Raw genomic sequence first — 288,358 nt, forward strand, 5'->3', positions numbered from 1 at the left:
AAATAATAAACACTTGCTTATTTTTACCTCTTTGTTGATTCACAGCATTGCCAATGTAAACTTGGACGGTAAAAGTATCGTGTTCAAATGAAGCAACTATAAATCTAGGTTGGACACATCCTGCCCTAAATATAGCACCATGCCCAGTAACTGAATGTTCTTCAGAATCAAGAGCACCAGTGAATTATTAACAGAACCCACACAGTGCTTAAAGAACTAACAGATACGGGGCAGGGGGAGGACAAGGCCATGCTTTTTAAAGAAACTATGATCCATGATCCATATTACGGTAAGTTAATACCTTTATTATGCTAACCAAAGTATCACAAAATAGTGTAGAAGCTTTTGAGTTCTCCAGAAGTGTTCATCAGGCTAGATCAGAGGTGGGTGATGTGTTACCCTCCAGATAATAATAATAATAATAATAATAATAATAATAATAATAAAATTTATTTATATTCCACCCTCCCCAGCCGAAGCCGGGCTCAGGGCGGCTAACAACAATAAAATAGTGCAACATTCTAAAAACATTTCATTCTAAAAATTAATTAAAATCCAATTGATGGCAACCATTAAGCTTAAGTTCTGTAAAGATTGCCAAAGGAGGGAGTCAGGCTGCGCCCTGACCAAAGGCCTGACCAGTGTTGGAAACTACAACTCAAATCAGCCTAGGCAGAATGGCCAATGGTCAAGGTGGAAGGGAGTTGTAGCCCAAAACATCTGGTAGGCACTACATTGGCTACCTTTGGGCTAGCTAGATGATGAAAAGAGCATTTTGGGTGAGATGTGGGAACTTTGGGAGCTGAAGCTGAAGACTTGGGGCCTGTATTTCCATGGTGCATATCGGTGGCTGATTCTCCATTTTGAAAACCCATGAACTGTCACCCAATCTCCCATGTGACAGCCATTTCTTGCACTTCTGGAGATGGGGAATCGACCATTGTTATAGTTCCCAGCAGGCTCTCCACTTCCAGAGGCATTATGCCTCTGAATACCAGCTGCTGGGAATTGCAGAGGGGCAGAGTGCTGTTGTGCTCACATCCTGCTTGCAGGCTTCCCAGAGGCACCTGCTCAGCCACTGGCCTGATCCAGCAGGCCCATATGATGTCCTTGTGATGCTTGAACAGCATCGCAAGGGCCTCGTTTGAATATCTGCTACCTTCTCCCATTGAACTCAGTAGGACTTTCTAAGTAAACACGCCTCAGATTGCACTGCTCATGCGATGCATATGCCACACTTCTTCCAAGGAACTCCAAGTAGTTTATACATAATTTACAGGTGGTCTTCCATTCAGCTATCGCCTGGGATTATATCTCTGTTTCAGGAGCTGAACAGTATTTTGCGCCTTCACACCATTCCCTGGGCGGGAGAACTCGATGTTGCTTGTCCTTTTTATTTTTTTAAAAAGCTTATTTCCTTCAAGACTTATTCTGAAGTGGAATGAAAAAGGGCCCCAGACTATGACTTCATAAAGTGGAAATGATTTCCCCTTCAGTCACTCCAACACTTGAAAGTAGTAGACTAATGAGTAAAATAGGCATGCAATGTATAAAGTAGTTAATATGCACAATCAAAGCAGAAATCCCAAACCACACACCTATGTGGAAGTAAATCACATTTAATTAATAATAACCTGTGGTACAGTTAAGCAATTTTAGACTCTGGATTTAATGATCTTATCCGTCCATCCCCTGTTTAGATGGTAATGGGTATCACTTTACATACTTCAAACTGAGGCATCTAATCATAAGCTTGCATTTTTATTAAAGCTTATATGTTTAATCAGGGCTTGTATTTTAAAAATGTTCTGTTTCATGCCAGGCAGAAGACCAGTTGCCTAAAAACCTTGGCAAGATGTTTTACTCCTAGACAAGGGCCCCCCCTGATTTATAGCAGAAAACAATTCTCAAAGTCGTAAAAAGGGAATTACAGGCTGACAGCCAAGGTTACACTGACCCTACAAATTAAGGGTGGATAAATAGTAAAATGAGCCATATCTTCTTCCTAAGGTTAAGAAGGTCAAGAGCAGTGAAAAAGCATCTAGCTGGCAGAAAGAGAACATTTTCTGGGAAGACTTTTCTAAAGCTGTTTCTTTCTTAAACTAAGATCCTTTTAAGATTTCTTTTCCTTTTAAAAGGTTGTTTATGTATTAAATATATTAGTTTAAATATAATTATGCAAAGGATTTAAGAAATGCTAGATTCTTATTTCATATAGTTGTAAGAGTTGTAACTATCCTGAAATTAAGTCAGCCACCAGCCAAGCCCCTTGCCAGACAAAAGACGCCAATCGAGCACTCCTGATATATGGTTGTCAGGCCTTTTGTTTAGAAACCTTCAAATGAAGGAGATCTCTCAATGTTGATGTGAACTCAATCCTTGACATATGCATAAGATAAAAATTCAAGATTAATTATCTGTTTTGGATGGCAATAGGGCAAGGAGGGCAAGAGGTGAGCTGGTAATTAAGATTCCTTGTTGAGACACATGTAAGATATATTACTACTTATTTGTCATTTATAGATAGAAGAATATATAGCTTTTTGATTTCCATAAAAGGGCAAGAGGAAATGGGTGTATCTTTTGTGATTGGTTCTAGCAAACAGCCAATAGGAATTTTAACCAGGCTGATTGGACAGAGGCAGCCACAGGAGGAGCAAGGGGGCTGGATTAAGGAAATATAAGTGCTGGCCAGAATGGCAAGAGGCCAGGCCAGAGCTTGGTAACCATATACCACTGTGCCTCATATTTATTTGTCTGACAAATAAATTACTATTTTAATTTCTCTATTGCTGCGTTGAATATTTCATTCCAGCTAAGCGTTAACCACAAGCAGGGTGCTACAAAACTGCAGTGAGCCAGCTTTGAGGTGTTGAGGGCCTTCTTGGGGTGCTTTACTTCTCCCTCAGAGTCTTGCCCCAACACCACCAGTGGATGTGCCATGTCAGATGCTGGTTTCCCCATGAGGCTACTTCTACAATATCAGAACATAATTGTCATAGGTACTGCAGAGATCATATATAACACTGACAGTATGTTTGGGCTTCACCTTCTGTGGGATCAAGGCCACGTAACCTTGTCTACATTTACACACACACACACACACACACACACACACACACAGAGAGAGAGAGAGAGAGAGAGAGAGAGAGAGAGAGAGATGGCATTTAAAGGCAAATCTGTCTCATTTCCACTTCCTGAAAGAACATGCAAAGCTAAACACAGCCCTCCTTCAAGATTCATACTTTTGTGATGCAGTTCTCCCCCAAATACAGAAATGCAATGCACTCGGAGGCAGTGTGCATAAATTCACATGTGGGTGAATATCATGGGCAAAAAATGCACCAGGTTAGAGGAAATTGCTTGTAAAAATATGTATATTGGGCAAACATGCGTATAAAATGTGTATATTAGGAGAAATGCAGGTGGATTTGGGTTAGAATAGGCTTCCTCAACCTTGGCCCTCCAGATGTTTATGGCCTACAACTCCCATGATCCCTAGCTAGCAGGACCAGTGGTCAGGGATGCGGGAATTGTAATCTCTCAAAACATCTGGAGGACCGAGGTTGAGGAAGCCTGGGTTAGAAAAACCATAAATGGGTGTAGAAGTGTGGGGAGTTGAATTTCAGATTGGACAAATGAGAAATGGAGAGGAACTAAGTGGATTCTAACCTGGGGTTTTAGGCAAGAGGCTAGAAGTGACAATGCAGGTTCAGTCTGGTAGCTGAATTCATGCACCAGACAAAACCTTAAAAGTTTGAGTGAGAAGCCTGAGAACATGCCAGCACCCTTGTGTCCAGACTAGGTGTGTCAGCCACAAGGGGTATCAACTCTCTCTTGCCGTCAGTATCTGCAGCTTCCTTGTATTGTTTGTCAAATATTGCAAGTATCTCCCCGTCCCCTCGCCACTAAAAATAGCTGTTTGTTTGCAATTCACTTTGCATTCCCATTTCCTTTCCAGGTCCTCTTGGGAGGTTCCCAGTTTACCCTACACAGGAAAAGACCTAGAAAAAGCTATTGCTAGATCTTTCCCCTTTTAGATATATATATTTCAAAACTATTTTGTCCCTATTTAATAGATTAGAGCAAATAACCTTTTGGCCTACTCATCCTATGAAGCTAATTGAAAAATGCATTGCGCCCTTCCGTCACTGGGACTTCTTGGCAAGATAACACCCCAAATATCCTGAAGGAGTAAATCCAAAAATGTGATTCTTGCACCACCCCTTCTTGGCAGCTGTCACCCACCCATGGGAATTATGTTTTAAAGCACTTTTCTGGTGCTCACTCCTGGTGCCTGCTTGTGGCACACTTTGATCTATGCAGCTTAATCTAAAGAGAGTGATAAGATCCTGCCAATGCCACCATAACTTGGGTGACCCATGGCAAGGGACAAAGTGTGATCATTCAAAACATGCTGGTGCAGGAGGGGAGGATAAGCCATAAAGCTCAAGGCCCAGCAACGTGTGACACCAAGTGGTATCATTAGTAACCATGGTACATTTGTGTGGTGAAATTAAATAAACCATTTTGATAAGGGGAGGGGGATTTTTATGGCTCAGGAGGATGGACTTAACTCCTCAGTGACAGAGCTTTCTTTGGCTGGTGTTGACTGGCATTCTCCCTGCCAGATGTCAGATGTCCTATACAGTCTCACCCTAAGGAAAACAGTGACAATGCTGCCAGAAGGAGTTGTGGTATTGATGCTTCTAAACATTACCTTGGAAGGTTCAGCCTGAATGTCTCATTGAACTCCCCGTCCTCAATGCCTCTGGTTCTAGCTTCCTTTATGCCCTTCCCATTTGCAGAGCAGACCTTGGTCTCTCAAATTTCAGCAGTGCCCTGTGTAAGCAGCGCCCCTAACTCTTGCCTTCCATTCCGCTCAATGCACTACATCAAAGTTGCAATGCCCTGCGATGTCCCGTGCAATGGAACTGGTTGTGCTGCCCTAAATCTGCTTCTGCTGTATGAATTGGACCGAAAAGTCAATATTTTGGCTCAGTTTCACTCAGAAGCAGCTTGCTGGGAAGAGCAAAGCCACTTTGCTAACTTTCTGGCAGGGTGGTCACTGCTGTTGACTGGTAGGCAGAGGGATGAGGTGACAGGGAGGTTGGTGCACCTGCAGGAACAGCAGATTGGTTCTGCTGGTGTGTTTGCACCATGCTGACTTTGCTTCTTCCACTCCTCATGAGCAACCACCCACCTGCCATGGAGCTGCCAAAGTAGCTCTGCCCCACTTGGCAAGCCACTTCTATCATTACTTCTAACACGCTTTAAAAACTACAGACCATATTCTGTATAAGCTTTCAAAGATGGGAATCTGAGAAAACAAACAAGGAGTCCTCCTAGTAACAGAGAGGCACAAAATGGCTGCCGCTGCTCAGGTCCAGCTCTGAGAACAGGAATTCAAAGAGTTTATGGCCCTATAGTAGTAACAGCACCAGGCACCCGCCACTCCGCAAGAAGAGTGTTACTATTGCTAATGGGATGAATCTTAGGGAATGGAAAATGAAGGTGAGGGATTAAAAGAATCTGCTGATGTGAAGAGGAACCAGACTGTGGAGAAGTCTCTACAGGGAGTTATGGAGGTTCTTTTCCATAGACCATTTAACACCAGGATTTAGCAATCCAAGTTAAATCACCATGAAAGAAGAAGCTGATCTCATATCTTTCTATCTTTAATTTCTATGCTGTGTTTATGTTAGGTAACCCTTAAAGCAACCTATAGTTTGCCTGTTCCAGAGAGTGAAGTTTGGTTTTCAAGATTTTAAAACTAGGTTTTTTGTGAGTCTTTGTTTTAAAGTATTTTCTTTAGCAGAAAGCAACGAGTCAGTTGTTCAATCATTCTTACATCCCTTCCCTTCCTCCCACAGGAGTCCATATTATATTTGGTTGGGAGCCGCCCAGAGTGGCTGGGGAAATAAATAATAAAAATAATTAATAATAATTATAACAACAAGCAGAAACTACAAATATTGCAAAACTAATTAAAATGACAACAAGATCTGTCACAGCAGCAGGTAAAAACAAACATAGCAGATGATAAAACAGTCAACAACAACAAATTCCTACATTTAAGCAATTTCTACCACTTTTTGTTTTGAATCACAGTAATTTTATTTACACATCATATACAGTATATAGCCCTGATAATATACATGGCACATGTTTGAGATCTTTTTAAATATACAACTATATTTGTTTCAGATTCCAGGTAATTGTCATCACCACTTTTTTATATATAAATAAGAAATTTTCTAGTCCTCATTGTCATGAAGATAAATCTGGAAATCATGCAATGTTTCAAAAAGATTCCAGGGTTCTGGATCATCCACATGCATGCCCACATGTACAAGCAGCCTCTACTGCCCTGTCTGGAATGCCTTATTTTCTGAATTCCCTTCCTGACAAGCTGCAAATTGGCATCGATCAGTGGGGAAATATATTGTGGAAAGCCAGTGAATTATAGTGATCAGGATTTCAATCAGAGAGGCTTAGGCCTGAATCCCTGTTGAGCTATGACTCTCCTCGAGTGACTGTAGTTAGGGATGTGTGCATGTGAATCAATCTGCACCAACCCATAACTGTGACCGTCTGCTTACTGACCTACAGTAGCTTCTGAGGCGATTTAAAGTTGTGGAGTCAGCATAGGGGCATAGGACTGAATCCTTCCCTCTCTGCCTGATACGGCCCCAACCTAAATCGCTCTTCTCTCATGGCTGCTCCCTGAAGCAGAAAATTGCACTGGGAGTTCCATCCATGGAGCTCCAAACTGAGGTGTGGAATTCCTTGACAAGTCAGTAGGTGGTAGCAGAGAACAATAAAAGGGTCTTCTAAGTTGCCAAGGAAGCCAAGGCACCCATTTTTAGGGGGCCAGGTCCCCTCAAAGTTCAGAGGGCCACACACACAACATCACGTGCTTGACATCAGGATGTTGCATCAGGGCCCCTCAGTTGTCTGGAGAAGCTGGCGCCTCTGCCTAAGGATGAGGTGCCTGAGGGTCAAACTAGCTAAGAGAGGGCAGAGATCCCTAGCCACATCTCTGTTTCCTCACCCAAAGCGTAAAAGTAGCTGGAGGGCAGACAGGGAATCGGGGTTTGGGTTGCGGCATGTTTTCCAGGTGTGGCGTTCGTGTTAGGAAAATGGCAGACATGGAAGGGGACTGCAGCTCAAATGGTCTCCAGTTGCCCAACCAGTTTTCTTATGTGTAGTCAAAATTGGAGCAACCTTAGACAACAGAAATTGGGAGGTGGGGGTTGTTGGCCACTGGCCGAAAGTGTAATTTCTTCAGTTCTGTATCCCCTCCCCTTATAAAATCATTATTATTTTTAAATAGTTACATCCTTCCTTTGGGGGGGGGCGCTAGTCCTCAGCTATGTGGGCATAGAAATCTTCCTTCTTTGTTCATGTGGCTTGTCTCTTACTCTCAAGAGAAATTCTTTTCTTTTCTTTTTAAGTGTTTCTAAAAGCCAGGAGTTCTTTTCTTTTCTTTTCTTTTCTTTTCTTTTCTTTTCTTTTCCTTCTCTGTTACTAAATGTGTTTTCATTGTTAAGCGTATTTAACCTGAAAGGGCTCATTGATGGCCATGTCAGGAAGCTAAATCACCAAGTCCTTAATTGCTTTTAGATCTTTGGCTTGGAATTCACTTTGCAGAAACCCACAACCTGAGGCATATGGACCTGCTCTGTAGCCTCCCATCCACCACCCCTAGCCAAATGGCTGAGCAAAACTTACATTCCAAGATCACAGATTGCAAACCTGGTGCCTGGTTCTAGGCAACAAGACTTGCACCCCCTTATTCAGGCTCCTGTTGCTCTCCACTCCTGTTCCACCTTCCTTGACCATCTTTCCGCAATATATGCACAAAGCCATATAGGATCTCAGTTTCCACTCACATGAACTGGGCCAGTCCTACGTGTAGACAGAGTGCAGTGCTGGCTTCAGGTGGCAGATTTGGGTGTCACGATTAATGATTTAGTTTGCCTCTGGCAGCAAAATGTATTGGACTGGCCCTCTCCATTGAAGGAGCATTTGGGTAGCACTCATGTCTCAAAACAGCTTGAGCACCTTGTAATAACCCTGTGTCTCTCCATGTGTCTCTCCCCCCCCCCCCGCCCCGTGCTTCCAACAGTGGTGGGGTTTTAGTTTTGTTTTTTGGCTTAATTTACTGTACTCACTGAGGTAAGCCAAGCGATGCAGACACTTATAGAAACACACTCTTGCTGTGTCAATATTCAGTACAAAGCAACCAGATCTCTTTCTTCCACCAGCCTTGGGGGGTCCTGGAGGAATTAAGAGGAAAAGGGTCTAAGCAGCAGCAGCAGGGGAAGTTATTTGGTTTTCTCCCCATTTTAATCCATCCAGTGTTCCTTTGTTGTTCGCTTTGCTTATTCAGCAGGGCTGTTGGGTTCATGAACGACCCACAGATGTCAGTCAGGCCTTCAGCAGCATATTCTGAGGGGAAATCATATTACTTAATCAAGAGCGGTTATGAGGACAAAATGAAAGGCGGGAGGTCAAAGGAACACCCTTAAGAAATAATGTGAAATGTAAAGTGTCTGTGTGGTATATCTACAAGATTTTTTTTATCCCCCCCCCCCAATGCGAAGAAGCTAAGGCTGCAAGCTTCTGTTAGTGTGAAATGTTTTCAAATTGATTGTGAAAAAGGGTCATCAAGATAGGAATTATGAGAGCCTAATTATTATATTAGACAGATCCTGAAGCTGAGGCTCCAATACTTTGGCCACCACATGAGAAGAGAAGACTCCTTGGAAAAGACCCTGATGTTGGGAAAGATGGAGGGCACAAGGAGAAGGGGACGACAGAGGACGAGATGATTGGACAGTGTTCTTGAAGCTATCAGCATGAGTTTGACCAAACTGCAGGAGGCAGTGGAAGACAGGAGTGCCTGGCGTGCTCTGGTCCATGGGGTCACGAAGAGTCGGACACGACTAAATGACTAAACAACAAGAACAATTAAATATTACATGTACAGTTGTACCTTGGATCCTGAACGCCTTGCAACTGGAACGTTTTGGCTCCCGAAAGCCACAAACCTGGAAGTGAGTGTTCTGGTTTGCGAACATTCTTTGGAACCCAAACGTCCAACAGGGCTTCCACGGCTTCCGATTGGTTGCAGGAGCTTCCTATAGCCAATCAGAAGCCACGCTTTGGTTTCCAAGCGTTTTGGAAGTCGAGTGGACTTCCAGAACAGATTCTGATCGACTTCCAAGGTACGACTATACCTGTATATGATGCACATAACTAAACTAAGCATTTGGTATATGAGATGATAAACTGAGGGGATGGAGTTAGAGGAATGAAATGGCTAGCCGATAAACATCCCATTTACTACTCCTCTAGTTTAACTTGCCGCTTCCTAAAGTTGTTCCGCCCTGCTTAAAAAAGTAGTTTTGATCACCTACAAGATTGTCAAGATTGTACAAGATTGGCTATTCACAGCCTAACTTTTCAACTAATTTTTGAAGTATCTTAACTATACAGAGAGAAAGTATAGAGACTACCCTACCAAGGTGAACAGGTAAAAAGGACAATATTGATATATATATTTTCTTAATTTGGTCAGGTTCATTTATTTTCCATTTCGTGGTCTGAAATCACAATGCTGATTTGCCTTTTCACACAACCCTGCTCTCCCCACCTTTGTTTGTGTGCAACCAGTGCTGCTTCTCAAAGCTTACGTGTGAGAAAATCTTCCCAAAAGCTGTTCTTTGAAAGCAGTCAAAGAGCTTAACAGGCTTTCAAACAAAACAAGCTGTACTTCCCTGGCCCTTGGTGGAAGAACCAGACATGTCACAGGCCGAGAAAGGGTCAAAACATTACCTTTTCTTTCAAACAACATTGCCTCGATCCTGTTGTGCTCAGTGTTTTCATTTATCCCTCATGAAGCCAAAATACATTCCAGATGCGCTTTGCAAGATCTCCCACAAGGTCACAGCCAAGCTGAGGTGCTCACAGTGACCTCTCCTGACCTTAAGGTGCGCTGGAGGAGGGAGGGCCTGTTCCCTGCTGCCTCAGTTGAGCTGGAACTGTCATTATGGATAAAATCTAACTCCTTTTGCCAAAAGCTCCCCCCGCATGCCCCTCCTCTATAGGTCTCTCTGCTGCAATTTGGCTCAAATCTTATCGAGCTTGTAGAAAGCAGCCTAATGGGAGGGGGAGATATTTGTTTTTGTTTTTTAAATTATGGTGTATTTTGTATTTTTCTGTTGTGAACCACCCTGGGATCTTCAGATGAAGGGCCGTATACAAATTTAATAAATAATAATATCAATGCACCAATGGCATTTATCCCTATCAAAGTTGGTAACCAAACAGAAGGGATATTTTCATTGAAGGAAAACGGGGATAAGGGAGATATTGAACAAAGTTTTTGTGGGTGAATTGCGATGACTGTCAAGCATGCACTTCTCTGAATTTTGCAATGCAGTTCTCTAGCCAAATACAAAAACCACATACACTGGGGTAAAATGTGATTACAAATGCATTTATTAGTGAAAATTAGATAACAAAAATGCATTGCATTAGGGAAATTATAACTTCCCATTGGTGGAGGCTCCAGAGCTGCTCTGTAGCCGGCCAGGCGAGCTCTGGGCTGTTGGCAAGGCCTCTGTTCATATCTAGAGGAAAGTTCATAAGTCAAAGCACCTACTGAAGGTCGTAACTGGAATTGTACGTAAGTAGAGCCGTACATAAGTCGAGGTTCCACTGTACTGGGCAAAATTGCATTCAAAAATGTGTATATCAGGAGAAATTTGCACTTAAATGCTGATGAATTTTAAGAGTGAGTTTTTTTAAAGGAAAGAACAACAACAACAACAAAAAAAGCAAATTGATGTGGATATCTTAGACTGGAAAAATGAGAAAAATCTGACATGGCCAGATTAGCTAAGATCCACCGTCGGATGTAGTATGTCTTTGAACACCAGTTGCTGGGAGTCACAAGTGGGGAGTGTGTTGTGGTTTGTGGGCTTCCCATGGGCTTCTGCTTTGCTATTGTGAGAACAAGTCGTTGGACTAGATGGGCCCTTGGGCTGATCCAAAAGGATATTTTCCTGATGTCTTCAGTTTAGGATTGCATTGTGAAGGTGCTGAACAGGTATCTGGAGGCAGTGATAGACTGGACAGTGGCCAATAAGTTGAGGGTGAATCCTGATAATCTGGAATTGCTGTAGGTGGTGGTTCCCAGGTCAGGGAATTAGGTGCACACTGTTTTGATAGGGGTTGCACTCCACCCGATAGATGGAGGCTTGTAGTTTGGAAGTACTTCCGGATTCCGACTGGATTCTAGTTACGCTTTATGTAAACAACCTAGTGAACCTTTCTGATTGGGTGTTGTAGAGATATTGTAAACAAATAAAATAAAAAGAACATTTTTTAAAAAAAGAATATGCAAATCAAAATTTGTGAGTTCAGAAAACTGAAGCATTAACCTAAGACTGTATGCATAGCTGTCAACATTTCCCTTTTTTAAAGGGAAATTCCCTTATTCCAAGTAGGATTCCTCACAAGAAAAGGGAAAAGTTGACAGCTATGCTTTAATTCCTTTGCAGGTAGTGTGATAATACCAGAATCTCTTCTCACCATGAAACATGCTGTGCAATCTTCATGCAATCTGTAGTTTGAATTCATTATGTGTAATCTGAAGTTGATGCTAAGAAAGAAAGAAAATAATGGAAAGTGATCCATTATTCCCATTATGTGTCTGATGCTTCTGTTGAAAAATAAAGTCAGAGGAGGGAGCATCTTTTGATTCCTCGTTCTATGTACAGTCATCTTCTTCCCTCTAATATCATGCAAGCGATAAAGAGAGTGTGCAACACTCTAAGCAAGTGTATTAAGATATGTCAATCAACAAAGGACACAGCTGCTGAACCAGGCAAGATGGGACAGCAAGTTAAAAGCTTCATCAAGGAACATTTATTTTGCAACATTGACCTTTGGAGCACCATCTCCAAGGAACTGGAGGAAATTAAATTCTCACAAAGTAATGGAGAAGGAACCTCATAGTGGCTGGTTTGTAACCTCTCACCTTCCCTTCTGAATTTTAAGTGAAGATCAGAAAACAATTTCGCAAAATTAATGTTGACCTCTTTTATGGGAGAGTTTGAAAAGGTCAAAGAAAGGGGTGCGTGGTGATCACAGCCAACCAATGGAACATGCGACCTTGGTGTTGTAGATCAAGACTTGGACATAGGACTGGCCTTAGGTGAAATGTTAACATGGAGACCTCTTTGTATACTTTCCCCAGGTCAGACAGACTGGAGCTGGGATGAGAGTCGTTGCTTTGGCAATGAAGCATCTCAGACTATGTAGGAGCTAGTATCTCCACCCCTTCCTGGCTCTCAGTGGGGCCCTGACCTGAACAGGTGTCTCCATGGTCCTCCACTACTCACATGACACTTCAGCAGCAGCTTGAAAGTTCCTGTGTGTCTGGCCATGTCCTCTGCTTCTCTGGCCCTGGATGAGATAAAGTGGGGTGGGATGGGATGGGTCGGAGCTAAACAATATAAGTTGAGAGCATTTGCAGATGACTTAGTACTTACGTTGCAAGAGCCTGAATCTAGTACCAAAAGAGTATTAGAATTAATTCAAGAGTTTGGTCAAGTAGCAGGATTTAAACTAAACAAGTTTAAAACGAAGGTTTTGGAGAAAAATCTAACAGTATTGGAGAAAGAAAAGTTTCAGAATGAGACAGGGTTAACTGTGGTTAAGAAAGTGAAATATTTGGGGATAAATATGACATCTAAAAATTTGAATTTATTTAAAGATAATTACGAGAAAACCTGGATGGAAGTAAAAAAAGACTTAGAAATTTGGTCAAATATGAAGTTTTCCTTGTTGGGTCGAATTTCAGTTATAAAAATGAATGTATTGCCTAGAATGTTGTTTTTGTTCCAAACATTGCAAATAGTGGATAAGATGGACTGTTTCAAGAAATGGCAGAAAGATATTTCTAAATTTGTCTGGCAGGGCAAGAAGCCTAGAATAAAATTTAAGATATTAACTGATGCGAAAGAAAGGGGCGGATTTGCCCTGCCAGACCTTAAACTGTACTATGAATCAGCAGCTTTCTGCTGGTTGAAAGAATGGCTACTTCTGGAGAATACTGACATTTTGGATTTAGGTTTTGACAATTTTTTTGGATGGCATGCATATCTGTGGTACGACAAGGTAAAAGTTCACAAGGGTTTTAAAAATCATATTGTCAGGAAAGCATTATATAATGTCTGGATTAGATATAAAGATTTGCTGGAAAGTAAAACTCCAAGGTGGTTGTCGCCAATGGAGGCAAAAGCTGTTAAAAAACTAAATATGGAGGTCAATTGGCCGAGATATTGGGAAATTTTGGAGCAAGAGGGAGACAGACTGAAATTGCAAAGTTTTGACAAGTTAAAAGGGAAAGTGACAGACTGGCTTCATTACTATCAGATAATGGAAGTCTTTAAATTAGACAGGAAAGTTGGCTTCCAGGTGGAAAAATCAAAAATAGAAACTGAATTGTTAGAGCCCAGTACTAAGAATTTGTCAAGAATGTATAATTAGCTGTTGAAATGGAACACACAAGATGAAATGGTTAAATCTGCAATGATTAAATGGGCGCAGAACATTGGTCATGACATTATGTTTGCTGACTGGGAAAAGTTATGGACCACCGGGATGAAATTTACGGCATGTAATGCCTTGAGAGAAAATATTATGAAAATGATTTATAGGTGGTACATGACCCCAGTCAAACTTGCAAAAATCTATCATTTGCCCGAGAATAAATGTTGGAAGTGTAAAGAAACAGAAGGAACATTCTTTCACCTTTGGTGGACGTGCCCAAGGATTAAGGCTTTCTGGGAACTGATCTATAATGAACTGAAAAAGGTACTTAAGTACACTTTCCCTAAGAAACCAGAGGCCTTTCTCCTGGGCATGGTCGGCCAATTGGTGTTAAAGAAGGATAGAACCTTTTTTATGTATGCTACAGCAGCAGCAAGAATACTCATCGCAAAGTACTGGAAGACACAAGACCTACCCACCGTGGAAGAGTGGCAGACGAAAGTGATTGACTATATGGGATTGGCAGAGATGACGAGCAGAATCCGAGACCAGGGAAGAGCAACGGCGGAAGAAGATTGGACAAAATTTAAAGATTATTTAAAGAAATACTCAAAAATTAGTGAATGCTAGATTGATGCTGAGTGGGACGCAGGTGGCGCTGTGGGTTAAAGCCTCAGCGCCTAGGACTTGCCGATCGAAAGGTCGGCGGTTCGAATCCCTGCGGCGGGGTGCGCTCCCGCTGCTCGGTCCCAGCGCCTGCCAACCTAGCAGTTCGAAAGCACCTCCGGGTGCAAGTAGATAAATAGGGACCGCTTACCAGCGGGAAGGTAAACGGCGTTTCCGTGTGCGACTCTGGCTCGCCAGAGCAGCGATGTCACGCTGGCCACGTGACCCGGAAGTGTCTCCGGACAGCGCTGGCCCCTGGCCTCTTAAGTGAGATGGGCGCACAACCCCAGAGTCTGTCAAGACTGGCCCGTACGGGCAGGGGTACCTTTACCTTTACCTTTAGATTGATGCTGAATGAGAAAAATAGGGGTTAACAGCAATAATGGTTAAGTTAAAGAAGATGAGTGTTATTATAATTAAGTTGAAAGTAAGGGAGGGATTTGTTAATTAATTAATTCGACACGAGAATGCAGAAAGGGGAGGTATGAGGAAGTCGGGAGAGTAAGGAATATGAAATTAAGAGTGTGAAATTATACATGTTGTATGTTTTTTCTATTGTTATGTTTTGTGTGTTATGATAAAAAGCTGTGGAAAATTTAATAAAAATTATTATAAAAAAAATAAAGTGGGATGGGATGTTGGCCAGGAATAAAAAAAAAAATTGTAGGCACACCCTGTCCTGGGAATTAGTATTGCAGAGATATTCTGGAGCGTCCTGCTCCCATTGCTCCTCATCCAAGAAGACCTCAGGTTCAAGGTCTGGGCAGGGTTGAAACATGACACTCTGGAGTCCCCTGGATCCTACAGCCTCTCAAAAAATTATACCTATACCATGTGGTGGCCTTCATATATTTTGGAGTATAACTCTCATCATCCTTATCCATTGCCTATACTGACTGGTGCTGATGGGAGTTGTCTGAAACATCTGGAAGGAACCAGGCAGTAGCAGACAGCATGTTGGAGTTGTGCTGCTCAACCGGCCTCCCTCTGGTTGAGTTGCTACTGCACACCAGGACAGAGGGGCTGTGATGGTGCAAATGTGCCAGTGGATTGGCTCTGCTGGCATGTTTGCACCATACTGACTTTGCCACCATCTTGCGCCTGCCCCTCTCTGTATGCAGCAGGAACTCAACTGGGAGGAGGCCAGCTATGTAGCACAGCCCCATGATGCTGCTGGCATCAAAATGTGAAAGCCCGACTGAGATCAACAGTATTTGGAGGGTTGCTGTCTGTCTCGCTCACACACTTTTCTCAGTTGTAGAAAACAGACTTTGCTTGAGTAAGTTGGCTCACCATTTCCTTCCTGAAAGTCGTAATGAAGCCTAGATCCCCAGTCCTCCTAGCCCAAACCTTGCCTGGTGGGCAGGGAGTTGTGTTGTGTGTCTTTATAAAAATGAATAACCCCAGAAAAATTACAGAGCTCTTTGCACCTTGCAATACCATTTCCCTCTGCATGCTCATCTGCGTATTCTCACCCTGATTTTCACCAAGTCCTTCGTCTTATGTCAGATGAGTGAACTTTCCTCTATTCCAGACTCCTTTCCTTCTGCTCTCGCCTTGGCATGTTCTGTTACATCATAAAAAACAACTATATTGGTTTTTGAAGGTATTCCAAACAAAAGGTCTCTCCAGAGATGCTTTTAACAAATGTCTGCTGCCCTAGCAGCCAGCTGCACACACTCTAGGGGTGCAGGCTAGTTCTTGGAATAGTTTTGTGGTTTATTGGAAATGATGGAACCATATACATTAAAGATAGAAAAAGCCCATTAGGTCATCTTACCTCGTTCCCTGCCTGTTCAGCATTGCTCCCTGCAGTGTGTTCTTGCAGCCAAGTTTTAAGTGACCCAAGCATTCGGATGCCACAGGATCCGAGGAGCGAAACATTGTTGTGATTCTGCAAAGAGTTTAAAGCTGCTCCTCAGCCACGGTGGAAGAATAACACATGGAAAGGAAAAGCCCTCCAGCTAATCGCTGTTCCTGCATCAAGTATTAAAACATGTGGAAGCCATTAGACTTTAACCTTTCACTGGAAACACACTAACCTGTGCCCTATAAAGTCCTAATTAATGGGCCCTTTTGAAAACAACATGTCAGACCAGTATCTAGGAATGGTTTACACATGTTTTTATGGACAGGAGAACATTGACCACAAGAAGGATCAGACACAGTTAAATTGGGGATCTTCTCTTGGTCACATAGACAAAACAGTTCTGGTTGGAGTAGAAGTTTGAAATAGGGTTGTGCACGCTTCCTCATTCTGCTTGAGGCCTGATCTGGCCTGGTGTGACTAAATTAGGAACTTTGCACAGCCCTAATTATTTGATGAGGTTTTCAAAACCTTATCAAACCCAGGTGGGTTTATAAAACAAGTAAAACGGTTTCTCCCCCCCTTTTTCTTTTTTAAAAATATATTTTTATTAAACAATTTCTACAAAACAAATTATCAATCCAAATAATCAATTACATTATTTCCCCCCTCCCCATCCCTCCCTCTCCCTCCCTCCCGAGACTTCACTCAGCTCCCTTCTCTGATTTGTTTGTGCTTATTATTCTCTGCATGTTAAAAATTGTATATATCATTACCTTATCTGTCATATATTCTGTTAATAAATTTGTGGAAGTTTTATTCAAAACCTGCCAAGGAGTCCAAGTCATTTTGTTGTTTTTTAAAATAGTTTGTAAAAAGTTCCCAATCTTCTTTGAAGTAATGATTGTCCTTCTCACGTAGTTTATGTGTCAATTTGGCCAATAGCTCATCAATTTTTCTTGCCACTGTTCTTTCATTGGGATTTCCTGGTTCTTCCATCCTTGTGCTAACAAGACTCTTGCCGCTGTTGTACCATACATAAATAATTTTTTTTTGTTTTTCTTGGCAGGCCTTGTCCCATAATCCCTAACAAAAATGCTTATGGTTTTTTTTACAAATGCCATTTTAAACATTTTTTTTCAATTCATTATATATCATTTCCCAATTGTTTTTAACTTCTCTACATTCCCACCACATATGATAAAAAGTACTTTCTTTTTCTTTACATTTCCAACATATATTTGACTCAGTTAAGTAAAACTGTTTCAAATGGAACTGAATTGTATAAAGTCAGCACAATAGGTGGGTCCAATCAAACAAGGTACCTTAATTTTCAAATACCATGTTAAAGAGGTGTAACTTCAGCATATGGTAAAGGCTGTAGAGTGAAGATGCTTTGACACATCTCCATTATACCCTTATCAGAAATCATTGCCATCACAGATGGAGGGATGGAGGCAAAAGGTGGGCAAGGTGTTTTTGAGGTGAAAAATCCTAACCTTTCCCACTTTTCACATTAGATAGGAAGCACAAGCAATGCCCCTCCCCTTTGCTGCTTTCTCTCTGTTTGTACCTCCTGTCATCTTGCTCATGCAGTGCAGTCCATAACATTCAAAACCAGCAAACAAACTTCCCACTGAAATCAACTGGGATATAATAAGCTTTGGTTTTTGGCAGCCTTTTGTTATTGCTGCCTGCTTTTAACACCTAGGATGTTCGGCATCCTCTCTTATAGCCAAACATCATTCTAATTAGTCATTTTTATAATGTAGGTGATTGTAATTTCTAGTTAAGGATCTGCCAGAGTTTCTGTTATAGAGTCCTCTCTTGCAAGGGTAATTAAGTGGGCTATTAAAATGCTCTCTGGGGCATAAGTTGTAAAAAGTGCACTGTATTGTAAAACTACACCATAAAACGAAAAAAATGTTTTTCTTTTGTTTTCCTATGTTGTATTTAAAGAATGTTATACAGGGGGCCATATAACCAGTGTTGCATTAAGCATCTCTATGCAGGAGTTGAAATAAAGTGATCTCAGATAATCAGAAGAATGTGCTAACAGGCAAACAATTTCCAGGATACTGAACAGCATCAGAGCATGTGGATAGCAGTGAGCCCCAAACTAGCTACAAATCAGAGCAAAATTCCATATACACTGTACAGACATTTACTGTAACATATGTATGGTAGGTAACCATCTGCAAAGCAGCCTTTAAGTCTCATCAACAAGGTAATGTGCTGCATCCCTAGCAGGACCCCTAGAAAACAGTAAAATTGAGTGAAGTTGCAGAAAAGCAGTGACCAAAAAGGAGGCAAAAGAACATTAGAGCATTTCCTATAGAATCCTAGAACGAGATTCTTCCTGCTCTAAGGTCTCACGCAACAGCTTGGCGCCCTCTAAACCAGGATTGCTGCACCTCAGCTTCCCTCCCTGTGGGCCACACTGGTTGCGCCAAGAAGAGTTACAGCCCAGCAACCATTGTAGGTTCACCATCCTTTCTCTAAATGGTAAGAAAAAGCTCTGGATTAGGCAACTGAAGTCACAATTATGAATACTTCTTACAGATGGTATATTTTCAGCTGGGTGCCACCAAGGCCCATAAAAGAGTAAAGGCCCATCTACGCTACGATTTCTAGTATTTCATATCTATTATCATGAGTTCAAAAAGTTGTTTCCCCTGGGAAAACCCACTGTTTACTGTTAAATCAGAACAAATGTTAATTCACAGAAAACCTGGATAAAAAATTGTCTCTCTTCTGAACTGGTCCTAAAATAGCTCCTGACTGGGATTTTGTGTGCTTCCCTAGGAGCTGTGTTTGGGGCAGTCTGCACCCGCCTCTTTTCATCCTTTCCCTGCCTACCCCTGCAGGATAATTTTCCCAGCTGTCTCTCCAGCTTCAAGCAGCACACTTCCAGTTTCATCAGCCTGCTTAATTTTTTATTTATTAATTTTAGTTTTCTCTGTTTAGCTTTAATCGATAAGATTGTGACCAAATGATATATATGCTTGTTCCCATTCATTTGTTTTGATTGGTTGTGATGGTTCCAAATCACAGCTTTATTTTCTGTCTTTAGATTCAGGTTGGTAGCTGTATTGGTCTGACGCAGTTGAGATATATATATATATATATATATATTGTCCAGTAGCACCTTCGAGACCAACTAAGTTTGTTCTTGGTATAAGCTTTCGCGTGCATGCACACTGTGTATCTGAAGAAGTGTGCATGCACATGAAAGCTTGTACCAAGAACAAACTTAGTTGGTCTCGAAGGTGCTACTGGACACCATTTTTATTTTTTTATATATATTCTGTCTTTAATAACACATATCGGAAGACTTCTGGCTCCTTTTCTATATGTTAAATGATTGTCTGGTTATTCTATTTTCTGATTCTCTGACATTCTGCCACAGGTGGGCAGAGCTGAAGGCGGAGACAACACAAGAAGCAGATTATTGATTATAGAAAGAATGAATGGGAAAGCACAGGGCTTCAGGAGTCTTTCACCAAGTAAAATCTGAGGCAAAAATCACAAGTGGGATTGCCCAGCCTCAGACCAAACAGGGCAAAGATGTACAGACTTAAGGGAAAGTGTGGGTGGGCCCTAAGTATGGGGTAAAAGGAAATTAGGAATAGTTCCCACCTACTGGAGATTATAGGCTCAGGGGGTTTTTTAGGGCAAAGGGTATGATTTCCATGCAAGTGTGAGCTTCTGCAGCTTTCCAAAATAATCACATTATAGGAGCCAAACAACAAAGTTATTGCATTTGTGCCACTCTTTTGTAGCCTTCAGGCAGCAACTGTTAAGGAGGTCTCCCCAGGTAAATTTCTAACTGCATTTCTCACATGCATAATTTTCATTCCTGGGAAGGATAAAATAAAGCAGGGGGAGGAGATCCAGAATCTAGGCAAACAAAATGAAAATGTTCCAGGTCTGGCCCCACTGGGCACAGAGCGTAAGTGCTGTGAGCTGCTGTGGGGGGCACACTTTTCTATGCGAGGCTGCAGAACAAACAGCCGGACCCTCCACTGGGGCTGATTGTTGACATGTTTATGATGATGAAGTGGAGCAGAGCTCTCCAAGCGGGATGCCGAGAATGACAAAGTAAAGTGTGGCACTAACTGGAGGACCTATATAATGCTAAATATCCTCGGAAATGGCATTTTCTTCCTATTGGTGACCTTTACACTGAGGAGTTAAGAGGTCTTGCTGCTCTCCCGATACATCACACATTCCCCACACTCGGAACGGCCAGCTTCAGCATCGTCAACAACAACAAACCAGCAGGCGCCAGGGGCGGGAGGCTACTGCGACTGAATTGCAGGGATTCTGGCGATAATTTATGGGCCTGCTTAGTTTCCGTGAAAGATGAGGCAGCCTCTGCCTGAAAAATCTTGCCCAGAGGAGAGATCGCAAACCCCGAGCGGATGGTGAAATACCTTCATGCATCATCAGATTGCTTGTGATCGTATTTATGACACGATGCTGTGAATGTGGTGGGACTGGGGGAGCCAGTGTAAATTCTCTTGGCTGGTCTGTTGGAAGGGGGAATAGAACGAGCAATCTTTATTGTTTGTACAGAGTGAATGCCATATGTGCCCCAGGAAATGAGAACTACCTCAGCTTACTAACTGCAAAGCTGATAATAGTGATAAACCTCGTTGAGATAGCTTGATGTGCACATCAGCTAGGGGTGGTGATGGTGATGGTACACTTGACTTTGACACATCCACCCCTCTAATTGCCTGTCCCCAGTTTCAGATTTCATCTTCGCAGTGGCGTAGTGTGGGTTGTCAGCACCCGGGGCAAGGCAAGTAATTTGCGCCCCCTAACCCTGGATTTGCGCCCCCTAACCCTATCCCTAACCCTAACCCCCAGATGTTGCGCCCGGTGCGGCCGGCACCCCCTGCACCCCCCACGCTACGCCACTGCATCTTCGCCTTCCAGCAGCCTGGAACCAGCACCTCAACAGCAGCTAATTGCCTGAGCCTGACACTTTCCACGGCACTGTGGCAGCCTGGAGGCAGAAAGGGCTTCTGGCCAGCATCTTTGCTATGCTGCAGTGCCGCTATAAATTGGCAGTAGCTTTCAGCCCACCAGGAACAAGGAGCTTGTCACACAGGGTGTAATTAATTTGTGGAATTCACAGCCACGCATAGCGATGATGTCCATTAGTGTATCTGTTGCTTTTAAAGGGGAATAGGCAGAGGATAAATGGCTGCTAGTGATATTAGCTACATGGGACCTCCAGGGCCAGACAGAGGTTGTATCTCAGTACCAGCTGCTGGGAGGCAGCAACAGGGGACAGCTGTCACCTTCATGCCTTGCATCTGGCTGGCCATTGTGAGAAATAGGATGCTGCATGAGATTGCTCCATTGGTCTAATCCAGTGGGGTGTTTATGTTCTTAAGCGAAATGAGCCAACATGGATCTGTTTGGCTCAGTATTTGGCTAATGGTTCTATTTGGCTTAGCCGACTCTGGGCTGGCTCTAGGTTGATGCTTAAATTCTGCTCAGCTTGCTGGAATGGCTGTTTGCCTCCAGACCCAGCATGGATGTTACTTGGCATGAAGTCACCTTCATTTCAGTGGCACAGGCTCCTAAGGTAGAAATACGCATAGAATTGCAGTCTTTGTGTATGGTCTGATTTAAAATGGTTCCTTCTCAAACATGCTGAGCTTAAGGAGAGTGCTAGTGGGAAATTAAAAATAAAATCGTAGGCTCATGCTGATGTGTAAAATTTATTGGCAGCCAAATAAATAAATATTCAGTGTTTTATTATCATTCTTCTCATTCTCACCTCTAAATAAGATGCAAATCAACACAACAGCACCATCATTTTCATCAATTTGTGGATATGTTGGCTTTCCAAGTCCCAAAATTGCAACACACGCATATTTTAGAAATGCTTTAAAAATGCATAGCAACTCCCAGAAGTAGGGAAGCAATTTCCCCCCATTGTTTGCCAGAAGCCAACATATTTGATTATTTTAACATATTTGAACAGCAACAGCTTTCTAGAGAAAAGTACTTGCATCAAAGCACAGAAGGATATTAATAGCTTAGTCAAAGCAGCCAGTGAAAACTTTGCTTATTTGTAGAGCTCAGCTGAATATTCACAATGAAATTCATTTCTGTCAAATTTGGGCAAGTCGAGTTGACCGGAGAGTCTGATGCAAAGTCCTATTTAATTTAAAAGCAGGGTTGTCATGGCCAACAAAGGCCAAATGAAGCGAATGTCTCCAAAGTGGAAACTTTAATTAATTTCAGGTGCCAGTTACAATATACTAAATTTGTATTGTGCCCCCCCCCCGCTTTCTCTCTTTTATTAAAGGCAGAAATGTGGTTTGAGTTGAAGGTTCCCTGAAGGAATGGTCCAGTTTGGTACCCCATGCTCTCTTTTTATTTAGAGAGATACAGAGATAGGATGTAATGAACCTGTGACACTCCCCCCCTGAAAATTGTTAAACTCCCTTTAGCCCCAGCCAGCATGGCTAATGGTTAGGGATGATGGGAGTGGTAGACAAGCAACATCTGAAGGGCCACAGATTCATCTTTCCTGTTCTGTATGCTCACTCTTCCATACCCACTATGCCTGTGTCATTTCCAATCTCTTCCTGCCTGTTCTCCTACCCTCTTTCCCAGCATCCCTCCATCTTAGACTCTGCATATTCTATATCTCTAAAGCACAATCAAAGAATTATGGGCACTGTCATTTACCCCTCACAGAGTTACACTTCCCAGAAATCCATAACAAACTATAGTGCCCAGAATTTTTTGAGGGGCTCTGTGGTAAAAGTGCTTCAAATTTACTTGAAAGTTATAGTGTATATGCGGCATTATTCATTTCTTTACATCCATCCAGTGCTTTTCTATTCCTCCTCTTCATTGCAAACTTTAAGAGCACATGTATAAAATAAATAAAAACAAATATACCATATCCATAGCCTACCTGGCTGCCCCATGAACTTGCCTCCCTTTTGAGCACAAATGTGTCTGTTTTTAGAGTTTGAAATAAAATCAGGCCACATTTCATGCTTTGTGAAAGAACGCATGCCATGTTTTACATTCACCTTGAACAAACTTGCTAGGCGTCTGTGTGAACACTCATATTGTGGGTGGGATTGTGCGGGGGTTTGGGTGGGCAGGCAAGCCCTTCAGTGTCCTTTCTCTCTCTCACATGTCTCCCACACCTTAGTCCCCAACCTTCCCCATGGTATGTGGGCAAAGTCTGCACAGGGCTTCTCCTCCTATTTGCTTGAATGTGAGTAGACTCCTTCTTGCTTTATCAGGGTTCTTGATCACATGGAAGGCTGTACTCACATCCAATCAAATGTGAGTAGAAGCCTCTACTGTGCAAAACAGGGATGGGGGGGAGAGGGGTGTAGATGGGACACTGGGACAGCACTTGTACGTATGCCTCTGCCTCTGCCCACACTGAGTGCATAGGTGAATGTCTGAACACACCTAGAATAAATGGGAATCTTGTAGACAATCACAACCGATTTTACTTTTCTTAAAGCAGTTCTGGGCTTGTAAAAGTTATAGGAATAATGTGTGTGTGTGTGTGTGTGTGTGTGTGTGTGTGTGTGTGTGTGAAGAATGCTTTGTATTCCATACCTGGCTGGTTAGATAAAATCACCAAATAGTCTTAGCAATGAGTAAATTGCTTCAAGGATATGAATCTCGGCAGGCAACGTAAATGCTAGCGTTCAACACAGAATGTACTTATTATCAAGTCCAGCTCCAAGGAATGAATCTGAAACAGATGTGTCAATGCCAGTGGTATTAATAAGCAGGATAGCTCCAGGATCCCACAAGGTATCTAGGCTTCCAGCAGAAAAGACCGAGATGCATCTCTGCTCTAGATCACTTTTGACTGATGGACTGACTTTCACGTTATTGCTTTACATTTCTTGCCAGTAGAGAAAAGTGCAGGAAGCAGATATGCATACGGTAGTTTGGGTTTAATGCATAGGGATAAAAGGGCATCAGCACCAGTGCTCTGCAGTTCATGTCTTGCTCTTCTGTATCAGCCTTTCTCACAGGGATGATTATGTGCTGCACTCAGCCCTTGGGGGAAAGATCGCACAAGATGCACCATGCTCGTTGTGCCTGGAGGACACATTTATTATTATGAAGAGATGCCTAGATGGGTCAAGCAATTTCTGTGGTGGTGCAAACTCTACATAGCAGAAACCTGGGTTTGCCACTACATGTACACTCAAGGAGAGCTGCAGGCCAACCCAGCCACATGACAAAACAACAACATTAGGTGTATTGAACAAAACTTGCAGAGTTTGTTTGTGAATCCCTAGTTCAGGGGTCAGCAAACGTTTTCAGCAGGGGGCCGGTCCACTGTGCCTCAGACCTTGTGGGGGGGCTCGACTATTTTGAGAGGGAAATGAATGAATTCCTATGCCCCATAAATAACCCAGAGATGCATATTAAATAAAAGGACACATTCTACTCATGTAAAAACATGCTGATTCCTGGACTGTTCATGGGCCGGATTTAGAATGCGATTGGGCCGGACCTGGCCCCCCAGGCCTTAGTTTGCCTACCCATGCCCTAGTTCCAGGCTTTACTGCTATTCTTTTTATAAAACCATTAATTTTCAAGAGTGCCAGTCCCAGGAACCTTGTGGATGCAATAACATATCTAAAACTCTTATATCGCAACTCAGTTGAGGCATTCCATCTTTCCCTTTTTGACACACTTGGTTTCATCCATGATGAGTTGCTGCTTAGCTCTTCCCTTAATCTTGCTGTCAATTTGAAGTACAAAGTGGGTTGAGGTTGGTGTGGGCCTGGATGCAGGTGGGAATGCCCAGTGAAGAGCTACAAAGCTGGGGAATCCAGGAGAGATGGATGCAACGCTCCTTGGGGAAACTCTTTGCAACTGTGACAAAGTGAGAGGCCCTTCTGAGACAAGGTGAACAGCAGCTGAAAACCTATTCCAATAATTCCATCAAATTTTGAGGAAAATGTCACATGGAAGTGATGTGGTGTATGCAATTTATCACCGTTAAGAATCTGGTGGCACTCTTTTGGTGTCATTGAAAAATGAATTCGCCACCATCATTGACATCACGATGCATAGATGTTTAATAACTCAAGCGTTCCAGTGCAAAGCTATACATGCCTACTCAGAAGTAAGACATATTGAGTTAAAAGGATGTATTGGCTTGCAGCCTAATTGTCACAAGAATTTAAACAAATAGTCTCATTCACCTATGTGTACATTGGCTTTCCAGAGCCCAGTATTAACTCTTGCCAAAGATGCTTTCATGGTACTTATGCCATGGTGTGCTCAGCCACCTGCATACACGCATGGAATGCATTACCACTTGCTGTTTCTGGATCCATTGGGCTGTTCTCTGTTCATGCTGCATTTCTGAGTGTTCTTGGGGCTTCAGTATAGGCAAGTCAGGTGCTGCTGTGCCCCCCCAGCCAATAAAATATGAACACTCAATTACCTCTAGTTCTGCTGTAGCCAGGAAATGATATTGAGTGGAGTTATCCTATTGTCTGAATTATATCAATATGAAAATTGATGAAAACCACAGGGAGTCAACAGTCCCCCTTCTGTATTAAACAGAGTTATGGCCATATTAAAAATGCTTTTAAAAGTATATAGCAGTTCTTAACAGCTAAAAAAAAGTAAGGAAAACCTATGCTTCAAAAATCCATTTTCATTTCTTTCTCTCTTCATGACCTTGTTACTTACTCTCTTGCTGCTTGCAGCATTCCTGAAAGTTTCTTTTGTTTTTTCTTCTTCTTCAAATAAGGGCATAATTATGCTCATTCATCTTTGCTCAATTGAGAATGAAAGTGACCTGCATATGAAAATATTGTAAGAATACGGCATGAGGAAAAGATTCACAAGACATGCCCCTAATTCCCTGAGAAAGCCTGGCTGGCAACTAAAACCATGCCACATTGCTAGAATATAGGAAGCTGTCTTATACCAGCTCAGACCATCTAGCTCAATATTGTTCACCTTGCCTTGCATTGATTCTCCAGGGTTTTAGACAAGGGAGTTGTCCAGCCTTACCTGGAAATGAACTTGGGACAGACTGGACGCTCAGCATGTGCCTCACCACTGACTCTACTTGCAACGTTTTCAGGGTTTGAACCTTAAGGGTGCCTCCAGACACTCAGTATTTTTCAGGAGAGATTCAAGCATATTTCAATACTTTTAGAGTTGTGCAGTTAAAGTGAATTAAAGTGTTCTGTTGCCCTAGTGTAACAAATCCATTTAAAAACACACACATAGATTTTTTGCGGTATGGAAAGCGATGGTGGAAATGCATTGAAAAGTGTGGGAGGAACAAATGAAGACATAACTAATACATAATAATAAACAAAACCATCACAATGATATAAACACCCTATAAGAGAATCAAGGATAATGCTCTTTATCATATAACTGCCCTGTAAACAAATCAGAACAAATGTTCAGTAAAGACCTAGTTGAATAAAAATCTGCTGCTTTCCTTTTTCTCCTGTAATGCAAACACAATTTAGACCTCTCATATTTTCTAATCATTGACTTAAAATTTTTTTCAGTATTCTTTCTCATTGGTTACACCTTGCGGATATGTTTTTTCTCTTGTTCGTAATTGCCATTATTTGTTTCTGCACATTTGCATTTTGACTTTTTGAGAGTGACTGGGAGTTAAATTTGCACCTTTGCCTTTTTGGAGGGGGGATGTTTTTGATTTTCCACTATATCGTTTACACATTCGTAGTGCTATACAACTTGCAGAATTAACTGTTGTTACAGACAACAAAGGGTTACTGGTTTTCAGGTGTCTTGCGCCAATGACCGCTCCCCACTTAAAACGGGGGGCGCCTTTTGCGTGGACGCGTGCAGCCCTGGATCTGGAGTAGCCCCATCAGCATAGGCTTTGCCTTCTCTCAGGTGGGATACCTGGAGGTCCCCGCCTACCCCAGTGAGTTGCCCAATCCCACCTGGGGGAAGCGTTGCCAGGGAAACCAGGCCAGGTAAGGGGAGGCATTACCTGCCCACACAATAGAGGGTGGATCTTAATTGTTAATCCTCACTTGGCTCCAGAGCTTCTCCCACCCTACCCACCCTCAGTTAATGTCTTCTTTTGCAGGTTAACTTTTCTTCATAGGTTTTGCAGGTTAACCTGTCTCCACAGGTATGCGGGCGCTGCTACGATAAGGTCGCTGTTGAAGGGCCGGAAAGGAATTTAACTGCATTGGCAGGTTTCGCCTTTCCCGTAGCAAAACGTCACAACTTTGGTGGTATCAGGCCTTGGGCGGAATCCTTTAGTCCATCTTCCTCTTTGCGGCGGCGATACCAGGGTTCCCCGTTAAAGGGGTTTTTGAAGGGAGGCTTTGGCCGTACGCCGAAAGATCGTCATTGCTCTCCCCTGCGGCGGCGTAATGGGGGCGGCTATCTCTGCTTGAACATATGTTCTCCAGAGCCGGCCCATCCCCCCCCACACACACTGGATAACCCTGATGCTCCCTAGGTCCCCGGCTGGGGACTAGGGAGGGAGAACGCCCAATGCCTGAGCCAAGGTCTACCCACATTTGAAATTTAATAAAGTTGTGGCCAATTTAATCCCATAGCACGTTGTCTAGAGTCGTTATTCCACATGACGGGGGGGGACCACTCGGGATCTGGGGACTCCGCCTGTCCACGCAACTACTTAATTACTTGGATTTCACTCCCCAGCTCAAACCATCCATCTTGTCTCCATCACAGCTAGTGCTGGGGCCTCTTTCTGCAGCATGTTTTAATTTAAGGTGAACACAACTCAAGTTACCATTGTGTCTTATAACAACTGAAACAGAATTCATGGCCCCAGGTGGCACAAAGCTTTTTTTAAAAAATGAAAGCTGTGTAGCTAACTCTGAGTTTAACCTTGCTTTGTCAATGGCACTTCTCTAGAGTAAGAAGACAGAGTATTGCAATCAACAGTTGCCTCCAGTATAGTTGGGGGAGAAACTTAATTCAGTGCACCTTTAAACATGAACATACAACATTTGTGCTTTCTGAAACAATTCAAGAACTGAAACACATCCTTAGAAATTTGCACTTTGAATTTTGCAAGGGAGTTTTGTAGCCAAGAAATGTGTACTAAAGTGCACACACTTGGGTACAAATTCACACTAAAACACTGATGAATTTTCATGAGATTTTTTAAAAAAACATGAACTTATGTGGAGAATTGAACTAAGACTGGAAAAATTGAGAAACCGAGGGAAACTGAAACTGGAAGATTTGCCCGTTCCTATCCCTCAGGCTTTCATTCCTGTCACACAACATGCAATTTACAATTCAAATGACCACTGCAAAACTTATATTCTCTCTTATGAATCCCACACTTTTGTTTTCTGGCAACTCATCACTTACCCCTTTCTGATACCACAAAGTAAGGACACCTTTATATTCCCTTTTCAAATTCCTAAAGTGAAAATATCTAAAGAAAATCAAATGCTCTTCCATATATACCAGGTTTCTCACTGAGCCCACACTTCATAGGAAGCACATCTGATAGAGGTACATCAAAACAGTCACCTGCCTCGTTCACACATGCTAATTTTTTGGTGTACATACACCAAAACGTGGGTTTCACAGCTATTATGTGGGAATCAGGCATGAAAGACCTAAGCCCCCAACCTTCTGTTGTAGCCTCCAATAAACGTGGGGCTGAAGATGTGGGGCTGGCAGTGCCACTCTACAGAACCACTGTGGTGGTAATTCTGGATTGCACCCTAAATTATATGTCTGGATAAGCTTGCAAAACAGAAATGCTTGCATCTAAAATAATATAGCGAGGGCACCTGCCTAGTGTCAGTAAGCAGGGAGTCCCAAAGGTGGTGTCACACTTGAGGATCATTTTATTGATATATATTTCTTCTCCATGAATATGTGCGTCTTTAGTTTCCGGACATGAGTCTTAGGATCATGGGTTAATAAGGAAGCAATTTACATAAATGCAGTTTTTGCACTTTGCATTTTCCATGCGTGGAATCCTCCCTCGCACCTGGATATTTAGGAATATTTAATCTCTGAATCAGTTCCGAAGAAACTGAAAGAACTGAACACACATGATAAAAATGGCAGAACTAAATTTAGGAGAGGGTTAGGAAACAGATGAATAAAGGCTAAGCTTTTGTGGGAAGCCCAAGTTGACACAACTGAGGCTCCCTCCATATTGCTATTGTGATTGAATCTGAGCAATTTTCCAGCAAAGGAAATGAAATACAATACTGTACAAAGACACTTTCAGAAAGTTCAGTGTACCTGCAAAGGAGACTGTGCCTCTGGAAATTGCTTCCAGAAAGCTTTGTTTGGAGAGGTTTATGGATCAGTTTCATATCTGTACCTTGCCGCAGTTGGCAATGAAGCACCATATTCTGCTGCAACTTTTCATGTCTCTCCTGCCGCCTTTTCCTGCCACAACAAAGTAGGAGCAGTGGGATGGCAGACGTGCCTTAAGAGATAGCAGGAAAAAGGCACACAAAATAAAGTCTACCTTTGATGTGGTAAGCGAAAGCGTAAGGGGGAAAAGTGCTTGCCATCTGCTTGGTCACTGTAAAGATTTGTCTTTGTAAGTCAAATTAAGAAAACTTAAGTTTTTCGTATTCATTTCTGAACTTCTTTGAAAAACGTAGCAGAATTTAGCCACCTCATCCTCCATCAGCTGAAAATAACTTTAAAAGATATACCAACTTCAGGGCTCCATCACCTGAAAGTAAGGCCAATTAAACTTAATTCTGAGTGTCTATGTATAGGATCACTCTGGATGTGAAGCTGTAGCATTTGGTTAAGTTTTCAGCTGCGTGTTTTCACCAAGTTTTGAATTTATTTGAATTCACCAAGAATTAATGGACTTTTCCAAGGTTTGTAGCCCTTGTTTTTACCTTGTGAATTGTGAAAATTCCAGCCATATGGAGAAAAGCATTTCTTTGTCTATAAAAGCCCTCTTCTTCCCTTGCCCGATTACTATCATATGACAGGAAATCTTGGGCTGTGCTCACTGGTCCCAAGATCCATGTGTTGAAGAAGAAGGCCTGAAACAGAAAGTTGGCTTTAGACGTGTAGATTTCCTGCAGAGTTTAAAACCCCATTTGCACAAGGTTCAAAACCACATGGGGAGCCTACATGCACAGCCCTCAGGAGAGTCTACTTAAGAGGTGAAAATGGTTGCAGGGGGAAGTGGGGACAATAATTTTTCCTTCTATGATATTCCTTAACAAAAGTTATCCTAGGACCATTTGTATTTCAGAGGTTCACAATTTCAATTGTCCACAGATCTCAATAGGTTTTGACACAAGGCTCAATTTAAGTTAGGGATGGGGAACATTTTACACTCTGAGTGCCACCTTCCCTTCTGGCAACATTTTGAGGGCCCTATGCCAGTGGCAGGCAGGACCAGAGCCAAAGTGAGCAGAGCAGCAAATGTAAATTTTACCTTTGTACACTAGGGTAGTTTTTACATGCACATGCCTCCATCAAGACAAGTGAGAGGCATTTCAATTCAAGGACACATCATAGGCAGGCAAAAACACCTGGGAGTATGGAAGAGGGCCAATGAGGGTTGTGGCTGAGGGAGAGTTCTGAGAGACAGACCAAGAGAACCACATTTGACCAGAGGGTTACAGGCCTCAGGTTCCTCACTCCTGGTTTAATTTTCAACAATGGAATTATATAACCAACACCCTTATTGATTCATTATCAGTAGTGGCATTTCCATTCAAGATAGAAAGCAAATATCCCCCCCCCCCATTTGGGAATAAAATTCCAAAGCCATCTCTTTTGCCCTATGGTCCTTTCAAAGGATCATGAAAGACTTGAGATAGAAAGTTTGGCCCCCATAAATCTCTTCCTATTAATGCTAGTATCATTAAAGGAAAACATAGTCAGAGCTTTAATTCACCATGAAATAAAAATGCAACTATTGCCTCAGGCTGTCCTTCACATTTGGTACAAATTGGAGATGACCAGAGTAATCCCCATGAGGGACTAATTTGATCCCTCCTCTTCTCCGGCACCTGTGGGAATTCACAGGTGTTAAATTAGGAGGAGAAAGGCTCCCCTGTTGATCCCAAATGAAAATGCAACAAAAACAGATTGAGTCCAAAAATGGAACATAAGGCTAATACAGGACTTGAACAGAGCTTGTTTCATAATCCATAGTAACGCCAACAGACTGCTCATGGAGAAATGTCACACAAATTACATTTAATTTACTACAGAACATGGTCCGCTTTTTTCAGTTCAAAAAGACGGGTGTTTTTTGTGGAGGGAATCGTAAGAAAAATCTAGCTGTGAACATCCTCATAACCTATTTAAAACTACTATATGTGTTGTGATGTAAAAGAAAAGCTCTGTGTAAGGTAAGCCTTTAAAAGGGGCACATTCAGCGGTGAACATTTAACAATCATATTAATGTGTCCCAGCAATATACGAAATGATGGTGAGTCAGTTATGCATGGTGCTATTCATGCAAAGCAGGGGTAGCCAATGTTGTGGACTGTAACTCCCATGAGCCTTTGCCAGTATGGCCAACAATCGGGGGGGGGATGGGAATTGTAGTCTACAACATGTGGAAAACATCGTGTTTAGCTACCTGATACAAAGTTTGAAAGCATAGCAGCGTCAGCCCTATTCAATAATTTAAGGGACCTCATTGGCTGGCTTCCCCCCTGTTAGTTTGGCTCCTTTGTTCTCCACATATTGGAGGAAAGGTTTGAAGTGGGAAGACTACATGACTTAGAATTCTACAATAGGCTAAAGCACATTGGGAGTCTTTGCATATAGAGCAGGCTCCCTTTTCCCATACCTTCTCCTCTGACGCAGAAGCACAACAGAGAGGGGCAGAGAAGAAGAAGAAGAAGAAGAAGAAGAAGAAGAAAAAGAAGAAGAAGAAGAAGAAGAAGAAGAAGAAGAAGAAGAAGAAGAAGAGTAGTAGTAGTAGTAGTAGTTTGGATTTGATATTCTGCTTTATCACTATCCGAAGGAGTCTCAAAGCGGCTCACAATCTCCTTTCCTTTCCTCCCCCACAACAAACACTCTGTGAGGTGAGTGGGGCTGAGAGACTTCAGAGAAGTGTGACTAGCCCAAGGTCACCCAGCAGCTGCATGTGGAGGAGCGGAGACACAAACCTGGTCCCCCAGATTACGACTCTACCACTCTTAACCACTACACCACACTGGCTCTCAGAGTCAGGAAGAGCAGCCCCATTTCCCCCATCATGCTGTTGTGTGAGGATGGAACATCTGAATAGGACTATAATCACGGGCATTCCTAGTAGATTGAATGGTGTAGCTGGAAAGACATGCCTCTTTAGTGCACTTATGCTGCTTGTTGACTTTATCATGCCAGTCAGTAAAGTTAATGCCAGCTGGAAAGTTGGCTTCACTTCATCTTCAGTCACACACATAGTTGCTGAACACAGGAAATTGCCTTCAGACAGACCATTGGACCATCTGACTCAACACAGTTTACCATGACTGGCAGGGACGCTTGGGCAGGACTGATTTCCAGCTTGCTGCTTGAGAACCATTAACTTGGGATGCTGGTAAATGAAGCTCATACATGCAAAACATGTAAATTTCCACTGAGCTATGGGTCTTCTCAGCCATAGATAGAAAATGGCAGCAATGAATAAGGGGTAGAATCAACAAAAGGAGGCCCTTGATGAAGTAGGTGGCACTGAAATTATGGTTACTTGAATCTTGGTCAATAAGAGAATGTTTCAAATCATCTAGGATAGCAAGAAGATTGAGAGTAAAGTATTTACCATGATATTTGATTCAGAGCCTGACTGGACATTCTGAAAAACGGCCCATTTAAGTGCTTCAGAGGCTTTCTGATTCTGTTTTATGCTTGAGACCAACTGCCCTTCAGAAAAAAAAGGATTTTTTTCACCCCACATTCATTACTGGGAAGTAAAAAAGAAAAGAAAAGTTTTTTTAAAAAAAGTATGAAATTTGCAGGCTAGGTAGTATAGCCAGAGTGCATTAGGTCTGTGAATCTACCGGCAAATAGATCCAGGAGATTTTGTGTTGAGTGTCTTTAAAGTTTGGTTTTATTTGTTAAAAAATGTAGTAAATTTTGTTTGGCAGAACTGGATGAAATTTGTAGGCATGCTGTCCCTTCTGGAGGATGAATCCTGCTAGATTTCAGAAGGTTTACCCATAAAGTGGTTTATCCATTTTGCAAAAACCGCATCTGATAGCGCTAAGATTCGAGCGAAAAACTGGCTGGCTTTTTGATGATAAAAGGCAGCAGAAGAAGCTTATCTGAAGTGTGTTGTGGATCTCTGTGGCCCCAAAGCACTAAGATCAGAGATAAGAGAAATGCTGTCTGATCTTTAAGAGAAAAAGGCAGTGTTTCCACACCCACACCCAGTGTTCCTAGGTAAGAAACTTGCCAAACTGCAGATAAATTGGTCAGAGGTTTTCATACCAGGCATCTTAAGAGTTGATTGCATGGCTTGGGTGGGGTGAGAGAACTAAAATGTACTCTCTTTCTTCCTCTGAAGCCCTGGGACTGGTGAGCCTGGTTAATATTATTCACTGTGATTAAAAGTTTGAGCTGTCAGTCACAATGGAGCTCTCACCCCATTTTGGCATTTGTGCTACCTTCTTTTTTGCCGCACCTCCCCACTGATGTTTTGCTTGGATGGTAAAGTTAGAAACAACACTTTTACATTCAGCAGACACTTGTCTATGACATTGTGGGTGGGTGGGAGGGTGGGGGAATCAAGGTTCCTAAGGCACCACAAGATACTTGAATTTTGTGTGTCCCAGTTTTGACTTTGTGCACCTTGTCCTGATCGTGCTTCACCTCAGATAAAACCACAATCCCTTCAAAGAATCCTGGTTCTGTCAGGGATTCAGGATTAATCCAAAGCCACTATGGATCTCTAATGAATAGTAAGTAGAAATGGTTATTTTTAATGACTCTGCCTTTGCGTTGTAAAATCCTACCATTTTGATCTCACTTGTTCAAATTTCAGCTTCCAGGTCTTGGATCGAGGCACAATATAGTTATCAGATGACTGATCAGATGAGAAACTTTTAAATCCTTAGATGAAATGAGTTGAGGATCATGGTAAGCTTGTCAAATTTCATGCGCTTGGTGAACTGAGTAGTGGTTTGGAAAAACTGCAAAAGTGGGATAATGTCACTTTTTTTTTGTTTAAAGCCCCACTATCTTCCATTTGCAGCCACTTGGTGATGTGAAAAGGTCATGGTATTTAAATGAAGGTGTTGCTTTGGAGAATTCATGTTGATCTCACTATTTGGACATAGGTAGTAAAATCATCAGTCATCTCTTGTTACCCAGAAAGTAGTTAAATGGCTGTCTGCCATTTTCCTTAAGATGCTGCCATTGCCAAACTCATTAATCCCCATATATTTGTAATTAGAGGCGCTGCTTTCAAGAACCATAACATTCAATTGGTCTCGGCTTAGAAGAGATGGCTTTCCTCTGCTTTAAATCTTTACAAATGAAGGGTGGTGTATGCTTTTTAGCTGTGTCTGACTTAAGGACAGAGTAAGGTATAGCCTGGTGTTGTTGAGCCAATTGGTTAATGATATTTAAGGATATGGGAACTGCCACATATCTGGCTGGGCTTATTCAATAGCTGCGAGACTCCTGGATCTTCCACTAAGTAGCTTTAACAGAACCACCCTTCCTTTAGTGGGTGGTACCCAAAAAGATCTTAGATTTGGCAGCTGGTTTTGGAGCAGAGTATTTCAGAGTGCCATATGGAGGCCAACCATCTGTTAGGCTTTATGCATGAGGCTTGCCCAGCAGTGTCTGTCTTGGCTAGGTGAATGAATGGATTTCTGTTTTTTGCTGTATTTCCTCACAGAGATTTTTCTGCATAGACTGTCTTGTCATTTGGTTGGATGCCCTCCATTTTTTAAATTTTGGAAGAAAACCCCCTCTTCCTATTCACTTTTCATCGCTTAATTACTGGTGAGATCTATGCAGTATGTCTCATTTCTGATTCAGAGAGAGCTGTGCACATTTGCTGAACAGCTCCAGAGCATTGAGACATTGTGTGCGGACAATGGTGTCTTCAGCCCCCTCAGTCACTTGGCTGGCTGTCATGAGGTTTTGTCCCAGAACAGGTAGACTATATAAGAGCATGAGAAGAGCCTGCTGGGTCAGGCCAGGCAGGTGGCTCTTCTAATACAACAACCTCCCACTGGTCAGTCAGGTACCTGAGTACAACAGCACTCTCCTCTGCTGCAGTTTCCAGCAGCTGGACTTCAGAAGTAAATTGCTTTTGCTGTATAAGACTGAATCAGATAAGTGCTGGAGATGCAATGAGGTTGAGGGAACGTTCTTTCATATGTGGTGGACCTGTAAAAGGGTAAAAGAGTATTGGGAAATAATTCATAATGAATTGAAAAAAATGTTAAAAGTACTTTTCCAAAAACAAACAAACTCGAGTCCTTTCTGTTGGGGATAATTCAGATGGAAATTCCCAGGTGTCAAAAAAGGTTATTTATGTATGCCACTACTGCGGCCTGTGTTTTGTTAGGCCAAAAATGGAAAATGAGTGAGATCCCAAATAAAGCAGAATGGCAACTTAAGCTGATGGAATATGTGCAGCTTGCAGAGTTAACATATAGAATAAGAGAACAAGAAGAGCACACGGTTAAAGAAGATTGGAAAATGTTTACTGAATATATTGGGGGGGGGAATTGTGTACATTTGAAAACATTGGCAGCATTAAGTTAAATTCAACAGTGTAAATAAGTCTTGATGGGTGTAATAATGGAATACTGAATGGTTTAGTTTATGTAAAATACACAGGGATTTATGATATGCAAAATGAACCATGGAAGGAGAAGAAGGGAAGTTACTGATATTTTAAAGATGTTTAACTGAATATTCGAAACTGCAAAACAGAAAATTTAATAAAAATTATACACGAAAAAGGTAAATTGCTTTTGGCTGCTGCAACACAGGGAGGAGACAGTAGACGCACATAGCCTCATTTCCTCAGAGTGGCTAGAGAAACAGATGTGGTCTCTGGGTGAGGAGCCTGGTAACTGTCAGTTCCAGAAAAAGGAAGATCAAGAGATGATGCTTTCCCATCTTTGATAACTCCATTCTGTGTTTCCAAATAAGTTTTTTGCAAAGTGATTAGACCCTCCCCTTTTCTGAATCTTGTTGGTGTCCCCATAGAAATTTTGCAAATCCCTGTGAAAAGGCACTTGTTTTCTCTTTCTTCAGCTAATTTACCCAGTAGCTTGATGATGGATCTTCTTGATGTACCTTTCTATTTCTGCTTTTTATTTTTATTTTTTTGAGATGACACGAGCAGAACTGCAGGTCATGGCCGAAGACCTCCCAGTTTGGCCTATGAGACCACTTCCCTCAAACCACACCCACTTCTGATGTTACAAGTGATGTCAGGTGTGGCACAGCTCAGTTTCCCATGTGAAATTCCATCATGCAGCTGATCTAAATTAATGATTTAAATGTAGTCCATTTGCTTAAAACTGCCAATATTTTAATTTCTGTATCTCCATACATAGAAAACCATTTTTGGTAAACTGCCATGGGAGGGCGGTGTGCACTGAAATAAATCCTTTGAATAAATAAACAGATATAATTTATTTCGAGCAACAAATATGGGTTTTCTTCGAATTTCTGTGCCCTTTTCGATAGATGAGGAAAAGAGCATTTAGTCAGTTCCAACCATGTGTTAGGAGGGGCTGCAGTCAGAGGCCTTATAAGCTTAGCAGTCTGGAATGAAGTATGTACACTACTCAGAACTTTTGCTCTGATTTTGTAAATTGCCCCAGCTGTGTAGAGACCTGGAGCCCATAAATTGAATCAAAAATGAGAAAGGATTGTGCCCTATCAAAATAATCCCAGATCTGATCTATGTCTACTCAAATAAACCACTTTCCAGCCATGATGTGTTAGGTGGGGGATTAGATGTTAGCAGCTGGAAAACAGCTGTCCGCTTCCTTCTCCAACCTTATTATCTGCTTTACCTTTTAGGTATTATCTGCAATCACAGTTTTCACATGGTGTCAAAAACAGAAGGCACAACTATTCCCCAGGATTTGCACTGTGCAGAGTAATGTACTTATCAGGAATGGATGTTGGAATACATTCACTTGATTGTGGTCTGCCCAACTGCTCTGTTCATAACTCAGAACTAGGAGACAGCCTCAAATCCACAAATCTGCAAGCTAAATTGATGATTAAAATTTTATTTATCTAAATAGTTTAGAGGCAAGTCTGAAATACTTGCATCCTGAGAAATGCAAGTAGATGAAGCCTGCTGTTGATCTCCAGATTTATTCATTCATTTAGCATCACGTGCAGTATAGGTACCTTGTACATCTCCAGGGTATACAACAAGCTAAACACATTTTTTAAATGGTGCTTTATGACTGCAGGTTAAGGCCAGCAGGAGCAGGGTGGGACTGGGGGATTAAGCTGTCTTGGCCCACAATGTAGCAGGCCAGTGAGACGAGAAGCCATGCTGCAGTGTCTAATAGCAGGTGGAAAAGACTGTTTACTACAGTACACTGTGTAACACTGGAGAAACCTTTAAGGCATTCAGTGGGAGAAAGGATATGTGGATCCATGTGGAATTTAGAGAGGATAAATGGATGTATAAATGGATGTACATTGACAGCAGTATCTAAGGGAAAAAGCAAGGCTGTGATCCTGTGCACATGGAACCTGTCAACCATCAAATGGTGATGATCTGCAACTCCCATCTCCCCTGACCATTGACCATGCTGTCTGGAGTTGCCACAGATTCCCTAATCCTGTTTACACACACTTTTCAAAATATCTCTATTAAACTTTTTAACATAAAAAACTTACAGAACGTATATATGAACTCTTGTCACATCAGTAAAGGCAAGACAGTGAGAAGCATCTATTAACACAGGGCAAAGGAACGAATGTTTTGGGGGAGGGACTTTCCCCCTTCCTCCCCATCATGCCCCTAGTGCCCCCCAAGTCTGCTTTGGAGTGTTGGAGAAACACCGGAACATGCAGACATCATTCTGCTCCCCCATACCTCACTTAACCCCATGGCCTCATAACAGCCAGTTTCTTATGTTCATTAATTCAATGTGAAATTTGATGTGGGGAAGTCCGGTCTGAATTCATGTTTGGCCCTGGAGAGGTTGGCCTTGGATAGAGACTTTATTACTAGCATAACCAACCTCAAAGGGTTGTTATGATATGAAACTAAAGTTGCACCCTGAGTTCGTAGGAAGAAGGTCATGGTGCAAGAGCAACAGAAAAGTGATCTGGTAGGGAATGAGTGCAGTTTGAAATACATTTTTCTGAACTGAGTAAGTCTTTTGCAGAGTTATTGAATCCCTAGAATTCTGTAAGTAGGTACCCAGTCTGCTGTGAACTTGGTGGAAGTCCCATTGGGATGAATGGGAACTGTTCTACTACCCTGCATTTAGGGGTAATACAAATGCATCTTAGAAGAAAGCAACACACAGTGAAGTTTGTTTTCTAAAGAAATTTCACCTTTTAGGAACAATCAGTGATGTAGCTCTGGTAACATTGCTTTAGTTCCCGTGGGATTCAGGTGCTCCTAACTCCAGATTCAAAAAAACAGAGAGGAAAACTGAAATGTACTGAAATGTAATGTTCCCTTGTGTTATTATTTTACATTTGGCTAGAATGAATAATGTATATATACATTTGTAGGATATTTATGGAACTAAAAGAGGCTCCCCAGGGTGTGTCTATTTTATTCCACAGCAGTTCGTAAATCTGGTAATTATTAACAAATGGCATTCTGTTACAGGTAAGTAATATTTGAAATACAATCTCCATGAAATCCTTATTGTAGCCATTAATATTATAGATCACTGAAGCAATTAATAGTGTACCAAAATAAGTTCCTCCAATGTAAATGTAGTATTTTATTGAACTGATTCCACCCCCCCCACCCTACCAAAAACTGACCAAACAGCTGAACTTGAATCTCTTGGAATTCCAGAGAGAAGATTCTTGTTCACAGAGTGAGCTTATCCTAGATTTATACTAGTTGGATGAGAACAGGAGCACTATAAGACTCCTTGCATGCTGAACTTACGTCAGCAGGCTGCTTACTCTAGCATGACCTATACAACCACACCAGTCTATCATTCATCATAGATCAATTTGCCACTATGGTGTGAAAGTTTAGTAATGCTGATGAGGCTTTACAATATGAATTGCCCTTTTTAGTAATACTTGTTTTCATTATGAATTGGGCAACCTTGTTCCCAAATTCTTCCCCAGATAATAATTAGCAGCAAGGCACATTCTGAGCTGTGGTTCCACTCTTGTGCCTAGGTGGTGAAACCAGGCTCTAGAGACTGGTAGCTGCTGCTGGTACAATGTCTGGAACTGCGTCCCCATAACTAGGGACATCTGACTTCCCAATCAAAATCTAAGTACTGTCATCTCTCCACTGCCCTCAATTCTTTCTTCTGTCTATTCTAATGGGAACCCAGGCTCCATTTCCACATTGAGAGGAGGGCCATTGGGTGAGAAATATTTGAATGGGCTTTAGGGCATCATCAGCTGCCTGCAATCTGGTGTTCAGCAGATGCAATGAACACTCTATGTGAGCAGCCTGGACCTTGCTCTTGTAGCATGTGCAAACCAGCAGATCAATGATACAGTCAGCAGCAATTCCTGTCAAGGCAGCAACTGGAAAAATTGGTCATAAGAACTGATGCTGACTATACCCAAGATCTGCCCATTCACACATTGCATTTTTCCACATGAATTCAGACTTGAAGGAGTTTAGGAACGCTTGTCTGTAAGCGGGGGTAGTATTGTTTGAGTCAGCCCATGGGAGCTTCTTTCTGTTTAGAAAGAATGCAGACATTTAATCTACAATGTGCGGAAAGTCTCGGACTCGGAAAATAAAAAGCAGATGTGTCTTTCTCCCTCTGTTTTGAGAGGGTGATATTCACTTAGGTCAATTAACTCATTGTGGACTGTGAAGAGGTACAGAATGACCTCTTACAGGGCAAGTCGCAACAGGTTTCCCCTAGAGCAACCTTAGAATTGAGCTCACTGAAATAAATACATCTTGCATAACATACCGGAGATCAGTAAAACAATGACCATGAGCACAAACTGCTACTGACTTCCCATGGAAAGCCCCACTGATGACAAATGGTTACAGTGAAGAGTAAAAGAAACAGCTTGTCTCAAAGATCTAAAGCAGATCACAACTGAAAAGATCTATGAGCATCCTTAAGCAGCTGTTTCTTCTTCGTAGGGTATGACTTGCTTCTGCTCTCCCTTCTCCTCTCCACCCCCTCCATCATGACTTAGCATGCAAACTTTATTGCTTTGACCAAATTAACACTGATACGTATCTGCAGTGTACGCAGAATTTTCAAACAGCCCAGCAAAAAACATTGTCTCTCCTAAGTGAAACAATTTTTGGTTCTACTGTCCTCAATTACACGAAAACAAAAGCTGTCTTCTCTGATCTTTTAATAAGAATCAGAAGTAGGGATGGTCTTCAACTCTCTGTGTGGTTGGGGCAGAGGAGAAGTGCTTCACTTTATCCTAGTATAGCCAATGGAGCTGCAGAAAGGGAGTGAGAAAGGAAGGGGGCCACCTGAGAGCTATATGGAAGTTGGAAATGTTGAGAGGTTGATGAGATGGATGTGGTGTTGTTGGCATCCCTTGGTTTTCAGTAACTGTTCTTAACAACTTAGGACCGATTTGACCATGCCCCATATATGCCCACTTGATTGCTTCGATCATAAAAACTGACACAATTACAAGTGCCATATAATGCTTGTTCCACATTTGCAAGGAATTGATATTTTAGTGTGACAGCATCTACACTTTGAAACTCCTTGTCTGTTGCCATCAGGCAGATGCCTTTATTGTACTCTTTTCAGAGCCTGTTAGGCAACCCCATTCAGATATGAGAGGTGTTTTAATCTCTTTTTATTTTTTTTAAATTTTAATTATTTTGGGGTGTTTTAAATAGTTTTTTAAAAAATGTTTCTGTTGATGATAATTTCTTTGTTTATTCTTTTTAGAAACTGCTTTGAGGCCTTTTAATTTACACATATATTATGTTACTTTTAGTTCATAAAATTTATAACTTATACAATTTTACACACACATTCCTTGGATTTATGCATTATTGCCCTCAGCATTTGGTTGTAGAACAACATTGCAGAATTCAGAGTACAGTGGTACCTCGGGTTACAGACGCTTCAGGTTACAGACGCTTCAGGTTACAGACTCTGCTAACCTAGAAATAATACCTCACGTTAAGAACTTTGCTTCAGGATGAGAACAGAAATTGTGCAGCGGCAGTGCAGCGACAGCGGGAGGCCCCATTAGCTAAAGTGGTACCTCAGGTTAAGAACAGTTTCAGGTTAAGAACGGACCTCCAGAACGAATTAAGTTCTTAACCAGAGGTACCACTGATTGTGTTTTGCATTGTGGATTGGTTCAAGAAGTGCAAAACAGAGAGCTTCTTATTAAAATGAAAAGTGAATAATGTTTTTCCTCCATCCCTAGAGGAGAGAGAAGGGAACACCTAGAACTGCTTTTTTTGTGTGGCAGCCATGTGCACTCTGTAACATCTAGCTTGTGGGCGACTTTAATATATTCCATTCCCCCCCCCATCTGTCCCATTTCTAAGTGACACGTTTGTAAATTAGAGCTTTTATCTGCGAAATATGCATGCAAGGTGACTGATGACTGGGGAATAAATTCCATGTACAAACTGTAACATCTGAAAGAGCCTTGAAGTGGAGAAACAGCTTTCTTTTAATCTGCTCATAAGGTACTCTGCCTTCAAAGCAATGGAATTCGTAGCACCCTAGGACTTGCTTCCTCCAGCTGCGTTTCAAGGATTTAGAGGACGGGTGTTTGGTTATAACTTGCTCAACATAACATGTTTTCAAGAACTGTCTTGCCATGGGTCCCCACCCCAAATTAATGCTGTCACGCTGCCAATCCGCAGATTAGCTTGTGCAATGTTGTTTTATGAAGGGTACATCAGAGGTTATTTATACAGATGTTAAATCTCCATACATAATTTATACAATTGGGCAGCACACCCATGCCAGTGCTCTAGCACCTCTTAGTGAGACCAAACTCCTATACTAGAAGAGATCTTAACACGGCATCAATCTGAGCTGCAAAACAGTTCCTTGGAGTCAAGCCACTCCACAGGTTCCACGAGGCTCACGGTGCAAACTAAGCCCATGCTCTTGGCCCAATTCACCAGCTGAACATTACAAACAATGATGTGATGTGAGCCTTTCAAAGACATGACTGAAGTGTTACAAAAAACAAGCATTTAGAGCCTAAAGAACTGATCTTGAGGCCTGTGGCACAAAGAAGTCAGAAATAGGATCGGGCGAGCATTTGGAACAGTATCACACATCATGCCATTGTACTAAGTACTCAGGATACTGCAGTAGTGTAGTAATTTACAATTGTGTGGCCAGTGATGCATGGCACTGCACAGCTTGGATGTTGGCAGAGAGACAAAAGACCATGAAGGTTCAAAGCATTTAATAAATCATGACCATGAACCTCTAGTTTTTATGTATATATATATGTGGCTCCCCATTCTTTTCTAGGATGGGAGATTATTTACTCACAATCACATGCCCTCCCAGTGCACTATGCATGAAGAGAGCTGCCTCTTCTCATGGAAAATAATGGTCCTCTGGAATAGGAGAGGTCCATGCATGTATCATTAGAGCATAACAATAACTGGCTGGATAAGACCAAAGGTCCGGTTACTCCAGCAGCCTCTTCTCACAATGGTTAACCAGATGCTTTGGCAACCATGCAATTAAGATCTGAGTGCAACCGAACTGTTCCTACTTGTATGCCCCAGCAATTGATATTCAGAGGCATGCCACATGCGAAATGAGAGGTGCTTCACAACTGCTGATACCTGGCCACTGTCTATTCAAAAGTCAATGGGAGGAAAAGCTCAATAAGGATTATAATGGTGACAAATATACTTATGGCGAGGAACTGTTCACCATATTGGACTCTTGGGCTGCAATTAAACATGTACTTGCTAGGGGCTAAGCCCCATTGAACTCAGTGGGGCTTACTTCCAAGTAAACTCACAGACAGGAGTGCACTGCCAGTTATTTAAATATGGCAGTGGAACCATATAGCTTTTCAATAAAGTATTAACAAAGTTGAGTTTACGTATTTGGCAATCAAATACTGATTACAGAGATTATCATTTAGTATTGGTTGCATATATGACAAGGTAGAGATATCACTGCTTGATTAACATTGCACAGAAGAGAGGAAACTTTGTTCATTGCCATGCAATTCTTCTACATTTTCTGCTGTTATCTAGCAGCCAGCTCCAGAAGCCCTGTGGGGTAGCTTTGTTTTATTCCCATTTCATTCATGGGACCAAAGGCTTGCCCAATGCCCAACCATAGCTGAGTTGAGATATAGAGACAGGCTTCCCATACAGTGGTACCTCAGGTTACATACTCTTCAGGTTACATACGCTTCAGGTTACAGACTCCGCTAACCTAGAAATTGTGCTTCAGGTTAAGAACTTTGCTTCAGGATGAGAACAGAAATTGTGCTCCAGCGGCGTGGCAGCAATGGGAGGCCCCATTAGCTAAAGTGGTGCTTCAGGTTAAGAACAGTTTCAGGTTAAGTATGGACCTCCGGAACGAATTAAGTACTTAACCTGAGGTACCACTGTATACACATTTATTGTCTCCCTGTATTCACTCATTCAGCTTCTCTGTGGAGAGGGATCATAGTCAATATCCGGGATCTCTGGCTGAAAGGATCTTGGACTAGGAAAGACCTCTGGTGAGATGTCAGAGAAATGTAGAAAGTACCAGGCTAGAGAAACTAATGGTCCAATGTGATATAAGGCAGCTTTTTATGTTCTGTCTATGGATTTGATGGACTGCAGTCATATTTATGAAAAGTCATGCCATAATGCATAAAGCTTGATTTTAAGAAGTCTCAGGCCTCTTGTCTTCTACATGTATCAATCTGTTGGCAAAACAAAGACATTTGTAGCAGGGATACTTTTTTCCAATATGGTTTGTTAAATGTCAAACACATACGAAAGCCCCTTTAAGTTGCATGTGTAAAGTTGCTTTCTCACCCTCCTTCCACCAGGGGGAGTCCATGTGGAAATGTGAAGCTGTCTGACTCATGCGCAGTATTCTTTCCCCTACCAGTAAATGTCTGCAGTATTGATGTTTTCGTGTGCACTTAGCTGTAAATCTCATCCCACTTTGAAATTCTTTGTAACACAAGTAATCTAACAGATCTGCAGTGCATTGAAAGCGCTGCCAAGTAAGAGAATGCAAGAACAAGAGGCTTGGCAGCTTCATGAAGGGGCCGGGGGGGGGGGATTGCTCCTCAAAGCACAATAAATCAGTTAAGTTGCAAAGCAGCAGTGATCTTTCACATTGACTTGAAGCCTGTTCTATACCTGGATGAAAACCTCATGCAGTTGAAATGTGTCCAGTGAAGTTTCAAGCACAGAGAGATGGATTAGTGCAGGTAAGGGGAACATTTGGTCCTCCAGATATTGCTGAACTACAACTCCTATCAGCGCAAGCAGTGGCTAGGGAAGATAGGAGTTGTAGTTCAGCAAACATCTCCACAGCTGGGTTAGTAGATTCAAACTGACCACCATTAAACTAGGAGTAGAGAGGAACCAAAGGGTGGGATTCACCTGATAAACACCATCAGTGGAATGGCTTCTGCCTGCACAATGGGGCTTTATCCCCTCTCCTCCCTCTGTGCAGCCTTCCCCCAAATGGCTCAGAAGAGTGTGGGAAGGGAGATGGATTGTTACATCTGGCAAGCTGATATGCATATGTCTGTAATAGTGTGAAGTTGAATGTCACCCAAAGTATTTGTTTAGTGTTATACCCATGAAGCAATCGTGGTTACATTACAAGGAAAACCAGAAAAGCAGTAGGCAATCGTGGTTACACTACCATAAAAGCGGTAGGCATGGCTTGCTGCAAAATCATGGTTATAAGTAAAAAGTTACTATAGTTGGCATTATGGTGGTGGTGGTGGGGTCACAACAACATGTCCATTGGGTGTGGAGAAGCCAGCTGTTATGACAGGACTTAACATCTATCTGGTCTAAGGAATATCCTATATGAACTGTGATGTACGTTTTCATTAGCGGGGCAAACAGACCCATTAACGTGTGTGAGGAAACAGGTTCTTGGGGAATCTAAAATCTTCTGCCATGCTATCTAGCCTCACATGTTCAGAGAAAGGCATGGAAGGGAAGGAGGTGCTGCACATGTAGCTATTGTTTCACATTCCAGGACCTTCCAAGCCAGAAGATGTAGCCTTAATGGAGTCTTTGGATTTGGAACACCCATGCCCAGTTAAGTCCAGTCCTTACCAGCCCATGCTGGTATTTTTTTTGATGTGGTTTATTTATTGTTTATGACTTTTGTAATTATGTAAATCTTGTTATGCTGTAAGCCGCCTTGAGCATTGTTTTTGTAACTGTGGAAAGGCGGCATACAAATAAAAAATGATGATGATGATGATGATGATGATGATGATGCTGTATGTGCCAATAGCTGGCAATACCCCACAGCTCCTGAGGGTGGAGGTAAACAGATCCAACAGCTGTACCAGACCAGGCAGCCTCAGAAGACACCTTCTTGGGGTAACTGCTCTTCCTTGTGTGAGTGAGGATGCTTCAGCAAGCACCTTCCACAGTGCTCTGTCCAGGGTCCTGTTGTGAACCTGTCTTGCCTGTTCTAGCCCTGCCCTACTGCTAAGTGCATCTGCTGCAGTCAGTTCTTCCTGAGTCGTGACAAGACAAGCCATGCTTAGGCTGCTGTTGCCCCCAATGCCAGGTCCAATCATGAAACTCACTTACCCTGTTACAAACTTGTTCTCAGAATGATCCTATCTCCACTATTCAACGGTGGAACAGACACTGGGAGAGTGTGATATGTTCAGATCTAACCAGTGACTGGACAAGTGGTTGAACCCAGACCTCATTCTAACAGTCTGGCCTGTTGCCTGCATCCTCCCTGCTCCCCAATCCCCAGCAACTGTAAGACCTACCGATAGATGTTAGTCTTGAAGGGGTGTGTGGACTGTTTCCTCAGAGGTTTTGTCCCCCCACCCCCACCCCTTTTTTGAGAGGGAAAGATTATCTGGATGATTATCTGAGGGCCATACACAAGGACAATCAATTATGTTTTGAATGAATTCTTTTATCTCCTTCTGCTCACCATCCTGGCACCCTGTGGGATGAAGGGCGGCCTAAAAATACAAATAATAAATAAACACTAGCAGCGACATGTGTAGTTTTTAAAAAAGAGAAAATAATAATAATAATGTGTGTGTGTGTGTGTGTGTGTGTGTGTGTGTGTGTGTGAAGGTTTTAACTCTTTGCCCCCACCATGTTTTTGATCCCATCACCCACAATTTGCAAAGACAGCATTACAAAGAAGCAAGTGGAAGACTCATGGAACACAAGGGCTAAATCTTTTTTCCCCTGCCCTGCATAGCTATAAATGTTTCCTTTTTTAAAGGGAAATTCCCTTATTCCAAATAGGATTCCTCGCAAGAAAAGGGAAAAGTTGACAGCTATGCTGCCCTGGTTGTTTCTTTAGTTCTTTATTTTTTAAAAAAAACCCACCAGACACACAAAGGCTAGAGTCGTGAATAATGTTGTGTCTAGTTTGGCACTGAAATATGCTGGTCTGTGTGTAGTGAATCATTGCTAAGATTCTAGGAAATTGTTCTTGTTTGAAAGGGGGCTCCAGATGAACGTTGGAAAGCTGGGAAGCAGCATGTGAAGCAGTATCTGCTCCATCATCTTGTTCAATCTGCACTGCCAACACCCCAGTCCAGGCTGACCATGTAATGTCCACAGTAAAATGTACAATACTCAGCAGAAGACAACAGCCTGTTTTTCTCTCAAATAGATCTTCTGTTTTGTATCTTAGCAATGCAGACTGCCCACTTATAAAGACAAGGAATTTCATTAAAAGGCAATGCAATGAAAGATAGCTCTACCTAGGAAGCAATGCTTAACCAGCTTCGTTAATATATATTTTTTTAAAGTAAAGGATGATGTGGAAATAAATCCAGTCCCCAGCTCCCCTTCAGAACAACTCATCCAAGCTATCACAGGATAAAACTTTTTTAAATGGAGTTCTATACAGGCAGCCCTTTCTGCTGGGCTGTACTGTAAACCTCATTGAGCAGACGGTGTTAGCTCAGGAGACATCCATGGAAATCTGCTTCAGTGGACTGGATTAGAATGAAGTTATATTAACTAATGAGAAGTCATACTGCGGTATATGGAGAAACTCTGGATTGTCTTTCTACAGCAGAAAATCTGTTTCTTTTGCACATGCCCCAGGGGAGCAGGGATTATTACAGACAGTAGCTATCTTTCACCATCTGTTATCCTCTTTTGCTAAGAATGGGGAAGGGATGTGCTCACATTAAATTGGTCACTTTCTCTGTTTCTTTAAGCACAAGGAAACAGTGTACCTTACCTCCTCTTACTACACTAGTTGTGAGCCCACATATACATATACCGTATTTTTCGCTCTATAAGACGCACCAGACCACAAGACGCACCTAGTTTTTGGAGGAGGAAAACAAGAAAAAAAAATATTCTGAATCTCAGAAGCCAGAACAGGAAGAGGGATCACTGCGCCGTGAAAGCAGCAATCCCTCTTGCTGTTCTGGCTTCTGGGATAGCTGCGCAGCCTGCATTCGCTCCATAAGACGCACACACATTTCCCCTTACTTTTTAGGAGGGAAAAAGTGAGTCTTATAGAGCAAAAAATACGGTACATACAATAGAATTACTGCTTTTGTCATAAAATCACTAGGCTAGGCATAGCATAGAGCACAGAAATCTACCTGGTTTCTTTCTTGCACTGCTTGCCCATTTGGATCAATAAAAAAGAAGGAGCAGGGAGATAAGGAGAATGTAGTTGAATAAGTGTTGTGAATGGGATACACATGCACACTGGTGTTATGACTTTGGGCAATCTTGATTTCTTTAAATGAATCCACTTAGCACGATTTGCCTAAAAGTGTTGCTGGATGAGTACTCTGGGACTAGATAAAAGATGTTAATGGTTCTTGGTGACTGAGGATGTTTTTGCTACATGGGTGATTTACCCACAGGATATGAAGAGCAAGCAGGTTTTGCAGAGAAGGCCAAGAGTTTAGTTAAACTAGAATGTGGTGAAATGGGCAGCAAGTGGGGATCTTGGCTCAGTATTATCTCAAGGTCTGAAGAAGTCAAATCACAAACAGTTTTAACATTTAGTCAATGTTCACATTGAAAATCACACCATAATTGTTCAGGGTCATAAAACTGTCTTTGCTTGTTATCTCCTTATAACTGTTATTATAGTGTTTCTTTGCAAGGCACACTTTGATTCTAAAAGCAGCTCTGCATTGTCTTATCTCTTCATTTTTTCCCCTTTTTAACTGGGAATGCCAAAATTTCCATATTTGTAGCTTCATTGAGTTTGAGTACACACACACACACAAAAAGAGAGACAAAGACATCTGACACATATTTGACCGGCTGCAAAAAAAGGAAAGGAAAAGACTTTTTAATTCATTCTGTGTATATTTAGCAGAAACATTTTTTTGCCGCGTATGCATAAATTATATAGTTAAGTATCAAGTGCCTCTGGAGTCAATTTTTGCCACACAATTCTCCCAAGGAACTTGAAGCTCAAAACTGTGGGTGCAAATTGTGACACCCCACGTGCACCAAGTTATAAATTATGGCTTGGTCAAAATATGGCCCATGGGGCATCTAGTTGTTAACTAGACACAGCAGATTGCTATCCTGCTACATGTATTAATTGCCCTTCCAGAGCCAGGAAGTTGAAAATGGCCATTCTCAATAAGGTAATTGTCATAGTCTATACTTTTCTGCCTTTCATCACTTCCTGACCCCACTTTACACTCCCCCAGATACATACCCACTTCTGCACACCTGCAGTTCAGGATGGTACTTTATGCATCTGATGAAGTGAAATATAGTCCATGAAAGCATAAGATATAATAAATTTGTTAGTCTTTAATGGGGCACAGGACTTGCTGGGGCTCAAGACATTGTTGTTTGGGGGTATCTTTAAGCAGCTAGAAAAAGAAAACAAAGACTTTCTTGATTGTGTATGGACAAATACTTCCCAAAATGCCATGCACAGTGCTTTTGATGTAACTTCCTCCTTTTTATCATGTGGCTATGCTTTCAAAAGAAAGAGGGGTGAATGACCACTTTACTGTGCTCACTTGGAAAATTTCCAGTGCTCTTGGAGGTAAAGGTAAAGGTAAAGGTACCCCTGCCCGTACGGGCCAGTCTTGCCAGACTCTGGGGTTGGTGCGCCCATCTCACTCAAGAGGCCGGGGGCCAGCGCTGTCCGGAGACACTTCCGGGTCACGTGGCCAGCGTGACATCGCTGCTCTGGCGAGCCAGAGCCGCACACGGAAACGCCGTTTACTTCCCGCTGGTAAGCGGTCCCTATTTATCTACTTGCACCCGGAGGTGCTTTCGAACTGCTAGGTTGGCAGGCGCTGGGACCGAGCAGCGGGAGCGCACCCCGCCGCAGGGATTCGAACCGCCGACCTTTCGATCGGCAAGCCCTAGGCACTGAGGCTTTTACCCACAGCGCCACTCATATCAAATCCTCAAAAGCCTAAAGGAGCTGCTGTTCCACTCCTAGCTGTCTGTCCCTCTTCCTTTGTCAAGCCAAAAGAAGCCTTACTTTGAGGATGGAGGAGAGGGTATAAGGCATCAGGGAGCTCCTAGGAACTTCGGAAGAGACCAGCCAGGAGGAAATTATGCTTCATGTGAGTATGCAGCCACTGAGAGATCCCACAGATCCCACTGCTTGCTACTATTGCCATGAATAGGAACACAGGAAGTTGCTTTATTCCAAATCAGACTATTGCTCTATCTAGCTTAGTATTGTCAACACTCACTGGCAGTGGATTCCCAGAATGTCAGGCAGGAGTTTTTCCCAGACCTACCTGGAGATGTTGGAGATTGAACCTAGGACTTTCTGCACACATGGAGCTAAGGCACTTCTTGTACAGTCAGTGTAGTAGTAGTAGTATGGTTCAAAAGTGATCCAAAGCAGTTTTTTTTTTAGTATTCTAGGGTTTAGGTGCTTTTGCAGTCTGACAATGGCCCATCTTGTAATTACTGCTCATGGAAGATCTGATTTAAGAGAACAGTGAGGACTTCATTGTCTACCAGCTTCATAAAGGAGCATCACATCTTAGGGTAATAGTAGTTTTAAGAGGCCCCTTCATGGATCACTGCCTTGCCGTGGCGAAGGGGCTTGAAGAACTCAGAGAAGCTATGAACTACGCCGAGCAGGGCACCCAAGATGAACAGGTCATAGTGGAGAGTTTTGACCAAACGTGATCCACCTGGAGGAGGAACCGGCAAGCCACTCCAGTATCCCTGCCAAGAAAACTCCATGGACAAAGACAACAGGCATATAAAAGTTATGACGCTGGAAGATGAGCCCCTCAGGTCGGAAGGTGTCCAACATGCTACTGGGGAAGAGCGGAGGGCAAGTACAAGTAGATCCAGAGCTGATGAAGCGGCTGGGCCAAAGCCGAAAGGACGCTCAGTTGCGGATATGCCTGGAAGCGAAAGGAAAGTCCAATGCTGTAAAGAAAAATATTGCATAGGAACCTGGAATGTAAGAACCATGAACATGGGTAAGTTGGAGGTGGTCAAAAATGAGATGGCAAGAATAAATATTGACATCCTGGGCATCAGTGAACTAAAATGGACGGGAATGGGTGAATTCAGTTCGGATGACCATCATATCTACTACTGTGGGCAAGAAACCCGTAAAAGAAATGGAGTGGCCCTCATAGTCAACAAAAGATTGGCAAAAGCTGTACTGGGATGCAATCTCAAAAATGATAGAATGATCTCGATACGAATCCAAGGCAGACCTTTTAACATCACAGTAATCCAAGTTTATGCACCAACTACTGGTGCTGAAGAAACTGAAATTGACCAATTCTATGAAGACTTACAACACCTTATAGAAGTGACACCAAAGAAGGATGTTCTTCTCATTATAGGGGATTGGAATGCTAAAGTAGGGAGTCAAGAGATAAAAGGAACAACTGGCAAGTTTGGCCTTGGGGATCAAAACGAAGCAGGGCAAAGGCTAATAGAGTTCTGTCAAGAGAACAAGCTGGTCATCACAAACACGCTTTTCCAACAACACAAGAGACGACTCTACACATGGACATCACCAGATGGGCAGCATCGAAATCAGATTGATTATATTCTCTGCAGCCAAAGATGGAGAAGCTCTATACAGTCAGCAAAAACAAGACCTGGAGCTGACTGTGGCTCAGATCATCAGCTTCTTATAGCAAAATTCAAGCTTAAACTGAAGAAAGTAGGAAAAACCACTGGGCCGGTAAGATACAATCTAAGTCAAATCCCTTATGAATACACAGTGGAAGTGAGGAACAGGTTTAAGGATTTAGATTTGGTGGACAGAGTGCCTGAAGAACTATGGATGGAGGCTCGTAACATTATACAGGAGGCAGCAACGAAAACCATCCCAATGAAAAGGAAATGCAAGAAAGCAAAGTGGCTGTCCAACGAGGCCTTACAAATAGCGGGGGAGAGAAGGCAAGCAAAATGCAAGGGAGATCGTGAAACATACAGGAAATTGAATGCAGATTTCCAAAGAATAGCAAGGAGAGACAAGAAGACCTTCTTAAACAAGCAATGCAAAGAAATAGAGGAAAGCAATAGAATGGGAAGAACCAGAGATCTGTTCAAGAAAATTGGAGATATGAAAGGAACATTTCGTACAAAGATTTCCATAATAAAGGACAAAAGTGGAAAGGACCTAACAGAAGCAGAAGACATCAAGAAGAGGTGGCAAGAATACACAGAGGAATTATACCAGAAAGAAACGGATGTCTCATATACCCCAGGTAGTGTGGTTGCTGACCTTGAGCCAGACATCCTGGAGAGTGAAGTCAAATGGGCCTTAGAAAGCACTGCAAATAACAAGGCCAGTGGAAGTGATGGTATTCCAGCTGAACTATTTAAAATTTTAAAAGATGATGCTGTTAAGGTGCTACACTCAATATGCCAGCAAGTTTGGAAAACTCAGCAGTGGCCAGAAGATTGGAGAAGATCAGTCTACATCCCAATCCCAAAGAAGGGCAGTGCCAAAGAATGCTCCAACTATCGCACAATTGCACTAATTTCTCACGCTAGCAAGGTTATGCTTAAAATTCTACAAGGAAGGCTCAAGCAGTATGTGGACCAAGAACTCCCAGAAGTGCAAGCTGGATTTAGAAGAGGCAGAGGAACCAGAGACCAAATTGCAAACATGCGCTGGATTATGGAGAAAGCTAGAGAGTTCCAGAAAGACATTTACTTCTGCTTCATTGACTATGCAAAAGCCTTTGACTGTGTCGACCATGGCAAACTATGGCAAGTTCTTAAAGAAATGGGAGTGCCTGATCACCTCATCTGTCTCCTGAGAAATCTCTATGTGGGACAAGAAGCTACAGTTAGAACTGGATATGGAACAACGGACTGGTTCAAAATTGGGAAAGGAGTACGACAAGGCTGCATTTTGTCTCCCTGCTTATTTAACTTATATGCAGAATTCATCATGCGAAAGGCTGGGCTGGATGAATCCCTAGCCGGAATTAAGATTGCCGGAAGAAATATCAACAACCTCAGATATGCAGATGACACAACCTTGATGGCAGAAAGTGAGGAGGAATTAAAGAACCTTTTATTGAGGTGAAAGAGGAGAGTGCAAAATATGGTCTGAAGCTCAACATCAAAAAAACGAAGATCATGGCTACTGGTCCCATCACCTCCTGGCAAATAGAAGGGGAAGAAATGGAGGCAGTGAGAGATTTTACTTTCTTGGGCTCCGTGATCACTGCAGATGGTGACAGCAGCCACGAAATTAAAAGACGCCTGCTTCTTGGGAGAAGGGCAATGACAGGCCTAGACAGCATCTTGAGAAGTAGAGACATCACCTTGCCAACAAAGGTCCGTATAGTTAAAGCTATGGTTTTCCCAGTAGTGATGTATGGAAGTGAGAGCTGGACCATAAAGAAGGCTGATCGCCGAAGAATTGATGCTTTTGAATTATGGTGCTGGAGGAGACTCTTGAGAGTCCCATGGACTGCAAGAAGATCAAACCTCTCCATTCTGAAGGAAATCAGCCCTGAGTGCTCACTGGAAGGACAGATTGTGAAGCTGAGGCTCCAGTACTTTGGCCACCTCATGAGAAGAGAAGACTCCCTGGAGAAGACCCTGATGTTGGGAAAGATGGAGGGCACAAGGAGAAGGGGGCGACAGAGGACGAGATGGTTGGATAGTGTTTTCGAGGTTACCAGCATGAGTCTGACCAAGCTGCGGGGGGCAGTGGAGGACAGGAGTGCCTGGCGTTCTCTGGTCCATGGGGTCACGAAGAGTCGGACACGACTAAACGACTAAACAACAACAAGTTTTAAGAGGATTTCTAATCCATGATTCCTTATCTCCATTGGCTGCATCAAGTGATACTGATTTGACTAGAGTTTCCTTGAAGCACCAAGGGATTTTTAGGCATATGGCTTCAAGGAGCAACAGGACCCTTCTGTTATTTTCAGTCTAAGGAGAGGTGTGTGTGTAGATAGAGATGACCCTGCCTGTGGCATTCAGTCTCTTACAATTGTCTAACTGTGTTTTCAAAAATCACAGTGGAATATATTTTGCCCTTCAGATCAGTTTCATTTTAGGGTGAAAGGCTACTAGGGAGAATGAGTGTTTAAGGCTACAATCCTTGGCATAAGCGCTATTAAACTCAGACTGATTTGCTTCCAAGTAAACACGATCAGATTGTGCTGCTGAAATCAAATTATACTTTCAAAACAATGGCTCATAGCAAAGACAATGCAAATAGACATTTAAAAAACAAGCACACACGTAACAAAAGGGTTTCCAAGAAAACCCTTGTGAAGTGTGTGTGTCTGTGTGTGTATTCATATTCCTCGGACCTTTTTATATTTGAAAGGCTCAGCACCTCTCTAACTTGAAGAAAGACTTTTGAGTTTTGGCAGGAGCTTCAATACTGAGGTCAGGGAAGTGTTTTCTGCTGGCCCTGATTAGAACGGTATGAATTTAGCTGAGTTATGATCTGTTGAACATATATATGTATGGCTTGACTTGGTCAGGTAGTGCTCAAAGAAAAGGATTTCGGGGCTGTTATGTCTGTTAGAAGAATGCTGGCAAGCAATTTTTCATCACTGCTAATAATCTAATTTGGCTTTGCCAATAAGGGTTAATAATACTTGCCTAGGGTTTTTGCAGACACATACTTAATTTTGAATGTTAAATGCTGCCAACAATGCTCTATAAAAATTAAATGAAAAGGCTAGAATATTGGTTTCTAAAACTTTTTGGTATTTATGTTTAAATTTATTTATTGTATATGGATGCTTTGAGATGGTCTATATCTGTAATGCCTAATAAAGGTTTGGAGAAGGAAGGTATTTATTTTTACTACCTGAAGGTATCAAAAGAATAAAAGAGAAACTTTGGAAACTAAACTGCTTGCTGACAAACAGGCCCCCACCCTCATCATAGTAAATACCAGGAACAACCATCAGCTGATTCCTGGGTCTATTCATTATACTGAATCAGAAAGTAACTATTGGCCCATCTAGACTAGTATTGGCACCAGCACTGTCAATATTTTGCTGGTGAGATTTGTTAAAGTGCCATCAAATTAAGGCTGTGCAAGTAAAGAAGATTTGGTGCTCTTGTCCAGCAAACCCACTTCCAAAAATCCCCCGCTCTTACAATTTAAAAGGTGCTTAAAGATATGTATTGAAGGCACTTGGTGAGCCTCTCTGGGGAGAGCTTTCCGCAAACAGGGAGCCACTGTGGAAAAGGCCTGTTCTCGTGTTGCCGCCCTCTGGGCCTCTCAATGATTATTGCAGGGTCCATGCTGGGAATAGATGGTCCTTGAAGTAATGTGGTCCTGAGCCAGTACACTCAGGTCAGGATCAGTGTAGTATGCTCAAACTGCCTTGCCCCAGTGAGCAACCTGGCCACCAAATTCTGCACTAGCTGAAGTTTCCAAACCACCTTCAGAGTCAGTCCCATGTATAACACATTGCAGAAGTTGGGTCCTCCATCATGGAGGGCACGTGTTGTGGTGAGATCACCAGAAACTGCCTCCCTGTTGTGGGGCAGGACTGTTTGGATGGCCACAACACCCCATTGGTTGCCCCTCTGTTACTGGGGCAGAAATTTGGTCAGTTGGGTTGGCTATTGGCTGCTGAGGGGCTACTTAAGCTGCTGCACATCACAAGAGAGTTTCACTTTCTTGTGACGTGCAGCAGATCACTTGCCCTTGTCTCCTTATATTTAGGGTTGTTCTTATGGCCTTGCTATGCCTGTCTAGGGGTCGTCTGTTTTGGAGCAGGGGCCCAGTAGGAATTTTGCCATTTGGCCAATTGGCTGTTGCCACTTGGTTTTTGCCTAAAGGTAAAGGTACCCCTGCCCGTACAGGCCAGTCGTGTCCGACTCTAGGGTTGCACGCTCATCTTGCTCAAGAGCTGTGAGCCGGCGCCGTCCGAAGACACTTCCGGGTCACATGGCCAGCGTGACGAAGCTGCAGCTGGCAAGCCAGCACCAGCACAGCACATGGAAACGCCGTTTATCTTCCCGCTATAAAGCGGTACCTATCCCCGCCGCGGGGATTCGAACCGCCGACCATACGATCAGCAAGTCCTAAGCACTGAGGTTTTACCCACAGCGCCACCCGCGTCCCATAGTTTTTGCCTACTGTGTAGCAAATCATCACAACTTTGTGAGGCTGGCGGTTAGGCATTTGGTTCAATGTTTCGGGGAGGGGATGTGGTTGGCTGTGCCTGCCCCTCTATTGCTGCTGCTAGGGAATTCTGTTAAAGGAATCCAGGGGCTCGCCTTGCTTTTGTCTGAACCCTGTCAATGGGCTAGGGCCATGCCAGAGCCCCTGGGAGCATCTGGGGTGAGCTGTGAGATCAAAGGAGTTCTCACTCCCCCAGAATGCTTTCTCTTACTGACATATGGTGGTGCCCAGTGTCAGTCCTGTTCCTGCCACCGTGCAGGTTCAGGTGGTATGGAACCAATGCCTAAGCAACCACTCACATGCTGTCATCAATAAAGTTGTGGCCAAAATTTAATGCCAAAAACCCTAAACTAAAATCTGTGTCTATTGTGTCTTCATTTGGGGGTGGTTTTTTTTTTTGGGGGGGGGTATTCACACGCAAATCTAAACTATTGGAAAGTTTTGTGTAACTATTGCTTGACATAGCATCATATAACTTCCTTATGAACAAATCTGAATGAATGAACACTGGCCATCTATAACCTCCGTGCAAGCTTTGTGCAAACAAATTCAGATGACTGCCCACCTAGAAGTGACCCAAGGAAGGCTGCACAGGCTAAGATTCCCACTTCTTCACAACCACAGGGACCCCATTTCCTTTGCCCTTGCAAAGACCACCAGCAAGAGTCATTTATTCATGAGCAGTTCTGCTGGGTGGGTTTGTTTGCTGCTAGAACCATAGCTCACTGTGGCTGGAAGATTGTTGGTGGGGAGGGCAGGAGATGGAGGGCTTTCATTCAAATGGCAGACTTTCCTCTCTCTAGCTCCTTGAAATGAAACTCTCTCCAGTTGGCAGGTTTGCAAGAGTGCTGTAGTAGGTTTGCGAGCCAGGAAAGGCTGTTTCTATTCCAAGCAGGAGTGTTGAGCTCTCCCAGCCACCAGATCAGATGTTCCATGAAAATGTCCATTCACTTCAGTCATGCTGATACTGTGCAGAACATCTTTAAAGAGAGAATTGTACACCCCACCCCAGTGCAATCCAGAAGTGGAGCACTGAATAGTGACTTCAGTCAGGAACTGATGTGATGTATCCTGGAAACAGGCTGGTACCAACATTCTCTCTGAGACTTTCCCAGACTGTACGATTGGGTGATCAAGCTTGAATTTGACCTTGGCTCCTTTTACTCTTAAAATTCATTCTACTCACCTACATGAGGTCCGCAACATAATTTGATTTGCTGGGGTATCTGGCCCATGAAGTTTACATTTCAAAACACTACAGCTGCTTATCAAAAAAATCTCTCAGATGTTTCCTTTCATTTGAAGTGGTTTTGTGTGTTTTGAACCAAACCTGAAGAGGAAAATGGCGATGTAAGCATTTTTACCTGGCTTGGTTGAGATACCAAAAAATAGAAATAAAATAAAAAAAACAAACACTTCGGGCGACCTTGTAGAAGTGCTTGTTCTACTAACACATCTCAGAAACACTTGGATCATATGCTACACCAGCACAACTATTTTCTTGTTCTCCATCCAAGATTGCTTTCCAAGAATTCTCATAGGATAGAGTTACTCATACACAGGATGGAAATCAGAAAAAAATCCAAGTAAGACATTTGCAAGGGCAGGGCAGAGTGATGAAAAATTGAAACATGACAGGTTGTGCCAGCTCAGTTCAGAATTATTCAAGTGTGTTTTGAGTTTATATTTGCAAAACTGTATTCGTACAGAACACACACGACTGCCTCACTGTGCTACATACGCTTTATGAAAATAAGATTTTCAGATGCTCTCAGTCTCCCTTGAGAGTGATTCCATTTCTGCTTGTATGTGTGCACTGTAGATATAAAATTATGTAAGCCCCTGGGGAAACTGTTTCTATGATCCCAAGCACCCTTTGGTAACACACTTCTCTGTGGTTTGGGCCTTGCTCTCTCTTGCTTGCTGAGATTCTATCTTGTGGCTGAAAGGGAGGATCTATAGAGCAGCACCGGATTTGGGGGAGTTCAGGTGGATCCCCCACACAAGGCACTGAGCAGAAGGGGCCCCCAAATTGAGAAGATCCATCTTTGAGAAAATCCATTTGGGGATGCCTATTTTGGCCTCGCACAGTGCACCATATTAGGGAAGATGACCAAAGTCTGTTCCTGCACACACCACAGGAGCTGATGTGCAGAAAATCCCAGGTGTAATTCCTGGCATCTCCTGTTAAAACAATCAGGTAGCAAGTGATGTGAAAGACCTCTGGAGAGCCACTGCTGATCAGGACAGGAATCATGCTATGCAGGTGGCTTGTATGCCTTGGGACTGGAAGGGCGGCAGGGAAACCAGCAGTAGGTGGAGTCAGAGGCAATGACAGGCAGAGCCTCCACTTTAACTTGTTGTAGGATTGCAGGGCACACTGATATTGGTGGAGGCATGCCCCATTTGCCCTAATGGACCATTTCCCACTGACTGTGTGAAATGAAGAATACAATCATGTGCTTGTCTCCACTGGGCAAATGTGAACAGAAGATTTCACTGAGAACTGATACACATTTATAGTTTATGCCAGGGCTAGCCAATCTAGTCCCTTTTAGATGTTGTTGGACTCCAGCTTCCATCAGCTCCAGCCAGCATGAGCAATGGTCAGAGATGATGGGAGTTGTAGTCTAGCTGCATCTGGAGGACATAGTTACCTGGCTTAGGGCAATCAACACCCAGCCTGTCAACATATTGCCAAACCTCATGAGTCATTTTGGTGGGATGCTGTATCCTTGTACATTTTTTACTGCTGCTCTGGTATATTCCTAACTCTTTGGTTTTTTTAAAAATACCCCCTGCATCTTTAATACTTCTGTTGCTGCATATGTTTCCTCACTGTTGTCTTTCTTATATTATTATCCCATCTATGTTTCCAGGAGTGTAAATTTATTTTTACCTCTTTTTCATTGTTACAATAAAAAGATAATTTTAAAAAATGAAGACACGCATGCAAAAAATTGAAAGTTCACAAGCATGCTTTACAATAAAAATAATTGGGGGGGGGATACATGCATGTATTTTTTTTTTTTTAAAGAAATCAATTATCAGTTATCTAATTAATGTTGCTGGGGAGAAATATAGTGTTACAGTATAAAGAGGGAGAAGAAATATAACCTCCCTGTGAACCTCTCAGCCCTACTTGAAGCATAAATTATAAACCTCTTAGCCGGGAGGCTTTTTGGCATGAGGCTGGTGTCTACAATCAGAACTCCGTCTGCAGGTACGAACACACAGAAATCTTTCTGCCTCATGGAACTCTGAGCCTCAAGAGATTTCTTGTGTTTTGCTTCAATTTGCTATAGCCCGTGTCAGAAGGCTTCTGCGTCCTTGATCAACTTGGGGCCACAGTTTTGGCCTTGGGAGCCTTCCCTGTTTCCTATGTATCCTGTTAGGAAAAAAAATGCCTTGCAAAGGTGATAAAAAGGCCAGGGTAACTGAAGTAGAACAGAAAGAGAGATGCTTCAGTAGCACTCCTTGGTGATGCATAGATGCTGGCTGCTGCTACCACAACTTTGTTAATCATGTTTGAAAAGGCTTTGCAGTGAGCTAGATCTTCATGCCCATGAATAGCTGACTCCCCATCTTCAGTGAGGGGATCTAAGAGAACCATAGGATGCAAAAAAGGGGCTCCATTAGCTTTGTTCTCGCATGTGGGTGACCCTACTGTGACCCAGAGCCTCACTGCAGTTGTCACTTCCACTTCTGTCTATTCAGAGCCATTGTATGAAAGGATACGTCAAGAGGGTTCTGACTAGGTCACCCAGAGCCATGGGTAGGTGAGGTGGGCAGGAGGAAACAGGGTGAAGTGGAGTTGCTTATCACATGTTTATGTTGTTTTCCCCCACGCGCCTTCCAAGCTGGAGGAATATTTAGGCACCCATAACACTGTGGATCTCCCACAGTTGAAATGTGAGTATAAGTTTTTGGTAAAATCTCACACCAAGTAGACACAATCTTTCACAAAAATGGCATCAATTGTGGTGGCGCTTCTCTGCCACTGGTGGAGGTGATGGGGCAGGCAGGGCACCCATGAGCAAGCTGCCTAAAGCAATGGCCTCACCCTGCCTAATGTCTGCACCAGCTCTGTTGATTACAATCTTCCAGAGCTATCCCACAGTCACACACTTAACCTGGGACTAAATCCAGATGAACTCAATGGTACATGGACAACATGCACAGGACTGACATGCTGGCCAATCAAACATGTACATTTCAAATTCTGATTTCAAATTTTGACTGAAATATGAATGCAATTTTTTTTTTAAGATCAGTTTTTTTTCCATAATGTGGATTTCAAAATGGCGAATTTTTAATTTTCTTATGGATGCAACAGATGTAGTTTTACAATATTTGAAATATTTTAATTGCTACCACAGACCACACCCCCTATATCTATATCTTTACACACATGCAAAGAGGTAGGCATGGCTATGAGGGTTGGGGAAAAGGATGCCTCTTACTCATTATTGTTGTGAATGACAGCTGATTCTGTCCTGGAACAGTTGAGGCAATTCGGCTACACTTTAATTCTTAGATATTTATTATGAAAAATGTCCTTTCCCCCCAAAAAAGCTTTTACAGTTGTGAGGCAGCAGGGAGAGGAAGATTTCTCAGAGTGATGTTTTGCTGCTTCAGAGTTCACATTTTAGTTTCATATGTGATTTTCCTGGATGGCAGTTTTATGGGCAAATGGCTCTGTTAAAAGCAGTGCATGCTGGTGATATCATGAATATGCCACATAGTGTATGGTGTCCTCTGGTGACAACAGATTTATAACTTTTCTCCTCTCATAAAAATCTAATATCTTGCCAAACGAAGGCCAGCTGGAGTTGTGAAATCAGTAAACACAAAGAGACCATGTTGCAATACAATAAAACCCCCCCACCAAAAACCATTGGTTTTTCAGTAAATGTTAATCTGAAACTTTTTGCAAGAATGTAGGCTGTGAATTAAGCCTCAGACTTTTCCAGGTTTGTAGCACAGAATGGAGAAGCCAAATGCATTTTGCTTGAAGGAAACTCCCCACCCCGCCCCGCCCCCCTGCCCAAAGACTGAATCTCCTTGTGGGCAAACCTGCATGTCAGTTGTGGGTTGCAGCCAAAGACCACAAGTGTGTGGAGAAATGGATGTGATCCTACCCCCTGTTCAACAGGCTATATTCCAAGGGTTAAGATCAGGGGTGCCAACTTGGATAAAAAAATAAGGGTGGGGGCGGGGAACAAATAAGCTCTGCTCAGCATATTCAATCACAATATGTGGCACACACACACACACACCATCTTAATGGCAATGTGTCTCAACTTTGGGAGCCCCCTTAAATATTTTATTGGGCAGCCAAAGGGACCTTGGCCCCTAGGAATTGGCTCCTATGGTTAAGATCAGGCATAGGCAAACTCGGCCCTCCAGATGTTTTGGGACTACAACTCCCATCATCCCTAGCTAACAGGACCAGTGGTCAGGGATGATGGGAGTTGTAGTCCCAAAATATCTGGAGGGCTGAGTTTGCCTCTCAAAGATCTACCTTTGAGAGAGGACTTTGTATTTTCTTTTCTCTTTCTTTATTGTTTCTGTTTCCAGTTGGATTAGGTTTTTTTATTGTATTATGAAAAAGTTTCATTAAAACTCATGGAAAAAACAGAAAGAAACTCATTTGTTTAGTAGGCAGCTGTTTGACTGTGAGGTTTCTAGAAAGACAAGTTTATTGATTTGTCCTCTTTTGGTTTTCTACTGGGACCATACTGGGCACTATCCATATCTAGGTGAAACTTGATGGTCTGTTGAGCAATCCACAATGTGTTGTTTTGTTTGCTACTTCAGACACAGAGAGAAAGAGTTTGTGGTTTTTCAGAGAGCTGTGCAGACCCTTATGCAATGCAGGGATTTGGGAATGTGTCATAACGAGCTTGAAAATGAGAGGAAGTTTAACTTTCCTCATTAAAAAAAGAGAGATCATGATTTATTGCTGTAAACAGAAAATGAAGGGATGATCGAATAAAAAAGTTAATTAGGCTGGAAAATGAGCTCTCTCTCGTCGTCAGGGCTCTGGACCACTTTTGAATTCTCCCAGAAGGTCTGGTTTCCATCACCCCTAGCAAGAAAGCTTTGTTTTTATCACCTAAACTGACATTCCGATAGGAGTAGCTTTGAACTGTAATTTGTCTTTATATTATTTCTAAAATGCTATTTGTGTGTTTATACGTGTTGGCAGCGGTGCTCTTGCATTGTCTGCTTTTTCTGTGGGGGACTATTAATCAAACAATCAGGTCCCGATTAATCAAAGTCACCTTTAGATTTCAAGGTCCTTGTCTTTATTGCTTCCTGAGTCTGAGCTAAGCGTTCAACAAGGAAACAATGACCCATCCAAAAGGTTGAACCTTTCAGAAGTGTCCTCTCCCACCCCACCTTTGGGTACATACCTAGAGAAAGGTATCCCTTGATGGCATTTTGTGATGCAAACTCGGAACTTTTTGGCTACCAAATGGAGGATGTGGTATATCCTTTTCAAAGAGGCACACATACTTTGCCTGTTTATTTTGGCTCTCCTCAATCAAAGCCTGCTGTGATTTTGCTATACTTAAAATTAACAATCTGTGTTATGGCCCCCTGTATTAAATTACTCTGATGGTTCCCCCTCAAATCTTGGCTTGAGAAATAGTAAGAGCAGGAAGGTAACCTGAACTTTTGCCTTGTTGTTGCCACAGTGATTATCTGATGACAATCAAGTGATAGGAGTTTTCTCTGATCGTCTGAAATACTTATAAATGTTCCTTATCCTGTTTGCGATGCACATACGTCTTGACCTCAGTTACCCTTTAAATTGTCTACTAAGTTCTCTCAATCAATTCTTTTAGGTGCACGTTGTGGACAGGTTGCAGCTTTCTGCTTCTCTGTATTCTAAGCTTTCCATGTGCATAGGAAAGGAACAAAACCTTCAATTTCCCTAGAAGACTGAACTTAAGGTTCCCCAAGCAATTGCACGGGGACCCCTCAGTGCAGCCCAGCCTGAGAGAATGAGGCCTTGTTTCCCACAAAATCCTTTGTCACAGCAGTCCCCCATAAAAGGAAGTGAACACCAACTGAAAGCACCCCAAAACAATGAAGCAAAAACAGAAACTGTGCGAATACGGTTTCTGAATAGCATGGATATATAGACCACGCCCATGCAAGTGAATCACCCAGTCAGGAAACATGCAGAGCCTTTACACTTCTGTACTGGCAGGAGTGTGTGCATGTGAAACTACAGAACCATTCTTCCAGCCAGTAGTGGATGGCACGATGGCTCTACACTGACCTTGCTGATGCCTTGGCCCCCTGCCCCAATCTAGTATGCCGCAATGACTAGGCCGGAGGGATGTCAAGGAAGTGGTGCAGCCCCATTGCACCACCTGTTACTACTCCAAACACCAGCATTGCTGCTGCTTATCTGGATGGGGTGAGGTGGAGCCACATGGGCATACCGGTGGAAGCAACAATCCTGTAGGTGCATTCTTGTAGCCAGGGGTGTATCTACTAAGAACCTAAAGAAGCTTAAGCATCAGGGGCCCCTAATCCCGGAGAGGCCCCAGAAGTAACTTAGTCCACATTGCTTTAACAATTGCTTTATAAAGTGCATCATGCATGTATACAACATTTTCATCCCCACTAATAACTAGAAAACTGTAAGGCATAAGAAGTTTTTATTCACACCAGTGACTTTGACATGTGGCATAATCCAGTACAGAAATTTTAATCAAAGTCTGAGAAGTAGTACTTAATATTTTTTTAAAAGATTGTGGCAATCTGCCATGGAACAACCCCATTGAAGATGATAACAGCGGTTACCTAGACCTTGTTGCTGGTTGTGAAGGGGCCCCCATAGCAGTTCAAGCTTCAGGGCCCCCCAAATGTAGGTCTACCACTGCTCACAGCCCTGAGTTCACTGTCACCTCAGCCTGTCTCAGGTAAGCAAGAACAAAACTAGTGTTGGGAGCTGCTTGCTGGTTGAGTTACATATTTATGACTCAGGAAACACAGCAGCACCAGTAAGCTCTTCCTAGGTAAAGCTTACCCAGTGCTGTTCTTTGCCACACACCTATTAAAGGCTCAAAAGCCAGGTCAGAAAATGTTTGGCAACTGCAAGTCCCACAATCAAAATGGTTTTATCTGACTCTTGAGTTGATGTTCGTATTTCAGGAAGCTTTGGTTAGCATGACGCTGCTTCCACATATTAGTTTCTAGCACTGGGGCCATGAATCCACATGTAAACACTCTCAGGAATCAACTTTCCAAAGGTGCTGACAACCCTTTATCTTCAATATAAATGGCCAGCTAGAGACAGCAGTAAAATTCCCACACTTAACAACATTGGCTTACCATGTTTGCTATGGAAAATAAAATGCTTCTTCCAATGGCAGCCGGAGTTCCCACACACTACGTTCAGCACATAGGCAACCCCCTACCCCCTACTCCCAAGCATTAGATATCCCAGGGAAGGCTGCAATGCCAAAGTAAGTATGAGCCTCTATCAAATGTTAGTGTTTGAATATGGCTATGTGGAGTCTTTTTCAGAGATACATGCAGCCTTTGAAGTATGACTCACATTGCCTTTAACATACTCCCTTGAGATCAACAGCCTTTATGATGGAAATGCATTCTGAGCTGAGCTGGCAATACAAGATGTTATTGCTAAACCTCCGAGTTTATAAAATACATAATGAAATTTAAGTCCGCGCCCCAGGTGGCTTCATGCGAGTTAGTAATGGAGCATTTACTTCTATGTGCACACTGTGATTTCTCCATCTATGTATTTGCTGTATCCTTGATGCATTGAAGGCTATATTATAAAATAACCACAAATATTGTTAGCATATTAGAAGTGGAATCATCATCTATTCTCCCAAGAGGACAATTTTTTCACAGTCAGGAAGGAGATAACCTAAATGAAAAGGCTATGACCCAGAGAACAGCCATACCCATCACGTGGACATGACTGTTGGAGCCTGCCTGGTTTGTATCAATTTAGAATTGAGCATGGAAACCATATAGGCTGGTATAGATCCCTAGAGATGATGGAAACCACAAACCATTAACTACAACATTGAGGTTTACACACACAGGCACACACACACACAGTCCTCAATACATAAGATTGCCAGCTTGGATCTTTGGACCAGTTCTGTATTAGATCTGAACTAGGATTCTTTTAAGTATAAAGAAACTCTTTAGCGGTTTTAGATTCCTTTGGAATGTACTGTAAAAGCCGAAAAAGCACATAGCTAATTTCTTAATATGTTCTATGCCACGGTCAAGGGGCAATTTAAGAGAATATATGTTTCTAGAGATCCACTATATTGTATATTGAGGATTTATGTTAAGGTTATCAGATTTTTTTCAATGAATCCGGGGACACTTTTCAACTTCAGTTGAAGGGGGTGGATTTTGTCAGGGTACTGATTTGTAAATCCGGGGACTGTCCCTGGGAAACGGGGACATCTGGTAACCTTAATTTATGTTGTTTGACGATGCCCATGCTTCATTTCTTTCTCATATCTGCATGTGTTGGATGATGAAGAAAAGGGAGAGAAGGGGGAATAATGAGTCAGGTTTCTGTCTCTTCAGTTTGTACCAAAGACAATAATTGGTCGTTCACAATACAAGTGAAAAAAACAACACGTTGCAACGGTTAGGAAAGGCAATTCATGCCTTCAAAATACAAGAAGCAACTAGGAAAGGGTTGAACCCTTACTAATGAATTTTTTGGATGGAAAAATTGTGAGGTATTTATGTGTATAAATAAATATGTGTATAAATAAATGTGTATAATTATATATATATATATTATGTGTATAAATTTATATTATATTATATATATTATGTCTATATATTATGTGTATAAATAAATTCAGGGTTTCCCGAACTTGGGTCTCTAGCTGGTTTTTTTTATTTTTTTAATGATATTTATTAAATTTCACAAAATATAACAAACTTCGAGACAACAAACAACAAACATCAGAAATACAAACAATATCAAAAAACATAAAAAACAAAAACATACAGAAGATTCAACATAATAATAGAAGAAACATTAAAAGAAAACTCTGGTTCGTTCTAATAGTCTTCAAAACCTTATTTTCCTTGCTTCCTCCCGCCTTCCCTTCTTGTATTCCACTTTAAAAATTTTTTCAGCAAGCTCATTCAAATTCGTTTTATCCTTTATCTTTCCCTTTATACTCTTCCTTATTCTAATCACTGGAACCCCATCATTTCATTTACACTGCCCTTAGCACTCATAGATTTTACAATGATTTTGTAGATAAACTTTGAACTTCTTCCAGTCTTCTTCCACCAACTCTTCTCCTTGATCTCGAATTCTGCCGGTCATTTCTGCCAATTCCATATAGTCTATTACTTGTATCTGCCATTCTTCCAAGGTGGGTAGATCTTGTGTCTTCCAGTGTTTTGCGATAAGTATTCTTGCTGCTGCAGTAGCATACATAAAAAAGGTTCTATCCTTCTTTGACACCAATTGGCCGACCATGCCCAGGAGAAAGGCCTCTGGTTTCTTTAGGAAAGTGTATTTAAATACCTTTTTCATTTCATTATAAATCATCTCCCAGAAAGCCTTGATCCTTGGGCACGTCCACCAAAGGTGAAAGAATGTACCTTCAACCTCTTTACATTTCCAACATTTATTATCGGGCAAATGATAGATTTTTGCAAGCTTGACTGGGGTCATGTACCACCTATACATCATTTTCATAATATTCGCTCTTAAGGCATTACATGCCGTAAATTTCAAACCGGTGGTCCACAACCGTTCCCAGTCAGCGAACATAATATTATGACCAATATCTTGTGCCCATTTTATCATGACAGATTTGACCGTTTCATCCTCAGTATTCCATTTCAGCAGCAAGTTATACATTCTCGACAATACCTTAGCCCTGGGTTCTAGTAATTCTGTTTCCAGCTTCGATTTTTCCACCTGGAAGCCATTTTTCCTGTCCAAATTATAGGCCTCTCTTATTTGAAAGTAATGTAACCAGTCACGCACCTTATCTTTAAGTTTCTCATAACTCTGCAATTTCCATTTATCTCCCTCCTGCTCCAAAATTTCACAATATTTTGGCCATTTAGATTCCATGTTAAGTTTTTTTAAGGCCTTAGCCTCCATTGGAGAGAGCCACCTTGGGGTTTTATTCTCCAAAAGATCTTTATATCTGACCCAGACATTAAACAGCGCTTTCCTGACAATATGGTTTTTGAACGACCTTTGTACTTTATCCTTGCCATACCACAAATATGCATGCCATCCAAAAGCATTATCATACCCTTCCAGATCAAGAATGTCTGTGTTCTCAAGAAGCAGCCAATCCTTCAGCCAGCAAAAAGCTGCCGCCTCATAATATAGTTTAAAGTCCGGCAGGGCAAACCCCCCTCTCTCCTTCACATCAGTAAGAATTTTATATTTAATTCTGGGCTTTTTGCCCTGCCAGACAAATCTAGAAATTTCTTTTTGCCACTTCTTGAAACAATCCATCTTGTCAATTATCTGTAGCGATTGGAACAGAAACAATAGTCTTGGCAATACATTCATTTTAATAACTGCTATTCTACCCAGTAAGGATAATTTTAAATTTGTCCATATTTCAAGATCTTTTTTCACTTCAGACCAACATTTTTCATAGTTATCCTTAAATAAATTAACATTTTTTGAAGTCATGTTCACCCCTAGGTATTTTGTTTTTTTCACCACTGTTAAACCTGTTTCTCTCTGAAACCTATCCTTCTCCATTTGTGTTAAGTTCTTCTCTAAAACCATAGTTTTTGATTTGTTGAGTTTAAACCCTGCCACTTGACCAAACTCTTGTATTAATTCCAAAGCTCTTCTAGTACTAGGGATTGGCTCCTGTAATGTCAAAACTAGGTCATCTGCATAGGCTTTTAATTTATAATGTTTCACTCCGACCTGTATACCCTGAATCTGTTGGTCCCTTCTAATCATGTTCAGCAATATCTCCAGGACTGAAATAAAAAGTAGAGGGGAAATTGGGCAGCCTTGTCGTGTCCCTTTCTCTATCTTGACTTCTTCTGTAACCGCATTATTCACAATTAACTTTGCCTTTTGTTCAGAATAAATCGCCCCTATACCGTTTCCAAACCTTTCTCCCACCCCCATCCCTTGCAAATTTTTCTTCATAAAACTCCAAGAGATATTATCAAAGGCTTTCTCAGCATCAATAAATATCAATACTGCTTTCGTATTGATATTAACTTGTAATTTTTCCAAAATATCAATTAAATTCCTTGTATTATTTGACATATGTCTACCTGGAAGAAAGCCTGCTTGGTCTTTATGTATAATTCCTACCAAAACTTTTTTCAGTCTTTTAGCTAAAATATCTGCAAAAATTTTATAATCCACATTAAGTAGGGAAATGGGGCGGTAGTTCTTAAGCTGTGTCTTTTCCGCTTCATTTTTCGGTATAAGAGTGATGTAAGCATCTTTCCACGACTCCGGCGCTCTTTTCCCCTCCATAATTTCATTGCAAACCTCCATTAGTGGTTGAATTAAATAGTCTTTCATCACTTTATAATATTTGGAGGAAAGCCCGTCTGGGCCTGGAGACTTGCCGAGTTGCAAATTCTTTATGGCACCTTCAACCTCCTGTTCAGAATTTTTTTCATTCAATATTAGTTTGTTCTCTTGCGAAATATTTTGTAATCCATTTGTTTCTAAAAATTCGTCAATCTTGGTCTCATTCTGTGGCCCTTGTGCATACAGTTGTTTAAAATATCTCTGGAAACAATCTTTAATCTCCTGTGGGTTTTGTACATTCCTTCCATTTACTTCAAGATTAGTCACAGTGTTTAATTTTTGTCTTTTCTTCAGCTGCCATGCTAGCAGCTTTCCACACTTATTAGCTGATTCAAAAGTTCTTTGTCTCATTTGTTTAATCTTCCATTCTATGTCCTGATTAACCAGTTTCAAGTATTGTGCCTGATATAATTTAATTTCTCGCAGGATCTCCTGTGACTTTGGTTTTGTCCTTAGCCTCTTCTCTCCATCTCCAATTTTCTCCAAAATCTTTCCTTTTCTTTCTTCTTGAAGTCTCCTCTTTAAAGTGTTTTGTTGAATCAGAAAACCTCTCATAACCGCCTTACTCGCATCCCAGATTATTCTTTTTTCTACAGTTGTCTTCAGATTTATTTCAAAATAATCTTTCATAGTTTTTTGGGCCTTCTTAATAATTTCACAGTCTCTGAATAAGGTGTCATTCATTCTCCATCTAAAGGAACCAATCGGTGTTAATTTCATGTCCATTTTCACAGGGTTATGGTCGGAGCAAGCTTTTGGGCAGATTTCCACTTTCCGTATCTTAGGTGCCATCCCTCTTGTAATCCAGATTTGGTCAATTCTTGTCCATGTCATATTGGCTTCAGAGAAGAAGGTCCCCTCTCTGCCTAGGGGATTTTTAGTTCTCCAAATGTCAATCAAGTCCATATTGTCTGTCAATTCAAAGAAAGTCTTTGGTAGCCTTCCATCTTTTGTAACTACCTGTCTTTCAGATTTGTCCATATTTGTTGACACAACTCCGTTCATATCTCCCATCAAAACGATGTTTTGGTCCATGTAATCGAGCAACATCTCATGCAGTTTTTTATAAAAGTCTGATTTTCCCTCATTAGGTGCATAGACTCCAACTATTAAAACTTTTTCTCCATATATTTGTATTTCAATTGCAATAAATCGTCCCTGTTCATCTTTAAACAGAAATTTTGGTGCCAATTTCTCTTTTGCGTATATCACTACTCCTCTTTTTTTGACTTTATCCGATGAGATAAATTCTTGGCCTAGTCGCTTATTTATCAATAATTTCCTGTGGAGTCTGGTTATATGTGTTTCTTGTAGACAAATCAAGTCCAATTGTTCCTTTTTTAATATATGGAAAATTCTCTTCCTCTTACTAGGGGAATTTAGGCCCCGGATATTCCAAGTTAGCATCTGCAGAGACATGTTGTAGTTATTATGACGTTCCTCCGACTGCTCCTAAAAGTTGTTCTTCCTCTGATGGTTGTGTCTCTCTCTAGTCGATCCAACCCCAGGGGGTGCCTGTCCAAGTCAGGTGGTCCCAATCCTAGTGCCTCCAGGTCTTTTGTTCTTGCCTCCTTTCGTAGTTCTTCACCAAAATCTTTCAGGAAACTCACTTTATCTTCCTTTGATCTTATCTTAATTTTCTTTCCTTTGAATGTGAACGAGAGGCCTTGCGGAAATTCCCACCTGAACAAAATATTGTTCTTTCTTAGTAGCACGACCAAATCACTGTAGTTGGTTCTAAGATCTAATAGGTATTTTGGGATATCTTTAAAAATTTCAATTCTCTCACTTCCAATCTCAAGTGCTTTCTGGTAATGTAGGCTCAATATTTTGTCTCTTTCTTCTTTTGATCTTAACGAAATCAAGCAGTCCCTCGCCTTGTTCTTCCTTCTGACCCTTCCCAGTCGGAAGGCACTCACTATCTTAATTTCTTCAGGGTTCAGACCCCAGAAAGTCTCAAACTCCAGTGTGAGGAACTCTATCAATTCTCCTTCCTCAGTTTCCGGGACTGCTCTTACTCTCAAGTTGGCCTGCTTTTCCTTAAGTTCAATCAAAGAGAATTGTGCCTTGTAGTCATCCAATCTTCTATTAATTGGCGGTATTTTTTCCTCTACCGCCAAGATCCTCTCTTTCGCTTCCTCTGCTGTCTGTTTTGTCTCCTTGGATTCCTGCAGTAGCCTATCAATTGCCTGGGTATTGGAGTTCACTTTCTGCCCCACATCATTCACCTTTTGTCCAAGGTCTTTAATAGTTGAAGTGTTTAAGTCTATCTTGGTTGACAAATTTTGTAGAGCTGAGAGAATCTTATCCAATGTTGCAGAATCTGATCCTACTGGTCCTGCTCCTTTGGCTTCTTCTCTTTCTGTAACTTGTGGGACAGAAAGGCCTGTTAGAGATGGTCTTCTGAAATGTTGTTGTTGCTGTGTCAACAATTGCTGCTGTTGTCTGGTTTTATATTTTACAACTTTCTCTTGCGCCTTCTCCTGAGCCTTATCTTGTGGTTTGTCTTGATCCATTCCTACGGCTCAAGAAGTCAAGGTCACTTACACAGTTCTCACAGCTCCCAGGATTGTTCTCAACAATAGTAAAAAGGCAGCTGCAGTGGAAAATTCCCAGCTATAACACAAGATGCCTCTGGGGGAGCAGAGTAGCAAAATGTAAAATGTTCCATGGATGACGACTATAGAACAATGTCTTCGTAAATATAATAGTGTTACACAGAAAGCAACAGTTACAAGCTCAGATAGTCCCAAAATGTTACCAATCTTTTGCAGAGGTCTACTGTAATAGTTACAATGTCTATAAAACGGTGCATTCAAGGTGACCTTTCAATTACTTAAGGCAGACCGAAGTCAAGGGTTAGGTGGTAGATTCAATCCCCCCCTATCCCTTTTTTTTGGGGGGGGGGGTTCTTCTGTCAGGCAGTGAGATTTAGCTCTTTATAAAATTTCAAATTCTGTGGTTCCCAGCTCCGATGTCCCTTGCTTTAAGCTGTCTACAAGTCGGCAAAGCAGGCTTCCTGTTTAAACTTTGCCGATTTCAGATTCAAATTCAAGATCAAAGTCCCAGGATCAAAGTGTCAAAGTCAAAATCAAATTACTGGTTCGCTTATTTTAAGTCCTTTCCTTTGATCCTTTCAAAGTTTCCCAAGTCTTACTCACGGGTAGATGTTTCAGTTCGATGTTTACAGGAAAAAGGTCAGCGCTCTCCGGCAACTGCTATGCAGCTTCACTCCGTAGAAGTAGCGATCGACTCCCAGCACAGCGCAACCCCGCTCCGCTCCGGAGCTCTTTACAGAGCTCCTTTGACAGTTCGGGGTGCGCTCCGCATGCCCACTGAGCCCCACGGCCTCAGGCTTCTCCCGCCTGCAGGTTTTTTAAGGGTCCCCCGCTTCGCTGCAGCGGTGGACCCGATTTCTACGGAGCTTCTCCCTCCGGTTAGAGGGAATCCGCCATTGCCGATAGGCGCCGCCTCCGGAAGCCAGGTCTCTAGCTGTTTTTGGACTACAACTCCCATTATCCCTAGCTAGCAGGACCAGTGCTCAGGGATGATGGGAACTGTAGTCCCAAAACAGCTGGAGACTTAAGTTTGGGAAACCTAGATGATAGTTCATGTTAAATACAAAATGTATAGCAAAGACAAAGGATTACAAAAACATGTGTTTTCACAGATCAGAGATGGTGAACTTCTTTCAGCCTGAGGCCCACTTTGCCTCCTGGCAACTTTCTGGGGGCCACATGTCAGTGGTGGATGAGGTCTAGAGGTCCTTGAAAGGAGCCTTCTTCTTCATACCCAGAGCAAAAAGTTGAATAAGTAAGACTCTCTGAGTTTAGTGGGCCTTGTGCTGAGGTAAGTGAGTATGGGATTGCAACCTTAATCTAATCAAGTGGTGCGTTTTCAAACCCTCAAATATGCAAAGAAGGCTTTTTAATTATGTGGCAGAATGTTTCAGTTTAAAGGCTCTCAGTAAATGTGCCCTTCAGAATAGTTGGCAGGCTGCACATATTCGCTTAAAATGGCATATAGCCACCACCAGAATTTTTACAGGTTCTTGAGACGGTTGTGGGTGGATGTTGCCAGGCCAGGAGACATATTTGTGTTTATTGCTTAGGGCAAGAGAAGCTGACCAACCCTAATTACCAAATATTTCTTCACCACAAAGACCCCAGTGTTCTAACCACACATGAATTACTGTCATATTATTTACCCTCCTCCACAGCTGGAGATGGGATTATTTTAGCTGGAACCTGAGGGGCACAGATGGTGCCACCTGCTCTGCCTTTGCTGGTGTGTTTCTTTAAAAACTCAAATCCCTTTGAAAAAAAACTTGGATACCAAAGAGGCTTTGAACACTTTTTGCTTCATCCATCAAGCACATGAATTTCCACCAGCTGCTTATTCAGTGTGCTACAGTTTTAGGTTTACAGCAGGGGTTTGGAAACTGTGGCCCTCCAGATGGACTACAGCTCCCATCATCCCATTGGTCATGCTAGCTAGGACTGATAAGAGTCAGAGTTTATGGTACAGGGACCCTGGTTTATGGTACTGGGAAGCTTGGATCCTGGGCTATGAATTCTGTACAGCTATTGCTTGCCTTCCAATTACTTTAGCTTCCAGTGGAACCAGAAGTGATAGAATTCTTGAACTGCTAAATATATGCCAGGGTTGTTTTCAGATTTGACAATGCTTAGTTTTCAAAGCAATATCTCATTTAGAAATTTATTCTTGTTCTGCAGTACATGCATGAAAGTGTTTCAGTGACATCGGTGATCTTTGGTTGGTAAAGGTAAAGGGACCCCTGACCATTAGGTCCAGTTGCGGACGACTCTGGGGTTGTGGCACTCATCTCACTTTATTGGCCGAGGGAGCCGGTGTACAGCTTCCAGGTCATGTGGCCAGCATGACTAAGCCGCTTCTGGTGAGCCAGATCAGCGCACGGAAACACTGTTTACCTTCCCGCCAGAGCGGTACCTATTTATCTACTTGCACTTTTACGTGCTTTCAAACTGCTAGGTTGGCAGGACCAGGGACCAAGCAACGGAGTTCACCCCGTCGCAGGGATTCGAACCACCGACCTTCTGATCGGCAAGTCCTAGGCTCTGTGGTTTAACCCACAGTGCCACCCGTGTCCCTTTTGGTCTTTGGTTAGTGAATTGTTTTTCTGTGGACCAGCACAGGTGAGATCAGGTTGGTAGCTGGTCCCTTCCAGCCCATAAATAAGCTTCAGTACTTAATGCATGAGATGGGTAGGGTTGTGTGGAAGGAGGAGCTCTCACAAGATCTCACTTCAAGTTGCTGCTGCATGGCCCTTGTAAATGAGACTTTGGCAGGGGGGCAGCAGTTGGGGTGGGGTGGGGCAGTGATCCCTTCCCATTTTGCCTTAGGTGACAGAAAAGGATGGGCAACCCTTCACTTTATGGACCTCATATAGGCCAAAAAGTGTGGAATAGCCAGCCTCATATAATCAATATGCTGAAGTCTAATTAATGCATGAAAGGGTTAAGACTATAGAGTAAGCTGTCCTGCCAGGGTTTGTTGTTGTTTAGTCGTTTAGTCGTGTCCGACTCTTCGTGACCCCATGGACCAGAGAACGCCAGGCACTCCTGTCCTCCACTGCCCCCCGCAGCTTGGTCAGACTCATGCTGGTAACCTCGAAAACACTATCCAACCAGCTGGAATACCATCACTTCCACTGGCCTTGTTATTTGCAGTGCTTTCTAAGGCCCATTTGAGGGTTAGCCTGCTTCCAGGAAAGTCACGCAACTTTAAGTGGTTTGTGTTGTGTGTCTCTTGTGTTGTTGGAAAAGCGTGTTTGTGATGACCAGCTTGTTCTCTTGACAGAACTCTATTAGCCTTTGCCCTGCTTCGTTTTGATCTCCAAGGCCAAACTTGCCAGTTGTTCCTTTTATCTCTTGACTCCCTACTTTAGCATTCCAATCCCCTATAATGAGAAGAACATCCTTCTTTGGTGTCACTTCTATAAGGTGTTGTAAGTCTTCATAGAATTGGTCAATTTCAGTTTCTTCAGCACCAGTAGGTGCCAGGGTTAGCTATGTTCATTTCCCCTCACTTTGGGAGGAGGAACTAGTTAATCAAGTCTTTGTTCTCATTCCAGTCTACCCGAGATGCTCAACGAGTGAAGAGGTTTGAGCTGGTTGCTCCAGCTTAGCTTCATGGCTCTCACAAGCCATACTTGAGATCCTATACCAATAATTTAGTAAGGGCTGCCATACGACATTACCAGGATTTCAAAGGCGGAATTGGTGTCTGGGGGGAATTTCTGAAAGGTGGCATTTTGTTTTGGATATTAGACAAGTCAACCAAAAAGCTCAACAATTTTTGGGGTGTACTGGTTTTCACTTTTTGAAATATGGAAACCCTAAATTTAGGAACTTTCGCCACTTTGTAACTAAGCCAGGTTTTACTGCCAGTGCAACTTTCTGAAGCACATGAATCTGACCTTTGTTTTCTTGTGACTTAACAAACGTGTGGTCCTTTTCTATGCTGGGGGAAGAGGCAAACTTTGGAAAGAATTTTTTAAAGGAACATTTTGGAACTCACTTGAAAGGGGATATATTAAAGTTTTAACAGTCTATATTTCTATGCTTTACTTTGCTGCATATTTTGTGACTTTAAATCTCTGCTCGAGTTCTCTACCCCAAACTTAGATCACGACATTCATGAATTCTCTTTACTATACTTCACCCCCCACCAACCAACATGAAGTGGGGGTGAACATGTGCTTAAATGCATGACAGGTCTTAACTGATTGCAGGGGCAGGGGAGTTTAATTCTCACTGTGAAGACAACAAGTGGGAAGGAGAGGTGTACCTGTCCACTCCTCCATCACAACCCAAAGGCATGTTTTCTCTTTTGCCCCTACTGTGAGGCTCTGAGTCCACAATGGAGCCACTGGGGAGTTTCCCTGCCTGATGGCCCCATCTTGGTGTGTGTGATGTTGTGCAATTATATAGTAAGGCATGCATCAAGGTTGTTGTTGTTGTTCAGTTGTTTAGTCGTGTCCGACTCTTCATGACCCCATGGACCAGAGCACACCAGGCACTCCTGTCTTCCACTGCCTCCTGCAGCTTGGTCAAACTCGTGTTCGTAGCTTTGAGAACACTGTCCAACCATCTCGTCCTCTGTTGCCCCCTTCTTCTTGTACCCTCCATCTTTCCCAACATCAGGGTCTTTTCCAGGGAGTCTTCTCTTCTAGTGAGGTGTATGTATTGGAGCCTCAGCTTCAGGATCTGTCCTTCCAGTGAGCACTCAGGGCTGATATCCTTTAGAATGGATAGGTTTGATCTTCTTGCAGTCCATGGGACTCTCAAGGTATCAACCTCTGAAAAATCTCTGGCATTTGACCCCCTTCTGAAAGTCCAAAAATGTGCTCCCAATTTTTGTGGGGGACAAATGGGCCTGTGCATGTGGGGGCAGTCCATTTTCTAGGAATCCATACTTTGGGGTCAGTAACTATTGTGCTCTGTTTCAGCAAATATACACAGTACAAGAGTCTGCTTTACAAATCACACACAGGGAACATTTAATGCTCACAAAGCACAATCATATGAGCAGAGGGACATCTCTTCTATGCTGGTGGGGTTGTAAGACTCATGGAATGTATTTGGCACACATGCTGGGAATATGCATATGTGTGAAGATTCTGCGGGAAGATATTTCGTGAGATATCTCGTATTACTAAGCAAACAACTGAAACTGATTCCAGATTAGAAATGCTATTTTCTGGTGAGCATAGATATATTCTTCATAAAAGGCTAATCATGATGGTCACAGATCATTAAGAGTTTGCACAGATTTGCAAGGCATCTGGTGTTGGTTTTTTGCAGAGATGGTACACCTGTATATGTGATGCAACCTTACTGGGGGAAAAGTGACCCGGTCAAACTTGATGACTTCTGTGCAGCATGTTATCCCTTTATCTTCCATGTGAATGATGTTTCCTGTGTTCCTAAACCACAGCAACACTAAACCTCATTCTGGACTAGTGGTGGCTAACCTGATGGCCTCCATATGTTGTGGAATACAACTTGCATCATCATCCCTGACGAATGTCCACAATGGCTGGGGCTGATGGGAGTTGTAGTCAAATGCATCTGGAGGGCTTCATATTGGCTATCCTTGTATCTGGACAGACAGACAAGGTTAAAAACGAATTTGCAAATGTGAATATGCTGCATGAGATGTATTATTTGCACCCAGTAATCTCTCTTATTCTTGTTATTTTGGTAACACTTTTGAAATTTTAATGATTTTTAGAAATTTTATTAAACGTGTTACATTTAAAACTTAAATTCCTCTCTGTTGAGGTAAAGGATGTGTTCTTTACACCATCTGTAAATGCATCCTTAAGGATTTATCTGCCAGACTCCTTACGGTCAAACTACTTGGACTTCAATGAGGGTTAGCCTGCTTCCAGGAAAGTCATGCAACTTTAAGTGGTTTGTGTTGTGTGGATCATAGCAAACGACATGCAAATGCTCTTCTTAGCTCAGAAAAGAAAATACTCATTTCCTTAATTAACTAAAAGCATTAAACTGATCTGCCCTGCGGCAGAATTTCCTTTGCACTCAGAACTTTTCAGAAAAACCACACTGTAAAGAGGTTGGCATCCACTTATCACTTCACTCTAGTTATTTTCCCCTTCAGTTTCACAGCTCTCTCCTGGCACAGAACTCTGCGGCAAGCAGGTTTGCAGAAGAGCATCATTATGCAGGAATGCAAAGCATCCTAATTTCAGTGTGTAAAACCCTGAATCTTTTAGGTAGGAAAAAAACGGCAGCGCACCCACACACTCTGAATTTTGGTCCTCTACATTTTTATATGCAGCTCTGCTTTATATTACAGAGTGCAACTCTTCTTCCGCCTAAAACAATATCATTTCCACCTCACACCTCTGTTTAACTGTGGGGTTTTCACGAACACATTGAAAGACTGTGGTTTTATGTACTACAAATCATATGTTAACTTTCTTGAGGAGGGGGTCGCTTTCCTGAGTCCTCCCTCCAAGCTACTAATCAATCACATGCAGGTACCAAATGGGTTACCAGGCTTTATTGGCTTCTTCTCTGGCACCAGCTACAGAACGTCAACCAGCAAGTCTAAGACATGGTGTATTCTCTCCCTCCCCTAGCAGGTTAACTCAAAGATTTATAGGCGCTGGGGAATGCTAGCAACCAGCCAGCCCCATCACATGCTCCCGCATTGGGGATTAATTGTTACCACCTGCCTGAGGGGCCCCAACCAGCGGTACTTGCTTACGGGATCACGACCTCATGACAAACTTCATGCTCTTATTTTAAGTCTTTGCTTGCAAGGATGCCATATTGCCATAGAAATACGATGCATCTCAGAAACAGGGGTGCTGAGCTGAAGAGGAAAAGAGTCTGTTTATTTGCCTATCCCTTTGCAAACACACTTTAAAGAATCCTCTGCATCAGGGGCAGGGCAGGGAATCGATGGGTGGCAGGCCAATTGTGACCCACCAGGCCTTACCATTTGGCATGCAAGGCCATTTTTAGGGAATCATGCCCATCCACCCTATACCTGATGTCATATACACGATGCTAGGTTTTGGGTGACTGAGGGCAGGGCTTCAAAGGCACAACCAGGAGCTGAAACTGAGTGTCCAGTTTTTCCTTTGCTGGAACAAGGTGCTCTGCCAATTGCCCATCAGCTGATGGGGGGTTGGGAATGCATATTATTATTATTATTATTATTATTATTATTATTATTATTATTATTATTATTCCATCCTATATCCATAGATCTCAGCCTGGTTTAGTCTAGGAGGGGGGAGTGGCTTTCATTCAGTTCCAACACTACTCTTTGAACCCCCAAAAATCAGAGGTTTAAGAAGTAATGTGAGGCTGTTTGATATCAGGTGAATGACAGGTGAGCAGCCCTGCCCACCTGTCAAATTTGGCCTCCTAGGCATTGGGGAGATTAAAAACTGGCCCACCAGCCATAAATGGTTTCCCAACACTGTGTTACATGTATAACATAAAAAAAGAATGCAGAGAAGGAACAAACACAGCCTAGGCATGTTTACAGATGTACATCCCAGTGGGGCATACTTGCAGGAAAGTCTGCATAGGGTTGCATCCTTAATTGATTTATTGCTAAATGTGGTTAAACAAACAGTTTTAAAATGGCTATTTCTACCAGAAAGAAAGGCCTGCCTGTACAATCAACTAAAGAGAAAGCTTTCCCAAGTTTTCTGCACCTGAACTTCAAATTCAGTACATGGAGGAAGGGGTGGATGTGTCACCCAAACAAAGGAAGAAAGTGGGAAGCCCTGCTAGCTCTCTCCTGAAATTGCCAGGCAGCCCACACTGGTGGCAAAGTTGGATATAGTTGCTGCTTATACATTAAATAAAGTGGTGGTTCTTTAGCGCCATTTACTGTTTTGTGTCTTCATTCTGGGTCAAAAATTCTGCGCCCCAAACCAATTACAGTTATTTGTTTGAAATAGCTCATCCAAGTCAGATTAGAGTGTCTCATAAGTATTAGACAGGATAAGGACTGTGTTTAATAACAAACATTCAGATGGGGTGAAAATAAAACATGGTAACAAAATTAAGCTAATGCTATGAGCTTCAGTACATTTACTTGGAAGGAAGTCACAGTGATGTCATTGTCACCATATATTTTTAGGACTGTACATTTCATGCTGTGTAATCCCTTCCATTCCTGTCACTAGAACATTGATTCCTTTATGTGATATTCATTCTCCCATTACAAATTCCCACAATTGCTGGTGTTCATGGTATCCCACCCAGGAATCTGCCCAAAGCTTTCCTCTCTACCTCATTATTCTGTATCAGTCCTCCACTCCACCCCAAGTGTGAAGGTCAGATCCATTAGTTACTGCATTACCTTCTCCAGGGCTGTTCCTTGTTCCTATATTTTTATTCGTGCAAAATGAGTGACCCTCTGGCATTTTGGAATTAAACCTTCCCTAATGGCTCATTTGCTTATCGGAATCTGATCTCCAAAGAATCGTGTCTGAAATGAAAGGAGGGCACTGCTAACCTTATATCTCATTCTCCCTGTTTATGATTTCCTTTCTTTGCTTTTATGGAAAATGTAGTAGTAGGATTCTGAGCAGTAGGTGGGATATAACAGTTGGTCCTCCCCTGCCTTTCGCCAGATCCTTTTATTTATTTAGTTTAACATAATCCTTCTGATTTTCAGTCTTCCTATTACAGCGTAACACAACCTCCAAGGTAACCTTACACCTAGTTAGCTAATTACACTTTGGATCCTACTATTTGTTTTTCTTTTTTTAGTCTTAAGAAAGTGGAGAAGCCTGGCCCATGCTGAGGTCACATTTCTTCAGCACAAGCAAGCAAGAGCTTCTAGGGTTGGTCATATGAGCTTCAGGGACAACGGCCGGGGGCCAGGGCAACTCACTGAACCTTTTCTTTCAGTATGGGTTTAGTTGAAGGTTACCAGATTTTTTCCAATGAATCTGGGGACACTTTTCAACTTCAACGGATTTTGTATGGGGACTGATTTGTAAATCTGAGGACTGTCCCCGGGAAATGGGGACGTCTGGTAACCTTAGTTTAGTCCTGAGTTTCAATAGGATTAGACAGTAAGGCTAATCCCAGTGGCCAGTCATCGTGATGTCCATGTTCTAAACCCACTGCCTAAATATCAGCTGTTGGGAACAGTGGTGGTCTTTGGGCTCTCAAATTTCAGCAATGCCCTTTGTGACACTAAAATTTGCCCCCTGCGTCTCATGCTCCATTCTTCACCATTGTTGAGGTGACCGCCTGCCCAGGGCAGCCAAAGTGGTCACCCTACCCTAAAACCGCCTGTGCTGGGAATCACTAGTGGAGAAAGTGCTATTGCACTCAGGTTCTTCTTGTGGACTTCCCATTGGTATCTGGCTGGCCGCTGTAAGAACAGGATGTAGGACGAGATGGGTCTTTGGCCTGATCCAGAAAGCTCTTCTTGAGTTATGGCTATGTAGCCTATTGCTACCTGCTTCTCTGAAGTGGTGTCTCTCCTGGCAGTGTACAGCCTGAACTATAAGACAACCAAGGAGGCCCTATTTGCCATTCCATCCCAAGTGAAGCCTGAGAGACTTTAGCTCAAGACAAGGTCTTCTTGGTGGTGGCACCCTAGCTGTGAAATGTCCCCTTCAAGTGCCGATAGCATGGACATTATCCAGCTTTAGGCACAAGCTGAAAAACTTTATCTTCCTTTGGACAGTATGGGGGTTGAACTATTGAGTTACCTAGTATTGTTATAGGAAGCAGATGAAGTGATTCAGATTTCAGGTGGTATTATAGGTTTATTAGCTGGTTTTATTATACGGTTTTTGTACGTATTATTATTTTTGAACATGACTTGTCCTGACATCACTTGTGATGAAGAGGGTGGTGTGCATTTTACAAATAAACTGCAAGAAGAGGACAAATCAGTTTCTTTAAAGGGGACAAAATTGCTTGCAATTTGCATATGCTAATTTATATGTGAACACAAATTTAGAAACAATTGCCATAATTCACAACAACAAATTTTATTATATGGTCACAGATCCAGAAAATGGCTCGCCATACTGGGGAAGACTGTGACCAAATGACCTTTGTGCTGGCTCAGTCTGCTGTCCACCTGCTAACTGTTGAAGAGCAACTTCAAAAGCCCTGTCCTGCCCTTCTTATAGTTATTTAACCTTAAATCCCTAGAACAAGTTTAGGCAGTGAATGGGGGAAGGAGTGAGGAGCTTCCATTGTGCAAGCAGAAATCCTTGTACTGGTGGAATGTGTTAGCCAGATACCACCCAACAGGCCAAGAATATTTCTCATCTCTCCATTCTGGAACCTCTGTGCCCTTCTAATCTTGGAGCCCTGTTCCAAGAATTGTGTGTCTCTTGTGTGTTTGTATGTGGGTTAGGTAGTGTCATATGCATCTGCCACCTTAAGAGAAACTCTCCTTTCTGCTTCATCCCCCCTCTCAAATTGGGGCATTGCCATGCTTTTTGCTAGAACTGGGCATGTTGGTACCAGATTAAATTCTCCCCCTTCCCTGGGCTCTTTTCAGCTATTTTCACATCTGCTCACAAAGAGCGAGAAATGATTTGAAAACAGTAGGGATCCCATTTTGTAACTGAGCAAAGCATTTAGAGCTAGTCTTATAAGCCCATTATTATTATATTGTGGTCTTATTTCAACATCTAATATGATTGGAGTTCAACATCCAATATCATTTGATATCACATATTTTCCCATGCCCTTTCCATGTTTTCTCACTTGGCCTAAACTTGTTGCTAGAGGGCTCTGTTGACAACCATGGCGTGTTTGGATAAGTTGTTTGCCAAATCACCTCTAATAAAAATCCAAACGAGAACAGATGAAACTGTGTGAAAAAGATTCGAGCAGTAATCACAGAAGGTTAAGACAGCATAAAGACAACTTAAGTATAACAAAGACACCATATAAAGCTCTGTGTTTGCCTCTACTGAGACCCTAAATGTGGCTCATAAGTGAATCTCAATTCTTCAATCTGTTACATCTTATTTCTGTCACATCTGCCTTTCTGCTTTTTCAATAACTGGTGTTTTTTTTGGGGGGGGATGCTATTAAATAGATGAAATATGACAATAGGCAGATTTCTATCAAGGGCTTATGATCCAAAATAGTTGATTAGCCAATAACATCCCACTCACACTATATTTGATGTCAATCATGGTTTGCTTCTAGCTGATTGTTGGTGCTTGCACCTGCAGCGTTTGATTTCAAACTGTTTGAGCAAAAGCAGGGCCCCTCCACATGCCAAACTGGGGGCCTGTGTGGGGGAGGGAAATCCAGGTTCCTTATCCCTTTATACTCCCTTGTGACTCCTGAAACTAATTATCAGCATTTTCCAAGTTCTCTTTTCAATAAATTTTGTAACCTACTCACTTGGTTTTCTCCCCTTCCCTAGGCAGAGAAATTAGAAATATCATTTCACTAGATTTCTTCGGGGGCATAAAAGCATTCTTCACCATTTTCTCAGTGACTGTACTCACCATTCAACCTGTCAGTAGCACAACTTCTTCCATAGTTCCAGTTACAGATAGGTAGCCGTGTTGGTCTGCCATAGTCAAAACAAAAAAAATTCCTTCCAGTAGCACCTTAAAGACCAACTAAGTTAGTTCTTGGTATGAGCTTTCGTGTGCATGCACACTTCTTCAGATTTAAGGTATCTGAAGAAGTGTGCATGCACACGAAAGCTCATACCAAGAACTAACTTAGTTGGTCTTTAAGGTGCTTTTTTGTTTTAACTTCTTCCATGTTTTGCTAAGGTTTCCTTTTTGTTGCTGACCACCATTTTGAGTCCTCCATGATGAGTCCTAGCATCATTCTGTGGCACTGGGTGCGTGTGTGTGTGTGTGTGTGTGCGCGCACGTGCGTGCCATCCACCACCCAAAATGGTGGAGAAGATCCTGAGAAGGTTCTGCAAGGTGACCTTCTTTTTTCTAGGTGGGGGAGAGGTTGAGAAAATAAACAATCTCAGAAAGTTTCTCAGAAAAAGCCTCCTGTGAAATTTCGACTCTGCTGTAGTGTGAACCAGCTCTCAAATGACAAATTCCCAGCCTGTGCTTAGGACTCTAGAAGGTTGGGAAGCAGTACTAGTTGCTTCCCGAATGGACGATAATGAAAAAGGGAAACATAGTGTGCATGGGAATGTGGGTACTATATAATATAGATGATATGGTTTATTATTTTTATTTTTTTAAAAAACACACACATTAGTACCAAAATTGCCTGATAATTTGTTCCTCTTTCCTAATCCTAGAAGCTTTGGTAAAGATGGACAATAAGAACCCTTTTAATTGCTTACAGAGTGCAAACATTCCCCACCCCTGACATGTCTCACAGCTTCTGCTGCAGAAGAGAAGCAGCCCAAGGAGTTCAGCTGTTTTGCTTTATAACAATACAAGATGGAAGGCAAATGTGTTCCTTTTTCATTTGTGATCCCTGTAAGAGGAGGAGGAGGACCTATAGGTTGCTCTTTCTTTCTTTCTTTCTTTCTTTCTTTCTTTCTTTCTTTCTTTCTTTCTTTCTTTCTTTCTTTCTTTCCATTTCAAGCTACTCCCTGCCCGTTGCTACCATTCCTTTATGTTTATAAGTTTAGCAGGGGGTCTAGAGAGTGAAATGAAAAGCACATGCCTCTCTGTCTTTACAATTGAAATGGGAGAAATCTAATATGGCAGAAGAATCACGTTGTTTATGGGGTTATGGATTTCACCGAAGGCCATCCTTACTGATTCATAATTAAACTACCATAATAAGCTCTGTATTTCATCTCTGGAGATCAGAAGGATACAAGGGAGCGAATTTTCATTTTCACTAGGGGCTGGTGAATGTATTTCCCACTTCCACAGATCGTTGAACATGCTAATGATAAGAAGAGGAAGAAAAGATTTATGAGGGATGCTGCAGCCAATGCAAGTGAGTTGAGGGATAATTTACTAGACCAAGGGTAGCCAAGGTGGTAACCGCCAGATGTTGTTGTGCCCTCCAGATGTAAGGCTCCAGCTCCCATCAACCCCAGCCAACATGGCCAATGGTCAAGTCATCACCAATGATGATGGGAACTGGAGGTCACCACAGAATCACAGAATTGTAGAGTTGGAAGGGAACAGGGGGGTCATCAAGTTAGGGGTGTACAAAGGGGGTGTGAGGGGTGTGGTGCACCCCGGGTGTCACGTTGACAGGGGGAGACAAAATGGCAGGCAGCACTCATCACCGCGGGGCCTGCAGCATCCACGAGCCACGCATCTTGGCGCCCACAATCTCCACATTGTCCGCCTGCTTCCTCCCCCCCAGCTGTAGGGCAGCTGAGGCCCCGCTGTGTGTCCTGTCTCTATGGGCGCCGCGTCTCGTCCCTATGGGCGCCGCAGTCCCAGTCCCTGTGTGTGCCATGGCCGTGGCCCGCCTCTACGGGTGGTTTGCCCCACCCCATGGGTGGTTCGCCCAGCCCTTGGGCACTCCGCCCCAGGTGCCTGAGAGGCTTCCTCTGCCGCTGCGTCACGGCACCCCCTTGCAATGCAGGAATTAAAGAAGTGTCTGGGTTTTGCTGTCTTGCCCAAGTAAGTCTGCAGTGGTTATTCAGATGGTGTAGTCCCACCAATGAAAGGGAGTTTTGACCTGCTCCATCTATGACCTGGGCCAGTTCACCCCTCATTGGGCAACCTGGTGCATCTCAGCTCCCCAGGCCTTGCCATATTACTGCTTAATATGGACACCTGAACAGTATAGCCCACAAAAGCCCCAAACTCCTGAGCTCAAGCATTCCACCAGCCTTAGCCTGCAGGAGTATCTGGATTACAGACACGTGCCATCACAACCCGCTAGCACTGGTTACTCTAGTAACTAGACTAACACCCTACGGTACATACAGCGGTACCTCGGGTTACAGATGCTTCTGGTTATAGATGCTTCAGGTTACAGACTCCGCTAACTCAGAAATAGTACCTCGGGTTAAGAACTGTGCTTCAGGATGAGAACAGAAATTGTGCAATGGCAGCGGGAGGCCCCATTAGCTAAAATGGTACCTCAGGTTAAGAACAGTTTCAGGTTAAGAATAGACCTCCAGAACGAATTAAGTTCTTAACCTGAGGTACCACTGTAATTATATTCCTCAACCTTGTTATTGTAAGCCAACCTGTGGACATGTCCAGCAACCCATTTACTTGTTGCAAAGCTGCACAGGGAAATATAATTTGGAGCAGAAATCTGGCTGGGGGCTGTTTCTTAACAGTTCCCCAACCCACACCTTGATTTGCATAATTAGCATAACATGCTAATTAGGCTGCCAAGATTTTGGGGACTTAAACACAGCAATCTTAACTTGTACCCTTTCTGTCATGAATTGTGGTGTTATGAAAACACTCCCAATGGAACATTAACAACATATGCCATGCCTGTTCATGATTAAAGACATTCACCGTACTATATATCAGAGCAAAGTTGTCAGTATTAAGGAAATAGCACTTTGGTGATAATTCCTAATATACAGTGTCCTGTTAAATGAGCAAAGCTTGGAGTTTGCTTTAAAAGTAAAGGTAAAGGTACCCCTGCCCGTACGGGCCAGTCTTGCCAGACTCTGGGGTTGGTGCGCCCATCTCACTCAAGAGGCCAGGGGCCAGCGCTGTCCGGAGACACTTCCGGGTCATGTGGCCAGCGCGACATCGCTGCTCTGGCGTGCCAGAGCCGCACACGGAAACGCCGTTTACCTTCCCGCTAGTAAGCGGTCCCTATTTATCTACTTGCACCCGGAGGTGCTTTCGAACTGCTAGGTTGGCAGGCGCTGGGACCAAACGACGGGAGCGCACCCCGCCGCAGGGATTCGAACCACCGACCTTTCGATCAGCAAGCCCTAGGCACTGAGGCTTTTACCCACAGCGCCACCTGCATCCCATGAGGAGTTTGCTTTAGCTGCTGCTTATTTTCTAGCTTAATGCTGTTCTGTGTTTTATTGAAACCCTTCTTGTTGTTTGCATTTATGGCCCTCTGAACTTTACTGTATCCAACAATTCATAATTACTGTCTGTACTGATTACTTATAATAAGGATTTAATGCATTTAATAATGCATTTTTCACATCTGTAAAATCCTTCTTCCACTGCACACAAATCACACGCTCTCTAGTAGTAAATGTTCTGTGATGGAAGAAAGGGAGAAAAAGGGGGGGGGGACACACACACCAAAAAAGTTTGTTCCAGCTTCTTTCACAATACAGGTTTCTCTTTTTCACCATTTTAATGCTTTATTGAGTCAAAACAATTATTCTGTATGTTACTCAACCAAATTTCCAAAGGCTACAAAGCGGAAATGTGTTTTCACTGAAAATCTGATTAGTATCTACCAATGGAAGTTTTTGATTTTATTTTTCTCATTGCAAGAAAGAGAGAAAACATTTTCTTTTCTTTCCACATTTGAAAGACATTTGACATTTTGAATAAAGCTGTCCTTTAGAGTTCAAGTAACAAAGGCAGCCAAATGAAAAATTAGCACATAAAATTAATGATCGCTGAAGTTGGCAGTACTTGCTGGAAAGCTGAGGTCCTTCTGGCATTTGCATTTGGAACAGCATCAAAGCTCCTGCTTCCATTCAACATTGGAGCTGAAAAGGGGAGAGAGAGAGTGAGAGAGAAAGGAAAATGTATCCAGAATATCAGGTGCAAAGGAAAACTGAAAGGCTAGTAGGAGAGATCATTTTCTGGCTGTGTTCATAGTGCCAGTCCAATGAAGTAATTTTCAAAAAAACATATATCTGGAAAAAATTGCCTCTGAGATTCAGTATGTTCTGTTTTGTTTTCCTCTCCTCTAGTGTTAAACTAAAGTGTTAAAGTAAGAATTCTGTGGGGTTGGGTGGGAGAAACCCACAAAAAGTGGATGCAACAATCTCTTTGCAGAAATATATGGACTTTTATGAATGACTTAACTGTGTTAGGAAGACACAGTTACTTTTGGCTAAACTTGACTTGAAAAACCCAAATGTGATTATTTCTTTGAGGTGGTGTGTATTTGGTTTCATGCTTCTAAGACAATCCCTTGAAGCCTGATTTTTTTTTGTATTAATTCATACGGCAACCTCTTTGAACTGCAAGCCTTGTTCTCCAGCATACAGAGGACCAGTTTTCAGCTTACACAAGTGGGGGTGGAGGGTAAAAAAAATCCCTACCCTTGACACTAGCTAGAAGTTCCCTTGACGTGATGTTAATAGCATCAAAGGAGGGATGAACTTGGAGCACAGCTGCCAACAGATTCTCTCACTGTACAGATTAGTGCACAAAGTGAAGACGTAGAGAGAGTACAGCTGTAATTAGGGCATTAGGCATACAGACAACCAAGGCAGTCTTCATCTCATTATGAGGAAAGCAGCATATTATGTCATGGCTTTTATAGTGGCCCAGCTGCAAGCTATCATTTTAGAGGTCACAGAGAGAGAGAGAGAGAGAGAGAGAGAGAAGGAGGAAGAAGTGATATTGCCCTGTCCTTATTAATAGTAGTTTAAGGGCTGGAAGGAAATTGTATTGGGATGGGTTTTGAATTCTTGAAATAAATTAGTTTCATGTCATACTTTTGATCATTTGTCCCAAATGACTTTTACAAGTAATTTGTGGCAACATAGCAATGCTTAAATTCTGTACAATTCCAGTAATGCTGTAAGCCTGGAGCCATCACAGCACAACTATAATAATACAGTGTCTCTGGGGGGTTATTGTTTTTGTTCATTACTATGTTATGCATTTTTGTGTTTTTATATTGCAAACCACCCTGTGATCCTTGGATGAACAGCAGTACAGTGGTACCTCAGGTTAAGTACTTAATTCGTTCTGGAGGTCCATTCTTAACCTGAAACTGTTCTTAACCTGAAGCACCACTTTAGCTAATGCGGCCTCCTCCTGCTGCTGTGCCGCCGGAGCACGATTTCTGTTCTCATCCTGAAGCAAAGTTCTTAACCTGAAGCACTATTTCTGGGTTAGTGGAGTCTGTAACCTGAAGCGTATATAACCTGAAGCGTATGTAACTCGGGGTACCACTGTATAGAAATTTAATATATAACTACTACAGTCATACGACGGGTTACAGACGCTTCAGGCATTTTTTTGGGTTATGGACCTGCCGAAACCCAGAAGTACCAGAACAGGTTACTTCCAGGTTTCGGCAGTCACACATGCGCAGAAGCGCTGAATCGCAACCTGCACGTGTGCAGCCATGCCGCTGCAGGTTGCCAATGTTGCGGGTTGCGAACGTGCATCCTGCACGGATCACGTTCGCAACCCAAGCATCCACTGTACTACTACTTCTTCTTCTTCTTCTTCTGCTGCTGCTAGAGCACAGTGCTTCTTAGCCCTTTTGTCCATCTTATTTGTGATGCATAATCGGACAAGGACTTGAAATTGCTGTAAAGGACTGCGAGTGCTGAGGTGTAGGGAATCAAGTTGTTGAAAGGCAAAAGGCGAACATCCCATCAGGGACTGGCTTGGATTGAGTGTTGCTCCAGAGGCCCATGATGCACAGATGAGGAACTAGGAACTAGGCCAGCCTCAAGGACACCACTTATTCCAGCTTTGGTCAGAAAGAGCCAATGGATCGCCGAGGGTGTGGGAGATATAGGCAAGTTGTAACCTGGGTAAGCAACGTTGCCCCTTCTGTCTCTGCAACTTTGGGTGGTTCACCATAAAAAAGTTCTAGTGCAAAGTGAAACTATGAAACTCCAAATTTACACCTCAACTGATGCTTAATCCCTCAGAGTTCTCCCTCCCTCCCTCCTGAAATACCTCAAGGATTATCTCTACACACCTGAACTCTTACATAAACATTGGAGGCCCATCATCCTTGGGAGGAATAGAAGTGGGAGGAGGCTACTGAAGATATATTGCCCAAGGACCTCCCAGAACCTAAAGTGGGAACTGGCATTCACAGTGGAGAGTCTTTCATTGCAGTGAAGGGGGTGCTGCCCCACCAACCTCAGTCCTGAGGATGGCCCTGCCTGTCAGCTTCTTCCTCCCTAGTCTCCTTGCTGCCCTGTAGAGCTCAGCACAGAGGAGGATGGAGCAAAAGTAGAATTAGTTGGCTCCACTTGCTGTTGACCTCCCTGCCTTCCACCCTATTAGTCCCAATGGGCACCAGTGTCCTGAGCACACCCAGCCCAAGAAGGACAAAAAACCAGTAGTTTAATTACGGTATTTATTGACAAAGGGCAAACTTACCAGGGGCAGATTTAGGGCTGTGCGAGTGGTGTGCACGCACTGGGTGCTGAGCTAAGGGGGCAACATTTCAAAGCCCGGTAAGTGAGGTGATGGGCTTTGGAAAGGAGGTATGAGGCTCTGAAAGGATCATAGAGTCCTCTCTCCTCCTTCCAAAGCCTAGTTAGCACTTTCCCAGCTTTGGGTAAGAGGTGCTAGGGGTCTCGGACCCTGCCAGAGCCCTCGTGCCTCCTTCCCAAAGCTGGGCATCTCCTTACCCACTTTTGGGAAGGCAGTGTGAAGCGGGGGGGGGGATTTTGGCCTCACACAGGGTGCCATAGTACCCAAGTCTGCTGTTGAACTTACTGTAGCTCCTGTAGCACATGCACACTTCTGGTGGCTAGGCTGCTGGTGTCCCTCTCTGGGCTTCTGCTCTGAGCTGGAATGTCAGAACAACAGGTGGCTGCGCCTACACCCAAACTTCATTATCCTTGTCTGACCGCATGAGTGCAAGCTAAATCTTGACCTCTCCTACAATGCCCTACATGGACATTGTCACTGTGCCTGCCTCTTCAAGCCCCTTCTGGTCCTGGGGGACAGCAGGAGAGGGGATGGAGGGGATTCTGCTGCTCCCTTCCTTCAGGCACTGTCTCTCCCTCAGCTCCTGCTACATCCTGTCCTTCCATCTCCAGCTCCTGCACCTCTTTCCCTGTCTCTGACTGCTCTGTACCCTCCCCATCCTCCAGCTCTGGCTTCTGCCTCACAGGAGGTGCAAAACCCCATAAATTGCTCCTCCCTTCCCCTGGAACAGCCTCGGGCGCTGATATCTCTTCTGCCCACTCATTGGAGGCCTGACAACCAGGCAGCACTTCTTATTGGGCTCCACTGTGGTCACCCCTCATTCAGAGATATAGCTGTCAATGTTTTCCTTTTTTTTAAGGGAAATTCCCTTATTCCAAATAGCATTCCTCACAAGAAACGGGAAAAGTTGACAGCTAAAAGTTGACAGAGAGTGCATCCTAGAAGGCATTCTACTCTCCCCCCACAAGTGTGCATAATAGGGGCTGTAAGTTTAAGGGGAGCTTCTTCCCCACGGCTGAGCTTCACAATGAGTCTGGGAAACCCATTCCAAAGACCATTACTTTAGTTCATGTCCTGCTATTCCTCTTTGTAGGAAGAGCCTATGTGGGAAGTTATATCTGCACTATAGCAAAGCTGGGTGTGATGCACAGAGTGGAAGTCACTCAGTGGATGAAGGAGCAAAATAAACAACTTAGCAACAGTCTGCTCACTGAAGGCACCACTAATTAGAATTCCTGAGCAAACAACAACCAAGAAGAAAGGGAAAATGTGTTTTTACGCCCCAAAGTGTGGGGATATGATCTGTGAGTCATGCAATATGACTCAGGAAAATTTAGTGCTCAGAAACTACTTCTGTTTACACTGTTACCAGCAGGGATGTCAAGTGTAGCAATTAAATCCTGCGCCTTTCCACTGTATGTAGCTTTGTGAAGGTTCCCTGCCCTTTCTTTTATGGACCCAGTATCCTTCCTAACAGAACATCTCGATAGTAAATTGTTGATTTTTGAAGTATGTAAACATGCATACATCTCATTTTGATAGCTGAACTATTATGAGTTCAGTTCAGGAACATGGAACTTCTGTTTGGGGAAAAATAAACTAAAAAAGAAAAAAGCTTTATATGATGTAGTTCAGCACAGAAGACATAGTCAGTAATTCTCCAACAGATTTAAGTACTTAAGCTGTGAGAAGATTTGTAGCTATGCACTCTATGTAATGCTTTATTGTGCTTGATCCGGAAACTGCAGTTAGTGCAGAATGCTGCAGCACAATTGCTGACAGAAGTGAAATCTTGTCAGTATATAACACTGTGCTCAATGGGCCTTGTTCCCTGTAGAGAACTGCATCCTGAGTTTTTTAAAAAAGCATCTTATTTATTTATTGCATTTATATACCTGAAGAAGCGTCTCCACCTTCATCGTTCTGCCCGGACGCTGAGGTCCAGCGCCGGGGGCATTCTGGCAGTTCCCTCACTGCGAGAAGCAAAGCTACAGTGAACCAGGCAGAGGGCCTTCTCGGTAGTGGCGCCTGCCCTGTGGAACGCCCTCCCATCAGATGTCAAAGTGATAAACAACTACCTGACATTCAGAAGACATCTTAAGGCAGCCCTGCTCAGGGAAGTTTTTAATGTGTGACAGTTTAATGTATTTTTAATCTTTGTTGGAAGTTGCCCAGAGTGGCTGGGGAAACCCAGCTATATAGGCGGGTACAAAAATTAATTTATTATTATTATTATTATTATTATTATTATTATTATTATTTCTTCCCACCTTTTCCTCCAATGAGCTCAAGTGAGCTTTGTGGCCAAGTAGGGAATAGAACTCTGCTCCCAGGTCCTCATCTGATGCTCTAACCATTACACCACACTTAATTTTTATAGCTGGCAGTCTGCTGGATGCACTCTCCCAATGTATTTCATTTATGCATCATATGAAATGTCTGTGTATGGATATAAAATATTTCTCCCATGATTATGCATACCCTCAGTTTAGTAGACTGAATTGAACAAACAAGACTGGAGAAATCTCTCTCTCTCTCTCTCTCTCTCTCTCTCTCTCTCTCTCTTTTACTGCGTCCAAATATTCTAACACAGAGTTCCCTTTTCAAAAGGGGAAAAAACACTTCTAGATCATACTTTCGATTGAACACTGTCTTCTTGACTTTTTTGCTCTCTTATGGCACAGGGGAACCTATATAAAGAAACTTGGCTGGGTTTTGAAAGGCATAAATTAAGGGAGGAGGAGCCTGGGGAAATCCCACTAGAGCCCCAGCAAGAAAGAGTTCAAATGCCTGAGTTTTCTTTCAGCTGTTGGAGATAAAAGTCCCTGCGCTTTCAATTCTTGCTTTCTGCTTCTGCCAATAATCAGAGGGAGGGCTCTTCCTTGGCTGTTGACTGCTGAAGAAATAACAGAGATAAATTAAACTAAATAAATACACGCTGGATTGAATAGATAATAATTTCACTGGCTATCAAAATATCAAAGTGCAAGGGGGGAGAGTGCGCTAGAGAGGCACACACACAAAACTGGGCTTTGAAGTTCTGCAAAGGCCTGCTTTGTCAACATGGTAGTTAGTATTTTTATTTAAAAATTGATAGACAGTCCAGGGCCAATGTGGGCTTGCAGTCCTTGAGAAGAAAATGACAAGCCAATGAGTAGATTGGAGGATTCCTTTTTGCACAATGAGTCAATTATTTTCATTAAAGAAGACAAATTCTTAACTAGGTGCACACATTTCAGCAGCATTTTCCCTCTGCAAACCAGCTTGTTCTTTTGACACCCCCCCAAGAAGATTAGGGGAAGTGCAAGATGCACAGGGAGAGGAGAAAGGGAGAAAGTCCCATTGTGCTAGCTTCCACTAGTGCAACAGTTTAGTTGAATGTGGCCCACTGCTTCTAAGTCTACTACAAATTAGCCAAGAATCAAGTCAGTTTGACCAAATCTCAAGGACTCAACTTCCCCAATCTTTCACCAGTTCAGTTAGCATCCAGGCTCTAAAAGGCAGAGCCTGGGGTAGCTGGAAACAGCTCGCCCATGAGCGGCTAGGCCTAAATGTGCATCCCTCTGCTGAATTTGTCATAAACTTTGGAGGTTGGAGGGATGCATATGAAAGCCTCATGCAGAATTGTGCAGGAACTCTGGCGGCCATTTTGTACTGGGAGGGACCTTAATTTTTACATATGTATGGACAGTCCTTTGTGTAAAGACTTCTGGGACTGGAGGCAATGAAAACTACTCTGGCAAAATGAACTGAAAAAGTCTTCACTGGAGACTCTTTTTAAACATTTTTTTTTTCCTGTAGAGACCAGAATTGGAGAGTGGGTGGGTGGGGGGAACCCAGCATACTTTTAATAGCACTATAAAATATTATAATTTACTGTGAAGGTTTATTAATAGTAATAACAGCCTTTTATGCATTTGGCGGTCTTTGACTGATTGAACCTTTTTCATTCACTTTAAATTAAACTGTCTTCAAACTTAGTTTTGTTCAAGTCAACAGGCTGGTGCGTTTCATACAAGAAACCTGTTTGTAGTAGGGCAGAGAAATACCTGGCTCTAAAGCCAACAGTTATGACTATAATCTCAGAAGACCTCCGGAGCCTGAAATCTCATGCTGAGCTCTTTGAATGGCACTTAAGTGTATACTGTAAATCACTTAAGTGTATAAACTCTTGGAATGAATTTATTGACATCCAAAGGGACGCAGTGGTAGGCATTGGCAACAGTTTCATGTGTGCCATCATTTCTTTCTAGCCAGGGCAAATGAATCCTCAAATAACTGTAGTTTAAAAGCCTTTCCTGACAGATCCCTTTTCTTTTCTCCCCTAGAACAAAGCTGAAGTAACAACAACAGCAGCATTATTATTATTATTAATAATAATGGTCTTAAAATTGTAGATTAGCAAAGTTAAAAGAATAATTAAAGTAATTTTCTTTTTAAAACCTTTAAAACCTTTCTTTTTTTAAAAAACAAAACTTTGATAATAAAGGGTGGTGGAGAAAATGCTGTTTGCCACACTTGTTTCCTAAAACAATTTCACTAAACCTTGTTCTTCTCTGGTCCTTTGCTAGCTAATGTGAGCTTTTAATAATTACTATTGTGTTTACATTTATTTTATCTTCTCTCTCTCTATATATATATATCAATGATGCAGAAACTGGCACCCGTGGCCACATCTAATGAGCTATTTCTGAATGTGACATACCAGCCCTCTTCAGGTGTTTCTCTCTATGTGATCTCATTTGCTTGGAGAGAGTGAATAGGTTTTGTGTGTGTAGCTCTGTGTGCACTTTCATATACCCACTTTGCCTGTTCTGCCTCCATACCGTTGAGCATTGACCATGTTGGGAGATGGTCTGCAAAGTGGAAGCCTGCCAAACACAAGTAGGCCATGCCTTGAGTTGGAGCTCATGGAGACAGCCTACTGGCAGACCTCCCTCCAGCATGTTGACTAATATGTTGAAGGAACTTTTAAAGCGACAGAGTAAGATGTCATGTTGAGGATGGTAAAAGCACACTCTCTCATTACATGATGAAGATATTTTTTTTTTTTTAAATGCAATTTGTACATTGCTTATTCATGGTTATCGCTAAGCTGTAAACTAGAAACAGGAGACATGTTTTTAACACGTAATATACCTTGCTAGTCTTCTAAATTACTGTTATATGGTGACAAAGGCAGATGCAACTGGCATCACTTTTGGAGGGATATTTAGCAGTAGGGCTTTAAGTTTATAGAAAAGGTAAGTAACAGGAGACACAATGTTGTTGTTTAGTCGTTTAGTCATGTCCGACTCTTCGTGACCCCATGGACCAGAGCACGCCAGGCACTCCTGTCTTCCACTGCCTCCCGCAGTTTGGTCAAACTCATGCTGGTAGCTTCGAGAACACTATCCAACCATCTTGTCCTCTGCCGTCCCCTTCTCCTTGTGCCCTCCATCTTTCCAAACATCAGGGTCTTTTCCAGGGAGTCTTCTCTTCTCATGAGGTGGCCAAAGTATTGGAGTCTCAGCTTCAGGATCTGTCCTTCCAGTGAGCACTCAGGGCTGATTTCCTTAAGAATGGATAGGTTTGATCTTCTTGCAGTCCATGGGACTCCCAAGAGTCTCCTCCAGCACCATAGTTCAAAAGCATCAATTCTTTGACAGTCAGCCTATTTAATGGTCCAGCTCTCACTTCCATACATCACTACTGGGAAAACCATAGCTTGATCTATACGGGCCTTTGTTGACAAGGTGATGTCTCTGCTTTTTAAGATGCTGTCTAGGAGACACAATAGAGGTGTATAAAATTGTGCCTAGTGTGGAGAAAGTAGTTAGAGAAAAGCTTGACTCCCTTTCTCATAATACTAGTTGCTGAGAATCATGAGGTTGTCAGTAGTGCTGTTGCTCTCCTGCCCTGTTTTAAGGCTTCCCATGGAGATCTGGTTGGCCACTGTGAGAACAGGATGCTAGACTAGATGGGCTACTGGCCTGATCCAATGGGCTCTTCACTGACTCAGCTACTGTGCTTAATTAACCTTCTATTTGGGAAGAATACACAACTACGGCAGCACAAATAACATAATTATGATAGTATAGAATTTTGGGAACCATTGCAACATAGTTTTAATGATAACTTTCAAGGCATCCCCTTTTGACCTATGTTGGAATTACAACTTTGAAGGAACATCTTGTATAATTTGCATAACATCAGCCGCATAAAAAATAAAGCTAATGGCAAGGTTAAGCAACTAACTAACACAATGATTTCTTTCCATATAAATCACTATCACTATACATTAGGTTTCCATTTTCTGCACATCTGGTCTGCAATCCTAAGCATCTGGGCTTGGGCACATATTTAGTTATCCCTTTATTTGTTAAATTTGTACGCCGCCTTTCATGTGAAGACCTCAGGGTGGTTCACAGCATAACAATGCAAACTAAAAACACAAAATACATAATAAAAAGAAGAGCAAGAACAAAACATACCCATAAATCTCCTGTTACCATTTTAAAGAGTGGGATTTACTTCTGAGTAAACATAGGGACCGCAGTTAAGAAACAGCTAAGAATAGATGTCATGACGAACCTGGGAAATTCTTAGTCCATTAAATTATGCTACTAGCAACACAGCAGAGTCATCCTTGATGTTTTTAGGGAACACCCTTGATGGGTGGGAAGATTTGCACACAGCAAAGGGTGTCATTTGTTATGGAGTGGAAAGAAATAACTTACACCATCAAGTTGGCTCTATTTCAGAAGGCACATTATCTAAACATGTTGTGGCATTAATAATTGTCCCGATAGCCCAATATTTGGATGAGCAGCAGCAGTACTGTTTATATAGGGTTGCATGAAACCACCAAGGTCACTGTGGAGGACACTGGCCACTAATTCATAGAAACATAGAATTGTAGAGTTGGGAGGGACCTCAGGGGCCATCTAGTCCACACCTCCTGCAATGCAGGCATTTCAGCTAAAACATCCAGGACAGATGGCCATCCAACAGCAACTGTGAGGGCAAATGGCAGCCAGTGGGTTTTTGTGGGGTTTTTTTTGGCAAGACTGCTGTGTAGCCCCAATCCAGAACAAAACCCAGTATCAGGACATGGCATTTATTTTTTATTGCCCTGTAAAATGCCCAGTACTGTCTTTGGAGTGGGATGGTGAATAGTAGATAGATGGCAACAGCTGGGTGAATGTAGCTTTGTGGTCTCTTCCCTTTCTGGCTTGCAACTGAAGTCATAAAACTAGTCGAGGCCAATCTTTCTAGGTCCTTGGCTGCAAAGCCAAGCAGAAAGCAGCGCAAACTTTTAAATCCTGGCTTTCAATCTGGGACAACCTCCAGGAGCTTTTATTCATCTCAGTTCTAATATGAATCCAACTGACCCAAAATGTAAGTTGAGAGATAATTCAGTGCTAAAGCTCTTGGCGCATCTCCCTGTTTATTTTGATAGATGCAATTAATTGTGCAAAGAAAGTATGACATACTTATTGTTTGTGTCATTAAGAGGCATTTTCTCACCGAATTAGCACCCAACTCAGGTCTCATGAAAGTTCTGGAGACAGATTTTAACCATGTTTAGTTGGACGTAAGTTGGGATGGAATGGAATTAAACATGAGCACATGTTAAATTGGCATAGACAGCAGTTAGACCGATCCATTCATCCCTTCAAACCTGCTACAGCTTACTTAGTACAAGGATTGATCAAGCTCTTCAAATTAAAGCTGCTGAAAGGATAATACTTCAAAGTGGCATCTTCACTGCAAATATTATGGGTGCTGTTTTTTAAAAGGAGGAAAATTCCATTATAAATGAATCAGCAGGAAAGAATCATCATGCCATAGGATACACTGGGTTGCACTTAATTAATTTCACCAACTGGTATCCATCCAATTCCATGAGATGGAAAGCAATTCATTGTCTATTTCAGGAAATGCAATATATAATGTAAAAAGCCATAATAGCTGAATCAAATAGAGATATTTTCCATTTTTTACTCTCTCCAAGCAGTGCTTAAATTAGAAGCATTACAGAAGTGTTATTTTAAAGGCACGGTGTCAATGTGTGTGTCATATTTCATTTTAGGATCCAGCCAGAACCCTAGATTATGAAAGTGATGTTCAATTGTGATGGAAACTCCTTCTTGAGTATTTAGTGCTAACTGCTGGCTGACCTGTTCACTGGGACTCTGATCACCTGGAAGAGATTTCATCTTGGCTTTATTTCCCTTTCACCAATTACTCATTTGCTTCCATTTCTTTTTAGCTTAGCTCTGAATAAGTTCGCAATTGCTATATTATGGTCTTTTTGGATCATCATTATTATTTTTGGTAACTGAAAAGACATGATATCTCATTTTCAACCAAGCTGTGCCCTTGAGAAACCCATGACTGCTCTGGAGCTGGTTTGATGGTGTGTATATCAGCAAAATATACTTCAATTACATATTAAAATGATGATTGACAGAAGTAAACCATCCCAGAGTTCTGCAAATGACTGCTGAAACCCTATTGAAAAGCCCCATTCTCTGAAGCCCCGTTGAGATGACATTATAGAGAAAGTGAATAAACACATAGCTAATATGTATGTATGGGGGGATGTATGCATAGGTGCATATGCACATTCAGTCAACCTATTCCCTGTGTACAACAAGCTGGGTGCAGACACACCAGCAATCATCTGCACAGTATGCAGATAATATGTGTGATGCTTCTGAGAAGCTATTTGGATGAATGCATGGAAGTTGAAGGCAGAGCCACAGTGGGTGCAATGCCAACCCCTCTTCCTCCGTGTGTTCATTCATTTCCTATAAATCAGCAGTGGACTGCATGGAGGAGCTATGCTGCTCACCTGACCTCTGTCCAGCTGACTCGCAGCATCCTGGGATGAAGAGGGGAAGCAGCTTGGTGGTGGTGATATTGTCACAGTGCAAACACGCCGACCCAGCGCTCCTGTCGGCGTGTTTGCACTGCGCCCACCCCACTGCTTCTGCCTCTTCACCATCGCGGTATGCTGCAATGACTTCGTCATACACAGATCAAGTGAGTGAAGCAGCTCCACCATACCATCTGCTGCTGACCTCATGCATGCGTAAGAATTTGATCTGTGCAGAGCAGATCATTGACTAGGCAATCATTCCAGAGCTCTGTAGAGTGACAGCAAAGGGAAGGGAAATGAACAGTGCTTATGTGAAACTAGCTTGATACTCAGAGTTACAATGAGAGCCAAAAGATGTTGGTATTTGAGTTCATTTGAGGCCTGTAGGTTGTCAGGAACCCCAGAACCTCTCTCTCTCTCTCTCTCTCTCTCACTTTCTCTCTCTCTCTCTCTCTCTCTCTCTCTCTCTCTCTCTTCAGATGGAGAAATTCATGAATCACAGCATAGAGCTGTAACAGTTATTGGGGAGATGATCAGGGACAACCTGGCATTGCTGAAGCCTTTTATAATGTGTAAAGAATCTGACATGCATTACACTCTTGAGCTGTTTTGATGGAAATGTATTTTTTCACACTGAGGTCATTAGTGAGCCAGCTTTAAATATCCCGTTCAGGCAGCTGTGCTCAGTGTATGGTGATTTTCCCCCCTTCTTCTCGTGAGGTATCCCAGGGCCGTTGGACTATTTCAGACAAAGAAGGAAAAGGGCCCCTGCTGAGCTTGGAAATCATCTTGCTACTTGGAGATCAGCTTGGAACAGGTTATTTATTGCTGTTCTTGGCATGGGGGTCCCTCGCAGGCCTGCAGACTCAGTTTGGCTGCTCTCCTCACGGCTCTCAGGCGCAGCTGACGATCCTTCCTTTGGAGCATGGGGTGCCTGACAGGCCATGCAAAGCAAAAGGCCTGCCTTGCTCCAGATCTTTCCTAAGCTAATTCCCAGTCCCATGGAGAAAGGGCTGAGTTAACAAACAGATGCTTGGTGGTGTTCAGCAAAGAAGAACCGTCAAGCCGAGGCTCTTTCTTTCACGTTAGCAAACTGTTACGAAGGACTTCTTGAATATAATGATTCCATAACAATGACATAATGGTGTAGAGTTACAGTCAACGCTTTAATTGATTATTTTCACACACACACACACACACACACACACACACACACACAATTCCAAAAATATGTGTACAGTAAAAGCTCAAGAACCTGAACCACTTTGTAAGGGCACCATTTAGGGAAGTTGAGGAGAAAGGGCTTGCCCTTCCCCAGTCCCAGGGTTTCTCTCAGGGGTGAGGAACCTTTTCCAGCCCAAGGAAACCTTCTAGGAAACCTCCCAGGGTGATATGCTACTGGTGAGCAGGGCCAGAGGCACAAGTTGGTGGAGCAACAAATGTAAATTTCACCTTTGTACAGTACAGTGATACCTCAGGTTAAGAACTTAATTTGTTCCTGGAGGTCCGTTCTTAACCTGAAACTGTTCTTAACCTGAGGTACCACTTTAGCTAATGGGGCCTCCCACTGCTGCCATGCCACCACCGCACGATCTGTGGGATTGAGTGTGGGTATGTATGATTTCTGTTCTCATCCTGAAGCAAAGTTCTTAACCTGAGGTACTATTTCTGGGTTAGCAGAGTTTGTAACCTGAAGCGTCTGTAACCCGAGGTACCACTGTATGCCAGTTCCATACACCCCTCTGTAACCTCCATTCTGGCAAACAAGAGGTATTGTCTGAATTCAAGGACACATTCCAGCTATGCAAAAACACTCAGGATGCGAAGCAGAGCTGATGAGAGATGTGGCCTGGGGTGAATGGTAGAGAGACCTAGAGTGCTGCATTTGGATTCCAGGCCTGAGGTTCTGCAGCCCTAGCTTATAGTTCCGGCAAACTCGCTGATTTTGCACATCACATGCAATAAAATAGCATACAGAGTAGTTCTGTACCCAAAGGTGAAAATCCCTCATGGGAAAAAAGAAATTGTAGCTACTCTGAGGAAGAAGGAAACAATCCCTTAGAAGGAATCCAATCCTTGGAGGATGAGTAACTATCCTTTCATGCTGAGGATATGTCTCCAATGGGTAGGAGGAGTTCTGGTAGTGGGTGATTTGATTGTTAGAAACATAGAATGTTGGGTGTGTGATGGGCATACAGACCACAGGATGAATGGCCTTCCTGGCATGAAGGTTGCAGACATCATCTAGATAGCTTCCACAAGAGGTAGTGATGGTAACCAGCTTGGATGGCTTTAAAATAGAATTAGACAAATTCATGGAGGACAAGGCTCTCTGTGGTCATTATCCATAGTTATACTGCACCACCACAATTGGAGACAGTATGCTCCTGAATACCAGTTGGTGGAAATTGCAGCTTTGGATAGAAGCCAAAATGTTGCAGCCATATTAATACATAAAGAAAGAAACATGGCAGAGTCCTATGTAATAGAGACTGCTTCCAAATGCAAGTGGGATGCACATGGTTGCATGCCTTCTTCATCAAAATCTCAGTGAAAACCCATTGCATCTGGGAAAAGGGCTGTAGGCAGCTGTCACCATAAGGTATGCAGTGACATTGCACAAAATTGTTCTGTATCACAAAGCTGAAATTTTCAGAGAAACACTTTGTAAAACAAAAGTCATTTGTTCATTCTTTCATTTTATATCCTGCCCTCCTTCCCATGGGAGCCCATAAAGTTGTTTTTTTTTATTATTATTATTATTATTATTATTATTATTATTATTGAAAACAAAAAGCATGAAATACTTTCTGAGTAGCCCTAATGGAGATGTTTGTTTTGTAAAGCACTTTGAGATCTACAGATGAATAGAGCCGTATGAGCATTGCACTAGCTTCCTTGCAGTTGGGTTGCTCTTGCTTACTGATAGGAGAGGGGTGATGTACTGGAGAGGTTGGCATGGTGCAAATGCACCAGTGGAGCTTCTTCAGTGCTCCTGCCAGTGCATTTGCACCACAGAGAACTCTTCATTGCCTCCCCACTCCCAGCAAGCAACAGGGACACAGCTGCCAGGAAGGTGGTGTAGAAGTTCCATTCCTCTGGTGAGCCACTTCTACATATGAGAAGACCCAGGACATATGTAAAGTAGGGGAGGGGGCAGCCTCTAGTTTTTACAGGATTAGTTTACTCTCTAATATAATTTCTAGCATACTGCTTTAAAAAAGTCTTCAGATTCTTTAACTGCATGCAATTTATTATCTAAGCAATCTGCATCAAGTAACTTATGTGAACCTATATAATGTATGCCAAGTTGAGACTCAGATGTGTTTCCTTCTTCTTGATGTGTTACCATATTCACTTCCATCTTCTTTTGCAACACTCTAGGGAAAACGGTTGTGGGTTTGTTTGTTTTTTAAAAAAGCATTGCGCCTAATTACTTTTTCAACTGTTTTATCATGTGCATTTACATGATTATCATAAAAAGTTTGTCTTCGTTTCAAACGTTAACCTCAGACCCCCCACCCCAGTTGACTTGTGCACTTCCCTTGGCTCTCATCATGTGTGATGCTGTCAAAGAGCAGACAGGGGTTTCATTGCAACAGACATAGCTTGTGCGCCAATGTCAATCTCAAGGTTTTGTGTTGTTTTTAGTGGTCGGGAACTCTTTAGCTAGTGTATGAGGTTAGGAACTATTTAATACTCGCTGTAGCTGCTGTAGGAAGAAACTTATACCAAGAAAAGGAAATCCTTATTTGTGCCAGACTCAAACACCATCTGTTTCGACAAAAGATGGTGCTATCGATCAGGTGTCATACAACCGCCGGTGGCATGGTGGAGTGCAGCTGCACTCCCAATAACAGCATCACTGCGACTTACCTGGATGGCTGGGTTGAGGCAGGGAGGTAGCAAAGTGGGGGTGGGTGGGGTATGTAGACATGGCTATGGAGCCAAACTGGTGGTCCTTTGGGTACAGCCCTTCAGCCCTGACCTTGCAGCTGCCCATCCAGGTCAGTTGAAGTGATGCTTTTAAGTTACTTTGGGTTAAGTTGCCTTGGGCAAAATAAAGCAACTAACAAATTTAATAAATAACAATAAATAATCATCATACTGGAGTCAACTGATGCTGGTATACGAGACAAACGGTCCCTGGGGATGAGCAGCAGCTGGAAATTAATAAGAATAAGAATAATTTATTTATACCCTGCCCATCTGGCCGGATTTCCCCAGCCATGCTGGGGGGCTCTCAACAGAATATTAAAAACATGATAAAACATCAAACATTAAAAACTTCCCCAAACAGGGCTGCCTTCAGATGTCTTCTAAAGGTCAGAGAGTTTATTTCCTTGACATCTGATGGGAGGGCGTTCCACTTGGGCGGGCGCCACTACCGAGAAGGCCCTCTGCCTGGTTCCCTGCAACCTCACATCTCACAGCGAGGGAACCGCCAGAAGACCCTCGGCGCTGGACCTCAGTGTCTGGGCTGAATGATGGGGGTGGAGACACTCCTTCAGGTATAAAGGGCCAAGGCCGTTTAGGGCTTTAAAGGTCAGTACCAACACTTTGAATTGTGCTTGGAAACGTAATGGGAGGCACCTAATTCCCCAACAGATTGTTGACAGCAACCACACATTTGTATTTTCAAATGCTGGTGGTTATCATATACCTGAAGCTGTGGTCGATTTTGTGCAAAGCGAAACTTAAAGTGGTATTGGGAGGTCTTGCTCAGATGGATCATTTGTAATAATTCCTAGGGGTGTTAAAAATGTGTGGGTAACATCAATGAAAATTTTCACAGTGAAAATGTACCTTTGCTAAAGGAACGTTATCGTATGACAAATGTCGGCAATGCAGCGCCCGTGGGCACACAGGTATGCATAGAAGAGTTCCCTGGTGCCCACAGGGTCTCTTCCCCTTGCTGAGATTAGACCCGAAAGAAGGATTCTATTATAGCCAATAGACATGGGGCATTTCTGTATAGATGCTAGTTTCCCCTGAATTTTCTGCCACATGCTGCCATAATTATTCAGCTAGTATTCTAGAATAATGTATTTAAAAAACCTTTTGTCTTGTCAACTGCAAAGAATCCGATTTTTGTGAAATATCTGTAATGGATCACCATTTGTGTGGCATGTATATAAGCCACATCCTGGTTCCTGTGTGAAGGGGATGAGGGTGCGGGGACGGACGGACATGGTTTGAGAGGCATATGTTTTGTGCCACTAGTATTCAATGTAGCAATAGGCAGAATGTTCATTCCGTGCCATGACTTCTCCTGGTACAATGGAACAATCTCCCACTCTCCTCCCCCTGCGCACCCCTAAATCTGTTCAGGCTCCCTTCCCAACCATCTAGAGAATTTTTGGGGAGAGTGTAGGACTCATGTTGGGAGAGGAGGAGGTGAAATGCCCTTGTGCTAGAGCAAAAATGCAATTGAATGCCGCCCAATGTTGTAGGGAAATTCTGAAACAGACTTCAGTGGCATTAGACATGCTCCATTTAAATCATATTAATAGGCATTGAGTGCCCATTTTAATATCTAAAAAAGAAACAAAGCTCCCTGCGTTGTAATTCTTTTTTTCATTTTGCCCTTTTATTTGCTTGTAAGCTGCAGAGCCCTGAAAGAATACATTTAGGAAAAAAGTGTGAATCCCTCACCATTAAAGCATGAGCTCAGGCACCCTTACGCACCATGATGATTCATATCCTCTACTAATCACCATCGATTATATGTGAAAAACTTGGAGAACTCATCCCAGAGGCTCTAAGAGCAACGTATATGTTGCTTCCAAAACCACCATATGGACTATGACTCATAGGTTATGCTCAGCACATAAAACATCTATTACATGGTCATTTTTGGCTACTAAAATGAATCTTTTTGTTGTTGTTTCTAACCATTGGTCATTTGTTTCCTTTTTTTAAGCTGTGAGAGAATAATAAAACCCTAACAAATTAGATAATGCTTTTGGCATCAGGCGCCTCGTACATATCCTAATACGGTTCCTGCATTCATAGATGTGCTAAAACAGCTGGCAAGGGAAAGAGATGTGCCTAACATCTGGGAAAGAACAGAGGGTATGGTTTCCTAGCAAACGAAAAGTATTTAGGGTTGCTTCTTGACTAATATGCTGACTGTGTTCTCACAACCTAGCTTTATCAGTCGACTAAACTTGTCATCCCAGGATATTGGGGATCGACAGCTCACATGCTTTTGAGCCATTCTGCTGACTTTCCCAGTACCTTTTGGAGTCAAAAGCCATAGGCTGCAGCTCCAGACCACAATGGAAAGGTATTTGTTTGCAAAGGTGCTTGTAGTCTGCTGGCCTTGAGAACATTGCTGGGTCTAGCAAGATGTACCATACTTTGTCTTGCTTTCTACTTACACCATGGACTCATTTGATGGAGGGCATCTATGTATTAAACTGGAAGGTTTCCTTTTCCTTCAAGTGCTACAATTCCCTGACCATATCGGTCTTGTACTTTGCTAGTCACTTCATCACCAGTGTTTGGCATCTGGTGATCTTTCATCTCCTTGAATCAGTAGGAAACCAAGGTGGTCACATCTTCAATGTGGATGCCAGATGTTGATTCTGAATTTCAAATGACATTGAAAGTAACATTGTGGAATTCTGGACATGTAGAAGGTTGACATGTGTTGGAATCTGGTGCTTAGCTTATCACTGATAATAATTCTTTTTTTTCTTTTTTTTTGAAAATATATTTTAAATACTTGGTTTTAATTGCTGGTCTTTTACTGGCAATTTTATTGTTTTCTCTTCGGGAAACTGCTTTGAGATTTTATTACAATAAGGTGGTAGAGAAATCTTGCTAAACAAATAAGAAAATCAATACAGGTGAAACTGTCAAGTTTTGAATTTTTGTGAATTTTTGTCCATCTCTATGACACACTAGCCTTGTGTGTCTGGAAATATAGGGGTGTGTGTGTGTGTGTGTGTGTGTGTGTGTGTGTACACACACGCACACACCTGTTCTCCCCCCAAAAAAATTACAGGCAAGTATATTAATGAAAATTCAAAGTGTGTGGGCAACTTATGCCTATGTCAGTTGATGCATTGAGCACACGGACCAGACTTTCCTGCATGATGATTTTTGTCTACAAACAAACAAACAAACAAACAAATGCCATTATGGAAGGAACTTATGGATGTATGCCTGTAAAGCAGAACTGCAACATCCAAAGGACCTTTAAAATAATAATAACTTCCTCAGTTAATCTGAACTATTTTATCTCCCCCCCCCAAACTATATATGATATTAAATGTGTCTTTGCAAGGTTTCAAAATATATGAGTTGTATCAGCTGGGGTGGCTGGAGTTGTGTCAATTAACATGACCAGTATAGGCATGGAGCGGGGTTTAACTCTATTGCTTTCAGGGGAAATCCCTGGTGCCAAAAGGGCATTTCATTCCAATCCTACTTCAAGCTAGGAATTTCTCACAGAACTGCAGCAGAAGCAAAAAGGCTGAAATTCCACCACCTGATGTGATGCTATTAAGTAGCAGCTCCCTAAACTGATGTCATCCTTGTTTGTTTTTTAAAAAACCCAGCATGTTAAAAGCAAAGAGAGTTTGGATTTGATATCCGGCTTTATCACTACCCAAAGGAATCTCAAAGCAGCTAACATTCTCCTTTCCCTTCCTCCCCCACAACAAACACTCTGTGAGGTGAGTGAGGCTGAAAGACTTCAGAGAAGCATGACTAGCCCAAGGTCACCCAGCAGCTGCATGTGGAGGAGCGGAGACGCGAACCCGGTTCCCCAGATTATGAGTCTATCACTCTTAACCACTACACCACACTGGCTCTCATTTAAGACCCATTTAATGTCATGTAGTTTGGCCTAAACTCTCTTAAAGGCATAGGAGCTAACTCCTAGGGGTCAAGATCCCTTTGCTGATGCCCTCATTTTTTGAGGGGTCCAGGCTTCCCAAATTTGATATGTATTGCCATTCAAATAGTGTGTGTGTAACATGTCACGTGATCAATTATGTGGGGTGGGGCTTACCTCCCCTCATATTTTATTCAAGTTGACACTCTTGTTTAAAGGGCAGTTTGAAGCGATGAAGGAAAGAGGGAAGTAGATGGGTGGAGGGATAGTGCTGCATCCCAAAATATCCTTGCCATTATTCTGTACTTCTATGATTGAAAACACCATTAAAATGTTAATAAGAAAAATAGCTCTTTTTAAGAAGATAGGGTGGTCCAGTCTTCAAACTGTGACAGCTTACATTCCATGCAGTCAGTACTTGGAACATACAGCCAAAGTTAGTGGCTCACTAATGGTCACCATAGAAGGGACACTGGTGGTGCTGTGGTGTAAACCACTGAGCCCTGGGCTTGCTGATTGGAAGGTTGACGGTTCAAATCCCCGCGATGGGGTGAGCTCCTGTTTTTTGGTCCCAGCTCCTGCCAACCTAGCAGTTCGAAAGCACGTCAAAAGTGCAAGTAGGTAAATAGGTACCTAGATAACCCTAGGAGTTATCTAAGACCAGCCTATCTTCTTAAAAGGAGCTATTTTTCTTGGTGGGAAGGTAAACGTATCTTCTTAAAAGGAGCTATTTTTCTTGGTGGGAAGGTAAACGGCATTTCTGCGCACTGCTCTGGTTTCGCCAGAAGCGGTTTAGTCATGCTGGCCACATGACCTGGAAAAACTGTCTGCGGACAAACGTCGACTCCCTCGGCCAGTAAAGCGAGATGAGTGCCACAACCCCAGAGTCGTTCATGACTGGATTTAACTGTCACATTTACCTTTTAACGGTCATCATCTTAGATTCAGCTTAATCTGGGCAAATCCTGTGCTGTGCTATGTTATGTGAATGTGCCCCATTAGGTAGTCTTTACTTCCCTCCAGCAGACTATGGCTTATAGGAGCCACCAAGGTTTGCCTCTTTAGAATTCACCATAAAGAATAACTGGTGACACTGATATACTTCATTTGATCATTTCTGCCTTGAAAAAACACCTTTATATATTGTTGGCTAAGATATTTCCCACTTATTTTCTTAAGCATTTGACATAATTTTTTCTTGGCTGAGCACAGCCCTTTGAGGTATGACTGCTCTAGTTGTTGATCTTATCTTATCAAAATATTTATACACAATTCAAACCTTGTCAGCATATGATTTTAATTGCAGATGCAGTTTGATACCTGGTGGTGCCTTCACAACACAAAGCCTCCACTACAGGGGTTGTTGAGAGGCCATCACTCACTAGCTATCCCAATATTGTTTGTTCATTCATTCATTCTCTTACTTAAATTTTTAACTTGCCTATTCTTGAAATCCTCAGGAGGTTAGCATAACAGTGAAACACAGCACTTATTAATACACTCACCCCAGAGCCTTACTAGAATATGTGAGAATGAACAGGTGAGCAGCAAGGAGAAAATTCCATGGGCAGATTTTCATTAAAACGGAAAATTCTGCTGTTGCGTATTGTCCTGGCTAGGGATGGGCAAATTGGCCAATTTTGGTTTTCCAGGTTTCTCATTTGCCCAATCTTAAATTCAGCTCTTCACATTTCTGCATAAATTTGCTATCGTCTATCTATCTATCTATCTATCTATCTATCTATCTATCTATCTATCTATCTGAAATTCGCATGAAAATTCATCAGCATGTTAATGCATTTTTACAAGCAATATTCTCGCAATATAATGCATGTTCATGTTATTTTCAGTAAAATATGCCCCTTTCTATGTATTTTACCCTAGTGCATGCATTTTTACACACATTGCTTGGCTAGAGAACTGCACAGCAAGTGTGAATTTTCAAGGATGTCTGTATTTTGGTTTCGGAATATTGTATTGAAAAGTGCAAATTTGATGGGTTTGCTGTTAAATACAAACTAAATCAAATTAGTCCTCCTGATCTATAAGTCACCTTTGTCATTTTTGAATGTTTCTGATGGTGAGCTCAGCCAGTCTCTCACTTTGCGGGAGATCTGTACGATTTAGTATGTGGATAAATCACAGGTAGGGGTAGCACCCAATGACAATGGTGAGCTAGATGGACCAATGGTTTGGCTTTGCATAAGGTAGCTTGCTGTGTTCCTTGCTGTGTTTATTTCATACACATTTATCTATTTCATAGAATCATAGAATTGTAGAGTTGGAAGGGACCACGAAGGTCATCTAGTCCAAACCCCTGCAATGCAGGAATCATTTATGACTCCCTTCCTGTTAAACACCTCAAAACAATTTGACAACTAAAAACCCCATCAGCAATAAAAAGGACTAAAATAATTGAATGTAACAAAACAATCAGGACAATTTCTTATTTTCAGTTTCTATGAAAACACGATCCTTTGAGATGGTGCCAAGTGTGGTGGACACAGGCCTTGCTTGCCCTCCATGGGAAACTGGTATTTTAGTTCTTCCACAAACCTTTCTGTTATGAGGGTCTAAAGAACGTAGCGGAATGAACTGACTAATACCAGGAGATGTCATTTAATTACAATTTAATAATGCTCCCATATCGTGCCATCTTAATAAGAGGTTTGTAGAGGATTTAACCGTGATGTCACCATGGGGAGAAAGAATGCAGCCCTTTGGCCTTCTGCTTATCCCTTCTTTTGTGTTCCCTGCTTCGCTTTGCCATATGCTGAAAGAAATGTACTCTCCTCTGCCAGCCATGACATCAGACAACTTTTTTCATAATCTCGAGATGATTTCCAACATGCTCAAATAAACCTCTTTAAAGCCATAACCATGTTCCTACGAAAAATTAAAAAAAGAAGAAGCAGGCAGATGTGTTGATCCATTATGTGTGTATGGCTATGTATTTTCCCCAAAGGGCACTAGCACATTCCATTATAGAATAGGGAGCTTGTACAGGATGGCTTAGCATGTTGGAATTGGACTGGGGAGACTTGGGTTCACACCCCTGATCAGCCAAGTGGTGTGACTATGTATTGTTACTGGGCGGCAAGTTCCACTAGCCTTGGCAGTACTTACTCCTGATTGCACAGGATTATTCAGCTTGGCAAACATGTCTAGCTTCTTCAGAAATACAATAAAATCTTCAGACAGCTGAAATGCAACCTGTCATTACTAATTAGAAATGCAGAAAAACACTGCAAGGAACAGCTGCAGTAGGACTAGCTGCCATGTTGTAGGAACCCCACTGAAGGAAAGAAATATCTTAACCAGCCTCTGCTTGATTATGTTCCCCATTTTCTGATGTACTCCGTACTAATCTGTCACAAAAAAAGCAGGCCTCACTCTCAGTGGATACACAGTGAGCTGCATCACCTCCAAATTGCTCCTCCTACACTACTACAACTACTGATTTTATTATTTGTACCCCTCCCATCTGACTGGGTTGCCCCAGCCACTCTGGGCAGCTTCCAACAGATATAAAAACATAAAGAAACACTAAACACTTCCCTATATAGAGCTGCCTTCTAAGGGTAAAGGAGGCCTGCTCTTGCCTTGCACCTGCCATGTTTCTGTAATGGCTTCACTTCACACAAGAAAAAGGTCTGCCTCTTCTGTCTAGGCTTGCCTACTTTTCAACCTTTGCTTCTGTATATCTTTAACAGCAGCCCAATGGGTAAACAATAGCAGAGAATCATATTTGTTTCTGAGCCATTAGAAGCCTCATTCACAGATTTCTGCAGTGCAAGCAGCTTAACAAGGCACAGGAGGAAGTCAGGTCATTCCCACCACCCAACTCTACTTCCACAAACCATAATGGCACCATTTCAATATAAAGATTCAAGCCACAGAGCTGAGTTGGGTCCTTCGCATTTTCATTCTCCGGTTTCTCCCCACTGGTTCTTCTGTCTAGAGCTGCACGCCAGGAAGCCCTGGACAACTGCCCCTTGCCATCCCTAGAAAACTGTCCTGGCCCCATCCACAGCTGTGTCAACATTTTTGTAAGGTCCCCTTGAAGAGAGGGATCTCTAGCAGGCCGTTTCGTGGGAAATGTGCTGCCACTGAGACACACAGGCCGTTCCAAAACTAGCATGGGATGATGGATGCTTCTGAAAGATCCGAAGCTTCAGGCATAGAGGTCTCCCCATGCTATAGAGAGCCTTGTAAATTCTCCTTCTAAAGCTATGCTTGTTCCAAGGGGAAAGAGGAAGCTTCTGACCTCCTCCTCCTTTCCAAGGTAAACTCTTCAAGCTCAGCCCCACAGCATTTTCTCATCTGTCATGTCCTGCATGAAAGAGGTTTATGCAGCCCAGCACCCGTGAGGACAAAAAATTGCTTGTGGTTTTGAAATATCAGGGATACTTTGCATCTTAATTCAAGCCTACCAGATTTGCACATCACAAAGCAACGTGCAAGCCAAACGAGCCTGTGTGCATAAGGGCAAAGTGTGCATAAACACATACATTCATGACAGCAGCATGCAAACATGCATTATATTAATAAAAATTGCTTGCAAAAATGTGAATGCTAAAATGCCAATGAATTTTAGTGAGGACATTTTACCAAAAATGAAAAAGGAAAGAAAAGGAAAGAAAAGAAAAAAGAAAAAGCCCAACAAACTAATGTTGAACTTAGGGTAAACAAAAGAAAAATACAAAGAAAGAAAATGGATGGATTCATCCATCCCTGACTAATATGCGATATGACTGACGGTGCTTACTGGTTGGCACAGGTTTAAAAAGCAGCTGCTTCGAGCTTGCTGATGCCAAAGAGAAGAAATAATCAAAGGTAGGGAAATGTACAACAGTTCTGGCAGAGGCCAAAGGAAGGCTTCACACCATAGGAACAGTTAGTCAAATGCTCTAATAAAAGGAAAGGATGTTTATGGTGAGAAATCAGGAAGCGCTTTCAGGAAATGGGAAGGAAAATTGAGATGAAACAGGGGAAGGGAAAACATAAGACATATACACAGAGAGCTGTTGTTCAGTTACATTTATAAAATTGGACTATCATCAACTTTTTGATCTTGGGCTTCCACCGGTTCCCTTTTGATGCCAACTCAACCCACTCATTCAAACAGAGATGTTCAGCAGGTGTCAGTGGTCCCTTCACTATTGAGTTAGGAGTCTATTTTAAGCACAGGCAACAAACACATTTCTGTCCTGGTGTGAACTTAATGATCACATGAAATTACACTCTTTATGATCTTTATTGATAGAATAAACCCCATGCTGATCACCTGTTGATCACCAAGTCCTTAATACTACCACTACTCCTGAGGTTCATTCGTTAAAATATGTGTGATGAGTTCAGCAGCTCCACTGGTTTTTATGGGAGCTGTGTGTGTTATAAGTGGGTCTAGGATTTCATTTTAAGCCTTCATATCATCAATAGTAGTGAAATGCTTGTCGATGAATGAGGGACGAACAAAGGACTTGTGCATTTCAGGATACCACTGGCAGTGGGTGGGGTGATACAATTTCTGCAGAGCGCACAGGGATTTGCTGTAGTCTCTCATCTCCCCCACAAGATCCCAATCAGGGGGCTCTGCACCATCCAGTGTCAGAGATATTCAGCATGGCTTTTGTTTTGTTTTTTGCTAGAGATGCTGGTGAAGGAAAAGAACTTCAAGATCTCATGAAAGCATGTCTCAAATAAGGGGCATGTTTCACAAGTGCCCAAATTCTTCTCCTGCTTAGATGAAATTCCTGGCTGGGGAATAATGACCAGATTCACCCCCTTCAAGGCACACCCACACAACTGGTCTAATGCAAGCCGGGCAAAAAACAAGGAAAGGGCTTGGGGCTCCTCTCTGCATGCTCTGGTTTCACTCCTGCAGAATTCTGGCCCCTCCAAACTAACAGAGAGTAGCGGTTTAGCTCACAGAAATTACTCTAGCTCACTGCATTTTGGGAGCATAGAGATTTGGGATAGTTTCCAAATTAATAGGTTAAGCTTTGGTAAGCTTGCACACCTCCCCCATTTGCAGTGCTATGTTAAGGGGATGTATGGGAGCCATACATATCTAAAGAGTGGGGGCAGGTTTCTCCCCTTTTTAACGAAGCCTCATATTGCAGTTGTTTATCATGTCCAATAGACGTTAATGGGTACCATCAAGAACCAGTTTCACTATCTTTAGCAGCCAGGGTTCTGCCCTGCTCAGACATAAGACCTGAGGCCTCTTCAAAGGAAAGCAAGGGTAGAAGAACCCTAAAGCAGATCCCACACAGCCAATGAGCCAGAAGAGACTAAAGGAGCCACATACCCCTACCCCAGGATTGGACATCTGGCTGGCGACTGTGATAAAGGAGTGCTGGACAAGATGGGCTCTTTGACCTGACCCAGCAGGGCTTTTCTTATGAGAACCCAAGAATCCAAAACCACATCATTCCCAACAAATTGCCATCCAACCTGTGCTTAAATATCTCCATCGCTTCCCAAGGCGGTCTGTTCCACTGCTGAAGAGCTTCCTGTTGTTAGGAAATTGCTTCCAATGTTGAGCTTCCTTTCAGTTCCCACCCATTAGTCCTGCCATCTGGAGAATCAGAGAGCAAGTCTACTATACCCTCCACGTGGCAGCCCTTCAGGTATCAGAAGACAGCTCTTAGTTGCCAGTTCCTTAGCTGTTGCTCAGCTGAAAAAATGCCCCCTGTTGAATGTCAAGTTTGAATCTCAGATCTAAGGCTCAGCTCTGAGCATGCAACCTGTCAAGCATGTCTACAAGTGATATAGATGCCACCCCGTAACTCTGCCCCAAACAGCCCTTTGCTTTGAGCAATCACTGCAAAGCATAAAAATGGGCTTCAAGGCTTTCTCTCGCTCCTTTAAAAGCAAAACAAAAACAAATTGCTCCCTCCAAATTGGCATAATTTAGAAAAGGTAAATGGTTATTGTCAAAAATAAAAATGCTTCCATAAATCTTCCCACTGGGGATCAAAAGCAGGGAATGTAGGAGCCTGGAAAATGGATGATATGACACTTCACCTACTCTGTTGTATTTATATTATCCTGCCCAACCGACAGATTAAATTTTTTTTTGGAAGGCTTATAATTTAAATGCCAAACTTCGTCATTTGCCCTGATAAAACACACATTTGAAATATCTGTGTTGTGCTTCATTAAACCACCTCTTGAATGTATTGGAACATTTCTTTGTGTGCCTTGGATTCATAGCACTTTTTCTCTTTGCAGTGACAATATTTATTTCTGCTCCATTTTTTTTTAAAAAAATAGCAATGAAAAGCAGAAAAAGCCCAAACTGGAGTTGCAGATCAGTGGTTGTTTAAATGTCCAACTTAGAAAATTTAAGATACATAGTGATAATCTCTCTAAATCTACCTAGAGCATTCTAATTGAAACTGTTGGCTGGTTTTTAATAGACAAAATAATAAGAAGTTACTTAAATTCAAAACATATTTTCCTCAGTGGAAAAAAAAAGCAGTGGGATTTTTTCCCCCTGCTGAAATGTCTGTCCTGTTTTTTATATTTCATTTTTGGATGTTTGTTGGATTGTTTGGCCAGGTATAATGGTCATATTAATCAAATGCGCTGTGATATTTAATACACTTTGGTAAAATACTTCAAGATCAGCAACTGGAAGATGTGGCAGAAGTGTAAAAAAATTGTTTGATTCATAATCTGCTGGTTATATTAATGTTAAAATTTCAGAATGCCAGTTGTCAACAAAAAGGGGGAAATGATGGGGGACTCTCTCTTAAAGCAATCTTCGTTTTATAAAGTGTTCATATCAGATTTATGCTTTCTGGATACTGAGCTGTTGAAATCATCTGAAAACCCTTTGGCCAAAACCACAGAAATCCAACCATTCTGCCATAATAAAGACATTATTATTTCCATAAAATCAATCAATTGGACACAAATGAGCATATTTTCCCCACAGGATCTGAGGAAGTCACAATGTCAAATTATTTGCAATATCTCACATTTTAGAGACAAATATGTTTTGTTTCAACAATGTTCTTTCCCCCACAGAAGAATACCTGTCAGAAAAGAAACAAAACTTTAGATGCCCCAGCTATGAGAAAATCTGCTAGTTGGTATTTACAAGATAGATCTATAGTTCAACATGTGAGATCTTTAAGAGAAACAGACATTATGGGTGATGCCTATCGTCATGCCAACAAATGCAGTGGACCTTTTTCTTCCTTCCTTTTCCTCTCCCCTCCCCTGGAGTCCTCTGCACCCCTCCCAATCTTCTTCCCCCAACAAGCAGAAGTCTTTTGTGCATGTGAGCTGGCATTGCTGGATGTAGCCCTATGCAAGTTTCTCTCTAAGGATACGCAATGTATAATAAGGGATGTAGGGTGCTTTCAGATGGGTGCTTATTGTGGGATGCTCCTCAGGCATGCATATTTTTTGCAGCATCCATGCGGCATCATTGGTATAAAAATTTTAGCTCATATTTTTCCTTTGGTGGGGAAAAATTCATAGATAAAAAAATCTGTTTTTTCTTATCAGGTAGTCTTTGGGAAGTGTAAACCTGAGTTACATTAGTAGCCCCACATTTTTTAAAAAAACTAAAAAATATTAATATGGACACTGTGGGTGATACTCAACTAAGTCATAGCGGAGAACAATCTATCTTAATGGTTGTACTCCAAGTATGGTTGGACAGTGTTCTCAAAGTTACCAACATGAGTCTGACCAAACTGCGGGAGGCAGTGGAAGACAGGAGTGCCTGGCGTGCTCTGGTCCATGGGGTCACGAAGAGTTGGACATGACTAAACAACAACAACTTCTACATGCATGTACCCTACTATGTAGAAACTGGTCCATAGGGACAAATGGGGCACTGCCCCACCAACCTTGGTCTGTTCTCAACCACCTTCTCGTTCTCCTTAGTCTCAGTGCTGCTCTTTTTGAACTCAACAAGGAGGAGGATGGGGACAACACTGGAATAAGTTGGTGCTGCCTGTGATTGGCTCCATTTCCATCTACTATTGGTCTCACCTGCTTTCCGCCCCACTAGTCCCAATGGGTGCCAGCCACTGCTACTTACTGCCAAGATATAGCCCCTCCAACACATTACTCAGCAAAAGCTCATTATTTCACTCCGCCAGCAAATAGGACAGCAGAAAGTAGGTACATGGCTTCATGTCAGGTCAGGTCAACCATGTATTTTTGTAGAAGTTGGGGAGTTCTGCTTCTGACTCACTATCTTGAACAGGCAAGAGAACTGGGTTGAAAATGCTTAATGGACTTAGAGTAATAAATTCACGGGATAGTACAACTATATGGCTAGAAGGGGCTGTGTTCTCCACTCCAATTCCCGAAATGGAAACCACACACCAGATGTAAACCATTCCTGCAGATGGTTGTCCAGCTTCCCCAGAGAATGAGATTCTACAAATTCTCTCAGCAACCCTTTTCATTGCCAGCTGTTCTTAAAGTTAGGAAAGTTTACTAATATTATTCAGCTGAAAATGCACAACTAAATCCCACTGCTACTTATCCACCCAAGTCTTTGGAGAACAAGTTCTTTATTTTTACACCTCCTTTGTGGTACATGTTAAGTACTTAGAAACAGTTATCACTTACAACTCTGTTAAACTCCCCCCCCCAGCAACACTTTCCCATATCTCTTCACTTATTATAAAACATAACAGCAGCATACACTTTCTCACACCCACCCTCTTAAGCAAGACAAAAATTCAGGGCTAGACACAGAGCAGAAGTCATTCCACATTTATCCAAGGGACTAAACCAAATGGTACAACTGATACCCTTATATGCAAGGGGTACTTTTAAACACATTGCCAGTGTGCAGCCTACAATCTGGAGCAAGCCCTTAGCTCAAATGGTGAGGTGATTTAACCCTCTCCCTCCTCCACTATGCTCCCAATCCAAAACCTGCATTTTATATTGGAAAAAACCCTTCCATTCTGTTCAGCAGGAAGGTTCCCCCTCACGCAAATTGCAGGTAGGGGAGTGCCAGTCTGGAGTGAGATTTTAACAGGAGGCCGTTAAAGCCCCTTAACTCTCTATGGCAGGTCACCAATCCCAATCACCAGCCCCTGTCCCCTTTGCTGGCAAGTTGTGCTTAAAACAACAGCTCTGGACTCGAGTGCATATTGTGCTGTCTTGATATTCCCAAGTTTCCTCTAAATTCAAGAAAGGGTTATCCATCCTTGTCCTGACAAAGCAAAATGCAGGGAGAAAACAATTCCAATGCAAACCAGAGTTGAATTCATAATCTTTGAGGGTGTTGGCTCATTTTTTTTCTTTTGAGATCCGTGCTCTTCTTGTTGACAGTTGGTGTACTTCTCATGTATTTCCTGGGGGAGAACATGAATATGTGTTAAGCTGTGGGGGAGAAAGGCGCAATCCCTGCATTCTCCTCTGCCTGTAGATCATTGGAAAATCACTTTTGTTCTTCCAGGGAGCCAAGATCAGAGATCATCATCAGTAAGGAATTTTGTATATAGAGATTCTGCCAGCCTGAAAGTTAAAAGTTTAAGATTTTGAAAGGACATTTTAATGTCATCATTCTTTCAGTTTAGCTAATTTAACATTGGTTCAGTGGGGAATTTTCGCAGGCACATGTTAATATATACAACCTTATAAAAATCTCTAAACTCCAAAAAAATAATCAGGTCACACGAACAATAAAAAGATGAGTAATATATTAAAAGCAGACTCCAAGAATAATGTTCGTTCTTATGTCCCGCAGGCTTAAATGTATTGATTCTTTACAGCTGTAAATGAATAGTTGCTTTGGGATGTTCCCACTGAGGTGTGCTTTTTACTGCCACTTTCGGGGGGGGGGGGGGAGGAATGTGTAAATCAGAAATGCCCAAATTTTGCCACAGAAATCACATTTATTCTTTCTTTCTTTCTTTCTTAAAGGTCTGAGGGATCAGGCTTTTGGAGGGGAGCATCATAAGTTGACATTATAACTCCTATAGAAATTTGGGGCACAAGTGAGACCAGTGGGTGGTTTTCCTTTAACCAATGAATCATATTTCAACCCTGACATATGGTTTTATACAGGGCCTTTTTCCAGCAGGAACTCGTCAGAACTCAGTTCCAGAAAGTATCAGGTGGGTGCCATTACCATTATAAGAGAATAAGGGAGGCATTCATGGTGAGTTCCGGCACCTCTTTTTCTAGAAAAATAGCACTACTTTTATAGACTACTTTAGCAAAACTTACCTCAGTCATATCTGGAGATTTGGGGCCGTGAAATGTAGATTCAAAGAATGAATTATCATGATTAGATAACATAAAACAGTTTGGTTTTCAGTGGAGATTGTTCATTACCTTCACTTGCCACCTATCCATGCACAGCAAGGAGCATAGCTCAATGGTAGAAGCCATGTTCTGCATGCACAAGATTACAGGTGAAATCTCAGGCATCTCCAGGCAAGGATGGGAGACAGCCCAGCCACAGAACCTAGAGAACCACTGCCAATTAGTGTAGACAACACCAAGCTAGAGCGACCTATGGTCTAACTCGCTATAAGGCTGCTTCCTATGTTCCAGGTTGAGGTGCCTCAATAAAGTAGGCCAACTGGTGTGCAGTCTATGGCTACCCACATCCTGGGCACATGGTGCCCCTAATTCGGACCCACTTCCAAGTTTTCTTGCGAACAGTGACATCATTGTGAGATGGCAGGTTCTTGGGGCAATTCCTCATCAAATCAAGGAGCAAGCTGGGCAGCTGGGTGGGGCAGGGGTGTGAATGGCTGCAGTTCTAAGGCACACTCCCTTTGAACTTGCCCTGACTCTCTTTGTGACTTGAAGCACAGCCTCACCATTTGGAACCAGAGACTGCAAGCCTAGCACAAGTTCCAGTGTGCCTGGCTGCAAACAACACAGCATCCATCCGATGAGGCCCTGGGTTGCTTCCTCAGCTCATTGGAGCCTAATTGGCTGCTGGGAATGGTGGGGCTTATAGTCAAAGCCCCCTTCCAACCTCCAGCTGCAAATGGAAATGATGCTCTGCACAGCCAAAGGAAAACTTGGAAGGCCTCATATCAGCTGTGCAGAGCTTCAGGTCCTAGCTTCAAGTCCTAGGATCCCTTGCTGCAAATGATGGGAGCTCCCCACCAGCTGTTCCCCCTTTCCTCACTTCTAACAGAAGGATTTGGGCAGGGGGAAGGAGAGACATTCACATCGAAAAATCTAAATCGGTATGCTTGAGTCTTCCAATTTAACCCTTGAAGAGCTCAAATTATTTCTGAGGGAGGCTGGGATGAACAAAATGTATCCTTGATTAGAGAGGGGGAAGAAGTTTGATTCAGTACCCACTGCAAGGCGAATTGACTGAATTAGCATTTTCCAGAACTATATGCAAACTGAAACACAGCCAACTTTCCAAATTCACACTTCCCCAGAATTTTGCAATGCAGTTCTCCAGGCCAATGATGTGTACAAAAATACATATACTAAGGTAAAGTGTGCATGTAAATGCATTTATGCATTTATTAGTGAAAAGAACACACTAAAATGCATTACAGAATGGAAAACTGCATTGCAAATATGTATGTATCAGGCAAAACCGTATACAAAAATGTGTATATTAGGAGAAAATCACACTGGTGAATTTTCATGAGGGCTTCCCCGCCCCACACAAAAAAATATTCCAATTGATGTGGAAATGTGGAGAACTCAATCTAAGACTGTAAAAAAATGAAAAACCCAAAACTGATATTTTTGCTTATCCCCATCTCTATCCCTGATTTTGAAAACAAGGCCTATCATCTTCTAAAGCTTGCTTTTGGCTGCAATCTTCCAAAATTCTTGTTAAATGAAGACTCTTTCCTGGGATTACAAGATGGAAGGTCCCTGTTTCCCCTGTTACAAAACCAGGAAGTTTTAAGGCAATGCTCAGCAAACATGTCCATGAATTGTAAAATGTAAATCCTATGCCTAATACGCATGCACTCATGTATGCAAAGCTCTGTCACTTAATGTAAATCTGAAATGTAAATCTATTATTGAAAAAGAGTGCTTGATCAAACAATGAAGCATTCCTGTGCCTGCAAAGCTACTGGAAAGAGAGGCCATTCTTCCAAGGCCCCCATCCTATTGCCTTGCAAAGTACCACCTCCATTATGCATCTTGGGCTCTGTATGATCCCAGTCAGCCACTAGGATAATCAAGAGCAGCCCTACTAAAGTTTCATTTGTTTGTGAGATCAGTGAAAGCACTGAGCACAGCCTCTCCCACCCCTTTATGACCCTAGTTTTTTGGGACCCTAGTTGTCTGTGAGACAACAATCCTTAATTGAGACTACAGTATCTCAACTTTTGCTGGATGGATGTTGAGCTTGACTAGATTCAGGGAAACATGGGCAGAACAATGGACACCTCCTTAGTCTACCCAAGAAGAACAGGGCCATACAAACTGTTCTCCTGTAGTGGTTTTTGGTCAAAAGCAAGGAGGGGGAACCTATGGCTTTCTAGTTGTTACTGAACTACAACTCCCATCCTTCCTGAACATTGACCTGTCTGGGGCTGGGAGGATTTGGAGTCTAATAGCATCTGTTGGGCCACATCCTGTTGCTACTTTAGTCATTGTTTCTGAGATATCTCCATAATTGTGAGAATCTTCATCATTTTTTTTTAAATCAAAAAATCCTACTCACTGCCATTGTTTGCCCCACCTGCTTCAGCATTACCGGTATTTATTTTCCTTCTAATGGCTGTGCTATTGTTTTCAATAGTTACATGGGTTATCCCATCCAATGGAGGATCATGTTGTAAACAGGATGACATCACAACCTTAGGTAGCTAACCCATGTGCTGACATCACTGACAACAAACCAAGCCAAATGAGGGGAGTCCTTTTTGAATAGCTGGATACTTTCAAACACTTTGGAAGCAATGACTGAAAATTTGCCCATGCAAGCATGCGTCCTCTCTCTCTGCCTCTGCATGTTGCTGAAAATGTTCAAAAGCAATGTGGGAACACAGTTTACTTAGTCGATAGAATCTGAGGACCTCTGCATAGATATACAAAAAACCTGATTCTTAAACAACTTGATACAAATATTGATTCAATAAGTTAATATTAGGAAGTTTCTCATCAAAATGTAAGCAAAATCTCCATCTCAAGTCAGAGGGTATCCAGGAACAGTTTGATCCTTAACCTACTAAATTCACCAAAGACCCACAGGCTGCTTGCTGACTTTTAGCTTGCAGAAATGATGTTACAAACTGCTTAACAAATACGTTGCTTTGTAGTGAGACAATATTCCTTTCCCTCCCCAGCGAATACCATTCCCAGTGATCTTTCCCATTCCAAGCTACCATCCTGGCTGTTTCCTGTTTCCCCAGATTTACTAAGGTGCCGCCTTCCAGCCTGAAGTTGTAGAAAGCAACCAACTTGATCCACAGTCTCCGACACCTTTCAACTCTGAATGTTCACCAGTCTAGCTTCTACCTGGGTATGTTTGTAATGCAGTAAAACACCGGTCCCTTGTTTGGCAACATTCCAGCCTTTTTCCTATCCTCAACCATTGAAAGAAATATTACACTTTCACTTAACGGATGCCCTACAAGTCACACACAAGTTAAATGGAAATGTAAGGTATATGAACTCCCAGCTGTCTGGACATTTTCTGGGATGAAAGGGTAAAGAAACAAGTCATTTATTAGCAAATGGAATTCTTTCTACTTTTCTTTGAAAAGCAAAACGATGCCTTTTCTGGTAAATTATGTCATTAGAACTGGCATCTCCTCTTACCAGGCAAAGTTCAGTGGTGTCATGAACTTGTTTTCATTGTTTTTCCTTTCAAGTCACCATTCCAGCTGAATCTCTCCAGGATCGTTGTTTGTGTGGTTTCATTTAGGACACCTCTGGAATGATTACGGGAAGGGGGGAGACAAGAGAGAGAATTCAGCCATTGACTTCAACTGTGAGCAGAAGTAAACCCTTTCATGCTGCTTCCAGTGGAGCTATCTTTGAATTTTTAGCAGTGGATGATCTTGCCTAAAAGTGCATGGTCAAAAGTACTAGAGATTTGGTTATTCAGAATTAACATGTGGCACCACAATGTGGAACTTTTCTTAGGAGTGTTATGCCACCAGAAAACAGGCTTCCCACATCTACAAATGGTTTCAACAGTGGATTGTTGTGGGTTTCTATCAAAGCTTGTCTTTTAAAGGGAGGGCGTGGTGGAAAGATCTAATTGTTTGCTGGCTGTTTCATCTGGTTTAATTGTTATAGCTGCTGTGTTTCCTACTCCTTTTAGCTGAGGGATTTGCCAATATATTTTGACAGTGGTACCTCGGTTTAAGATCAGCCCTGTTTACGAACTATTCGGTTTATGAACTCTGCAAAACCGGAAGTAGTGTCCTGGTTAGCGAATTTTACCCTGGTCTATGAATGGAATCCGAATGGTGGAAGGGCACCGCAGCAAGAGGCCTCATTAGGGAAAGCATACCTCGGTTTAAGAATGGCTTTGGTTTAAGAACGAACTTTTGGAATGCATTAAATTCGTAACCGAGGTACCACTGTAATTTTACCTTTGTTTTAAGTGTTTTTATTGTAAATTATGTCTTGTATTTAATTGCTTATGCAAACTGCCTAGAGAACTTGCAGTAAACTAAAGAAACAAAAAATAATAATCCATTTTGCACATAACACTGTGAGATTCTAGCGAGACTCTGGGTTCTTTATATTCCTAAAGTATTGTTTCCAGAAGAAAGGTGGTTGGATAGAACTTGCAGTTTACAAGAGTGAGTGTGCTAGGAAGAATATGCACAAGGGTGGGTAACCTGTGCTTCACCCAAATGTGGATGGACTCTGACTCCCATCAACCTCAGCCAGCACAGCCAGTGGTTGTGGTTCGAGGGCCCGACCCCCGATATGTGAAATAAACACACAAGGACACGCGATATAAGGTTAATGGGCAAGAAAAGGCCACAACTTTATTGATTACAGCAGTGAAAAGGTATTGGCTTAGGCATTGGATGACTATAGGAGGTGGGTTTATTCAACAGTAGGTGGAGCCTGTTGATGCTAATACAACTATAGGCTCACCCCCTGACTCGCTGCGGGATGACGACGACTGAGGAGGAGGCGGAGCTGGCCCCGCAGCATTAAGCTGCTAAACACGCCCCCCGGAGACACCTGGTTGGCTGCCTCCGGTGGGCGTGGGCACCAGCCAGGTGAGGAGGGGCGGGGGCCACGGCCCTTGGCCAGGAGGTGGGGCTCGGGCTCCCGCCCACAACCACTCCCCTCTCTTCCAGGGAGGAGAGTCTTTGGAGATGTGTTATTTATTTATTTCATTTTAAAAAACACACTGCTTGATTGTAAGCAACCTCAAAGCAGTTTACAAAAAGATAAGACAATAAAAGTGAGCAAAATTCACAACCATACTTTAAAACATAAAAGAGTTAAATACAATAATAGATTAAAATTACCTCAACTTTCTAAGCTGGTAATTGAATTCCAGTAACATCTGGAGAGTCACAGGTTCCCCATCAAGTCAAAGAAATGTCACAGTTTGCACAATTTGATTTGTAGCAGTTATTGTTTTCCCTGAAAAACCTAGAATTTAGTTTTGAGTTTCTCAGATTCTCTGGGTTGTATTCAATGCAAGTTCTACTCAAAGTAGTCCTGGTCAAATTAATAGGCATGACTAGCTTGAACCCATTAATTTCAGTGAACCAAGTTTGAGTAGAACCTAGATTCATGCAACCTTTTTTTTTAAAAAAATAATGAACATGGTATGAAAAGTGTTTTTGACAGAAGATTGAATTGCTCTTAAAAAAAAAAGAACTGTTTTTGTTATTAGATCTTTTCTCTTGTGCTCCATGCCCTTTCTCCCTCATCTTTATTTATGAGTGTAACAGAGGTGTCCATGATTTCCCTGATGGTGAAAATCATGGGTCCCAGTGGGCTGCTATTTCTTAACTAAATATACGCTAGTAAATAAATTCATTGCCACAGTTTCATAACTCTCCTTTGGGAGGATTGAAATAAGCTTCGGCAGAAGGAAATCAGGAAAACAAATGAGTTTATTTTGGGAGGTGCTGATTGCAGTTACTAGAATAAAGTGAGAGAAAACAATCATTATTTGCTAATGTAAAACCTGATGATGTATTTCTTAGTAAAGCAAAAGAAGAGCAGATAAGGAATACTATGGAAGGATCAAAACAATTTTGAATGCTTACTTTCATAGTTTGGGAATGATGCAAACATAAACCATATTTGAAATGTGGCCACACAAGAACTCCTTCCAACAATCCATAGCAGGGAATGGTTCAGCTTTTGATGACTCTCCTGATGATTCTTACAGCAAAAATAATGAGACTAGATTATTATTATTATTACAGTCATACCTTGGAAGAAGAATGCCTTGCGAGTTGAACGTTTTGGCTCCCAAATGCCGCAAACCCGAAAGTGAGTGTTGTGGTTTGCAAACGTTCTTTGGAACCCGAATGGCCGACATGGGTTCCACAGCTTCCGATTGGCTGAAGGAGCTGCCTACAGCTAATTGGAAGCCGTGCCTTGGTTTCTGAATGTTTTGGAATTCAAACGGACTTCCAGAACGGATTCTGTTCAACTTCTGAGGTACGACTGTATTATTATTAGGATAATAGACAGAAATGGATGGATATGTATTTAGTTTAACATTGAAGCTGGTCCTCTCTTTTGATAAAGAAAACAATGCAGATGCATAGAGTTCCTAAAGAATTTAAACATTTCTTAGGATCACTACAAATCCATTTTCCCCAATACAATGTTTTTTTTATGCTATGTTTACCAGTATATGCATTTCTATACACAGTTCACTCCAGCATATGCATTTTTGGTACATTATGTGACTGGAGAAATTTTGCATTGCAAAATTTGGGGGCGTGCGAATTCTGATGGATGGCTGTGTTTCGCTTCATGCATTGTTTTAGAAAGTGTAAATTAAATAGGTTCACCTTTAAATCCAAACTGCATCAGATTTGCCTCCCATCCCTACTGTCAAGGACCCAGTGCTTTCATACCTATCACATGGGACTGAAATGGTGTGTAAAAGTATCTCAGAGGCCCTGATAGAGATGGGACTCAGGAAGATCCTTTGTAAGGACCCTTCTTTCCACGTCCCCCCTGCCACTTTCAAAACCACATAATTCACAGCTGTAAAAACCTTGGTCCCAGTGGAAAGTTGGAACCGAAGACCTTTGTGTGGAAGAGCTGATTTTTAATTAGAATTGAAAATAGCATCCAGCTTCCTGCAATACTTCGTGTTTAAAATACAGGGAAATAAAAATAGACATTTGCAGGGCTCAGAATAGGCCTTGTTGCCCCTCAAGTCCATTTCCTTGTCCCGTTGTGATAACCTGTCAGTCTTGGGCCAGCACTTCCTCTCCCTTGCTTATCTATTGGGAGACTGTCTACCTCTGACTGTCTGAGCGACCAGCTTATAGATATATCAGCAGTCCCTAAATAAAAGAACATTGTGTTCTAATTTTTCATTTTCCCAGTTGTTGTTTTTTACAGAGATCATGTTTTCTATCTTATGTTTTATCTCCTATCTCCCAACAATTAGAGAAAGCTGCCTATTGTTAGCAACCTCTGAACGTCTTGCTAAAGCTACCAGCAAGTGCCCTGTTACAACATTTTGCCATCCTCTGAATCTATGCAAACTATTAGCCAAAACTGTATTGGAGTCATCCATCAGCAGTCCTGATAATTCCAAATGCTGTTATAATCTGCGTGTATCTTGTGGAGACAACTATCTTCAAAAGCAACAGGACATCACCTGCAGGTCCTGCAATACAATTTATATCCTGAAATGCAAAAGAAAAAACAACAACACCCCTGGAATGTCATATGCAGTATGTAGGCTAAAACAACAGCCCTACATACAAACACATTTTAGAAGCTACCAAATTGGTGATTTTGACAAGAAAAGTGGAGCAACCTGTTGCTAAGTGTTTAATTCTGAGTACTACAACCTTTCAGAGTTTGCCACAGAGATGCCAACAAATCCAACAATGTGAGCAAAAAGGGAGAACTTCTGGATGTACATGGTGGACACGTTAAGTTTGCATGGCCTCAGAGGATAAAACTGCATAATTTCTATCATAACAAGTGATGAAGATGGAAGCCAAAATGTTTGCCTTAAGAATTTAAAATTTATGTTTTGTTAGTCTCTCTCTCACACATGCACACATAAACATACCACTCAACTTGTTTTCTAGAGTTAGATTCTGCAGTGTTTGTTCAGTTATATTAGAGCATAAAATAGATTGAAAAAGAACACCTCTACTGAGGTGAAACATCTATAGAATTTGGGGGGAAGTTAGAAGAATTTTCATATGCATAGCAGCGTTTTCTGTGTGACAGGACTCACTGGTTGTTTCCCATGGCAGCCATTTTGTGCTGTCACCCAGCAATTTTTTATACTTCTTTTGGCACTGGGAGAAGCACATACCTCTCAGCCACATTCTGGCCAAAAGAAAACGCCAATGCTTTTAACACATGGAACTCCATATATCCCGCTAAAGCCCATAAACAGTCACCAAATTCATCATCTTTGCCCTTCTTTTTTTGAAGCCATTGTCGACAACAGGGGCAATGCTAGATGACACTGCATATGTAGGTCCTGGGACTTTGAAGAAGTGGCATCCAAGATGAGCAAAAACACTTTGCAACAGCCCATTAAAACAGTGGCAAACAATTTCCTTAGTCTAAGAAAGAGAGGAAAATTTGGATGAGGAACCTAGTAGCTACTACCAACATAGCAAACATGTACAAGTCAGTTGCCAGATACCAGGGAAGGAAGTTGGCTTCATCTTTTCCAAGAAGCAAATATTTTAATTGGCTGATACTCTTCAGTTGCAAATAATGTTTCCAGGGCTCTTGGCTGCAGCTGCCAATGAATTCACCAATCATATCACTAAGCATACATGTAAACATCCAAGAAATGAGCAGTGTTGCTGTTGGGTACCCCTAGAACAAATAAAATGAACTTCAGTTCAGCATATTGTCTTAAGACTTGTGAAGTGTATTCCATGGTCTTAGGTCCCCCCCCCCCTCTAGGAAATGAATAAGTAATTAAAATAACCTGAAAAGAACAGAATCCCCATGTCCATTCAGGTCTCTCTCAGGTTGCCAGCAAGGCAGTATTTCTAGCAATAGCTCTATGAAGTGGACAGCTGTGCCCTATAAACCAGTCTGGAAATATTTTTATTGCAGTTCCTTCAGGCTGTAACTACATAATGTCCATTAGACTGTGTTGAGACATTTACTTTTTTAAATTAGATTTTATAGACTTGAAATGGGTGACAAGGTATTTTTTACAGCATCTGCAAGTCTCCTTCTTCTGAAAAGTTCAGAGTGCCTTCCAAGACTCCTTCAACCAATGCAGGGGTTTATTTATGTGCATAATGCCATTTGCACAACATTATGTACTTCCTTAGCTCACAGTTATGGATTGGGATTGGGTGTATTTAAGAGGTCAGCTCCAGCCATTGAGCATCCATATATTGTACTACTTTATATCTGGAGTGGAAAATCTTAGGCTACATTCACACCATACATTTCAAGCATTATAATACCACTGTAAACAGTTGTGGCTTCCTTCAAAGAATTATGGGAGACGCACTTTGTTAAGGGTGCTGAGAACTATTTGAAAACCTGTATTTCCCTCACAGAGTGGTTTAATCATCAAACTTTTGGAATTGTTGCTTAGTGAGGGGACTAGGGGGTCTACTAACAACTCTCAGCACCCTTAACAAACAACAGCTTCCAGAATTCTTTGTTTAAAGTGGCACTATACTGCTTTTAAACGTAGAGTGTGAATGTGGTCTTGGAAACCATGTACAATGGGAAGAGAAAGGCCTTGGTTTGGGCAAAATGCCCTTAGCGCCACACTAGACAATACAATAATTGGTGTAAGGTTGCATTTTATTTAAATATAATAATGAAGAACTTGCATCAATCTCACATAACAAGTCCGAGCAGCTGTAGCCTGCATAGATGGATAAACATCTTCTGCCTGCTGCTAGGGGCCAAATTACTCCAGATCAATTGCATCAGCCAAGCTGGCATGATGGGAGACAAATTTCCTGTAGAGGGAAGCCAAGGGTGTATGACTTGACCAGTGCCAGCCACCCCAACTGATCGTCATTCAGTCACCCACAGGAGGTGGTTAAAGTAGTGCTCTCCACCCAGCATGCCTCAAGGTGCTGACCAGCTGTAAGGCACTTACTTGCCCACAATAAATGCCAAAAGAACCAAGCAACCAAATCAAACCCAAACCCACTATAAGACAATTAAGAGCAATGTGAAGAAGGTGAAAAAGTGCACCCAGAGACCAATCAGTGTTCACCCCCCAAAATCCCTCCTTAGCCCCAAGCACCAACTGGCAGAGGCTGGGATGCTGAAAAGAGGAAGGGTTCGGGGAGGCATGCTTTATAGACAACCTGCTCCCCTGAGCTTATTGGCCAGTTCAGGCCATGTGGAGGAGACTCTCACCCAGGTGAAGGGTCCAGGTTTACATAGGTGCAGGGGAAGGAGTACAAGGAGGAAGTGAGTAAAATGAACCAAGAGAGGATCCCAGAGTCCAGAGCTCATGCTGTCATGATATGGTATGCTGAACATGAACTGAATAACAACCTGAAGTTTCATGGCTTGTTTCCAGAGTTATGATGGAAGGAAACCAGCCTTATTTACCATGACCCATGTGACCTTCGTTCCACACCCACTACCTGATAAGAAATCCTGGCTTTAGCTTTGGATTTTTCAGCCACGATGGCAGTTATCCCACTGCACTTAAAATAAAGTCTTGTTTTGCAGGAAGGAGGAAGCGATTGATCTCTTAATGCCGGAAGTAGTTGCCACATTTAGATGCACTTGGAATACAAATGTTCCTTTAGAAAGCTGAAAGGCCTGGGCAAGCAAAATATGGCATGTGATCCTTCCAACCTCCATGAATGGGAACCCAGGAATGGATGATCATACAGTCAAGGATTTCTTAATGGGTCCCCGTTAGGTTATCTAAACAGGTTGCATAAATCATTGTCAGCATTTCCTATGCTAGCAATTAATAGGACCAAAACGGAGATAACTGTCTGGAGCCATCATACATTTATTATAACTTCCTTCCTCTTGCAACACCCTTTTATCAGTACAAAGCGATGCAGAAATGTGCACGTCCATTGTAGTCCTACCTGTTGTACTGGAGAAGATTCAAAGAGCGAGGGATATTCAGGTCATTTCAAGATCAGGACTTTCTGAGACCAGCTGAAGTTCCTCAGAATGAGGATTTCTGTTTTGCTTTGTTTTTGTTTGACTGGAGGTGGCTACTATTAACAAGTGAATGACATTGGGGTGTATCGTGCACACCTGCTGTTTTAAAACGCCTATAAAGGGTTGGCAGGCATGCAGGTGCAATACTGCAGTGGAGGGGCCTAGCTTTGAAATGCTACATGCTACTTACAAAAGAGGAATATAGCACACAGTGCTGCCATATCTTCCTTGAATGCTTCCTTTGGCAAATCTGGCACTTAAGACCAAATTAGGGTGGACTACACTCTCAGTGTATGCTGACTTGGCAATGTCCACAGAATGAAAGATGGAAGGACATGCTCTATGGAGAGCTGACTTCAGGCACTAGGTATATTGGCAGACCAATTCTGTGTAACAAAGATGTCTGCAAACGGGACATGAAGGCTGGCAACATTAACTCTTCTGTATAGGAATCCCTTGCAGATGATTGCAGTGCCTGGAGACATACAGTCAGGTTGTGTATCCACAGCAGTAAGCACAGTAAGATTGACTGCTGGGAGTAGCGCAGAGAGAAGAAACACACCTGTATCAGTGAAATCAGATGTCTTCATCTGCCCCACCTGCAATAAAACATATCTCTCCTGTATTTGTATCTACAGCCACAGCAGGCGCTGCAACTCTCCGACAGTTAGACTTAACCCCAAAGGTGCACTCTTCCATTGCCTCCCAAGACAGACGGAGACCAACAAATGATACAAGATCATGTTACTCTGTAGACCAAGATCACATGCTGGATAAAGCATCTCAGATCTGCTTCAACAGTTGCAGTTTCTTGTTTTTTAAGTGGGGTGGTAGTGGGTTAAGTTCCTGAGTTTAATTTCTGCTTCAGCACATGGGTGGCATAGGAAACTGGGAAGGGGAGTGAAAAACAATATCTAACCTTGTTCATGCAACGGAAGAATGTGTGGTGTGCAGAAGGGGTATATTTTACTGGCAGGTCTAAAGTCAATCTCTCACTTTGCTGGGCATATTTGGCTGTTTCTTTCTGGCAGCGTGCCAGCCCGATGCATTTGAAATATATTTATGTTAAATAGGAATGCAGAAAGAAAAGGCTGGGGTGTGTCAGGGTGTAATGGTTGCAACCCTGGAGGCCAACATTTTAATTTAAAGCTTGAAAGGGCAATGCACTGCACTTAGTTAATCCATAAGAACTTCCTTATTTTTCTTTCCTCACAGGTCTCCACTCAGTTTTGACATTCAGCCCAAAAATCCAAGAACTCCCAGGACTGAGTGCTGAGAAATGGCTTCCAAGGATTTAATATTCTTTGTCTTCTGATGCTTCCCCTGATAATCCAAAAGGATATATAAATAGGGAAAATGGTAGGTAAATGCTCCAGGCAGCCAAATTGTATTCCCACTGCTAAAACCTAAACTGTTTATAAAATAAAATCTCGATTTGATAATGAATCTAGTGAGATCATTTTTATGGAATTTTGTCCATATACTCTTATGATGCATATACCTTTGCTTTTCCAAATACAATGAATGAAGTGTCATAAAGCATATGCATCACAGCCTCATTCTTCTGAATGAATTGGGAGAGACTGATGTTAGATTCCTGCATGTTGCAAATATTAATGTGGAGAAAGGGCAGGGAAATGCAGGACGTGATGGCATCAGATCATACATTTCCACTGTGACATGCTATAGGAGAGATGGTAGGGGGTATATCACATTCAGCTGTTTTTGGCAGAAACCCAGCATTCCTTATCATGTTTGGTTATGCCCAGAGATGCAGCATATTATGAAGCATTTTGGCATTTGGTGGATCAGCGGAATGCAGTAAAATCTCAGGTTTCATCAGATGGGGCTATTCAGAGCACAACTGAGGAGAATCAAGAAGATATGGGTTCTCATGACATCATCATATCTAACACTGAGGGGAGGATGCAGTCAGGTGCCACGAGAGCAGGCCTTTAAGGCTGGCCAATGATGCATGGTACAGACCAGTTCACGGGTTGAGGCAGCACTTGGAATCAAGAATGGAATTGCTCATGTAAGGTAGACAAAAGGAGGTGCATCTTCCAAGCTCTTCCTTTAAGTCAGGTGTGGGCAATATTTGGACCTCAATATGCTGCTGTACGGCAACTGACAACATTCCTAGTCATTTGATATACCGTATTTTTCGCTCTATAAGACGCACCAGACCACAAGACGCACCTAGTTTTTGGAGGAGGAAAACAAGAAAAAAAAATATTCTGAATCTCAGAAGCCAGAACAGCAAGAAGGATCGCTGCGCAGAAGGAAAGCAGCAATCCGTCTTGCTGTTCTGACTTCTGGGATAGCCGCACAGCCTGCATTCGCTCCATAAGACGCACACACATTTTTCCCTACTTTTTAGGAGGGAAAAAGTGAGTCTTATAGAGCAAGAAATACGGTACTTGCTGAGGCTGATGAGAACTGTAGTTCAGCAACCTCTAGAGGGCCAAAAGTTCCCCACACCTGCCTTAAGTTTTAGAGTACCTCCACTAATTCGGATTGCATTAAGGAAGTTGCATTTATTTGCTGTTCGCTGCAGAACCCTATATATTACCCCATAACTGTCTGCTGCCATTCATTCCTGGATGTGTGGAAGTGCCCTCCCCCCCCAAAAAAAGTGTAAGCTCAGAATTTTCCTCAATTTCTGAAGATGTTCTAGTTCCATTTTAAGAAAATGTAGCTTCCTTGTGATTTAAGGGATTACTGCTAATCCTATGCATTTTTGTTAAATCTGATTGAGGTGTCATACTTCAGTTTTGTTGTCCGTTTGTTGTTGGTAAAACATGTTACCAAGGTTTTCACTAGAAGGTTCACAAGGGGGTTTGCCATGGAGATGAAAAGTTTGGTTGTTCCAATCAAAGACTATTTAGAAGATGGTGGCCTGCCAGGTTTAACCACCTTGAAGATAAGACTCAAATGCTACAGAAGAACAATGGGCCTGATACGCCTTCTTGAGAAGCTTGAACTATTTAGACAGGCCCAGTGGCCTGGAAAGCTAAACAACATCCATATGCAATGATTATCTTGATTCCCAATGTCGAAACTGAAAACCTCTTGGCTTTAAACTTTAAGCCTGTGTGTCCATTCCCCTGAGTATAAGAGTTTCTGGCAAACTATCAGTTCTTAAATATCACTTCTCCAATTACGTTCTCACAGGTTAGTATTTATGCAGACCGAGCTTTTCAAATCCTTGTAGTTGGTACTGGGCTGCAACTTAATGCATTACAGGTGGCTTTTGGCGGTTTGGGCTCACAGGCCAAACTGATTCCAGATGGTCACACGGTATGAGTAATAACATCAGCTCATTAAGTTGCAAAGTTTCAACTACAGTCCCAGAATTATCAATGAAATAAAAGCTAAAGGAAAATCAGCTGTACTCTAAGTCATAAATAGGATTTTTCATAACTTTGAACTTTGGATTTGTCATTTGTTTCAATGTTATTAATAGGAGTGTTTTCTATGGAAAAAAATATATGAAATGCTACTGAGCTCAGCTGCACTGTGGGTTCTGAAGATGTCTAATTTAAGAGTGATGCGGAATGAGACACTAGATACGTATAGAGATGTTCATCTTATATCCTGAAATGTCTGAAAGGGTAGCTTACATGGAGAAAGCTGTAGGCTTCCTACACAACTGTGAAATCTGATTGAACCGGGGCTTTAGTAAAATCATTAAAACTCTGTAATAAACCACTTCTAAATGCATACATAAATAGCAAAAATGAATGGTTGCTTAGACCAAGGCCTTTTTTCACTGCTTGGCATTTGTGGTAGTAACAGAAGGGGCTCATAACTCAGGTACATGTTCCAATACTTTTGTATCATGCCAAATAGGGAAACTATTGGTTTTGGGCAAAGCAATGACCACTCACGCCTACCGATGTGGACCAAGAAGTATCTCAAAAGTGCCTAGAAAATGCAAGAGACAGAGCAAGGGAATTTTAATATAGCAAGCTTCCACAATTTACATATTATTTTTAAATAGCTAAGGAAGTAATGCACATTTAAAATATTAGCAAAATATGTGTATAATGTAATTTACAGTGCAATCCTACCCTTGTTTACTTGGAAGGTTCAGTGGGACTTACTCCCAGTAAGCGTGCTTAGGATTGAATCCCTAGCACTAAAAATCTGGATATGTTTTTTCCTGACCCAGAAGTTGTTTTCCTTCCCAGAGAACAATGCCTGCTTGGGTGGATTTCTTGGGGACAGCTTGCCCATTTAAATGATGCTTTCATTTATTCAAATTCCTTTTTTTAAAAAAGGAAGACACATTCAATCGCCATGCAAAGTGGTGTGTTTTGTGAATGCAAGGAGGATCCCACTTGGCTACACACCGTGCAAATCCATTGCAATGCTTGAATGCGAAATCCTCACATTGAATTTGCTTTGGCTCTAATCAGCAGTGAGCTGCATGCAACACGCCATGTAGCAAAAGGGAACTTATAGGAGATAAGGACAGGCATATGTATCAAATGTTATGCTATTTGAAATTTAATTAGCCACATCGATTATTATGTAGGTAGTTCTTCCTCCCTCCTACATTTCTGAAAGTTTTGCAGATGTTGTACTACCACTATTTCCAGATGTTACAAGCTTTTCCCCCCCCTCCCCAAAGTGCTGGGCTGTGGCCCAAAAAAGGGATTTTCTATTGGAAAATTCTGGCACTGACTGCAATTCCAGCCATGTATTGCTCTGCTGTGAGGAAATTATTGCGTGAGAGTAGAATGAGGATGCAGAAATGGAAGCAGAGGCTGGCTCTGGAGCTGAGCATGGTGTCAGTCTGCAAGGGCAACTGTGGGTAAGGAAGGGGCAGTGTCCTATGATTATGTCAGCTTCCCTATCTCAAACACATCTGGATCAAAGCCCTGGCTACATGGGCCTTAATTTGCGACTCTAACTCGGGCTGACGCAAGCCCAAATTATGTTTTCAGAAATAAGCCTAAGCTGATCCAGCCAGAAAATTATGTGGCTATAAGTGCAGCCTGAAACTATTAGCGTACATTTCAAGCGCCGGGAAAGCAGAAATAACATCCAAAACAATTGCAAAGCGACAAACTAGATTTCTGAGGGCCTGGGCTTTCAGGAATGTCAACATCAGAGGCTAGACATCACACAGGTCTGTCTGACCGCAGTCCTTTCCCATTTACAGCTGCCATAAGAACGTGAGACGAGTCCTGCTGGATCAGGCCATCTAGTCCAGCATCCTGTTCTCTCAGTGGCCAACCAGACGCCCTTGGGAAGCCCACAGCAGGACCTGCAACAGCACTCTTCCCACTTGCATTGCCCAGAAGATTGCCTCCAATGGAGGAGGCAGCGCACAGCTGTTGTGGCTTTGCCCTAAGGCTAGCCGGCTAGATGCACACAACTCTGCCTAGCCAATTCCAAAGGCATTCTGGGCTTAGGGCCAGAGGTGTGTTTATCTGGGCCAGGGAGAGAGATTGCATCTTTGGAGTGGTGGGAAAAAGCTCAAGGGGATCCACTACAGTCTATTATTTGTGCATGAGGTGAATTGTTATGCCTTGCTTTACCCAAGAGGCCCTGAAGGGTTCCAAGGGGCGGGTGGGAGAAATGGGCAACCATGAAACCTTTTGCATAGGAGCCTCACAAAACAGCCTCTGGTGAGAAGTTATAGAGACCCGGGGAGGTCTGTGGTCTGGGCTGTTAGGAACTAAGGACGATAAAACAGACTAATAAAAGTGATGTGTTGTGCACGTCCCATACAATGTCTATGAAAACCAATGGCAGACCTCATTTAGGGGCACAGGAGTCGGAACAATGGTTAACATATGTATCAGATTATAGCAAACACATGCAAAAGGTGAAGAGTAGGGGGAGACCAGATGCTGGAGCCACAGTTCTATCCCAGCGGAGAACACTGGGACTTGTATACCGCCTGGGAGTTCATATAATTCATGGCTAGCCATGTACAAAGACTTTTTGCAAGGGCCAATAAATAGCAATTGGAAGGTTATGGGTTACTGATGGATTTAGAGCACGTCTTCTAGCTTGCTGCAATTAAAACTGATGAAGAGCCTTTGCAGAAAGTGACGAGTGGACTGGCACTTGGGGATGTGAATTTCATTTCTGCCTTTTGCACTAGCCTTCACATTATTGCAAACTCTACAGCTCAACCCTGTGCGTGTTTATTTGAAACTGAAGGCCACTGAGTTGCTTGGGGCTGACAACAGAAAGCAGTACTTTTTTTCTGGAGGGATGCAGGGGGACGCATACCCCTAAACATTTTGTGAATCTTTGTACTTTTGTCCATTTACTGTATTTATTTTTCCCAATTTGAACTATAAAACGATGATTTTCTTGAGTCAAAATGAGAGTACCCCAAACATTATTTGTTAAGAAAAAAAAGCACTGCCAATGAGACAAATTAGACACGGTGCTAAAGATCATAGAGAGCCAGTGCGGTGTAGTGGTTAAGAGCGATAGACTCGTAATCTGGGGAACTGGATTCGCGTCTCCGCTCCTCCACATGCAGCTGCTGGGTGACCTTGGGCTAGTCACACTTCTCTGAAGTCTCTCAGCCGCACTCACCTCACAGAGTGTTTGTTGTGGGGGAGGAAGGGAAAGGAGAATGTTAGCCACTTTGAGACTCCTTCGGGTAGTGATAAAGTGGGATATCAAATCCAAACTCTTCTTCTTCATCATCATCATCATATTTGAAGCGATGTGGTTGGTTTCTTGATGTCAAGAGCCACCTTAGAAGGTTTGATGTTGTGTCATGAAGGGGGGTGAGAGCAAGGTTTCCCTCTCTAGTTGTGCTCCTTGTTAGTGCAGCAGCTGTTAGCCTCAAAAGACAAAATCCCGATAGATGTTTCTAGTGACATGTCTAGTTTGGCTCTAAGTGTGCCTGAATAGGGTTTCAGCCTTAGGCCTTAGGCAAATATTATCTTTATAATTAAGGAATGCGGCTAATAAATGAAACCAAGATGGAAACTAGTTTTGTCCTGGGTAAGTGATTAACAGTATCAAAGCAGAAAGAAAGCTGCTTGCAAGATTTAAGGTTTTTATTCTTAAAACCTGTGCCTTCTATTGCAAATAGAAATAGAAATAGAAATAGAAATTTTCCGTGTAAAATTCAAATGGATCTGGCCATTTTCTCACCCATTTCCATCCCCGCCAGTGTGTGATACTCAGCTCTTTTCTGTTATAAATGTCAAGAAACAACAGCAGGTTTGGGTGGCACTACTGCTTATCAACTCTGTGCATTCTTTATTATGAATGAGAGCAGTAACTATGATTGCATAGCCCATTGATTCCAATAGTGAGTCTATGCTGATTATGATTTAGCAGGTTACCACCATCTAAGGGACTGCCAGAATGTCAGAGTTAGGTTCATTTGTCATCCTGGATCTCCTCTGGGAGCCAATTTGAAAGCAGGAGGCGGCTGCTACCGCTTCATCACTTTGTGTTGCTTCGAGGAGACAAAGAGGAACTTGTTTGCTACTTGCTTTCATCTCAGTGCATTATCAGCCCTATTAAAAATAAGGAAAGAGCTCTTTCCCTCAGACTGAGCAGTGCCACCAAAGAGAGAAAAGAGAGAGAGAAAGCAAAAGGTAGCTTTTTATTCAAAGGACCTAAAGACCCCCGACATATCAATCATTGTCACGTGTGATCGCAGCTAGGAGTATAAGAGAAACCTGTAGCCTGTCAGCCTTGCAGACAGATTCAGTGGTTATATGAGCAAAACCAAAGTGTACAAATCACTGAATTCTCATTACAAAAGACCCTCAGAATAGAGGGACTTCACATCTAGCTGTGGTGAGAGAGGAGCCATTTATTCCACAGCTGTAGTGTACCCTACACTTTCTCTTATATGGATTACTCTTGATATGTGTTGGGGTTGGAGAAGCAAGTATGAGTCACATTTGCTCGTTTGTGGGATTGGCTTCCTTTATATGGATCAAGGCTGGCCAGATTGACATTTGTTTGCCAACCAAGTCATTCTAGATAAACCTAGAACCTTTATTAGGCTTTGATTCACCACACAAAAATATATAAACACAAATAACTAAGACTTTTCTTGTAAAGGTCTTGTAAGGCTGACAGCTAGCTATGTACATGAAACACTGTGGACATCTGAAAGTGTTGTTGTACAGATGTGTAGGTGTAGCAGTAAAGTTTTTGTAAAGGATTCTATGGATCTGTCTTCCGACACTGCAATTACTTAAAGCAGGCACAGGCAAACTCCGGCCCACCAAATGTTTGGGACTACAATTCCCATCATCCCTGACCACTGGTCCTGTTAGCTAGGGATGATGGGAATTGTAGTCCCAAGCATCTGGATGGCCAGAGTTTGCCTATGCCTGACTTGAAGCACACACCCCAGGATCACGGAGGATCAGGCTTGAAGATTGTATACAGAACTCTCTGAATTTTTCAGCCACATGGGAAACAATTAATGCCTCTGAGTGTCTATCTGGTTAATTTGTGTGTTGCTAGTTAAGCATGGTCCTTGCAACAAACCATCAAGTTCACAGCAATTGGAGAAAAAAATGTTTTATGTGAAAAAGCCTTTAGCTATTTCTCTCAAAGAGTTCCTTTAATGCCCTCAGATGGTCCTCTCTGCAAGTGTCTCATAGGGCATATGTTTTAAAGTTTGAGCTTAATAGTCCTAAACTGACATTCCCCTCTTCCAGTTGGCAGCATCTGACCACAATGTGCTATAATAATGAAGGCCATCCAACATGACACTGACCTATTTTTTCTTAAAACACCACCAACAAAAACATATTTTGGTTCCTGACTTTTGCTCCTGTTACTAAGCACATGGGCTCCATCTGTACTATGCATTTAAAACAGGAGCATATCACTTTAAACAGTGATGGCTCCCCCCACTAAGATTCCTGGGAACTGTAAGGGGTTCAGAGAATTGATTGACACCCTTGGTCCCCTCAGCGAGCTGCAGGTCTCAGAGTGGTTTAACAGTCAATCCCTCTTCCTCAGTGGTGTAGCGTGGGGGGTACAGGGGGGGCCAGCCGCACCGGGCGCAACATCTGGGGGAAGGGCATGCTCGCCGCCTCCGGAGTCACCGAAGAGCCTCGGGCGCAGGCTGTAGCCCCATGTCTCGCGGAACCGACGAGCTGTGCGCACGTCCGGGCTGAAGGCGTCCGGCAGGCAGCGGCTCTCAGCGCTCGCCGTGGTCCCTGTGCGTCAGGGCCACGGAGGGCGCGCCAGGCAGCCCCTCCTCACAGCTCCGCCGCTGCTGCTGCTGCAGCTGCAGCTGCTGGGCCATGTTGCATTTTCCTCGCCTCTCTGCCCTCCTCCTCCTCCGGGCAAGCGCGGTCGTTTGGGCGGCAGCGCCAGTGGCAACTCACCTCAGATCACCTGACACGGACCCGCCGCCACCGTCGTGGCTACCTTACCGTAAATACCCCAGCCCAGGCAGCAGCAAGAAGAAGCTGGCAGCAGCGGCAGGTTAGGGGCGCAAATTACTTGCCTTGCCCCGGGTTAGGGGGCGCAAATTACTTGCCTTGCCCCAGGTTAGGGGGCGCAAATTACTTGCCTTGCCCCGGGTGCTGACAACCCATGCTACGCCGCTGCTCTTCCTAGAGAATTTTGGGAATTGTAGCTCTGTGAGGGAAATAGGGATCTCCTGATCACTGTCAGCACCATTAACAAACTACAGTTCCCATGATTCTTTGGGGAAAGCCATCACTTCAAAGTGGTATGCTGCTGCTTTAAATGTACAGTGATACCTCGGGTTACAGACGCTTCAGGTTACAGACACTTCAGGTTACAGACTCTGCTAACCCAGAAATAGTACCTCAGGTTAAGAACTTTGCTTCAGGATGAGAACAGAAATCGTGCAGCAGCAGCAGGAGGCCCCATTAGCTAAAGTGGTGCTTCAGGTTAAGAACAGTTTCAGGTTAAGAACGGACCTCCAGAACGAATTAAGTACTTAACCCGAGGTACCACTGTATAGTGAAGATAGCGCCTTATTAAAAGAAGGGGAAGAATCTGTGAGGGAACAAAATGGAGAACAGAAGGAGGCACAGGCTCTATGCAAAGAAACAGGAGGCTAAGCTAAGAAGTGATTCATGCTGCCTAGATTAAGCATCTTCCGTACAGTGTGAGAAGCTTCCTGTGGCTTATAAGGGCCTGCTAAAGTGAAAACAACCCTGCTGGCCGTAAGTCTGAAGCCTTACACATTCTTATAAAGTTCTGTCAGCAGTATCAAATAGTTTATAGCCCTGCATCAAATTAAGAACTGATTTCATCTAGCATCACCAGACATATCAGGTCAATGGATTACGCAATGTTTTTTATTATTCTCATCTTAGTGATCAACATTGCAGGGATGGTCAAATGGGATATTCCCCTTGGTAACTTGGATGACTATGATGCCCTTTTCAGAGAGCCAAATGCCTGCAAAATCTCAACTGGAAAATATCTATATATATTCAAGCTGTCAATTATTATGATTTTATTTGGGTGTGCCAAAACTGGGGCCATGATGATGAAGTTTTCAGGTCTCATGAGGACAATCCACCCAATTAGGTGTTCCGCTGTGGAATTCATGAAGCATTATGCAATTGGATCATGTGATGTGGGTGGTTCAGGCATTTAGCAGTTAATCCTTGAGTGTTCTGGGTACAGGATGATGCAAATGCATTTCAATTTTGATGCCAAAGTGGAGTTAAAACTGCACAATTAATAGTACTGTGTCATTAAGTTTGTGTGCCTTCCAGTTTTCTGGATTCAGTTCATGGCTGAGTGTGAACTGGCAGCTATTGAAATTGTATCATGCTTTGGATGATTTGAGTGTAAACACATGTACCCAATTAATAAACAAATAAGTAATTTTTTTAATCCAAAAATAAAAGACACAAAGAGTTCAACTTGGATGTAAAGATTTATCAAATAAACAGCCTCTGATGCTATGATTTCTATTGGAATAGATGAATGAGCAATGAAACAGCAGAAATTACAGAGTATTTAGCTCAGTGTTGCCCAGAGCATTGCTTCCCCATGAATGCTTCTAGATCTTCAACCTTTTGCTCAGTTGCAACGTCTTTTTAGAGCTCATTAGTTAAGGGTGCTTCTCAAATTCTCCCCACTCAAATTCCTCATTGGATTTTGGGATTTTGAATAACTTGACTTTCTTTCTGAAGGACCAATGCATGGGAAATCCTCCATTGTTCCATTTTGCACAGTGTGCTCATACCAGCCATGCATCCATCTCCTCCACCTAGAGCACAGGGGCAACCTTCCCTGTCCCCCGCCTTCCAAGGCACCTATTCAAAGATTAAGGGGAAGGAGGAGCACAATGACCGCTCCCCACGTAAAACAGGGGGCGCCCTTTGCGTGGATGCGTGCAGCCCCTGGATCTGGAGCGGCTTCATCAGCATAGGCTTGGCTTTGCCTTCCCTCAGGTGGGATACCTGGAGGTCTCCGCCTACCTCAGTCAGTTGTCCAATCCCACCTGGGGGAAGCATTGCCAAGGAGACCAGGCCAGGTAGGGGAGGGATTACCTGCCCACACAATAGAGGGAGGCTCTTACCTGGGAATCCTCACTTGGCTCCAGAGCTTCTCCCACCCTACCCACCCTCAGTTAATGTCTTCTTTTGCAGGTTAACTTTTCTTCACAGGTTTTGCAGGTTAACTTTTCTTCACAGGTATGCGGGCGCTGCTACGTTAAGGTCGCTGTTAAAGGGCCGGAAAGGAATTTCCCTGCATTGGCAGGTTTCGCCTTTCCCGTAGCAAAACGTCACAACTTTGGTGGTATCAGGCCTTGGGCGGAATCCTTTAGTCCATCTTCCTCTTTGCGGCGGCGATACCAGGGTTCCCTGTTAAAGGGGTTTCTGAAGGGAGGCTTTGACCGTACACCGAAAGCTCGTCATTGCTCTCCCCTGAACATATGTTCTCCAGAGCCGGCCCATCCCCCCCCACTGGATAACCCTGATGCTCCCTAGGTCCCCGGCTGGGGACTGGGGAGGGAGAACGCCCAATGCCTGAGGCAAGGTCTACCCACATTTGAAATTTAATAAAGTTGTGACCAATTTAATCCCATAGCACGTTGTCTTGAGTCATTATTCCACATGACAGGGGGGATCACTCGGGATCTGGGGACTCCGCCTGTCCACGCAAATGGATCAAGAACAGTTTGCGCATGAAGGACTCTGCCACATGCCCCCTGAATCTGCATTACATCCTTAAAAAATATCTTCTTACCAGAGGCTGCCACCCCTGCTCAAAGTGCTCCCAACCCTGCCAACTGGTGGCCACACAACCTGCAGAGTGATGACATTTTCCCTTACAAAAATATTATATAGGAAGATATACAGTGTTTTCATGCAACATTAATAAGGAATGGCTTATTGGTCAAAGGTTGACTTCATTTGCTATTGGTGGGTGCAATGGAATGCAAAGCAGATCATTTTCTCTTGGTTGTATATATTTGATGGAAACATAAGTCAAAGGCATACAAGGTGCAACTATATTATGAAGGTATTGTTTCAAATGTAGTGACTTTTCTGGCCAGAAGCTTCTATTTTTATTTTGTTTTAAAGAAAGCAATGAGCTTTGAGTGTCAGGCTGGATACTCAAAGGACTTAAGTTAATGCAGCACTAACGTCCACGGAAGATGGATCTGATTACTACAGAATACTTTATTCAATACTCAGGACAGGGAACAAACCATCAACTCATAAAGTCAATAAAGACAACATAGCTGCTTCTTAAAAAGATTGCCAGGGAACATGATATCTACAGTGTGGTTAACTATGAAATGTTCAAATCACAAATGAGCCAGGTGGTGAGCATCTGGATTATTTTAGCAATCAGTGAACGGAAGCTGGGCACGTGACTTCTGCCGGAGGCCAAAGGGCAAAACTGGCTATGATTATCTTGTAAGTCAAATGAAATGGTGACCATAGTTCTGAAAAAAAAAAAGAATAAAAAAAGAACCCGTGAATAAATTGGTTTTTAAAAAACAAAAACAAAACAACCCTTAATGATTTGCCTTCATGCTTGATCCTAATTGTTGCAGGAGCATTTTGCTTCAGAGATTACTTACATGTTAACTCTGCTGAGTGCTTGCTGTAGCAACCCAGTAATAAAATGGAAGTTTGGTGGTCAAGTGGGATTGGTGGGACAATAGTTGCATTTCTGGCTTTGTTTCTCCTTGTGCGATTAAATTCATGTGCGGGGAAGCAGGAGTATGCTAATAAGCCCTGCCCCCTCTAACATGTCATCATCTTTTTGTTTACGGCCCTTTGGGAGCTGGAGTGACCTCTTGGAGTGGGGAGCTTTCCCATCTTTGTCTTCATTAACTTTCTGCTGGTGAAGCTTCAGTTAGGGATAGATGAATTTGCTCGTTTCCATTTTTCCAATTTTATGTGTGGTTCTCTACATTTCCACATCAGTCTGAGGTTGTTGTTGTTTTTATATATGTTGTTTTTATATGTTTTTATGGACAGATCCTGAAGCTGAGGCTCCAATACTTTGGCCACCTCATGAGAAGAGAAGACTCCCTGGAAAAGACCCTGATGTTGGGAAAGATGGAGGGCACAAGGAGAAGGGGATGACAGAGGACGAGATGGTTGGACAGTGTTCTCGAAGCTACCAGCATGAGTTTGACTAAACTGCAGGAGGCAGTGGAAGACAGAAGTGCCTGGCATGCTCTGGTCCATGGGGTCATGAAGAGTCGGACACGACTAAATGACTAAACAACAACAGCATATGTTGTTTTTATATATACATTTAAAAAATCCTTATGAAAATTTATTAGCATTTTAGTCTTCTATCTTTGTATGCAGTTTTGCCCAAAACAGACAACTCCCCATTCCTGAGGGGGTTGTGTTCCTGGCTGCTGTGAATGTCAGCAGGATGTACATAAGTCTGCCCCACCCCGGGACTTCCGGGTTGGCGCCTCCAGCAAGGGCTGAATTCCTCTGATTGGGAGGAATTTGCTTCGTGGAAATTAGGGTCTGGCCACCACGGCGAAGGCGGGGACCCACCAAAAATCACAGGCGGGAGAAGCCTGTGAACGTGGGATTCGGCTGGCACCTTTTGCACCTCCCCTACTCGCGGGGAAACCCAGTTTCGGGGATCCGGAGCGACGTGGGGTGAGTGGTGCGGTGCTTCGAATTGACTGCTTCTTTCACGGAGTGAAGCTGCATAGCTGTTGTCGGAGAGCGCTGACTTTTTCCTGTGGACAATTTGATCTTAAAACAACTACCCGTGAGTAGAACGGAAAATTGGATTTTTAAACGTCTTAATTTGGCACCGAAACAGGGAGGTTTAAAACCGGAAGTCCGCCTTCCCCTTTTGTAAATAGACTGAAGCAAAGAGGCTGCAAGCTAAAGTCTTGGAAAGTCTTCTGTAAAGGATTAAACCTCCATCGGTTAAAATCATTAACCCCCCCTTGGAAGCAGGAGAAGAGGGGGAAAATTTTGGATCGTGTAAGCCTGCAGGAGAGAAAGCGAAGAAAGATAAATTACCACCACTTCGAACCTGGAAAAGGGCTGCTAGTAAGACTGACGTTTTGGGAAAGTTCATTGACTGTGAATAAAATGTATGTGGACAGATAGCTATATAAGAGAAATATATTGTTTCCATTGTTTCCTTCTGCGTTTAAAAAGGAGTAAAAGTAACCGAAAATTGAAACTAATTTTGTTGCTTGAACTGTGTTTAAAAGGATTGATACAAATAGAAATTGTTTCCCTCTAGAGGGAGCCTTTGAAACTGTTACAGGAGTGGAGCTGGGGGGATTACCAGCTGCAGAGATAAAAAACTGTGAGAACCAGGGATTGACCTTGGATTGGTAAGAATGTCGACAGAAGAAGCCTTGGTGATTGCATTATGCAAGATAAGTGCCTCATTGGAACAGCTTCATAAGAAGACGGATGTGATGACTATAAAAATTGACAATTTGGGACAAAAAGTGACTGATTTGGGACAAAAAGTGAACATCTATACAGAAACTATTCAGGAATTGTTTCAGGAATCTACTTTGACATGGGAAATTGTTGAGAAGGCAAGGGAGAAAGTTGTTGAACCTAAAGTAATACAAGTGGAGAGAGTCCCAGTCTTACAGAGGCAATTTGATGAATATAAGTTGTTGCCTTCTATGACTGAATTTAGAGAAAGTCAGATTTTGAGGATTGGAACCCTGCTTGGATTTGAGAAGGAAAGTTGGATAGATTCCCTCATGCAGGGATGTACTGACCTTTGGGATTTGGACTTGGGCCAGGAGGAGATTGGAGTTGTGGGGACTTTCAGTTTTGGAGGGATTTTGAAACATGTCCTGAAACATCTTTTGGACTTTAGTGCTAACTACAGAGATTTGGCTGACCTGTCGAGAAAGAATAAAAATATTGCTAGGTTGGAGCCTCCCCGAGATCTATTCCTCAGCATCAAAGGAAGGAAATTAAGAACAAGATCAACAGAAGACAAAGTAAAGTGCATGTATAAATACGAAGAAGATCCGCAGAAGGGACTTGGAAAAGAGTTAAGAGCCTCGGACAGAAGATCACCAGGTTGATGGACCATATGGAATAGACGGAAAGGACTGGCAGAATCCGAGACCAGGGAGAAGAGACGGTGGAAGAAGATTGGAAAAAGTTTAAAGTTTATTTATAGAAATATTGTAAAATTAATGAGTGTTAGAAAAATGTTGGAATGAAATTATATGGCTTTAGTAGAAATGTTATAAGGAGTTAAGTATAAATAAGTATTATGATATTAATGGAAGATAAGGTTAAAATAAGTTAAGTTAATTATAGGACAGAAAATAGAGAAAGAGCGAAAGGAATTGCTGAAATAATTAATAGAAGTGGAATACAAAAAGGGAGGTGAGAGGAGGTCGATGAATCGAGGGAATGAAAGATAGGGCATTGAAACGGTATGATGCATGTTTTTTTAACTTTTTTATGTTTAGTTTAATGTGTTAATGTTGTGTTGTGTATTGTATATTGTATTGTATTTTATTTTATTCCTTTTGCCTTTTTTCTCTCCTTTTTTCTTTTCTTCTTCTTTTCTTCTTTTTTTGTAAAATTTAAAAGTAATAAATATTATTTTTTTTAAAAAAAAAGTCTGCCCCACCCCGCTCCACCCCAGCCCCCTTGCAGCATTGAAAATGGCATGTTGTGCATGTGCCAGTTGGCGCAAGTGAGTCAGCGCTTGTATACACAATTTTGCAAGGCAACTTTGCCTAACATAATGCATTTTTGTACACCTTATTTGGCTGCAGAACTGCACTGCCAAATTCAGAGTGACGTACGTTTTGAAAGGTGGCTTTGTCTTGTTTCACGGAACGTTTCAGAAATTAGGAAGGTTCACCTTTAAATGAAAACTGAATCAGATTTCTCCCTCAGCCCTACCACCAAGTTATGAAGGGCTATACAAAAGTGGAAAGTGATGCAGCAGAGGGGCGGGGCGCTTGCCATCTCCATCACATGATTTTAATTGTGTGCGGAAAAAGAACACTGGAATAGGAGTATCGCCTTGCCAGTATCACACCTAACTGGGAGCCATGATGGCTGTGGTCTGGGGTCAAACCTCAAGGAAGCACCAACCATGCATCCAATTGAAGAACCACATTCATCAGTTCACCATTTCATCCCATATTTCATTCTCTTTTTCAAATGTTACTGGAGTAGTCTGGGATTCAGCCAGGGTGAAGTGACAACTATGCCACAGAACTAACATTTCAGGTGGGACTATATAGTAATCCTTCCTGAAAGAACCTGCTGAGATATGGTCTCTCATGAAACCTGGGTCACATCAGCACCATACATTGAAAGCAGTCTTAACCACTTTAACAGTCATGGCTTCCCCAAAATAATTCTGAGAACTGTAGATGGTGCAGGATGCTGTCCTCATTGATCTAATATTCCCAGAACTCTTAAACAACAGCTCCCAGTGGCATAAGAGTGCTTCACATGTATGGTGTGGGTGCGACCTTTGAAAGTCCGTATTGAATTTTATTTTCTTCAGTTAATCACTATAGCTTTGTATTCTCTTCTTGCTCTGTGGTGGTCAATATGTTTTTAAAAAATTCATTTGCAAGGACAGTTTGTTCCCCTCTGAAATTCAGAATGTCAACAAATAATTCAGAAGCAATGAGAGCTCCTGCAGCCATTATTAGCTCAGAGTGTCGTTTTATGATTCTCTAATAAAGCCCTTCATAAAACTAACAATGTTTACAATGGCTGTAATCATGGCAACTTAACAAAAGCTTTACTTCTGGGATCCCCACTCTCCATTACCAATAAAATCACTGGGAAATTTACTGATTCCAGTGGCTTTTTGAAAAAGTTCCAGATAGCTTCTATCCTGCATTTTGCTTTTGCAAAATAATTTGTTTTACAAATATCTGGGTGCCATTTCTTTCACAATGCAATGCAGGCTACAATTTCTGCAGGTATGTTGCTTCCTGCAATGCGACTCTTTGGCTTACTTCATGCTGCAAAGAAATCTTGTTATGTGTACTATATCTGAGTGTTTTTCATGACCATGAGCAATGCTTGTTTTTTTGGTACAGAACTATTAGAATTAGGTCAGTATTTTTTATTTATTTATTTAACTACTCAGAGAGATTTGTTGGAGTGAAACTTTAAACTTGTGTTGAAGCATAAATCACCCATCAATGGTCACTTCTCTGATTTAGGTCAGATTCCTTCAGATTTCACAGACGTTCTTCGTGTTATGCAATTATGAGTGTTGAAAAAGAAAACAAACTTCTCCAGTTAACGTCTCCCTTTCTCCTTCCAGACTCATTGACTGATGAAGGGTATCTTTAATGGGTTGTGATTAATGAGGAGCATAAAATGGAATAATAAATTATTAGAGTGTATGTGAATCTCTCTAGATAGATCTGTGTATATATGTATATCAATAGTTCTAGCTAAAGTATTATACAAAGAAAGCAGTGGGGTTATCTGCAGAGCAAGCACTCCTAAAGAAAAGAAAAAGGAAAAAGAACCAAACCCAAACCTTACTTAGTGAGCAGTGCATGAAAACTCTACAATTTGCAAAGAAGCAGATAATTCCCCAACTGTGTCAACAACCAAGGGGCAAAATGGGTTTTGAGACAGAAATGGACCATATAGAAAAACAGTGCTTAATCACTGCTAATTAAAAGTCAATATTCTAAGGGGGGGGGGGACAGCCAACCCAACGTGGTAGAGCCACCTGCCTTCTCTTTGGCAACTGTTTGGAAGATCTGTAACTTGCACTACATTGGGAGTGCTGCCTGTAAGTGTATCACCTGGTTGGAATTTTTCACGGAGCTTGAATTTTTTACAAAACATCCCCAGTCAGGCAGAACTGTGCAAATTAAATTGGATTTACATTACAAAATAGGTACCAAGTTCAGGCATCGAGGAAACGCCCGGGGGGAGGGGGACAAAAGCTCTGTAGAAAATGGGGAAAAGAACTGAGCCCTGGTCTAGGTAAACAACATTAAAAGGGTGGATTTGACTAAAAGTGCAATCAATTTGCTCTTGCAGCCTTCCTGAAGGCATCTTGGCTGGCCACTGCTAGAAACAGGATGCTGGGGCTAGATGGACCCTTGGTCTGATCCAGCAGGGTTCTTAAGTTCTTATGTTCTCAAATGGAAATTCCAGCTTCATCTACCCTGAGGGTACAGAACTGAGACGCATAAGAATGAATTAAATGTCAGAGGAAATAAACAGATTTTGGTACACCATAAGAAAGTGGCTGTGAAGTTATTATAGGATAAAGTGTGCAGGGTCACAATGGCCTGACCCTCCTGTTTAACCCACCCCACCCTCCACTGTAAAGGAAAATGAGAAACTTATTTCAGTAACCCCCACACATCAGGATCCAGTTCGTGACTGAATAGTATACAGTTGACTAATTTGATTTTCCAGGAATAGCTGAATCCTCTCTGACTTGTTGCAGGTTGTGTTATCAAAATATGGGGCTTGCCCCTGCAACACAGAGAGGTATGTATATGAGGATCTGTAAATATGGAATTGTTTCCATTTGCTGTCAAGATTGCATCTACTTGGGGAATGTCATTACAGTCCAACATAATCTTGCGTAAGCTGTAATGTAAACTGAAATCTTATTGCAATTTATTAACAATTGGAAATGAATCCAGGCTTTAAGTTTGGAGAAGCAGAAAAGCGAAAAGGAACTCGGCATATCCCTTCCAACGAGCCACCCTCAAAATCAAAGTCACTAGGGCTCCCATCCTGACTCATAGTGCAGGAGGGTCCACCACATCCACTGTACTATCACAGTGTAGGCTCTGCCATTCACAGATCAGCCTGCAAAATATGGATGGCCTTATCTCAATCAGTAAACGGCTAACTCAGTGCTAGAGCACACATTTCCCAGGTCCAATCCCTGGTATCTTCAGGTAGGGCTGTCTGAAATTTAGAAAGCAACTGCTGGTCAGTGTAGAGTCTACAATGTAGAACACTATAGACCAGCCTTCTCCAACATGGCCCCTTCCATAAGTTTTGGACTACAAATCCCACCGGACCTAGGAAGCTATGCCAATGGTTGGGAATGATGGGACAATACTGAGCTAGATGAGATAACTTACTTTGACACTGTTTTCTATGCTCTGGAGCACACCTTTTGAAAACACACCACCACATTAAGAACAGCCTTATGGAACCAAACATATTCTCCAGGTAGCCACTGAGAGCAGCTAGTTAAGGATGTAAGAAGGGCTGGGCCATTTTGCTACTTGAGGCAAAAAAGAAAATAGTGCCCCACCACCACTGCCCCCCTGCTGCTACCACGTGAGGTAACTGGAGGCAGCCCAGGGTAGGCCCAGGGTGCTGAAGGCAACAGGAAAGAAAAAAGGAGGCTGCAGAGGAACAGATGGCAGCAGGTAGCAGTGAATGAGGAGAGCGACAAGTGCAGGAGACAATGAGTGGGACGTTCATTGGGGCCTAGATCTGCCACGCCTCCTAGCTGTCCCCAGCCTGCCACCTGAGGGAACTGCATCATGGGTGGACTGGCCCTGGATGTATGCCTTGACTGCAAGAGGGAAGGCTGAAATATTTCTGCATATTACACTACACACCATAACCCCCCACAAACTAACATGCTTGGGTCAACTCACTGGACTATTCCTCTAACAACACAGTAGGTCTCAGATGTTTCAAAAGGAAATATAGGAACAGGATCACATGGGGCATTTTAGCTGATGCCAGGAACTTCATCCTTCTCTGTATGAAGACCAAGGAAAGGAGTTCATGGAGGTTAAATTGTAAGCCAACACAATTTGTGTTGTATAAAATCATTACTGATGCCAGGGCATGCCCATTCATGCATCAGCCTTAGCTTCCCAGTTCCTGGCTTTGAGCTAATATGAGATTCTGGTCTTAAACCAACAGGGTGTTTTTTTAAAAAAAATAAATCACCGAATTAGTGTTTGCCATTGATAAGTGATCATTCATTTCCCTAACTGTGACAATCAAATCTTCAAATAAGCCCTCTTAAGGGTGAAATACTATTCCGCTCCAAAACCAGCTAAAACTTGCTAATCCAGGGAAATGTTTTGTAATGACATCAGTGTGATATCTGGCTTCATATCCAGAAATGATACGCACGTTGACTCGGTATCCTGATGTGACTTTCCATGCTCTATGAACCATTTGTTAAATGGATTTCCATTTCATTGGAAACAAATAAACTCCTTGCCCCACATGCCAAGCATCAGCGTAGCGATGAGTGAAAAGGGAGAGGCATTCCAAGGAGAGGTCAGCAAGGAACTTTGGGTTAAAAGAAGGTATGCAAAGCCTTGTGGCAAGTATTAAATATGCCATTTCCTGCTACAATAATGCAGATTTAAAGAAGCACAGAGTTCTTCAACCCTACTGTTCTGGTTCCAAATGGTGAGAACCCTCATACGTTAGCTTGGCATATTTTGAATCTTCTGGTCCCATTTCCCCCGATATTGTTACACTTCCAGCTCCTACCGTTCCTGGCCACTGATCGTGCTGACTTGGGCTCCTGGAAGCTGGAGTCCAATGACATCAGGAGGGCCACAGGCCCCTCATCCCCAGGCTACATCTTATACCTTATCCTAGAGATCCTAAGAAGCAGCTCTGTCTATAGCTCCTGATCTCAATCCTCTTCACTGTGTTCTCTTCACTATGTTTAACAAACACAGCACTGTCTTTCAATAGTCCCAACACTACAAAAATCTGTGGAATTTCCACATACTCTATAAGGGATGAAATAACACTGATTTAGAATTCCTTTTGTGACATAATGTGAGTTCCTGTCCTTTTGAAGGCTGTTGAATGGTTTTTAGCAAACTAGGACCCAGACCTGAATGAAAGTGGAGTTTTGATGAATTTGAAAAAAGTCTTGCTGGACTGTAAAAGCTATGCACCTCCTTAACCCCCAAACAAATAGGGAAAGCTTTCATTTTCAAGACAGTGGAAAGAGGAAAGCCGTTCTGGTGGTTGCTTAAAGAGCGTTTAGTAATTTTATGCATACTCTCTTGGGGACTGAGTGATGAAAACGCCTGCATGTTTTAACACAGCCTCTTGCATGTTTCGGTTCAAAAGAGAAATGGCAAAATTACTGGAACAAACCCTAGGCTAATGATCTACAGTGTTATTCCCTTCTGGGCATGACATTGAGCAAGCAGAATGAATACACGCATGGTAGGAACCTCTAAATTCAGGTTCTCTTATTCTTAGTTGTAATGGTAGTCACTGAACGTTACAATTTTTCTTGAATATACTGCTTATCGCCTTTGCAGTGTCCTTAGTTTTCATCATACATTCCTGGTCTGGATCTGACTGCAACATTATCTAGTAGTTGGTGAGTATAAGGTAATTTCTTTGTAACAGGCGTTGCTCTCCAGCCCCAGACCTGCACAGACGAGAGCTGTGGTTTAAAAAAATCTGAAAGGCACCAGGTTGGCCAAGGGTGCACTGGCGGAGGAAGGGAGGGGCAGGGGGAGCGCACCGCCCCTGGCACCATCGGGGAGGGGGGTACCATTGCGGCTGTTCCCCTGAACACTCGCCACTCCCCCACCGCGCTGGGTGCCATGCCCCCGCAGGCAGTGCCACACATGGGTGGTGTACCATGCCCCCAGGACGCACACCACATTCCCAGGATGTGCGCCAGCCTTGCCCCCACCTGCTCTCCGCCCCTGGTACTGCAAGGGTGCTTTGGAGATACTCCCGCAATACTATGGTTCCCAGTAATCCCTGTAAGGGATGCAGGAATGAAAGGGAACCACGAAGAAAGCTAGCCAGAAGGGGAGGGAAGAGCTAGAGATTAGAACTGTAATGCAACGAAGAGGTTAAAGCACCTCATTTGCTGTCCCAAGAGAAACCTGATAGAGATACAACAGTCACCAGAAGAAGCAGTGGCAATTTTGTATGATTTTGCAGAACATGCTTGCCACCAACGTGATATTCTGATTTCTTTCTTCTTAATTCCCCCCCATGAGACTTGCATTACATTTCTAATTGGAACATTACCCCCAACCATCAAGAAGCCTATCCAGATTATCAGTCTTCCAGCCATGTCTTTAACATTTGTCTGTGATTGTTCTCCAAGTCCCATTCCAAGACGCTCTGCCACAGTTCACCTGAACCTATTTGTTTTATTCAATTTATGAGCCACCTAACTGAAAATATTCTCTAGGAGACAAATACAGTGATCTAGATAACATTAAAAGAAGCCATACAATAGCTTCTTACAATAAAACCGCAAATCTCTAAAAGCAACACAGTAATAGATAAAACTCAGCCATAAAATCCAGCTACAGGTGCTTCCAGACTGCTGTTATTTCCAGATGAGATTCAGTCACATGCTGGCAAATTCAAGTTGAGCAATCATAGTTGAATGGGAGCTCTTGTGCAAACCACTTCCACTGAAGATCAGACTTTTTGTGATAAGGAAAATGATAGCAGGAAAGTCCTGGAATATGTGGGATAACACTTGCTGTGATGTGGTGTTATCTAGCCTCCCCACAAAGAAATGAGAATGAATGCTCATTAAATAGTGGCTGGGACAATCCAGCCAGATGGGTGGGGTATTATTATTATTATTATTATTATTATTATTATTATTATTATTGCCATCTAACCTCCCCGCAAACCAATTAGGCCAAATGCTCAATGAAAAAGTTAGCTGGAAGCGGCCATAGACTCAAATTAAAACTGTAGAACCTAATCCCTACAAAATTCGGCCCAGCTAGAAACACTAAGAAGTGGCCCAAGTGCTATTACTTTGCAGAAACTAAAATAAAACAGGGTGTTAGGAAATGTTAAAATGTGTTAAAACAACAATTACCTTAAGACAATGTGCACATGCTAAGCAGCAGATAATATTGGACTAGTGGTGGATTTGGTAGACTTAAATATAAATAAGGATCGATTCTGCATTATATTACTAGACGCTGAGAAGGCTTTCGACAACATTTATAAACAGTATGTGGAGGTAGCTTTAACTAAATTTGGATTCCAGTGGACTTTATAAAATGGATTAAAGTATTGTATGTTTCACCAACATCTAGTTAAACATCACCAACATCTAGTTTCACCAACATCGAGTTAAAATGAGCAATATTATATCTGCTCTTTTTCCAGTGCCTCAAAGGTGTCAGCCAAGGATGTCCACTTTCACCTTTGCTTTTTTATATATGTTTAGAACCCCTGGCTTGTGCTATTAAACAACATTGTGAGATTCACGGAGCAGTTCACAATCCAGCTGAATACAAAATGGTATTGTTTGCAGATGATATCCTTCTGTTAGATTAGGAATACAGGTTTGAAGCCTCAAACCTGTATTCCTAATCTAACGTGCAACAACAGCTCTATATGTATCACATGAAAAAGAATAATAATTGAGGGAAACCCCAGAGAAGTAAGTTTCCAGCAACAGGCTATCAGGGACTAACTTGCCACAACTCCAGAGGGCACATCAAAAGAACCTTATAAGCCAAAGCTGAAAGAGAGCTTGAAAAGTCACAGGAAGACAGAATATACTTTTTTTTTTGCAAGCACCATGCATTCAGACATATGAACTGACCCTTAGTAAAACCACAGAGATAACTCAAAACAATTTTTCTATAATCTTGTAAAGAATTGTGCTGATGTTGCTTCTTAATAAATATTCCTCTGGTTTACAAGCTGCATCTTGAAATTCTCAATATGACATCTAATAAACATAACAAATCCCAGCCACATCCCAGCAGCATTTGCTTCAAATTAGTGTCTGAGCTTGGAGTCCAGTTCAGGGGTGTCTGTGTTCCTTATGCATAAAACCTGCCCTCCTTCAAATAACAAATGTAGCAAATCAGTCAAATGACCCCACAAAGGCTCCCCAAATGAATGAGTCTCATTGTTTTTAGGAGACTTCAGTGTTACCCAAGGAATTATGCCTTCAGGGAGATTTGTCCTGAGATTTCCATTTGCTAATGAAGAAGGATGTATTGGATTAATCAGGTGCAAAAAGGCCTCGGTAAACCTTTCCAAACTCTGCTTTCAGTTAGGTACATCTGTATACTAACATCAATTCTAGACTTTCCATGAATCCAAAGCTGCACAAGAGAAAGAGCTATCAGTTGTTCCTAGGTAACCCAAACAAAAGCACATTCACAGGGCTTCTGAAGGTAGGGAGAAGCTTTTCAAACAGCATCATAATAACTCTGAAGCTCTCTCAACATTCCACACCGTTGAATTTTGGGTGGTGCAGTCTTAGGTCAGGACATCACCAGCACTCCATGCATCAGCATTGGTGACCACACAATTGAGGTGGTAGACAAGTACAGTGGTGCCTCGCAAGACGAAATTAATTCGTTCCGCTTCGTCTTGCGATTTTTTCGTCTTGCGGAGCGCGGATTCCCCGGGTATTAACAGCTTTAAGAAAAAGGAAGCAAACCCGCAAGACGTTTTCATCTTGCAAAGCAAGCCCATAGGGAAATTCATCTTGCGAAGCAACTCAAGAAATGAAAAACCATTTCGTCTTGCGCGTTTTTCGTCTAGCGAGGCATTCGTCTTGCGGGCACCACTGTATGTCTACCTGGGTTCCACTATAACCAGCAATCTCTCAATTGACACTGAGCTAGACAAGCATTTTGGGAAGGAAGCTACAGCAATAGCTCGCATCTCCAAAAGGGCATGGGAGAATGTGATGCTAACATCTAATACCAAAATGAAGGTCTACCAGGCTTGCGCATTGAGCACACTGATTTATGGAAGTGAGTTGTGGGCAACTTACAACTGTCAGGAGTGACACCTCAACACCTTCCACATGCACTGTGTCAGGAGGATTTTGGGTATCACATGGCAGAACAGAATTCCCAACAAAGATGTGTTTTCTCAAGCCAACATTCCCAGCATGTTCTCATTCCTATCTCAGCAATGTCTGCACTGGCTTGATCGTGTCCATAGAATGGAGGATGGCAGGATCTCCAAGAATGTGCTCTACAGGCAAGCTGGCTTCAGGTATCTGGCCCACTGGAAGACCAATTCTGCATTACAAAGATGTTTGCAAATGTGACGTGAATGCTGGCAACATCAACCCTGCCGTGCTGGAATCCCTTGCAGACAACCACAGTGCCTGGAGACATCAGTAGCAGTGACTAGAGGAGGAATGACTGCTGGAAGGAGCGCAGAAATAAGAAATGCCATAGTGCATCTGCAGCAACACACCCAAATGCCTTCATCTGCCCCACCTGCAACAAAACATGTCTCTCTTGCATCAGTCTGTACAGCCACAGCAGGCGCTGCAACCTTCCAAGAGCTTGACTTCACCTGCAAAGGCGCACTGCTTCATTGTACCCTGAGACAGATGGATGCCCACAATGAAAAGTGTTGGTGTGGGCAGTGCAGAGTTTCATTAATTTGTGGGGAGGAAAACCTGGGGGAAGGGGATTGGAATGGAGTGACATTTACAACTACACTCCTCTCCCACAAAGAAATATCCATAAAATCCTGTAGCTCTAACACGCTCCCAGGAAGCAAAGGATTATGACCTCAGTTGCTTTTCTTCCCCACAACCACCACCCAAGACGGAAATGTCCATTGTTAGAAAGGAGCAGCTTGAACTCATGATGCCTTTGGATGGCAAAGCGATTTCACAACAATACCGTTGTCCTCAATCAGGATAGATTCACCAACAACATTAAAAGTTCTGGTACATCTTAATGGTTAATCATTATATCCTACATGGAGAGTTTTATTCTAACAAATCCCTAAAAATCAAGCTTTATGAATTTATACTTGGTCTTTGCAGAATGTTTTCAATCACATCAGTCTAAACACTGAGTAGTATTTTAAACAGATGTAGGCCATCAACTTCTCTAAACACTATAATTGTTTGGCAGGCCTATTGCTTACATTTAAAGATATAGTGTGCAAGAATACGTAGAGATACCAGGGACACACTTTCTGTTTTTAACCCCAAAATACAATTTATAGTATGTCAGAGGCCCCTAACTCTACCCCTGTAAAACCCTTTTTAATGCAAAAAGGCCTGGCATCAAACCTCAACCATTATCCCACATCTTTATATAGCTGTGAGCTCCAGGCCCTGCCATTTTATAATATTTTGTTTGCTGGGTTTGATAGAAGGATGTGGTTTGGACTGCAACCCTAGCTCTTTGTTCTCATTAGGTTGTATAAAACAACACAGATATTATGAAGTTCTCAACTGGAATTCTCAACCGCTTGCGTTGCACAAAGCAAGAAATGCTGAATTTCCAAAGAGTTGAGCAGTATAGAAGATAAAGAGGTATAGCCAGGTGATTCTCTGAAGAACAGTTATTTTAGCTTTTGCTGCCCTGTTTGGTTTAGATGGGAACTTTAGTCCAGCATCTGAACTGGCAGTGCAGTGTTTTCAGGACTGATGTCACATGGTTCCACTGGGCTGTCCCACTACCAACATAGCAGTAGCATTCTGCACTAGCTGCAGCTTCTGGATCTTTCTCAAGGACAGACCCATACAGAGTGCAGTACAGGATATGTATGACTTAGAAGTGTGAGGCTTCTCATATATATAGGACACACACACACACACACACACACACACACAGAGAGAGAGAGAGAGAGAGAGAGAGAGAGAGAGACAAATATGGAAAGCCATTCCTTAGTCAAGTTAATTATTTTTAATGAAGTAGAGTAGAGTTGAGTGTAGTCCCCATTTCCCCCTGTAGCTTATTAGTTTGGAAACCAGTTTCAAGTATTTGGCATCTCTCCCTGACCACCACAGAGACCACTTTATCATTCCCATTCCCCACTTTCCCCTCATGGGCTTAGCTGGCTCTTACATCTCTGTTGGCTGATGCTGATTGATTGTATTAATATCACCGTAAATGTTCCACAATCTCATTTTTATAACACTTGTGGGGGTATGGAAGGAGGAATGGATGAGATTTATTGTGCCATGGCTCTTAAGGCTAGGTGGTGGTGGGGAATGCCATCTCTATTCTGTCGATTACTTTGAATTGTAAAAGCTTGCTTTGCAGTTAATGGAGTTATAGTGGGTCGACTGCATACCCTCTAACATTTCCCCAGTGAAAACAAGGACATCCTATTCTACTACTACTAGTAATACTACTACCACTAACTATTAACTATTTATACCCCACTCATTTTACTGGGTTGCCCCAGCCACTCTGGGCAGCTTCCAACATATATAAACACATAATAAAACAATATTATTTTAAAACATTTTTAAAAAATCACTATACATGGCTGCCTTCAGATGGCTCAGGGGTCAGATGACTCCATACCCTCCAACATTTCTCCAGTGAAAATAGGGATGTCCTAAGGAAAAGCAGTTTCTTTCAAATAAGAAACTGCAAATCTGGAACTGTCCCTGGAAAATAGGGACACTTGGAGAGTCTACAACTGATGCTGGCTAGTTTGGGAAGCATGGAAAGATCCTTAGGATTTTTTATGGGTCCTGACCATCAAATGCACTCTACACAGGGCTCCCTTTGAAGAGTTTCCAGGAGCTTCAGCTTGCTCAAAATGGGGGTGGCTGGAGCTGGATATTGGAAATGCCCATTTCCAGGCCCAGTTCAGATTCAAAGTCTGGTTATTTGTATGTTTTGTTGTGGGTGCTGTGCACGAAGGAACAGAGATATGCTCTGAGATTACTGAGTAACAAAAGTTCCAACCCTCTGGAATTGATGTGGAGGGTGCACAGAGGGCTGAGGAGAGGGAGGGGAAGCTGCAGAACTGGATATGGCCCATTGTTTTTAATGAGTGCCTTCTGTGCCAACTTCTAAATGTCTGCTGAAAAGTTTCCTATTCCACCAGGTCTATGCAGCCAGTTAAGAGTACACCCCCAACAAGGGTCTATTAATGTTTGCTTTTAACTATTTTTGTTTTTCACCTGTTATTTTTAAAAACCTTTTATTATTTTATTGTTTGGTTTTATGTTTTTATACTGTGTGTGTGTGTGTTTATGATACAGCGGTATATAAATATTTCTTATAAAATAAATAATAAATAATTGCTGGCTTGTTGTCCTTATTGGTTTGCCTTACATTTAAAAATATATATTATTATGTTTATTTTGTCTGTTGCTAGCCCCCTTGAACCGCATAAGGAAATGCAAGCTATAATATTGTAATGAATATATAAATAAATAAATAAAGTAGAAAACAGAGCCTAGGATGTAGAAGGCTTCTTAAATTACTTATATGGCAGATTTTTACTATATATAGTTTTACTATATATAAATGCGTAGATCAGGCCAAAGGCCCATCTAGTTCAGAATCCCGTTCTCCCAATGCCCAACCAGCTGCCTGTGAGAAGCCCACAAGTGGAACATGAACACATCAGCACACGTTGCGATTTCTAGCAACTAGCATTCTGACACTGGAAGTATAACTTCGTTACTGTGTTTAGTAGTTGTTGATAGCCCTATCCTCCATTGTCTAATAATCTTTTAAAGCCAGCCAAGTTGGTGGTCATCACTGCCTCCTGCGGGAGAGAATTCCCTTGTTTAACTAAGTTTTAGTGTTACAGACAGCATCTTAAAAAGCAGAGGCATCACCTTGCCAACAAAGGTCCGTACAGTAAAAGCTATGGTTTTCCCAATAGTGATGTATGGAAGTGAGAGCTGGACCATAAAGAAGGCTGATCGCCAAAGAATTGATGCTTTTGAATTATGGTGCTGGAGGAGACTCTTGAGAGTCCCATGGACTGCAAGAAGATCAAACCTATCCATTCTTAAGGAAATCAGCCCTGAGTGCTCACTGGAAGGACAGATCCTGAAGCTGAGGCTCCAGTACTATGGCCACCTCATGAGAAGAGAAGACTCCCTAGAAAAGACCCTGATGTTGGGAAAGATGGAGGGCACAAGGAGAAGGGGACGACAGAGGACAAGATGGTTGGATAGTGTTCTCGAAGCTACGAAGATGGATTTGACCAAACTGCGGAAGGCAGTGGAAGACAGGAGTGCCTGGTGTGCTCTGGTCCATGGGGTCACAAAGAGTAGGACGCAAATAAACGACTAAACAACAACAACAACAGTGTTACAGAACCTTTTTCTTATCCACTTTCTCCACGCATGGTTTTTATAAACTTTTATCATGTCACCTCTTATTCTCTAACCTAAAAAAATCCCAACTGATCATTTTGGTTACCCATTTCTGAACCTTTTCCAATTCTGCAGCATCCTTTTTTTGAGGTAAGCTGGCCAGAGCTGCTCACAGTATTCCAAATATGGTCTCATCACAGATATGCATAACAGCATTATGATACCGGGAGTTTTATTTTCACAAAAGGAGTAGCTCGACGAGGCTTGCCAATGAAATAAAAACAGCATCCCTTATGCAAGCACAGAACAGTCTGCCCTCTTTTACTCCACTGAGGTGGCGATTTCTCTTCCTTGAAACTCAATGGGACCAGAAAAAATAAAAATAAAAAAAGCTTAGCTTTGGCTGGATCATGCCCACAATATTTTCTGTTCCTCCCCATACGATGCAACCATTTGCACTTTGTACAAACACTGATGTTGATTAGCTGGTGCAATTAACATCTGCAAGACTGGTTGAGTCTCTAGTTATTTGTAGATACGTTTCTAGTAGATAAATAATCTTAGTGCCAGTGCCATGTTGCAAAAAAAATGTTTTGACCCTGGAGTTATCACCAGTAGCTGGAACTTATGCGGTTTTACAAATCAAAATATCACTTTGGTATCACTTTCCCGAGACGCCATCTGTGAAAACAAGAAACTGAATGAAAAAATAAAACTAGGCGGTGCAGTGAACATCACTGGTTTTTAAACTGAGGCTTACTTATGTGGTAGCACTATTGTTGAATGTTATCCACAGCAAGCCCATCTTCCTTTCATCTCAATGTTTCCTATCTGCAGACCTGAAATAGTAAGTTCAGAAAATATATGCATTTGCCTGGGATCTGAATTTCTGAGGAAGGAAGCAACACATTTTAAAAGCCAAAACACAAAAATGAGAATATTTTGGAAAGCTCTGGTGCCACTTCTGAAAATATCTGTGCGTTCAGTTCAAGTATTATATGTTTCCACTTCTGCTAACCAGGGCATACTTTGCCCTCCCCCTTCCCATTAAAGTTGGATGTTTACTCTTAAACCTGAAAAAAGATTTACTTCTGCATTGTGCAAGGGTTAGGGTTAGGGTTAGGCCTACCTTCAGAGGAGACCGCCCAGCCTTATTACAGGAGCAATTGTTTGGGGGCATGCCTCATTACTGAAAGAGGGCATGACCAGTACCAGGACTCATCCAGAGACACAACAGGCAGCTGCCTCTGTGGATACAGTCTTTAGAATTACAAAAGTATTTTAGTTACTTTATGTATACACAGTTTGGCAGGGGGTTGGAGATCATGGCAGCACCCTGGGCATCCATAGGAAGCTGTGGGTGCTGAGAGCCATTAGGAGAACCCTCACAGAGCTACAATTCCACACAACTACAGCCGGGGTGGACTTTGGTCTTTCAAATTTCAATGGTGCCCTGTGCAAGGCCAAAATTTGGTGTCCCACCACCTCTCACCTTCCGTCTTGCTCCATACACTGCATCATAGTTGCAACGTCCCCTAGGCTCAGCATCCAGTGCAGCAGAACTGGTTGCATTGCCCTAAATCAATCTCTGTTACAATTCCCAGGATTCTTTGGAGGAAGCTATAACTGTTAAGGTATACAAGCACTGTAAATGTATGGTTTAGATGTGGCCTACATCTACCATGGGACGCAGGTGGTGCTGTGGGTTAAACCACAGAGCCTAGGACTTGCCGATCAGAAGGTCGGCGGTTTGAATCCCTGCGATGGGGTGAGCTCCCTTTGCTTGGTCCCTGCTCCTGCCAATCTAGCAGTTCGAAAGCATGTCAAAGTGCAAGTAGATAAATAGGTACCACTCCGGTGGGAAGGTAACGGGCATTTCCGTGTGCTGCTCTGGTTCGCCAGAAGCGGCTTAGTCATGCTGGCCACATGACCCGGAAGCTGTACGCCAGCTCCCTCGGCCAGTAAAGCGAGATGAGCACCACAGCCCCAGAGTTGGTCATGACTGGACTGAATGGTCAGGGGTCCTTTACCTTTACCTTTACCTTACATCTACCATTTCTGCTAGATCTGACCATGGAGTGGTGGTGAGGTGGCAGCAGCTTAAAATGCCCTGCAGATCCCCAAGCAGGAGTTTTGTGCATGTTGCAATGGAGGGCCCTTGCAACTCTGGGACTCTTTTGGGCTCTGGTTCTTTGCAACAGTAGGAGTTCCCAAAGACAGGAGAATCTCCATTATCTTCATGGCTTACCTCAGAAGTTTATTTTAAATGACCCCTAGATGATTAAGTCCAGTCAAAGATGACTATGGGGTGCGGTGCTTATCTCGCTTCAGGCTGAGGGAGCCGGCGTTTGTCCACAGACAGCTTTCTGGGTCATGCGGCCAGCCTGACTAAACTGCTACTGGAGCACGGAAGACTGTGATGAATGCCAGAGCGCATGGAAACACCATTTACCGTCCCGCCACAGCGGTACCTATTTATCTACTTGCACTGGCATGCTTTCGAACTGCTAGATTGGTAGAGGCTGGGACGGAACAACAGGAGCTCACCACCATCGTGCGGATTCGAAACGCTGACCTTTGGCAAGCCCAAGAGGCTCAGTGGTTTAGACCACAGCGCCACCTGCATCCTTTACCTTTTACCTTATTGTATAGCCACAAGCAAATAAGTTACCCTAATTTATTTGAACTTCATGTTGACCAAATCATGCCTGTCCCAACTGTAGTATTGAAGTGCTTGTGATTAATCACTTTATGCAAATATTCCTTAGTATATTTGCACATTTGGAGGCAAGGCAGAGTCTGATGGCCTCATGTTGGATAGCATGAGAAACAACTTGGCCCATTACATAAGTACTTTAGCAGCTGGTGACCTGAGAGCTGTTTTGCTGAAATAAATCACCTAAGTGGAAAAAAATCTGAAAAGCTGCAGATGGTGGAAACTTGACAGAGCCTTTGTTGGCAATATTTGGAGATGGCCTGAAAAACGAGTCAACTGTTTTCCTATTATTTTCAACACCTCAACTATAAAAACTTGATATCCCTGATGCTGCTGTGCCTCAGAAGGTAGTGGACAGAGGAGCACCTCCTGTATAGCTCATTGCCACCTTGGATCAAATACAGATGCTGTCAGGCTCAAGGGTTTGCGAGTTGGTGTGTGCTTTTTGGATCAATTAAAGCCAAAGCTACTTGGCAGAACTTGGGAAGTTCCAATAAAGTTTTAGGGCAACTTTTTCCAGTGGCCTGCAAAACTCCGCCTATAAAGCAGCACTGACAAATATCATGCCTATCATGGATTCCAAGTGTGTATATTGACATATGCGGTCGTGGGCACTTGCAGAGTCATATCTAGAAAAGGCAATCGCTGGCAGACATCTTGGAAAGAGTGGTCTGTGCTTAGGGTGGCCTCAAAATACTTTCCTCCTGAGTGCAGAGGAAGGAAACACTAAGGGAAGAGTCTTCCCATACCTGTGTCCAGTGCTTTTTTCTGGGGTGAAGCAGGGGGATGCATACCTCTAAACGTTTTGTGAATCTAAGTTTGGCCTCATTGAGGGGCAGTATTTCAATAGGAGTAGGAAAATGAGAGTACCCCTAAACGTTTTTTTAGGGGGGAAAGCACTGTCTGTGTCTCCTCCCGTGCATTTAACTCCACACTCAGCAATGCTAGTAGGAACGGTGGGCATCCCTAGAAACATTTGGCTTCTGTCTTGTTTGTTGATTTACAACAATTGTGTCCCTCCTTAGTTTCTGACATTTCATTAAAAACATCAGTTGAAGGAGACAATGGCACAGCAAAATGGCATTTAGGGAAATGTACAATGTGTAACACCAGTAAAATTACATTTTAAAAGCCCTGAACACTATTAAAAGGTTATGTTTTCAAATGACATGGAAAATCATTTGGAAGAAGGCACAGAGGATGGAGAAGTTGTCCGAAACGGAGGAGTCATGACTGATAAAGGGGTGTCTGCTTTGTTCCCTCACCAAATATCAGAAGGTGGGAACTGTCCTTGTCCCCACATTGCTTCCCCCAGTTCCACCAATGCCACACTTCAACTGTATGATAATACGGATTAACCACAGAAAGGAAAAATGGTCTAGAACCCAGGAAAAAAGGGTTGCCTCAGTCGTATGCTCCAAAACCTGACTGTGTTTCATAGATCAGTTATTCTGAAGGAGACTATTCCAAGAAAGGTGAGCCAGGGAGTCCCTAGGAGGTGGTCCAGCTATGTTGACATATTAAGCTGATACACCGATTTGTGATGTATTTTGTACTTATTTTATGGCTACAGTTTTATTATTGATTTTATGCACAATATATATATATATATAGTGTGTGTGTGTGTGTGTGTGTGGCATAGTAATGTTTCCAAATATTAAAATAATAACATTTTAGTTGTTCGAATAAAGGCATTGCTTTAAAAATGGACTTTGATTTTCTTCTTATGGGCTAACATGGCTACCTTTACTTTGTTTATCCCTTTTGGTTATGTTTGCATAGCCCTTTTTTCTCCTATCCTTTAGCGCTTGCAGTGTAAAATTAAAATTTGCACTGAGATTTTGTTCTTCTGTGTTTTGAATCATACTACTTTCAAACGCAAGTGGCGCTGTGGGTTAAAGCCTCAGCGCCTAGGACTTGCCGATCGAAAGGTCGGCGGTTCGAATCCCTGCGGCGGGGTGCTCGGTCCCAGCGCCTGCCAACCTAGCAGTTCGAAAGCACCTCCAGGTGCAAGTAGATAAATAGGGACCGCTTACCAGCGGGAAGGTAAACGGCATTTCCGTGTGCGACTCTGGCTCGCCAGAGCAGCGATGTCACGCTGGCCACGTGACCCGGAAGTGTCTCCGGACAGCGCTGGCCCCTGGCCTCTTAAGTGAGATGGGCGCACAACCCCAGAGTCTGTCAAGACTGGCCCGTATGGGCAGGGGTACCTTTACCTTTACCTTTACTTTCAAACAACTTGGTTAACTTTTTTTTTTTTTTTAAATCCCTCTATATCCTCCCAGTTTCTGTATTTCATTTTCTTTATTATGTTTCAGTTAACAATGCACTTTTTTAAAAGAGGGGGGAAAGCAGAGTTAAGTCTTGAACCCAGTTGATCTGAGAATGGTTCCTGTCACAGCGCTGAACATATGCAGAAGTACTAAAGGGATAATCCTTCACTGCCTGTTCCCCCATTAAGCCTACGTTCTCAAATATACTCATGAATAAGGCAAACTGTGTGTGTGGATATTTTTCTTATTGATTAAAACAATATTCCTTTCCGTCTGCCCAGGAACTTTCAACCTGCAGTAAAAGACACCAATTTCCCCTGCAGTAAAACACAGATTTTCCTTTAATAGGTGCCTTGAAATGCTAAGGTCCTGCAAGTCCAAGAGGGGTATGTTGAAAGATGGAAGGGAATATTGTTTTACTGCAGGGGAGAGATTGTGTTCAGAACATCAAGGGTCAAGGTTTTCCACCTGCGCTACCCCACCCCCAGCCTGGGACCCTCACAAGGAGAAGCCAGGGCCTGGGGGTTTACTCCTGTTCTTTTTGACATATTGGAGAGGGACTGCCCTTTGCCTTCAGGCAGGAGAGTAGACAAATTTGGCTTTTTAGTGTTGTTGCTTATAAACGTCATGTTTTTCTGTCTTATATTTTGTAAGTTACATCTTATTGCTTGAGCATTTCACATTAAAATAGAAATGTTAAACAAATTTTAGTAGATTTTAAAATTGAGGACTGCATCTCAAAATAATAATATTTATTGTTATTTAGGAGATATCTGAAAGCAGCACTGTATAGGGAAGTTTTTAATGTATGGAGGTTTTAAAATTTGTTGGAATCTGCCGAGAGTGGCTGGAGCAACCCAGTCAGATGGGCAGCATATGAATTATTATTATTATTATTATTATTATTATTATTATTAAATCTGCAGTATAATTTCCTGATCTACATGCTAGTCCAGGAAACGTGTGCAATATCAGTTCCCTCTGGAAATGGAATTCCCTCAGCATCCCTACCTGAAGCAATTTGGCAGGTGAATGCTGAGGTTCCCTACTCTTTCAGAACATTCGACTTGTTATTTTTTTAAAAAAATGTTTTTATTAAAGATTTTCTTGGGTTAGAAAGGTACATTGTCTCTTATTATCAGATAATAAAGTCCTTTCAACAGAACAGTTATATTCAATGTAAGACTTTAGTGCTGTATAAAGTATAAAGTTGGAAGAGAAGAGAGGTGAGGAGAAAGAGTGGGCGTGGGGGGGTAGTAATTATTATTTTTTAATATATATAGTGTATGTGCAAGGTTTTGGGTCAGTGTCACATGGGTAGGTTCTCTTTCTATTCATTTGTTAGTTTTCAAGGGCAATGAAAGATGTTGGTGGGTGGCCAGACCATGTTTGGTTGCCTGCAGTTGGCTGCAATGAGTTTTGTGTGGACAGGCGGAGTCCCCCCAACCCTGGATGGCCCCCGTGTGGAATAACAATTCAAGACAATGTGCTATAGGATTAAATTGGCCAGAACTTTATTATGTTTCAGATTTGGGTAGATCTTGGCTCAGGCATTGGGCATTTATCCCTCCCAGTCCCCCACTGGGGATCTGAGGAACATAAGGTTATCCATTATGGGGGGGTGGGTGGGCTGGCTCTGGAGAACATATGTTCAAGCAGAGAGAGCCCGCCCACATTACGCCACAGCTGCAGGTGAGAGCAATGACAAGCTCTAGGAGTATGGCCAAAACTCCGCTCAAACAACCCCTTTAATGGGGTACCCTGGTATCACCGCCACAAAGAGCAGGGGGGCATGGGTCACCGCTGCACGCCCACCCCCCTATTCAGGGAAGATAGACTAAAGGATTCCGCACAAGGCCTTTAGTTGTGACATTTTGCTATGGGAAAGGCAAACCTGTCAATGCAGGGGAATTCCTTTCTGGCCCTTCAACAGCGACCCTGATGTAGCAGCGCCCGCGTACCTGTGGAGAAAAGGTTAACCTGCAAAAGAAGTCTTAACTGAGGGTGGGTAGGGTGGGAGATGCTTTGGAGCAAACTGACGATTCCCAGGTAAGATCCTCCCTCTATTGTGTGGGTAGGTAGTCCCTCCCCCTACCTGGCCTGGTCACCTTGGCAATGCTTCCCCAGGTGGGATTGGGCAAATGACTGAGGTAGGTGGAGACCTCCAGATATCCCACCTGGGGGAAGGCGAAGCCAAGCCTGTGATAATGGTGCCACATAGGGTCCAGGGGCTGCACACGACCATTTAATGTGGGGAGCGGTCATTGTTTGCATGTGTGAGGTTGGGAGGGGTTGTTGGGTCTAGTTAGCCACATTGATTCATATGTTGTTCTGAAGACACAACTAGCAACATTCGTCAGGCCATTGTGGGAAACTAAAAGCAGGGCTAGATCCACCCCCACCTGGCTCAGAGCACCAGGTTAATTCCTGTTCCCCAGCAAGGATGGGGGCGGGGGCAGGTCAGGCACCGGCAGTGGGCCCTGGCACATCTTTGGGGCCTGATAGCAGCCCAAGGATACCAGTTGCTGCCCCAGCTCCTAACCTAGGAATGTCTTGCTCCAGCTGCCAAACTTGCTGTAGAAACTAGTGAAAGTACCTATTTCTGCAATGTAAAGCCCGGTGTTATGTTAATTTCCTTCTACTTGTGAGGGAGGGGGAAGACTTCACGCTATAATTGAGTTTGTGGTATGAAGCCATTATTGATTATGCTTTGGGTCAGGAAATATTAAGTGTATACAGATGAAAAAAGTAGTTGTGAGTTTTCCATGTAACTCAATAGGAAGTTGGGAGAAAAGAGCTAATTCCCTTTTTGGAATAAAATCTGAGTATAATTGTAATCTAGCAATAATTTAAAAGAGACATTTGGGGGGGAAATACTACCAGTTATTTTAAAAAATAAAACAGCACAGCAACTTTTTAAACTTGACTTGCAGCCAGATGATTAACCGTTTAAACAATCTTCATCTATGATCTCCTTGGAGTGGGGGACTTGACTTTGCAAGGTTCTTTTTTTTGTATGGTGATTTAGCAATGCATAGGATGTGCACACCATTAAAATGGAAATTTCTTGGTTCACACTGAAAACCTGTTCTTAAATGTCCCCAAGGATGGAAGAAATCAATGGCCATAGAAATCAATTGAGAAATCCAAGATTTTAATGTAGACGGAATTAGGCTAAGGTTACCAGATGTCCCCGTTTCCATGGGACAGTCCCAGGATTTACAAATCAGTCCCCATACAAAATCCATTGAAGTTGAAAAGTGTCCCTCGGTTCATTGAAAAAAATCTGGTAACCTTAAATTAGGCAGCAGTTGTGTCCATCACCACGACCCAAAATCTAAAGTGGTTTATGAAACAATATAGCCCAATGAGTACTGAGCATGCTCAGTGGACATGGAATGCTAATTGACTCTGTGTGCGTCTGTGTGTGGCAGTGAGTGGATTAAACAGACACACTCCTCAGAACAACATTTTGGTCCAGGACTCCACTTTATAATATCAGTACAGTGGTACCTCGGGTTAAAAACTTAATTCATTCCGGAGGTCCGTTTTTAACCTGAAACTGTTCTTAACCTGAAGCAACACTTTAGCTAATGGGGCCTCCCGCTGCCGCACGATTTCTGTTCTCATCCTTAAGCAAAGTTCTTAACCCAAGGTACTATTTCTGGGTTAGCAGAGTCTGTAACCTGAAGTGTCTGTAACCTGAGGTACCACTGTAGTGGATGGTGAAGCAAGGCAGCACAACTCATCTCACCTCCTGTCAGTTGTATTGCTGCTGCTTATGGGGAGCTGGAGAGGAAAGGGGTGAGGTCGCTGTGGTGCAAGCACACCAGCAAGAACACTGGATTGACTCTGTCCATGTTTCTGCCCTGCCCTGCCCTCACTGCCATCTGCTTCCCAATAATCAGCAGCAACTAGATCCCCCGGAGATCAGGTGATCGGTGCTGACCCATCCCACCTCTGTTGTATAATATATATCTCCAGAACTGAATACATTTCCAAACTCTGCAAGATTGTATTTTGTGATACAGGCTTCCATACATCGATTTAAAATATTAAGAAAATGATGGAGAATTTTTCTATATTTGTTTCAGTTCTTGTTAGATCTCTGTATATTTCTGGATATATACTTCTGGTAAGAAAAGGAGAGGGTGGTAAGAAATACAAGAGGAGGAAGAACTATGGGAGGAGTAGCTACAATCATTTCATGTTTAAGGGCAACATGTCATTTTGGCAAAAAACAAACCAATATTTCGAAAATGCAGTAAAAATACAAGTGAATATTTGGTACTTGCTCTGATGAACTTGTATTATTAATATTAAATAATAAAAAGGATGGGGGAATCATCAAAATGTACAGGGAATGTCAGACCCCCATCCAAACGTTGGAGAAATTAGAGCAAAAGAATGTAACAACATTTGAGCATGAATATACAGTGTGTGTGTGTGTGTGTGTGTGTGTGTGTGTGTGTCACATCAAGCTATACCATAAACACTTCCAAACCCTGAACCAGGGGACTGCCAGGAAAAACAGAATATCTCAAAGGGATCACTCTACACTATGCCACACAATCCATCTCTCACTGACTTTGATGGAAAGCCTCCTATCGATTTCCTTGGACTGGCCAAGCCCAAGGGAAAACAAGCTATGCCTATCTCAGTAAGGCTACAAGATTCAGGTTGGTGAGCTTTTTAAGAATGACATACACAGGAGACTGGTTCATAATATGCCATATACACAATGAGTCTGCAAATCAAGCTCCCAAATAGGCCGTGAGAGAGTGAGCTGGTTTGTTTATTTTTAAACACACACAATTCTCTGATCAAACCAATTTGGCTGAAAACTGTGTCATAGAACATTACCTTAAGAAAAGATTCACTCAAAAGAAAAGTTTTATTTTTATTTTTATTTTTTTATAATAATATTTATTAAATTTTTGTATAACCAATAAAAAACATACATAATAACAAAATATTTTCCATTATCCACATTTCATTCTCAACTTTGGACTTCCTCACATCTCTTGTTCCTGCTTTCTAAACATAGATTTTACCAGCAAATTATTAACTTAATTTAATTCATATAATATAATTTTCCAATATTTAATGTCTCAAATTTTGGGATTTAACAAACTCTTATTGAAGCTTAATCATAAAATATTACTTATCCAAAATTTATCTTTTCATCTACCAATTAAATTTAAATTTATATTCTTTATAACTAGTTTGTTGGAGCCATGTTTTTGCTAATCTTACATCTTTCTTAACATTCATACAATTTACAATATTTTTGTAGATAGTCCTTAAATTTCTTCCAGTCCTCCTCCACCAAAAAGAAAAGTTTTAACAGACTCGGGAAATACTAACCACTTTAAACATTTGTTAGAGTGGTGGGGTGTACACACGAAGTGGTGTGGGGACTCAAGATGCAAATTAAATATTGTGGCAAAGCAGATATGTCACTATCAGCTGAGGTGTTTTTTGTTTTGTTTTGAATTTTTGAGTTTTGATTTATATAAGCAACCATACAATCCCACTTAGCAAGGGAGGATGGGGACCGCATATAAATTTTCTCATTCAAAACAAAATCAAAATGGAGAGACATAATGATAAATGAAACAATCATACATACTTAGGAAAGCCATATTTCATGCATTGGTAAACCCATGGAGCCCTTGAGGCTATTTGAGATGAGGCCCCACCATGCAGCTTGGAAATGTTCCGGAATTTCCAGTCTCTTGGAAATATACAAATTATGCACAATTTTTTCCACAGTCGCAATGTTCCATATGTTTTTATACCATAAGGAAATCTTTAATCCTCACAGTGTCTTCCATTTTTGTACAACCTTCTGGCTTCTGCCAACAACCATGTGATGAATTATCTTTCGAATGCCCACGTTGAGTCTGCTTGTCCCATAGACTTAAAGTGGAAAATGCGGAGTCATTTGAACAGGACGTCTTACAAACAGCAGAGATTTCTTGGCACAACTCAGACCAAAATTACGGTACAAGTGGACACTCCCACTAAAAATGTAGCAAGGGCTCACATCCACACCGACATTGTGATGTATTCTGTGAAGTTATATATGAAAGCTGAATCAGCATGTGATGCCATTTATGGGAGATGTTAGTGTGGTTGGTGCGGTGCAAAAGACCTGGCAGAGCCAGTCTCTCCTCCTCTTCTAGCAACAGTGACATGACTGAATAACTGGAGGTACCTCCCCATGCCATCTGCTTGGAGGACAATTCTCAAAGACAAAACTTCAAGTATAAACTCCTTTTCCCTCCCCTGTGCTGCATTCCCAATGTGGAGCGTACATCACCATTGTGTGCCTAAATTACCTCATGGAAATTCTCCACTCTTATTTGTGGGCAAAAAAGAAGAAGAAAGAAAGAGGCAACTGTTTCACTAAATGCCTCCAGGTGAAGGAGAAATTCTCTAACCATTTCCTAGGAGCGGCTCTGACCATTAGCTGTGGTAGTAGTGCTGCTGCTTCTTTTTCCATTTTTTCTGCAACAGCAGCAACCGTGTTGACAGGCTGACCACCATTTTGCATCCTCCAAACTGCCACTAACCAAGTGTGCTTCTGGGGCCCTGTGCATGGGAAATGGTGGCTGCTGAGAAATTTCAGCTCAGCTCTGGTTTGACTCTAAGATCGTGACACTCTGGAATAAAATATGTCATGATAATTACAAAGGGGGAGCATTTAGGTTTATTTTCCTTTCCCCTAGATTTGAGCTTAATTTACAAGCAGTATTTTTCCTTGGCACAGAAGTCCCATCAGAGTACAAATCGGCTAATGGTTATTTTCCTCAACTTGTATCCAATCAGCACCTCTTACATCAGCTATGCTGCATTAATGAAATGTCTGTAAATATTTACAGAGACTAGTTAGCTGCAGACTCCTAGTAGCAATTATGCTGATGTTCTCACATAAACAGGATGGGCCATCTCATTTATGAAAAAATGCACAATAGGAACAGAAAGACAAATAAGAATCTAAATTGATTAATCCTAGAAGAGTCACTTGATATGAACTATGGCTCTTTCCCAATCAATAAAGGCCTAATGGAGTTATTGCCCTGTTGTAGACCTTTGGCAACAATGGAAATAAATCCATACCCCAAAATGGAATGTTCTGAACAGTGCTTTTCTCCCTTAAAATAATGTTTAGGGGTACTCTCATTTTGACTCAAGAAAATCACCATTTTACAGTTCAAGTCGGGAAAAATAAATACAGTAAATGGACAAAGGTACAAAGATTCACAAAATGTTTAGGGGTATGCATACCCCTGCGTCTCCCCCAGAAAAAAAGGACTGGTTCTGAACATTTCCTGAGTGAGTGTTATCTTCAGGAACCACAGAATCCCAACCAAGACACCTTTAAACACACACACACACACACACACACACACACACACACAGACACCACATATATATATATATATATATTGGCATAAGCTTTCATGTCTACTCTGAAGATACACAAATTTATTAAGTGGGTTCTGCCCCAAGATAGCTTATGGATAGTAACAACTGGCATGTTGGCACAGTTGTTGCTGTCTTTGCTACCAGCACTGCAGCACTGCCAGTTACCAAGAGAGAGGGGCAAGGCAGCAGGGCATGGCAGGGGAACAGCATGAGAAGCATCAGACTCCGTTGCTGCCTCCTCATCATTCTGAGCAACCTGATGCCCTCCCTCTCTTGGTAACTGGCAGTGGCTCACAGAGCTGGGAAGCTAGGAGAGCAACACAACTTCACCCATGCTGCTTCACCAGCTGCCTCTGTTTATCTGGTAGTCTTTAAGAGGTCACAAGACTTGTCACTTTTTGCTACAACAAGCCAACACAATTCCCTTACTGTAATTTATCTGCAACAACAACTTTTCAAATTATACTTAAACCAGCTTTACATATTTGCACATTTTCTTTGGCTCTGAGGAACTCAGCCACTCTAATATTTAATATTTCTTCAAAACATTTAGCTCAGTGCAAACACAATTTATTGTGAGAAATGTGAATCAGAATTTATTAGCATTTACTTGCTCAATGGAGTAGTGCAGCCTGCACCATATGTGAGCAAGCCAACCATTATTGTCCCAGGGGACATGTCATTTATCCACTTTGCGGCATGGAACATTTCACTGAAATGTGTTTTGTTCTCTAGAGAGTTACAAAGTAGGAAATACAATCTCTTTTTGTTGGATTAATTATCAGAGAGCCACCTCAGCAACATTCCCCATCCTCCCTCTCTCAGATGAACTATATCTTAGTTTTGATATATTCTTATGGTTTAGTCATTTCTGTTCTTGAAAAAAAAAAAGCCTGAGATTTTAGAAAAACAAAGCATTTTCAAAACCAATACATGCTATGGCATAGAAATGAATAAAGGTTCATTTGAAATGGAATCTAAACTTGCTTTATCTTGCTTTTTCACTATATTTAAGATCAATACTATCTCTGAAAATGCTGAATGGAAAAGTCATATTCTAGTAAGAGGCATGGGTGGTGGTGAGAAGGGTAGATCAGGCAACCTACATATATGGGCAAATTTACCTCTGTAATGCCACTGAACTTTCCTTTCCCATTCATTTATTTAACTGACCTGCTTGAGGAATGAAATACAATGAACATATAAACTGTTCTTATATTCTGGGGAAGGAAAACTCTCAGGGCACCTGCCAGTTCATCTGATCAAGTAATGAGAGCTGGGCAAAATTCCTCTTCCACAGTTCCAGTGGTTTTCAATAAAGGTTGTGCTGGGGGCGTGGCAGACAGATAATGCCTTAACCAAGCACACTTATACACACTTCCCAAGGGGTAAGTCTACTGAATTTGGTGGGGCTTAGGTGTATACATGTCATGTATTAATGTGCAGTGTAAGACATTGAAGGCAGTGCTAGATCTTATGATTCCTCATTTTTCCTTCATAACTTTAATGTGAGGCTAGAAAGGAGAACTTGCAGGAGGGAACTAATGGGCCAGAAGTGATGGCTGAGCAATTCCTCACCTGCCAGTTCTCCCAAATGCAGACGACCGACCCATCAATTTGATTCCACACACACACATATACCAGCTTGGCTTTGAAATCTGAAGTGACTCAAGAGCCATTGGCAGGTGAAAATTGGTAGGAATGGGACCCACCAGCTCTCCTTTGCAAGTGTCCCATCACCCAATCCCTCCTTTGTTGTCAAATACAGGGCTTGGAACCATGCAGTTGCCAATGCCATAATGCCTTCTCAGGCAGTAGATTCTGAGGGCAGCATATGGATAGTTCTTTAATTAATTTACATTGTAATTTTAATTCCAGGGGGAGCCAGGGGTGCTTACAGGTTGCTCTTCCTCAGATGTCAAAATAATTTAACTGGTCTTGGATACTCTGCACCAACTTCTCGGAGCAGTGGCACTGTTTCCTGCTCTGTTTCAGACAAGAAAATATTCTGGGCCAGCCGTATGTCTAATCCAGGGATCAGGAACCTATGATCCTCCAGCTTGACTACAACTTCCATCATTCCTGACCATTGGCCATGCTGGCTGGGGCTGATGGGAGCTGGAGCTCCACAACTTTTAAAGGATCGACCACAGGTTCCTCCCTGCTCAGCGATCTAGTTCTTCCCTAAACCACCTAGCTTGGGAAGCAATAAGTTTTCTCTTTTGGTTTTACATTAAGAATACCTAAATTTATAAATTCTTTCAAATACTTTAACAGATTCCTTAAAAGATAACAGAAGCTTGCCCTTAGATTTATAGAGAACAAATGCCAACATTTTGAACTATACACTCTCCATATTTCTGAATATGTTTTCATTCTACAAATGGAGTGGTAGGAAGGATATTTGATTTGGACGTAGGAAGATGTCTGACAAAATAATGTGAGCAAATTAAGACAGATGAGAAGTGTTGGGCTTCCTCCTCTCTACTCAAAAGCTAACATATGCCAATATTTACATCATTACACATGGCATTCATTTCCCACTTGTAACTGATTGGGAACTGGAATGATTTTCTTTCCATTTTTAAAAAAATGCTCCGACATTGTCTTGTTACGTGAGAAATTAAGCTATAAATCTATTGTTACCTTATTACTACAATTGTCAATGGCTGAAGTAGTAAAAAGAACAAAACAAGAGTCCCAGTGTGTGAGAACTACAAAACAGGGGGAGGAAAAACTGTGAAAACTACCAAAACCAAATGTTTATGGAAAAAGGACACTGCCATTTCCATCAAAATAATGTTTTTCATGCATTATCTTTAACTGTGAAACTCTTATGTGAGGTCCAATGCAGACTCTACGGAGCTCCCCTTGCTATTTATTGGATGCCGCAGGGTGATGGCGGCAGACCTTCCTGATTCCCAGATGAAGCAGGGAAATTCTTCTGGAACTTATAGGTCATTACCAAAGCTTGTAGAAACATGCACAAAAAGCAATCTTAAGGTGAGTTAAAAAGCTGATTGAAAAGAATACAATATACTTTTAAATTGTAGGTACTTTGTACACACCCCACTGAACTGCGGAATAAGCCTTGGGATACCAACCAGTATATTTTTGGAATCATGAAGCAGGGGTGGCTAAGCTTTGGCCCTCCAGATGTTGCTGGACTTCAGCTCCCATCATTCCTGACCAATAGTCCTGTTGCTGGGGCTGATGGGAATTGGAGACTAACATCTGACCACAGGTTAGAAAAGAACAACATTTCCAGGGATTTTTTTTCAGCCGGAACTCTCCAGAATCCAGTTTTAGCATCTCTCAGGTGGACACCATTGCCATAATAAGACAACAAAGGAGGTGTTCATGGTGAGTTCTAGTACCTCTTTTTCTAGAAAAATAGCATAAAAAGGTAAAGGTACCCCTGACCATTAGGTCCAGCCATGGACGACTCTGGGGTTGCACGCTTATCTTGCTCTATAGGCCAAGGGAGCCGGTGTTTGTCCACAGACAGCTTTTTGGCTCATGTGGCCAGCATGACTAAGCCGCTTCTGGAGAACAAGAGCAGCGCACGGAAGTGCCGTTTACCTTCCCGCCAGAGCGGTACCTATTTATCTACTTGCACTTGACATGCTTTCGAACTGCTAGGTGAGCAGGAGCTGGGACCAAACAACGGGAGCTCACCCCGTCACAGGGATTCGAACTGCTGACCTTCCGATCGGCAAGCCCTAGGCTCTGTGGTTTAGACCACAGCGCCACTCACATGCGTTAACTAAATCAAAATGTTATGTGACAAAACTTCCCTGACTGATGTCTCAAGAAGTTCCCTTGTATATCAATCTATTGGTTCTTTATATAGCACCTTCTGCTGGAAAACTACAAAACCTGCAATGGATCAAGAGTCCATGAAGGAATCCAGCAGCATCTGTCAGCGACAATACAAGAAACTTCAGAGGCCTGGATGAAACCAAGAGACATTGATTACTAAATATAATAAATTTGGAACCCACCAGGAGGCGCCATTATAGCCTTCTCTCACACTGCTGAAAGCTTAGCAGAAACTCAATATGCTGCTTTCAATCTCTCCCTCTGCTTATACTAGAAGAATCCACGAACTCGACAGCTTCCAAATCTCCTCTGTCTCTGTTTAATATTGCATTTCAATAACTCTCACTTGGCAATTAGAAGATGAACAAGTTGAGAATGTTAAGCTTTTTACATGCAAAATATTCCAAAGAATATTAACAGGGCTAAACTGAACATTTTCATTTTTTTTTTTGCCAGCTGAAAACCTGGAAAGAACCTAGAAACTTTGGCTGTGTCAAAATGCCTTACCAAATTTGCTTAAATGATGGGTTTTCCCATCCTATTCAGCATTCTTGTTTAACCATGATTACTGTTTCTTTCTAAACCATGGACTAGATTAACACAAGCAATCAGGGAAGAGCCATAGCTCAGTGGTAGAGCATTTGTGCTGCATGTAGAGGATGCTGCAATGGCCCACGCCAGAGGCCAGATTACTCCTTCAAGGTGCCCAGAGGAACCTGTGCCACCCAGAGAAGGGAAGGAGTGGCTTGGGGAGTGGGCAGGCAGGCAGTTTCCTAGCTACTCTGAGCCAGAGTGGAGAGGCACATTTTCTGTAAACCCCCCACCCACCCAGGCCTGTGTCATTGGCAGGGGGCAACTGGACCACCCCGGGTATGCCCCTGGCGATGCTACAATGTGAAAAAGCTAGTCAAATCTAACCACTTGATTACATCAGTGAGGGCAGGTGGTTTCCATTAATTTCAATGGGCCTACTATGGACACCAATCATTTCAACTCAGCCTTATGCATAGCAATAATACAGAATATTAATCCTGTTAAGTACCGTCATTCCCTCTAATAATAAACTTGGGTGGTTGAGTATTTAAATTTCGCTGCAAACTGCGCATTTTTACCTCTTGTTTTCACATTACCTTTCCCATTTCCTTTAAAAAAAAATAATGTTTCCGTATTGAAACCATCGATGGCCTGGCCTCTCTCTAAGAATTACGCTAAATCTCAGTTGTTTCTAGAAAATAACCTCTTCTTAACTAACACTAGCCACATAGCTTACACATGGTGGGAATAAGCTGTAATTTGGATAGATGTTTGGAAACAGGATGCAGTGTAGTTCACTAGGCTGGTTTCCAAATGGCAAATCCATCTCAACTCCAATGCACTTATTTGACAAGTCTGGATGCAGGTTTGAGGGGTTCTTGGCAAAGTGCCCTCTGGTGGCCTTGCGAGAGCTGGCGAAGGGGGCGAGTGTTCTGAGGAATCATCTTCCAGTAAGCCTGGCTTACAAGTGGGTCTGACTGTAAGATCCCTGTCGGGTGCTCTTTTGCTGAGCCCCTGTAGCAAGAGAGCAAGAGAAGTAGCTTCCTTGAGCCAAGCAGCATCTCCACTTGATCCCAAGCCAGGCTCACCTGTCTCCCTCCTTGCTGCATGCTGCTGCCCTGCTCAGCCCAGGCAGAGCAATCCCTGGGTCCAGGATTCTAACTGGGTAAGAGAGGAACTCTTAGCATGGAAAAGGAAGGGGGGCTTTGAATGTTTTCCTAATACAGTTGGTTTACTTGCAACATTTTCCCCCAAAATGAAGTTCTTACATGTTTAGTGAAAAAAACTAACATTGTAGCAAAAGGAGCGCATGATGACGTTAACAACTGTGTAAAGACCTGTCACTGGAAGAAAAGAAAAGAAAAGAGGAACAAATTGTGGTATGTGGTGCAGGAAGCAAACAGCAAGGGAATGGAAACAGCCCTTTCTTTAGCTAATATGTGTTGGAACTGAAACTGGCAACCTGAGTAGGGATCAGTGCCGGATTTATGTATAGGCTAAGTAAGCTGAAGCCTAGGGCCTCTAAATCTAGGGGGCCTCACCAGCCTGCCCACTGCCCAGTGCCGCAGTCTCCCCTCTCCCAAAATTGCAAACCCAAGACTTCATGCAAGAGCAGGGCAACTCAGGTCCAGCAACTATGAGACTCAAGGCGAGCCAGTGGGGCCCAATTTGAAGCAGTGGGGCGCAACTTGGTTTTTTTTTTTTTTTTTTTTTTTGTAGGGCCCCAGTTCACAGCCGAAGTCTGCAAAATCTTATAAATAAAATCCATCTAGATTGCCCTGGTACAGGGCCCCCCTTAGAAGGGGCACGCGGGGCCCAATTTGGCCCAATTGCTCCAATTGCCTTAAGGTCAGCCCTGATGAGACTGTGCAGGGGCTGGACTGGCAAGCCCTGCACCTTCTAGGTCCCTGGTGTCACTATTCAGAGTATAGACTCAATGACTTGTTATGGAAATAAAGGGGGGCACTTATTGAAAATCAGTTTTGTCACCTCTTCCCCTTCCCCAAACCTTGAGACAATGAGTCCAGCCACCTTTTATTCACAGTTGCATAAGCACTACACTACAGCATGGCCATAGACCTGTATGTTCAACTGCTGAAATATACACCCAATATGTAGCAATGGAGATTTATGTTACTGCTTTATGAATGAACACTGCATTTTATGAATGGAATCTGTATTTTGTGAATTACCTAAGAGCCACCAATAGGGAGCTCTAGGATCTGACAGCTAACCAATTGGGTACTACCAAACAGCGACCCCTATTGCTGAAAGCAGGTAACCAGCAGGGAACGCTTCAGCTCAGCCTTTGCACTGTTAACTGAACATCCCCTGCTGTGCAGATAATGGAGAAAGCTTGTAAATTGTATCCCTTCTGGCATCCTGGCCAACTCTATTACGCTGGTGTAAACCCTGGTGCACCAGAAGCCCAGAATAGCAGCAAATAAAATCCGCTCATATGTCAGCAACTGATAAGACTTGTCAACCAGTTCTTCCAAAGTCTTCCTAAATTATAAAGATCCAAAATACAGGCCAAAAGAGAACAGGTCTGGGAAGAGTGAGGCATACAATGGGCACCACCAGTGAAAAGGCCCTGCTCTGTGTAGCTCCTGCCCTGTCATTTGATAGGGTGCCCACTTGCCCTCCTTCTTGACATGGAATGCTCTCTATTGGAATCTCCAGGTCCAGTACAAAGACCATAAGAAGTTCCTAACAGCTGTTCATCAAGCAAGCAAGCACACAGGTCACCTTTGTCACAATCAGGACACCTATGTCCTGGCCAGGCCTGTGCCCAATCTTGTTTTTGTACAATCTTGTTTGTTCTCAGTAACCAAAATTATATTATCAACATATACAAGCAGAAAAGTTGTTTTCCTTCATTTGCAAGGAATTGTAAAAAACAAAGTGGCACTAATAAAGAAAAGTTCCAGGGTGGCAACAGAAAGCAAACTAAAAATGCTTTTGCAGTTCATCAAAACTAACTCAACACTCACTACAATTGCCTCATTATGTAAAGCATGTTTAGAACACCACAGCACACACGTAACTGGCTGTAAAGTAACATGACTTTATATGTAATAAAACTGTAATTTAATCGTCATATCAAAAAAATGCAAAGCACAGTTCCTGATGGCAATAACATATCATATTACTATTAACCTTCTATATGCATTATTGCCGTGGCGAAGGGGCTTGAAGAACTCAGAGAAGCTATGAACTATGCCAAGCAGGGCACCCAAGATGAACAGGTCATAGTGGAGAGTTTTGACCAAATGTGATCCACCTGTAGGAGGAACCAGCAAGCCACTCCAGTATCCCTGCCAAGAAAACTCCATGGACAAAGACCAGTTGCGGATATGCCTGGAAGCGAAAGGAAAGTCCAATGCTGTAAAGAAAAATATTGCATAGGAACCTGGAATGTAAGAACCATGAACCTGGGTAAGTTGGATGTGGTCAAAAATGAGATGGCAAGAATAAATATTGACATCCTGGGCATCAGTGAACTAAAATGGACGGGAATGGGCGAAATCAGTTTGGATGACCATCATATCTACTACTGTGGGCAAGAAACCCGCAAAAGAAACGGAGTGGCCCTCATAGTCAACAAAAGAGTGGCGAAAGCAGTACTGGGATGCAATCTCAAAAATGATAGAATGATCTCGATACGAATTCAAGGCAGACCTTTTAACATAACAGTAATCCAAGTTTATGCACCAACTACTGGTGCTGAAGAAACTGAAACTGACCAATTCTATGAAGACTTACAACACCTTATAGAAGTGACACCAAAGAAGGATGTTCTTCTCATTATAGGGGATTGGAATGCTAAAGTAGGGAATCAAGAGATAAAAGGAACAACTGGCAAGTTTGGCCTTGGAGATCAAAACGAGGCAGGGCAAAAGCTAATAGAGTTCTGTCAAGAGAACAAGCTGGTCATCACAAACACGCTCTTCCAACAACACAAGAGACGACTCTACACGTGGGCATCACCAGATGGGCAGCATTGAAATCAGATTGATTATATTCTCTGCAGCCAAAGATGGAGAAGCTCAATACAGTCAGCAAAAACAAGACCTGGAGCTGACTGTGGCTCAGATCATCAGCTTCTTATAGCAAAATTCAAGCTCAAACTGAAGAAAGTAGGAAAAACCACTGGGCCGGTAAGATACAATCTAAATCAAATCCCTTATGAATACACAGTGGAAGTGAGGAACAGGTTTAAGGATTTAGATTTGCTGGACAGAGTGCCTGAAGAACTATGGATGGAGGCTCGCAACATTATACAGGAGGCAGCAACGAAAACCATCCCAATGAAAAGGAAATGCAAGAAAGCAAAGTGGCTGTCCAATGAGGCCTTACAAATAGCGGGGGAGAGAAGGCAAGCAAAATGCGAGGGAGATAGAGAAAGATACAGGAAATTGAATGCAGATTTCCAAAAAATAGCAAGGAGAGATAAGAAGGCCTTCTTAAACGAGCAATGCAAAGAAATAGAGGAAAACAACATAATGGGAAGAACCAGAGATCTGTTCAAGAAAATTGGAGATATGAAAGGAACATTTCGTTCAAAGATTACCATAATAAAGGACAAAAGTGGTAAGGACCTAACAGAAGCAGAAGACATCAAGAAGAGGTGGCAAGAATACACAGAGGAATTATACCAGAAAGATATGGAAGTCTCGTACACCCCAGGTAGTGGGGTTGCTGACCTTGAGCCAGACATCCTGGAGAGTGAAGTCAAATGGGCCTTAGAAAGCACTGCAAATAACAAGGCCAGTGGAAGTGATGGTATTCCAGCTGAACTATTTAAAATTTTAAAAGATGATGCTGTTAAGGTGCTACACTCAATATGCCAGCAAGTTTGGAAAACTCAGCAGTGGCCAGAGGATTGGAGAAGATCAGTCTACATCCCAATCCCAAAGAAGGGCAGTGCTAAAGAATGCTCTAACTACCGCACAATTGCACTCATTTCACACACTAGCAAGGTTATGCTTAAAATTCTACAAGGAAGGCTCAAGCAGTATGTGGACCGAGAACTCCCAGAAGTGCAAGCTGGATTTAGCAGAGGCAGAGGAACCAGAGACCAAATTGCAAACATGTGCTGGATTATGGAGAAAGCTAGAGAGTTCCAGAAAGGCATCTACTTCTGCTTCATTGACTATGCAAAAGCCTTCGACTGTGTCGACCACAGCAAACTATGGCAAGTTCTTAAAGAAATGGGAGCTCCTGATCATCTCATCTGTCTCCTGAGAAATCTCTTTTTTTTTTTATAATAATTTTTATTAATTTTCCACAAAAATAATAAAGAACAATATAAAACAATACAACTTCGAGCTCATCAGTTCATTCCCTTCTTTCTTTGACTTCCCCATACCTCCCCATCCCTGCATCCTTGTTTAATAATTCTTTAGCAACTGTCAGGGAACTGCCATCGGAAGGACAGGTGGTGAGAAGGCTTCAGGAGAATAGGAGAGCCTCTTCTTCAGCAGAAGAGGGAACCAGTAGGGGGAGTGCGGGAGCTCCAAAGGAAAGGGAGTCGGAGGGGAGGCTCTGGGATACTTCCAGTGAGAACAGCGAGGAGGTATCAGAACAGCCTTTAAGGACCCCCACCCCCCGCCGGAAGCTGTCACGCAGGGAATCCAGGAGGCGCATGTCCGTGAAACAGCTTTTATGTTGGAAACGTTTCCGCAAACGCCCACTGTCAGATTCTACCAGCGACTGACGGAGCCATGCTGAAGGGCTCCGCTCAAGGCAGGGTTTCACTACACTGAGTGAGCTCTGAGGGATCCAGCTTCAACGCACAAGCAGCTCATCATCCCACCACAGCAATCTGACAGTCCCTGAAAGCAGCTTGTGCAAAGAGAGGCATCATGAGCAACCCAGCCGGAGCCGGAGATGGGGGAGCAGCTGCAGCCGGTCCTAGCCTGGAAGAAAGGTACAGGATGTTGGAGGTACAGTTAGCTCTGCAAACGGCGAGGCTGGAGGAGAGGAGGGCTCATGATGCAGAAAAGGGGAAAGCCGCCCAGCTCTCGAGGAAAGTGCCAGGACTGGTGCAGAAGTTTGGGGGTGATCCCAGGAATTATCGAGCCTTCAGGACAGAGATGCAATATGCCCTCAATCTGCAGTTTGATGATTTTCCTGATGAGGATTCGAGGGTTGCTTATGTGATTGGGCATCTCGAAGGCGGGGCCAGAGATTGGGTGAGGCCACTAATGGCAGCCAATAATGAAGCCCTAAGGGACACAAGGAAGTTTTTTCGCGCCATGGATCTGATGTTTTCCAGCGAGATTGAGCAGGGAGTGGCGCGCAGGCAGTTAATGGCGTGTAAACAAGGGAACCGATCTGTCCGTGAGTACTGGACTGAGTTCACCATGTTGATCCATAAATTAGGATGGGATTTGTCAGCGGAACCGATACAAATGCTGTTCGAAGAAGGACTATCTTCGGCAGTGAAAGACGAACTTTCCCGGGGGCCCAGGGCGGAGTCTATGGACCATCTGACTAAATCAGCGCTGGCCATAGGATCACGCCAGGAGGCCAGAGCCTTGGAGAAGCGGGAAGGGAAAGGGGAGCGTTGGAGGGATTTCCGCATTCCAGAGATGCCAGAGCAGCCTTCTCTGCCAGCAGAGCCGATGGAAATCGGAACAGCGCGCGCGCGCGCAATTTCAAACCCCAGTGAAGGGCGGAAGAAGGAGGGAAAAGGCGCCAAGAAATGTTTTCTCTGCCAACAGCCAGGTCATTTTGCCAGAGTTTGTCCGCAAAGAAAGGAATGGCAAGGAATGGCGGGAGCTGTTGGGGAGGAGGGAGAAGGAGCTAAGGAGCAAGTAAAAGCCAACGCCTGGCTGCCACCGACGGGGCACAGCAGCCAGGCCAAGGAACAGTAAATGTGCCCACGCCAGAACCCCCAAGACCAGCTCTTGTAATAGAGGTATTGCTGGAGCTGGCAAACGGACACCCACTAAAAGTGAAGGCGCTATTAGACTCAGGCAGCTCCTGCAACTTTATGAGTAAGGAGTTTGCAGCCGCCCATCAGATACAAACCATTCCTTTAAAAAATCCCCTGCAGGTGACCACGATTGATGGGAGGGCGCTGTTGGGGGGAGAAGTAGACCAGCAGACTGTCCCCATGACAATGAGGGTGGCAAGACACACGGAACGGATAGCGTTTAATATAGCCACGTTGGGAGGAGCGCCCATCATTTTGGGGATGAGCTGGCTAGCGCTGCATGATCCGCTTGTGGGATGGCATCAGAGAGTGGTTTCCTTTGGGTCAGCACATTGTATGGGACACTGCACAGAAAAAGGGGGCCAAGTAGGCACTCAGGCCACGTTAGCAAAGATAGAAGCAATGGAACAAGGTAGGGTACCACGACAATATGCAGATTTTGCCGACGTCTTCAGCGAAAGGGAAGCAGATAAACTACCCCCGCACAGACCCTTTGACTGCCAAATCAACTTACTTCCAGGAGCGCAATTGCCAGTGGGCAAGGTGTATGCAATGTCTGACAGAGAGATGCAGGAGCTAAGGGAGTTTATTGACAAAAACCTCAAGCGTGGGTTCATCAGGGAGTCACGAGCGGTGGGGGGTAGCCCAGTGTTCTTTGTAGACAAAAAAAACTCGGACAAACCGAGATTAATTGTGGATTTCAGGGCCCTAAACGCAGTGTCCGAACCCGTGACCTTCCCTATGCCCAGAATCGATGACATTCTGACCCGGGTGAGAAAAGGGAAGATTTTTACCAAGCTGGACCTGAGGGGGGGCGTATAACCTGATACGTATGAGAAAGGGAGATGAGTGGAAAACCACTATGTTCACCCCCTTGGGGGCATTTGAGTACTGCGTTATGCCTTTCGGCCTCCAGGCGGGTTCAGCAGTATTTCAATCATTCATGAATCACGTACTAGGACCATTGCTGTACAAGAACTGCGCTGCGTTCTTGGACGATGTACTGGTGTACTCAGAGGATGAAGAGCAGCATGTGCGAGATGTACGAGAAGTACTGAGCAAACTGCAAGAAAACCAGCTGTGGGTGAAACTGGAGAAGTGTCAGTTTCACACCAGGGAGGTGGAATTCCTTGGGTACCGGTTGTCGGACAAGGGGCTGGCCATGGATCCTAGCAAGGTGCAAGCGGTGCTGGAATGGAGGCCACCGAAAACTAAGAAAGATGTGCAGAGGTTTTTGGGGTTCGGAAACTTCTATCGGAAGTTCATCAAGAACTTCGCCCATTTAACAGCCCCCATCACGGATTGTCTCAGCAGTAAGAAGAAATTTGTCTGGACGGAAGAAGCGCAGCGAGCTTTCGAAAGTTTAAAGAGGGCGTTTGCTTCGGAAGAACAACTCTTACACGTGGATCTGCAGCAGCCGATGAGGGTGGAAACCGACGCGTCTGACAGAGCGGTGGGCGCCGTGCTCCTGCAGCCAGGAGCGAATACGTCGGAGTGGAGGCCGTGTGCCTTCTTCTCGAGGAAATTGAACAAGTCTGAGAGGAATTATACAGTGTACGACAGAGAATTACTCGCTGTCCACGAAGCGTTCAAGAGATGGAGACACCTGTTGATTGGGGCGCAACACAAGGTTCAAGTGCGGACAGACCACAAAAATCTAGAATACTGGAGAACAGCCCGAGTATTGAACCAGAGACAAGTAAGATGGGCGCAAGAGTTCTCCAAGTTCAATTTTGAAATTCGCTACGTGCCAGGGGCTGAGAATGTCAGGGCGGACGCTCTCTCCAGAAAACCTGAGTACTTGGAGGGGGAAGGAGGGGCGGAAGAAAGACATATCATCTCAGAGGACCACTGGGTTTGTGGGGCGGCATTGGTGGGGCAAAGAGAACTGGTAGAGGGTATTGAAAACGATGAATATGCCCAAGAGAAACTTAGGGAACTCAGGGAGACAGGTGAGAACGCAGGGGGGTTTGAGGAAAAGAACGGAAAACTATATTACAAAGGGGCGCTCTACATACCAGGTGGGGAACTAAGAGGGCGGGTGCTTAAACAGTTGCATGACAGCCCCACGGCGGGGCACTTCGGGCAGCACAAGACCATGTGGTTGGTTACCAGGGAGTTTTGGTGGCCCAAGGTGCGGGAAGACGTGCGGGAGTATGTCAGGGGATGCGACAGGTGCCAAAGAGCAAAGGGAGAGAGGTTGGCGCCAGCGGGGTTATTAGAACCCTTACCCACCCCAGAAAGGCCATGGGAGATGGTATCCATAGACTTCATGACCGATCTACCGAGATCCAAAGGGAAAACCGCGGTCATGGTGGTGGTAGATCTACTAACTAAGATGTGCCACTTTATAGCTTGTTCACATGCAGTGACAGCGGAAGAAACCGCAAGGTTGTTTGTGGAGCACATTTTTAGGTTGCATGGCGCCCCCTTGAGGGTTTTGAGCGACAGAGGAAAACAATTTACTTCTAGGTTCTGGAGGAAACTAATGAGCATGTTGCAAGTGGAGGTAAGTTTTTCCACCGCCAGGCACCCAGAAACAAATGGGCAAGCAGAAAGGGCAAACGGGGTTTTGCAACAATATCTGAGGTGTTATGTAAAGGACAGAGAAACTGATTGGGTAGACTGGTTACCTCTGGCAGAATTTGCCTACAACAACGCGGAGAACGTGTCCACAGGGATGAGTCCCTTTCTAGCCAATTATGGGTGTCATCCTCGGGCGTTTCCAGGAGAGGGCGGGGGAAGGTGGAGTGTACCTGCAGCGGAAATTTTTGTTGAAGAGATGGAAGCGATCCACCGTCAGCTCCAACTCAACTTAGAGAAAGCCAAAGAAGAATATAAGAAGCAAGCTGACAGAAATAGGAGGGAAGGCGAAACCATAAGGGTGGGTAACCGGGTGTGGCTATCCACCCAAGGACTGCCGTTCAAGGGAGGGTGTAAGAAATTGAGACCCAAACGGTTGGGACCCTTTGAGGTCATACAGCAGGTCAACCCAGTAGCATTCAAACTCCGATTGCCCAGTCACATGAAATTGCACCCAGTATTTCACAGGTCATTACTGTCACCATACAGAGAGGGGTGTGAGTGGGGGGAACATGAGAGGGAGGTCACCCGGACACCCGTCATAGAAGAGAGAGAACGCAACATGGATGTGGCAGGGATCATTGATTCCAGGTGGAAGGGGAATCAGGTGGAATACTTGGTAGAATGGGAGGGGGAGGAAGAGTCAGAAAACACATGGGTACCGGCAGAGGAAGTCAAAGACGAGATTTTAATAGAAACGTTTCATCGGCGTTTCCCAAGGAAACCACAACCAGTGGCAAGGTTTAGGAGGGAACACTTCGGGACCACAGATGAGGAAGGGGAATTTGAAGGGTTCCCAGAGTCGGGAGTGGAGGTGGAAACAGATTCCGACGAAGGAGAGGAAGAGGGGGAAAGAGGCGGAAGGCCGTGGTTAGAAGTGTTTGAATCCTCGGAGGATGAGGGGAGTTCCTTCCAGGGATTTCCGTCCTCGCCGCCAGTAAGAGAAGAGGCGGGAGGGGGTGAAGGGGGCCCTGGGGGGGAGGTGGATGTCAGGGAACTGCCATCGGAAGGACAGGTGGTGAGAAGGCTTCAGGAGAATAGGAGAGCCTCTTCTTCAGCAGAAGAGGGAACCAGTAGGGGGAGTGCGGGAGCTCCAAAGGAAAGGGAGTCGGAGGGGAGGCTCTGGGATACTTCCAGTGAGAACAGCGAGGAGGTATCAGAACAGCCTTTAAGGACCCCCACCCCCCGCCGGAAGCTGTCACGCAGGGAATCCAGGAGGCGCATGTCCGTGAAACAGCTTTTATGTTGGAAACGTTTCCGCAAACGCCCACTGTCAGATTCTACCAGCGACTGACGGAGCCATGCTGAAGGGCTCCGCTCAAGGCAGGGTTTCACTACACTGAGTGAGCTCTGAGGGATCCAGCTTCAACGCACAAGCAGCTCATCATCCCACCACAGCAACCCTTAGGTCCATTATCTTAATTCCCTTTCATACAAAATTTCTTAAGTTTTTTTTTATTTACTGCTGCAATTCTTTACTTCTTACCCCCTGACATCTTAGCACTCCTCAATTTTGCAATTATTTTTAAGATATATTTTGAATTTCTTCCAGTCCTCTTCCATTGTCTCTTTCCCCTGGTCCCGGATTCTGCCCGTCATCTCGGCCAGTCCCATAAAGTCAATCACCTTTGTTTGCCATTCTTCCAGAGTAGGTAGTTCTTGCGTCTTCCAATACTTTGCCAGTAGAATTCTTGCTGCTGTAGTGGCATACATAAAGAAAATCCTATCCTTCCTTGACACCACTTGGCCCACCATGCCCAAAAGGAAAGCCTCTGGTTTCTTAGGAAAAGTCCACTTAAGGACCTTCTTAATTTCATTATAGATCATTTCCCAGAAAGCTTTAACCTTTGGGCAGGTCCACCAAAGGTGGTAGAAAGTGCCTTCAGTCTCATTACATTTCCAACACTTATTACTAGGCAAATGGTATATTTTTGCAAGCTTGACTGGGGTCATGTACCACCGGTAAATCATTTTCATAATATTTTCTTTTAAGGCATTACATGCAGTAAATTTAATACCGGTGGTCCATAACTGTTCCCAGTCAGCAAACATAATATCATGACCGATATCTTGTGCCCATTTAATCATAGCTGATTTCACCATTTCATCCTGTGTATTCCATTTTAACAGCAAGTTATACATTTTTGATAAGTTCTTAGTATTGGGTTCCAATAATTCTGTTTCTAGTTTTGACTTCTCTTTCTGAAATCCTATTTTCCTGTCCTGTTTGAACGTCTCATTTATCTGATGGTAATGCAACCAATCTCGAACCTTAGGCTTTAGTTTCTCATAACTCTGAAGTTTCACCCTTTCGCCATCATATTCTAAAATCTCATGATATTTTGGCCATTTAGAATCCATATTAAGCTTTTTTACTTCCCTAGCTTCCATTGGTGACACCCACCTAGGGGTTTTACTTTCCAGCAAATCTTTATATCTAATCCAAACGTTATACAATGCTTTCCTTACAATATGGTTTTTAAAACTTTTATACACCTTTGCTTTGTCGTACCATAAGTATGCATGCCAACCAAAACTATTGTCATACCCTTCCAGATCCAAGATGTCAGCATTCTCAAGAAGTAGCCAGTGCTTCAACCAGCAGAAAGCTGCTGATTCATAATAAAGTCTTAAGTCCGGCAGGGCAAACCCCCCTCTATCCTTTACATCAGTTAAAATCTTAAATTTAATTCTGGGCTTTTTGCCCTGCCAGATAAATTTTGATATGTCTTTCTGCCACTTCTTGAAACAGTCCATCTTATCCACAATCTGCAACGTCTGGAATAAAAACAACATTCTAGGCAATACATTCATCTTAATAGTAGCAATTCGGCCTAACAAGGAAAGTTTCAACCTTGACCATATTTCCAAATCCTTTTTAACTTCTGACCAACATTTTTCATAATTATCCTTAAATAAGTTCACATTCTTAGATGTTAAGTTTACCCCCAGGTATTTTACCCTTTTTGTTATTTCCAAGCCTGTTTCATTCTGAAAACTCTCTCTTTCTTCCATTGTTAAATTTTTTTCCAACACTTTCGTTTTTTGTTTATTCAATTTAAAACCTGCTACTCGACCAAATATTTCAATTAATTCTAATACTCTTTTAGTACTAGTGTCTGGCTGTTGCAAAGTCAATACTAGATCATCTGCAAATGCTCTTAATTTGTAATGTCTAGCTCCGACCTGAACTCCTTTAACCAACTGGTCTTTTCTAATCATGTTTAACAAAACCTCCAGGACTGATATAAAAAGCAAAGGGGATATTGGGCAACCCTGCCGTGTACCTTTTTCTATGGGTATTTCTTCTGTTACCACATTGTTTACAATTAACTTGGCCTTTTGTTGAGAATATATTGCACCTATACCGTTTTCAAAGCCTTGGCCTACCCCCATCCCTTGGAGATTCTTTTTCATAAAAGTCCAACAGATATTGTCAAAGGCTTTCTCCGCGTCCACAAAAATCAGAACTGCTTTCCTGTTAATGTCAACATCCAGCAGCTCCAAAATGTCTATAATGTTCCTCACATTGTCTGACATATGTCTACCTGGGAGAAAGCCTGTTTGGTCCTTATGAATCTCTTCTGTCAACACTCTTTTCAATCTTTTTGCCAAAATGTCTGCAAAAATTTTGTAATCCACATTGAGTAAAGATATAGGGCGGTAGTTTTTGACCTGGTTCTTCTCAGTCTCTGTTTTCGGTATAAGTGAGATGAAAGCCTCTTTCCACGATTCAGGTGCCTTTTTCCCCTTCAGAATTTCATTGCAGACTTCCTTCAATGGTTGTATCAACCATTCTTTCAGCATTTTGTAGTATTTGGCCGTCAGACCATCTGGTCCTGGTGATTTTCCCAATTTCATATTTTGGATGGCACCCTCTATTTCTTGTTCTGTTATTTCCTCATTTAAGATCCTTTTACTTTGTTCTGAAATTTTTGGTAGACCGTATTTTCTGATGAATTCTTCTATTTCTTGTTCATTAATTGGCCCTTGTGCATACAATTTCTTAAAAAAACTTTGAAAACAATTGTTTATCTCATTGGGTTTGTGGATAATTTTTCCATCCATTTCTAGACTTGTTACAGTGTTCATTTTCTGCCTTTTTTTCAATTGCCATGACAGAAGTTTCCCACATTTATCCGCTGATTCAAAAGTTCTTTGTCTCATTTGCTTTATCTTCCATTCTATTTGTTGGTTCATGAGCTCCATGTATTGCATCTGATAAAACTTTATTTCTCTCAAAATCTCATGGGACTTTGGTTTGGACCTCAGCTTCTTCTCTCCTTCTTTTATTTTTTCTAAAATTTTTTCCTTCTTCTCATTTTGTTGCTTCCTCTTTATAGAATTTTGTTGAATTAGGAAACCTCGCATCACGGCTTTGCTTGCGTCCCAGATTATTCTTTTTTCCACATCTGTTTTCCTGTTGATCTCAAAGTAATCTTTTAATGTTTTAAGGGCCTTCTTGTGGATCTCTTCCTCCTTAAATAGGGTGTCATTCATTCTCCATCTAAAGGATCCAGTTGTTGTTAGTTTCATCTCCATCTTCACCGCATTATGGTCGGAGCACGTTTTTGGACATATTTCTACTTTTTTTTGTTCTTGACGCCAGACTGCTAGAAATCCAAATTTGGTCTATTCTTGTCCATGTCATTTTTGCTTCAGAGAAGAAAGTTCCCTCTCTCTCTAGAGGATTCCTTGTTCTCCAAATATCAATCAAGTCCATTGTTTCAGTCATTTCGAAAAAGATCTTTGGTAGTCTCCCTTCTTTTGAAATCACTTGTCTCTGTGCTTTATCCATGTTTGTTGAGACAACTCCATTCATATCTCCCATCATTAGGATTTTATAATCTAAAAAGTCAACTAATGTCTCATGCAACTTCCTAAAGAATTCGGCCTTCCCCTCATTTGGGGCATAAACTCCAACAATTAGTATCTTTTCTCCTTGAATTTGTATTTCAATTGCCAGGTATCTTCCTTGTTCATCTTTAAATATCAATTTTGGAGCCAATTTTTCCTTTGCATAGATCACCACACCTCTTTTCTTTACTTTGTCTGATGAGATAAATTCTTGACCAAGTCTCTTATTTATCAGTAATTTCCTATGTATCCTGGCAATATGGGTTTCTTGCAAACATATTATATCTAATTGTTCTTTCTTCAAAATGTGAAAAACCTGTCGTCTTTTCCGAGGAAGGTTCAAGCCGTTACAGTTCCAACTAAGGAGTTGCAGAGACATTTTGTATTTAAGTAGCTGTTCCTCCAACTGCTCCAAGCTTCTGCTCTTCCTCCGATGGTGGTGGTAAAAGTCCAAATGACAGATTTGCTATATCAGGTGGTTCCCTCTCCTCCACAGTTCCTTTCTGCAAATCCTCCAGGTATCTCTCCAGAAATTGTTCTTTGTCCTGAATTGTTTTTATTTTAATCTTTCTTCCTTTGAAGTTAAAGGACAATCCTTGTGGAAACTCCCATCTGAATGGTATGGTGTTTTTCTTCAGCAGATCTGCTAGGCTTTTATAATATGTTCTCACCTCTAAAATGTATTTGGGAATGTCCTTAAAAATCTGTATTTGACAATTTTGGATCACCAGTGCCTTTTGATAATGCAGATTCAATATTTTATCTCTTTCTTCTTTTGATCTCAATGTGATTAGACAATCCCTTGGTTTTTTATCCTGCTTTCTGCCCAGTCGAAAGGCTGTTGTTATCTCAAATTCATCTTCTTCCTCCCATTCCTCCTGCCAAAAAGCTATAATGTTCTCTGTAAGGAATTGCACAAGGTTGTCCCCTTCCCCTTCAGGCACCAATCTAAGTTTTAGGTTCTTCTCTTTACGTTGAAGTTCCAATAAAGAGAGGGCTGCATCATGCTCATTCACTTTTTTAATAATAGGCCCAAACTTTTCCCTTGTCTCTTCAGCCGTTGTTTTTGCACTTTCTGCAATCTTTCGTGTTTCTGAATTTTCCTGGATTAATCTATTTATAGAATCTGTGTTAGATTTTACACTAGCTGTATTCACATCCAGTCTTGTTGTCAACTCTGTTAATTTTTTAGAGTTCTCTGTCGATAGCTTTGTCAATGCTTCCAGAGATTGATTTATTTTAAGTAGTGCCTGAGTCATAGGATCCATAGAAGCTGGTGTTTTTTCCTGTGCAGCTGGAACAGTTCCTGATATAGAGCCCCTTTTCTTTTGAGATTGTTTTGCTTTCTGCCTTGTTACTATCTCTTCTGTAGGGGCACTCATATCCTCAAGGTCGTTCTCACAGAGTTGATTTCCAAGTGGAAAATCCCACTGTTACTTTTCCAAGTGCAACAGTTTCACTTAAAGCCCTCTAGAGGGAGCATTCAATTGTATCCAAGTGGCGAGGATAAAGAAAAACAAAGAAGCAAGGAAGTATAACAGTAGCCAAAAGTTTCCAATATCCAAACCGCAACGTCTCTATCTTCTGTATAGCCAAAATGCAACAGGGTGAATCTAAGGTCCGGTAACTTTGTTACGAGCGAACCCCCACTTCGCAAAATTTGACAGTCCACATTCCGGTGTCTTATTTGGGCAGCCCGACCTAGGGGGGTTTGGCAATGGAAGGTCTTAATTTTCCAATAATTTTCCAGCAGGTTAACAATGTCCCGATCCCTTCCCCCCTTCTCCTGCCAATCTGGGGGGAAGTTTTAAGTCCGATGTCAGTTTGACAGCTTAAAAAAATAGAAAGGTTCCCTTCAAATGCAGCTTAATTTTCGTTGCTTTATTTCTCATGCAGCTCCGGGGAGGCAGACTTCCTTAATTTATGCCTTTCCCGTTTTCAGCCGAATTTCTTATTTAATGTCCCGTTACTTTTTCAATCTTACTCACGGGTGCTGTGGTCAAATTCCAATTGCAGGAAGGAATCGGCGCTCTCCGTTCATGGCGACGCGGCTTCACTCCGCTAGCTGGGTGACGACTCTCAGCACCGCGCTTACCCCGATGCCGCTCAGAAGCCTTTAAAAAGGCTCCCTCACAGTGCCGGGGGGCGCGAAAGGTGCCCACCGAATCTCCTTTGTTCACAGGCTCCGCGCCTGTGATTTTAGGGGTCCCCCGCTTGCCGTAGCGGGTAAGACCCGAACTAGCGAAGCAGTCCTGCCTCGGAGCTCGAGGCTCGGACCGCCATTAAGCGCTGGCGCCGACCGGAAGTCTCTGTCTCCTGAGAAATCTCTATGTGGGACAAGAAGCTACAGTTAGAACTGGATATGGAACAACTGATTGGTTCAAAATTGGGAAAGGAGTACAACAAGGCTGTATTTTGTCTCCCTGCTTATTTAACTTATATGCAGAATTCATCATGTGAAAAAATGGGCTGGATGAATCCCAAGCCAGAATTAAGATTGCTGGAAGAAATATCAACAACCTCAGATATGCAGATGACACAACCTTGATGGCAGAAAGTGAGGATGAATTAAAGAACCTTTTATTGAGGTGAAAGAGGAGAGAGCAAAATATGGTCTGAAGCTCAACATCAAAAAAAAAAACACAAAAAAAAACCCAAGATCATGGCCACTGGTCCCATCACCTCCTGGCAAATAGAAGGAGAATAAATGGAGGCTGTGAGAGATTTTACTTTATTGGGCTCCATGATCACTGTAGATGGTGACAGCAGCCACGAAATTAAGAGACACCTGCTTCTTGGGAGGAAAGCAATGACAAACCTAGACAGCATCTTAAAAAGTAGAGACATCACCTTGCCAACAAAGGTCCGTATAGTAAAAGCTATGGTTTTCCCAGTAGTGATGTATGGAAGTGAGAGCTGGACCACAAAGAAGGCTGATCGCTTTTGATGCTTTTGAATTATGGTGCTGGAGGAGACTCTTGAGAGTCCCATGGACTGCAAGAAGATCAAACCTCTCCATTCTGAAGGAAATCAGCCCTGAGTGCTCACTGGAAGGACAGATCCTGAAGCTGAGGCTCCAGTACTATGGCCACCTCATGAGAGGAGAAGACTACCTAGAAAAGACCCTGATGTTTGGAAAGATGGAGGGCACAAGGAGAAGGGGACGACAGAGGACAAGGTTCTGTGCTCTCCCCGCTGGTCTCGCTGGAACAGTCTCGGAGCCCTCCCTCCAAAGCTCCCTCAGCCTCCCCTTTCTTCCTAGTGTCACGCCTATCTCCTTCCCCAGTGGAAGCTCCCCCTCTCTCCTTGCTAGTTCCCTCTCCAGCGTCATTGGGGAGCCTTACTTCCACCCTTGGCTCTGATGGCAGTTCCCTGACAATACTGGTAACTTCTTCTGCATTGTCCTATGTCTTAAAAGTGTAACAAATGAAACTTCTTTCTGCTTCGTCCTATATCTTGAGAGTGTAACAACTTAGTAACAACAAGGCAGCTGATGATAGACCAGTTCTCAGGATACACCCTTGTTTCACCCATTGGGCTTCTTCTGAAAAATCTCCTGGAAACCATGTTGCTGAAGAAGTCTGAGAACTGGCCAGACTATATATATATATATATTTTGGGGGGGGAATGAACAAATTCCTTTGCCCCACAAATAACCCAGAGATACATTTTAAATAAAAGCACACACTCTACTCATGTAAAAACACCAGGCAGGCCCCAATTGGGCCGGATCTGGCCCCCGGGCCTTAGTTTGCCTACCTATGCTCTACATCTTTCTGGGTGCATCTCAATCTACTGTATCTCCCACACTGGTCCCATCTTTGCCTCCACTAACAGTCTTTGAAATAGCTTGGGGCAAAAGGGGTAAAAATGAGGTCTAGGTAATAAAACCTGCAAATCAGTATGGTGCATCTTAAAAAAAACTAGGACTATTTGGTGTTTGCAGTTGTGAAATGAAACCAGCTGTCCCCAGAAAGCCTAGGAGGCTTTTTGGTGTCAGATGATACTCTGTTCCTTTATTTTAAAGTACTCCATATTTCTTGCCCTTTTACAAGATGAGAGATTTACCTTCTGCTTTGGTTCAAAGGCGTGTTTTTTTTTTTTTTTTTTAAACTTCAATTGGTCCAGTGGGGTGTTGAAAAGTCATCTTATGGAAATCAGGGATGATGTTTGTCTCTGTACTGCTGGCAAAATAATACTTGAGTATATATATGAGTTTTGGTGGTGGAGGGTTTTTCTTTCTTTTTAAAATCTTCAATATGTTTAGCAGCAACTGAAGATAGCTCCAATCAAGTGAAAACATATGCTTTTTAAAAACAACAGCAACAACCCACAAACTAATTTCTAGAACAGAGTGTGTGCGTATCTGAAACCACAGGCACAAACGGCAGGGTGTCATTCACTTAGGACCAGAACTTTATAAAGAGTTAACATGCTTTCCTAGATGCACATATGAAAAAGATTATTTTAGCATGTATTCTTGGGGGTGCAGTATCCTCAAGAAAATGCTCAGAGACAGTGCAGACTAGAAATGGCATGGTGCTTCAGTTAGGGGGGGGGTGTCCTTCTTTTTGCTGGATCTGGAGAAAGATGATTCCAGGCCTACTTTGGATGTGCAGAATTGGTCCTGGTATTCCCTCAAGACCCAAAAGAACCAAACTGTTATTAGTGCTACTTTTTTTTTTTTTTAAATAAAAAAATATTCATTCAAATTATCTGTTAACATCTTTCAATTCAAATAAATACTGAGGTGGGTTATGGGGCAATATAACAAGGAGATATAACAATAAAATCATATCCCTAGGATGGTGAGATGCAAAAAAGGCCAAGCCTATATCTTTTTAGGTTACTACCAATTAGTGAGAAAGTGTGTTTTAGCTCCATAAAAGCTGACATATCACCCAGTTGGTAGAAATGTCATGTCATTCCTACCCAAAAAATTAAGGCGCAAGGTGAATTTTGAGATGGTGCAGATGAGCCGTACATTCCTTGCTTTGGAAACAAATTCTCAGACTGTGAAGGTGTGTTGAAACCATTGCTCCCACAGTTAGCATGATTAGGGCTGTTTACACAGAAACATGAATGTATGTGTGGGGGAAAGGCACACTTTCCCATAGAAGGTAATGCAAAATAGATTAATCCGTTCCAGACTTTTAAAAGCAACCCCTAAAACAGCAGGACGCCGGTGGCGCTGTGGTCTAAACCACTGAGCCTAGGGCTTACCGATCAGAAGGTATGCGGTTTGAATCTCTGTGACAGGTTGAGCTCCCATTGCTCAGTCCCTGCTCTTGCCAACCTAGCAGTTTGAAAGCCTGTCAAAGTGCAAGTAGATAAATAGGTCCCGCTCTGGCGGGAAGGTAAACAGTGTTTCCGTGCACTGCTCTGGTTCGCTAGAAGCAGTTTAGTCATGCTGGCCACATGACCTAGAAAGCTGTCTGCGGACAAATGGCGGCCCCTCAGCCAGTAAAGCAAGATGAGTGCTGCAACCCCAGAGTCGTCCGCGACTGGACTTAACTGTCAGGGGTCCCGTTACCTTTACCTTTACCTAAAACAGCAATTTAACATGAATTTTACTATCTAAAGAGACTATTGATCCATAAAATGAAAGCAATAAACAATGTACAGTGGTACCTTGGGTTAAGTACTTAATTTGTTCTGGAGGTCCGTTCTTAACCTGAAACTGTTCTTAACCTGAAGCACCACTTTAGCTAATGGAGCCTCCTGCTGCCGCCGTGCTGCCAGAGCCCGATTTCTGTTCTTATCCTGAAGCACTATTTCTGGCTTAGTGGAGTGTGTAACCTGAAGCGTATGTAACCCGAGATACCACTGTACTGCAGTCACACAATCAATCAATCAGTAGCTGAACTGGGTTCCACACAGTCACAAAAAAAGCCCCAAAAACAAAAATTCAAAATAAATAGCAAAAATAGACAGACCTCAGCATAACACTCAAAACGGAAATGTGGCCCTCAAAAAGGAAGTGTGGCACTCAAATCAGAAGTGTAACACTCAGTATGGAGCATATTCCGCTTCCAAAAAAAGTTCACAAACTGGAACACTTATTTCCAAGTTTGCAGTGTTTGAGTTCCAAGTTGTTTGAGTACCAAGGCATTTGAGAACCAAGGTGTTTGAGAACCAAGGCATTTGGGAACCAAGGTACTACTGTAGTCCTTTCTCCCATGCATGAAGGATAATTAGCATAAAGGCAAAGTTGCTTCAGTGCAGATGGTTGTCCTTAAAGCTAAATGGAAAACCAAACAAAAACTCTCCATCTTAGTTTCCAAGGCCTAGCATCATTGGCTCCAACAGTTGATGTAGCACTGGTATCTCCAACGCAGTGCCAACAAGGGTAATTGTACCAATTATCACTTCCCTCTACCCTTTTCTCTCTTTTAGAGCACATTCAGTTTATTTCATTTTCACAACTTTCCCCTCACTGTTAAGTTCTGCATTTTATCTGAGCTTTCACATGATATAAAAGCCACTTCTGCAACCATAGTGGAATATAGTGCACTTTTAGTGCTTATTTTTCCTCAAAAAATAAATACAGTGGTACCTCTAGATGTGAATGGGATCCGTTCCAGAGCCCCGTTCACATCCTGAAGTGTACGCAACCCATGTCTGCACATCTGCGCATGCTCGGATCGCAATTCACCGCTTCCACGCATGCGCGTGACGTCATTTTGAGTGTCTGCGCATGCGTGAGCAGCGAAACCCGGAAGTAACGTGCTCAGTTACTTCTGGGTCGCCGCGGAGCGCAACCCGAAAAGGCTTAACCTGAAGCGACTTGAACCCAAGGTGAGGCATCTAATCATAGCCTGCATTTTTATTAAGGCTTGATCAGGGCCTGTATTTTAAAATGAGCTTAAAGATTTTCAAATGTTCATGCCAGGCAGAAGACCAGCTGCCTAAGAACCTTGGCAAGATGTTTATTCTCCTGGACAAGGGGGCCCCCTGATTTATAGCAGAAAACAATTCTCAAAGTCAAAGGGAATTACAGGCTGAGAGCCAAGGTTACACTGACCCTACATATTACAGAAGATAAAAAAAGAGATAAACATAATTAAGAGTGGGTAAATAGTAAAATAAAACCATGTGCCTCCCATTCAACTTGAGCCATATTTTCCTAAGGTTGAAAGGTCAAGAGCAGTGAAAAAGGCAACTGGCTTGGCTGGAGAAGATAGGTTTTCTTTCTTTCTATTTTTGAGGCTGGAAACTGTTCCTTTCTTTTTTTTTTACTTTGAAAAGGTTTATTCTTCTAAAAAGCTATCTATGTTATGTATTAAATATATTGGCTTAAATGTAATTATGCAAAGGAATTAGAAGCTAAGAAATGTTAAATCCTTATGCTAGATTCTTATTTCATATAGTTGGAAGAGATCACAGGGGCCATCAGCCACCAGCCCAGCCCCCCCTGCCAATCAGGAAACATCATTAGAGCACACATATGGTTGTCAGGCCTTTGTTTAAAAGACCTTCAAGAGAAGGAGATCTTTCAATCCTTGACATCTGTTTAAGATAAAATTTTGAGATTAAACCATTTGTTTTGGAGGGCAATAGGGCGAGGTGAGCTGGTAATTAAGGTTCCTTGTTGAGACACATGTAAAATATATTACTACTTATTTGTCATTTATAGATAGAAGAATATATATCTTTTTGATTCCCATAAAAGGGCAAGAGGAAATGGGTGTATCTTTTGTGATTGGTTCTAGCAAACAGCCAATAGGAATTTCAACCAGGCTGATTGGACAGAGGCAGCCACAGGAGGAGCAAGGGGGCTGGATTAAGGAAATATAAGTGCTGGCCAGAATGGCAGGAGGCCAGGCCAGAGCTTGGTAACCATATACCACTGTGCCTCATATTTATTTGTCTGACAAATAAATTATTATTTTAATTTCTCTATTGCTGCGTTGAATATTTCATTCCAGCTAAGCGTTAACCACAAGCAGGGTGCTACAAAGGTATGACTGTAAATCTATTTGCAAATGAGTGCTAAACTTGTGCTATATTCCACTATAGCTCCAGAAGTGGCTTTTACATCATTTGAAAGCACAAATATAATGTGGAAATTAACAGTTAGGGAAGCATAATGATAATGGAATGAATGGCCATGTGAATGCAGTCTTAGGAAATGGAGAGGGAAGCAATCACAGACTTAAACAGCGCATAGAGTTGAGGGAGGAAGTGAAAATGGTGTCAGTTTCCCCCACTTCCTCTCTCAACTCTATGAACTTTTCCACGCTGAGAATGGAACCAATGCTGCTGTTTTCTGCCCTGAGAAGTACATAGATGTGAGGAAGGAAGTGAGAGAAGGGTGTTTCTCTTTCCTTTGTCCTCTCTGAAATCTTATGAACTTTTCCAGGATGACCTTGGTACCTAAGCAGCTAAGCACGAATGCACTCGCAAGGTTTCAAATGGGCCCCAAAACGTCCGTGACTCCTGGGTAGTGAGAATGTCTCTGCCTTTTATTAGGTATTCAGTTATGAAGAGAATGAGTGGAATATGCACATTTGCAAACACTATGCCAGGAACTTTTTTTGTTTTCTTTTGCTGTTCTCCTACACAAGCAGTGCTCAGAATACTTGAAATACTTTGAAGCCCTAGCATTGTTCTTTTATTTCTCCCGTGGTAACCGGGTCACAGTTGCAGATGTCCATTTGTAGTCACAATCAATTACAAAGGCTAGGTTTGGAAGTGTTGGTTAAATCTCATTGAATGAGAGATAAGCATTTTGAGCAAAACCAAGAAAGAGTAATAGAAAGAAGAGCTAAGAGAAGCAAGAAGAAAAAACTTTCTTTGTTCATAAGGTGGTGTGAGTGTGAACAGAAATGGCAAATCTCTTTTTGAAAGGGAAAACAATCACTACAGCAAATGATCACAAGTTAAGTTTAACCTGCTTGCAGACCTAGACACATATGGAATATAGAACAGAGCCTCTGAGCATGGGCAGAGCGCCTTTATCACTGGAGTAACCAAACAGCCGTTCATATACAGTGGACAGAACACCGGGCTCAGAACAATAATGGGATGAAGTTACAAATAAGAAATGAGGTTACAATTAAAAAAACCCAAAAACCCTCTCAGTGCGTTTCTGGGGCAATTAACCTGCATTCCCAGATCCATCGTTTTGTACTCCGAATGCTCCACTTGCATTTATACATATATCAAACCTTAACAAAAAAACCCCCAAGGTTGAACATGCCGCATTGAAATATTGTGCAATCTTGCAAAGGACCACATGTGGCAACCAACATTACTAGCACAATAGTGTTTATACACTGAGGAATATAGCTGCAGGCAAAGGTCCAGCAGACTGTTGCCCTTCGTGTCCTAAGAAGTTAGATGTTGCAATGTTTGTGCATGTTTATTCAGATCTTAATTAAAAGCTAGTGAGCTAACTTCCAAATGTTGCATGCTTTCTAAATGTTTGCGTAGCCTCCCAGCCTCTCAGCCTCTCCCTCAATTAATCCTTTCCTGGTTTTGCTCAAAATATTTCACCCTCATTCATTTTCCCAGTGCTTGAGCCCCAAGTGTACCTCAGGTACTGTATGTAGATACTAGTAAATGAAACTGTGGCATCAAGAAAACCACACTTTCCTCCATTCCTGCTTTTGCTTGCTTTTCTCATGATTAAAGGAAGAAACCAAAACACTGATTACAATTTCATGGGAAATGTCATTCTAAAATGATATTGGGGCGGAGGGCTGCCTTATACTATAACCATTTCCCCCTGTGTTGTTGGCTTTCAATGATCTCAGCAGAAACTTCCCCAGTGCCAAGCCCTGAATGTGATTCTGTTAACTGGAGAGGGCAGCCCCTGAACCCAAAAGTTTTTGCATGCAAAAAACATGCTCAAACACTCAGTTGTGGGACCTAAGGTTTATGAGCTGACACTTTCCCAGTGCCCTTCCTATTAATGTGTGAAGATGCTGCAGTTCATCTATTTAGTATTGAGAAGGAGACACTCTGTATATGCTCAGAAACAATTTGCTCATCAGGTTCCAAGCTTGCACCACGGATCTGAGAACACAGTGGGCGTTTAGTTTTAATACTCCCCTACAGCCTTGAAAGGTCTAGTTTCCTATTTGTATTGTTTCCAGTGTGTAACTATTTGTGCTTCTCGAGTCCTTGCTTTGCAGCGTAAAAATGTGCTCTGCCTGTGGCCACATGGGAGTTCATGAATGTCCTGGCACGAGTCAACAAGAATAAGATTTTGCTTATGAAAGTTGTTTGCGCAATGAGTGGGTGGTCTGTCTATCAGTTTCAAGATTCTACAGAGGATGCTGATCAGTGTGCAGGCTTCATTATGTGCAGGGGGCACAAACAACAACCAACTTCCTAAATCAGAAGGATGACCAGGATTCATCACACACCCTCTTAACGTTAGGATCAGAAACTCTGACAGACATGTTTCTTACCACATTGCCACATTGTGTTTCTTTATTAAAAAAAGGTCAGTCCCCCACACTCCCCTTATTCCACAGTACCTTTTCTATGCCTCCAGGCTTATGCTGGCAATTATGAACACATCTTGGTTAGTTGATTGCCTCTGATTTTTTTTAACATTTTATGTATTTTTATTATAGGTGAAGATATTATTGTATTGCTTTGATTTTTTAAAAAATGATATAGCAGTATATAATTCATTTATTTATTTGGTATCTAAATAAGTAAATCCACTAGCCAGCAGCTGCATGTTTGGTGTTAGCGTGAGAGAATGTCTAATACAAAGATGCACATACTAAATTCCTTCACGAGTGGGAATCCCGGTCGTTCAGGATTCCTGCTTCCGCAAAGAGCCCAACAGACATACATCTGTTTGCACATAGACTCCCTTTCACAGTGGCGCTGAACGGGAGGCAACTCAAGGGCATGGCAGGGTGAGGGGGTCTGATGCCAAGCGCATGGCCAGCAGCTGCGATCCTCTTCTCCCTCACACATTGACTTAATGTGTGGGGTTTCGTCTGAACAGCCCTTCTGTCTGCCTTCATCCCTGTTAACTGCTCATTCATAGGTACCGGTGGATTTGAGGCCTGTTCTGTTGGGTTGCCAAGCAGTTTCTCTGTGTTACTGATTAAGCTCTGAAGCTAGTGGCTGAAATTATACAACACACACACACACACACACACACACACACACACGTCCAGGGATAAGGAACTTGTGTCCCCCCTGTTGTTGGACTGTAGTGGTTGTTGCTGATGGGAGTTGTAGTCCAACAAACATCTAGAGAGCCACTGGTTCTCCATTCCTGCTCTAGTCCCACTACTTTTTTGAAGACCTGCGGAGTCATGCTTAGATGACTCTTAAGGTAAAGACTGACATTCATTTTGAATGATGTGGAATTGCTTTCAGCACAGTCCCTGAAAATGTGCTGGGTTGCTTGCACTGCCTTTTTGTCCATCTTTACCTTCAGCTAGCTGCTCATTGGTTGCCGCTCCTATAAACTATGAATCTCCAGAGTTCCCTGTGAAAAGGAATTGATTGTTAAGCCACTCTGAGAACTGTAGCTGGGTGAGGGGAATAGGGGTCTCCTAGGAGCTCTGATCACTGCAGATGGTGACAGCAGCCATGAAATTAAAAGACGCCTGCTTCTTGGGAGAAAAGCAATGACAAACATAGACAGCATCTTAAAAAGCAGAGACATCACCTTGCCGACAAAGGTCCGTATAGTTAAAGCTATGGTTTTCCCAGTAGTGATGTATGGAAGTGAGAGCTGGACCATAAAGAAGGTTGATCGCCGAAGAATTGATGCTTTTGAATTATGGTGCTGGAGGAGACTCTTGAGAGTCCCACGGACTGCAAGAAGATCAAACCTATCCATTCTTAAGGAAATTAGCCCTGAGTGCTCACGGGAAGGACAGATCCTGAAGCTGAGACTCCAATACTTTGTCCACCTCATGAGAAGAGAAGACTCACTGGAAAAGACCCTGATGTTGGGAAAGATGGAGGGCACAAGGAGAAGGGGACAACAGAGGATGAGATGGTTGGATAGTGTTCTCGAAGCTACCAGCATGAGTTTGACCAAACTGCGAGAGGCAGTGGAAGACAGAAGTGCCTGGCGTGCTCTGGTCCATGGAGTCACGAAGAGTCGGACACGACTAAACAACAACAGCTTTAAGGAGCCTTAAGCAACTACAGTTCACAGGATTCTTTGGGGGAAGCCATAACTACTTATAGTGGCATATTGCTGCTTTCAACGTGTAGTGCAGAAGTGGTCTAATATTGCAAATATTGCACAGTTCTACATGTTTTCTTTCTTCTAAACACGTAAGCCAAACCACCATGTGCTGCTTTATATTAGAGAAAATGATACCTCTTTTTATTTCATGTCCTATCCAAGCCGCAGCTTGCAGTCCCTGAGCTTATTTTGTGTGTCCCTCCTCCCTTTACATTTCCACCGAGGCAGCTTTAAATCCCATCATCATTATGTCATTTCTAAATCAAATCAAGTAAGTCGCCGCTGCTGATAAATGAGTCTTCTACCGGCTTGTATGTTTTTCTTCCTTGATTAAATTCTTGATTTGCTTGAGTTTGATGGTTCCAGTTTCAGCAGCTCTCTAGCTTTGACGCACTCCACTGTGGCAAGTTTTCACAAGTCATTGTTACTCACTATCAGCAAATGCTATCATCTACACTTGCAGCAGCCAGGTGGCCCTGAGATTACGTAACTGCTGTTGCTGAGAGGGTAATATCCCAGAAAGTCACACTGTGCATTTAATACTGGGGGCTCAGAATCTACCCACACAGGCCACATTAACTTCTGCTAATGACAGTTAAGAATTAGTCATCGTCTAAGGCCAAGATCTTCTGGGAAGTGGGACTAAAGGAAGAATCCAGTGAGATTTTGCATAACATCCACTCCAAAGTGGAAGAGGGACAGCAGTCTACAATTTAGGTGTGTTGCAAATGTTTGTAAAATTCCTCCTTTGACTTAAGTTTTCAATTTATTAAACATGCTGCAAATGTTGGCTACAGTCCCTTTCCTCTCTTGTCACCTTTGATAAGAGTACATTTTTTCTACCTTTCTTTTTATTTTTTTTAGACATGAGGCATGTATTATAAATACAGTTAGATATAAACAGATTCCTTCCCTCCTTCAGTTTGCACAGTTATCGTGTTTATAGTGGGTGGTGTGTGTTTTTTTATGTTTAACTTTCAAGTACATCTTCGGGGTGGTCCTTTTGAAAGTCTGGATCTACATTTGGTGCCCCCTTCAGTTGCCACTGTTTAATCAATAATCATGTAAAGTGATCTGCAAACAGCTACGGCAAACCACTTGGAAGGAAGCCCATCCCACTGAGTCAATGGAACTAGAGGCCTGATGACCATATGAGCAATTTTGCTGATGCAGCTGCTTACTGAATTGAAGAAGAAGAAGAAGAAGAGGAGGAGGAGGAGGAGGAGGAGTTTGTATTTGATATCCCGCTTTATCACTACCCTAAGGAGTCTCAAAGCGGCTAACAATCTCCTTTTCCCTTCCTCCCCCACAACAAACACTCTGTGAAGTGAGTGAGGCTGAGAGACTTGAGAGAAGTGTGACTAGCCCAAGGTCACCCAGCAGCTGCATGTGTAGGAGCAGGGAAGTGAACCTGGTTCACCAGATTATGAGTCCACTGCTCTTAACCACTACACCACACTGGCACATGAGTGTCTTAACACTAGTGTGGCAATTTTCTTGGATCACTGCCAAAATCTTGTCACTGCATACCAGGAAGGCTTGTGCAGCATGATTACCGTATGCAAGGACACTTGGGCTGCACCGTGAGGGTGTTTCCGCCTTTTCAAAAGCTTCTAATGTAGCCCCCTGGAGCCCCCTGAAGAAGTTCAACTTTTGGGCATTGGTGGAAGCAGTGCAGCAATGGGAGGCATGGCCAGTCATGTGCCCACCTGATCTCCATCTGGCTAAGTTGCTGAGCATAGTGAGGCAGAGAGGTCAAGCAGTGAAGTTGGTGTAGTATAAATGCACTGGCAGGGGCACCAGACTGATTCTGATTGTGTGTCTGCACTGTTTTCCCCACAGTGTCATAATAATAATAATAATAATAATAATAATAATAATAATACTCTGCCCATCTGGCTCGATTTCCCCAGCCACTCTGGGTGGCTCACCTCATTAAAAACTTTCTTAAACAGGGTTGCCTTCATGTGTCTTCTAAAAGGCAGGTAGTTATTTATTTCCTCGACATATGATGGGAGGGCGTTCCACAGGGTGGGCGCTTCTCACTTCTCAGAGTGAGGGAACTGCCAGAAGGCCCTCGGGGCTGGACCTCAGTGTCCAGGCTGAAGAATGGGGGTGGAGACGCTCCTTCAGGTATAGTGGGCCAAGGCTGTTTAGGGCTTTGAAGGTCAGCACCAACACTTGGAATTGTGCTCGGAAACGTACTGGGAGCCAATGGAGATCTTTCAGGACCAATGTTATATGGACTCGACGGCCACTCCCAGTCACAAGTCTGCTATGCCACAGTGACTCAGATGGATAGAGGTCAGGTGATCAGTGCAGCCCCACCATGCACCACTCATTGGGTGACCATTAAGACTTTGTTACAGAAATGAATTGCAACACAAGACAGTTTTAGTGACTTTCTATAAAGCGTTTTGAGACTCTGATTAGGAAGCAAGGAAGGAGGAAAAAATATCACCGCCTGTGAGGTTCATTTGGTAACAATAATTCACTCAATATTTTGAAGACAAAGGGCAGGGGACCTGCCAAACTTCTGCGGCTGACACCTCCTTCCAGTCAGTTCAGTTGTTTCTTGAGCTCATTAATGTTGCCTTAAGATACAGTTTTCTTCCAGAATGGAATAAATGTTACCTTATGCATGCAACAAGATAGGTCTCTTTGGAGTTATGCCATTCACAATCAAGAAAGTCACATGCATTTGAATCTGGGCAGACTGACAGCAGTGCCTTTGCACGTTAGATATTCTAGCGATCCATCATCTTTTTTGATCTGAAATACAACAGAGCAGATGTGTAATTGGTTTGGATTAACTGGATCTCCTTTTAGAAAGCGATTGTGCATCTGATAGACAGAGATATACAGACCTCCCATAAATTTCAGCTTTATATGATCTGCAGTTATTTTTTTTAACATTACCTATCTTTATACGATGCTCTTCAGAAACCTATAACCGATGTGCTAGTGAGTATAGTGGCTCCCACTCACTTCTCTTGGTCAAAAAGTGTTGGCTCATTTCATTTGATATTTGAATAACCATCCCTCAACTCTTAAAATCTAATTGTGATTTCAGCCTAAGACTGTCTTGAAATATGGCCTGCTCAGATGATCTCAGGGTGTATCCCATGCAGCTGCATTTCTACACCAGGTTTCCCATCCTGGTACCCTTCAGATGTTGATGGACTACAAATCCCATGAGGAATGACCATGGACTATGCTGATTGTTCTGATGGGATTTGTAATCCAAATCATCTGGAATGCATCAATTTGGAGAAGGTTAAAGTGCACCAGAAGTGGGCAAATCCAACTTAAAGGGGTATATTTTAAGGCTAAGGGAGTCACCCTGTTTTTTCTTGTGGTTCTGATATTCAGTTTTCATCTCCTTAGCTAAATCCTCTACTAAGCACAACAAAGTCAATGGGCCCATTCCTATCTAGGCTAAAAACACACACACACAAAACACCCGACTGGTCGGATTCCAAGCCTGGTGATTCTCCAGCTATTCCACATATTGAACATGACTGAGGTTTTTACATAATTGGGAGAGAACAGAAGGGAGAGATATGGAGTAAACTAACAGAAGAGATATGGAGTAAAACGGTGCTTGTCTGTGATAATCTGGAGCTGATTATATCAGAGCTTTGTAGGTTTTGGAAAATCATGTCAGGAGACCACCCCTAAAATGATTTAACTTTGTAGTATTTCTTTAATTTTGTGTTTATTTTCAGTGGCAGAGTCAGTGGGGAAACTGGCAGAAAATTAGCATTTTTTAAAGAGGCGCCCTCTGCCAAACTGGTGGTGCCAATGTGGGTAAGTGTACTGTAAACAAGTGGGCCTACATTGTAGCTTAAAATACAGCCTGGTTTTGTCTTTTGAGATAAAATTTGCATTAAATCACTAGAACTGAAAAATGGCATCTTCCTTATCCCAAAAGAGCTTGTTTAAAATTTGGATCTTGGTTGATTCTTGCACTTTCATGTAGCTGTGGAAGTACAGTGGTACCTCAGGTTACATACGCTTCAGGTTACATACACTTCAGGTTACAGACTCTGCTAACCCATAAATAGTACCTTGGGTTAAGAACTTTGCTTCAGGATGAGAACAGAAATCGTGCTTCGGCGGCGCAGCAGCAGCGGGAGGCCCCATTAGCTAAAGTGGTGCTTCAGGTTAAGGACAGTTTCTGGTTAAGAACGGACCTCGGGAACAAATTAAGTACTTGAACCGAGGTACCACTGTAACGGACAGCTTAACCTAGAAAAAAGTAGTCCTCGATCTAAAATAGGCTTCTCATGCCTTGTTCCATATTACAGTTGGAGCTAGTTCACACAGTCAAACAGCCTTGCTTGGGATGTGTGCAAAGAGGCACTGTGTACTATATGATTTCTGCAAGTTTTCTTCTTCTTTCCTGCCTTTTGTTCAGGAAACTCAGTGCATTGTACTGCCTACCACCCTTTTTCAGAAAAATCATACAAGTTAGGTTAGGGAGGGGTGGGGAAAGGGAGAGAGAGCCTTGCCCATGGTCATTCAGTGAGATTCATGGTTGCGTGAGGATTTGACACTGGTCTCAACCATTTTAGTCTGGCATTCTAGCTACTACACTGTAATTTCTGTGTTTGTAGCAATAGCAAAGTTTGTAGCAGAATAATACCATGCACATTAATTCTATATACTTTTGCATGTTTGGCTCAAAGGTTGTATCTCTCCCCCCCTAATAATAATAATAATAATAATAATAATAAAAATAAAAATAAACCCCATAATGGTTGTTTTTCCCTTTTGTGTAATAGATATTCATAGTCAACATACATTATAGACAAAATTATTCTCTGTCTATTCAGTGTATTTCCTTAGAATGATTCTGTTGTTTGAATACATTATATAATTTCTGTCATTTCACGTGCACACAATGAAATTGTCACTTGCAGGTGTTTCATTGTGAATGCTGTATGCATTATTGCACTTGTGTTTTGAAGAATTAATTACTTTCCTGCTCTTTGCCACCCTGCTTTCAAACTCACAGAAACTCTTTTCTCCTGGAACACAATAATCCCAATAAAAAGATCATAAACCAAATACAGAGAGACACTTTTCTGTCTGCTAATAACGATGGAACATTGTACTGAACATATTACACTCAAATTGAGAAATCTGTTTTTATTATTTGCCATTTATTCTCACTGAAGCCATATGTACTTTATAAAAGGTCTGTACCATACTTGTAAAACACCCTCACCCTCACGCAAAAACTCCCATTCTCTTGGAATTTCCTACTGCCTGACCATGTGCATTAATAGTTTCCCACCCTGCTCCTATAGAGATCTAATTGTTCCTAATTTCCTGTCAATAAATGGTACAAGCTGAGGAACTGCACTCCTAATGTCAAAATTTTGGTCATTTGTCTGCATTAACGGACATTAATAGATTTTACAAATGTAAAGCCCTTAACATCTTCTAGGTTCTGTATGTGTTTTAAGGGTTTATTGTGGAAGGGCAGATTCCTTATTCATTTATGCAATCCATTTTAGAGCATTCTCTTGTTATTCCATTATAGCAGAGTCAGTGATGCAGAACTGGCAATTCTTGACCCTTTCCTTCGATATTCACTGCTAAGTTGTAATCACTGAATAACAAATGTTCACATACCAAATATTCAGTGATTCATCCCCTTCCCCGCCCTCAACAAATACTGAAGTAAAGAGTTTATGGTCTTTAAACAGGGACTTTTAGACTTGAGAGGAGCTACCATGACTGCAAATTTCTACCACTTCTGCTGAAAGGAGGAAACGTTACAGCCCTATTTTAAAAAATTCCAAATACTGAAGGGGGCGGGAATGAAGCCTTCTTCCCCTCCCCCAAGCAGACTTGTTTTAGACCCTGAGTCAAATCAAAGAGCCTTCAAAGTGCCTCATGCTGAGGCAGGCTGTTTTCTGAAGTTCCAAATCATGGTCTGACCCAAACTTGGTGCTGGTGCATGCCCTTAATACAGACCATGTGCTGGGCTGATGATGTGAGTGAAAAACTGAGCTTCAGGCAACTGCTGGCAGTATCAAAATACCATGCCTATCATAGGAATGAGCTTTATGCCCATGCATACACTTTCGTAGCTCCACACAAGATCCAGTTCATCAAAAAAGCCCTTCTTGCACAGAGAACGGGGAGTGGTGAGTTGCTGGTCCATTAGCCAGCCCTTGCGAGTTGGAACACACAAAGGAGTTGCATGTTTGCTCAACCTGAATGTTGCCTTTCCAGGAGCTGAGTTCTGGAGCTGCTGCCAAGTGGCAGTCCCACCTACATCTTGTGTTTCTTTCCTCTGCCATGCTTGCAAGAGCCCATACTTCTTCAATGGTTGCCTGTAAGGTGCAGCTAAAGAAGCTGAGGAGTTAGGTGCATCCTCAGGATGCCAGAGCCTCGGCACCAAGCTCGTGTTTGTGGAATCCCCCATTAATAGCTTCCAGCTAGTCCATTTGTTCTGAGGATGGGATGGAAAGTGTTGCCAGTCTCTGAGCATCATTTACTGAGAAAACAAAACCCTCATTCTCTTGCCTATCCTTCTGTAATGCTAGCAGTCGTCTTCACAAATCTAAAATTACAATTGTCTGCTGCTCTCTTCGCTGTGGGAAACAAATAGTCTGTGGTTCTAAAATGACAGCCTTCCCAATGCCTAGACTATTGCGGTCTTCTGCTGCTCTAACCGTGGGAAGCAAGAACGTGACTGTAATGGAAAAGCATATGGAGTAACTAACAGGGTTATCCTGTTAGCTGCAATCTGCCAAGACTAATGCTGGCATGCTATCATCCCACTCTTATGTTCAACCAGCACTTGGGCACAGCAATAGCTTAGGAGCAAACACCTGGGCAGCAACACCAATGGATTAGATATGTCAACAGTGTCTATGGCGACAGTACCATCGCCCACTAATAATGTTGATTGTCCATAATGCTCCATATTAGCAATTTCAATGGACAGCAACTGCTAAACAATAGTGTCACCAAACCCATCAGTGTACACAAACAGGCAGCCAGAAGAGCAATTCCCCTAGTGCTGATCACCAATGTGCTATTAAAAGTCATGGGGAAAGAGGACAGACTTCAACGAGCACATGAAAGTTAATAGAGAAAGCACCACACAATAATGAATTTATAAGAATGTAACAGAAGTCAATGGCCCATCTGGACCAGCATCCTGTTCTCAGAGCGGTTGATCAGATCAGTGGCATAGCGTGGGTTGTCAGCACCCGGGGCAAGGCAAGTAATTTGCGCCCCCTAACCCGTGAGCCAGGTAGGGGCAGAGAGCTGCGAGTGCGAGCGTGCGCCCCCCAGATGTTGCACCCGGTGCGGCCAGCCCCCCCTGCACCCCCCACACTACACCACTGGATCAGATGCCTGTGGAAAGCCAGCAAGTTGGACAGGAATGCGGCAGCACTCTGCTCACGTGCAATTCCCAGCAACTGGTAGGACAGAATAGTCATCATGGCTAGTAGCTGTTCATAGCTTTGTCCTCCATGAATTTGTCTAATCCTCTTTTAAAGCCATATAAGATGGCGGCCATCACTGCCTTCTGTGGGATCGAGTTCCATGGTTTAACTATGCCCTGCATGAAAAAGTGTTTTCTTTTATTTTGCCCTGATTCAGCTTCATTGGATGTCACGAGTTCTGTTGACAATTGAGGCACTCTCTCCAATAGCTGCAATATCCACCTGCCTAACCTCTGAAGTCAGGGGCACCCATTGGAGGGCCTCTGAAGAAGACCTTAACCGATATGCAACTGTGACCGAATATTGTTGGAAACCTCGACCCCAAATATAAACTTTGCCTTTTGATTAGGAATTAGTAAACTGTTCTTGTTTTGTTTGTTAAGATCAAGATAATCTTTTGCCAGACTGGACAAGTCTCCTTCCAAAAAATATTCATCTAGCACCTAATTACTATCACTGTGGCAGACATGGTCTTCTTCCAAGTGGAGCTTCCATTGACTTTCCAGACAGAAGCAAGGTCCTACACTTGACTTATTGAAACATATCTGAAATTCTGCAGCTTGGTATGCATATTTGAACTTTCCCCCCATACTTTTTATAAACTGCTAAACAAACTTACATATTTGTACAGACAACACTGTTCATTCTGTTTTGCATCTATTCATTCTTAAGACTCCAATACTGAAATTGCATTGGATTGCATTTATTTATTTTTAAATTCTCCTTTTTGGACAACTCTTAGCAAACTTTACAGAGTTTCTGTTTCAGAAATAAGTCAGTCTCTTTTCCCTCCCACCCACAACTCTCTCTGGAGACTACATATGTCTATGTGATGCTTAACTATCCCCTGCAACTTGTTAATATAGCAGAACAGTTTTGCAAAGATAAAAACCTTACCAACAAGAAATGCATGCTTTCTATTAGAAAGAGCAGCGGAAGAGCCTTGGAAAAAAAATCCTTGAAATGAGAAGCAAGTATGCTGAGAGAAGGGGTACAAAAAAATCTAGGTCACAGCTTTTCTCAATTTTTATAATCTAATGCAGCCCAGAATAATTACTGCACACATTCTTTTGAAATCAAGTTTTATAATATTCCTGTTGCTCCATGTCTATTTTCAGATGTTCTCGGTACTGTACTCGGTTCTGTTTTCCAAACAATTACACTGTAAAAATGCTTGAAGAGCAAGTTGAAACAAAGTTTATCTAAATATTGAAAGGAAATCTAGCTATTCAGGCAGGCCAGTTAGATATTAGATTCCATGGCCAAAATTCATTTCAGTGCTGAAGGAACTCCATAGCACTGCTGATCCTCTTGCTCAGAGAACTGGTTTTCTATTTATAACAAAAGCCTCCTTCTTTGCTTTGTTTCCCTCTCCTAATGCATGGATGTCATCATTTAAGGTAGGGGGGTGGAATCCAGAAGTTGATGAAATTACAAATCTCATCATCCCTGACCACTAGCCATGCTGACCGGGGTTGACAGGAGTCAAGCAACATCTGGAGGACACTGTATTATCTACTCCAGATTTGAGGTGTATGATGTCTTGTATTAATAATGGTGGTCTCTTCATCTGCAATCAACTGGAAGTTTATATTTAGTCCTGGTGACATTTCCCCCTGATTATCTCCTCAAACAAGAAAGACACAATGTTGGTTGACCATTATAATGGTTCTAGGGGTTGCTCGTGCGTAAATCAGCGCCACACTTGGCTGAGTTGCCTGGGTGAACCCTTTCTGTCCAGACAGCCACTCACCCGTGGCTGTCTCAATCGCTGGCAGAATCCGTCAGTGAGCGTTTCTTGAACTTCTTCCAGCAAAGAAGCTCTTTGACGCCTAGTCTCCACCTACTCTCCCTGCGCGGAAGCCTTCTACGCAGGGAGGGTGTGGGCAGCAGAGGACCCGTGCTCTCCCCACTGGTCTCCGGCGAGGAGTCATGGAGCCACCTCGCCGATTCCCCCATCTGCCCCCCCTTCTCCACTAGTGTTACGCTGATTTACTTCCCCAGAAGATGGCCTGCTTCTCTCCCTCCTGGTACGCTCTCCGGAATCCCTCTGGAGCCCTCCCTCTCCCTCTGGCTCCGATGGCAGTTCCCTGACAACCATGTTTTCCTCACATAATAAGATAACAGGGCAAAGAAGTCATCTTGGTCAGGCAAACCTTATGTAAGGGGAGGCAATAACTGTGGAAAAGGATGTTTTTGGCATGCAGGAAGTCCGAGATTCAATCGTCGATATCTCCAGTCAGATAGTCGGTGATGGAAAAGACCTCAACAAAACTAGCTGTTGGAGTAGACTATATTTAGTTAGATAGGCCAATGGTTTGATGCAATATAAGGCAGCTTTTTATAGCAGCCAAATCATGGATGTTATAAACCACTGTGAAAAACAGATGGGTAAGGAAGAAGGTTTTGATTGCTCTGAACTATTAGTACACCTTTCAACGGGCTCTCAAACTGCTTCATACATCCAGTTGTTTATGGTATTTTCTGAAATGGACTTAACCCAAATATATGAAATTAAACAAGCTATCTGTCTGACTTTAACTACATAGAACTGGGATACAACCAAACTCAGAGGCCTGGACATGTGCAATAGCTTGCAGTCCTCAAACCGTACCTCCTTCCTGCCAAAATCTCTCACTAAAAGAAACATGAATTTTCTTTCTGGACAGCTCCATCAGGTTGGAATTTGGATAAAAAACGGGGATGTCACTGGAAAAGAATTTTGGAATTAGCCCCATGTTGTTTATAAGGATTAATCAGCATTTCCTGTACGCAGAACGAATCATACACTGATCTTTCCCCCCTTTGTATTTTAAACTGTCGATTGAGGAATACATTGCAATGACTACTAACAGAAGGTGCAGCAGGAGCCAGTGCCCCATTTTTTTATTTTTTAATGACTCAACGTATGGATCTGGAACTTCTTCAATACATTCTGTAGTCCTGACAAATCAGGAAATGATGCATCAAGTATCCTGACATGTATGTAGGATTGTCAAGCAACTGAGACAGGGGAATAGATGGCAGAATGGAGGGTAGGGCAGAGCACTTCCCCATTACAGTCCAAAGTCAGTGTGTTTTAATGCAAAGTTAACTTTTTAAATTATAAATATGGGGGGGGGGAGAGAGAATCAACTCCCACTTCCAGTGTACAGTATGCCAAAGCTGATAAATATTAAACTAGTGAATAATTGTCTTACTCATAACAGACTGGAGCGTTTGAGAACAGTTTTGTATTTAACGTGAGACTAAACAATGCTTTCGATCAATGTTTATGCCTGAAGCCAAACCTCCTCTGAACATGCTGGCTCTCACAAAACCAAACAAGGTTGGTTTTCATCATTTACAGAATGAAAACTCATAAGAGGGTTTTACTTTAAAATTGTTCAGGAAGACTACTGGGTCAAGACCGGAAAGTAGAACAAGGAAAATGCAAAAAAATAAAATACAAACCCCAGCGTTCTATAGTACGATACAGTTACTAGTCATTTTATTCTTCTGGTTCTTTTGTTTTGTTTTGGTTGGTATTATGTTATATATTTGTACAAAGTTTCTATTTTGAATACTGATCATTGACCACAGTAGATTCATTGATTGAAAAAAGAAAGATAGATTAGGCCCAAACACTGGCCTAATGAGGGTGAAAAAGAGAGAGGTGGTTTACTAAAGGATTTAACATTATTCAAAAGAACAATATGGTGAAAATCCAATTATACAGTTATCGAAAGCTTACCACATTCAGCCCCAGATGTCATTCAAGAGAAAAAGGCTGTTTATTCTCTAACCAAAACAAAGCATAATTGTATATGTGAAACAAATTATGCAGATAATTGTTTATGCAAATTGCTTCTTGTCCATATAAACACAATTTGCACACTGTATTTAGAAGTTTGGTGTCTCAAGTGTGGTCCCCCCCCCCCGAATTATTTGCCAAGGAACAATATGGCAGATTTGGAAGAAAAGAACATGTTAATGATCGGCAGTATAATTATTACATGCTTGGTAATAATTTTAAATCAGTGGAACAGTGTGTTCAATTTGATCTGACCTCATTCTTCAATTTTTTTGAATTATTGGTGGAAACCTTCCCAACCACGTAGTCTCCAGATGTTTTGGATCACAGCTCTCCTAATCCTAGACCATTGACCATGCTGGCTGGGACTGAAACATCTGTAGGGCAACAGGTTATGGAAAGCTGGCATCCCGGATTTGGGCTTTTTCCATCTGTGAAATGAAACAGCACAAGGTACTTATTTATGTCCAGTTATTGACCTTTTATCATTGATCTAACTAGTCAAGCTGACAGCTTATCTATATGGCTGTGAAGACTTCGGCAGCTCATCTGTTCTTGGTATAAACTCCCTCACAAAACTGTTGTAAACAGGATAAAACAAGACCACCCAGCACCTCTCACACTGTCCTGAGGCCAGTTTAGATATCAAGAAAATGTTTTAAAAGGCAATTTCCTAGAACTTTAATTGGGATACATGAACCCACCTTTCACCAGACCACACCATGCAGCCATCCAGCCCAATACTGATTACTCAGGCACTGCCTTTCCAAGTCAGAGGCAGTGAGGTGAGGTCTTTCCCAGCCATCTCACTTGAGGTCCTTTTAACTGGAAATACCAGGAAATGAACCTGGGATCTTCGACTTGCAAAGAATGCGCTCTGCCTTTGAGAAATGGGGTGAGCTCCTGCTGCTCGGTCCCAGCTCCTGCCAACCTAGCAGTTCGAAAGCACCTCAAAGTGCAAGTAGATAAATAGGTACCGCTCCGGCAGGAAGGTAAATGGCATTTCCGTGCGCTGCTCTGGTTCATCAGAAGTGGCTTAGTCATGCTGGCCATATGACCTGGAAAAACTGTCTGTGGACAAACGTCGGCTCCCTCGGCTAGTAAAGCGAGATGAGCGCCGCAACCCCAGAGTCATTCGCGACTGGACTTAATTGTCAGGGGTCCCTTTACCTTTGCCTTTTAGCTCTCCAAATGCAAAACAGGCATCACCATATAACCAGCTGGCTTTTCAGACCACAAGCAAGTGCAACCAAAACATCAGTCTGGGAAAACGTATCTCCCTCCTGTTCTATATAGGAATTTTAGATACACAATGAATAGATATTTGAGACAGAGGAGGAGATTATTTTGTTCAGAAAATACCTAGTTTTAATAATGGGTGAGTTTGCTCCAACCCTGTGGGGTAAACAAAAACAAAATACATTATTATTAATCACAAATGAGACTGAAAAGATCCATCCTTCTGGGTGTTTAGCTAATTTTTTGCCTGTCCTTAATGTCATTTCATATTCACCCAACGGAAGTTTTATTTGCCAGCTTTCCCAAGCAGAAATAAAGCATGACTTATTGGCTTCTGTAAATACTTCATTTTTGGCTGCAGTTAAGCTGAAGTTTTGTTCCACTCTTGGTTGTATTTTATATTCTCAGTCAACTGCGGAGGAAAACCAAGTTGTCCTCTGTTATGGTATTTGCTTTCCCAGAATGAAATTCAAATGTTTTTTGAGCGAGCAGCTAGCTTATAGAGCTGGCAACTGCAATCCAGGGATGAGTGAATCTGTAAATGTATATTTCTCCCCCTTTCTCATTTTTCCATCTTCACTTCTGTTCAGTTTGTCATTTATTTTTTTAACTTCTCATGAAAATTCATCAACATTTTGGTGTGAATATCCCCTAATATACACATTTTTGTACACAGTTTTCCCAGTGCATATATACACAGGTGGTAGAGATGGCAGGTTTGTTGGCAGGTCTTTTTTTTACAACTGGGTATTGCATGGTCACCTATATAGAAGGGAAAGGGTCAATGCATGAGCATCTTCTCTTATGTAGGGGCTCTGTGTGATCAGAACATCAACAGAAGCAGGTGCACTGCATGTGCAGAAGCCCTGCATGTGAGGAAGAACTCGCAAGGTGGCTTTTCTATACAGGTGGCAGTGTAAAGCACTGCTCTTAACTGCCAGAGAGTATGTTCTGAGCATACATATGGCCGATGTCAATACAGAAGGGAGCCAGATTGCTTTCTGGAGTGATGTGTTTCACAACATGTATTTTTTAAGATGGCAAAAGAACAAATGTCGATGGCAAGATGTTTAGCTGTGGAATCTGATAGATTCAAAGGGATCCTTTGCTTTGTTCATAGATTATTTTTTATTTGACTATTTATTTATTCAATTTCTATGAAGCTCACTGGGTGTCCAGTCACTGCCTTTCAGCTTAACCTACCTCACAAGGGAGAATCACATAAACCAACTGAGCTCTTTGGAGAAAAGGTTTTATATAGATATATGTCCTTCCTTCCAAAGGACTCCAGGCAGGGCAGCAAACATTATCATCATCATCATCATCATCATCATCATCATCATCACCATCAATTAAATTTGTATATCACCCTTCATCTCAGGTTGGTTCAAAGCATAAAAGCACAATATACATAATACAAACAAGAACAAAAACATAACAATTTCCATGCTAGATGACTCCATCAGGAATGGGGATCCCATGGATCCTCCAGATGTTGTTGGATCATACCTCTCATCATCCCTGACCATGAGCCTCTGGGTGGGGTCACAGGTTCCCTAGTCTTGTAGTGCTATTTGTATTTTTTGCCCTTTGTGGGTGTGCATATTCTCGGAGCACACAGGATTGATGGGAAGCAATCAAGACCAAATGAGCTGATCAGAAGAGGGAAAACAACCAATGAAATAAATGTGAGGCTCGTGATGACAGTGCTCCCAAGCGGTTCTCAGCAAGTAACTTGGTCAGACTTGAGTACTAGATGCCTTGACTTGACTTTGCTGTTCTTCCTCATGAAGAAAAAGTGGCTTAGATCAGCCCAGCACAATGACATTCCAAAATAAGAAACAGCATGCTGGTGGCTCCAATTGGTGGACGAATTACACAACACCATTGCCAAAGCCAATGAGGTCTTGATACATGATCATGGATTCAGATCCTAAACACAACTCAGACCCTAACCAGGACCTCTGATGAAGAACATTTAGGCTATGGGAAGCAGAAGCCCTGATAAAAAAATACATGAGATGAAATAATAGGTATCAGTTTGAAGGAAGCAGGGTTGAGCATCCTGGGCTCTCCAGATGCTGTTCCGACTCTAGCTCCCATTTTCCTTAGTCCACATGGCCAGTGGTCAGGGATAATGGGTCCAATAACATCTGGCAGGCCACAGGTTAGACACCCCTGGTATAAAAGGCACATGTGTACCAGTCAACTTCTTACAGATTTCTAGGGATTGTCCCTACCTGTCCCTACCTGTAAGCTCTTGTCGATTTGGAGTGGGTGCAGTGGTACATGGTGCAAATGCACCTTAAGAAACTGGTTTCAGACCACAGAACTGAAGCAGCAGTGTGACAGAAGCAAAGCCCTCACTGCTGTCACCAATACCTCTCCTGCCAACACATAGGAACACTGGCCCTTCTAGTCCAGCTCCCTGTTCTCACAGTGGCTGAACAGTTGCCTCTGCAAAACCAGGAAGCAGAATTGGAACACAAAGGCACTCTCCCACCCTGAGGTTTCCAGCAACTGGTATGAGTACCACTTCATATGTACCACTCTGAAACATCTTGTAGCCTTCTACATCCAAACCTTAGTCATGTTCTTTTCAGACTTCTTGGAAAGCCAGTAATGGATATATAAAAAGACGACACATTAAGGAGCTGACCACAATTGGTGCTAATTTGAATGTGTCATCTTTGATGGTCTCTGAGATTAAAACTTCATCAAGAGCTATGAATCATGGCGCCAATTGAATACAGTCCTAGGGTGTGAGAGACTTAGAGATTTGGATGGAGAATCACAATGTTGCTGTTTTTAAAGGGAAAAATGGCAAAGGAGGTAGAGAGAGACTTATCCTCTTTCCCCGTATGACCTCAGTGTGTTTACTCATCAGGACACCAGCATACATTTGGAGCAGTTTCATATTTCATTAGACAAACCATATGTCTGCATCCAAGGCTTTTACTGCTTCATTTAAGGTGTTTTAGAATGCATATAATACACATATCTGAAGCAGTCTCATCCTTTTAGAATCATAGCAGCCAAATGAATCACCTATTCTTATACTCTGCCCAGAGACAGGAAATAATCATACTGAAGATTATAACATACGTCTGCCTTGTCTTTTGAAAAAGAAAGAAAAGCCTTCCATGAATGGAAATTCTGAACTTCCCTCATCATCTTGTTTGATGCCTCCCTAATGTTTCCTGATGTTCACTTATATCTGCTGCACCTTAAATCCTTTTAGTGGAGCGGGAGAGCTGAAAATAATGCCAATATATTTCACATCTGGCCACCAATGCACCCCTTGGGTTTCAGATACTACATGGTTAGATGAATCTAAAAAACCTGGGACACAAATTTTCTCCGCCTTCTAGCAGCTATGGTAGCTTATTTACTGGAAGTAATGTAATTAGTGTTAACTCTGGAATATTCAGAGTATATTCAATTCTGACCAGGCTTAGTTTGGTAGTGTACCAAGAAACACAAAAAAACCCTTCTTTTAACAATTTGGTAATCGTTCTTCTAACATTCACCTGTTAACAGTATGCTGCTCTGTATCATTTCCACTGGAACAATGCCCGAGGAAGTTCTCCTGGAGAAGTCCTACTGAAGGGCTGGGGAGCACAATCCATCTCCCCTCATTTCAACATGGCTTGCAGAGGAGGACCTCCTGATGGATTGTGTCTCTAGTTATTTCAGTGAGGTTTGCATAGGAGAATTGTGTCCAGGCATGATTCCTGCTGAAGGAACATTGCTGAACAGTAGAGCTTTTATTAGCTTCCAACTTCTTCTTTTTAAACAGTTAGTAGAATAGCCCAGCCATATGCCCTCCTATCACACGCAGTGGCAGCTTTAATGCATTTCCTGTCATCCAATCAGAAAAAGAAGGCTGGGAACATTCTCCACATTTCTTTCTGGCATTCTTCTTAACTAGCCAAAGCACATTTATGACCACATTACATGTTTTAGTTGGACACTTGTAGATCCAAAATCATCTATTTAAAGAGACTTACCCATGAAAGTTCAAGCTAGGGCAAAAGAACATGACTGTTTGAAATGTAATAACAAGCACTTGTCTAAACCTTGGAACTTCAAAGTTTTGACCTTCATATGTATTTAATTGGAACACTTGTCCTGAACATTAGCACACAAGCAGGGTGCAATCCACCATTTGCTGTGGGTCCAGAACTCCTGTGGGCAACCTGGCTGGAAAAAAAAACGATGCAGGAAGGAGCACTGAGTTACACATTTTCCTTCATGTTCTCCTGCTTCTCACTTGATTTGAAGCCCTGATCTGAAGCCATCCAAAACAAAACAGATGATATTGCTTCAGCTTTTTCTGTCGGGATGGAAGGAGCAAATAAGTTTTATTGCAGAGCCCTCAGAGTTTCCAGAACTCTTGGAAATGCATTTTATTTGCCACACTTACATGTTTATGACTCGACATTGTCCCGCTTCCAGCCTCCCATAGTTTCCTCTCCTTGCCTGCCATCTTTTCACACCACTCACTGTCTGACCTACTGATTGGCTGACTATGGCTTCTCAGCACACCAATAGGCAGCGGCATTCTGAGTGAGTGCACTTGAGGGGCTCTGTGCCAAGGGTCGCTGATGTGGTGACCAAAAATGATAGTAACCAAAAACCAAAGGTCATAATTAAGATTAACACAGAGGGAAACCCACAGTTCTGCTAGAGTTCTTTTCACCAGAAATATTTATTCACTTTCTCCTTCTCTTCTTACAGATGTGTGGTCTGATTTTATTGTGATCACTAACTTCTTGCTCTTAAGACTATTTCCTTTTTTTGTTTCCTCAAAGGAACGTTTAAGCTCTGCAAAATGTAGCAGGGGTTATCGTTTTGAAAAGGGATATAAAACTACATGTCTTCCTAGGGAAAATGATACTATGTGCCTGTAATAAACCTGCAGGAGTTTCTGTACTTCCGTACTCAGCCTTAAAGGGCTTGGCTGCTTCTACTGTTTAGTCCAACAAAAGCTACAGTAAGGGTAGAATTATTTCCCAACTTAGGCAGTGTACACACCATACATTTTAAACGTATTTCTCCTCTCCTCACACACCCTCACACACAGAGCTACAATTCCCAGCACCCTTAACAAATTACAGCTCCCATGATTATTTGCAGGGAATGCTTTAAATGTATGGTGTGTATGAAGCCTTAATGAAAATAAGGATGGTACTCAAGCATCTTCCTTCTGCCCTTGTCTTTCTAGAACCTTCTGAGAAAGTTCCAAAAGTTTAAACAATTTGACATTGTTAAATTTTGGAAATGCCCTAGGAAATGTTGCATTTGGGCTTTAGAAACTGGGTGTGAAGGCAATAAAGCACATCCAATCCTTTGTGATCTGTTTCATGGCGATGCACTGAAAGCCCTCGTTTCATGTTTTAGTCTATTCCATGGGAAATCTTCTCACCATCCTTCAACGCTCTATTATCCATTAGCCTCCATCACCATGCCAAGAAAGTTGCATCTTTATGCTAGGAAAATCCACCCTGGTGACCGAAGGTGTTGGCAGGCAGAGTAGCTGTATTGGTTCCAATGGTGATGGCACAACCAGGCCCAGAGAACAATATACTCTTTTGTTTCTCATTGTACCTCTTAATAAGAGGAAATCAGAACAGCTCATGTGGTTATAGTTATTATGTAGGCAGGCTGTGATGCTCTGTGATTCAAGAAGCTGGGATTACAACCGCAGCAGCGCAAACTTCTTGGCGCAAGTGAAATATAAACAATGCTTTACTTCACACAGCATATTATTTACATAGATTGCGCTAAGGCTGTGCTTCCACAGCTAACTTTCTAAGTGCAGCTAACTTTCTAAGTGTGAGAATGTTATCTGTAGCTGGCACAAACAGTGGTGGAGGGATCACATTGGAAGCACAGGAGCTCATAGAAAGGAACGCAGAATTGCTCCCCCTCCATTTCAGCTCAGCTCTAATTTGAAGTAGACCCTGAAAAGTTTTAGAACAATGGTGGCTATCCACATGCATGTTATATGTGTGGACTACAGCTCCCATCATCCACCACCAGCATCGCCAATGGCCAAGTATGATGGGAGTTGTAGTCCATCACGTTAGCCATTCCCTAGTTGAGGCAGAAGAACAGACATTCAAGCCTGTGGTGGATCTAATTCAAATTTGAAACCACTTTTTAAACAAAACCTTGAAGAGATCAGGACCATCATTTTGTGACTAATACTATAATTCTGTGTGGTATTAACAATTCATTTGCAAGGCTCGGTAATTTCTATTTAAATAGAGAACTGCAAACAAAAAGAGCTGGAAAGATAAAGGCCTTTTTGCTTTAGCATTCAGCAAAGTTGACTTTACCTAACATAAATACTGACACCCACATAAATAACTTAAAACAAAAAACACCATTAGAAAAACAGGGGTTTTTTTAAGAAACAAAAAGATCAATTTTTACACATATGTATTGCCGAACTTGGCAGAAACTCATATTGGAAGGAGAATGATGTCATCCGGTTGGCCTTTTCCCACTGCAAACAGTAAATCTTAAAATCTGGAGAGATTTTTTATTTGGTTATTCATATCGTACTGCGGCAAGGGGGTTATAACACATGTGCCTGGGCTTAATAAAATCATCTGGAAGAGAAGTATTGTTTAGAAAGCCAGTGCTTGAGCTTGGAGGTGGGGAGGGCTCCACTCTAAAATGTACATTGTCTATTTTTCTCCTTTGACTTGCCTTGAGTCACATGTCTGTTGCTCAAAGTTCGGTATGGAATCATTTTCAGACAGCCGTTCGATTCTCCTCCCTTCTTCTTCTGGGGTGAAGCCTCCCATTTTGGGTCTGGGGACTGAAGATTAAGCTCAGGCTCAGGAGGGTGAACCCACAGCCCATTATAAACTGCTCATTTGAGGTCACTAAAGTCTGTTGCAAAATAAGCACGCCAGTCCCTTAACTCTCAAAAATATCTTCAACTTAATGCAAGAAGAGGATTTACTGTTATGCAATCGGTAAACAACTGGCTTTTTGCATCCTGTGGTCCTTAGACTGTCATGCTTTATATGTTTTCCCAGATCTCAAAGGCTTATTTTCCAATAGCTAATTCATATTTACATTGCTGAGGTTGACATTGTTTAGTATCTGGCTTCATTTCTCCATTTTTGTTTGGTCCATCAGCTGCTTTTCTTGGACAAACTCTCCACATTAGGCTGTTCCTTCTTTAAACGTATCTTCATTGCCAGGCACTGGCATTTTTGCAAGACCTTTCTAGTGCAAGCCTGGCACCAGATTTTACAGATGTGGTTCTTTCCAAGATTTGCTATGCTACCCTGGGGTTGTTAGGAAATGATCCTTTTCTCATCTCTATTTCAATAGCAAAATACAATTTTGTTTTCTCCTACAATTCTGTGCAAATCTTTTGTGTTCTAAGTTTGTTTTTACTCTGGTTTGCCCTGCATGCTTAGTTAGGCTTTTAAGATCATGCCTGATCACTGCAAGTACTGGGCTATTAGCCACTGCTAGTACTGTGGCCTGACTCCATAGCTCTTTAAATGAATGTGCACCATGAAGGTGCACTATCTTAAACGAAATATAATAATTTATGGGGAGGGGGGAATCAAACAACAAAACATGTGTATAGCTCTGTTTAGTAAACATTCTGTTCAGCTGTAAATACTCAAAGTGCAAGTATGTTAGGAAACAAAGTAGAAGCATCCGGTAAACACAGAATTGGCTATGAATTCAAAGTTTAAACCCCATCTCTGGCCCAGTTCAGACATAAATACTCTTCATACAATAAAGGATGTTTTCCTGGAGTAGAAACTCAAGTGCCCCCTTCTTCACTTCTGTATTACTCTTGTGTACACAGCAACACAGGAGACTTCTTTTTCAAACCACAGTTTTCCAAGTCCAGTCATCACAGAGAAACTATGGTTTAGCAAACCAGGAGGCCTTCTCTGAAGCCCAGCTGCACAAGAGGAGGAGAAAAGGAGAAGGCAGGGAAGCAATGCTTGAGCTTACCACTAGTTTCCACCACAATAGTTTGATTTTTTTTAATATAAATATTTATTAAGGTTTTTCACAACAAATCAAAATCAAAACCAATACACCAAAAATAACAATCAAAAACAACACAACAAAAACAACCAAAAATGAAAAAAAAATATTAGTTTACTTACTATCTTTATAACCCTCTTTCCTGACTTCCTCACATCTCCCTTTTCTGTGTTCCCCTTTACACAAATCAATTTTAGCAGTTTCCTACCCTCTTTCCAATCTTATTCAATATTGTACATTTCAACCTATTATGCATTTATTTTCCTTCTCTTTTAAGGAAAAAAAAAATTATCGCATGTTCTTTATAATTTAATTTAATCTAATCCTTTGTATCATTTGTTTAATCACAACATAATAGTACTCTGGTCTTACCCCTTCTTTTCTACATCATTTTTGCGTATTTTTTTTTACCAAACCCCTAATGCCATATTATTTTTATATCCAACATCATTTTAACATTCAAACATTTTACAATGTTTTTGAAGGTATTCTTTGAACTTCTTCCAATCCTCTTCCACCGATTCTTCTCCCCGGTCTCGGATTCTGCCAGTCATTTCTGCCAATTCCATGTAGTCAATCACTTGCATCTGCCATTCTTCCAAGGTGGGCAAATCTTGTGTCTTCCAATACTTTGCAATAAGTATTCTTGCTGCAGCTGTTGCGTACATAAAAAATGTTCTGTCTTTCTTTGGCACCAATTGGCCGACCATGCCCAAAAGGAGGGCCTCTGGTTTCTTGGAGAAGGTATATTTAAATACCTTTTTTAATTCATTATATATCATTTCCCAGAAAGCCTTAACCTTTGGGCAGGTCCACCAAAGGTGAAAGAATGTTCCCTCAGTTTCTTTACATTTCCAGCATTTATTATCGGGCAGATGGTAAATTTTTGCAAGCTTGACTGGGGTCATGTACCACCTATATATCATTTTCATAATATTTTCTCTTAAGGCATTACATGCCGTAAACTTCATATCAGTGGTCCACAACTTTTCCCAGTCAGCAAACATAATGTTATGACCAATGTCCTGTGCCCATTTAATCATAGCTGATTTAACTGTTTCATCCTGAGTATTCCATTTTAACAGCAAGTTGTACATTCTCGAAAGTATATTAGTTTTAGGTTCTAACAATTCTGTTTCTAATTTTGATTTTTCCACCTGGAAGCCTATTTTTTTATCCAAATTAAAGGCTTCTCTTATTTGATAATAATGTAGTCAATCTCGCACTTTATCTTTTAGTTTCTCAAAACTCTGCAATTTCAATGTGTCTCGATCTTGTTCTAGTATCTCCCAATATTTTGGCCATTTGGCCTCCATATTGAGTTTTTTCAGAGCCTTAGCCTCCATGGGTGATAGCCACCTTGGAGTCTTGTTTTCCAATAGGTCTTTATATCTTGTCCAGACATTAAACAAAGATTTCCTGACAATATGGTTTTTGAATGCTCTGTTAACTTTTACCTTGTCGTACCACAAATATGCATGTCACCCAAAAGCATTATTGAACCCTTCCAAATCCAAAATGTCAGTGTTCTCAAGAAGTAGCCAGTCTTTCAACCAGCAGAATGCTGCTGATTCATAGTACAACTTCATGTCTGGCAGGGCAAACCCCCCTCTTTCTTTGGCATCAGTCAATATTTTGAATTTTATTCTGGGCTTTTTGCCCTGCCAGACAAATTTGGAAATATCTCTTTGCCACCTCTTGAAACAATCCATCTTGTCCACAATCTGTAAAGTTTGAAACAAAAACAACATTTTTGGCAATACATTCATCTTTATAGCAGCAATCCGACCCAACAAGGAAAGCTTCAATTTTGACCAAATTTCTAGATCTTTTTAAACTTCTGATCAGCATTTCTCATAATTATCTTTAAATAAATTCAAATTTTTAGCCATCATATTGATCCCTAGGTACTTCACTTTCTTAACCACAGTTAAGTCTGTCTCTTTCTGAAACCTTTCTTTTTCCATTGTTGTAAGATTTTTCTCTAAAACCTTAGTTTTTTGTTTGTTCAATTTAAATCCTGCCACATGACCAAATTCTTGAATCAGTTCTAACACCCTTTTCATACTAGATTCTGGCTCCTGTAATGTCAAAACCAAGTCATCTGCGAAAGCCTTAAGTTTATATTGTTTAGCTCCGACCCTAATTCCCTGGATCAACCGGTCCCTTCTGATCATGTTCAAAAGCACCTCCAGAACCGATATAAATAACAATGGAGAGATAGGGCAGCCCTGTCGTGTTCCTTTTTCAATCCTAAACTCTTCTGACACCACATTATTAACTATCAATTTTGCCTTTTGTTCTGAATAAATTGCTTCTATCCCATTTTCAAACCCCCGTCCCACTCCCATTCCCTTAAGATTTTTGTTCATAAAATTCCAAGAAATATTGTCAAAGGCCTTCTCCGCATCAATAAAAATTAAAACTGCTTTTGTATTAATATTCTCTTGTAATAGCTCCAAAATGTCAACGATATTCCTTGTATTGTCAGACAAATGTCTGCCTGGGAGAAAGCCTGCCTGATCTTTATGTATTACTTCATTTAAAACTCTTTTTAATCTATTAGCTAAAATATCTGCAAAAATTTTGTAATCCACATTTAGAAGGGAAATGGGACGGTAGTTCTTAAGTTGTGTCTTTTCAGATTCAGATTTCGGTATAAGTGTGATGAAGGCTTCTTTCCACGACTCCGGTGCCTTCTTTCCCTCCAAAATCTCGTTACATACCTCCTTTAATGGTTGAATTAAATAGTCTTTCAAAGTCTTGTAATACTTGGAGGTTAATCCGTCCAGTCCTGGAGACTTGCCTAGTTGCATGTTTTGAATGGCACCTTCAATCTCCTGTTCTGTTATTTTATAGTTCAATGTTATCTCATTTTCTTGAGATATTTTTTGTAATCCATTTGTTCTTAGAAATTGGTCTATCTCAGTCTCGTTCTGTGGCCCCTGGGTATAGAGTTGTTTGAAGTATCTCTGGAAGCACTTTCTAATCTCCACAGGATTCTGAATGTTTTTTCCTTCAACCTCAAGATTTGTAACCGTATTCAACTTCTGTCTTTTTTTCAACTGCCACGCTAGCAGTTTCCCACATTTATTTGCTGATTCAAAAGTCTTTTGTCTCATTTTTTAATTTTCCACTCAATTTCCTGGTTTATCAATTTCAAATATTGTACTTGGTATAGTTTAATTTCTCTCAGAATCTCCTGTGACTTTGGTTTCGATCTTAATTTTTTCTCTCCTTCTTTTATTTTCTCCCAAAAAAAAAAATTTCCCTCATTTTGGGTTCTCTTTTTTATAGCATTCTGTTGTATCAGAAACCCCCTCATGACCGCTTTCCTTGCATCCCAGATTACTCTTTTTTCAACTGTAGTTTTCAAGTTTACTTCAAAGTAGTCTCTCAGAGTCTTTTGGGCCTTCTTAACAATCTCTTGATCTCTTAATAAGGTGTCATTCATCTTCCATCTGAAGGAACCAGTTAATGTTAGTTTCATTTCCATCTTCACGGCGTTATGGTCGGAGCAGGTTTTGGGGCAGATTTCCACCTTTCTAGTCTTTGGTGCCAGTCCTCTAGTTATCCATATTTGGTCAATTCTAGTCCAGGTCATTTGGGCTTCAAAGAAGAAAGTCCCTTCTCTCCCTAAGGGATTTTTAGTTCTCCAAATGTCAATCAAATCCATATTGTCAGTTAGTTCAAAAAAAGTTTTAGGTAGCCTGCCATCCTTTGTTATGTTTTGTCTTTGTGCTTTATCCATATTTGTAGATACCACCCCATTCATATCTCCCATCATAATAATGTTATTATAGTCCATGTAGTCCAGCATTGTCTCATGCAACTTCTTATAAAATTCTGACTTCCCCTCATTTGGTGCATAAATTCCTAAAATCAAAATTTTTTCTCCTTGTATTTGAATTTCAATTGCCACAATTCTCCCTTGTTCATCTTTAAAAAGAAATTTTGGTGATAGGCTTTCTTTTGCATAGATAACAACTCCTCTCTTCTTCACTCTATCCGATGAGATAAATTCTTGGCCTAATCTTTTGTTAATTAGAACTTTCCTGTGTAGCCTAATCACATGCGTTTCCTGTAGGCAAATTAGGTCTAATTGTTCCTTTTTTAATATATGAAAGATCTTCTTCCTCTTGTGAGGGGAGTTACAACCATGAATATTCCAACTTAAAAGTTGCAGAGACATGTTGAGATGTTGAGATGTGTCTATTTTCCTCCAACTGCTCCCAAAAGTTCTTCTCCCTTTGACGGTGGTATCACTTTCTCCGGTTCATCAAGACCCAAGGGTGTAAGTAAAGAACTCAATGGTCCAGATCCTAAGGCTCCTAGTTCTTTTTCAGTCTCTTTCTGAAGGTCTTCTCCGTAGTCACTCAAAAATTTTTCCTTGTCATCAACTGTTCTGATTTTAACTTTTTTCCCTCTAAAATTAAAAGATAGTCCCTGGAGGAACTCCCATCTAAAAATGATTCTGTTGCTTCTCAGTAGTTTCACCAAATCTCCATAATTTGATCTAAGGTCAAGAAGATGTTTCGGAATGTCCTTGTAAATTTCCACTCTAAAATCATGAATCTCAAGAGTCTTTTGAAAGTGCGCACCCAGTATCTTGTCTCTTTCTTCCTTTGTTCTGAGGGAGATCAGGCAATCCCTTGACCTGACCTTCCTCCCTCCCTTTCCAAGTCTGAATGCACTTGTAATTTTAAAGTCTTTATCCTTTTCCAAAGGCCAAAATTCTGCAAACTCTTTTGTCAAAAACTCAATTAAATCCTCCTTCTCAAGTTCTGGAACTGACCTCAATCTCAGATTATTTTCCCTAGATTTCAGTTCTATCATAGACAGGTATGCCTGGTGTTCGCCAATCTGTTTGCGCATGGGTTTGATTTCCTCTTGCACGGCCTCTACTTTCTGTCTGTTCTCCTCAGCTATTTTACTATTTGCTGTAGTAGCCTCAAATAATTTCCCAATAGATTCTGCGTTTGACCTGACTTGCTCGGTCAGGTTATTAACACTAGCTGTATTTTGGTCAAGTTTAGCTGATTGTTCAGTAACCTGCTTGCTCAGGCCGTCTAGTTTTTCAAAAATTTTGTCTAAGACTGTAGTAAAGTCTCCTCCTGTGGCCATTCCTTCAGGCCTTATTTGCTCTAAATCTTCCTCTTGTGCCACAGGAATAGTGGGAACAGATGATCTGCACAGCTGTGAGATTATGCTGGGCTGTTGTGTTTTGGCTTTACTTGATCTTGTCCTCCCTCTCATTCCACTGCTGTCTATGCGTCAAGGTCAGTCTCACGATTTATAATTCCCATGGAAATCCCCAAGTCCAAAGATGGAAAAAAAACCCCAGTAGTTACACAGCTTCAGTCTTCCACTAGAGGGACACAATATTTATCTCAAAAGTCACAACTTATAAGGTCTTTTTCAAAGTCTTTTCAAGTTACAAAATGTCCCTTCAAATTTATAACAGTTTCAAATGTCCAGAGAGCCTCAAATCCTTTAACTTGCAGAGTTAATCATAAAAGGTTACAATGTCTCCAAAAGGTGCGAGTTGCAATATGACAGTTCCTGCAGCCTGACAGCTCAAATAGTCTGGCAGCCCGATCTCCGAGGATACAATAAATTTTTGTAAATCCACACAAGAAGAGGGAAAGCCAAATTCTTCCTCTTCCACCTTAAAATAAGGTGAAGTTCTATGTCTGATGTTCAGATAACTATCTTTTAAAGCGTAGTTCAAAGCAAGAGTAATTTAAACGTCATTGCTTTAGATCTTTAAGCAGAGCCGGGAGACGGACTTCCTGGTTGCGTCTCCCGCTTCAGTGTCCAAATTGAGCTTATTTTTCAAAAGTCCAAATTTCTTAAGCTTCACCTACTCACGGTAGTCGTTTCTTAGCCGAATTGTCCCAAGAAAAAGGTCAGCGCTCACCGACAGCAGCTTCGCGGCTTCACTCCGCGGAAAGAGCAATCGACCCTCAGCACCGCACCAGCCCCGTCCCTTTCCGGAGCCCCTTACAGGGTTCCTTTCCAGTTTCGGGGAGCGTTTAAGGTGCCCGCTGGGTCCCACGGCCACAGGCTTCCGCTGCCTGTGGTTTTCCAAAAGGGGTCTCCGCTTCGCCGTAGTGGACGACCCGTTTCCACGGAGCTCCCTCTTCACAGTTAGAAGAGGGCAGCCATTGCCATTCGCGCCGCCTCCAGAAGTCCCCACTGGGACTGGGAATAGTGCCTCTGAATCAGGCCTTTATCTGAGCATCAGCAAGTCAACTTCAGTTACACATCTGCAAAACTAAGAAGAGTATTACAATTATTGTATTTATTACATTTTTCAGTCTATTTTTTTCCTCCAGTTAGCTCAGAAAAGAGTACAAGATCCTGGCTCCCTACCTTCACAACATCCCTGTAGGTTAGGCTAGGCTGAGAGACTACTCTCCATCCCTGCTTCAGCTGAAGATCCCTGCAACAGAAGCTGAAGCCTTCTGTTCTCAAAGCATGCTCTCTACCTCTGAGCAGTGATCATTCGTACAGAATTGTTTTGCATGTTACAATTTTGCAGTGCTGAATAAGATCTAAGCGATAGTTCCTAAATTAATTTTCATCTGCAAACAAATGGTCTCTAATGCCTTGGCATCTTCCTTCCTTCCTTCCTTCCTTCCTTTCTTTCTTTCTTTCTTTCTTTCTTTCAAAAAAGTATTACATTGATCATTTCCATACCTGCATTGTCTGCAGCTTACGGAAAGAGTAATGATTCATGTCAAGATTGCAAACTGCTAGCCAATAACTTTAAAAATATTGCACCTGCATCGCCCAGATGAACATGCTTCAAATTCACATCAACCTTGCACTCAGATAGAAATGTGTAACATATTATCAGCTGGTATTTCAGGTTTTGAATTTAAATGCATCCCCAAGGAAATAACAAATATTTCATATCAGCTACATAAATCAAGAGACAGGTGCTTTATTGTTTCTTTTTCTGTGATGGATGCTGCACGATTTAAAGAAGTAGGTGTGCCCAGTGCTCTGTCAAGAAAGTCTTTTTATTAATTCGATAACGTTCCATCGTCGAAACCTCCAACTTGCCATTTACTGGGTATGTACAATGCATTAGTGAGGAAACAGTTACAGTGGTACCTCGCAAGACGAAATTAATTCGTTCTGCAAGTTTTTTCGTCTTGCGGTTTTTTTCATCTTGCGAAGCACGGATTTTGGAAAAGCTTCAAAAATCACCAAAGTCTTCAAAAACCTCAAAAAAGGCTACCACACCGCGTGCTATGAGTTGCTCCTCGAAGTCAAGTCGCAACTGCACCCCCTGAATGCACGGTTTTAAGAAAAAGGAAACAAACTTGCAAGACAAAGGAAACAAACTTGCAAGACGTTTTCGTCTTGCGAAGCAAGCCCATAGGGAAATCCGTCTTGCGAAGCAACTCAAAAAACGAAAAACTCTTTCGTCTTGCGAGTTTTTCGTCTTACGAGGCATTCGTCTTGCGAGGTACCACTGTAATTGCAGTACTGTCCTGGGGAAATGACTTTAACCTATCTTCCTTGAGAGCCTTATTCAAAATTCTTCTTTTATTTAAGGGACTTCATTTTAATCCAGAAATGGGCAACCTCTATCTGGTAGCTGAGACACTCTCCAGAACCCTCCTCTGTTCGCTTCTCAACTTCTTCGGACAGGCTGGAAGGTTCCCTTGGTAAGGCCTCTTGCTTTCCTGGACGTGGCTGTGTATAAACTTCTGACTTTTTGTCATTGGAATGAAGCCCACTATACAAAAGTTTGAGTCACATGTTTCTCCACTCATGTTTCCCTCTTGTGCCACTCACTGCTGGCATGGCAGCCCTAGGAAGTTTCCCATGACACTGGACCGAGAAATGCTTCACAACCCCAAGTGCAACCAGTTAATTTTCACCCAGGCCTCTATAACTAAATATGTGTACCTGCATTTTCTCTCCCTCTCCTTTCTCTGTTCTTTTTCTCACTGTCAAAATTCATAGAGCCTGTTGGAATCTACACACATATAAAAACAATTCTGAAAATGGTTTTTTTTTTTAAAAAAAGCATTATTTAAAAATACATTGAATTTTCCATTAGCCTCACCATCGCCATCTAGTGTCACATTGTATATAGCACTTAAAACACACTTAAAACGTTTTATTTGCAGCTGTATAGCCGAGTCCTGTGAGTTTCATGAGGGCAGGGGCCTAGTTTTTCCCCCTTTCTACAAGGGATTCAGTGGGTTCGGATGAATCTTGAACCAAAGTGAGTGGGGAAAGGGTCTTTCTGAAGTGCCTGGAACTAATGCAGGGACTTCCAAAGTGATCTGAGGTGTGGGCTTTGGAGATACAGACACTGAAAAAACAACAACAACCCTGCAGACAGAAATGGAAACATTTTCCCCAAAGCTTGTTATACAAGGCAAACACTTGGCAGTGGAGGGTTCTTCTGTGACTGACAGGTGTACCTTTTAATAAGAGGGAATGATTTTACCAGAGCTCTCTAATCACAGTGGCAGTAACCTATCACCTTGTTCTTGTCTGTTCTTTTCACTGGTCCTGCTGTTGGTGTTTGCTTGGGAAATTCTCTTCTGTCCCTGTCACATGCTCACACATCCACTCCAGTCAAAACAGCTTTGCTTTTCGTTTCTGTGACCTTTGCTTCTGTGACCTTTGGTGCCTATTGAGCACAATGCAAGCCTGAAATTTCTCCCCACCCCACCCCATCACACCCCTGATTCATCTTAACTCCGTTGTCCCCACAGTTACCCTATTTTATAAGTAAACACCTATGTCAGTGATGGTCAAACTTGGCTGTTTTGGGACTACAACTCCCATCATCCCTAGCTAACAGGAGCAGTGGTCAGGGATGATGGGAATCGTAGTCCCCAAACAGCTGGATGGCCGAGTTTGGCCATCACTGACCTATGTGATCTGGTCCTGGGTAACAGTCAGGCCAGGAAGCACATTTCATCCTAGGCATGCCCCTTTAATTTGCTAATATATGAAAATACAGCTGTTTGCTAATAATTCAGCCCCGCCCCAACCTTTCTTAAAGCATAGACACAAGAGGTTGTTGACTCAATATTGTTTACATGCTCCATTATATTAGCCTTATTGTATTTGGTTGCAAGATAAATGAATGGGTAGCCACTGAAAATGATATGAGTCGGGGAGAGATGGGCATGTTTGTCTGTTGTAGCAAACCCCACAGAGAGTTTTGTGGCACTTAAAAGCACAAGAATCACAGCATTAGCTTTCATGAAGTAAAGCCCACTGTAATTGACCAAATATTATGCTATACTAAATTTGTCAGTCTTTACGGTGCCACATGGTTCTTTACAAGTCTGCACATTGTTGACAATGAAGAGGTCTCTCATTTCAATGTTTTCCTCAGACCAGTTTATCTCGGCATTCCCTTGGCCTTGAAATATCCTGAACTCACTCTTCGCAACATTCCTACTTCCCTTGTTGATGCCTCAGAACACTTCAACTCATGGAAAAGCAATGTTGCAGTGATTTATTTTTAAATCCACTATGCCAGTAAATAGCAAGATATGAACAAATATGGTGAATAAAGCCTTCCGTAACTGACTGGGAATGAGGCGTTGACATATACTACTTGGCAGCTTCCATTCCCCTCCTCGGGAGGAAAAAGAAGAAGACGACATTTGGAGCTATTGAAGACCAGACTCTCTCTGGTTTACACTGGCACAGCATCTTTGGCTCAAACCGTTGAAAAGATATGGTATGTGACCGTGTGGAAAATGGATGGGAGCCTTTTCATCTTCGCCAATCTAGAGGGCAACAGAGAACTAAAAGCTTGGCAGAGGCATAAGCATCAAAACAGAAAAATAATAAATAAATAACATTCTTGGAGAAGCTCTGCCGATTTGCTACAGAGTTTGTTTTTGGCAGATGGATGAAGGATGCTAACAAAGGCATTTTGTGTGTAACTCAAATGCTTTGATATGCTTGGCTGAGACTTGGGCATGCCTGTCTGATTCGTGGTACCGTTTGCTAGTTTTTCAATCCCCAGAGTTTTTTTGTTTTTGTTTTTACATTTAACATTTAACATTGATTATTTTTTGACAACACACCCAAAGGGTGAGAGCTATTCTGACTTTGCTTCCTTGACCACAGGGGAGGTCAAAGATGGCCAGGGTTCATGTCTACTCCATATTAAGGCTGTCCCAAGGGGATATAGACATGGTCTAACTGGTAGTGGCCTGGTGCAGCACTGATGCAGTCTCTATCTCTGGAGTAGAGGCAGCCAACAAGAAGGGAGGGACGGATGGCATAAGCTGTAGGGAGAGACCGGTCTGCAACAGGAAACCATGGGTGATCTGGGCATGTTGTGGAGATAGAGTTACCTTTCATCTTGGGGCTGAAACTAACAAAACAACTGGAGGCAAAGACTTCTAATTTCAAGCAAAGGTTACCTGATGGTGAACCAGGAGCAGAGAATGGAAAGTATGTGTACTGCAGGTTGGGGACAATATCAACAGTGGTCCTTTAAACAACCAAGTTGTGTTGCTTTATGGAAAGCCATTAAGCTTATTACACAGGCTAGGTGATGAGCAGGTCTTCCTGACTTTGTTTAAAGAGCAGGAAGAATGCTGTAGGGAGAGGACTGGGTTCTGATAACCTATCCCACAAGAAGGGGCAGTATCACATTATCACCAAAGTTCATAGGACATTGAAAAGCACTGTAGTTGCTGCTGTGATCCTACAACAACCTGCAATAGTGAGATCAGAGTCACACGTACACCCAACCTTTAGGCAGAGCCAGAGAAACCAATGGATGAGGAATTCTGTTTAGTATGGTCCATTGGGCCACCAGTACGTCACTCTTTACTTATTTTTTTTTAAAAAAAATGTTTGTACTTAAGTCACCTTTTCACATTAATTCCACAGCATGAGAGGCACACTAGTTTATTCCTGCATCAAAAAGAGTTATAGAGGAAGCCCTGAATCGTGTAGGATGAACGCATTCTACAGCTCTTCCTTATGCCAACATTGCCCCTCCTAAGCCATAAGAGCCTAACAGTATAAGCCTGTTACATAATTCCTCAGAAATAATCTGCAGTGAGTTCAATGGATGTGGTGTGGAGAATGAATGACCTCCAGATTTTGCTGAACTACAGCTCCCATCATCTCTGGTCATTGACCATGCTTCCTGGGGCTGATGGGAGTTATAGTTCAGCAACGTCTGGTGGGCCAAAGATGTTCCACATCTGCTATATACACTTGTTTGCAACAGCCCCATCAAATACATGGGGTTTGCTTCTACGTAATGTGTGAAATGGCCCATGTCCTCAACGTGGTGGGCTGTTTTCAACTAAATTGTTACACTTGCAGTAGCCAACACAGCAATTCCCACTAGTGCAATGAGACTCCCCTCACCCTTTCCCTGTACAATCACCGTCCCCAAATGTGCTCCAAAGAGCTGGGAAAACCCCCAGAACAGCACTCAGTGGAGAGGCAAAATCATTCCGCCGGGCAAATAGGCTTGCACTGACAGAATAATCTCATTGAATACTACCCAGTGGTTACAAGGGCATGGATTTTTGTTTTGCTGTTTTCATATGAAAACCAGCTTCAGAAGATAGAAATAAAGTGAAATGGGAGAGTATGTACACAACCCTTTTCCCCATTCACAATTTATCCCCTCTAAATCATTCCCTCAAAGACTAAGAATGATCTAGATGTTTATGGAAGGGGCAAAGGCATAGTGGCGACAATTTGGTTAAGCACGCCATTCTCCCACTGTTTTTCATTTAAAAAACAACAACCGCAGCATCAAGATTCGGTTACAGAGACTTGAGTATAATGTGCAGTTAGCCCCTGGAAGCAGGGGAAGTTCCAGAAAGGATGAAGCAATGTTCTGTTGTTACATAGAGAAGTTAGTTGCAAGGGCTTAGCTTAGGGGTCTGCACATCTACTGAGAATAAACATGATTAGTTCCCCACCTCTGCACTAAAGCTAGGGGGGGGGGTTGTTAGTGTTTTTATTGACTTTGGCTCAAGCACAACATATTGGACAAGACAGCTGCCTCTTACATTATCCTGTTAGAAACATTTATCAAATACTAGAAGAATTTCCTTAGCAGCTGGTGCAATACAGGTTTTACCCTTGTATTTTCTGCCTAAATAGTTGTATTTTATTCCAACAATTATGATACTTCTTTTAAAAAGTGAACATAATAGTACTGAAACAACAAAATTAGAAGTTGTAAACATTGGAAGGATTCAAACACCACTTCTTTAGAGAGATAGTGCACACATGAATGGGATGTAGCCCTTATACCTTTTGGGGAAAAATTGATTCATGAATCAAAGTGGTCAGGGAATGTGGCCAAACCTGATCACTTTATGATATCTCTTTATGTCCCATGTAGAGAGTGATCTTTGTGTTTCTAGACCACCCCAGCCTGAGAGGCAAAGAAACAATCTAAGAAAAAATGCCACTGGACATTCTAACTGTGTGTGGTGTATTATTTGCAACATCTTTTGTTGGATGGTTGTTTTTTTTTCCTTAATTTGATTTTGTAGCACTTACATATTTGAAGAAATATATATTACAAAAACGAAGAAAGAGAAATAAGTTGGCAGAAATGATTAGAAAGTGGCTGTATGGTAGCTACCTAGATGAGAAAGGCCTATGATTTTGACCATGTAACGATATCTGGAACTTTGTATTCTCAATTTTCCATTAACATATTGCACTACTGGAACATACTAAAATTTCAGTCATCACCAGCCTTCAAGTCCTACTTAGTCAAAATACAGCCTTGTTCAGTGAAATATTTGTGTCCTTGAAAAGGAGCATAACGTGAACATTATTACTGACTGCCAGTGACCTATGATTTTCGAGTGATAACCAAGGGCACACAGCACAGCTTTATCATAGTTATGGCTTCTCCTTTAGAAACATTTCTGGCAATCTTACCAAGCATTGGTTTATGTAGCCAGGCATTGTGTACTCTGTCTGGCAGCGGCTCCCTGGGATTTCAGGCAGATATTGTGTAGTGTGGAGTGGCCAGGGATTGAAACTGGGACCTTCTGCATGAAAAGCATGTATACTGGCACTAAGATAGCACATCATCTATGATCAATTATTAGTATGGTATCCTAACTGAATGGTACAAACATACAGAGCTGTCTATGAATCTGAGTCAGATATTTGCTCAGTCAAGCAGCAGCACTGCTCTGCCTAGTAGCAGCAGCTATGAAGTCCTGAATGTTCTCTAACCACCAGAAGAAGAGCTGTTGCGCTAGCATAGGGACAGGAATAATGGCTGTGCAGTATGAAATCCAGTGCAACAGCTGCGCTGGTTGAATCTTGTTGTGCAGCAGGAAGCATCAGGGCTACAGAAATCTGATGCACAACCAGCCACAAGAACCATGCTGGCTTCCTGCGCTTTCTCTTGCACAAGCCATTCCACTAGCACAACTAACTGCAAAAGCTACAGCAGGCAAAATAGGGGCAACAGGTGGAGCATTTTCAAATTCAGCAAAGAAAGTCTCTGCAAAATTTGATATTAAAAAGAACACATAAGAAACGCATGATGTTTCTCAGGATGAGAAGGTATCATGTCAATTAGAGAAGTGCCCCGGAGCCCGCAGTAGGCTACTTTCATTGCCTGCCAAATCTAATAGATGCTTCCTTTACTTAACCGATGCTTCCTTTGCTTAGTAATGTAACTAAAGCTTGTTTATTTCCTCTATTGTTAGCATATGGCATCAATGCAAACATCTGTGTGTCAGCAAGAGTGGAGAGCTCCGTTTGCATCTCTACCTAGCAGATATTTAAAGAGTCTGTCGTCAACTTCCAGTACAACATTTCAGGCAGGTGTGAAGTTTATCAGACCCCTGTTAAAACAACTTTCTTCATGCCTTCGCTACACGCTAAAAGTCTTCTGTGTGCTACGTTCTCTTCCAGTTGTTAATGATTAGGAAAGAATTGCTGGAAGCAAAAACTAACAGTGCCATGGGAAACGGAATAGCATATCTGGCATAGATCAATAATATTTGAAACTGATAAGCCTTCTTCTTTGAGCTGGGCCAAACTCTCTGTTGCAATTAAGCAGAAATGTTCATAGTGAATTTCATTTGTGACATTTTCAAAGGTGTTGAGAACAGCCTGAGTCCCATCGGTACATATGCTGCTTGTCATCTTCATATCCACTCTCCCTTCTACCAACAATAGGTCACCAGGAAACTGTGGAAATGCAAATGGAACTGTCTGCCTACAGGTACACTCCACCCATGAGGCAAGGTGAGACAACTGCTTCAGGCTGCAGGATCCACCGGGACAGCAGATCCCAATGCCAATCTTTCTTCCCCGTTTGTTACTGATGTAGATCTTCCCTCACCCCTTCTTCCCTGGTGGGGAGAGGGGCACCATTTTGGGGTCTGCCTCAGTTGCCAAAATGTCTTGGGCAGGCCCTGGGCTCACTTAACACAAAACCTTTATTTTAACCTAATATGTATATTACTCTGTGTGTGTGGCTTTTTTTTTTTAAAAAAAAATCTCAACCTCCATGCTTGACAATGGCCAGTTTTAAAGATGTTCACGTGTGAATGAATGAATTAAAATAAGCAACGGTTAGCCTTCTTTTCTCATTGGAAAAATGTGCATACTTTATGCATTTTCAACACATTCCTGCATTCTGTTTCAACAGCTGCTGACTTCCAGGTAGTTTCTCTACCAAAACTGCAATCGCAATGGCTGCACTGTGCAATGGAAGATAACCACACGGCTGTGTGTCTCAACTCTTATCCCTCCAATATATTTCCCTGCTCATCCCACCCCACCCCACAATCTGCTTCGTATATTTTTATTGTCCTCTGTTCACCCATCACCTAATATTTTAATCATTTGTCATTGGTCTTTTATTCTTCCCATGTGGCATTTTATAATAGCACTATAGGTTTAACTGTTTTACAGAAGAGATGCTGAGTTACTATAAAATCTGAAATATCTGTCCACTTCTGCCCTGTGCTGCATTTGTTGGCTTAGCAATAGGTACGGATAGGATAAGTTAGGGAAGTCATCACACAAATGCCTTTTTAACATTGTGCTCCATGAGCTGCCCAGAGATCCTATGTTATGAGGCAGTTGTATAAATTCCATTCTAAGTCAGTATAACTAAACAGAATATATATAAAAAAAATAAAAAATTGTCCAGTAGCACCTTAGAGACCAACTAAGTTTGTTCTGGGTATAAGCTTCCGTGTGCACGCACACTTCTTCAGATACTTCTTCAGACACTTCTTTCATGCACATGAAAGCTTATACCCAGAACAAACTTAGTTGGTCTCTAAGGTGTTACTGGACAAATCGGAACCTCTTCAAGGAGGGTACGCATTGCACTCGGGCCCCCAGGCATCCCCCACCTGCCCTGTTCCACTCTGATTGGTCGTTTCGCGGTCACTTGATCCCTAAAGCCAATGTCTTGGCTTGGGGGGGGGGGAGTGGCGGCCGTGAAACATTATTTAATCCCTGCACAATGTTTGCTGGACCTCTTTGCCTTCATGCAGTGGATCACCTGCCCACCCACCCCCTTTATCTGGTGCATTGGCCTTGCTATGGACGTTGTCGGTTGCCTGTTTTGCAATAGGATTTGCCCCACACTCAGCCAACAAAATGGTGCTGCTGGTGAAATTGAACCTGTTGAAGTCAGTGGGGTTTCCATGTCCTGTCTGTTTGTGCAAGTCACCAAAATGAGCTCCTCCTGGTATTTGAGGCCTGAAGTATCTGACCCCTTCAGAAGTGAAAATTTCTAAAAAGAGACCAGAATAGAATACTGCCAAAATAATACAGGATACCGAGGAAACGTTTTATGAACAATAATTTCTAAACTTGGGAGAATGTAGCCATTCCTTCCTGCATAGTTTTTTGCTTAGAACTGTATTGTGCATTTAGGCCTAACCACGGTGGGAAAATATAATAAGATCCTGCTTCAATCCCACTGAAAACACATGGAAGAGCTATTTCTGAAATCTGTACCCAACACTCTTCGAGCACAACAGGAGGGAAAATGCAGTGCATGGATACAGTAGATGGATGAGCTCAGAATGAGAAATAGTGGTCCGCGGTTTCTCATTTGGATCCCTGCCATGTGAAGTCAGGAAAGGAAATAAATCAATGATTAGTAAGTTTGCTCTGCATCACTTGCCTTCACTTTTTGCATAATAGTCATTTGAGTGATTGTCGAGGTTTAGGGAATCAGTCCATCGGTGGTAACAGCGGAAACAGGGAGCCAGAACCTTACAATGGAGACTATTGAGAAGCCTAAGTGTGTAGCCTCAAAGGAGAGGCTGTGTGCAGCACAGGGAATCCTCAGTACACTGCAGCTGCAGATATATTGTCTCACTCCAAAAACCTGGGGAGAATTATATATAGGTTAGGCCTTCTTTTATATGAAGCCCACTTCCTGTAGGAAACACCCTTTAACTCCATGGCTTTATAGGACCTCATCAATGCTAGAATGCTATTTTTGTTTCCTTTTCCCACATCCACTATTCTCAACCTTCTGTTGTAGCTTCTCTGTTTTAGCTTAAGTCAGCATCAATATGCTGGTTACATTGTAATGGGAGGTGTGAGAGCTCAAGCGTGCCCAGAAGCCACTGGCAATTTTGGTTTCTCTCCGTTTCTCACTTTTTCAATCTTAAATTCAGTGTTCCACATTGCCATATCAGTGGTGGTGGGTGTTTTTGGGGGGAGTACTTAGGACATTTCACCTGCATTATAGTGCAAATTGTGCCTGTTACAGTATACAATTTTGCCTTTTGCACATTTTTGCAAAGCGGTTTTCACTAATAAAATGCATTTTTCTGTTATTTTCACTACCACATGCACTTGGTGAACACATTACACTAGGGCGTGCATTTTTGTCACTTGGCTGGAGAGCTGTGCTGCAAAATTTGGAGACATACAGATTTCAAAGATGGCTGTGCTTTGGTTCACATGTTTTGGTACACATGTTTTGGTTTACAACCAAAAAGAGCAAATTAGGTAAATTTGACTTTCAGTGTGACCTGGACCTAATTTCTCCCCCATCCATTGTTGTTCCCTTATCTCAGAAGCATGGAAGATGTTTATAGCAAATGCTGAGGGGTAAACAATCTGAGGGGTAAACAACTCTAACTTAAACAGACTCTCGAGAGATCTTCTTGTGCAATAGGAATAGTTATTTCAGCAATGGCACAAATTCAGTGGGGTACCAAGGTTTCAGCCAACAACCTTCTGATTAGCTACATAATCCTGCCTTTCCATTTCATCCTAAATGTTCATATATATTCTCTGTCTGCTCCATACTCACATAACTCTTGTGGTCCAACCCTCGCCTTCTCTGACTTCCCTTGCTTTGCATATCAGCAGGGGAAGGATAAAGACAAGATTCCCACTTTCTACTTCAAATGCTAAGCTCCTGTGGCACAAAACCGCCACATCAGAATATTTATTCATTTATCAAAGTATTTATATTTTGCAATCTCATCAAATATCAGGGAGGTGTAGAGCAATACGGTATGTATGCAATAGAACATAAAACACCATTAAAGACAGTATAGAACAATCATTAAAATGTCTGGTTACTAAAGACTTAAGCAACTGCATAGGCCTATTGGGTATATATTAGACTGATGGGTGTCTTCTGGGCCATTCAGAATTCCCCATCACCCACAATGCCTACTCTCCCTGCTTTTTCTTTTGTCTTCCTGTGATAGGAATCTTGTAGCCCCTGTGTTTGTTACACATTGCCTTGGCAGAGGCATAGCTGTAGAGAAATCCTTCCCCTCCCTGCCCCCCATATAATGGCTTCTATCTAGCCTTTGGGCAAAACCCTTTAAGCCAGTTTCTGCAGAATTGCTAGTTTCTGGCCATCTTAGGGCCAAAGCAAACATGATGCGAGCTTCACTTGCCCAAGCACGTTATCCCAGCATGCTCTGTCACAGCTAAATGCACTTCCCACATGCTCTTGCTCGTTGTAAGTGCGCAAGCAGCACACCTTCCTGGGCCACTGATGATGTGATTCTGCAACACATGGCTGGGCTGACACACATGGCAATGTGATGCATTTAAATGTGATGGGGCATGTGGGGAACAATGCGACGGGGCGTTCATCGCATCTGCTCTGGCCCTTAAAAGAGCTTACTGCCATGAGGTAAAACAAACTTTAAAAATGGGTTTTCTCCCCTTTTTGATAGGGGGCAGGAAATAAAACATTTCTGTGAGCAGCTGTTGCTGATTATTTCTCTCTCCGTCTATTAGAACATTACTAAAATGTGCATGTGTCCCTCTAAACAGATACCCCTTCATTGTAAGCAGTGGAGTGCTGCTGCTTCCTTTTAAGAGTGAAGGTTGCTATAATGGAAAGAAGTCCATTAGCTCTCATGTAAAGCAAGAGATCTTTTGGTCTACTCCAGGATAGCAGAAAGAGCAATAAATTTCACTGGAATTTTCCACTTTCCATTGCTGTGGTGAATATGTTTGCCTTGCAGGGCTGCCTCTCTTAGAAAGAAAATCCAGGTAAACTCAAACATGAACAGCTTTATTTAACTACGGCAGACAGGCAGCTCGCTTACTTCTTGTCTTCAGGGCCCACCCTGCCTTCCTCCTCCCATTCCCCTCTAAACGAAGTTTCCTTTTCAAGTCCCTTGACTCAGGGACTAATTATACAGTGGTACCTCGGGTTTCAGACACTTCAGGTTACAGACTCCACTAACCCAGAAATAGTACCTCGGGTTAAGAACTTTGCTTCAGGATGAGAACAGAAATCATGCAGCAGCGGGAGGCCCCATTAGCTAAAGTGGTGCTTCAGATTAAGAACAGTTTCAGGTTAAGAACGGACCTCTGGAACGAATTAAGTTCTTAACCACAGGTACCACTGTTCAGCCAGGAAGAAGCAGCACTTTGCTTTCATCCCTTACTGTACCTCAGGGGGTGATGTGGCTTCCCTCAGTGAAATAGGCTGTAAATGTCACGAGTCTGTTGTTGTTGTTGTATTTTTAGATACCCCGTCTTTTTTACCTGGCAAGACTCAAGGTAGCTTACAGATAAAAATAAGAACTTCTAAAAACATAGAAAAATCAATAATTAAAATACAATTAAAGATTGATAGAATTAAACCAATATATACATATATGGAATCTGTTTAAAACATACCTATAATTACAATAAATAGAGGCCTTTCATTAAAAGCAGTCCCTTCCCAAAGGCCTGTTGGAATAAGGTCTTCACCTGCTGGCAGAGGGATAGCAAGGAGGGAGCCAGTCTAGCTTCTCCAGGGAGGGTGTTCCAAAGTCTGGGAGCAACCACTAAGAAGGCCCTCTTCCATGTCACCACCTAACATGAAAAATATTGTGCCCTCAGCTTGTCCATTTGCCACGTTGGTCACATCCACATCATATATTTAAAGCCCATGCCGCCACCCCCAAGCCTGGAAATTGTAGTTTGTGAAGGGCACTGTAAATTGCAGCTCTGTAAATAGTAAACTGCCAACCTAGCGATTCAAAAGCACGAAGTGCAAGTAGATAAATAGGCACCGCTCCGGCGGGAAGGTAAACGGCGTTTCCATGTGCTGCTATGGTTCGCCAGAAGCGGCTTAGTCATACTGGCCACATGACCCAGAAAAACTATCTGCGGACAAACACCGGCTCCCTCAGCCAGTAAAGCGAGATGAGCGCCGCAACCCCAGAGTTTACCACAACTGGACCTAATGGTCAGGGGTCCCTTCACCCTTTAAGTAGTAAACTACAGTTCCCATGAATTTGGGGGGGGGGGCGGGGGAAGACATGTGTTTTAAATGTACGTTGTGGATGCAACTGAAATGTTTGTATTTCACAAATTCCTCCTGTTACTCCTGCCGCTAAGTAGCAGGTCTGGTAGCAAAGTCTGACACCTCTTTACTTAGATTGGTAGCATTCATAGCTGGGAATCTTTGAGACAAGCCATTGAATTAACATTGTGCACCGCTTACAAAGAAAAATGATGAAGCCTGGCATAATCCCTCTTTTTATTTATTTATAATGTGCAGAGAAGGTTCTATGCCTTCAAAGGTGGCATGCAAGGTAGAAATCAACAGGGGTGGCTTTTACCCATCCGTTTATCACAATTCCTAGGTGGTGGAGGTGACTTGCTGAATTCTATCTAATGCTGCTTCTAAAGGCACAGAGCTTATGTCAATAAAAACAGTGTCAACCCAAGCTGAACATGTACCCAGGGCCAGCACTACCATTAGACAGAGGGAGAAAGTTGCCCCAGGCAACAGATGCTGGTGGTTTGCCTGAGTTGTCAGAATGCCTTGATCAACTTTGGGTACTGTGCAACTTGATTTGGTTAGGGCCCAGCATTGGCAATGTCTGGGGTCACCTGTAATTCATACAATGGTGCTGGAATTGGCCGTGGTTTTCTGGAGCCTGAATATACAGTGAAACAGATATACGCAACCACTTCAGATGTATACATAATTGTACTCTCAGGATAAAGATTTTATGCATATGTGAAATAGACAGAATTTGCTTGTCACACACAAAAGAAATGGTTTCCTATTATTGCCTGCACAGGAAATGCTATCATGGGCGGGTGACAGATAACCAGGGGATCCTGTAATAAAGCAATCACCAAATGGAAGTCACAATTCTGTGCATCTGCTTTATAATGTAAGGGAAGAGCTGGGTGCAATATATGCAGGATTCATTTTAGAGATTTTTTTTTTTTCTCTTGCTGGGGGATTGTAATCTCACTGGGAAAAGGAGCTTCTTAACCCTTATGCCATTTACCCATTTAAGATCATGTTCCCCACCACCTGGGGAAAATATATGGCTGCACACATGCAGAATATGCGGTTTGAGTTGATCTCCCAGTGGTGAGCTTGAAGCCCTGAATAAAGGCTGTCGCCTCATTTATTTATTTTTGTTCCAGTTCACAATTTTATTGAGGATGCAGAATCTGTTCCCAGTTATATGGCTTCAATATCTCTATTTCCTTCCTTACTTTGCCTTAGGCTCTGGCTAAACAAGCCCAGATATCAAGACGTTCAAGATTGCAACTCAACACAATAAGAGTGTGCAACATTATATTATTTGCACAGCTGCTGCAAAGGGTTGTTATGCTCCAGTCCTCCTCATGCTGTGAGTCTGTATTACACGCTGGGAAAAGACAAGTGAAGAGTTTACATTTGCATGTAGCGTGGTTTTGTGTTGCTGTTTTTTAATTTCCAAAGTGCTACAAAGTCGAGTAAAAGAAAATAATAATGATACAGTTTAGTAAGGACATTAGTGAAATAAATCAAAAGCAGCTGTGGGTCATTTTTTTAATGTAAAAAATGATTTTAACTTTTTATCTGCTGGACTCATCTGAAATATTTCCATTAATTAATTGCTAAGATTTATTTCCTGCCTTTAATTATAAATGTTCACAGACTGGGTTAAAATAATAGATAATACAGTAAAAAAGAAAACAAACACAAACTCATTAGAAGTCTTATAATACTTGTGTAAAGGAATTAAACATTGGTTCTTCATTAATTCTCAAATCACTGGAGTTGGTGGTTATATTTTAAAGGTGCAACCTCTTCAAGTCTAGCGATAGGATGGGTGGTGGTTTTTACTAATATGTATATGTTGTATTTCCCTGATTGCCAAATTAGTATTTTCAGTACCAAACATTGAGATTATTTCTAAAGAAGAAAACTGCCAAGGAGAAATGCAGGCCAATTTAAAGTAAACAAATGAAACCTTTCTGCTTTTAAGTCTAGAACTGGGCGACTTCATTTGCTTCTTACGAGGCTCCTTGTTCATGTCTGGTACAACTCTGATTGAAATATGATTCCCCCACCTATAGTCCTGCAATCCATAAACTGATATTGTCATAATGCCTCTTTTTGAACCATGTGTTCCGTAGATTATGGTCTAACATGCCTGCTGCCATAAAAACCCTTAAATGATTAGTATCTACAGATACACAGTGCCAATGCCAATTTTGCTCTTTTCATGGACTACTAATATTCATGGCGACTGCTGTTTTTTCAATTGACTCTCCCTCAAGCGCTGCCTCCCACCCTCTCATGAGCATGTTATGTAACTTTAAAGGAGTCTGTGGTGAATTAATACATCCCAGTCACGACCACTGGGACATTATGGGATGAAATGGCAGGTCATTCATAAAGTAGGACATGCTTCAAAAAGATTGGAGGAACAGAAAAGGTGTGATAAAAGACAAACCGGGCAATAAGTTAGCTCAGTACTTGTGCCTGGGGCTTTTTTTTCAATCGGAGCTCACCAGAACTCAGTTCTGGCACTTCTCAAGTAGGCGCCATTGCCATTATAAGAAAACAAGGGAGGCGTTTATGGTGAGTTCTGACACCTCTTTTTCTAGAAAAATAGCACTCCTTGTGCCCTTAAGTGCAGGGTGGTTGGGTTTTGTTTCGCTTTTCACTCAAATCACCATTCTGGTGTGTAGTTTACATAAAATCAATAACAAACAAGGCAGTTCCCAACCATAGGCTTACAGCCATGGCACAATTTTTTTTAAAAAAATAAAAAGGGAAGGAACAAGGATGGGAGTGAAAAACAAGAAAGCTCCGGCACCCATTCCTAAAGGGGCATAGTAATAACTCTTATAATTACCAGTTTGAATGGAAATGGTTGAGGTGAGGAGGAGTCAGATTGAGCTGATCGGTCTTGCTTCCCTTGCATCCCTCTAATGCAGCCTGATAGAATAGCTGCTGCTCGGTGTCAGCTAAGAAAGGGAAGGGCAGATAGAGCTTGTCTTTCAGTAGAGCTGGTGGAGTGGCTCTGCTTCCCACCTCTCCCTCTGTTGCCACCTGTTGCTGCCAGATGACAGTTGCTGGATGGAGGAGCCTAGTGGAGCTCATGAAGTGACCCTGCTTTATGGGTCTCCCTTTGCTGCAGCCTCAGGGAACGACTATATCACATTGACTCTGAAATAGGCAGTATTATGTCACACAGAAATGCTGATGAACTCCATGTATAAGCTTTAAGTTCAGTACACGGCAGCAACATTGACACATATAGAGAACCGGCCGCCATCGCAGATTACGTGGAATGGACCCATCACTGACTGACAATGACATATTGTGCTGTGTACACAGGTAGATGCTGAGCCTTGTCAGAGTACATTTCACGAATTGGGTTTCAGAGATCCAGCACAGATGTGACACCAATAATATATTTAACAGCAGGCATCATGGCAATTAAATCCTCTGACACCTTAAAGACAAACAGATTTGGCATGGCATGAACTTTCACAGGCTAAAGACCACTTCATTTATATCCGTGAAGTAAACAATGAAGGCAGGTAGACAGACAGATAGACAAAGTACTGTTTTGCAAGCGATATTTTGCAAGCACATTGAGAAAGCAGAAGGAAACATCATCCAAGAGTCAAACGTCATTTAACAGCAACAGGTTAGTACTTAACAACATCAGGGAAACCAGGATTTAGTTCACAGTAATAATATATTCACGAATAAATGTTTTCCTCTGAATTGGATCTGTTGTGGAGAGCATTTCCCCCTCCAGCTTTCTACCAGGCCGGAGTTCTTTATTGTCAATGTCGCTGTTGCTTTAAAAGTCCTAAAGGGGTGTTCAGTGTCTGTGCCTGCCAGTGGCTCTGTGCTGCCACTGGGATCTCATTCTCAAATAACAAGGTAAACGAGTTCTTCAAAGGGCTGACTTTCCACATTTTATTTCAGCAATCTGTCATTGGGGAAAGTCAGATTTCTAAACAGACCGTCAAGCCTCACATGTGTTCCTGAAGTTTATTGGCAGTTCACAGGCCTGGACAGAAGCCGTTTGACTTCACCAGCTGCTGGGGAGGGGAGAGGGGGGCACAGGCTCATGCCAATAAACAAACCTCTTTGGGATGTCAGCCTCTTTGTAGCATCCTGAAAAGGTTTTCTTTTCTTTCTTGCTTTTTTAAAGCAGAACTTGTCTAAGCTTGAGGAAAGCTCCATATCAGTTTCATCTTTTTCTAGGGACAAAGCCATCTATTGTGTATATGAAATGCATCTAGGGTCTTTTTTTTCCAGTGAACAACCCAACAGAATGTATTTGGGATTGTTCTGTATGGACATATAGTAGGCGATCATGGCTTGGTTTAATATCCAGTCATTCCCTCTTAAGAAAATAATAATAATAATAATAATAATAATAATAATAATAATAATAATAATAATTTATTTGTACCCCACCCATCTGGCTGAGTTTCCCCAGCCACTCTGGGCAGATTCCAACAAAGATTAAAAATACGTACATTAAAATGTCACACATAAAAAACTTCCCTAAACAGGGCTGCCTTCAGATGTCTTCTAAATGTCAGGCAGTTGTTTAATTTCTTTGACATCTTGTGGGAGGGTGCTCCACAGGGCGGGAGCCACTACCGAGAAAGCCCCTTCAGCTATACTGGACCGAGGCCGTTTAGGGCTTTAAAGGTCAGCACCAACACTTTGAATTGTGCTCAGAAACATACTGGGAGCCAATGTATTTTTACATGCATTCAGCAGCAGCTTGTGCACAGCAGATTTGTACCTAATGCTGGAACACATTCTCCACAAGACAATCAAAATAGTCGCTCCATTGCTTTGGATTGAATAACTTTGAGCACTCTAACAAACTCCAACTTAATGGGTATAATGGCTAATGCAATTTTGCCCTCTGCAGATACTGGTCCAGTTCTCCCTCCTCCTCGACCACTTGACCATACTCTAGTCACTGTTGGGCTATGGCAACTATTTAATGTGAATGCTGCCTCACCTTTGGCTCCTGCTATCTCCAGGGATAATAGCAAGGCTGGCATAGACACCCCTTCCCGAGACTCTAGAGATTGCTTCCATCCATTTGACCCTGCAGAAGACAGTAGCCCTTCTCAGAAAGGCATATTCAGATGAACACATGGAGGATGTGATCACAAAGTCTGATCATGAAGAGCAAGTCATGCTAGATTAGCCTGACTTCCTTTTTTGATAGCATATTCTGTTTTGACAAGAATTTCAGCATGGTCCTGCATTATATTCTTGATGGCAAGCTGGTAAAATGTGAGCTAGATGATGCTACTGCAGGTGGTTGATGGACCACATGCAAATACCTTTAGTGAACATCTTGTCATCTTGGAGACTAGTGACAAGTTGGGCTCAGTGTTGTTTCGTATCCATATAAATGACTCAGATGAAAGGAATGAAAGAAATACACATTATATTCAGAGATGACACCGACCTAATTGTGGCCAGTACCTTCAAAGACAGAAACTGAATTCAGTATGATATTGAAAGAATGGAGAACTGGGCCAAAACTAATAAAATGAATATAAGCACAGATAAGTGTAAAGTTCTGCATTTAAGTAGGAAGAATCAGATGCATAAATACAGGATAGGTGATAACCAAATTTGAGAGCAGTGTGTGTGAAAAGGACCTTGGGGCTTTAAGTAAAACCACAAACTCAGCAGTCTGATGTGGTGGCTAAACAGACTAATATAAACCAAAGCTGTATCAACAGAAATATAGTGTCCAGATCAAGTAATGAAGTAACAGTATTCTGCTGTCATCAGACTTCACCTGAAATGCTCTGTTTTGCACATTGCAGTTTAAGAAGGATTTTGACAAACTAGAACATATCCAGAGAAAGCTAACAGAGATGATGATAATTCTAAAATGAAATCCTGTGAGGCAAAGTATTCTGGATGTGGTATGTCCGGAGAATAAACAATTAAAGAGGTGACACGCTAACCATTTTCAAATATTTGAAAGGCTATCACAGAAAGATAATGCAGTAAATTTGTCCTCCATTGCTCCAGTGGGTTTAAACAACAACAGATTTAAACCAATGTGGTTGCAGAGCATTGCACACTTGGCAGCATCAAGCGCTGCAACCATTTACCAAGAGAGAGGAGGTGTGACACTTTGGGAACTCAGCGCAGTGCAATCTTAGCATCGGAGTGCCACTGTCCATTGCTGATTTAAACTAAACATTACAAAAATTGTACAGGTTGTTTGACAATGGAATAGGCTGTCTTGGTTGGTGGTGAACTCTCGCTTGTTAGAGGTTTTTTAAGCAAGAGGCTGGGTGACCATCTATCAGGAATCCTGTAGTTACGGATTTTCTACATTGGCAAGTGGTTGGATGAGGTGACCTTTGAGTTCTGTTCCAACTTTTATGCTTCTGTGATTACATCTGTTGACCTATACAATAAGTGTGGTTTATGTACACACACAGATTCTGTGCACCAATTCAGTTGATATACAAAGGTTTAACTCGGGGTCAGTGAGCACAATCCTACTCTCCTCTCTACATGTTCACTGCATGTAATATGTCTTCTGTACATATGTCTTACATATGAAATATGTCTTCTGCCATAGTAGTGGCTTAAGAGCAGAGCCGCTCCATATATCTAAATAGATATATCTAAATCACATCCAACATACATTCAAAGCACATGACTTCCCCCCAAAATTTCTGGGAGCTGCAGTTTCCACTAACAGCCATACAATTCCTAGCACCCTTTGTTAGCTACAGTTCCCAGGATTCTTTGGTGGAAGTCTGGTGGCTGTGCTTTAAACAAATGTTGTAGACTTGAAGTAGATGGCTTTCATGGAACATCCAGTCTCATTCAATAGCTATTAAACTGGCCAAGGGATTGGGGAACCTGTAGCCCTTCAGATGTTGAACTACGAACCATGATCCCTGAGTATGACCATTGGTCATGCTGGCTGGGGCTGGTGGGAGTTGGGATCCATCAACAACTTGAGGGTCACAGGTTATCCATCCCTGCTCTACTCGTAACTTTTTTATATATACTTCAACTGCTGCAGTATTTACCATACTTTCTTCACCAGTGTCCACTATGCACCCTGCCATTGTATTTTCTGAACATGTGCTCATCCAAATCTAACTGTGCCCTGGTATGATTTACGATGTGTCTCATAAATTCTGACCAATCTGGTGATTAACTCAGTAATGTCAGCCAATCACTTGACCCCTATGGGTAGGAACTAGATCGTTCTGAAAAAATATTGACTTTGTGCTTTCTCTAGTTATCAATCATTTTGTACCTATAATGTCAAGATACCATGAAGAGGAAAGAGATTAAATATTACAGTCAGGTTTGTTAAAGGCTTATTCTGTAAATCGTTCATGGTTTCCCTGTATTATTCCCTATGTGCCTGATAGATTTTTCCAGATTTGACAGGTTTTTAATGGAAAGCGGAGTGGATATTTTTTCTCATTCACCACTGCGAGTGTCAGTTTCCTATAAAGCCCCAAAAAGTGAGATAAGGTGTGAGATGTGCTTTGTTTCAAACATGATTTAGTTTAGTCCCATGCCATGCTTAGGTGAGAATTTGTTTTGTTTTTCCAAAAAATTCCTGAGTTACCTCTTTGAAAAACCTTGATCACATTGGGGGTGAAACTACTGACCATTTTAGTGATTTTTTTTTTAAGATTGCTATCAAAAGGGCTTATTATAAACAGCGCCTGGAAAATTGAGAGCTTTGTAACTGTCCTGAAATATTCACATAGAGTTTGATATATTTTTGTTGAGAATTTTGGGGCAGGGGGGGAAATACTAAAAGGAATTCTACTCGGTTGCTTATGGAGACTAGTGTTTCTTTAGGTCTCTTTAGAGATTTTTGAATCCAGTGAGCAGCACTGATAGGATCAGCAATTGCTTCATGTGAATTTTGCTAAAATGACTGTATTTTTTTAAAAGGAATATGATCCGTGGCTTATTTTCTTTGACCCACATTTCATATTGAAAGAAATGAAACACATATGATGTCCCAACTCCTAAATATTAAGCATTGATGATTAATAAATACAAAAAATTAAGGATTTATTGGTATCAGCTATGTATAGTACCTGCTGAAAATGGATGGCTGTTGTGTGAAATCAAAGGTCAACACCCTGATTCATTTTGTTTATACCTGTTAAGGCTGATTAGGCCCAACCAGCTTAAAACACATTGTCATCCATTCCACACGTACAAGATGATTGTGTTTCCTGCTGCAACACGTGCAAGCTAGTGAAAAACAAAAGTACCACTGAGTTCAATGGGACTTACTTCTCTCAGGAACATGACTAGATGGTAGCCTTAACAACATCTTTTCTGTAAGTTTCCCTGACTTCTGTGTGGCTTTATATAACATGTTACTTTGAATAGTCCTTAGAACCTTTTGCCTCCATTCTAGATATGAAGGCTTCTTCAGAATGACTGAAATCCATCAGCTGCTACACCCAAGTTTTATCTATGCTGATGGATACTCTTGGAGAAAAATTGGGAACTTTCTTCCTACAGTAATAATGGTGGGGTGGTGGGTGGAAATCCTCATTTGATTAAACAGTGCAATTCTATGCATACGTACTTAGCAGCAAGCTAAGTAACTCAATAGGACTTATTTCTGTGTAAACGTATTTATAATTATGTGACATCTTGGATAAACACATTAGGAATATGTTGTTTTTCTATTCAGATGCCTCAGTCCTTAGCCATTAGAATCAAGAAAGATTTCCCCTTATATAGGCTAATTGTTTTCCCATCCTCTCCCATTTGCTAAGGTTTCTGAGAATGCCATAATTTGATATAATGGGTAGGTTGAAGTTGTGTCCAATAACATGCCTTTGGGGGATTAATCAATGGATGAAATTTTGCTCAGTCTTGCTGTTCACCATATCTGAGATCAGGAATTAATCCAACAGTAATTTGTTGTTGTCTTCCCTTGCAATATGTATCTTATTCTGAAACATTATAGGTTGCTCTTTGCAGAGCTGGTGGATGTACCCAAACTGACTTAACCTGTCTTAACCTGGAGGTGAGACTAGATGACTTTTTAATCTCTTCCAAGTGTAATTCTGCTTTCATGTCCTTAAGATTAACTCATATGTCTTCCTGCTCACAGCTAGGTCTCAAGAATTTCACTCTCCCATAGAGATGTAAGAAGGTATCAATTTCCATTCTGACCTATATTTCATGCAACACTTTTCCAATATATATTTTTTCATAATTAATTTGAATCCATAACTGCAGCTATAGAAGGAGCAAGTTAATATTGGAGTGTTAGTGCTGTGAACCCCTCCATTGTAGGTTCAGGTTGTATATATGTGTAAATAAACCATATATCCTAAAGACGGCACCGTCTCCAATGTGTCTCATTCACAAGACAAAACACGTATCCTGTGTAAACTCCTGGAACCCCTGGAATCTTGCAACACTTAGAGATTGGGGTGGTGTGCAACAATATATTCTTGCAGTAACTCAAATGATTTTAATCAGTTTTTGTGTGCCAGAAGCACATGAGAAAAGTGCTACTCAGTTTCAGTTTGAGTAACAGAAACCATAATAAGGCAGCAACTTTCTTCACGCTCACCGCTTTCAAACTTTCCTGATGATTGTACTAACCACATCTGTACTAACCATGTATATACGCTCCAGCCATGAACTGTATACATCTTTCTCACGGTATAAAACTTTGCTCCGCTCTCTACATTTTAAAAAGGTCAACTTTTTAACATGCAACCCTTAGTGGTCATCTGTTAACACCTTTTGTGGAATGTGTCACTATGAAATCACAGTAGCATCAATACTCTGAAAAATGCAAAAGAGGAGAGAATTCTCCACTTGCCGTCCAACATATATGAATGCAGCACACCTGCTGGGGGAAGATAGACTCCCCCAACCTTTTATTCACAATTGGTTGCTTGTTTTCTCAGGTTCACTGTTTCTTCTCTGTAACTCATGAGATACAAAAGTTGCTCTTTCTTGTGTGTGTAGGTTCCTGGGGGAGGGGGCCCCTACTTTTCTATTACAGTGGTACCTCGGGTTACGTATCCCTCTGGATACGCAATCCTTGGGTTGTGAACGTGGCAAACCTGGAAGTGTATACTTCCGGGTTTTGCCGTGCACGTATGCGCAGAAGCGATCTGCACGCTGTGTGCGTGCGCAGAAGCACTCAATCACGCCACACACTTGTGCAGAAGGGGCCTCCACTTACAGACTTTTCGGGATACAGCTGGGCTTCTGGAACGGATCCCGTCCGTAACTGGAGGTACCACTGTATTTTGTTCCTGTTCAAAACTCCTGTTACTCTAGGGTTGCAATATTTCAAAAAGTGAAAATCCAGACACAAAAGTTGGCCAAAGTTGTTGGGCTTCTTTTTGGAAAATCTCAAAAAATATTGAAGTTTTTGACCTTATTTTTAAGGAAATAGTCTGTTAATGCTTTTTTTAAAAAAAATTATGAATACAACACATTAAAAGTTGTTTTTTTAAGTGTCTTTAAAAGGGGGGGAAGAAGGGTGAAAGAAAAAGAAAAAAATTGTTAATGCTTTAGTACCCTTTGGGTTTAATTGAAATGACTTTTTCAATTCATAATCCTCAGCCAATCTGGGGTTACGTACATGGTGCCTTCACACCAACATGAATCAGTAAGGATGACCAAAGTCCTCTTACTGCAGTTACTCTGGGTTCAGTGAGGGAGGGAATGGTTCCTCATTGCCTGGGCAACTGAGACCAGTTGGTTGTGCAGAATACGGAAGTGGATATGCACCCAAAAGCATATGCCATTGAAGATAAATGCAATATGGGTGGACAACATCTACGCTCAAAAATAAATTCAAATTTGCACCCTCATCCGTATCCTACACCAAGTAGTCAACTATGTGTGACTTGACGGAGGCAAGGAAGTATCAGTCTGGTTGTCTTGGTAACTTCTCCAATGCTACTATCTCATGAAGAGTAAGTGTTATTTCTCACATTTAAAAGTGTTGAAACCAAAAGAAAAAAAAGTCAAGGTGGGGGACTTGGTGCCCTTCAGCTGTTTTGTGGTTACATTTCTCTGTGCTGATCAGTGGTCATGTTGGCTGGAGCAATGAACAGCATCTAAAGGGTCAGAGGTTCCCCACCCCTGGCCTACACCAAAATGATGAGTAATATATCATACATAATGTAGTTACATTTGCTCAACCCTTCTGTCATCGGGCTGTAGGGAAGATTACTAAGCATGATAGCAAGAAAATAATTCTAAACATCTTGCTTCAAGTTACACAATTTCTGTCTGTATATTTTCTCAGGAACACAAAATCTTGTTTTTGGGAAAGACCTAAAGAAGGGTGGGAGGGAGGTTTGTGGGTGTTAGTTACAGCTAATAAATTTAACAGTTTGTTGGAAACCACATGAAATGTAAATACCAGTTAATAGATCAACCCAGCAACTGCCTGGTCAAGAAAGTAGCAGTGATAGCTTATTGTAGTGTCACCTGGTGAAAAATAGGCACAATATGTTTGTCTTTGCAAGGAAATACAATGTCAACTGGATTTTTGTTGTTTTTGGTTTAAATATGCAAAGCAGTGCTTTTGAAATAAAACAAAGGCTTTGTCCATGGAGCAAAAATAAGCAATGTGTCCTGTATTTGAGTGGAGGGGGAATGGTTGAATTTAATCATTACTGCCAGTGCTATTTTTCTTTTAAAAAAATGAGGTGCTGGAACTAACCATGAACACCTCCTTCATTCTCTTAGAATGGCAATGGCACCCACCTGAGAGGTGGCGGAACAGAGTTCCTACTGAGCTGGCCTTCAGAAGTTCAGCAACTTAGATGGTAGATGTAAAAATGTTACTTGTTTGACCTAACCTTTCTAAGAACAAAGTATCATAAGAGCTTCCTTGCTAGATCAAACCATGACCCAGCTAGTTTTGTGTCCCACACCAGCCAACCACGTGTCTCTGAAAGTTTACAAACAGGGCATGAAGTTACAATCTCTGCTCATTCCACTACACAAGGAATCCCATCCGGGAGCATTTGTGACAACATCCAGCACCCGCTGTGATATGACTGCCCCATCTAAGGCAGAGGCAAACCCTCCTTTTGAACACAAATGATCTCGCAAAGTAAATGCCAAGAAGGATCCCAGCTTAACCACAGCTTGAAGTGAGCAAAGCCAGATGTGAGTAATTCCCCCCTCCCAATTAAGCATTACTTCTGCCCCAATGCCAGAAGTTGGTCAAAGAGGTTTAAGCACACCTGGTACTTGAGAAAGATTACTGAGAAGCAAGGGTGGACAAGCTCTCCCAAATGCCCCTTGGATTGCCTTGTTAATGTATCCAATTCCACCACCGAAATCTGGGGGGAAGCAGGCTAATTTTTCAAAGCCAATCTGAGGATCAGAGAAAGTCCCCACCCACATCCTGAAGCCCTGCCCCACCAATCCCTCACTCCTAAATACAGCCTATTCTACTTATTTTTAAAAAGCTTATAGACACAGTGATGCCTGCCAGTGGCAGAGAAACCAAACAGTGCCCCACACCGCCACCTCCCTCCCTTCTCTGACACTTCAGTCTCATGATTACTGGCATGTCAGCCAATGGAGCCTGGTGACTCATAGGGAATGTAGTTCTCCCAAAGCCTGCTGCCCTATTATCCTCTAGAATCATTTATATTCTATAAACTCTCATACTATATTATTCATTTAAGCCTGTGAAGTACAACAAATGCAGGTAAAATATTGGGCATGTATGTAATTGCAGAAAGAGCTGTCTTGGATGTCCAGGCACTAATTTGCAATTTATTGCCTATTATTTGTAATGTTTCATAAGCATGTATTAGGTTTCTCCTTCGACCGAAACCTAAATGGCTGCCTTTGTGTAAATTGGATTTTTCAGCTGGATTTCATCACATAAGTTAAGAATGGAGCTTTGTCATCTGTAATTGGTTGTGGTCTTTAGTCAGATGGCCCTTCCCCTTTGTACCATGCATTTTCTTGTCCTGAAGACTGCATTCTGTAAAATTCATGAGGCCTCCACCACAAGCCCAACATGTGCTTGGGTTCCAAAACTGCTTGAGCAATTGGGGGGGGGGGCAATGAGGATTAGAGCCCATACTTCAGTCATCATAAAACCTGTTCACATGAGTCAGGGAAGGGGGAGAGCATAGCTCAACACATCACCATCACACACCAACACACCCATCAGTACCCGACTCCAAGAATTGTCATTCTAAGCCAGCGACAATGCAGAAAAAAGTGTTTATTTAATTAAACACTTGATCAAAGGAATTGGACATTATGTTAATAATATACTCCCCTTCCTAATCTATGCGAATAACCACATCTTCATGCTATGCAGAATTTATTTTCTTTTTAAAAATACCTTTCAAGGAAAGGGCTGTGACATGTAGCAAGAAATAGCTCACTTCCAGTTCAATATTTTCTATTCTTTTCTGCCGAGGACGTGCACTGGAGATAAAATCTGATGTGGTCTCACCATTTGTCTTTCAGGCAAAAGGAAGAAAAGGGTCAGCCAGTATCTAGGGCTGACGCACGGGATGCAGCTCAAGACGTCATGTTTGATAATGCTACCTTGAACCTGTCCGCTTATGGAAATACGACTGATTGTGAATTTGCAAGCAAAGATTCAAGAGATCATGTTTTCAATTTCATTTAATAAGAGTGCATATGCAGGGCTATTTTACCCATTACTGCAGTGGCATGTTTGGCTCATTCCATCCCACTGGCGTGCCTCCCTTCCAGCTGGGCAATATTCACTTGAGGAGGAAAAATATGATTGGCTTAAGTCATATGGTTCTTGTAGCCAAATGTTCTTGGAGCAGCATGTAAAGGAAACAAGTAGAAGAGTCTTACAAAGCTAGGATTCCAGGTGGAAAAATCGAAGTTAGAAACGGAACTGTTAGAGCCTAAGACTAAGGTACTTTCAAGAATGTATAACTTGCTGTTAAAATGGAACACACAAGATGAAACGGTTAAATCGGCTATGATAAAGTGGGCACAAGACATTGGGTACAATATTATGTTTGAGGACTGGGAAAAATTGTGGACTACTGGGCTGAACTTCACTGCATGTAATGCTTTGAAAGAAAATGTAATGAAAATGATATATAGATGGTACATGACCCCAGTCAAACTTGCAAAAATATACCACTTGTCGGATAATAAGTGTTGGAAATGTAAGGAAAATGAAGGAACGTTCTTTCACCTTTGGTGGACTTGCCCTAAAGTGAAGGCTTTCTGGGAAATGATATATAATGAGCTGAAAAAGGTATTTAAGTATACCTTCCTTAAGAAACCAGAGGCCTTCCTTTTGGGTATTGTTGGCCAAGGGGTGCTAAAGAAGGATCGAACATTTTTTATGTATGCAACAACAGCAGCATGGATACTCATTGCCAAACATTGGAAAACTCAAGATCTACCCACACTGGAAGAATGGCAGATGCAACTGATGGACTATATGGAATTGGCCGAGATGACAGGCAGAATCCGAGACCTGGGAGAGGAAACGGTGGAAGAAGATTGGAGAAAATTTAAGATTTATTTGCAAAAGTATTGTAAATTGTATGAATGTTAAGCAGGATGTTTGATCATAAACAATTGGGCACCATGGAAATAGATGAAGTGAATTATGAAGATAAGTTAAATTTATGAAAAAACTAAATTTTTAGATAATTACTGGGTTAATTTTAATGCACTAAAGAGGAAATAAACATATCTAAAATTTAAGATATAATATTGTAAAAATTGATTTTAAGGTGGGGATAAGGTGATAAATTGCTGGTTTAATTTTTATCAATTTGGAATGTAGGAGCGGGAGATGTGAGGAAGTCCAAGGAGGATTAGAAAAGATGTTATGACACATGACATTTTTGTATGTTTTATTTTGTTGTATTTAAAAAATCCTTAATAAAAATTATATATAAAAAAAGAAGAGTCTTACAGGTAGCTGCAATAACATAAATATGCTTTATTTCACTTAGATTTTTGTAAAATGAACTATAGACCTGGAGGAAAACCCTTTTGATTTTATCTGTATTTTAAATTATATCTATATATATATATGCTTAAATATTATTTGTATTTGTATTTTGGATAGATATTTTACACTATTTAAACCACTTATAGGTGTTTCATTTTATTATTATTATATGGCCAATAATTTGGCTTAAATGTGTATCAGGGTCCATGAAAATTGCAACCCCAATTTTTCAATAAACTCTGCCTAGGCTGCTTTATAATGCCATTGTGTCATGCAACGTGGGAGGTGCTTGTTTACAAAAGTGGCAGCTCCACTCACTTCCATCACTAGCTCCTACCGGTGTTAATGTGTCTGTTGCATAAATCTTTCCTTTCATAATGTGCAGAGTGGTTTACAATGTACCCTGCCTCCTTCAGACGACTGACACAAGTTTTCTTTTCAAGTTTGTTAAGCCTGTGAATGGATGTGCTGGTGGTAGACAGGTCTGCAGGCATAACATCAAGTTTGTTCATCTATAGCCCATCACAGATATAATTCCTGTTACTCACTGATCCCTCAACACTGACTAATATCCAGGAAGTAGCATAGTAGTCATGCCATTACACCACCCATTTTGCAGTGATGACATTTCATAGCTTTGTCTTCTCCCAGATGTGGTCAAGTTTAATGGTTAACAGTTGTGCTTGGACTTCAGCAAAAGACACAGGGATGAGGATCAAGGATTCATCTCATCATCTAGCAAAAGAGCATAAGTGCTGCCCTTCTGGATCAGACAAAAGATTCATTTAGAGTAGTGCTCATTTAGATTAATTTCGACTAGTATTCTGTTTCTGACAGTAGCAAGCCAGGTGTGTTTGGGAACCTCACAAGCATGGCATAAAAACAGCCAGTTCTTTTGTAGTTTGTCCTCGGCATCAGATATTTTGGTAGGTATACTGTCTTTGGACATGGATGGATATGCTCAGTTTATAGTTTTTCCTGGAAATATCTGTGCCAAACCATTTGAATTAAATCTGTCAAGACAAACTTCCTGCTTCATATCAGTTTCTTCATCCCACCACCCCTCTAAAAGTGTGCTACATCTGTTAAAGGCATGAAATATGAGAACCTGCAGCTGAGCCATTAGCTTCTAAGCATCGAAACTGGTAGTTTATTACATTAATAATTATTCAGAAGGCTCTGGACAACCTGACAAATGGGACCACTGTTCTTTTACATATATGTATTACATAGATGTGAATATATATATTTAGTGATAGTTTGGCATTTCCATTGTGACTGTGATGGTTAACAGTCATCAAATATTTCTCTGTAATCCATTACTGGATCTTACTTTATATGTGTATATTTATATCAATAAATACTTTATATTTGTATATTATTAATAATAACACCACCCAGCCTTCACCCTAAGATCCAGGGGTACCAACTTGAATAAAATATTGGGGGGAAGGTAAGCCCCACCCTGCATAATTGATCACAAGACATGGTGCACACACACCATTTAAATAGCAGTGCCCATCACCTTGTTGGGTAGCCCCCTCAAATATTTTATTGGGGGCACAAAGGGACCTCAGCCACTAGGCGTAGGCTCCTATGCTATAAGGTCCCAGGGCAGGTTACAAGAATTTAAAATACAGTATAAAACAGCTTTAAATCTTTCAGTGAATGAATAGAACAACAGCAATTAGAGAGGGTCCTGAAAATATACATCTCATGTGTCAAAGGCCAGGGGAAAGAGGTAAATATCACAACCACATAGTTTAGAGAGAAAATTTAGTTCACATTTATGGCAACACCCCTCCACACACCTGTGGGCATCTTAGAAGTATGTGAGGGATTGTTGCTTGAGCCTTATGTTTGTGAAAGTACCATTGGTGAGGATAGGGCTGCCATGACTGTAATGGTGCCCGTGCATGAATTGTGCTTGGCTGTGAGCATAAGAAGAACCCTGGTAGATCAGGCTAAAGGCTGAAATAGTCCAGCATCATGTTCTCACAGTGGCCAACCAGATGCCTGTGGGGAGCAGTTTTCAGCAACCGGTATTCAAAAGCATATTGCCTAGCAGGCAGCCTTGCATGTTCCCACCAGGCACTGTTAAGTGTGCTGCTGCAAGTGTGAAACCCTTGTTAGATTTTCCATTTTGGCCGATTCTCTTTAGTGAGATGGTTTTGTCTTTGTAGACACAAATAAATTAGTTGCGAAGTGGGGTGATAGTTTTGAAATTACTTCTGTTACCTTCCAGAACAACCTAACTCAGAAGTTAAGATTTGTAGCTCTTCATGCAACAACCTTGCTAGCAGCTTCTGACCACAAACCACACGATTTTTTCCGGTCTCTAATACGAAAAAGATTAGAATAAATGTCTACATAGCATTCACTCCCTGTTGCATATATTTGCTTTCCAACATTTGGAGGGTGGTGGAGTCAGAAATGCAGTGAAGGTGGTAGGACCAAGAAGTGGCGAGCATTCTCACTCTCTCAAACATGATTATAATTGTGCTGGGGGAGGGGGGATTGAATGCCAAAATTCCATTCTGTTTTTCTAGAATTATAAAATATTTCCAACAAGTTTGTGCCAATATGCCTAAGAGCTCGCTGGTCTCCATTCTCTTTGGTGGCTTCCCTTATGGTTGCAGCATGTGTACAAATGCAGTAATGGCAGGAGTGAAGCTTAACTGCATTGGTCTTTCCCACCTAACTGGCACCTGACTGGGAAAGAGGCTCCCAATTTGTCCCACCCACTGTTTGCCAGCCAAGTGTCACAAAGTTTGGAAAGATGTGTGTGAAGGGGTCCATTTGCATCATGTTGCCAAGTGGTAAAGACCATTTTTTTACGACACATTAGGTGCAGATGCTATGGAAACATGGAATTAGGCTGCCGGAAGTGACTTTTATCCATTAGAGGCCTGTTCTTGTGGGGCTTTACAGAGGCAGTCACAAATTATGGAAGCATATCTCATTCTTCCCATGTTGCTGTGGAAGTGAGGGGGTGGTTAGGGGAAGTGAGGGATTGGCCAGTTACTACCAAAAAAGAACCAGACTTCCAGATCCATTTTGGGGCTTGACTTGTCTGACGCGGACTTCCTCTTTCATCTCCTGCTTAAAAATATTTGAACTGGTGTGTTTTGTGTGTGTGTGGACCGAGCTGAGCAGTAAAGAGATCACAACCAGCATACTGCCGTGCCTAAAATTTACCTCAGTGCCCAAAATTCCATTCCAATAGATCTGTCCTAGGCTTAATTTTTACCAAAGCTCATATAACTGAATTGTGAAGTTAGAATATATCCTAAATGGATAGCAAACACTCATGTATAGCATAATCAAACTCCAATGTATGATGTCACCAGCAATTCCAGTATATAGAATTAATGGACCCAAACTTTTATTCCCTCAGTAAATCTCTGAAGCAGGAATTAAAACTAGTTAAAAACCAAATGGCCCCTTCTGTCACTTGTAAATCATATGCTCATGCCTGAATGGGCTGTGGCAGATATGGCCTTTCCCAAAACACCTTATGTGAATGACACAGTTTGCTGACTTCGAGGAAATACATATATCTTTTAGGGCTCCAGTCAGTGTTGATTTTTGTACCCACATGTGTAGTGTTTGACATACGATGTAAATTTACTTTTACAGCTTTGGACATACCAACTACTGTATGTGCTGATTCTAATACATATATACTCTAAAAGTACAGTGAAGGGTTTGTTTTCAGCAGACATTTTTCATTTGGTAAAAAAAAAAAAGGATTCATAAAATATAATAACACATTTTAACCTGAAATATTTCTAGTCAGCTTTCCCATTTTGCAAACTTCACTGAGGGAAAATTTGAATTGTACTGGCCTTATTAATTAGGTTAACTCTCTTCATATAAAAATTCTGGCCAAAATCCAGGTGAAGCTTCCCTTCAAAGAGGTGGAATCTCCACACACATAAAAACCTTTCTGAAAATGCTTTTTAAAAAGCATTTTAAAAAATATATTGAATTTTCCATAAGGTTCACCATCATCACCCAGTGTCACATTGTATATTGCACTTAAAACACATTTAAAATGCTTTATTTGCAGCTGTATTTTTGTGGGGACTGTGGAAGAAGGATGGGGATCAAACTAGAAATGGCTGGCCCTGGCTGACATTGGCTCTGCCTTCATTTACCATTGGTGTCCCTGCCTTCTGCTGTACCAGCTCAATGGTCATCAACCACCACTAGGTTAGCTATCCTTGCTTGTAAGGTACGGTTTGCATACACTACATGAGGAAAATGCCTTCAAAAACCCCCAACAAACATTGTAGCAGCATTGTTGTTGTTCTAGATGTCTTTCTTTGAACAGTGAAAATTATAATGTTTATCTGGAGATCTGCAAGCATTAGCCCTGCCCTCTTTCAATGCCTGGCTCCAGTGCATTGGGGAATCCTTCAGGCAAGATGCCCACAGTGAGACACCTCCCTGAGTGGTGGGCAGGCGGGCAAGTGAGCAGGAAGGCGGTGGCAGTGGGCAGCAATGGCAAGTGAGTGGGTGGGTGACGGGGGTGGTAGGATGCTGCGGGGTGTGGGGTGCCCCTTGCTTTGCACTCCCAAAATGTTGGTGGGTATGAGCTGGGCATTTTCCTCCTGCCTTGGTTGACCATACTTTCAGCACATGGGTCACCCAAATCATTTGTTGTGTACACAAAACACAATTTTGCATGCCACTGTAAATCTCCTTGTTGTGCCTTCCATGCTAAAGTGCAATTTGAACCAGTGACTGGTTACTAAGACGGCGTATTTGCCCTAAACATGGTGGGATCTGACCAGGAGGGGAAAGGGACTGGTCATCACATAGCTAACTCTGTGAATTAGCTAACTTGGCATAGTCACAATATTTTATGAACACTTATCTGACAGCAGTAGCACTGAACTGAGGCTAGAGGCCCTAATTGAAGTATTCTTTCCATTTGGATCCCTGTAGCATTGCTGTTGTAATGAAAACAATTGTCCTACTTGCAAAGATATCAATATAAATAAAAGAAGTGTGTTTTGCTTATGATAATCATCAGTCCCCCTACTATCAGAAACAAGGAGTATGTTGTCTTTAATGATTTTATTAAAAACTGGATGAAAAGTCAGAGGCTGCTTTGCTACAGTCCTTAATTTCCTGTTTGAGTGCCAAACGTATATTTAAATTGTTGCTTGGAGCACCAGACAAGTGAGTTTGCCTGCAAGATTAGCTTCTCCAAAGCCAAGGATATCACTGTTTTAGCTGTGACTTATTTCAGACAAGAGTTTTTAAAAGCCTGTTTTCTCAATATAACATCAAAATAGAATGTTGTTGTTCACACATCACTTTCTTGAATAGTGAGAAGTTTAGTAGTAGTGTGGAATGGTTTATGTTCCCAATTTTCCCTGGTTACAGGGGTTAGTTACATTTCCTTCAGCTGAGAAAGGCCGCTGGTGTCTTTGTAATATAGCTATCTATTGAACATATAGGCAAGCAGAGCATACTAGAATCAAGCAGGCATCTAAAAAGGGCTAGTGGGACTTCTACTCCTGCCTGAGATTCACAAACAGCTGCTATTTTAGTTGACCTCCATGGAAAGAAACTGTCTGGATCTTTCCCTGGATTCTCCAAACCGCCAAATGTCTTCTCTCTAGTGTGGCTACTTTTGCATCACCGAAAAAGAGGAAATGCATAATCAAAAAAGAGGATGCCAATTTTCATGTGCTGATTTACACAAACAGCTGCAATTGCTATAATTTAAAATATTTGGAAATAATTACTGTAATCTAAATAGAAATATAATAGTTTGCACCATAGTGGGAAAAATCATGACCTATGTGCCTACTCGGTCTGCTGTCCAGAGGGCAAGTGCTGATAGACAACGTCTAGACTCTCCCTGGTCTCCCATCTTATGATTCTTTAAACTAGACTTGATTCAAACAGCCTTTCAAAGAGAAGAGTCCTTCAAATAGAAGACTGACATCTGACAGAGTCTTCTGTAAAGTATGGCCCATGCCCACTCTTTCTCAGCGTCCTAGATTCTACAGAAGCACTGCAAACTGGGCATGAAGGCTGCAGAGGTACAGCAGACTGGAGGGTATGTAAATTACCAACCATCACATCCTTTGGCTTCAGCCATGCTGCTCCCCGCAGTTCAATCTCCCCCCCCCCATGTTACCTTAAGAGAAAAGGTGGGTCCAACAGCGACCTTCCTTGCTGATGCTCTGACCAGAATGACTGACCAGCCTTGCCAACAGCCTCCTTTTTTGGTTCCCTGCTCCGCCCCCGGGGCTGCAGTTGATTGGCTGATGGTGCAGGTTACATGACCTGCCACCTACGGGGATGGCCCAGGGGTTGGAGCAATGGACAGGTGTGACCCCATGGGCCAGGGAAGCCTGCGCCGGGTCACAAAATCCGCCCACGTCAGGACTGGGAGCGGTCATTCCTGTAATGCACATGCACGCACTATGCAGATCCCAGGACACAGACCCACCTTGTAACTAAATTACAAAATGGAGAGGAACGTATGTCTGTTTCTGCTTTTGATTACTGGTCCATAATAAGTGTGTGAATTTGATGTTTTGCCTCAGTGATGCAACCAGACTCCCCCTCCCCTCCAAAAATACCCTAGTAAAATGTGTCATGTAACAAAAATTCGTAATTCAGTTTTCAACTATGGTGTCAGATGTTGACTTCCGCCTTGTCGTGAATGTCACTACACGTAATAATAAAGTAGGCTTTTTGTTGTTGTTCTGCACCAAATTTTGCAAAGCCATTTTAGGACCATGTAGCCCCCAAAATTGGTACACATAGTTAACACGTCTGAGCCTAACTGTGACTGTTGTCATTTAACATCCCAGTATATTCAGTTGAAAACATAATATTATCTTTTGAACAGCAGTGTGGATTCTGATTTTTTAAAAAATGCATTGCAGTGTTTAAAGCAAATGGCAGCTGCTCCTGCTATAGGCCTCCTGTGAGGAGGGAGGGCACTGCATGAGGAAATATGCAACTGTACAAGTGAGATCAGACTTGACCCTTAACAAGGAATCACAAAACTGAATCCAAACCTGCTCCCTTCCTTCCCATTCTTGGATCCTCTTTGCTTCCCTACATGACTGTTCTGTATTATGATCCTTTTAAATAAGCAGTCTGTCGTTAGCTTTTATCCCAGTGCTTACTCAGCCGGAGTAAAGTTGAGGCTTCTTTGTTTTCAAGACTTACATGGTGTGTAAGTGGCAGATGTTTCCCATCTTTTGACTCTTGGTGAAATAAACAAAACCTCCGGTACCCTTCACCTTTCGACTGCTACATTACCTATTTCTGAAGTACAAAAAAGAAAAAAAAACATGTTTACATAGTGCGGCTTTGAAGTACCTTCCAGGTTTATGTCAAAAGTCCTCTCTCTGGGCAAAGATAAGCACAAGGGAAGAAAAGCAGTGCCACTGCAAAATTCACCTTCCATGTTAAGCAAGAAGCTAATTCTAAAAGTAATAAAGCAAGCTGGGTATTTTGGGTCATTCACAAAGTCTGTCATTCATCAACAGACAGGGAATGGTAGTGGGGGTGGTATTAAGTTGTAATCATTTTCAATAAGTTAGAAGGATTGATGGTTGAATAGAGATGAGCAAAAATGTCCTCTAAAAATTCTCCACCCTGTTTTCAGGCAGCAAAATTTGGAATACAAATTTTCTGACTATTCTCGGGGGGGGGGGGAATCTTCCAATGGTTTCTTGAGAATAGTGCATCCCATCAGAAGTGGCATAGCCTCATTCTTTCCCCCTAAAGTTTTGTTTTGTTTTGCTGCAGTTGGCAGCTTGCCAGCCATTTTACATCCCTTTCATTCTTCTTCTTCTTTGGCGATCACTCGTAGCTGAGTAAGATTGTCTTCCATAAACACGGTTTTAACAATGAGTCTGTAAGTGACTGTGGAGGCCAATTCTGGATCCACACGTCCTTCCACAGTGGGGAAATTGGTTTCCAGGTGGGAGTTGATCACAGTGTGGATTTGCCAAGCGTGCCTTCCTTTTACCACGTTTCTCCCTTGTGACCTGAGTTTGAGTGTCTTCAAAGCCCATGACAACTTTGGTAAAGGCTGTTCTCCAAGTGGAGCACTCGCAGGCCAGTGTTTCCCAATTGCTGGTGTTTATACTACATTTTTTTAGATTTGCCTTGAGACAGTCTTTAACCCTCTTTTGTTGACCACCAACATTACGCTTTCCATTTTTAAGTTTGGAATAGAGACATCATTCTGGGCTGTAGGAGAAGATGTGCCAAATGTATGCTCCAAAATTTCTTCACTAGCCAGCTTCCCTCAGGCATGGTGGAGAATGCTGTCCCATCAACTGTATCCAAATCATATTCAGTTGCTAGTTCAGTCGGCTTCTAAACATGAAAGTACGGTTGGGGTACTGTTTGTCTTTCACCTCAGGGAAGAACACCTTTTGGGATGGTCCTGTGCCATAAAACTGGGCTTCTGAGCCCAAAATTTCTAGTAAAATAGCAATCTCAAAGGTAACTGGAGCAGCACACTGCTATTATAACACATGAAAGTTTAAAGCAGAGATAAGAAAAGCAACTGTTCCAGTTCTAGGCTCCTTCTAAAAATGACTGAGAAGATTAATGGTCTGGGCTTGTAAAATGCAAACGGTACTGATAAGGTTTGGAAGAATTACCGCTGTCAACCTGGTCATGACAACAGAAATGGGGAGCAGAAAAGGCAAGCTGAATAAAACCCAGGCAGCCAGGCTTGCTTTCTCATAGTGAAAGTTAGCAGAGGCAATAACAAAAACTGGGAGCACTAGACATGTTTATTACATAAATCTGACATTGGGTACAGCTTGCAGTTTTTTATTTAACCACATAATTCCAGGCTATTACTAGTAAAAAAAGACAGTGACAATGGTGATAAGGCTCTGCAGGCCTGGAAGGGAGCGGCGTCATCTTCAGTTATAGTCAGCCTTCCTAGCATTTCCTCTAAAATCAACAGATACTTCCATAACCCTAGTGTCAAGTATGAAGTGTGAATTATAATGTTTTGCCTAAACCTGACCTCCAAAATTTATCTAAAAGTTGTATTTGGAGCCTGCCCTGCAAACCCCATAATTGCCATTCTGCTTTGGGTAAGAGTTCATGAATCTCAGAAGCAGTCCTATCATCTTTTAGATTGGCTCCCATTTTCATGCAGCCTCAGAAGACCTCTGATCCTTATGAATTCTCTTTATGCAAGGTACACTGTGAGGGGGCTTCTGAACCCTTGGGGGTGGCCAAGGAGAGAGCCAGACACAATCAAAAGGAATCAAAAGGACAGAATCAAAAGGAAGTAGTGATAGCAGCAGATAATACCTGATGCAGGAGCACCGAGCCAGCAAAGGTAGCAATATGTTGGTGTTTAGGTAGCAGCCATCAGATTAACATAAATGGCAGCTGCCAAAATGTCCACAGGACATACTGGTAGAAGGTACTGGGTGTGCACCTTGGGAAGCTAGACCAGCCTCCCCTGGTAAAAAGTGCCAAATCCCCCCTTCAGAGCCATGGTGCTTTCCATCAAATGGTGATGAGCCACATCTTTTTTCCACAAGAGGCTTACTTTTTCTGCTTTGTTCCTGAGCCACTTTAGACTTTCTTTCAAATATAAGTCGTAGCAAGACTTTCTGTTGTGAGGTGGTGAAGGCTGATGTGTGTATTTTTCTTTCCAGCAGACATTTATTTCCATGCTCTGCAGCCACCTTGGTTGCCTGTGCTTTCTGGTCTGAAGTATCTTACAATGTCTTCCCTGGGATTTAATTGAAGAATGGGCACCCAGGAAGGCTGATGAGTGCAGACCACTGGTGAGATAATTTGTAGAATGAAATGACATTCACAAACATTCCTTGGCCACAACAAAAGTGTGGCCAAGACTCTGCACCCCACCAATAAGAATTCACAAAATTTTATTTCCCTTTTCATAATCTTCAGATGCAATTGATGGAGAAGGTCAGGTGTGTATGTTAATTTTTAGCATTGAACTAGTATATTCAATACTTTCCCCCACAATGTCAGCTGGACGGGTGAGTTTAACCAGTGACAGATGCTTCATTGTCACCACTAGCATCAAAGCTATGCAATATCTATGTATCTATGGAGGATGGGTTGGTTATAAGCATCCCTACTATGAACCTTTTGGGTTTAACTTTCTGCGACCTTTTGTGCTAGTCTGTCTTTCACCGCAGGCAGCACACTTGAGAACAGCTCTTTTGTTCAGCAAAGGCCCCACCTGTGTAGTCAGTGTGCTGGTCCTGTCTAGTTCTGATCTCCTTTAATAGGGGTGACCAGATTGTAGCTCCACTACAAGCACAGACCTGAAAAGGGTTGCTAGTTTCTGTGGTTTGTAGTATTGGGCGGCCAATTATTTGGTGAAGAACCAAGAGGTTAAAAAACACAACAAACTTTGCACATTACTACATGCATTGAATGAACGAATCTTTTTTTGCGTCAGCCATCAGTCATAGCAATAAAACAACAATACGATATACAAAGAATAGAAATAAAAAGTCAATTATATAAAATACTTTTTAGGGTTTTGAATCAATAGTCAAATAGTGGATCTTATTCTGATTGCCCCAGCTAAAAACCTTGCAACCTTTGCTGTCACCTGCTCATCTTGATCTGCCAAGAGAAAGGACACTGTGGAAGTGGTTGGGTGACTTGAAATGGACAATAAAAGAGGGGTGATAATCTCATTCCTCAAGTCTTTATAAAGAGTGTAAACCAGAAGGGCATGTGCCACCGATTCGGTACTGCCATCTCCACAGGGACATAAGCGTTTTTCGTGTAGAATCTGTTGGAATCGTCCCTCAAGTACAACCAAGGGCAATACATTCAATCTTGAATTGCTTCAATCTTTGGAGAAAATGTGGGCTATAAACATAATAATAATATCAATAAATCCCTCAATTCTTCTGTACATTGATGTCAAACAAGACACAATGTTGAGTTTGTTGGTCAAAAGTTATACAGGACGCAAGTCCATACGGGGTGCATTTTTTATTGTTTTACTTTTTAAAACTCAGGCTGCCTTCCTTTTCCCAGCTACTTATTAGCATACTTGAAGTCAACATTTATTCCATGAAGAAAGCTTTTTTAAAAATAATAATTTTTTTTCCGCCTATTTCTCCTCAGAATAAACTTTGCACATCAGTTGCATTGCTCTAAGATGCTGAGCCAATAAACAGCGAGCTACAAATGTGCTGGGACAACAAGAGAAATGTTAGTTGTAAAATAAACATTCATCATTATTATTTTTTATTACTCGCAACTACTGTAAACCATGGAGGAACAGAGCTGCAAAGCCAGCCATTAAACTGTCTGCTCTTTCCTGTTTAATCAGGGTACTCCCTGGGCTTTTTAGATGCCTGAACTACTGTGGCTCAACATCCAGGAAGGAAGACGTTTCTAAGGTAACCACCAATGAGGGCTTCAACCAAGGTGGCTCCTTCAAAGTGCTAACTGGTGAGAGTGACAAAAAGCAGTTCATGGGATAATATACAAAGGGGGGGGGAGGTATTATTGCTTGTGAACTGCTTTTATAATGGGACTCATTCAGGCATCAAGTCCCTTTTAATTGGTAGGCTGCTCCCACATAGCTGAATTATTTTTGTCCCACCCATTCAAGGTGCAGTTAACCTCAGCACAGTGAGACACATAAAATAAATAGCTCTAGATGCATCAATCCACTTCATTTTGTAACCTTTTGCACTCTGACCGCACACGGCACACCTTATATATGGGCCTATCTATAGAAAACCTGTGCAGAATGTAAAACTTTGCTAGAGGGAGAGAGAGAGGGAGGGAGAGAGAGAGAGAGAGAGAGAGAGTATACATGCTCTTGGAAATGTCTAGATGTAATCAATGCTCAGCCACACATTTGCTCAGAGGATAGTCTTGGATATGTCCCTTTCTCATCTACTGTTCCCCGGTTGTAAAAAAAGTAAATATTAGAGATGTATGTATGAAGCCAGAACTCCTGCACACAAGTTATGTTCACATAAGCCCCATGGAAACCAATTAAACATGCAAACATATATTTATGCACACGGACTGTTGCAACCTATAAGGTAGTAAAAACTGCCTCAAAAATGTGGGACACTGCTACTTTTTCCAGTTCATGTCAGTCAGGATGGTGTCTAAGGGGAATTAATTTGCAAAATTAAAAACTTATGTATGGTTAAAGTTTTCTCACCATTGTTAGTGTGAATTGTATTCTTTCTCACTGATTAATTAAATTATTGATCATGTTACTGCATTCACAGTTTCTAAAAAAATTACAGGAGTGATCTCAGGCTTATGTTAATTTGTGAGGGTTAGTTTTAAAAATCTAGTTTCATTATTAACCAATTTCATTCTCACTGTCATTTATAAACATTAGAAACAATACTCAGCTGTTTAAGAGTTATTTCAGAAATATGGACCAATTAATTTATTTAGCAATCTCCATGATTATCAGACTTGCTGGATGCCACAGCAAAGGAAAATGAACTGCATGCGTATTGTTATTTTTTTTAAAAAAATACTTTTTATTAATTTTTAACATAAATATACAATTTTGATCCAAATTATCACAAATTCCATACTTTTGGACTTCCTTCAACTTCTCTGACAATCATCCATATTTAACTCTTGCTTACACATTTCTTCTGTTCTCTATTGCCATAAGTCCCCCCTCCAATCATCCATTTTCATTTAACAATATACCTCATTTTTTTACAGTGCTTCTTTAAACCCCACTAGCATTGTTTGTACTTCACATGTACTTTTCAGATATACCACAAATTTCCCCCAGTCCTCAATGAACTTTTGGTCTCGAAGATATCTAACTTTCCCTGTTAACTTGTCCAGTTCTGCATAGTCTGTTAATTTCATCCTCCATTCCTCTTTCGTTGGTATTTCCTCTTGTTTCCACTTCTGGGCCAGTAGAATTCTTGCTGCTGTAACTGCATATTGAAAAAGTTCATAATCCTTCCTTCTTATTTCCTTTCCTGTAATGCCTAAAAGTAGGGCTTCTGGTTTCTTAACAAATGTATACTTCAACATTTTTTTCATCTCATTATATATCATCTCCCAGAAGCTCTTCACTTTCTTACACTCCCACCACATATGATAAAACGTTCCTTCTTTTTCTTTACATTTCCAACATTTATTACAGGTTTTATACATTTTTGCTAATTTTACTGGTGTAATATACCATCTATAAAACATTTTCATGATATTTTCTTTTAACACCGTACATGCAGTAAATCTTAAGTTTTCCTTCCATAATTTTTCCCAATCATAAAATTGTATATTATATCCAAAATCTCTGGATAGTGCAACCAATAGTGCAACCAATCATAAACATGATCCTTAACTTGCTCATATGGTTTTATCTTCCATTTACCTCCTTCTTTAATTATTAAGTCTCCATAAGTAATCCAATTACTTCTCATATTTACTTTCTTCACAGACATAATCTCTAACGGAGATAACCAATGTGGAACTCTTGGTTCTAATAGGTTTTTATACCTATCCCATACTTCTATTAATGTACCTCAGAATATGTGGCTCCCAAACCCTTTGTGTATTCTTCTCACACCATAAATACGTGTGCCATCCAAATCTATTATCAAAACCTTCAAGGTCTAGTAATTCCTTACTTTCTAATTTTATCCATTTTTTCAACCAACAGAGACAGGCTGCTTCATAGTACAATTTCAAATCTGGCAGGGCGAAGCCTTCTCTTTCCTTCACATCTGTTAATAACTTAAATTTAATTCTCGGCTTCTTGCCCTGCCAGATATACCTAGACATCACTCTTTGCCACTCTGTAAAGATTGATACCCCCTTTATTATGGGGATAGTCTGAAACAAGAATAACATCTTAGGAAGGACGCTCATCTTTACAGAAGAAATTCTACCCCAAAAGGATAGTTTCAGTCTGCCCCATACTTTCAGGTCTTTCCTTATTTCATTCCACACCGGAATATAATTGTTTTGAAATAAGTCAATGTTTTTGGGAGTTAGCCAGATTCCCAAATATTTTACCTTTTTCACCACATCTATCTCTGTTTTTTGTTGCAACAATTCAATCATACTTTGGTCCATATTTTTCGCTATTATTTTGGTTTTCTTTTTATTTAGTCTAAACCCTGCTACCATTCCAAATTGCTCCATCTCCTTCAATACTTCTATTACACCTTCTGTTGGTTCTTAAATACCCAGAGTCCAGAGGTGAGATTCATACACAAAATAGCAGATTCCCAATGAGAAAAAAAAAAAGTAAGCACAGGTCACTTTATAATTTTTAAAAGAACACAGGCCGCATTCAGCTGTTATACTTCAAATCAAAAATCTTGAAAAACAAATTGTAATGTTCCATTCCTTCCACTAGGGTTGTATAATGGTTACCAGTTTCGAAGTTTCAAATTCAAAAGAAAAACACAGAGGAGAGGGTAAAAAGAAAGTCCTTCTCAGTTTCCAATAATAGTGGGCTTATAATAGGGACCAACAATAAAAAACCAAATAGTCAAAAAGAAAAAATGAGAGGTTACAGACCGTTTAAATACTTTTTTCCGCTATGCTGCTGTTCAAACAGAAGCTTTACAGTGGAGTCGGAAGTTCCCTTTCCGTTCCGCTGCTCTTTGTTCTTTGTTCTCTTAAAAGTGAAAGTAGCTGTTTGCGATTGTTTCTCCCCTCTGCTGCAACGAAGACCTCAAAATGACTGTAATCATTACTTTCTGCTCTCCCTTTTAGCTTTAAGAATACCTTAAAGTCTGTAGCTTCTAAAGATGTTACTTTTTAGAAGAGTTCAGAGAGAGAAGGAAACAGTATCCGCCAGCGGCAACCCACTTTCTTTTTGCTGCTCTGCCCGGTCTTATTCAACATCTTTATCAACGACTTGGATGATGGACTCAAGGGCATCCTGATCAAATTTGCAGATGACACCAAACTGGGAGGGGTGGCTAACACCCCAGAGGACAGGATCACACTTCAAAATGACCTTGACAGATTAGAGAACTGGGCCAAAACAAACAAGATGAATTTTAACAGGGAGAAATGTAAAGTATTGCACTTGGGCAAAAAAAATGAGAGGCACAAATACAAGATGGGTGACACCTGGCTTGAGAGCAGTACATGTGAAAAGCATCTAGGAGTCTTGGTTGACCACAAACTTGACATGAGCCAACAGTGTGACGTGGCAGCTAAAAAAGCCAATGCAATTTTGGGCTGCATCAATAGGAGTATTGCATCTAGATCAAGGGAAGTAATAGTGCCACTGTATTCTGCTCTGGTCAGACTTCACCTGGAGTACTGTGTCCAGTTCTGGGCACCACAGTTCAAGAAGGACACTGACAAACTGGAACGTGTCCAGAGGAGGGCAACCAAAATGGTCAAAGGCCTGGAAACGATGCCTTATGAAGAACGGCTAAGGAAGCTGGGCATGTTTAGCCTGGAGAAGAGGAGGTTAAGGGGTGATATGATAGCCATGTTCAAATATATAAAAGGATGTCACATAGAGGAGGGAGAAAGTTTGTTTTCTGCTGCTCCAGAGAAGCAGACACAGAGCAATGGTTCCAAACTACAAGAAAGAAGATTCCAGCTAAACATTAGGAAGAACTTCCTGACAGTAAGAGCTGTTTGACAGTGGAATTTGCTGCCAAGGAGTGTGGTGGAGTCTCCTTCTTTGGAGGTCTTTAAGCAGAGGCTTGACGACCATATGTCAGGAGTGCTCTGATGGTGTTTCCTGCTTGGCAGGGGGTTGGACTCGATGGCCCTTGTGGTCTCTTCCAACTCTATGATTCTATGATTCTATGATACTCTGCGTCTGTATTGATTGCAGATGACAGCTGAACTCCACGCTTTTGCTTTCTGCTCCGGATCCTTCCTTAGTTAATTAACATCAAAATTATAATCCAATTTGGTCCGAATTTCTTCTATTTTGAGAATGAAGCGCTCCTCTTGCAAGCTCGGGGCTTCACTATTTGGATATAGAAAATGGCTGCCCTTAGCCCGCTCCCCGCTCCGCCGTTCTCTTTGCCCTTTTTAAGGGTTACCTGACGGCCGGGCGGGTTGCTCCTGGCTTCGCTGGGCACCTGCTCCTCTGGTATGGGATTCACCTCGCGGTAAAATCCCCGCTTGCGGGAGAGTTGCGCTCCACCGGAAGTCTCCTGCATGCGTATTGTTATACTATATTTAAGGCAGATGGGCAAAACAGAGAAACACTGGTCAAGGTGTGGGGAATCAGGCGGGAGCAAGGGAGAGTGAAAAACTGAAATTAGGAGGTGATTTCTAATTTCTATGGCAACAGTGACAGGAACTGAGGTTAAATGGGTGAAGTAGTGCAGAAGGCTGCAATAAGGTGACCAGTGTGAGGAAAGTTTACCCCAAATAACATTCACAGAACTGTCAGTGATCATTGCCCATTATGTCAGAAGGGGAAAGGGGGCAGAACAGAACCCAATGCAAAACAAAGTTCAGATCTAGGGCAATGATAAAGGGTACACCAGAAAGGCTGATATATATACACAGTACAAGAATTATTAGCTCTAAAATGCCATCTGCCAACACTCCTTTGCTGCTGCTCAAGATAAAAATAACAGGTCATCTGTCAGACTGTGGGCTCATGTGGGCTAAAGTCTAATTTTTAGGCTCCAGGGGTTGGTACGAGTTCAAAGGTCACTTGCCTATATCAGCCAGTGAATTAAGCTGAAGCTCATTTTCACTCATTACAGAGGCCATGAAGCAGAGCCCTGTACTAAGTCAAATTTATGCAGTTGGTATCTGGAGAATCTCAAAGTGAAGAGTCATGTGGAGATCATTCACTATGGCACTAGGTGCAAGATGGGAGTCTTTTAAAAGAAATTAAGGGGGAAATGTAGGTTGACAATATTGTGCTGTTCAAAAATGCACGTGCAAGTAGCACTGGAGTTGGGGCATGTTACTTCACACATTTATGCCAGAGCAAAGATCATTTAGTTAGGCTGGTCTCCATGTCTAAAAATGTTGAGGGTGTCTCATCCTCAAGAAAGCTGTGCAAAGCACATGCAAAGCAAGGCAGCTTCCATTGAAATGACATGTCCTCATGTTATAGTAGCTGGTGTTCATTGTATTGTCCAACTCGCTATGAGCCATGGGTCATGGTGGGATCTGCAGGAGAAAAGCAGGCAGAATGCCCAGGGGGTCAGATGAGCTGCATCTGGGATTGGTAGACAAGGGCAAGACTGTAATGAGAGGAGTGGGAAGGAGTGGGAGTGGAAATAAAAGCAGAAAGTGGGCAGATGCAGGGGGTGAAGAAGAGGAGGAGCAGATGCAGATAAGAAGAAACAGACCTTCTAAATCTCTTCCTCCCTAACTTTAGGGAAACCCATAAAATTAGGGTTTCATTCTGACTAGCTCAAAGGAGGGTTGTCTAAACCCTCAATTTGGGACCCCAGTCAGGAGAAGACACAGCTAGAACCAGTGGAGAAGACCTTATATCCTGGGGCTTGAATACCTGTGGGTGAAGTATATTTAGCTTGAGAGCTGTTCCTAGAGACCTGTCTACTGAATCATAAAGAGGGAAAGCAGAAGAGCTGTAATGGAGAGCTATCCACCCAGAGCTGGTTTGTATGCGTTATAACACACCCAGCTAATAAAGCTGTTTAGTTGCTTTGAAAGATCAGGGTCCTTTATTCTATAGTTGTATTTGCTTCTTTAGAACAGAACCACCTCCCTTTGAAGTTTTGGTGTGTCTTGAATGATATATCAGTCATCTGAGGAGGGTTATTGTTGGCAGAACTTGGTAGAACAGTGCTTAACATGGGGTTGCAGCATCATGTCAACGTCTTCCCTTTCTCCCCATCATGTTTAACAAAACATGACATCGCCACACACCATGTGTTTTTTCACCCCAAACTCCGAATCACTGGCCTGGGGAAATGCAGAGAAACGACACAGGTAAGCATGCCAAGACAATGTGATGAGCTAGAGGATATTAACAAAAGACTGCTGGTTTTGATGTGAGGCCTGTATTGAATGTCGCATTGAGATCTACCTACAGTGTATCCATTATCTCCATCCTTGCCCACTTCCAGATCTTCATCCTTCACAAGCCCTTAGCCACTCACACTCTGAATAAGTAAGCTGTTCATGAAGTAAAACGCATTCCCTGCTTTTCTGCGCAATTTAGAGGAATGTTGTACCAGCCCATATAAAAATGAAGCAATAACATTTCTATGGGTGAGATAAAGGAAGAGGGAAATTTGGCCACCCAAGGACCTTGCAGCTAAGCTTACACACATAGTAAAGGAAGGTATTTCACTGTAGATAAAAGTTTACTAGCAGTGTTCACAATTCTTTTAAAATAACCAGCTCTGCTAAAAAGTGGGTTGGAGGTGAGCTGTTGTAATGTACTCTTAGTGAACATTTCACTAAGCACAGGCGTTGAGGGATGATCAATCATTTAATGTGAGATACTGCTAAGGATGTTGGCAAATGTGGGTCCTAATGTGGTGGGCTAAAACTCCTGGAAAAATAACCATCATTGTTGCTGGAGTAATTAGTAAGAGCCAACTAGAAATGGCCAAACTATAAGGAAGTGAGAAGAAGGGGTACAGATAACTGAATGAGTGACAATTTGCCTAATGCTAGGAGCTGGGCAATAATGTAAAGTTTGCTTTCATGGGTACTTTTCCAGGATTATTTATTTATTAATAAAACGTATTAGGGATGGAGGAGATATCCAGTTCAGTTCACATTTAAAGCAGAACTTGTCTAATTTTTACTTTCCGAAACAATACACAAACCAAGAACTGCTTTGCAGAAAATTGTACATTTGGCAAAATTTCAAATGGAATGTGTACTGAAGTGCTGATGAATTTCCACAAGGGCTTCCTCACACCCCAAACTGAGGCGAAAATGCAGGGAACTGAATTTAGAAAAATTGAAAACTGAGACAGACTGAAACTTTGCAGCTTCGGACATTGCTAACAGCTGCACATTAGGGGGGGGGCTCACATCTCACTGGTAGCCCACATGCTGTGCAGAAAGAGGGCCCAGATTAGTCCCTGGCATCTCTAGTTAAAATGATCAGGTTGCAACCTTTAAAGGACACTGGAGTGCCACTGCTAATCAGAGTGAGCAATACCAATACATATAGGCTGCATTCAGATGTGGGGTTTATTGCATTGGTCCTAATTTCTAACCATCCTTTTTATGCTGCAGCAACCTGTTGTGTTTTGGAACTGTGGCATTTTGTTCAAAACGTCACCACGTTGAGCTAAATTTTAACTGCATGCTGGGACACCACCCCAAATTTCATCATGTGAGCTGTAATTGCATGATTTTGAAAACAGCAGGAAAATTACAAAGCAAAATTCCTGTGGTGTTTTATTTTTTTTAGTTAATGGGGTTGCAAATGAATCCCCCCAACCCCCCTGGAAACAACCCAGAAGCTTTCACTTCGTTCCACTAAATTTTCAGAAATGGATTTTACATCATGTGAAAGATCACACAAAACTCTAAAACTAACAGGTAAGGAAATGTCGGGAAGATGGAATAAAGCGACTCCTCTGTTCGACATTTGAAAGTCCCACTGAGCTCAGTGGGACTTACTGCTGCCTAAACATGAGTTCTGTTGAGCTACGCATCACCTTTAACCTTATCTAAGTGCCCAAAGTAATGTTCAAGCAAAAAGACTAAAAATGAATTTAATAAACCTCAAACCTTAGTATATATCAGAATAACCAGACAGGATTAAATCCTCTCTAAAGCCCCTGTAAGCCTTGAACACCCCCCACATTCCTCACCCCATGCATCTCTCCCTCTAACCAGACTAGGCATCCTCTTGTCTATCTGAGACCTCTAAGCTTGGCTTCTCTACACATGGATTGCAACATCCATTCCAGATGACACAATCCACTTGAGTTTTGGCAGAGCAGAATGGATTCATTCCACTCTCCACCAGAACCTTTTCGAGCAGAACAAACAGTTCTAAGCAGCACTAAGCAATCTGATCTGCATGACGGGTGGTCCAATGTGATTTTGGGGATAGACAGCATAAGAAACTCAAGCAAAGAGTTCAGAGCTGTGCAGTTTCAGTTTGCAACTATAAAGGAGGGCTTAGGCCAAGCTGTTATATACTTACATGGGGCTTATTTCAAACCCCACTTAAGACTAACTGTGGGTATCTTTTCATTGGCCTTTGTAGCGCTGCCTTATTCAGGTTATTATTGCCAAGGCATTTTGCCAAAATTCTCCCTTGCTTTTGCTTTAACAAAGCAGCGGTTAGGCAAGGAATAGAGGAGAATGTGAGAGCCACATGGGGAAATAACCCCAAACACTCAACCTTTCAGGGGCAATTAAGAAGGAACACACAAACAATATGTTGTTGCACACGCACATTAACCTTTCACCATTCCCAAGCACCCCCCCCTGAAACTTTCACTAATAACTAAATGGTAATTAATTGCAGTGAGCAAGATACAATACAGTTGAACACTATTATAGTAGCGCTGTGTTTCTGCACAGATTTTGCACATGGGCCGAGTTTCCCAGGAGTCGGTGTAATAGTTGAGCTCTTAAAAGCTTGGAGGTTGTGAAGGTTTCATGCAAGGTCAGACTTCTTTACTGAACTAGGCAGTTTCAAGTCTATCAAGCAGCCCCTCGGCTAATTAAAAGATCAAAATGAGGTGTGTTAAAGCAATCATCCTGGAGTCTGCACATGTTTGAAACGGAGAAACTAGAATTCACGGTTTAGCGTTAGCAAGACAATGGAGAGATTGTTATTCATTCAACATTCCGGAGAGTTGGGAACTTTGTCCGATCCAAAGTTAATGGAATTTCTAACATTAATTATATATTGAGCCAAATTTCTGTCCTAAGAAATAGATCTTCCCTTTTTATATTGCTTTTGGCACTGAGCACGACTTAATTTGAGCTACTGCTTTCCTGAACTCAGCCTCAGAACATATTCCATGGAATATCAATGTATCTGCGTAGGTATAACCTGTTAGGAGGAAAGTGCCTGTGGGTCCCTGCTAGCATCTCTCAGAGAAGACATAGAATAATTTTCCTATTGTGTATTTTGAGCCAGGACTGGTGCTTGTCAAACAATGCATTCGCTGGGGACAGATAAAAGTTGCTTGATGTCCAGAGTTGGACATTTGCTCTAATTCTTGCACAAACAGAACTTTCATCATAGTGTGGCATTGGATTCCACTTTGGCTGGCGAGCTGGCAGCACTGCATCACAAGGCACAGGATCCGCCAAGCAGCCATTCAGTGGCACCAGTGGTTTCCTAAGGGACTGCATCAGATAAGGAGGAGGCAACAGTGGCAGCATCAGTACCACCTGTGGATTTTGTTCAGTGGGGTTCTATGGACCGTCCAGAGTATGCAGAGTTTTCGAACCATCATGAGGGGTGTGCAGTCATTAGACTGCCCAACCCCATGCATGGATGGCAGAGCACTGGAATCCAGAGCTAAGTGTGTCAGGCCCCACATGGATCAGGGGGTGGGGGAGCACACAGGAAGGTGAAGATGTGTCCCTAAGACAGCTGGGGTAGGGCTGTGTAGAGGGTACTGGGATTGAGCAGAGGAGGTGAGACTTTGTAAAAAGGACTGGACTGTGGAGAATGGCCTTTCTCTACCTTGGGTCCCCAGGTGTTGTTGGACTATCACTCCCATCATCCCTTACAGTTGCCCCTGCTGGCTATGGATGATGGGAGTCGTAGTCCAACAACACTGGGGACCCAAGGTTGAGAAAGGCTCTTGTAGAGGATGCTGGGACTTTGTAGATGGATGGAGTGGATAGAGGGGTGAGGGGCTGGTGGCAAATACATTTGTACAGATGGTGCATTTCTTTGTCTGTGTTGCTTGAGATGTGCTTTTGGTATACATGGTGCTGATCCAGGTTTCCCTGATCCTAGCACGACACTCTAATCACTACACCAAACTAGGTGGGGCATATGCAATCCACTAGTATGAGGTCATCAGAGAGTGGGGATAAGAGAATAAATGTGATTCCTGAACGATGCCCTCAAAAGGCAGATTGCCTTTACAGAAGGAGATAGCCATACAAAAATGTACAAGGACACTGAATAGAAATGCCTTGCTTCTTTTCTTTACAAGTGTAACTATGAGCCTTTAAGAAAAAATATCAATGATTTTAACACATCTGGCAGGGCCATTGGGGATAAATAAAAGTTGCTTGATGTCCAGAGTTGGACATCTTTTCTAAACAACAAGGCAGGAAAAACTCATGGATGCAAAACAGTTGTAGCATCATTTTTAATTTTTTGAAATTAGGCCATTGGATGTTAATAATTATTGCAATCACTGCCTAACAATATGTTAAGGAAACACAAAAGCAAACAGACTGCACCCCGGAGCTCTGTGGGCAAATATGGAGAGTGCTTTTTCCTTTTCATCTGGGCCCTCTGTATATTTCCACATAAAACCAGCTGTTTGTGGCCATGGCTGCTGCACAACCCAGATGCCAAATGCTGTTCTATCTCAACAGCAACATCTGGATCTGTGGCTTTCCCAGCTAATAGCTTTGCTGGCAGAGGGAACTGAACAGGTATAGAATTATATGGTTGTTATGAGGTTTCCTGGCTGACTTGCCTCTTCTCATTGTGATCTCTTTTTTTAAGCATTTCTTCCCAGAAACATCTGAATTATGGAGAAGTCAACCTAAAGGACTTTCCAGATGGGTGTGTTATTGCAGGGAGAATGTTTAGTCATTACTCATCAGCTGCAAGGGGTTCCAATACCTTTTCTCCAGCTTTTCTCCATAGCGTCCCACATTATATAACGGGGAATGACACCTTCCCCAAACTCAAACTGCAACCCGATGTTGCTGGTACAATGCCATTTCCCACTTCCATCCCTCACTTGCGCTTTGGCATTCTGTGTGATAAGCAAGTCAGAGAAATCTAGTAGATGTGCTGAGAAACATCCTTATGCACAATGAGGGAGCAGGCAGCACTGTGGTGATGGCAATAAGAATGTGCAGCTAAAGCCACAAAGCAGCCAGAACATCCTTCCTTTTTTGAAGGGGAATCTTATAACTATATCTCAAGTGGACGTAGTAACATACTTCTCATTTCACACACTTGCTCATACATATACCAGTGTGGGTGGGGTGCAGGCTTTTCATGCCCGCTGGCTGGTTATTCATCCCATATCCTTGGGCCGTTTTGCTCAATTAAGTGGAGGGGCAGGACGCTCCAGTACTTATACTGCCCCGCCCTGGAAGCTATTTCCTTTCCTGCGTATCTGCTGCTCACAGAAGCTGCATGTGCGATATCATAAGGAAACGTGTGGGCTGGGTCTGGGATGCTGGCAGCCATCACAAATAGCGGAAGACAATGCAGTGGTCAAGGGGCAACAGTGATAGAATGCATGCAGAGCTGATTGGAGAGCCTTGCTGGGCCCAAGGTGGACTGGAGGTCATCTGCTAATGAGCAAAAACACTGATCTGTGGCCAACGCTGGCTGCTGTTCCCATTGCTTCTTCGCCAACGGAAACATGCGAATGCAATACATTTGGTGTAAGCCTTCCCTGAAGAGCAGAAAATTGTTTGAGATATGCAAATAAATACACGCTCGACACCTGTTGCACAGTTCCCGGATTGGGTGGCAGCTCTCACCTGTTTGTCCCAGCCACAGTGAACATTTGTTTACTAGGGCAATCCAGCTGTCACAAGGCATGGACCGCACAGAGCCATGCACATCAAAGCTACGAGAGCACTTGCTAAACAACAAACAACACCATATGGCACAATAATTTATGCATTTCGCAAAGGAGAGAACAAAGGATGTTGTGCCTGATGTGCTTCTTAGCAGACACATGCAGACAACAGACAACAGAGGCTGTTCCAGACAACAGAAAGCTTTTATGATGTGGGGGGGGGGGCGAGGAGAGACATATCCGTTACTTATTAGCCCGAGGCAGCCAAACCGATGTTGTTTGTTGCTGAAGCTCCTCAAAAGATAGTCACACAAGGCACTACCAACCTCTTGTGTATTTATCTCATGGGTTTACAGCAGTGCCTTCAACTGTTGCTCTGCTGGTGGTTACCTCCTGGATCAATGTCTGGCATGGCAAGCAGCAAAGCCGATGCAATGGCTCCAATAAACTGAAACAAGAGCTTGCAAATCACAACTTTTCTTTTAGGGACAAACAGATGGTATTAAATTGACCCGCCCTGCGCACCCCCCCCCCAACACCAAAACATATGTGAATCATTTAGGGAAAGGGATTCCATGAAAAGGACAAGTACATTGTGCAGAAAATATGAATTCAGCCCTTTGAAAATAATATATCTCTCTTCATTGACCTGCTGCTGACAGTGAATATTTTTCACCATTACCTGAATTGCAGCTAGCTGGACCCTTCCCCCCACCCCACTGTAAACTGAAGCCAGTTGAAAGAAGCTGACAATAGACAAATGATGCTCATTCCAACCTTGCCTTGTTTTGCTTAATGACCAATATTTTGTTCCTCCACATTTATCAGTGACATTACTATTAAAAACATATTTCCTACATGACTTTATTTTATTTTATTTTATTTCTGCAGATAGAAGATGGAAATAAATCTGCTCCTAAGGAACTGCTTGTATATGAAGAGCAGGGCTGAACAACAAAGCATGTCTTCTTTGGCCCCCTGGGATCTTGTTAGAATATAAAGAACTTCATTTTTTTCCCTTTCTTTTTAAAAAGTGTTTCTACTCCTCACTGTCACAATGGCTAGACACCCCCCAACCCAACTAAATGGCTAAATCATGTAGAGGCAGGGACCAGCAGGACACCGACAAGTGTGCACTGAGAGAAGTGGGGCTGGAGACTGGCTCAAGAGGGCAGGGCAGTGGTCTGTGGGATCTGTACCAGCCAGGAGGCAAGAATCAGAGGCAGGGGAAGCTTTGGAGCTGGAGGGCAGGCAAGTGAAGGGCCAGGTGCTTCTCCACCCTCCCCTGCACGACTGTCTCCCAGAACCAGGAGGGGATGGAAAAGGGATGAGCAGAGGAAGTTTCCATGCAGGCATAGTCTGTGGTATCAAACCACTTTAGACATTCATGGCTTCCTGCGAAGACTTGTGGAAACTGTAGTTTGTTAGGGGAACTGAGTGTTTTTTGGAGGGTCCATTCCTTACACAGAGCTACAATTTCCAGAGCACACACACAAATTTGTATACCACCTTTCATGAAAAGATCTCAGGGCGGTTCACAAGATCAAAACCAGATAGAATTTAACCTCAATGAATTGGTCTAGTTCTCTTTTCAAGCCAACTAAAGCTCTGTTTAGAAGTCTGTATTTGCAGAGGGGGGCACAGGGCTTCAGTTGCTGCCTCTGCCTCCTGTAGTGCAGTGGGAAGGTCGGAAATCAGATTGTAAGTACAACCAGCTAAATTGTGGGGAAGGCTATAGCTGTGTTCAGCAAAGGTAGGGTTGCCATATTTCAAAAAGTGAAAATCCAGACACAAAAGTTGTTGAGCTTTCTCTGGCCAAAGCAGTTTTTGAGCTATTTTTTTTAAAAAAGGAACTTTGCAAAAAAAACTCAACACTTCCAATATGGGCTGTCATACACCAGGATTTCCCTGGGTTCTGAAAATTCTGCTCAGGCGGTACTTTTGGCCGATGAATCCTGGATATGTCTGGGAAATTCCAGAGGCACAGACACCCATCTCCCCCTCAGCATAGGAAGGTTGGAGGTAGAGAGGGAAGGAGGCAAGTGAGCCCTCTGTGGCTCTATTAAATGCCTGAATAATAGGAGTTAAGCTGCAGGTTATCACCACACCATGTGGCAGCAAATTCCACATATTAATTAAGTTGTAGGTGAAGAAGTTCCTTTCCTCAGTCCTGGATCTTCCACCAAACAGATTCAGTGAATGATCCTGGCAGAGGGACCAAAAGGCTGTTTTGACTTTTCCATTTCTGCAGTAATGAGCCAAAGGAGAATGGTGATCTACTTTGTTCTGAGATCATGATTTAGATTCAGCTCCCCAGTCCTGCAACCCAAAAATTTTTTCACATTACAAAACAATTAACATGATTTTTTCTTAATTGTTGAAGCAAGTGCTTTAATCTCTTTCCTCTTTCCAAAACGCCCATTAGGGATGAGGAATTGTCAAGTATTTGGCTATCATTCCCATCCTGAATGAGATTCTGTGTCCAAATATAGCCATGAAGTGGACTAGAAAATATGTTGAGTGCTTTTCAGAAAAGCTGGATCAAGATATAACTGCAAAAATGAACATTAATGGTGAACAAATAGCAAGGGAAGGATTGCAAGGACTCTGCTGAGTTTTATGGCAAAATAAATATTTTGCTATAAAAGACCTGAAATTCCAAGAATGTTGTGCTGATATAGTTACCAAGCTTATCTAAATCTTTACGATCTTAATTTCAGTTTCTCTTTGTTGTAGGTGCAAAGGCCTGACCAGTCATTTTAACTGCTTGCTTCTAAGTAATGGGTGGCAAGTTGGGTCACTGCCAGATATACCCGCCATGAATAATGAAAAAAGTAGATAATAAGCAAACCCTGTAATAAAACAGATGGTCGTTCAGAGTAGCCTGTTCTTGGGACTTGTAGGTATGTATATTGGGCCAGATCTGAAGCCTCACATGCACAAGAAAATTTTCAACAAACATTCAGATACAGGGGTGGCAACTTGAATAAAATATTGGGGAGGGCAGGCAAGTGCCACTCTGCATAATCGATCAAATGACGTGGAGCATGCACACCATTTGAATGGCAATGCCCATTAACTTTGGGGGCCCCCAACCCACTCAAATATTTTATTGGGCAACAAAGTAAAAAAAGTCCCCTAGGAGTTCTGGCTCCTATGTTCAGAAAGATCACTTTGAGAATGAAGAAGGGGAAACTCCTGCCAGAGTGTCCCACAGTTATTAAGGCAACTTCATTATATTAACATCTGCTGCTCCACTGTAAGGTTTTGCTCTCCCCACTTCACTTTCAGCAGATACATGCCTTGTAATGCATTGTAAAGATTGTGCTTCCCTTTGGCAAGCCAATACCCACTTTGGCTGAGGATTCATTGAAATGCGGCTTGTCCTCATTTTAAATGATAATCAGTCCGAACACCCCCTTGGTCACCTCAAAAGTAAAATAAGGCACAACAAAAGTTCTGTGAGAAATTCACCTACATCTTCTTTCCCCTTTGCTCATTTTTTAATACAAGGTAGGGAAGGGAGCAGTGGACACTGGGGAGGAAAGGTTAGCTAGTGAGTTGCAGGGAATGGTGTCTTTACATTCTTTTTTAACAATGCACAGGAATACATAGGTGTTGCGTTAAAACACTGCACAGAAATGCTGGTGCAATTATATGTACCATTTCCTCAAGATTGCTTTTTTTTTGCAGTGTTTATCACTGCAAATGCACACATTAGTAACAAAGAAGAATGGAAAAGAAATTAACTAAAGGAATGGAAAGCAACAGCATGTTGCACATTCTTCAATTATGGGATTAATTTTACCAATTTTCCTAGTTAAATCAGAATTTTAGAGCGGTGGGATGCAATATCATAGAACATTTCAAGAATGAAACAGTGGAAATGTACTCAACGTTACCACACTCATCTCCCTACTTCAGACATTAGATGGGAACCACAATTTAGCTGTGCTTCCTGCCTCACTTCATGTAACATCTGCAGCCACTTTGACTGAGCAGTCTGGTTTCCTATTTCATGAATGTTTCTGGGTTTGTTTGGGTTTTTTAAAAATCCGATATCAGCCCCATTTAGTCTCAGTTTGAACGTTATTCCAAGTTATCAAACCCATGCCTGATTCATACATCCCTGGGTGACCACAGTCTTTTGTAGCACTTTTGTATCTCCTCACCTCACATCCCCTCAAAGATAACACTTTTCAATTGAGTGGATATGGAAATGTAAACTGGCATTCTCTCCTGAACCCCTGGCCTACCTGACAGCAAGTCAGTATGTCAAGTCCCAAGTTTGACAGTCAGGAAACACGGTCTGGTGTTAATCCACATGTCCAGTGGCCAAAATCTGGAAAACACAGTCCAGAGTCAAACCTGAAGCACAATCCCATGGAGGTTCTGAAGCGTTGAAGTCCCTCAACATGGGCAGTTGAACAAACACTACACAACACAGCACCTCAGCTCCGCTTTTCCTTTGCATGCTGATTGCAGCATCTGGCCTTAACGAGGCATGTGACCCTGACCTGTCCTGAGCCTACTCCAGCTGAGGAATCACATACCTCTTTCCAGAGCTAGCGAGCCCCATCTGGCAAGTTAGGGAGCTGGGCTGTGGGCCCTTGCCTGCCACGTCTTCCTGAGCAGAATTTCCCAAACTTGGGTCACCAGCTGTTTTTGGACTGCAGTTCGCATCATCCCTGACTACTGGTCATGTTAGCTAGGGATGATGGGAGTTGTAGTCCAAAAACAGCTGGAGACCCAAGTTTGGGAACCCTGTCCTAGACTATCTCTCCTGATGCTCCTTATGCCTCATGGCCCACTGTGTCTGGGAAGACAGGGGTCCCTCTGGCTCTAGTGATGGGTCCTGCTGCTCTGGTTCCTGTGCACTGATCCCCATTCCCCGTCACCTTGAGAGTACTTCCTTCCCCATCCCCAGCTTGCCCCGATGTGTCACAGTCCTGGCTACACCCCTTGCCAGGATCCTCTTCCTCTTCTTTCTCCTCCTCCTCCTCCCCATCATTCTGCCAGTTCATGACACATTCAGAGGATGCTGCGATGTTTCAGAGCAAGAGCTTGAAAACCTGGACTCCTTTGGGTGGGATATAAACCGAATAAATAAATAATAAAAGAGCAAGTAAGCAATATGTGATGAAAATCACCCACCTATATCTGATGGGATGATGAATTTTACCTGTGTGTCACAATATCCACCTAGATGATTATACACACTTACCTTTGCCCACCTCTTTCCTAGCAGAGGTCTGTACTTAAAAGCTCTGGCTCCGAGCATGTTTTTTTGTCCCACAGCTTTCCTCACAAAAACACGCTCTATAGTGTTCAATTGGAGAAAACGTCAATTCAGGTAGGTGTGTGTTTTGCAGATCACCATTTTCTCCAACGGAGCTTAAAACAGAGGGTTTTCATGAAGGAAGTTCCAGAGCGGGGGGAAACTGACACTCAAACATGGAGCTTTAAAGTGCAGGCTGTGCCTGGAAAGAGTGGGGGAGAGCTAAGTGTGGCTAAGCCCAGACTTTAGAATCTGGAATCATAATACAGCTATGTTTTCAGAAGTTTCAGTACTCAGGTTTCATGTCAAGTAAGCAAGTTTTATATTAAGAGCAGATTTCCCCCCGCCTCCAGAGCCACAAAAAACCTTTGCTTACTCAAATTGTTAAAAATGAAGAGTGACCCAGAATAATTATCCTATCAAGTGGGTTAAAGTTTCACCCAAGGTTTTCGCAGAATCATAGAATAGTAGAGTTTGAAGGTACCTCAAGGGTCATTAGTTCAATCCCCTTCAATACAGGAATCTCAACTAATGCATCCATGACAGATGGCCACCCAATCTCTTCTTTAAAATCTCTAAGGAAGCAGAGCCCACCACCATCTGAGGGAGTCCCTTCCACTGTCAAACAGCTCTTAATGCCAGAATGTTCTTTTGGATATTTAGTCAGAACCTCCTTTCTCGTAACTTGAATCCATAAGTCCTACCACCTGTAAGTGCTGCCTTCCTGCCTGTTGACCAGGTGCGTTGGAATGTGTGGGTTAAGCAAATCTGATGATGGGCATCCCTCTGACATCTCACATTTTGGACCAATACTGGAGGAAAGCCACACATGGTTTATTTTAACAGAAATACTATACACTGAACGAATGTGCCTGGAGGGGACTGCTAGCCTAATCTTGAAAGCCAACTATTACTCTCCTGATTTTTCCATTTATGAAGCTACAGCGAAAGCAGCATCCTTGGGACAGCAGCTGTCCCTACAAAGATAAGAAAGCCTACATTTACTCTTTCTATCATTGTTGACATTATTGTTTGTATTGAAACTATTTTCTGCTGCTGCTCTTACTGTTATTGTCCCTGCCTGCTTCCCTTCCCTTCTTATTGGCCTCATTTAATTCCTTCCCCTCTTTTTAACCCCCCACCCTCAACTATGAATTAAATTCCCTGATGGCATCTAAGACCTTGTTGGAGGAGCAGCATAATTGGACTTTTTGTGACCTGTTGGTGGCCAAAAGACACATGTTGCAACACTGGAAGAAGTGTATGTCCCTGTCCCACTTGCCTTCTCTACTCCTGCAAGATATTCAGCAGATGGCTGAACACTCAGATATATTGGAATTCATACCTGGAATTGTTTGCATGAAGTACTTGCCCAGCAGGCTCTGCCAGAGCCTATCCCCCACTTTCCCCCCTCCCTCCATCCCACATCTACCTCCCTTCCCTCTTTCGGTTTTGTTCAAAATGTATTTAACTGTATGATACTGTGCTACTATAGCTATGATCTACTGCTGATCTCTCTCTTTAGGTTTTTGTTTTTGTTTTGTTTTTTTACTCCTTGATTCATAAAAGAAAAATATATCAGTAAGATTCTCGGGAATGACTTTCGTTATTCTTAATGCTTCCTGACATCTCCACATTTCAGCACCATCTCAAAAATAAACTAGGCATAAGGACGGTTCATCTGATAGTCAAGCAGTCTCTCTTTCCAGTAGCACAGGAAAATACAAGCATTTCACAGCTGAAAATCCAAGATAATCACTCATTGGCTGAGGATTTGGAAAAGTCAAGAAAGGCAAATAAACTGTGGCTAAAGATTACTGGAAAATACATAGGGAGAGAAGAAGTTGGATTATATATATTTTAGGTGTTTGCTAAGCTTCCCTTGTTATTCTGAGTCAGCATGCTGTGACTGCTACTGAGCAAATATCCCCAAACACAGCTGGGCGCCTTATTTTTACATCCTTACTACATCCAACAATGATACAACAGTATATTATTTCTGCGGAAGTGGTACTGAAGCAGAGCCATTTTAAATTTAAATTAGCAGGGCCAATACTTTTACCACCTGGGGTCCCCAACATAATGCACCAGCGCACCCACAGGTACCTACCAGGAGGTATCCATGCTCTCTAATCCCCAACATGTAGGATGATAAACTCATCCGGTCTGAGTTTATCAATAGTTCTCCCCTGCACTGCCCATCTTGCCTGCTTAGGTGCTCACCATTCGGACTGGCCCGCAGATTTGGAAAAGAAGAGACAGAGCAATTTTCTCTGCTGCTAGCATCCAAGTCAGAGAGCGAGAGAGAGAGAGAAACAGTTATCTAAGGCTCTGCCTTAGTGCAGGAAAGAAAGGTAGATACTGCAGTGGCATAGCGTGGGTTGTCAGCACCCGGGGCAAGGCAAGTAATTTGCGCCCCCTAACCCGTGGATTTGCGCCCCCTAACCCGTGGATTTACGCCCCCTAACCCTAACCCCCAGATGTTGCGCCCAGTGCGGCCGCCCCCCCCTGCACCCCCCACGCTACACCACTGAGATACTGGGATGAATTAAAAATGGAGCAGCCAGAACCTTTAAGCCTGGAAGAACAAGAAAAAAATAGAGCAGTCCATTCCCGAAGAGCTGGGAGTTTGCAGGGTGGGGATGGACCTGGAGCTGAGAGAGAAGTAAAAACGAAACTTCCAGGGTCTGGGGAAGGGAGGAAAAATAGCAGATAGGGATTGTTAGACAGAGAAAAGTTGGGTATAGATAAAAATACAGCAAGAGAGAGAGAGAAAGATGGATGTGAACTGGCTGATTCGAGAAAGGAAAAGAATGTTTTATAAAATGGGCACCCCAAGAGAATTTCCAAGTGTGCCTATGGGATCAAAAAAGGTTGGGGACACCTATGTATTTAAGATTTTCTAAAGAAAAAAAGGGGCTACACTATGGCGCTGTGGTCTAAACCACTGAGCC

At 42.2% G+C, this 288,358-nt stretch overlaps 1 protein-coding gene across 3 annotated transcripts; it reads left to right on the forward strand.

Moving 5' to 3' along the window:
• Positions 1-202: 202 nt before the first annotated feature.
• On the forward strand, positions 203-144,401 carry LOC307219155 (uncharacterized protein). Of its 3 annotated transcripts, XM_079982164.1 has the most exons (5): positions 217-289; positions 117,119-117,168; positions 120,343-120,518; positions 129,545-129,688; positions 141,784-144,401. In XM_079982164.1, the coding sequence occupies exon 5, from the start codon at positions 143,136-143,138 to the stop codon at positions 143,847-143,849; it is 714 nt and encodes a 237-aa protein (XP_079838290.1). In that variant the 5' UTR covers positions 217-289; positions 117,119-117,168; positions 120,343-120,518; positions 129,545-129,688; positions 141,784-143,135; the 3' UTR covers positions 143,850-144,401. The 3 variants fall into 3 exon arrangements, with proteins under 3 accessions (XP_079838289.1, XP_079838290.1, XP_079838291.1); XM_079982163.1 differs by lacking the exon at positions 117,119-117,168 and having other exon boundaries at positions 203-289; XM_079982165.1 differs by lacking the exons at positions 217-289; positions 117,119-117,168; positions 120,343-120,518 and having other exon boundaries at positions 129,128-129,688.
• Positions 144,402-288,358: the final 143,957 nt, after the last annotated feature.

This window comes from Podarcis cretensis (assembly GCF_951804945.1).
Source record: "Podarcis cretensis genome assembly, chromosome: 6".
Lineage (NCBI taxonomy): Eukaryota > Metazoa > Chordata > Lepidosauria > Squamata > Lacertidae > Podarcis > Podarcis cretensis.

What these genes read in the sequence shown, in the direction of transcription:
- LOC307219155 (XM_079982163.1), top strand. Translation starts at nt 143,136, where the DNA reads ATGTCGACAGAAGAAGCCTTGGTGATTGCATTATGCAAGATAAGTGCC.